This window comes from Dermacentor albipictus, chromosome 9, assembly GCF_038994185.2.
Source record: "Dermacentor albipictus isolate Rhodes 1998 colony chromosome 9, USDA_Dalb.pri_finalv2, whole genome shotgun sequence".
Classification (NCBI taxonomy): Eukaryota; Metazoa; Arthropoda; class Arachnida; order Ixodida; family Ixodidae; genus Dermacentor; species Dermacentor albipictus.
This window is the reverse complement of record NC_091829.1, coordinates 94,089,640-94,346,993: the sequence shown is the minus strand read 5'-3', so window position 1 is coordinate 94,346,993 and position 257,354 is coordinate 94,089,640. Positions and strand designations below refer to the sequence as shown.

General features: G+C 46.2%; 7 protein-coding genes and 1 pseudogene across 15 annotated transcripts in view; 6 read left to right on the top strand and 2 right to left on the bottom strand.

Annotated features, from left to right (window-relative positions):
- The window catches only part of LOC139049501 (uncharacterized), a 125,135-nt gene extending 102,622 nt beyond the window's left edge, over positions 1-22,513 (top strand). For 2 of the 3 annotated variants that reach the window (XM_070525019.1, XM_070525020.1), the window contains exons 13-19: positions 5,720-5,859; positions 9,073-9,187; positions 13,362-13,498; positions 15,076-15,250; positions 17,703-17,878; positions 20,278-20,419; positions 21,509-22,513. In XM_070525019.1, coding sequence (XP_070381120.1) covers positions 5,720-5,859; positions 9,073-9,187; positions 13,362-13,498; positions 15,076-15,250; positions 17,703-17,878; positions 20,278-20,419; positions 21,509-21,725 — 1,102 coding nt within the window. In that variant the 3' untranslated portion in view covers positions 21,726-22,513. The remainder of the gene's footprint in view (positions 1-5,719; positions 5,860-9,072; positions 9,188-13,361; positions 13,499-15,075; positions 15,251-17,702; positions 17,879-20,277; positions 20,420-21,508) is intronic. The other variant, XM_070525021.1, reaches the window with a different exon arrangement.
- A 12,940-nt stretch (positions 22,514-35,453) lies between these two features.
- LOC139049500 (neprilysin-11-like) lies at positions 35,454-75,628 on the top strand. 3 transcript variants are annotated; one of them, XR_011508345.1, is made up of 10 exons: positions 35,454-35,573; positions 36,562-36,679; positions 46,991-47,267; positions 54,591-54,876; positions 56,020-56,216; positions 57,019-57,417; positions 64,567-64,957; positions 72,358-72,681; positions 73,985-74,049; positions 74,713-74,847. XR_011508345.1 is itself a non-coding variant. In XM_070525017.1 (9 exons), the coding sequence occupies exons 2-9, from the start codon at positions 36,658-36,660 to the stop codon at positions 75,070-75,072; spliced, it is 2,256 nt and encodes a 751-aa protein (XP_070381118.1). In that variant the 5' UTR covers positions 35,454-35,573; positions 36,562-36,657; the 3' UTR covers positions 75,073-75,628. The 3 variants fall into 3 exon arrangements, 2 of the variants coding, with proteins under 2 accessions (XP_070381118.1, XP_070381119.1); XM_070525017.1 differs by lacking the exon at positions 73,985-74,049 and having other exon boundaries at positions 74,713-75,628; XM_070525018.1 differs by lacking the exon at positions 73,985-74,049 and having other exon boundaries at positions 35,494-35,573; positions 36,567-36,679; positions 74,713-75,628.
- A 10,386-nt stretch (positions 75,629-86,014) lies between these two features.
- Positions 86,015-113,508, bottom strand: lft (Limb expression 1 family member lowfat). The gene is made up of 4 exons (XM_070525016.1): positions 112,891-113,508; positions 106,466-106,608; positions 104,518-104,658; positions 86,015-95,864 (listed from the first exon to the last, which is right to left on the bottom strand). Exons 1-4 carry the CDS (start codon positions 113,147-113,149, stop codon positions 95,460-95,462), a joined length of 948 nt encoding a protein of 315 aa, XP_070381117.1. The 5' UTR covers positions 113,150-113,508; the 3' UTR covers positions 86,015-95,459.
- A 607-nt stretch (positions 113,509-114,115) lies between these two features.
- On the top strand, positions 114,116-173,239 carry LOC139049495 (FAS-associated factor 1-like). 2 transcript variants are annotated; one of them, XM_070525008.1, is made up of 18 exons: positions 114,119-114,277; positions 122,718-122,786; positions 125,462-125,594; positions 126,960-127,045; positions 128,062-128,156; positions 130,526-130,610; positions 131,383-131,472; positions 134,256-134,336; positions 134,816-134,915; positions 136,407-136,470; positions 138,304-138,385; positions 142,252-142,400; positions 144,452-144,588; positions 161,258-161,346; positions 162,307-162,387; positions 163,819-163,929; positions 168,973-169,194; positions 173,118-173,239. In XM_070525008.1, exons 1-18 carry the CDS (start codon positions 114,239-114,241, stop codon positions 173,214-173,216), a joined length of 1,812 nt encoding a protein of 603 aa, XP_070381109.1. In that variant the 5' UTR covers positions 114,119-114,238; the 3' UTR covers positions 173,217-173,239. The 2 variants fall into 2 exon arrangements, with proteins under 2 accessions (XP_070381110.1, XP_070381109.1); XM_070525009.1 differs by lacking the exons at positions 163,819-163,929; positions 168,973-169,194; positions 173,118-173,239 and adding an exon at positions 162,912-162,998 and having other exon boundaries at positions 114,116-114,277.
- LOC139049918 (uncharacterized) lies at positions 144,994-147,938 on the top strand. The gene has a single exon (XM_070525794.1). The coding sequence runs from the start codon at positions 145,391-145,393 to the stop codon at positions 147,692-147,694; it is 2,304 nt and encodes a 767-aa protein (XP_070381895.1). The 5' UTR covers positions 144,994-145,390; the 3' UTR covers positions 147,695-147,938.
- LOC139049786 (uncharacterized) lies at positions 152,916-157,387 on the top strand (annotated as a pseudogene).
- LOC139049498 (tRNA pseudouridine(38/39) synthase) lies at positions 169,308-200,784 on the bottom strand. 4 transcript variants are annotated; one of them, XM_070525013.1, is made up of 12 exons: positions 200,314-200,422; positions 198,128-198,243; positions 196,404-196,605; positions 192,548-192,632; positions 189,576-189,681; positions 188,613-188,673; positions 185,090-185,265; positions 183,857-184,019; positions 183,139-183,202; positions 180,505-180,622; positions 179,262-179,377; positions 169,308-169,926 (listed from the first exon to the last, which is right to left on the bottom strand). In XM_070525013.1, the coding sequence occupies exons 1-12, from the start codon at positions 200,365-200,367 to the stop codon at positions 169,811-169,813; spliced, it is 1,377 nt and encodes a 458-aa protein (XP_070381114.1). In that variant the 5' UTR covers positions 200,368-200,422; the 3' UTR covers positions 169,308-169,810. The 4 variants fall into 4 exon arrangements, with proteins under 4 accessions (XP_070381114.1, XP_070381112.1, XP_070381113.1 ...); XM_070525011.1 differs by lacking the exon at positions 200,314-200,422 and adding an exon at positions 200,518-200,784 and having other exon boundaries at positions 169,314-169,926; XM_070525012.1 differs by lacking the exon at positions 200,314-200,422 and adding an exon at positions 200,518-200,783 and having other exon boundaries at positions 169,318-169,926; positions 189,576-189,678.
- Positions 200,785-201,707: 923 nt separating this feature from the next.
- Pgm1 (phosphoglucose mutase 1) lies at positions 201,708-251,419 on the top strand. The gene is made up of 8 exons (XM_070525010.1): positions 201,708-202,097; positions 223,344-223,506; positions 225,820-226,007; positions 228,825-229,103; positions 232,706-232,992; positions 235,870-236,173; positions 248,070-248,204; positions 251,095-251,419. The coding sequence occupies exons 1-8, from the start codon at positions 201,861-201,863 to the stop codon at positions 251,182-251,184; spliced, it is 1,683 nt and encodes a 560-aa protein (XP_070381111.1). The 5' UTR covers positions 201,708-201,860; the 3' UTR covers positions 251,185-251,419.
- Positions 251,420-257,354: the final 5,935 nt, after the last annotated feature.

Sequence of the window (257,354 nt, the reverse complement as noted above, 5' to 3'; positions counted from 1 at the left end):
ATTTATATACCATAGCCATGGAATACTGCGGGCCCCATCTGAGGACACAGTCAATCGTTTGAAGAGGTGGCTTGCAATAGCAGAATATTGTCCATGCGTGGGGAGGCTCCTCGGAGAGAAATCGAAGTGCCTCCCGGATAGCAACACGTTCTGCGGCAGTTGATGTTGAGCTAGTTAATGTTGAGACTGATGTATGGTCTAGTTTAAACTGCCGAGGGATGATAATATGTGAAATGACGAAGGCTGCAGTGGAGGCATATGGTGTGACAGAGCCATCGGTGTACACGTGTACAGTATCTCCGTACTCTGCAGAAATGTGCAACAGGGTGAGTTGCCTGAGGCCAATAGACGCGACGGATTAATTTTTAGTAATTCCAGGGATCTGAAATGTAACGACAGGTTTAGGCAGAACCCGCGGTGGTGTTTTCAGAATACCGGCGGGAGAAAATCTTTACGGCAGAACACTCTGATGACGCAATATCGTCCTTGAAAAGCTGGAACCTGGGTGGGTGGCAGGTAGCGATGACAGAGGATGGTGCATGTGTCGGGTCAACACGCGAAGGTACATTCGAAGAAGCTCGCAGGGCAGGTATACCCCAATAGGACAAGCACGAGCTTCCTCTATTGTTCCATTGGTTGACGTGCATCGTGGTAGGCCCAAACATGTGCGCTATGCTTGAGCTTGAATGCTCTCCAGCGCGCGCACACAGCTAAGTCCCATGCTTGAGAGTGCCGGCATGCTGTACCTCATATACCCTACGAATAGTGCTTGGTACAATTGGAGTAATGACGACTCGGAGGGGCCCCATCTTGTTCCTGCAACGACGCGAAGGACGTGAACAAAACTCTTCAGCTTTGACATCAGTGCGGCGACATGTCTTGACCAAGGTAATCCCCGGTCTTATGACTACGCCAAGAAATCTGTGGTGTGTAACCGTACATATCACTACTCCGTTAACGATTATCGGATACCTGGACATTTGTTTTCGCGTGAATGTAATAATGGATCATTTTTCTATTGAGAGTTTGAGGCCTTGACGCTGCATATACTTAGTTGTGATTGTCACTGCACGGTGAAACCTAGTACGCATTTGGGGACGGGTGGCTCCAGATGCCCATACGCATATGTCGTCCGCATATGTGCTAATCTTCACCGTGCTAGGAAGTTCAGATGCAAGGCCGATCAATGCAACAATGAAAAGAGTCGCACTGAAAACTCCCCCTCGTGGAACACCTCGATGTATATGATACTGTCCGTTGTCGCCATCACTTGTCGACATATACACCGTGCGGCCACTGAGACAGCTAACAATCTATGCATATAGCCGGCCACCGACGTCTATATCTTCCAGTGCAACAAGGATTGCATAATGGAGTACATTGTCGTATGCACCCTTAATATCCAGAAAAACAGCTCCAACTAACCAACGGCGACTTCTTTCCTGTTCAACAATGGATACCAAGTCGATAACTCCGTCATTGCAAGAACGGTTTCTTCTAAATCCGTGCATAAAATGAGGAAAGCAATTATTTTTCTCTAGAAACCATTCCAGCTTTGACAAGACCATTCTTTCCTTTACTTTGCCGACGCAACTGGTTAAGGCGATCGGTCTGTAAGAGGAAAGCTCGTTAGGCCACTTCCCTGGCTTAAGCAGCGCTACAACGCGACTTGCATTTCCAACTATCTGGAACATTTCCTGTTTCCCACGTCGTATTATAAAAAGATAGAAGAAGACGTCGTGATTCTGGTGCCAAGATGGCAGAGTGCAGCGTATGGGATTCCGTCTGGTGCTGGTGCCGATGAGCGTCGAGAAACCGAAATCGCAGCGTCAAGCTCTTGCATCGTAAGCGGTACTTCGAGTGGTTCATCAGGTGATGGGGGCGCGATAGTGACAAAGGATGAAGTCACTGCATTAGATGCGTCCACAATGATTTTACAGTAGTCCTCTGCTACCTCCAACTCGGTCCGGCGTTGATGTAAGGCCACCGCACCGAATGGGTGTCGTTGTTGTGGAGTTGCCTGGATACTTCGTATGACCCGCCAGATCTTAGATAGAGGCTGTCCTGAATCTAGGGATCCACAGACTGTCCTCTAACGCTGTCTGCCGAGCTTCTCCAGATGTCGAAGAACATGTCGTTGAGCTCGACGACTGCTTGAAAGATCTGACGGGGACTTTGTTCTGTATCGCCGTTCCGCGCGGCGACGGATTGCACGAAGGGCCTCATATTGTATGTCGACCGATGATCTGTGCCTCGGCACGCTAAATTCTCTCGTTTTGTCCTGCAGTGTGGAGGCGATGATGTCCTCTATTTCGGATGGAGATGTCATACTCTGACAGGCCTGTCGACCTGTGTCGACCTGTAAGACCTGTGTCGACAGAGGTCTTAAATAAAATCAAGTCTGTTTGACGAATGCAACGTGAGGCTGAACGGCGAAACCAGCTAAAGTGAACGTAAGTGGGGCGGTGGTCACTACCATGAGTCTAGATCTGTCGCCCAGCATGCTGAAGACGTAAGGCTCTTTGATATAAACGTTAGGTCAAGACAACTGCTGTAAGACGTGCCACAAATAAAGGTAGGAGACCCGTCATTGAGCACATTTAGTCCCTGACTACACATGAAGTCGGCCAAATATTTGCCACGAGAATTCATCGAAGTGCTACCCCACACGGGATGGTGCGCGTTAAAGTCAACAATCACAATATGAGGACCTTGCGATGCTTGCAGCAGAGACATCAGGTGCGAGCAATCGATCCTCGCTCTTGGGTGGATGTATCCTCCAATCACTGTAACCGTGCGACATCTGTGTTTTATGGTAAGGCACACGCAATCATTAGTAGTATGCGATGGGACGTCATGTCTGAAATACACCAGATCGTGACGAATACAAGCTAACACTTTGCTTGAGGCTTGGTCGTTGCGAGACCACATCTGGACTTATCGAGAAATACGGAAAGAAGAATCCGTATTAGGTTCACAGATAACAATAGCTGAAAACTGGTACTTAACCACCCGCTGTCGGAAATCGAACAAACGACCACGTAGAACTCGAGCATTCCATTGCATAACAAGCGATTGACGCATCCATTCTTCAAACATCGCCATACTTGCTTAGTGAAGATCCACTAACAGTGGTTCCAACACTTCCTGAGATCCCAATAAAGCTATGGGACATAATCGCTCTTCAGTCTACTTTTTACTGCTTGCTTGTGTGTTAGGAAAGTGGCAAACATTTTTCAAAAAATTGAAATATCTAAGGTTAGTTGCCACAAGGTGCATCCCCATGGACGTAGAAGTGACCACCTCCTCGTGTTTACTGTGGTAAAAACTTTATTTAATTGCCTAAGTACGCAGAGGAAGTATGAACTACGTGCCGTCATTGCCTTGTTGCAGCTTCATCCTGGATTTTCATATAATATTAAAGAATTCTAAACGCACCTAAAAGTTTCTCTCTGCCGCCTGTGACAACACGGAGGTTTGGATCAATTTAGTGTCGATTTTCCCAAAAGTGGATGCCAGGCCTACGAGTAAACCACTTAAGTACAGCTCCATGTGTACAAGGTTTCATACCGTTTATATTACAGAATGAATATTTTAAGTAATCACAACGCAGTGAATTTTGAAAAAAAAAGAAAGATAGTTGAAGGTGATGTGCAATATATTGTGCAAGGAGCCTTGCAGGAATATTTTATTTCTGAACCGAACTAACCCACGTATTCAGATATGCGTCTTAACTTAAAGCCTATGCTTGGCCTAATATAAATGACGCCTCGTGTGAACGTGCCCAATACCCCATGGCGTTTTCTTCGGTGCGTTCACGACAGGCGTCATTTAAATCAAGTCACGTGTGGGCTTCAAGCTAAGATGCATTTATGAATAAAGGGTAAGTTACCACAAAAGCAGCACTTTCTTGATTGGGACATAAACAGTGAAAGCAGTTACAAATAGGTGTAAAATTATGCGCATTGAAACGTGTGTTACCCGTGCAAGAAGAGCGGCGCACATGCGACATACGCGGCCCAAAGCTAGCAGCCCGTGTTGCTGAGCAACACGACGCAGCCGTCTACAACGGCATCTAAACCTTCAGACGCCATAGAGATCGCCGTCACAACACGTACATATGACAGCGCTGGTTGGCATTCGGCCAGGAGCGCAACCCTTAGCTGGGTTGCGCAGGAGCACGTGCAATTAGGGGGGTAAATTTGGGTATAAATATTCATTGACGATTACAATAAGCCGTAGTGAGAAATTTGAGTGCAGCTCTGTACGTGTTTCTATATTTCGATATATTGGCTGGCGCGAAACAATATCTCGTGCGGCACGTTGAAAATGGAGTGAAGTGTTACGCTACTGCCTCGCTAATTGGGAGATCACGAGATGCAGCGCGTGGGTGACGCGTGAGCGAGATTCGCAGCAGCCGGTGCAGGCGGACCCCCCTCCGCTCATGCAGCGCTTTGTTTCGTTACTAGACGACGCGCGCTACTCTGGCGCCATCTCACAGCCATCGTCGCTGCACAGCCCGTCTTGCGGGGCACTACGCTTTTCCTCTCGCGCTTTAGCCCTGCCATCCTCCTCCGTTTTCCACCTCGTGGTTCCGCTGCACCGTCCTCCTCCGCTTTCCTCCTCGCATTCTGTTCGCTATCGCTGTCTTGTATCTCCCGCTGCGCTCTTCGTTCGCTTTCATCTCTCGCTGTGCTCAATAGCTCGGTTACGAGGTACGACGCCGACGCTCGCCGCAGGAACGGACGCATAAAAGTCGCGCTCTAAGACGGGTAAATAGTAGAGATAGTTACTAGCTTTAATCTGCCTATAGTCAAAGAAGCCGATTCAATTTATTAAGGAATGACGTGCTTGACGGCGTATATTTGTGGTAACGAGGATATTTAGCTATAGCGCTTGTTGCCGTAGAGAAAAGCCGCGATGACCGGAACAACTGTAGCAGTGTTGCAGATGGCTGTGCGTACGTGCCGATTCACCGTATGTTGTGCGGTGCTGTGTTGAGCCGTGTCGGACGATGATGTAGTTTAAGTGAAATGGAAATTTGTGGCAGACCTCGAAAAAAACTCCGCACCTGTGGTGAAACCGATTTGACGCCTTCGGCCGCGTGTTGATTAATGATCAAAGGGGGGCGCATATGCTGGCTCAGGCAGCCTGAAGCAACGCCAACCCCAGGCAATGACAGGTGTGCGTCCCCTGCGGCGACAAGGCTGAGAAGATGCATATTTCTCTGCTACTAAGTGGTGGTGCCGTCTGTCACCGAGTGCTGTGTTTTGCCGTTACGATGACAAATTGCGCCACCGTTCTATTGCGGGGACAGTAAGTATAGTGCCCGAGCAGTTAGTCATTTAATGTAACTGAAAACTGTATAAAGTAATAAAAAGACAGTCGTTCTGAAATATCAGCACAGTTCCTTCGGAAACATGCCGATCGGCGATGCCGACCACGGGGGGACGGGTGATACACGACAATTTGTCGCTGATTAAGGAAATCAATGAACTAATATTTAACATTGTAGTTTGAGCGGGCTCATCGGTCAGCTAGCAAGCTGCAGCTGCTAACCGTTAAGTGGTCAGTGGTCGAGACGAGCAAGATACGTTTAGAATGTTATGCGAAGATGTATACAACATCGCACACATCAACTTCGAAAGGGAGCGCCCCTTTGTTGCTATGGTTCTCGAAGTTCTATATAACCATTGTGCTGACCGTGCTGATGTTGCAGGCACTACAAGGATTTCCTGGTGTGCCTGGAACTGCTCATACAGTGCCGCACAGTGAGCGACATCGAAGCGAATCTCAATCACTTCACCACGGTGCTTACGTTAGGCTACGAGGAGCGGTGCAAAGGTTACAACGCAAGCGGTGAGTGCATGCAGCCGCAATAAGCTAAGGAAACAGTGGAGAGGAACGAAGTCAAAGCTCGTGTTTAGCTGGAAACCTGCGTTGCGGAACGCCTAAGGAATGGCACTGAGGAAGGCGCCTTAGACGGGTGGCAAATGTCTTTCGAAAAGACGTCATCGAGGTATCCTTAGCCGGTGGACCGTTTTGGGGCGTCGATTGAGCGAATCCATCATGCGCTCAAATGTAGCTGGCGCATTGCAGAAAACAAAATGCATAACTATCAATTGGTAGAGCCCTCATCAGGTGCCACAAATGCAGTCCATGCAATCCACAGCCACTTGCCAATAGCCAGATAAGTAGACGATAAATGCTTTGCGCTGTGGACACAGTCAAGCGCATCATCTATGCGCGGTAAAAAGTACATGTGTTAGTAATGCTGTGAATATGTGCACTCAAATTAAGAACACTAAGTGCTGTCTACTTCTTTTAATTTTTTTTTGTCTGACGAGTATGCTTTACAATCACAGTTTGTTCGAGTATCAGGATGATCGATAATTTCGAAAGAGCCCCAGACAAAACACATCTAGTAGAATACGTTCTGTTTCGGGTGACTCGCATGCTCCTGCCGCGATTAATAATGCGAAAAAAAAAACATTTTATTTATTTATTTATTATTTAATACTTTCAACCCTCATAGAGGGTCATAACAGCGAGGACAATACAATTACATACATCAAATATGGATAATGTCAATGTACGGAAATTTGCTTAACACTTGTCAATTCACAGTGAATAAGATGTTCACTTGAATGCTGTTCAGCACACATCTGACGTTTATCAAAATACGCACAATGAACATCAAGTCGCACATACCACTTGGCACTTCAAAACTAAATTGAAAACTCCCGAAAATACGCCTCAGTATCATTTTAAATGTCGGTGACATCTTTTAGGCTAACAATAGCGTTTGGCTATTGGTTCCACATTTCTATCGCGTCCGGAAAAAATGAGTATCGGGATATCACTGTTGGTACGGTACGGCGTTATGACGTAGTCGTGGTTAGTTCGCGGGTTTCTTTTGCCTGAAACATGTAGATATTTGAGCTTATCAATCCTTCAGCCTATACCTTCAGCCTATATTCCTATACCTTCCGTATATATTTCTTTCTACGTACCTCAGGAAGATCCAAGTTGCAACGCTGTAACATAAGCATGACCGATCGCTTCCTTCGGTACGTCGAACAAATAAAATGCAGTCAAGCATACACAGCATGAGTAAATAGCTCCTAAAGTGAAACGCGAACAGCAACGAACTAATTTTACACGTAGTTTACATACAAGTGTGACCTGTAATCGCTCGCTACTCGATTTCTAGGCATGGTGGAGTCCCAAGTGCGCTTTTCAGAGGTTTTCTTAAGCCACTGTTATATTTGCATGTGAAACTGACATCGTACTAACACATAGAAGTATATAGTTTCGGAATTTTCTGCGTTTGAATTCACGAGCATCGTGTTACATCGAAGCTACCGATAAAAGAACTGCAGACACTTCACACATGCAAGCAGGTCAAAAGACTGCAGAAATTTTGTCTCTTTTAGTGACAAGGTCACAAACGGCATTAAGCGTACCTATCCCGTTCTGGTGCCACGCCGTACACATAATCTCTCTTTCAATCGCTTGTGGATACCGTGAAAGAAAACGTGTTAACCCAAAGCATGGTGGGCACCTGCTTCCGCAACAATGATCATCTAGATGAATCCCCGCCATCGGCACTCTAGATGCTTATATATATATATAAGCATCTAGATGATCATTGTCGCGGATGCAGGTACCCGCCATGCTTTGGGTGTATTCTGACGAACGTTAAAACATCAAAAATGCAATTTTCGTGAGTGTGCTCCTTCGTTTATTCAACTGTATATATATATATATATAAACTTCTCATTTCCTGGAAGCCAACAACTAGTAGTTACCCTAGTGATTATTCTGTCTGTTCTGCCACTGTTTGTTTAATCGTTCTGTTGGGAAAAAAATGACCAACCCTTCCTCTACCCGAAAATGGGAGGTAAGCGAAGCTTGTCCTGGCGTGCATTTGAACTTCGTCATGGCTAAGTAACCCACACGTAATGGTGCCGGATTTCTTCGGCCTCCCGCTCCCTCAAGTCGGGATCTTCTCGTCGCTGTCGGATTGCCTGGGCTAGGGCAGCTCATATGGCCTCGATCGGCTAGGCCTTTCACGGGCGAGTTCTCGCCGCCACTCGTCGAAGACTGCCCGTTCCTAAGGGCAGTCTTCGCATGGCTGTCCCATGCGTTTTCCGAGACTGACGTGAACGGAAACGAAGCCGGCGCAGAGCGCTCGAAACCCTTTCCCACCCCTTCCCTTCCCGGTGGAAGCGAAACGACTCTGATTGGCGGCGAGCTCACGCCACGCGCGCAACCAATGAAACCGCCCTCTAATGTGCGTTTTCCCTCAGCTGCTGTGCTCTTGGAGCAACTGGATTTTTTAATGACTACATGACCGCCGAAACTTGTGAATGCAATGTAATGCAATGCCAATGCAAGCTTCGCTTTAAAAATTCAGCAATGATCTAGCGGTAAATGCGAGAGAAATGCGTTACCGCTACGTCGCACCGCTTTGAGCTCCGGAATCCACGATTTAAACCGCGTTCGCCACATTGGAAGTCGTTGTTCAGGAGCTAACTCGACATACTTCCTGTACTCCAAGTAGCGAAGTCGAATTGACGGTTGTCCGGAACAGAACACCGTCAGCTGCACTGTGTATGTATGTATGTATGTATGTATGTATGTATGTATGTATGTATGTATGTATGTATGTATGTATGTATGTATGTATGTATGTATGTATGTATGTATGTATGTATGTATGTGTGTGTGTGTGTGTGTGTGCGTGCGTGCGTGCGTGTGTGTGTGTGTGTGTGTGTGTGTGTGTATGTGTGTGTGTGTGTGTGTGTGTGTGTGTGTGTGTGTGTGTGTGTGTGTGTGTGTGTGTGTGTGTGTGTGTGTGTGTGTGTGTGTGTGTGTGTGTGTGTGTGTGTGTGTGTGTGTGTGTGTGTGTGTGTGTGTGTGTGTGTGTGTGTGTGTGTGTGTGTGTGTGTGTGTGTGTGTGTGCCTGCGTGTCAGCATACTCACCTGATGTTACGCCCGTCCATCTCGCCGCCCGCAGTATGCAGCACAAGTGTTTTTGCCGAACGCGGCCTGTCTTGTGTCTTTCAGAGCCGTGCACCAAGCTGCACCTGATGAAGGCCTTCTTTTCCTGCGGCACCACCTACTACCAGTCACGCCGCAATGTCTACCTGTGGTACCGCATGGCCCAGCCCGGAGTGTGCGAGTACGTTACGAGCGGGTCCCACGGAGGGGCGCTGTGGCGATACGACTTTCTTTTTTAACCGACGTGACATTTTCGCCTTTTGAGTTTCTCACGATAAAGGGCCCCTCACCAGGCCCCATTGCAAATTTTGGTTATACACTGGAAGTTGTTACACGTCCTCTAGGGAGCGTTCTGCCGCAAAAATGTTCGAATTGGCTCATTAATAGCCGACACAGAGATATTTCAGTGCCGCGAACCCGTAATTTCAGCAGGCGGTCTCCACTGCCAAGCAAGACGCTCTCTCCACTCGCCCCGTCTCGCCTCCGCAAGCGAAATTCCTTCCCTGCGTTCTCCCATAGCGGACCTCGAGGATCTCGTGACGCATACGCCACGGGCCCTGCCTTCATTTTTTTTCTCGCTTTTTTTTTCTGCGCTACGCACTTCCGCAGACAGCATCGCACGAAAGCTGTTGTCTCGTTTGCGGAGCGCACGATTTTGCACACTGTGCACAAGGACACATGACTTGCGGTATAATTCCCTGCTGCACGAATACTGACGCAGAAGAAGCGGATCGCAGAGCACCATCACGCGCTGCAACACGGCAGAAAATGGCATAGTTCTGGTACCTGTGCACGTGACTGTACGACCGTGGGAACAAGCAGACGGAACGGAAATACATCTCCCTTGCTTCGGTACGAAGTAAAACAAAAAGACATGAAGACATTCCGTTTGTGTGTTTTATTATTTTTCTAAACTTCAATTCGTCAATTCAAGCAACAGACCACACAAGTTATAGATGGTGCCTTGAATAATTCTGGAAGTCACATGTCACCACGGGCGACGTCACACTGCAGACTCGAGTACGTAGGCGCAGGGACGCGAGTACGTCATCCTCCGGTTTGAAGTGCGGCGGCCGCGAGGAGAAGGAAAAACGGCGTTCGGTTTGAAATTTCAGATCCTTCCATGGCGCGTAGGGATGTAATACTTTGCAGACTCGATCGTTCCCACGCAATCTATGCTCTGCGCTTGTCAGCTCAAAATGGCCAGATCTGGTGAGGGGCCCTAAGTGAAGGCCCTAAAACCACTAAACTACAGAAAAACTATTCGCGAGGCCGAAGAGTGTCCTAAATAAGACATTGTAATAGCGTTTCGACGGTCAGTTTCGGTTTCGTTTCTACTGTGCCGCGACGTCACAATGTAGACAGTCATGACATCAGGACGCTGGAGACGTTTTGACACCTGCTGTGGTTTTCTCGGTCACCTCTTACGTTGTTACTCGATCGTTTTGAGGATCGACATATATTTGAGAGCGGTGAATATTACATCAATTGTGCCTGCTTGTGGTGTATACTGAGGTGCGGTTCACATAACTGGTATTTCGTGTTTTATTTGTGAGTTACGAATTTGTAAACTGAATACTTGCGTCTGTTTCTTTTCCTTGTATTTGATTTTCAAGAATTTGTTTTAATTTATGGCATAAATTAAGAATACACTTCCTAGACGCACTTGGTTTTAAATTCTTTCAAATGCAATAACACTCGTAAAAATCGGCGCAGTGGTTGCCGAGCGAAAAGATTTCTTTGTTCGTATTTATTAATTCATTTATTGATTTACTTGAGTGCCTTAAGGGACCGTTAGGGCATGAGGGCCATGGAAAAGGTCAAACGTAAGTGCAAGATGTAGAGTTTAAATGATATAGGAAGACGTTACACACCCCAAAAAATGAGGTGAGATAAAAAATTAAAGGAGCTCCAGAGCTAAAGTTTTCTCTTACCTGTAACCATGATTCAGAGAGAGAAAAAAAACATTGAAAAGCAAATATTTACAGCAGGACGAAGCGTGTAGCCATTGCAGAAAGAAAACCGGAGCCGACGCGGCGCGTTGTAATGAAAAAGCCAAGACATTAACCCAGCCAGCATCGTAATAGAAGTGCACCTTACAGAATGCCGGATTTCAAAGCTGATGGAAGCAGTAACTGGTCAGCAGCACAATAAGCAAGAGAGACTAGAGTTTAGAAACGTTCCACCCCGCTACAGGTAAAAAGAAAGGAGGAAAGTGATTGATAGAAGCAGGTCGTTACAGAGGGTAAGGTAAGCTTACAATACAGAAATAAGCACGATGGTGGACTGCTATTTTGGTGTTAAAGCTGGTTCGCTCACGCAGCCCACGTGGCTATATTTCTTAACGCCCCGTGTCAAGAAAGTCCCATTAGCAATCATCACGCATACAATTTTAGTGATTATAGCGTGGAGCAGCTGATCTCGAGATCCTGGGGTCGAACCCTGCTTCAGAGACCACATTTACGTGGAGTAAAAACGCGAGAACGCTCGTCCACTCAGATTTGGGTGTACCTTAAAGAACCTCAGATGGTGAAAAATTATTCCAGGAGTATCCGACTACTACGGCATGCCTCATTATCAGATCGCGTTTTTTTTACACCTAGAACGCCAGCATTTATTCTAGGTCGTCATTTCTTTGCGTCATAAACACACAAAAGACATAGTAGGCTAAGGGAGTAGTGATCTGGTATTTGCAACTTTTTGTTATTATTCTGCTTATTGCAGACTAACCGCTATCCATGCCGGAGCATGCACATAACTGTAGCTTCTTATAATTTTAGAACGCAGAAATGATCCACAGTTGTGGACAACGCCATTTTTTGCTAGCATTTTTTTTAAATCTCGTTTCCTTGCGATAAATGAAGTTCCATACCCTACATACCACTGATAACCTTGTGGCAAGGATCAGGGCTTCCTAAATATTTACTTTGGACTGATTTACTATGTATTCTACAAACCATTTTCTGTGTGCGAGCCCGTGAGGCGGATTCATGACGTCATATTACGCTGGTTCACGACCTTCCTGCGGTCACTAGGTGGATGCTAGGTGTGAGCGCACCACATGAAACACGCGCCACCCTTTAGTTTTAACTTTTAAGTGAACAATGTAATCACACCTAACCTTATCGCTACCCAGCGCGCATTAGAGGAAAGGTCCGTGAGCGAGCCATAAGTGTCGCTATCTGAAAAGAAGACCCGATTCCTCGGTTTATCGTCGTAACTATTGCAGTGCATGTTTTGATCATGCCTGGGACACGTGTGTGGGTCATCGACATGCACCACTGAACATTTTTTTTAAGGGTTGCTGCTGTTGTTTTTGTTGTTTGTTTGTTTCCTCTCGTTCGGTAGGTAGTTATCCATGCATGCGAAAATAAAATCTATGGTTGAAGGTTAGCGCTGTCTCTGTGTATCCGTTTCTTTCTACGTCCTTGTTCAGTCGCGCCTAGACATTGTATAGTGAATTCAAACCAATTAGCCCGCCAACGTGTTTTAATCGAAGAGAGAGTGAGAGCCGCAAATTAGAGTGTTCCCTTTAACATTTAACCGCGCTGTACATGCACCACTGTTCACGTCGCGCACGCAATCTGAATAAACATCATTCTTTTGCTGCAGAATTGACGACCACATTCGCGAAAGTTTCAATACGCAAAGGCGCATCTGGCACCGAGCGATAGCTTTGTAACAACGATTAGTCGGTGAGAAATGGTCACAGGAAAAAAAGAATGTACACGTGTCGCTATTGTAAGCGCTTCCCATAGTTTATATCTGGTAACTGACATATTCTCTTGCGCGGGGGAAGCGCGCATAACAAGAAAAAAGAAGGCTGTCAGTACTTCTTTGATCCCTCCATTGATAACTCCTCTCCCGTTCCTCTCCTCACCCGCCGCGGTAGCTTAGTGGCTATGCAAGAAAAAAAAAAGAAAAACGCCCGTGTCACGTGCATTGGGGGCACCTTAAAGATCCACCGGTGGTATACAGTTAATCCGGAGTACTTCACTACGGCATGCCTCATAATGAAATCGTGGTTTTCCCACGTGAAACCCCACATTTCAATTCAAGCTTAACGGGTATCGTGTCTGCGGGAGGTCATGGATTTCATGCCGGTCGCGTCAGCCACATTCTGATTTTGGTGGGATGCAAAAAAAAAAAACTATCGTGTATCATCATTCGTGGGTGCACGCTTGAAAAGACGCAAAAAGGAATCAACGTAGTCAAATATTATCCTTGCTATCCCCACTATGATGCGTAAATCGTAATAAGAGCAGGACTTTGGTGCGCGAAACCTCAGAACATAAATTCTCATTTTTTCCCCTTATCTCTCTCTCTCTGTCTCTCTCTTTCTCTCTCCAACGCAGAACACTGCAGACCTTCTACCTGTGCGTGGAGACCTCCGCCATCGGCTGCGCAGAGTTTGCCGAGCTGGTCGCGAAGCTGAAGGAGGTCGTCAAGCACACCTACACGAAACACGGGTCAGCCTGCGGACCCCACGGAGGTGCGGTTAAGCGGACGCACTCGAGCGGAAGTCTGCTGCTCGTTAAAGGCCTCCGAGCAGCGTATCTGAAGAATGCGAAAAGCAATACTTATCGGCGTTGTGAAACAATCAACTCTCTCGACGGTGTCAGTATTGTGTGAGGATGACAGAGGGACGCACTCGAGGATTTGGTGCCACCACGTGGCAGCACAGTATGCAGGGGAGAATCAACATTCTATTGCGAGCGAATCGCGTTTAGCGGAAGAGAGTGTGGCTGTCCGAGCGTTGCGTTACCCGTGCATAAATCGGCATTAAGAGGCACCAATCAATACACCTTTACTTTGACCTACCAAATTAACCACGACAGCTCGTTTATAGCGAATTTCACCTACTTGGAAATATGAATGTTGCTGTATGTGCTTCTACTACCGCACTTGTACTTTGTTGTGAACCGCAGGTTGTGCGCAATTAATTTATTTTGTATTTGCATGTCTGCGAGGCTGTGATTTCCAATGCATTTACTGCATTGCAACAAATATTTTCCACCCTGTAACGGCCCAAAAATGGGCTAACAGTATTAATAAATGAAATGAAATGAAATGAAATGAAATGAAATGAAATCTCAGCGTGTCAAAAAATGATGCGTTGAGCTCTGTAGGGTTAGCCAAGAAAACGCATCCGGCCTTCCTCGCTTTCTCACTTCTTTAAATAACGACGATTCACTTCAAGCGGCCGTATCGAAAGTTGAGCATTCGATCCGAAGACGGAATTGAATAGGACGTTATTGGTTTCGTTATTTGAAAATTTTAAAGATTCGTACACCCCTAATGGTTATTAAGGCTCGTAAAGTGGTTAGATGGTTTTCCATGCCAGAGGCTAAGTAAATCTGACTAACATTCATCGTGCTTAAAGGTGCATAGGAATGTACACGAAAAGAGACGGCGATGTTAAAGCTAAAGGAATGCGCAGGTGGTTATGGATTCGTAAAGGAAGCGTATGCCCCTACCAGAAGCTTAGTCTGATCATTCCTCTACTTAGTTTCTTTGATAGTATGTTTTCTGCATCGCTGAATTCTTTTCCCCGCGTTATGGAGGAGGGGGTGGATATCTCTTCATCTCCATTTAATCAATTTCGCACCTCACTTGATGGCAATGTGGCTTCGTAGGTTTCTTCTTCTCATTTCTTCGTATACCGTAACACTACATATTTACTGCGATTCTCATTCTTTGGGAATTACACCAAGTTTTCAGTATCTATGTCTATAATCCGACCACTTTCGGTGGTCAGATTGTTATACCTGGCATACCCCAACTGTTAAGTCTGTCAAGAAAGAAAGAAAAGAGGCGTCAGCGCATATATATATATATATATATATATATATATATATATATATATATATATATATATATATATATATATATATATATATATATATATATATTAGGTTGTGGAGTGTATCACGCTTCGTGATTTTTTTTCTTCAGTTCTACGTGGTGCTATCTTCGTGGTCACAAAAAGAACCGTTGTACTCGCCACTAATCGCGCACTCACTCCCGACTGATGAACGGCACACTTCACCGCTCGGGGGGTTCGTGCAGACGACAACAGGCGGCGACCCTTTCTGCGGCTCGACTGGCAGACGTCGTGCGACCAGCTCAAGGCCGTCCGGAGCCTGGTGCTGTGCGGCGCCGCCTTCGACCGCACCCTGCCGGCGACGCGCAACGGCTCCGCTGCCGCGGTCGACGAGTCGGCGAAGACCGCCACCGTCTGCCCGTGAGTCCCTATATATATAGTCGGCGTTCGTGTTGTCCACTTCTCTACTCTTGTGTCCTGTCTGCACGCCTCACTTCTTTATTGCATAATGAATCCTTACCAAGAAGCTCAGCTTTCTGTCGTTCTAAGTACCTAGGAACGAAGGAAAGGGAAGAGCAGAAGGCAGGGAGGTTCCTACGTGCCGCACACGTGTTTGCTCAAAAAGAGACTGAAGAGAAGACTTCTTCGAGCTGCCTAAGTCCAATACGCATAGTTCACTACCAAACAAAGAAGAAGGCAGTTCTTACGAGCGGAAGCTCGATAATCCAGAAAAGACGCAAGAACGAAAAACACGATGGCCCCGATTTGGCTTTGAAGTTCCCGTTACGAGCTCACCGTGACGAGATTCTGAAGGCGTCTGCTAGGAATTCGTTAATCTTTTTTAACTAGTAACCGCGAACTGCATTGTATTCTACACAAGCCAAATATTGCACTTAACAAGCTTCGAAAACATTTGCTCTGCCACAACAACCTAAATTCGAAAAAAAAAGAGAATTACGATCCGTGACGTCGCACGAGCGTATGGGTGTAAGAACCAACCGTTGATGGCCCCAGTACCCGCAATTACTACACGTACATCCCTCTTCTCATGCAGGCACTGAAACTGTGCATTCGGCTGCAATTTAATAATAATAATGATAATAATAATAATAATAATAATAATAATAATAATAATAATAATAATAATAATAATAATAATAATAATAATAATAATAATAATCAACACTTTAAGCAGTTTGTCATCTAGAATATATTTATATAGAGTACAGATAAAATGTCCCAAGGCATGCTGATTTAGCCACGTTCCCAGCGTAGGAGCAAGCGGACGATGGAATTCGTTATTACTTGATTTATATATATCGATCATCAATAAAATAGGGAAAGAAAGTGAAACACGTGGGGTGATAAGAATAGAGTGAAAAAGCGGATCACGTGCCTGAATGCCTGACACTTCCCGCTGCCGCCGCATATCTCATCCCAACTGAGTTGCGCGCGCCAGTACACGCGTTCATCGACGGAACTCTCTTCACGTGTGTCCTTGAGTGGCACGACGCCACGTGCATTGACTTAGTACACCAACGTTTCCTGCAACTAAAACTGCCGATAATACTACGAGACTTACGTCGTATGTTACAGTCTGGCACATTGCTATCTTAGCCAACACTTCGCCATACGGGGGAAAGTGCGACCTTTTGTTTCTTTTGCTCGGTCACAGTTTGCGACGTTCTTGGAGCCTGAAATTTCTTCCATATCTTTTATTGCGAAAGCAACACTGGAGGGATATTCTGTAAGAGTCCACCTAGTGGACTGTCCATTTCGGCCGTTGCTGATTGGATGCAGCTGTACGAGAGAGGAGGAGAGGAGCGGCCCTAGCCAATCAGCAGCGGCTGAAATGGACAGTCTACTAGATGGACTCTTACAGAATATCCCCCCTGCTCGCACTTTCGGCCCATCGGTGGTCGTGGCGCCTCCTTACACTGCTGCGCGTCACGTGACCGTGTGACGTCACGCCAGACCAAGAGACTGGGGCCCAGCTCGCGGCATCGATGGTGGAGGCGAAGCCTTGCGCACCGCTGCTGCGGCGCTACCGAGAGAGGGCGCTCGCTGGTGTGACGCCACGCTAGGAGGATAAATGGGGCTACAGCTCGACTCCTCGCACTGGTCGGCGCGCTGCCTTGCGCTATGTCGGATGATGTATAGCCATAAGTTTAACAAAGGGCAACCATGTCCACACCATCAGCCGAACCAAGGCACAGCCAAGGGTATTGCTTTCGCAATCTTCCAGGCTTAACCAAGCTAAACGTTCAGCTAATTTTTTTTCAAGCGAATAGCTTCCTTTCGCCCTTTTGCCCGTTTTCGTGGTGGTGGCCGGGCTTTCACCGCTGACGCGAAGGCGCCAATGCAAATGTCACGTGGTACGGCGCAACCGAATTTCGGGGCACTTTCGTCCGCGAACGCTAACCACATAATTCTTTGAGACGTGCCACGCCAGAGCTTTGGGGGCGTCTGAATGTTTCGAAGCTACGGTGGAGCGCCAGGGATGGACGTCCCTCCCTCCACCGCCCTTTCCCCCCGTGGCGGCTGCGAGAGAGGAGGATGCTTGTCGCCTTTCACGCTTGTGCTCGCGCCGCCGGAAACAGCACACACACTGCGAACAGGCTTATTACATGTATAGCCACGTATATTAGGCTTATAAGTACGCGCTGAATAACGGCTCTCTTCTCGACGGAATTGAGTAACGAAACAACAAACACTACTTAAATCTCCTCACTGCATCAAATGTACGCATCGAGGTGCATCATTCATTTGTTATAGCGAATAGCTTCCTGAAACCGTTTGGATTTTCGCTTACATCAGCAAGCGTCGTGGATTCTTTGCGCACTATCTTTTTTTTTCCTTCTCTCGCTTTCAGGTTGGTGAAAGAAATGACGTACTGCCTGCGTTCGGCTGCCGAGGACAACGGCTGCTCGGACTCTCGTTTCCTCAAGTCCGCGATATCGGTGCTCCGAAAAGATCTGCTGTCTGAATTTGACGACAGCTGCGGCGCCATAGCTTCGGCTGATAACAAGTCCCACCTGTACCCTCCAGGTAAAGTAGCAGCAGTGGTAGCTGTTGCCGTGAATCTTTTTTTTGTAATTACCGGCTTTTACGTGGCAGAACCGCGTTCCAATTATGAGGCACAACGTATTGGGGGTGGGGTAAGGGGGGGGGGGGCGTCCGAAATCATTTTGCTTCACCTAGGATTCTTATCAATGCACTTAAATCTGAGTACATGTGTTCGATACCTTGAGGAAGAACGTTGTAAATTTTTTGTTTTGCTTCGTATAACGAAAAAAAAGTTTTTAGCCAAAGGTACGAAGTGGGTAATAAAGGCACAATATGACGGTGCTACTCCAATTATTACATTGCTGTAGATAGTGATTACCTAAAAGGGCAACCATTTATAGTCAGGGGTGTAGCTTATAAGCCACGGTTTTCTTCTGCTGAGCTTAGGTCGCTGATTCGAATCCAAGCCGTGACTTTCAAATACCGATGAAGATGGAATGCAAAAGAGAAAAAAAGCACCAAGCTCCAGGGAATCTGTTTCGTATATATTTACTACTGTAAGCTATTTTTTATGAATCCTCGAGGAGAAAGACAGAGATAGTAAACGTATTTATTTTTCACCTAGCCTGATGCCTTACCGTTCCGGTATAGCCCTGATATGTGATACCAGGGTTTACTGGAAGATTACAGAGAGGGTGTGACAGAGAGCGAGCCAGCTCCACCGGGAAGTGGGGTGAAGGCGGCAAGGTATTTTCCACAAGGAAGCTTTCAGAGATGTTTGGGAGGGAGGGCATGCCCATAAGATAAATGCGTTATCGGGATAGCCACCACAGTAGTCCCCAGGCCTCCCTCTACTCCTGCCAGAGGACTCCGAGCCCGAAATTCTGTAAGCGCTTAACAACAAAAAAAGGCTACGCTTCGCGGGCTTCGGTCTAACCACTACTCTCTCTCGCCCCCCCCCCCCCCCACCCCCACCACCACCACACACAAAACTTTCTCAAAGAGGCAGCACGATTTGTCGGTCTGCGCGAACCAACTCCTGTGTCTCCTCATTTCGTGCATCATATATACTCAGTGTACGAACCGTTCAATCCTGGACTACGAACGCTTACGTTTAAAGAACAAAATGCGTTGTGCAGAATAACGCCTCCCCCCCCCCCTCGGTACGGCTAAATAACTTCCTTCGGCGCAACCTTCTCACGGCTGCGACCTCCTTCACTCGCACACGCAAACGCCCGAGTGTTGCGACATGCTAACAGGGCGGATTTGCAGAAGCAGTCTTCTCCCTGCAAAGACATTTAATGCGGAGAAGCCACATCTACAGTAATACGCAATGTCGCGTTATCAGGCCCGACTATGTCAGGTCACAGGTACCTCTCGCACGAAGTGTGCGTGCGTGCGTGCGTGCTTGCGTGCGTGCGTGTGTTTTCTTATTTATTTATTTATTTATTTTGTAGCGAAAACACCTTTTCTCTCATATATGCCAGTCTGAGCAAAACATTCATCGAAGACAGCGAACCTTCCTACTAAACACATCCTTCGGGAATCCTAATGGCCTGTTCTGCCACTGCCCGAATTCAACCCAATATTTTGGAAGCGCTTTGATACGTCCGGTGCAAATTAGTGTTCTACACCCAGAACGTTGTCGTAGATATGCTTCGCTACGTCCTAGCTTAGTGCACCGATGCCTTCCGTTACTTGCGACGCTTATTCCGAGTACGGTACGGCGGCTATGCCGACGCCGGCGTCCGACGTGCAGCCGTCAGCCTTCGCCCCGGCCACCCCCGGCGCCGCACGATGACCTGGCTACTATTCTGCACATTGACAGATTCCGCCACCTTGTCCGATTCGCCATCTTGTCAGCTCTGATAGGCCCAGAGGGCTGCTACAGCTTCCCTGATTGGTTCAATATGGCGCCGCTACCAAATTTGTCAACGCGTCGGGATTTTACAATATTCAGGACGTTGGTATATTCAGCGGTGCCAACAGAATAGTGTGAAGGGCATGCTCGATAAGTGAGCGTGAAAAGTCTCATTCAAGTTATTGAAATCGTCAGCGCACTCACTTATAAAGAAAGTTATCTCGAGCAAGCGTCATTGCATGACTTGCGCTTCAAAACAGAAGTTTTGGGCCCGCCCAACTTTTTAGGTCACCAATTCCCAGAGTTGAAATTCAACGCGGAGGGGGGAGCTGCAAGGTGGCTCTTCTAAGATGTACTTCTTTTGATATATCGTGCTTGTGAATACAACATCTTTGGCGAACGCAATAAGCGTTGCGGCATTAAACAGACGTTCGCTTTCAAGAATTAGAGAATGGTGCAGACGTACAGAACATTCATATATTTCGTTAAAATGTATTCTCCTTTTGAAGTTCCATTTCCTTACCATCTTTAAATTACGCGCAGTACTGCCCACCTTTTACCTTCCTTTGTCATTTTACAGCCTGCAGGCTTAAGGAATTCACACAGGAATGGGAGTCATGTGACTGGAAAATGGAAGATTTCTACGCTGTTCCTTTGTACCGAAATGCCGCCAGGTTCAGGACAACGCGTATCAGCCGCGTCGCGCGTCACAAACTCTGCGCGTGAGTGTTTCGAAGCCACCGTTGTTGCAGTTGTTGTTGTTGTTCTCTTTGTTTGTTTTTTTTTGTACTTGTAGCAGCATCGGCAAGCACAGCAAGGGAAGAGTATTAAAACAAACGTGTCTCATTCGACTCCCTACGGGGCCTATTTATTTATTTGTTTATTTATTTATTCCTCACGGTCTCCCATTCGGAGCATTTCGTGAGGGGGATGACACATTGATTTTCGTCTAAACATAGAGCACATAAAAACAAACAAAGAAAAACAAGGAAATAAGCGTTATACGAAAGCTCATTGTAATGAAAAGAACACTTTCAAGTCACAATAAAACCTCTTTCTGTGCTAGAAAAAAAAACGTTATATATAGTTAAATTAGACATTAAGCAATAACCACGCTAATAGCAACCACTAAACCGCATTATATGTGGTTGATGACGAGCTTTTGAACGCAGCATTATCGCGTATGTCACTAATACTATCTGGGAAATTATTCCAGTAGTTACTTGCATCTCGCAGTGCATACGTGCTGATATACTGGGTTCGGCCAAAAGGAGGCGCAAATATCCGTTCGCTACGCAGCCGGCGCGATGCAAATTGATGACGTGTGCTAGTGGCAATGTTTTTCCATGTGTACTGTAAACAATTTTAAGGAATAAAGAAGCAAGACGCTCTCTTTCGTCGTGATTCCCAGAATGAAACTGTGAATGGGGACTTCATGTTGGTCACACGAGAGCGATGACGACCATTCATGGCTTGACGTGGCGACCAAAAGGGTATCTGTATGCCGGAAGAATCTGCACTCTGTGAATTTGTGTAATATGTGTTCCCTGCGTTATATTTTTGTGTAATATATGTTTTATTATAAATTTGTGTGTGCTATGCGCTGCAGTTTTGCGTTTGCGACAAGACAAAGTTGAAGATTATACGTTGATATTCTGTGTATTATGCATTCTATTGCGAACGGTTCGTATTATGAATCATGAAAAATTCTAAGCTATATGCATTGCGTAACGAATTTATGCATGTTATACGCGGTATTTCCTTAAATGCAGGAATAAAAATTTGACCGAATTTATATAATCCGTCTGCAGTGAACTTGCCGGTCACCGCGCCTGCCTCGCCGACTCTGCCGCCAGGAGCCACTGCCAGGCACTGGCGCCCCAAGCGGCGGCCATCGGCAACACGCTGTTCCACCGGCTCGAAGACGCCTACTGCTCGGCCTGTGGTCCCTGTCAGCGACGGGGCCTGCTATTGCTCCTCGCGGTTCTTGCCATTGCGTCAGCCGTGATGACTATAGGAGATTCGTAGATTGATTAATGCGTCGGGAAAGTTGATCCGGCCGCCTCGTCGGAAAGAAGAGGAATTTCGTTTCATTTGCTTATTTAGATGACGCTGCGCGCTTACACAAGCATACTAATAAGTTTGAAGAAATTTTATTCGGAACAGTACTGGCGTAATTGTTTGGACACGATGGCCGTCTCTCCTTAGGTCAGGAACACAATCGTTCGTCAGCAGCACCTCATTCCACATTGTCAGCTATCAGTGCTTTGTGGCGGAAGATTTACTGCTCTCTGGTGCAATACTGTGCAACCTTTATTCATCGTCATACGCAGTTTGACGATATCGTGTGATTATTTCATTTCTTTTTCTTTATTTCATAAATTTAGGCTACATCGCTCAGCATTGTTTATATTTTGGTTTAGCTACGCGCCCGAACATTTTATCTGCATTTCTCTTTTCGCGGTACGAACTCTGAATAAAATGATTTTCATTAAACACAATGTCAGCAGCCTGACGCAGACAGCGCTGCTTACACTAATGATGCTATTCGGCGTTTCAAATTCGTTTCAACGTAACGTGGCTGCCACTTAAAAGCGCTGCAAATTCTGGCCTGCGACTATCGGAAAAGTTGGCACATTGACGAGGGGGCACTGGTATAACTATGGGTTTGCTAGAGGAATTCGTCCTCGTACATTTGATTTATTTCCTTCCAAAATTAATTTGTTGGGCCTCTTAACGACATTCAAGGGACGTTAAGAAACCACGTGAAATCACTTCATGCGGATATTCTAAATAAAACTTGTCATGACTTGTCACTTGTCAGTCTTCCAGCATTGTGGAAGACAAGCGGGTGCTAGCGATTAGTCTGAAACATTCGACGAATGATGCGTAAAAGCCGACGCGCTTGACCCGCTGATCACAATTTGACGAATCCACACTGTGGTGGCCGCTGTCGCCGTTCTTTGAGCGTGGCCTGTTTTTGTGGGCACAGGTTCGCCCTATAAAAGTTAGTCTGGTCTTTCACAGTATTGCTACTGTGTTTTTTATACGTCACTACCAGGTGACAATATATAAAAAATATGCAATAGGAAAATGAAAAGAAACGACGTCACGGGGCCAGAAATCCACAGCACACAGTCCTATACATCGAAGAGAACGTAAACATAAAAGACAAAGGCAAGGTCGCACCAGAATGAGATTGTAAACAGAGACACAAACAAAGTTATATAAGCGGCTGAGAGATGTGCATGTGAACGGTATTCCCGCTTCTTCTTGGGTGCCAGGCACAGCGAAGGCTATAGCGGAGCGGGATTTGCCCACAACGCTCTGCCTGGATAACGTCACCGTGGCGGGCAGTTCAAGTTTCATATTGGACGTTGGCGTAGACGGCACTATTTTTTATTGTAGCGCCTACGACGCGCCAAGCGCAAATTACTGAGGGATTAAGCCAAACACGGCTGTCCTCAGTGAGCCGCAGTGCGCTTTGTCAGGGACTCCACCCCGCGGCGGTCACGGCATCTACGCTACGCAGGAGACGGCAGCTACATGCAAGTGTACTGTGCAGGCGCAGCGTTTGCTTTGAGCACGAGAGGGCTTGAGTGCGCGCTCAAGCTCATATGATCCAGTCTGACCGTGCTACGGGGTGCGGACCGGCTTTGTCCTTCAGCAGCTTGACCGACGGATAGTAGCCGCATCCAACTCGCGCATGTTGAAGCGCTGTCAATATTCTGCTAAGGCGTCTAACCAGGAGCGGCCAGAAGTTAGCGTGCCCTGGCAAGCGTTCGTGTGGTCTGACCTTATGTTTCGCGTCGCTCGAGGATAGTTGAGCTTGCAAAACTACTCTAAATTAGTGAGACCCGACAGCTGCGATACCGATAAGCAGTCTGGCCAGTGTTTAGTTCCTACGTGTGCGGCCGTGGCCGAGCGTGAGCAGACGATATTCGGCGTATTCCAGAAGTACGCAATTCTTACCGAAATTCGAAACCGGGTTTTCGCATCCTCCAACCTGTTTATTAAACTGCGTCAGTAAATATACACAGTAACCGTAGAAAGAAGCGCACTGATCCAACCACCCTTCTTGACTGGTGTCAGCTTGTTACCAATAGCAGCCTCGTACGAGGATATGCTATATTACGAAATAAAACGTCTAGAACAGACTGATTAGCAGGCTTCCGTTGAAAAGAGAGTGTTTGAGAAAAAAATGGCTGTGGCTTAGCTAAGGTTAAGCCCAGGATGCGAAGCATACTATCCTTTATTTTAGTTGTTGAACCACTGTTTAGCCTGGTGAACTGCTGTTGCTTGGCTATATTTGGTTCGGCTAGACGAAGAAACAACTCATGCGTTACTCTGCTTCGCCTTCAAGAGTGGAACGCGACAGCGTTCCCGTCGACCCGCCAAGGGGTGCAAGACAATGGGCTACGGCGCAGCGACTACGCGCCCCACATTGGACGCGGTGAGCGTCGAGCAACGCAGCGTTCGGCGCGGCAACGAAATGTGCGCCTGAGCAAGCGACGCACGCCTGAGCCTTAGAAACAGCGCGTTTCTAAGGCAACACCGCATTCACTAGACGCGCTTTTGTACCGCTTTGAAGCATCGTACTCGTGGCTCAGTGGTAGCGTCTCCGTCTCACACTCCGGAGACCCTGGTTCGATTCCCACCCAGCCCATCTTGCAAAAGTTGAGCCAAAGCCACCTAGAAAATCAGTCTCTGTAGCACGCCGCAACCTTCGCTTCTCATTCCAACGAGCAGCTCTGTCTCCAGGAGGCATCTCACCTCGTGAGTGTCTAGCAGAGGCAAGCGCAGCTGCTTATATACCGCCGCGACGCCGCGAGCGACGGCGCGAGTTGGAGCCCCGTTTCTCCTCTGTCGTGACGTCACGGTGTCACGTGGTATTGAAGGCGACACCACCGCGCCTGAGGAGCGGGGTTGAGCTCTCGTAATATGCTTCGCATAAAACGTAACTTGCGAGATCCACGGGCCGCGCACGAGTGCAAAATTTGGCTGACATGGTCACAGCAGCGTACGCTACACGAAGACGGTGTTTTTTCGCCAAGGCCGATAAGCGCTTCAGGACCCTTTCACGTGCGCTAACAGGAATGACACAGCAAACTATAGGCCTACGCCTGTCACTCGCGCATTCTTTCCAGGAGTAGAAAATATTGCTACACACTGCGCCATCTAGTGGCGTGGTCATGATGTCCAGGCGTGGCCTGCGAGACGAGCAGCGTGGTTTGCCGGTGGCTGTGAATGCATTATGTTCCCTCAATTGTACATGATGAGTGGCCCAACTTCCTTGCCCGCCCACTTATACGGCACGTTCCTAAAGCTATACCCAGTCACCCAAGTTGTCTTTTTGTATGCATAGCTACTGGCACTTACACAGTAGTCCAAGTTGTAGAACTCAGGCCGAGAGAGCATCGCGTGACAGCTGCATTGGGAAAGTCCGTAAAAGGATAAAAGCTCAGAAAAAAAAAACCCGACTCAACCTCTTCCCTCAAACAGAAACTTAACAACACACTATGTCAACGGATCAACACTACATACAATATATACCGCCCTGCAGTGGAGGGCTGTAGGGTGTGTGCAAGAGGGTTTTCGCGTACATCCTCCATTAGTACGCAGCCTTCGGGGCCGGGCTTCGAACCCGTCCCACTGCAGCACAGTCGCGCAACCCCCAAGCCACTGCGCTACCCCGGAGGGTGTGAGTGTAGAGTTTAAGCTACCTTGTATGATTTGTGTTCGTGTGATGGCCGCAGCGTGAAGCAAGTCAGAGTAACGTGGTCAATAAATAAGCTCGACCGTACGGTACATTAGGAAATAAAGAAAATGTATTTGCCGATACCATTCTTATTTGGAAATAAGCGTTAATCGAGGCTGTCGGCGATGTTTGTGATGCTGCTACGTAATGTTTAAAGAAAACGCAACATGAACGAGTGAAGTCCTCACAGCAAATCGCGCAGAACGAAAAGTTTTCATGCGCCAATAGAAAGACAATGATGCATGGTCAATGCAATCATTCACGAAAACTAGCATGGGTGAATAGGTTGTAATGCATAGGCGCGATTGTTTATATCAAAGCGAAGCAGCGCTTTTTAAAAAGCGCAGGTGTGGAAGATGTCCTGGACGACCTATCAGACAAAGTAGTGGCCCCGGTCAGTAAGGAGTTGCGGGGGAGTGTGCGGTGAAGTATCTCAACGTCGAGAAGGAAGTCAGCGACATCGGTTGCAGAACTGGTAGGGAGAGCCGCGTGATCGCGTACCGGGTCGTGTAGTCCGTAACAACTGCTATCCACTTGTTCCCACTAAGCGATAGAGGAAAAGGGTCAAGGAGATCAAGACCAACTCTAAAGAATGGCGAAGATGGTATTTCAGTGGGTTGAAGACGGCTAGCTTGTAGGGCTGCTGTTTTTTGCGGTGCTGACAAGATTTACAGGAGGCGACGTAACAGCAAACGGAACGGTAAATACCGGGCCATAAGAAACGATGCCGAACACGGTCATGTGCCTTTGAGACTCCCAGATGACCTGCGGTGGGACATCATGCAACTGTGTGAGCACAGTCTCACGCATATGCTTGGGAACGAAGAGTAGCAGTTCAAAGCCAAGAGGGTGCATGTTGTAACACTTCACCATGACATCTTGTAGCACAAACCTACGCGAAGAGGGTGAAGTAGTCAGGTCTGTCAGGCTGAGAATAATATTTCTCATGTAAGGGTCACGTCGTTGCTCGTCGGCGATGTCATCAAACGCGGTAAGCGCGACGACTAAAGTTGACTCGCTGGTCTCAGGCTAGCCTTGTGGGTCTACTGGATGACAAGCAATCAGCGTCCTCATGGAGTCAGCCTGTCTTATCCGCCACTGTGTATGAGTACTCTTGCAGGATGTCTACCAACCGGGAAAACCGGGGAAATTGGAAATTCTCAGAGATTTTGAGTAGTCTGGAAAAATTCCGGGAAAACTCGGGGAATTTGTATCTCTATCAGCGAAAAGTAGCCGTAATTTTATTTAAAGGTTTGAAAGTCGCAGTAGTGCTGGCTCTAGTAACAGACAGGAATCGTAATGAATCATCTTTGACGCCCTGTGGTCAGCCGCAGGAGTTGCCAGCAGAGTTGTCAACGAGTGACTTTCCGGATTCCCGATCATTTGGACGGCTTCTCGGTGCCACCCATAGAGTCAATGTATCAGAATGTCTGAAATTTCGGACACGAGAAATCTTCGCCGTCCGATTTTCTGGACGTTTTGTCGTATCCTCGGCCCATGGCCTGACACTGCAACTTCAATACGTGCAACAAAAATATTGTTGAAGTTTCTGCGGGACACCAAGCTCGACGAGCGGCTCTAGCAAGACTGTCTCATGTACATAAGCACTCACCACTTCTCTTATCATCATCATCCATCCCAGTACTTTCACTCCCCTTCCCTCTTCCCCAGTGCAGAGTAGCAGACTAGAGCGCAGTAGCTCAGGTCGACCTCTCTGTCTTTCCTATCAATAAATTCAATTCAATTGTCGTGACTGCCGGTCCGAAACGGCATTAATCAGAGCCACCACCGCTGCTATTTTGATTACCTCGCAGCCTCGAACCGGCGCTCTCGTACGCAGATCCGCTGGCAGCCGTAGCCACCACTGCGGCAACGCAAGGCCTAGCTGCTTCGGCGTTCACTATTAAGCTTCTTGCCGCTGGGTACCATGCTTTTTATGTGCCGTGAGAAAGTAAAGTCCTAAGAGGATTGCATGTGGGCGCTGATCCAAGACGTAAAACAAAACTAAAGTGTGCCGTCCGGCTACAGCGACACGGGTGGTACACAACCCAGCAACAGCCGGAGTCGCACCATCGGCTACACGGTCTACATCGATCGGAGCAGGGGTAAGAACTTTCTTCAGACGAATACGGAAGTTTGAGTTCATGACCGATATGTGGGCGCCGGTGTCAATGAGTGCGATTATGGTTATACCGTCCACGTCTGCGTTGATGAGGTTTTGATGTCCAGGTAGTGTGAGCAGGGGAATTCCAGGTCAGGTCGTCGTGGCAGGATCACCTCTCCGAGCTGCGCCCCTTAGTTTTCCAATGAGCGGCAGGAGCATGTGGGAGAAGGAGAGCGACGAAGCAGAGGGGAGTGGGGCAGGTGTCGGGATGGCGAGGGGGAGTGGTTTGATCGTGCTGGCGATTATGGCGGAGTGCTGTCGTGGTCACTCTGTACCAACACTCGGGTTTCTATAGATCCGCCAAGGCCGCGAGTTCCAAGCACTGCAACCATGGCGGGAAATATGTCCAACGCGTCCGCAACAGAAACAGATGGGCCTGTCATCGGAATCACCAGAGGGAACTGTGGCACTAGTGTCTACGGAAACTTCAAGCATGGTGGTTCTCCCATCACGGCAATGATGCTTAGTACATTCAGTTGCCTAAAGTTTATCCTTTTGGCCTGAAACCACGTTGGGGCTTTCTAAACAGTCAGAATATGCATGCTTTTAAGATTCAGCAAAACTTTAGACTTATTAAAAGCTTAGAGCGCTAAAAACAAGCTTTGGACATCAATAATGTTCCGATCAAGCCACTCAAATAGGTTCGGCAATTTGTAGTTCCTGCGCTTGTCACCTTTTTTATCTGACTCTTCAATCGGATGTGTTCCCTGAGAAAAATGAAAAGAATTAGGGCAAGTGTTATACATTAAGGGGCCCAGATCTACTTTTTATCAAATTCGTGAAATGCGTTTCAAGTTCAAATAGACGATTTCAGAAATACTTTGCCGCAACAAGTACTTCAATGCGTTCAGCAGAAGCGGAGTTCTTGACAATCAAAGTTTGCCAATGATCCTCTTCGATGTGTTCCCGCTTCTTCAGTGCCTTCTACAGCGAAGGCTAATGGATGGATGGATGGATGGATGGATGGATGGATGGACGGATGGACGGATGGACGGATGGATGGATGGATGGATGGATGGATGGATGGATGGATGGATGGATGGATGGATGGATGGATGGATGGATGGACGGACGGACGGACGGACGGACGGACGGACGGACGGACGCACGGACGGACGGACGGACGGACGGACGGACGGATGGATGGATGGATGGATGGATGGATGGATGGATGGATGGATGGATGGCGGCTACGCCCTTTGTAACGGGCGGCGGCTGGCGCCACCTAGCCTTTTGCTCCCCTTCCTTTTTTCTTTATATCCCCTTCTCATTAAACTAGTTTTCACTCCCATCCTCCCCCCTAAATAAATATCTACAATAGTATAGAAAACATCAGTCCCCCGATTTATGGTATTATCTCTCCTTTGGCTTCCCCCACCAATCCTCTAGCCTACCGCTCGTTACTGCCACTCTTTTCTTGTCTATTTGCCCTCGTTCCCCGGGAAAACCTAATGCCCCTTCCATATCTGTCACTGATCCTTCAGCTAGAGTCTGGCGAAGGTCTGTGCATCTCAGCGCTATACGCTCTGTGGTCTCGATTTCGGCTCCGCAAGCTGTGCACAGAAGGTCCACGTCTTCAGGTGTCTGTACGTTTTCGTTCTCAAAACCCCCGCCCTAGCTTCGAGTAATATTGAGCTGCCCCGCGGGTTATCAAATCAAAGCTCTCTCTTTATCTCCTGTTTTTGTGTCCTATACATAGATAACGCTGGCTTTCCGAGCATTCTTTCTTCCCACATTTTTCTTTCCGTCTCTTTCACCTCCTTTCCCACACTAGAACCACGTTGGACCCCCTCCCTCGGCTGTAGGTATCTAATGCTCAGCTTCCTTGTTCCGAGTGTCCACTTTGTGTTCAAATTTTTCATGTATAGATATTTGTACACTTTTCCCACCCACCTTTTTTCCCCCAGAGCTGCGAGAGCCTGTTGATATTTTAGCTTATTTATTGCCTCTCTACCTTCGAATGACGTCCATGGATGGAAACAACTTTATTTTGAATCCGGCAAATTTGAGGACCCGGGCTCAGGTCTCCCATGAGGGAACTTCGAGGCCTTGCCTCGTCGCCGCCTCTCGGGCTTGCTTGTGTCTTGAGCTTGGAGCTGCAGAGTGGCGGCCCACTTCGACGCAAGAGCCTCCGGAGCTACTGCCATCGTAGCTGATGTAACACGACACTCCCACAACATGTGTGACAGCGTCGCTCTAGTTTCCTGACATAGTTTGCAAAGAGCAGTCGGGTATTGCGCGGGGGAAATGTGCTGCAATCGCACTGGACTGGGAAATGTATGTGTTTGCAATTGTCGCCAGATGACTGCCTGGTACGTTTCAGCATGGGGTGAGGTGGGGGCAGCAACCGCCTGCCTAGCTGGTAGTGCTTGGTGATGTCATTCTACCTGACCAGGCGTTCTCGCGTGTTTTGAACCAGGAGTTCCGAACTCGAAGAGGTGGTCTCTGATTCTGCGCTGTGGGTCAGTTCTCGCGCAGAGCGGTGTGCTACCTCGTTCAAGTTAGGGGAGCCCTCATCGGTGGGGGTGGCGACGTGTGCTGGAAACCACATGATCGCGGTGTTATCGAAGTGTAAACAATTTTAAGCTGTAAAGAAACAAGAAACTCCCTTTCGTCGTGATTCCCAGAATGAAAGTGTGAATGGGGACTTCATGTTGTTCACACTAGTGCGATGATGACCATCCATGGCTTGACGTGGCGACCAGAAGGGTATCTGTATGCCGGAAGAATCTGCACTCTGTGAATTTGTGTAATATGTGTTCCCTGCGTTATATTTTGTGTAATATATATTTAATTATAAATTTGTGTGTCCTATGCGCTGCAGTTTTACGTTTGCGACAAGACAAAGTTAATAATTGTACGTTGATATTCTGTGTATTATTCATTCTATTGCGAATGGTACGTAATATGAATCATGAAAAATTCTAGGCTATATGCGCTGTGTAATACATTTGTGCATGTTATACGTGGTATTTCCTTAAATGCGGGAATTATAATTTAACCGAATTCATGCATAAATGAGTAGTCTCCTTGAAATGCTCCCAGTCAGCTGATGCTAATTTCCAAATGGGAACACGAGGAGGGTATTCATGCTGCGTTATTGAGTTTAAAGTTATAGGCAAGTGGTCACTTCCAAATGGATTATTCATCACATTCCATTCCAGTTGAGAGGGAAGGGAAGCGGAGCGTATTGCTAGGTCTATGGATGAATACGAATTGTGCTGAATACTCTAATATGTTGTTTGCTTCTTATTGAACAGGCAGGCACTCGAGTTCAGAAGAAAGTTTTCAATGAGTCGGCCTCTTACGTCGCAACGCGCGTCTCCCCACAACGTGCTGTGGGCTTTAACATCAGCCACATGTACGTAGGGTTCCGGGAGCTGTTTTATGAGGTTATAGAAATCGGCTTTTTGGAGGCGATAGCTTGGGGATATATATAAGCTACAGACAGTTACCAACTTATTGAGAAGAACCGCTATAATTGACACTGCCTCGAGGGTTACTTGTAAGACTAAGTGGCGACAAGCTACAGACTTGTCTGCGATGATTGCTACACCGCCGCCCGATGTGTTAGCCTCATCACGGTCCTTGCGGAAAATGGTGTCTACTGGCGAAGAAAGCTTCTGTGTACGTTTTAGATGCGTATCCTGAACACACAGCAATTTTGGATTATGTTTGTGTAGGAGTTCTCTAATATCGTCAAGGTTATGGAGAAGTCCTCTAACATTCCATTGCAGTATTTGTGTATCCATTATGTTACTTGTGTTTAGTGCTGTGTGTTTACGAGGATTAGCTCACGGGCCCTTTGCTGGCGCCGTGACGGGAGTTTTGTCTGTTTTGGAGCGATCTAGAGTGCCTCGCCGCTCCTTAGGCGCTGGTGGCGCCGTCTGGCTGTTGGTTGTGTCCATCGCCTCTTGCGAGGCGGTGGACACGTGCTCTTCCGAGCACTTTGTTTGACGTGAAGGCCTCGGCACGTTGGACGAGGCCTTTGAGGCCACCTGGCCGGAGCTGGATGCTTCTTGGTTGGAAGAGCAGCGCTAGCTGCAGTCACCGTGGGGGCAGATGGCGTAACTGCCGACTCACTGCTTGTGGGTCGGACAGCCGCCGGAAGCCGTTGTGTCGCTGCCCCCTGACGCGTCACATCGGCAAAGGTGTACTTGGGCTGGTATGAAACCCGCCTACGTTCCTCCTTGAAACTTATGTTTTCATTGACTTTGATTGTAACAATTTCCTTTTCTTTTTTCCATGATGGGCACGAGCGCGGGTACGCGGCGTGCTCCCCATCACAGTTTACACAATGGAGTCTGTTCTCGCAAGCTTCAGAGGTATGTTCATGGGCACTGCATTTCGCACAGGTTTGTCGGCCTCGGCAGCTCTGCGAACTGGGGCCGAAACGTTGGCATTTGAAACATACGAGGGGGTTGGGCACATATGGCCTCACACTGAGCTTGATGTACCCTGCCTCGATTGACTTTGGCAGGACACTGGAACCAGAGGTGATTATCAATTGTTTGGTTTGAATTTCTTTGCCATCTCGCCTCATCTTGATTCTTTTTGACATTTATAACATTCTGTTCACTGAAGCCCTCCAAGAGTATAGCCTCAGTGAGCTCCAGCAAATCATCGTCCGAGACAACGCCGCGGGTAGTATTCATCGTGCGGTGCAGAGTTACTACTACTTGGGTCTCCCCAAATGATACTAGTTTAGGCAATTTCTCAAATTGCTTCTGATCGCGGAGCTCCAAGAAAAGGTCACCGCTAGCTATCATCGACGCCTTATAACCTGGGCCAAAACTTCGGTAAGAGACTTTTATACAAGGAATGGTGAGATTGTTCGCACTGGTTTAGCTGGTTTTTCAGAATGGATCACGTGGAAACGAGGGAAAGATTCTTTTTGCCGACCAAAAAATTGAAATATTTCACCGGTGAGCCTTCTTTTCTGAGGGCGATCAGGGAGTAGGGGGAAGGAGCTAGCCATAGAGATATGCGAGATTTCGGCAGTAACACCAGCCACCCACCGTGCAGCCATACAAGGGGACGCTGCAGGACAAGTGAAATACGGCCTGCAAACGCGAGCTGTACATTTCGACTATAACCAAATATGAAATAACCTAGGTTGGCTATTCACACAAGGTTAACCCTTGCTGCCTGGAAAAACTGGAAGTAAATGGAAGCCAGAAGAAGACAGGAAAGGTGGAAAGTAAGGGAAAGACGAAGGTTGTAGGGAGAGAGGGACAGGAAAAGGCAACTATCGATTTCCCCCGGGTGGGTCAGTCCGGGGGTGCCGTCTATGTGAAGCAGAGGCCAAAGGGATGTGTTGCCTCCGCCGGGGGGCCTTAAAGGTCAAAACACCCAGCATCGGCTAAAGCCCCCGGATCCCCCTTTCCCCAAACACGGCAAACCCGCGCACGGCTACACGCGCGAGGGTCCAACCCTCGCGGGCTCGGGTACGTGGTCTCGCAACACGCCAAACGCCTGCTGCAACACACCAAGCACGTTGCATACATTCCTGTAATGTCTAAAAAGGCCACATGTTACGGTGTGCTTTCTACTCTTGATATTTCAATACAATGAGTAAGAACAAACAAATTGTTATCCAAACGCCTACCTATTCTGAAGCCATTCTGTGCAGACACAATTAAGTAGATAGCAGCGCCACCTTTCGCCAGAATTGGTCACTGCGCTTATAATCATCCATGGCAATTCTTGAGAAGTGTAGCGTCTTTATAGGTCGAGGAGTGGTGCTGTACTTAACTACGTTTCTCTCTCTTTTTTTGTCTTCATGTATGCACTATTTTCTCCGGCTAGGGCTCTTTAAAGCAGCGGGCCCGTTACAAAGGAATCATCCACAATTCGTCGTCATCAACATCATTGGGTGGAGGAAGGGCTTTGAGGCGAGAATCGTTCGAGGATACGGGGATTAGGGCCCGACCCCGAGTAGCCCGCGTTCCTGGGCAGATCCACAGCAGGTGTCGATTGTTGGCTGCAGAAACTGTAACAGCATGTTTCGGGCTGTCCACTGGGTCTTCAGGTGTTCGACTCCAGGCCGAGATAACGGAAGGTGTAAGGATAGTCCGAGCCCGTATTCTCCCAAGATAGACTTTTTGCACCCCAGGAAGAATACGGGGAAGGGAGCAGGCGTCATCGTGGCGTCACGAATATTGCGTTCTTCGTATACGCGGCGTCTGAAACGTAACACGTATGACGTGCTTCCGGCTGCACAACGACTTGTGGCTCACGTAACCCGCTACAGCACAGCCTTCGAGATGTTTTTTGTTACCTAGAGGCAACCGTCGCTAGGGCGTGGGTTTGGACACCAATTAATTTGGATCATCTCTCGCGCGGAAAAAGTACCGAAAACTTGCTCCGGAGAGTGTCAGGTTAGTTCGCGATACGGTGTAATACAGGTAATACTTTTATGCCGATAAAAAAATTACCTACACCCGAGAGGAAGCTGAAATAAACCTATGACATCAGGTTGATTTGGTGCGCTTCGAGGGTTTTTAAGTCTCTCGCGGCTCACCAAAGCCTCCGCTGACATAAAGGTGGCCTCTTACAATGCTAGGTATCGTTACATTTTTTTTACCATCACGGTTCCTTGTATTATCACGGCTGGTTATATAACATCACACTCTATCCTCGCAAGTGAAAACAAAACCAAAGACGGATTTACCCACTTGTACGAGCACAAAATGACGACAATAAATCTTCAGATCAATACCAGCCCTGCAACTCCAAGGTGCATGGACCAGCCTTCATTGAGTTGGGTCGCCGAGGATAATTGGTAACCCAAATCTGTAACATATGTGCAATCAAACATGTTTTCTGGAGTAGTCGGCCTTGCCATATCAGAAGAAAGAATAGCTCGCCCAGATTTTGTATGATGATGCCCTCAAAAGCAGTGTCACCTACCCCACTTGGAGGTACTGACATATAGTCAGGTTGCATTCACAAGTGAATTAGATGAGGTGAACGCAATAATATTAGGATAAATTCGGGGGCACTGACCTTACTGTGCGATAGTGGGGTTACTTTCATAAGTGAATTAGATATGGTAATTATAATATTACCATCAATTCGGGGGCACTGACCAATAGTCAAGTTGCTTTCATAAGTGAATCAGGTGTGATAATTAAAATAATAGCATAAATTGCTGAATGAATTTAAACTAAGTATATTATTCTGTTTATCAGGCAGCCCAAATGAGCAATAATAAAAATATGTATCCAAAGGTAGAAGAGCCAAGAAAAAAATGACCAATAGTAGTAGCAAAGAAACAGGTAACATTGTCTTCTGTTCATTCGTTTTCTCCTTTCGCCGGCGCAATGTTTCCAAACGTTCGGAGAACCAACGAAAGCACAGTCAAGGCATGCCGTACAAGAAACACGAGACATCGTACTGTATGTTAGGCTGTAGCTACGTCTGGCTGAAAACGTAATGCGCTGAGTCGCACAGAGAGAGCTTAACGTAGTTCCGGCCGAACATAGTATGGTGCCTGATTATTTAGTGACCTCTCTGAGTGCAGATTGGGCGGACTTGGCGCTTGGCCAACCCTCCGCTGTGGGCACGTGATGATGATGAGGATGATGATGATGATGATGATGATGATGATGATGTAATGAAGAAGAGTAGCCTGCCTGCGCCTCAGCATCATCGCTACCGGTATGAGCTCATACGTCGTTGCTGCTCTTGGCAGAAGAACCCTTGTGCCTGCTAGCCATTCGCCTGCGTCCGTTACTAACAAATCTCTTAGAAATAATAATATTTCAAGATATGGCACGTGACAATGTTTTGGAATCATCATCATAACCTTCTTCTTCTTCCTTGGTCCTCACTAGAAGTCACGTGTGCTCGTGCAACGCGTGCAAAGAAGAAGCGAACGTTACCGGCGAAGCTTGCAACCGGACGCTGTTCTACAAGGATCGGAACAACCTCACGCCTCCTCACGAAAAAGGTAAGACGCTACGTCATATCACCACCTTTAACATTTTCCAAGCCTCGCTACCAGGCGACCATCTCTTGAACATCGAAGCAGTTATTACGACTATAAATGCGGTGGACCAGGTCGGCTTATAAACTTCCGCTCCAAATCTCGACGTAAAATTCTAGAGCGAACCACCAGAGCAAGCGATCTTCAAGGTATTCTGGTCAAGCCAATGGAGATGTATAAGTTAGATATCAGTATTTGGAGGAAATATAGATTATCTGCAGTCGCATTACTCGTGTACACGTGGTCTCTTTAAATGTGCTTACGGGAAACATGAAAACATCTCTGTAAGGCATTGTCATTATAGATTAAACGTCTCAAGATGTTGCTACCGGTGTCCGGATTAACGCGAACGCTCTTGCGTGTACAGTAGCACCGGACACGCTGAAGCTTTCCAACAGGGAGTTTTGGATTTCGCGCTCGCAATATTAGGTCACGCGAACCACCAGGATTACAAAAGAACACGAAAGGTATACAAAAAAATACCCCAAAGGAGTGCAAAAGAGTGCAAGCTGGGCGCGCCGCTTAGCCAATACGCAAAAGTCCCTTTGGGTACCCGCTTCTGTTCGCAGTATGCAAAATCTAAAACTCCCTGATATAGGGTGTTAAATTAGGGGACTGAAGCCGCAGCAAGCGTTGGGAGATGCAAAGTCCTTCGCGCTCTTTTGTGGCTCTTTTGCGCTCTTTCCGTTCTTTTGTACACCCTGCAGTTAGCATCACCCAAAGCATGGGCGCAGCTTGCGTTCTCTAACATAAACCTCCCTAATACCTCCGAGACCCATTCGTTCCCTGGCGGGAAAATGTTGCCGCGCGCGGGTTTTTCAGCCAGTGGCCGCGGATTTATACTTTTAGGCCAAGACGCAGAGGTCTGCTCCTGCAATGTTTGCTGGTTGTCGATACACTCTGACTAAATCTCCGCCCATTCACTGAAAACGTATTTGCACGTCGCATCCAGTACAGATTGCTGCAGTCGACGCACTGAGACTCCAGCAACTGACCCAGGGGCTCGCAACGAGAACCGTCTTCTTCCTGGAGCAGCAGCGAGGCAGTCATGGGGGACCCTGTCGAGCCAGGTACGATTCGGCAGCTTCTCCGTACTTGCAACTGCTTTAGATTCAGACGAAATCGTCATGGTCATTTTCCGGAACACTGTACAATTTTTTTTCCAAATACACAGAGAACTATTCCCCGCCCCGGACGAAGAGAGGGAGGGGATCAAACATTCATTAAATTAAATAAAAATTTACCGACGACTACGATACTTCCTTAAGCGAAATTTCAGCGCAACTGTATACGGGTTTTCATTTTACCATACGTTTGCCAGCGTGCACAATCTGTCTCGTGCGGCATGTTCCAAATGGATCGAAGTGCGGCGCGACTGCCTCGCTAATCGGGAGATCGCGAGAGGCAGCGCGTGGGTGACGCGTACGCGTGATTAACAGCAGCTGCCGACAGACCTCATACACAACGCGTGCCACTCTGGCGCCACCTCGTAGCATCGTCGCCGCACAACGTTTTTCTTCTCACGCTTTATGCTCCTCCGCTTCCCGCCTCATGGTTCCGCTGCACCCCGCTCTCTGCTTTCCTCCTCACACATTTCATCTCCCGTTGCGCTTCGCGTCCGCTTTCATCTTTCGCTGTGCTCGTTTGCTCGGTTGCGCCGACGCCGACGCTCGCCACAAGAAAGGGCGCCCAAAGCCCAGACCACACGTACGCTTGCCGACGCGCTCAAGCTCGCGTTCACGCGCCCACGCATGCGCAGACGATGCGGCACGGCTCGTACGCGTCGAAACGCGGCGTGATCTCGGGGAACAGCTCCGCTTTGTTGTCGCGCGCTTGGGTTGCCTCGCATTGGCGCGCCTGGCTACGCAGCTACGGCGCGGAACATTCAACTCTCAGTTAAGTAACATTTATATCATGCAATGAAGTGCTTCTTCTTTCCTTTTTGCGTTGATCTAACAGTTGCAAAAATATAAAAATTACGTTTATAGATGTTGAAGCATTTTGGAACACTGTCTATAACAAAGTACGAAGCGGCGCTTGCCAAGGCGTCTGTGAGTGAGCCAGTGAGCGCGCGCCACGGAGGAAGGAAACTAAGGAGAGGCCCTGACGTCACTCTTTGTGAAGCAAAAGTGAAGCCGGAAGTTGGCGTTGCTCATGGCGATGCTCCGCCTTTTGTGCCACCCTCCTCTCTTGTTTACATCTTTCGCGAAACCACGCCACGCTGCGCGCGCGCGCTCGCGCAAGATCCGGCAGAGCACGGTGCAGGTAACACAGCGCAACAAGACACGGTGACTAACGCAAACCCGCCCACACAGCGCCTTTGTCACGGCACGAAACCTACCAGAGCAACACGTGTGAGCGCTCAAAAAATCAGATCAACGCCGCCATTGTGGCCCAAAAGGCGGGGCCATGCAGCAAAAAAAATAAGAAAGCAGCAAAAAAAATGAGACCCTACTACGTCATTTCCGCCACACTTTTCTCCTAGCGCGCGGAGGGCGTAGGGCCTCTCCTTAGTTTCCTTCCTCCATGGCGCGCGCTGTCGCGCGTCTTTGTGGATGCAAACCGCCATTACCCGCGAGGTGTGACAGGCGCTAGGCGCGCGTACGCGAGCTTGCATGCGTCCGCAAGCGTACGTGGGGTCTCGGCTTAGAAGCGGCGCTCTAAAGGACGCGAGCAGACGAAAGCTCCGGCTTCTCCTTGCTTCCGCGTCGCGCTAGTCAGGAAACCTCTCAGTCCCAAGAGTCCCACGGCTGCCACCGCCCGACCGGCTCGCCACACCAGCTGCTGTTGGTCACCGGAGTTTTAGCTGGACAGAACAGGCTTCCACTTTTCGCGTGTGGGGTTTGTGCACTGGAGAAGGTTGGGAGGGTTGGGGCAAGCCCAAGTGCTGTGATACAGCGAGGCGTGTATACTCGGAAGCCCCAGTTAGTAAGGCTCAGGGGCTTGGGAGCGAGAAGTTTGTGTCGAAAGTGGATTGTTGTTTGAACAACGTAGTAGTAGTACTTTCGAGATTAATTCATGTGACTCACTGTACATGACTCACCTTGTCTTTAGTTACGCTAGTAGAAATCTGGTGGGCGTTTTTATATTGCTGTGTAGGATAAAGCGGTGGTCCTGAATGTGGACACATGAGGCCCCACCCTTGGCTGTGGATAAACAGGGGCCCCACATCTGATTTTATCCGTTGAAGCCCCCAATTATTAAGAGAGGGTGATGTTCCTCACCGGCCATGGTGCGTGCAACGAGGGCGTTGAAGCGATGATATTTTGCCTATAGGTCTGCCTATAGACGTTCAACAGGTGTAAACCTGACGCTTGAATTTTGGAAAGAATAATTTCTAAAGAGTCGTGTTCGACGTCGATGCCGTAGAACCGGAAATGAGTCGCCGTCAAGTGTTTTTTCGTCAGGATAGCGATGTCCGGTGGATTTGCGGATTTAGTTTGGTGGGCATGAATTATACTCTGGGAACGGTGTGGGCCCGTGGGTCTCCTGTAGTGAAATAAATGCAGGGGTATTGGGGCAAGAGGCTAGATATTATCGGATATTTGCTCTTTCCTTCTGGACCCCCCTGCAGTTCCATTGCCATACCACAAAGATAGAGCGATCATGGTTTGCAACCATCATCTGGGGCCTCTGGTATTGTGCAGGGTGTAGGCGCGCCTATATTTCGCTGGTTAGAAGAGGGTGAGATATCTATGAAAGAGGGGGAGGATTTCCGAGCATTCGGAGGAGGTAGGAGGTGAGTTAGTTGGAGTGGAGAGTCTGGGTAGGAGGTGCTTCGAAGCTGTCGTAGGGTATATCCTGGATCAAAGCTCAAGTTTAGCCTGGTAATTTCCGCCTTTAGAGGAGCTTTTTCAGCTAGGAGTTTCTCTAAGCTATTGTTCTGAAATAAGCAATTAGAGGAAGCTGCCTTTGCCTAACTCACCAGGGGTACGTTGTGTGGAGTACTGGTGGGAGGGGGGCTCGCAGACAGGGCTGGCCAAGCAACTTCCTTGTGGTCCTCATTGGTCCCCATTTGTTTCTCTTGCTGCGAATCCGCTGCCGGCCAGGGTCTTGCGGCCGATGGAGACTGGCTGCCCGAGCTGAGGAAGATTACGTGGGCTTGGGATGTGTCCGGGATTTAGGAGAAGTCTTGGTCTTGAAGCGTTGTTTGCGCACCCACCGCACACGACACAAACGGGGTCGCACTCGTGGTCCATTGGATCGTCCTTGAGCCCACACTTGGCAGAGATGGTATCGGTAGTGGAGGGGAAGACATCCTTTCGATGTCCGATTTGGCTGCAGAGGGTGCAGGCCTCAATCTTTTGTTGGAAGGGAAGGCAGCGAAGCGAACATTCTTCGTAGTTAATGCAAAAAGGTATGCTGGGTATCCCCCATATCACCAAGACTGTTTCGGTGGTGCCCAGCCGACGCACATCCCAAATGGTCATGGTTGGATTGTACCTTTGGAGGGTGAGGAGGATTTCATCTTCGGGATACTTCAGAGGGAGACGAAAGCTGCCACGGCAGGAGGTTGAAGGGTCAGTTACTTGGGCGGCAACTTCTAGGTGATTCAGTAACACCGTCAAACTTTAGAGTCAGGATGTTGTTGTAGAGCTCAGCTGGATGCATGCTTGGTGTACTCACGAAAACTGTGCGATTGGTAGGGTTGACCCCTATCTAGTCCGGGCTATTGACGGGCAGTCCACTCGCCTTGAGAACGACTTGTCATGGAGGACGCAAGCGTGTATCCCGACGCATTTGAGGCCCCCGCGTATCCGTAGAATTGTCTTGTAGTCTGCATCGGGCACTGGTGGGGTCCTCGTCTTCCACGCGTACGAGGGTCGATCCAGAAATGAGGTGCACATCAATTTTAGAAATAGACAACATTGTTTATTCTCATAGAAATTTACATGATTGGAAAGATGAAGCTTTTTTCTATTTTTCTACATGAACGCCATATTTTTCTACGCATTTTTGTAGTTGGTGCTGCAATTTCTGTATCCCAATGTCATAGAAGTCCAACGCCAACCCTTGATTAAGCGTTTCAATTTTTCTGTGGCTTCATAGTCACTCTGGAAGCGTTGGCCACTCAAATGTTCCTTTAAGGAGGTATGGTAGGGTGCATGAGCCATCTTGGTTTTAGCTTTATATCTCAACAAGTGTTCTATATATTAGCATAAACTTCTGCACGCTCAATAGGAATAGCGTTGGCCTTAATTGGTGTAATTTTTTTCACTGTAGCCTTTTTTTCTTTTTTGTAGTTAGAACCAAATATTAAGCTATGATGGAAAATCAAATGTACCTTTTCTCATAAACAAAAACAGCATGACTGAACTTTTGCACAATTCCGTATAATAGTGGGTTTAACTGGAACCTTTGAAAAATGCTTTCCCGCATTAACGTCGAGAGAAAAACAATATTCCGTCACATGTCTCGTAGTGTGGAGGGTCATTCTAATAACCTTTTCTTTAATTATAACTGAGTGATTTTTTCAAACATTTAGGTTCAGATTACTTCCAAGGGATGTCAGTATAATATGGAAAAATTTCAGCGTAATCGGTTGTATAGTTTTCCTGAAAAGGCACATCAAGTTCCGAAAAATTTGAAAAAAGTGATTTTGAGAAAAACGCATTTTTGTTTTGCACCTGCACTAAAACAGTTAAAAATGCACCGGCAGAGTACATATACTTTCTGGCTTTTTTTATGTCTTCCCCAAAGCCTTTCTTAACGTTTCTCTTTTCTTCGATGCTCGTTGATTTCCGATGAGCTTCGGAACTCAGCCATTTCAACACGCTCCTTGTCAAGCCGGTTCAGACCGACTGAACAGAACACACCTGGCGTAATGCCAAGTGTTTCCAAAACAGCGATTCATGCTTGATTGCCGTCATTGTAGTACGCCACAGCATCGCAAGTGGCAAGTTTTGACGTGTCAGTGCGAACAATCTTGTTTTCGGACAGCGGCACCAAATGAGCTGATTCATTGACTCGGTGTTTTGTGTTCTGCCGTGGAGCCACTTGCTCAGAAGGCCTGGTGATCATGAAGCCTGGAACACTGGCTTGACTGCTTCTAGAACAGCAGTTGGCAGGCTGCTATTATGGCAATATGCCTCAGTATTACCTTCATTGAGGGCACGGTTGTACGCACACCATGATGTCGCTCCTTTGGGGCACACTCCATGGTTGGGCTCTTCGTCAGTGGATAACTTATCAAAATAGATAGCAAACATGGCCTTTCGCATGCTTTCTAAGCTATCAGTGTTCTCACGAATGGCCTTGCTGTAGTAAAATTGTAGGGAGTCAATATCCAATATCCGTTGTATTGCCGGGCCGAATACCCGGCAATACAACGTCATATACCACGCGCGGAATGTGCCCACAACAAAAAACAACCAGTAGGCTTCGATTCGCTATATAAGCACCCCTGGCGGACAAATTTGCAATCGCAACTTACAAAAAATGCAAAAAAGTGAACATACTTGACAAATCTAACCATATTTATTACAAAAATTACGTAAACACTGAAAATATGACGGAAAACAAGATGTAAACAAACCAGGCACGTACCCAGGGGGGGCCCGGGGGGGCCCGGGCCCCCCCCCCGAAATCGAGTGGCATACCCCCCCCTCCCCACCCACGCCACCACTCCTCACACATTCCTAAAACGCCACCAGATCAATATTGAGACTTGACAGCTGTTCATCGGTCAGCATTATGCTGCCTTTTTCACTCCTTTTAGACGGCGGTAGTTATCGGCACCTCTTGTAATGTGAAGGACAGGTTTCTCATATATTCGACACCCGCGCGATTAACTCGCGATGCGTTCAGTTGTCACCATCTATTCAACCGACACGCGCATAGTTGTTGCTTTTGTTAGTTCAAACTTCTTTGTTTAGGCTGATCCTGGGACCAGGAGAGGGATGCGGCTGTTCCTCAGCTGGTCTGTACTCTCATGGAACGAGTTGCGGCCGGAGAAAACGCCAATAGTGTTTAACTTTTCCCTTTGCTTCATTATTTTTTTGAGTTACGGCTCGCCGCGACGCTGGCAGATGCCCGGAACCATATACACGTGATATGGGTTAGAAAAGGTGGGAAATAAAATAATGAGAAAGAGCGTCCATCATGAAACCCTGCAATAACCCTTAAATCCATAAGGAAGATGACTGTCGCCCGTTACCTCGTCTGTTTTTCCCTAACTGTATAGCACTTTTCGTGCAAAATTGGCAACTGGAAACAAAAATCGCAAGGAGTTGAGAAATAAAGCAATATACTAAGGGAGAGAGCCAAGGCAACAACCAAACTGCAAGCAAAAGCGAATAATAAAAAAGTTAAGCGTTGTTTATGAGACTATTTATGGATCAACATCTTTTTATTGAAAAAGGAAGTAGAGAAAACGCCGCCGGAAGTGGAGAACAATTAGTTGTTTTGAATGACGCTTCTACAGTTATCGGTCGAACCGCCTCACGTAGCTACTTCTCTGCTGTGCTTATGTGGGAGTTTTTCTAACCTTTCGCGGTGAGCACAGTACGTCTAGAATCGCAGAGTCCTGCGCTCTACGCGGTTGTTACGCAACCGCGTAGATTACGCCGCACAGAAATACGCAATTCGCGGAACTGTCAAAACTGATCAACAAGGCGAAAATAACTGACATTGGAAATTATAACATGAGAAACACTGAAGAAGCCGTAAAAAATGAACGCAGCCTGAAATCAGTAAAAAAGAAACCTGGCATAGGACAAACCATGATGTATGCACTAAAAGATAAAAAGGGGAATATCATCAGCAATCTCGAAGCTATAGTAAAAGCAGCGGAAAAATTCTAAGCTGACCTGTATACAGTACCAAGAGGAGTCACGATACCTCACTTAGAAACAGTAGTGAACAGAATACATGTAGAAACTCCTATTTGACAGAAACCACATTTGAAACCCACAGAAACCCAGAAACCCACATTTGACAGCTTCTCAAGAGTATAAACACCTGGCATTTCCCTGGCATAGCGAATCTTGTTACACAAAGATGCTTGAGGTCTGCCTCACCAAATTACGCTGCCGCATTCCCTCCCTAAATTTCAATTTATACAGGTCGGGTTTGGTTCCCTCTCCCCTTTGTTCTTTTTGTGAGAAAGAGGAGACGATACAGCACTCTCTTCTATCTTGCCGCCGCTTTGCTGCGTTAAGAAAAAGATTGTTGGAGATACCTTTTCGAAGATTTTGCCTGGACTTGACAGAACCTGCAATTCTTTTGTTCGGGGCGTACACTTTGGGATTCAGCCACAGGGATGCATGCTTCACTGTCCAAACATTCCTTACAGAATCTAAATGGATGCCCTGCTAAATTCTATTTTTTGATTACTTTTAAATTAATTATTCCTCATTCAACAGCACCTTCCTGATTTTATTTTAGCCAGTAATTAAACCCTATTCAATGCTATTCTCATAGATATTATGAAATTTATGCTCTATATTATTTTGGAATAATCCACCCATTTCTTGGCCAATCCCCCATCGTGGGTAGGAGCCACACGTGCCACAGGCTACAACAACAACAACAACAAAGGAACAAGAGATCAGGATCGCCAGTCGGCCACTAGAGACTGTGAAGGAGCTCGTTTACCTAGGCCAATTAATCACAGGCAATCCTGATCATGAGAAGGAAATTCACAGAAGAATAAAAATAGTTTGGATCGCATAAGGCAGATATTGCCAGCTCCTGACTGGAAGCTTACCATTATTATTGAAAAGTAAGGTGTGCAATCAGTGCATTTTGCCAGTGATGACATATGGGGCAGAGACTTGAGAGCAAGTTAAGGACCGCGCAAAGAGCGATTGAACGAAGATTGCTAGGCATAGCGTTAATAGATCAGAGAGCGAACGGGTATAGACGATATTCTAATTGACATCAAGAGGAAAAAATGTAGCTGGGCAGGTCATGTAATGCGCCGGTTAGATAACCGTTGGACCATTAGGGTTACAAAATGGTTACCAAGAGAAGGAAAAGGCAATCGAGAACGACAAAAGACTAGACGGAGCGATGAAATTAGGAAATTCGCGGGCGCTAGTTGGAATCGGTTGGCGCAGGACAGGGGTAATTGGAGATCGCATCGCAAGGAGAGGCCTTCGTCCTGCAGTGGACATAAAACAGGCTGATGATGATGATGATGATGATGATGATGATGATGATGATGATGATGATGATGATGATGATGGAGGTGGTGGGCCCACCCTGAAAAAAAAGATCCTGGGTACGTGCCTGAAACAAACCCTCGCGTCTGTCATTTTTACATACCAGGAAACGTGGTGTTTGGCGCCATTTTTAAATGGCTTTTAGCGCTACTACACGCTCGCCGCTGCACTGTCATGCTCCCCAAAGTGTGTATTATTTCTTATTGTTGAAAAAAAAATCAGTTTTTTGGTCGATTTACCCTACTATACCCCCTTAACTTGGGAAACAAGCAACAACCATTAGACGCGAGGTCTGGAAAGTACGGTGGGTGGGTCATGACAGTCCACCCAAAGTTTGTCAAAAGTTCCTGGGTTTGACGGGAGACGTGAGGTCGGGTGTTGTCGAGACGCAGCGTTACACCGGCTGCCTGTCGTCCTCGCCAGCGGTTCTGAACAGCTCGCCTGAGTTTTCTTAGTGTTGCACAATAACTGTCTGAGTTTATTGTTGTCCCACGTTCCATGAAATCAATCAGCAGTATCCCCTTACGATCCCAAAAAAACACTGGCCATCAATTTGCCAGCACAAAAAGTTTGTTTGAACTTCTTTGCAACTGGTGCGGGTGACGCCACTGTTTGGATCATTGTTTCGTTTCGGGAGTTATTGTTTCGTTTCTCCCGTAACAATGGAGTCCAACAATCCTTCCTTATCTTCTTTACACTTTTGAAGAAACCGGCAAGCACAGTCGAGGCGTTTCTACTTGTGGTCTGATGTCAATAGCCGCGGTACCCATCGACCACAACACTTGTGATACGCCAATTTATCACTCAAAGCTCCTTCCACTGTACCATAAGAAATCCCAGGAACCTGAGCAACAAGTTCCCGGACGGAGATCCTCCTGTTTTGAAGCACTTCGCGTTGGACCATCTTTAGAACCGCCGGCGAAACTGATTGTCTTTCACTCTGGAAGACAATCTTCCACTCGTGGACTTCCGACCGGCACTAAGCTCCCCGCACCACTTTCGGACGTGTTGAACGGACATGCACTTGTCGCCATGCACCTCTTTCAACTGATGATGAATATCCACGGGTGGAGTCCCTCTGGCGTGCAAAAAGCGAATTACGGAACGAATCTCGCACTTGGCGAGAGGAACAAAGAGAACCTCCATATCGCATGGCTGCTGGGCCAAGAATGAGCGTTGCAGTGAAGCGCGGCCGGGGGCAATCGAGAGTGGCGAAAGAGCAGCACGCAGCAGTGTTGCCGAATTTCGCCTCGCACCTTCCAGTGTGGCTGGAGCTCTTTGAGAACCTTAATTCTTGATCAACCCTAGTAGATTGTTTCTTTAGAGCGGGCAAGCAGTTGTCAGCGGGTGAGACATGGCAGGTGGAAAGAAGGGCCGCGTACACTGCACGCCATGAGCACGTGACACCATCGCCAGCTACAACGCCTGCCGCGTCACGGTCAGTTCCACGGGCGGTTAGGCCTAGCGCTGAGGTGGTTGAGCTGGGGTACTGATAGGGATGCGCCCCCGTCAGCGAGGGTGGGCGGGGAGGTTATGCCCAAAAGAGTTTCCAGATGGGTGCCTAGCCCACTCATAGATGGTGTGATGTGTGACCTAATGTTCAATTGAGGGTCCCTGGGGGAGGCCATAAGAGGGAACTTGCGAGAGTTGTGGCTTGGGCTATTTGGTTCATCGTGCGAAAGCAGGGGGACAGCGAACAATTCACGGATGATAAGGTGATATGCCGGGAGTCCCCCACTGGCTGATTACCCGTTTATTATTTACTTTAGGACAAGCGTTGCAAGTGCGACATTGAAGCCAAGAAATAGTGAAGTCTACGAGTGTAAACTAGTGAAATCTACAGCGTCGCGTTCGTCCTCTCTTTGTCTTGTGTTCCATCAATTTTGCATGTCCCCCTACTTTCGCATACGATAATATGTCCGCGAAGCCGAAGGAATCGACCTTTGATCAAGCGCTGCGCCAGCGTCTTCTGTTGTGCTGAATAAGTGTTCCACTTTCTGTACAACGTCCACCATATGGCAGCTAAGGGACATCTTCGTCAGTGAAATGTGCAGCACTTCTGCTGTCGTAACGCGTCATTTCGCCTGGGTGGCCCACAATAGCTTCGCTTACACCGATTCCCACAGCGCGTGCGACTTGCGTAATCGTTTTCTATTTTTTTTTTAATGGGATCGCCTCGTTAAAGCCCCCGTGGCGCTGCTCCGATGTGGCGCGCAGGCTCCGACTCCTCGAACGCCGCCCGGCACGGGGAAGGTGGCAGCTTGGAGAAGACCACCGCGTCGATCACGCCGCCCCAGGAGATGCTGAAAGGGCTGGCCGAGCTTCCCTGCTTCTGCATCGCGCTCACCCTGGCGGCCACGGCGCTCACGATAGCCATTCCCATGATACTGCGCGATTACCTGCCTCCGTGCCGAGAGCCTAACTGCTTCCAGTACGCCGCCGAGATGGCGCTCTCGGTCGACCCGGCCGTGGACCCCTGCAGCGACTTCTTCGGGTATGTAGACAGGTCTCGTCGTGGTTGTCTCGATGGTCGTTAGAAGGGTGTACCGCAACTGTTGAGCGAAGCAAGAAAACCGGGAAAAAAAGACAAGTTCTATACGGCAAACTGCAAAGAGCAAGTCGTGTCAACTGTGTACTTTTCCTATGAAGAGCATTGTTTAGCTATCTCCGCAGGATTCGTGTGTGCGGTGCCTGCGTAGCAACCGCGATCGACCTAAACTGGGTGCTAGATAACGAGCTGCCTGCAAAACGATTTGCGCAAATTAACATTGATTCGCACATTGTGTAACACCTGAATAGCATTTTTGGTTCGAACAGTGTTTTCTTTTTTTAACCTATGGCGAATTAACCTGTTCGCGAATCTTATATATAGAACGAATCAAGCTGTTCAGATGTATAGCTTGTACAGGCACACGACAAATCGCAATGTCAATATCGCTAACTCAAAACACTGGCTAATTAATGGTTTACTTATTTACTTTACGACACGCGTTGCTATTGCGAAATCGAAGCCGAGTAGTGAAGTCTATTTGACAGAAATGCTATAGGACTAGCACCAGTTTCGAGCCATCTATCCTCAATAATGCATTGGCGTTCCAGTTAGGATCGTCCCGAATTGGCACAGGGGCGCGCTTTTAGAACGTCACTTAGACGAAGAAGCTCGCTTCACACACAGGGAACAAGGCCTTTTTGTATACATGTTACATAACAAGGCTTTAGCGTGCGGCGATACAACATGGTGGACTCACAACTGCGTCTACTCGCCAAGTCCGGAGGAAGCCGGACACGCCAAACCTCGAAAGAGGCAAACAAACTATGTCCACATACTACACCGGAGCGGCTGTAATGCGATAGCATTATCGGGGTTATAAGAATTGCACTGCCTCTAGGATTGGCTAGCGTTACAAAACCCGTTAAAATGCTTGACAGGATATATGTCGTGCGCTGTCGTCAGGATCAGCTTACCAAGTCGGCACCTTTGATTACACGACTTGTGCGATCGGTCGTTCGCTAAATCCACTGTCTCCGGGATCGGCTCGCTTCACGCAGCGAGACACGACCACGCGAAGAGGTTGGCAAGGAAAGCGGTACTTTGATTTCGGCAAGTTGGCTCATCGACGATCACAGCGCCACGCGGGGGCGCTGCAGTGCCCGTTGCGGGCGCCACCTACAGTAAAAAAATTGGCTACGGCCGGGGGTGCAGCGCGCGGTCCTCTTCCGTTTCGGTGAGCTGTCGAAGCGCGATTTTCTGCGCCCGCCGGACTGAGTGCGTGGGCTTTACTAGATTATTTTTCGGGGGGGGGGCACCACCTCCATCATCATCATCATCATCATCATCATCATGTTTTATGTCCACTGCAGGACGAAGACCTTGTGGGGATGCGCGACCCTAGCGCCTCCCCTGATAGCTTGTTTTCCCGCATAGCCCCGTCTCCGTGTGGCGTCGCCGCGTGGGCCATGGCGTTGGAGTGGTACAAGCGTGGTGCGAAAGATGGCGCGAGCGTCGCGCCGCTGCGCGGTTACTTGCGTTCGGGAAAGACAAGGCTTGTTCTCTTGGGTTTGAGACAGCCAGCGGGACGGACGTGCCGTGCCGCACGTGCAGCGACCCTCTTTCCCGGCAGGTCGGCGCACTGCGGGGGACGTCTCCCGCGTACGCACCGAGCCTTGCTTCTGCGAGACCGCCTCGCGTGGCCGCCTGCGATTCGCGCCATGATTGACTTGACTATTCGCGCCACGATTCGCGCCACGATTCGCGTGACTATACACGCAAACGACCAGGCGTTGGGATCCAGCATGGGGCGAACATATTCGCTCGCTTCCGGTCGCGGTGAGTCAGACTTCTAGATTTGTCGCGCGCCCATCGGCATGTTTTGTGGATAGCAACTCGGCTAGCAGGCATTGGTGTATGAAAGGTGCAATAAATGCCCTTGTGATTGTTTGCACTACTGCGTTGTCGTTCCTTTGTCCCAAGAGTACGGTGTGAGAATCCCCACATCAGACCCCACAACCTCTCCCTGCGATCTCCAATTACCCCTGTCCTGCGCCAACCGATTCCAATTAGCGCCCGCGAATTTCCTAATTTCATCGCTCCACCTAGTGTTTTGTCGTCCTCGATTGCGTTTCCCTTCTCTTGGTACCCATTCTGTAACCCTAATGGTCCAACGGTTATCAAACCGGCGCATTACATGACCTGCCCAGCTACATTTTTTCCTCTTGATGTCAATTAGAATACCGTCTATACCCGTTCGCTCTCTGATCCAAACCACTCTCTTTCTCTCTTAACGTCACGCCTAGCAATCTTCGTTCGATCGCTCTTTGCGTGGTCCTTAACTTGATCTCAAGTCTCTGCCCCATATGCACTGGCAAAATGCACTGGGAAATGCACTGGCAAATGCATTGGCACTGGACATAATGCACTGGCAAAGTGCACTGATTGCACAGCTTACTTTTCAATAATAATGGTAAGCTTCCAGTCAGGAGCTGGCAATGTCTGCCGTATGCGATCCAACCTATTTTTATTCTTCTGTGAATTTCCTTCTCATGATCAGAGTTCCCTCTGATTAATTGACCTAGGTAAACGTACTCCCTCATAGTCTCTAGTGGCCGACTGGCCATCCTGATCTCTTGTTCCTTTGCCCGGCTATTTATCATTATCTTCATCTTCTGCATAATAATATTCTACCCCACTCTTAGACTCTCTCTGTTAAGGTCTCCAATAATTTGTTGTAACTAGTCTGCATTGCTGTTGAATAGAACAATGTCATCGGCAAACCGAAGGTTGCTGAGATATTTGCCGTAGATAGTTACTCCTAAGCCTTCCCACTTTAATAGCTTGAATTCTTCTAAGCACGCAAAAAATAGCTTTGAAGAAATTGTGTCTCCCTGTCTGACCCCTTACGTATCTCCCTGCTTTTCTTGTGTACAATTAAGGTAGCTGTATAACCTCTGTAGATATTCTAACGCGAAAGACGAGTCAGTAAGACGAGAAACTATTTACAGATTATATTTACAACAACGGTTGCAGCGCTGACCGGTTAGATTCACAGCGCGAGCCCAGTTCGTTCTTCCTCCTCTTTTCTGGAGTGATGGCGCTTACGCGCCTCATTCAAACAAACAAATACCTCGCGCATGTAGCAATATTTTCCAAGCTTTTTACGTAAGCGTTCTGTACTCCTTGAGTACGTAGTGCCTCTACGATTGCTGGTATCTCTACTGAATCAAATGCCTTTTCGTAATCTATATAAGCCACATAGAGAGGCTTATTGTACTCTGCAGATTTCGCGATAACCTGATTGATGACATGGATGTAATCCATTGTAAAGTATCCCTTCCTGAAGCCAGCCTGTTCCCTTGGTTGACAAAATCCAGTGTTAACCTTATTCTATTGGAGATTATTTTGGTAAATATTTTATATTATACTGGGAGCAAGCTAATGGTCCCATAATTGTTTAACGTCTCCTTTTTTGTGGATTAGTATAATGTCTGCATTCTTCCAGTTTTCTGAGACCCTTGCAGTCGATAGACACTTCGTATAAAGAGCCGCCAGTTTTCTAAGCATTATGTCTCCTCCATCTCTGATTAAATCGACTGTTATTCCACCTTATCCTCCCGCTCTTCGTCGTTTCATGTCTTGCAGAGCCCTTCTGACCTCATCGCTAGTTATAGGAGAGTTTCTGTATCCTGTTCATTACTGTTTCTAAGTGAACTATCGTGACTCCTCTGGGTACTGTATACAGGTCAGCTTAGAATTTTTCCGCTGCTTTTACTATATCTTCGAGATTGCTGATGATATTATCCTTCATATCTTTTAGTGCATACATCATGGTTTGTCCTATGCCAGGTATCTTTTTTACTTATTTCAGGCTCCGTTCATTTTTTACGGCTTCTTCAGTTTTTCTCATGTTATAGTTTCGAATATCAGTTATTTTCGCCTTGTTGATCAGTTTTGACAGTTCCGCGAATTGCGTAACGCTGTGCGGCCGCCAGTCCCATACAACCGCGTAGAGCGCAGGACTCTGCGATTCTAGACGTACTGCGCTCACTGCGAAAGCTTCGAAAAACAGCCACATAAGCACAGCAGAGAAGTGGCTACGTGAGGCGGTTCGACCGATAACTGTAGAGGCGTCATTCAAAACAACTAATTGTTCTCCACTTCGGGCAGCGTTTTCTCTACTTCCTTTTTGAATAAAAAGATGTTGATCCATAAATATTCTCATAAACAACGGTTAACTTTTTTATTATTCGCTTTTGCTTGCAGTTTGGTTGTTGCCTTGGCTCTCTCCCTTAGTAGATCGCTTAATTTCTCGACTCCTTGCGATTTTTGCTTCCAGTTGTCAATTTTGCACGAAAAGTGCTATACAGTTAGGGAAAAACAGACGAGGTAACGGGCGACAATCATTTTACTTATGGGTTTAAGGGTTTTGCAGGGTTTCATGATGGACGCTTTTTCACATTATTTTATTTCCCACCTTATCTAACCGATATCACGTGTATATGGTTCCGGGCACCTGCCAGCGTCGCGGCGAGCCGTAACTCATGGAAACAATGAAGCAAAGGGATAAGTTAAACGCAATTCGCGTTTTCTCCGGCCGCAACTCGTTCCATGAGAGTACAGACCAGCTGAGTAACAGCCGCATCCCTCTCCTGGTCCCAGGATCAGCCTAAACAAAGAAGGTTGAACTAACAAAAGCAACAGCTATGCGCGTGACGGTTGAATAGATGGTGACAACTGAACGCATCTCGAGTTAATCGCGCGGGTGCGGAATCTACGAGACAACTGTCCGTCAGATTACAAGAGATGCCGATAACTACCGCCATCTAAAAGTAGTGAAAAAGGCAGAAAATGCTGACCGATGAACAGCTGTGAAGTCTCAATATTGATCTGGCAGCGCTTTAGGAATGTGTGAGGAGTGGTGGCGTGGGTGTGGAGTAGGGGGGGGGGGGGGTATGCCACTTGATATTGGGGGGGGGGGGCGGGCCCCCCGGGCCCCCTCCTTGATACGTGCCTGCTGCGATGGCTGGCTACAAGTGCTTCGTGTCAAAGAACATCTACGCCATCTGATCGGGATCAAGCTCGAGCAACTATTTTCACCATTAAAACGTCGCGAAGGCCCAGCTATCCCTTTAGGGAAAATGAGACATCCACCCAATCGTAACAATTGCTACAAAGGAAATTCCCCATACGGCTCCCTCAAAAAAAAAAAAACCCGTGTGGGTTCCTTTTGTAGCAATAGCTACGATTGGGTGGCTGTCTCATTTTCCCTTAATTAATCACTTCTCTCCACCTTGTGGGTTTCCGCAGAACTATTACGTCAAACAGCCAGCCCTGCATCGTTACGTCAATGGCACGGAGCAAGACATGAACAAAAGTGCTTGTGCGAAGGCAATGCGCGTCTCTGTCAAGCTTTTTTTATTTTTGCTTCTGCCTGCAGCACACTTTAAATGCATGTAAGTCAAAATATGCTTTGATACAGTGATGTTCCAGCTGAATAATCGTTAGCATTAGGCCAGTTCTTTATCTGGGGTAGGGGGGAGTAGGGGCGGGTAATGAAGTTATTGCAGTTTTGCTTTAAACGAAAGCGAGTGGGGATGGTTACGAAATAATGTCATGCTTCTAAATACAATTCAAGTCAGCAGAAGGTTATGTTCACCCTCAGGAGTCTGCAGCGACTGTGGGTTTAATTATTGATCTCGTGTGCGTTCTGGTAAATTTACATTCCGCACTTTCCGAGCCATAAGCCTGTGATTTAATCATTCTCACTCTGTATATACTGTGTCCGTTTTGCGATGCGTATGCAAAGTGAACCGATCGTTCGCACTATAATTTTCTCTGCTACTCTGCATGTAATACATCTGCACAAGGCTGTGTTGTTCTTCCAGTGCAAAGCAGTGTGAGAAGTGCTAGGTTATGCTTAATTGCGGGGTGTAGCCTCCAAAACTTGAAGTTGACTATGATCAGGGTCACTGCAGTGGAATCCTGCATGCTTATGTTCATCACGTGGTGTTTTTGACTGCACACCCCAAACGCGGTGCACGAGCATTTTCTTGCATTAAAGCTCTCGGAATGCTGCCGCCGTGTCTGGGAATCGAATCCGTGGCATCGTGCTAAGCAGCGCAACGCACTATAGTCACCGAGTGGATTGACGAATTAGAGCAAATGGGAAATGAGAGCACTTTGTTGGAATACGAGTCTATTGATACCACGCACTTTCCGTGAAACTTTCTCGTATTTTTTTTTATCGCTAGTTTCTTAACTGTCCAAATAATATAGCTCTTGATGTTTTCGCGAAAGAAATTAAGCCCCTGGGATTAACACGCCTTGCTTACACGTGAGCGACTCTTGTTTATCTATTCCGCATCCTTACTACCACTTGGAAGAATCAGCTCCACCTGCCGGCTTCGCCCCTCACTCCCTTCCCCAGCCCCTACCGTGGCTGACACACACCCTACTTTTTTGAACACTTCGACTTCTGTAGTCACACTCTACGCAAGCCCACTCAGCAGTTCCGCGGCTGCGTGTTTCCACCGAGCATCCGTAGTAGCGGTTGCCTCGACGCAAAAGAGTCCCCTTGTTTTGTAGGCTGGCTCGAGAGACATCCGTTTTTCAACCAGTGTTGATCTTTTCACGTGGATTGAATAAAGAAGCGGCCACTTTCAACGCGAGCGGGGTACAGCTGAAAGAAGCGGTAAGCGGAGGAGACCGACGTGACCAACCGTGAGAGTTCACCTTGCTCTGGAAGTAGATGTGACACAAGCGCTGGCGTCGGTGGAGAATGGATGGATGAAAAACTTTATTAGTCGGCGGAGAAAGTGGTGAATAACGCAGCAAAAGAATGGCATGGATGGCGATTCTGCCGTTTACCGTGTTCAGCGCGCGGACTGATGCTGACGGAGGCCGCGTGAAATTGTTGGCTGCTAGGGTAGACGCGATTTTCGGGAGGTTCCGGCGAGGCAGGTTTTTGTGTCCAATTGTGATATATGGCTCCGCGCATGTACAAAAGCGTGTATAGCTGCAATAGAATTCAGTTTGCAAGTGAGCGCATCGGCCCGTGTAGTGTGTGTTCTTTTTTAACGTTATTTTTCCACGGCATCCTCGCCAGATAGGTAAAAAAATCTTGAAAACGTTCATCTTTCCTATGATTTTCCTTGAACGTATGGTCTGTTGACTTAGTGTGGTTCTCGCTAAGAGCGAGAACCCCACGAAGCGCCTTGTCTCGTTGTTTCTATCGTGTATACTGTCCGCCGTGTCTCTTAAATAAAAAGAACGTTTCCAGCGCACAATACTGTTCTCTCGTCTCGCTCGCCCGCTGCCGCGCAGCCACGTGTGCGGCAACTTCGAAGACCTGTACCCGCGCCACCCGAGCCTGCTCGCGGTGCTGGCCACCCGGGTGCGCCAGTTCCAGGACTCCGTGCTCGACCGGCTCGAGACGAGCTCCTCGGCCGAGACGCCCGGCGAGGCGACGGTGGCCGCGTTCCGCGCCTGCGTCGACCAGTACCGCGCCGGCGACGAGGGCGGCCTGCACGCCATCCGGGACCTCCTCTGGGAGCTGGGCCTCTTCCTCAGGGCCGAGCCGGTCAGCCATTCCGTCGAGAACGTGTTTGCGGTGAGCCCATGACTAGGGGCTCGGGCGTCAGATACGTGCATATGCATCATTAGTGCTACGACATCGTCGTCAGATATTGTGCTGTATCGTGACGTCGCGATAATGCCCACGACTCCAGATCCAGCATTCCGAGACCAACTTTAGCATCAATGTAAAGCCACTTATAACACCTTCAGTCACGAATTGAGACTACACACACACACACACACACACACACACACACACACACACACACACACACACACACACACACACATATATATATATATATATATATATATATATATATATATATATATATATATATATATATATGCAGAGAGAGAGAGAGAGAGCATGGCCTAAACATTGCGGAAAACCTTTGAGCATGCAGCATGAATAATGAAAAATGTCATTCCAGTCATCGTAACTTAAACGCTTAATTGATTACGGATATTGCGTGTTTATAGGTGATGGACCATTACATTGCCAAAAGAAGCGAAATTTCTTATACAAGTAGATCCGCCGTACTAAGATTACGACCTTTTCTTTCAACAACACAACACCATTAAACACATCGAAAAACTCTTCAAACTTGGTAGCGCACCTCACAAAATCCGTTTTTTTTTTTTTGCACTACACTCCGAACAAAAGTAACCTAATTATGTCACCATTTTTCTTTAGCAGATGGTTACGTTTAGTTGAGCGCTATATGATAAAGACTGTTTCTGTCGTCTCTAGAGCAAAATTAAGTTCCATACGCATACACACCGTGACTAAAATGGGTAAGTGCTTCCCAATATTCATACTTGGTAAGTGTCATCCTCTCACCGTGTCATAAGAGGGTGATAGCGTTTCATACGACTTCAAATTGTCCTACTCATTTGCCATTAGTGCAGCAATCGAATCCAATTAAACCAGCGAGTCGTGCACACCACTTTCTTTTTTTTTCGCTTTCTTGCAAACTCCCTTATTGTCGTTCGTATGTGCATGCTGTTCTAAAAAAAAAAAACTTTCGGATGTACCTCATTTTCGCTTGTACTCGGACCGCATTTTACGTGCCATGCATCCATGGGCACGTTTTCTGCTCAAACCGCGAACTGCGAGAAAGATATGTTGCTCGCAGCGCGCATGCGCGTTGCTCACTCGGCGACCCCGCCGCAGGGCGTGGTGAGGATGTCCCTGAGCTTCGACCTGCCGGTGCTGGTGCGAGCGGTGCTGGTGCACTCCCTGAAGCAGACGGCGGACAACAAGCTCGAACTGCAGCTCGACCTGCACATGCCGGTGGCGCCCGTCGACCGCACCGTAGACTCGGTCGAGGACTCGCTGCGCGCCGTGGCGCACAACGGCACCTTCAGCAGGTGCGCGCCTCGAATCGACTGCGACCTCGCCACATTCGGGTCCACTGAAACATATACGTACTTCCGCGTAGCTCACTATAGAGGGAGCGTGCTATAGCGTCCACGAGATCTGCACGTACGGTGGTCCAGCAAGCGTGGGAATCGTGTTGAATATTGACATGGATTTGCCTTAGCGTTGTGGCTTGGGAGTTCTCAAATTGATCAACGTCGACGACATGTCACGTTGTAAACGCAACACTTTGCAGTGGCTATGCGTGTGTGCGCAGACCTATTGATGGGCTGTGCTTCGAAAACTACGCGTGGAGATTTAGAAAGATAAAGCGTAATAAGTAAGGCCCCGAGATCTCTTAGACCCAGATCAGCAACTGCGGCGCTCGCGATATTTGATAAGTTATGAAGTGCGGCTCTGAGATCACGAGGACTACCGGCATCGTGGCGACCTGCAAGAAACTCGCGCACGCGCAGTGAGTGCGGTGAATTCGGTCTCTTCACGGCGGTGGCACGGATGGAATTAACGAAAACGGAAGTACCAGTTTTACGTTTGAAGTTGCTGTTCTGCATGCACTTCTACCGTAATAAAGAAGAGCGTGGCAAACGAGACTCTTTAACTGGACGAATACGTAGCAACGTGTATCGAGTCACTGCGATCTGGACTGACACCGTATACTCAACCTGACCTTGTGCTGCAGCCTTTGATGTCATTCCTTCTTATCCGGCGCGCTGGCTGGATAGGCAAGGGACTATATACCTATTTACTATAACATTCTCCGGCGCCCTTCAGCACTGTTGCTTGGTTACGCAGATTCCACCACCTGGCGTCCGCCGCTCTCGGCTCCCTGAAACTCCTCGAGTCCCAGGTGGCCGCCGCCCCAAGCTGGGACGGCGGCATCCAGTACGTGCGCTTCGACGCCGTCCAAGACGAGCTGCTGGCCTTCATGACGACCGAGCGCCTGATCAACGTCAGCAACGGCGCCGTCTCGGTCGACGGCTACTTCGACGGCGACAGCGAGCTGGCGACAACCAACCCCGAGCTGCTGAAGGGCTTCGCGTCGTTCGCGACGCAGCAGGGCGGCGCCAGGCTGCTGAACCTCGTGCGGTACTTGCTCGTCGAGAGGCTGCTGCCGGTCTCCTCGCCCAGACTGGCCGACATCTACAACGTCACGGGCGACGTGGCATTCAGCGTCCGCGTTGCTGCCTGCAGGTAAGGCCGGTAGTTGCTGCGAGTACAGCCTGCAGCCGTTTGTAACGCGCTGCACTCAATAATGCCTCCTATAGAACAGAATTTTAACGCGAAAGTGTTTTGATGGCCGAGTTTCGTAGAAAATCGGCACGCTGTACACGTACAGGCAACGACGAAATAATGCGGGATCTGGGACAGCGTGCCAAGCTCGCTTTTTGCACTCTTTACCGAAAATGGGGACCTCTCTCCAGACGTGGCATTGCGCATGCGCGTCCTTCCGTGCTCGTGTGCTTGCCCGTGCACCCGGTTCTTGGCAAACGTGCTGTCGGAATCGCGGTGATTGTGATCACGCTAGCAGAGCGCCGTCCTTTTCAGCCAGCGGAGTGTGCAGTGCATTTTCAAACGTACTGCATACGTCACAACAGCCGAAACGGGTACAAGCTGCAGTTTCTCTTCCACAGCTTAAGCTATTGTGGAGTATGCTGTGGGACTCTTTTCAAGAGTGCTCTTATCTGTGTCTCCGCATAGATAAAGTGTACTGAAGAGGGGTAGTGTGTCCAGGTGCGGCATGCACCATGCATTGCCGTGAGGCGGCAAGTTGGAAAGGTCCGGCACTTGGATGCGAGTCCACGCGACTGCAACGTCGCCGCCAACGTCCGTCGATCCGTCGCTCATTCTTGCTGTTGGCAGTTGGGCCGGTTGAACGCCGCAAGCACGTACGCCGCAATTTGTGTCGCTTGTGATTTTTGTTGCAGTTTATGAAGTTTGCGAATCCGGCACCGGACCACCCCCGAGAACACTGTACAAGCCGGACGAGGCGCGATCCTGGTGGTGAACACAATCCGTGTGCTCGGTCTCTTCGTGCAAGCCCATGGGGGCAACGGCAAAACCATACATAAACTAGAAGCGAGTGTCCAACAGACGATGCGACTCATGTCGAGAATTGCCAACCGACACTCTGGCAGGAAAGAAGCCAACCTCATAGCATTGGTACAAGCCGTCGTGCTCAGCCGCATCACTTAGACCACCCCGTGCCTCGGCTTCAAAGCGGCTGAGAAGGAGAAAATGAAGGGAATTATCCGGAGGGCCTATAAACAGGCTCTTGGGCTATACCTATAAGAACGGCCAACGCTAAATTGCTAGCCCTAGGTGTGCACAACACTCTTGAGGAACTCGTGGAAGCGCACCTCATATCTCATTATGAAATGCTAACTCAGAGTGCCGCCGGGCGAAATATCCTCTAGAACCTCGCCATCGACTACGAGTCGATGCAAAGCACTATAGTAGAGACATTTCTCACGATCAGAGACGCCATCTCAAAATTAACCCACTCCCTAAAAACATGCGCCCCGCCACAAGGAAAGGAGGGCCGAACGGTTGGTTCAAAGCCCTCCATCAGAAATTCCACCCCTTCAAAGACCTCGTCTGTGTCGACGCAGCAAAATACGTAGAACGCAACTGTATGTCCCTCGCAGTGGTGGACTCCTCCTGTCAAATGCGCGCTGGTGCTTCGAACCGAACCAGAAGCACTGAAACAGCGGAAGAGGCGGCTATCGCTCTGGCAATAGCCTACACACATTGTCATTACATTATTTGCGATTCCAGAGCAGCAATACCCAATCTTCTGAAAGGTCCGGTCTCGGCTCCCGTAAAACACATACTAGACACCAACCAACACTCACAACCAATCCAGATCATTTGGGCACCAGCGCACTCCTCCCTACCCGGCAACGAAGCCGTTCACACCGCCGCTCGAGGACTCTCCAACCGAGCACCCGAACGGCTCACGCTAGGATCAGGGAGGGATCGCATGGTCAGTTACCAGGAAATCACTCAACGCTACAGGTTAGCCAGGACAGTGTACCCACGTCAGCACACAAATCGCTTAACAAGCGACAAGAAGTAGCTTGAAGGCGGCTTCAGAAAAACGCCTACCCCAACCTCGTAGGCTACTACTACTACTGCTCGGACCAATGCCCTAATACATGAAACTGTTATAAGAAAAAAAGTGGTTCTGTTCTACATGTGGCCGTGCCCAGCGGCAAATCGCACGAATCAGGAAGTAAGAAGTAATACTGAGCTGTGGGCGGCCATGTTGCCCAGCTCCGACCCTGACCTGCAGGCCAAGGTCATCACGAGAGTTGAAAAAGCCGCCCGGGCCCAGGGTCTCGTGGCTGCCTAACAACAAGGTCACCCGTCAATACCTTGTTTTCTACGCACTCACTCACTCTGTAGTTTATGTAGTTCGAATGACGCAGTGTTTAAAATGGAGGCTTGATTCCCCCTGAGATATACGAGTTTGCAATATAAAGAGCTGAATGCGTCCTATTAATTGCTTAATTATTGAATTAATTCTAGTTAACCCACCTTGAAATAACTAAAGTAACTAAAACTTATGATTATTACGTAAATGCATAATTACCTAAATATAATTGTACTGATGGTTTGCATTATTCATATTGAGTAATTGAGTAATTAAGTAACTAATCATTCTGTAAATAATTACTTTGCTATATCCAATAGATTGTTTACCCTGTCACTTTTAGAATTCAAGTAGCCAGGCTCTTCACAAACTGTTCATGTATTTGAATGACATCTGCATACAAGGAATAGGCTTTTCATTGATGCATTTTTCACGTGTGATACGTAATTGTAAGAATTCCATGTGCATTTCCAAGAAGCTCTCTAACGGATCCTGGCTCAGCCAGAATCCGTTAGAGAGCTCCTTCGGGATGGCCAGATAGTCATGTGGATCAAATAATCGTCCCACATCAACGCAGTTCCTGATTGTCGCAAACTGCTTGTCATTTTATAACCTCGCAAAAGCAGTCAGCTTGAGCAACGCGAAGCTTGCTGACAAAATGAGCTCTTTTCTTGAACGTTGTGATGGCTCCACCCGAGAAGCCAGAGTTAATCATTGGGACAATGCCGTCGAAGGTGTTAGCATTGACGTGTTAGAAATTAAAAAGCAGATTCTTAAGCGCGCTGTATGAAAAGCACTGTAGTGCATCGGAAGCGGTGCACGATGCTACAGCCCATGCTCTGGTGGCGCCATCTCGTGCCTTTCGACATCAAGTGCGTTAGCCGTGAGTCCTCCCTGAACACTCTACACCATAGTCTAATACACTACAGTATAGCTTTTTCTTCATTGCCACATATTTTTTTTCCGCGAGTATTGAGATCATAGCAAATGAGGAAGAGCTGTAGCGTCGCCGCAAATTGCATCACGTACCCATCGGCGACCACTAAATCGCTAGCCATGCCACTTCTTTTTTTATTCCTGAGTCACAATCATGTCGTGTTGCCTGTGGTGACATGGTGTCACAATGGTTCCCTTCTTGCTTCTCAATGATATCCACACCACTGCTCGCTAATAGGAGTGAGAGCTGTTGTCTGCTGTGTGCGATGATGGCTAACTTCTACTGTTCTAGGCACCATGGAGGTATGACTGAATTGATGCGGCACTACGTAACGTCATTCAGTGTGACGTCTGATTGACGTCGGAGGAAGAAAAGGGACTTTGGGGGAACTATGAGCAGCTACCCACCATAGACACCGAACAGCTACCAGCAGGGGCGTAGCGGGTGGTTGGGAATGCTCACAGGGTACGTATATATATATCCCCCCTCTTCCCCACCGGTCAAGTACGTGCCCCCCCCCCCCACTCCTCCCTAGAAAAACATTCCTGGCTACGCCACTGGGTACCAGTATTGCTGAAGTTATTTCCTTTCGTCGCTATGTCCGATTCACGGCCTTTCGTTCATTATGGCAGGCGCTGAGATATTACAAGGGGCTATCAATGTTAAATTTCGAAGGGAAAAACGGAAAAAATACGCGGGACCACGAGAAAGACTGGATGCGCAAAAGCTTTGAAATGGGCTGAAAACTCAAACCCCCATGCACTTCATTGTATCAAGCGACAGTTTTGCTATACTCAAAAATGCCCAGTTATTGAACCACACAGATCAGCTCGCGGGGGAAATTGCGGAGGCATTCCACGTTCATCGCATGTCAGATTATATTGCTCCTCTCGTACCACTATATACAAGAGTGGATTTCGTTTTTATTTGGTATCTTCGGGGGTCTAGGAGACCATGTTAACTGCCGTTCTTTCCGGCTATCTTGCCTTGTTATTTCATGATCTCTCTCGCCCTCTCGCACTGCTCCCACGCATCGAAATCATGGGACCAGGGCTCGTATAGAAGAGAGTGTGTCTGCATTCGTCAAAATTTTGGTTTGGAGTGCGCATTTGTGTGCCTGGAATTTTTCGTTCTCCGGTCTTTCTTGCACCACTTACAATTACGCATCGAAGCCTCAACTCGCCCAGTTCTCTATCCTGGTACAGCTGGCGTGTAATAATTCAAATTTGGTTAATTCAACTTTTGACTTACCTTGAACGTGATGGAAATCCCTGGCGGAAAACCTCACATCGCTATGGAAGGAACACCCGTTTAATTCGGACTCGAGAGCATGCGATGTCGGTTAACTCGACCTCCACGTGCCTCGCCCAACGTCCTTTCATGCTCGCAACGCTCACCATCTTGAAAACACAAGAGATTCGAGAGACTGTGCTAATGCTCCGGTAGGGGTGAAGCAATTTTGTTTTCTTTAGATCTTGCTTTCTGTTCAGACGACCGACGCTTTCTCCGCCTGTGAAGCCAGTCATCCCTGCCTGTTTCCGTGTCGTGTCACGCTGAAGCAACGCTTAAACATGTCGGCGCTCTTCACCTCGTGCTGGTTGGTCGAGTCGCACTTGAATAACAAGGAAAAAAGACATGACAGGCTACTTCAGGCAATAAAAAGACATTTGAATTTGCTCCATTGAATGAGTTTTTTCATTCGACCTTTTGGATAATTCGACTAAATCTTGTTGTCCCAAAGGGTTGAGTTAACAGGATTCTACTGTGCTGGCTTCTCCTCGTGAGTTGTGATGCGAGGTTCGGAGGGCACAGGGAGACTTTTTGCGTGCTCAGACAAAGCGGGCAGAGCCAATTCCTTAGCGCCGGTGCTTCAGTGTGTCTGCATGGATTTAAGAGCATGTTTTTCGTATTTGGGCTGCTAGCTGTGGCACTGTATATGTTCCCGAAACTCGCTAAGCTCAGTCTTTCGCTCCTATAGAATACGGCGTAGTCCACCTTTACGGATAAATAAAAACTATGGGTCATGAACAACATCCACGACGTGACAGCAAGGTCGTGTGCCAAGTTCACGGCAATGTTGCCAGCCGTCTTTCATTTTTGCGTTTGTTTAGCTCATCTGGACTCCTCTAATGGGGGCGGTGACACTTTTGGTGCAGTAGAAGCGTAATTTGCTAATCCAGCTGAACACTGATTAATGTGCCACTATCTCGTTGTTCTTTTGAAGTGTTTATGACGATTTTGTTGCGATGAAGGCTTTGTAATTTCATTTCTGCGAGAAGTTTGTGAAATGCGGTCTAATGGTACTCTTACATTGTAATATTTTTTTATCTATAAGTGCAAAATTATGTGTGCTTCTTTCATAACCATTATGTTAATAGTTAATTGTGATGCGCGTGGGGCACTTTGGTGGTTAGGTCGAGTTTTGGCACATTATCAGGCATTTGGTTGCCTTATGGCCACCCCTTCCCACACAACAACGTAAAAATCATTCGTACGTCTGAATGAGTGAATTAATACACGTCTAAACTAATTTTTCTCTTTTGTGTCTCCTTGGATGAGTTGATTTTTGTCAAATGGCGTTCAACTTTTTTGTTTCACGTATATTTGTTTTTTTTTTTGGTATTCCATGGAAGGCTGTTTCAAAGCAGATATTTCAAGATATTTAGCACTAGATAGTTCGCATTAACGTACAAAGCCCGCCAAGAACATCACACTTTTAAGATACATATCAGAATTGTTTTTTTTTATTTTGTTGCTTGTTAAAACTGTGGTTGCGCAAGACGAACCGGTAGTCTTAACATCATAAGGCATAATAATGCAACTGAATTGGACGCTGCACTGTTAAATGTAGTATTGTTAAATTGAGTGAGTGAGATCATTCGCTTAAGAATGCCATCAAATGTCTTTCTGTAATTATGCTGTTGTGCACGAAAGTACTCGCGGGCTCATTTGCGTTATGTTGTTTTGAGCCTTTCGTGCATGCATGTCTTTACGATTCAGTTTTATACCTTAGTCCATGCAAACACTTTTTTAAAAATAATTTGCTGTTTTGTTTTACCTTGTACCTAACAAAAGCGACTCCTGTATTGGCACGTATGCTGCCAGTATACATGGTATACTGACAATGACGAAAAATTGTGCAACAACGATCGACGATGATTGTCAGTGTAAGCGAATAGCTTAATGCTTGAAGAAAGCTCTTTGCAAGAGGATTAATGTGCTTTTAAGCGTACATTTGCTGAAGTAAGGATATTTAGGAAGCACTTGTTCTTTCATTGCATTGTTCCGTTAAGAACACAGCCGCCAAGCACCGCATCTGTAGTACGAGTATATATAGGCGGCTATACGTGCAAGCCAATTCGTCATGCCTGCGTTGTCTCCATGCAGTGACGCGAGCGCCGAAGCGCGATAGGCTATTCCCAAACCTCCTTTCCCGTCGCCGCCACACGGTCAGAGGGAGGAGGGGAGGTTTCTCTTTCCCGAGCGTTCCTTCGCAGCACGCAAACCTTCAGATGCGCCAAAACTCTCGAACGACGACGCCACGTGCGTGTCAAATAGCTATAATAGTTGGCGTTCGGCGGTGAAAACGCTTCGTAACTCGGCTGCGCTAGAGCACGTGACCTTTGCATCGGCGGTGAAGGTCATACGCCACCGAGAATCACGAAAGCGGTGGAGAGGGCCTAAAAAAAGCTGCTCACTTAAAGCAAAAACAAAAATTCCGAGGACAGCTAAGCAGTTCTTACGAGTTGTGAATGCGAAAGCATTAGCGTCCAATTGAACGCCACTGAGCGGGCCTTCGAGTTATGAACTCCTCAAGGGCAAGCGAGTGCGCTGAGACTCTTCGCATATATATATATATATATATATATATATATATATATATATATATATATATATATATATATATATATATATATATATATATATATATATATATACATATATATATATATATATATATATATATATATATATATATATATATATATATTTAAAAGACTGAGACGGAGCTCGTGGGTCACGTGTACAGGCGAGAGGTGGTGGGCCTCACGCCGCGCGCCTGGGCCGACCTGACCTTCCGCAACCTGTTGGGCCTCAAGCACGATGCGGTGGACGCCTTGGCTCGCGACGTGTTCAACGCGGCGTTCGACCAGCTCGACGCCGGCGGCGGCTGGATGGCGGACGCGGAGACGGCGGAGCGCGCCAGGCAGCGACTGCAGCGAACCCGCCTGCTCTTGGGCCGCGCCGCGGTCAAGGACAACCTCAAGGCGCGCTATGGTCACGTCAAGGCGCCCAGCGCCGGCTCGCCCTTCGCCGCGTGGCTCATACACACGCTGCAACTGGGCCGCCGACGCCTCGCCGAGCACCTGCGCAGGGGCAGCGCCGCGCCGAACCTGGACGTGGGCGACCCGGAGCTGCAGGTGCCATGACCGCGGCCTGCGCGATGCAGTTTTCCTACGAAAACCACCACGGGGGTCTGCCGGCGCTAGTGGTCTGTGCGAGACCTTCGCGAAGTAAGGCAGATCGGCCAGTGCGGGATTAGATGCTGGTGTAACTTTTTAGCCAGACTATAGTTGGCAATTCATCTCGGCACAAGTTCAAGAGCGCAAAGACACACTCACATGACTCACACACACACACACACACACTCCCCCCCTCGGAAAGGGTAATCATGAAGGGTATTCAACAGATCCTGGTGGTAAAATTTACGCTTAGTTTGTTTTAAAATACAGGTGTATTTGCGCAAAGTCTCCAAGCAATTTTCCCACTTTTGTGACGAGTTTAGCTCTTTGGGTTCTCGGAAAACAGGCTGTTTTTTTTTGTTGTTGTTGTTCAAAGAAGTTCGCGCAGCGTGTTTGAAAACCAGCGCTTATCGGAATGCCCGCGAATGCGCACGAGAGTCATGCACTTTTCCATCAGCGATAGAATCTATCGTTTGTACGATGGCCAGTTGTGTTCAAAGGTTCTTAATTTGGCCAGCCTAGTGAAGTGTTGGAAGAAACGCAGCAAGTTCAACTTTAATTTCATTGAAGTTAGCTTTGTTGTAGTCCCAGATATATTTTATCAAAAGCAGACAGTTAGGCTACCTTAATTGAAAGTAAAAATAACTATTTTATGGTCACTGAATCCATTCATTATTTGCATTCGAGTAATTAACTTGGGAATCAGGAGTTAGTACTAGAACAATAACGTTGTTACCGCGAGGTTAGATTAGATTTGTATAGATAGGTATATATACATATATAGATTTCTACATACATTTCTATTGCTTTGACCATATTCGTCATGGGTTTTCGCACTGCCGCGCCTCCCTTACTGCCGGGACTAGGAACTCACGGTGACGAGTGATTGAAAGCATTATATTGAAAAATTAATCTCTACTCATACGGGCACAGGCTAAGACTCGGTGCAAAATGAAATGAGCCCATTCTCCGCCATCCCTCCATCGTCTCCCTTCTCCCCCCAAGTAAGGAAACATAGTTCGCAGGTTTCCAAAAACAAGAAAGGGGCTGACAGGTGGAATAGCACACTGTGGTATAAAGTTTGTAAACAGGGATGAAGTGCCCCAGACAGGCTGGCCAACGTTTCGATAGGAGGACGTATCTTCGTCAAAGGCGGCCTCGTCATCCTCGGCGTGTTAGTTTTAAAGGGTTAGTGCAGTGACGTCACGTGCGGGTGTTGTCGCTGGCGGCTGGTTTTAAAGAGAGAGATTACCAGAGGAAACAAGCGCTGTCATCCGACGTCTGTGAGCTTCATTCCCAAGACGAGGGGACAAGAGCGTGAGAGTGGGCACGCGGGAGAAAAGAAAAGAAATAGAAGCAGAAAAAAAAGGGGTGGGGGAAGCCAGGGTGGCACCAAGACAGACAAAAAAAGGGGGGGAGGGAGAGTGAAAGAAAAAGAAATCGAAAAATGAAATTTGTAAGAACTACGGGGGCTTGGGAGCGTGTTGGGGATGCGGAAGGTTAGGAGGTATTCAGGGGGAGTCATTGGCGGCATGTTTTTGAGGCATTAGAACGGCCGGTTAAGTGGTCAGTGCTGTCAGGATTGGGGGCTCAATCCCGTCGCTCGTGATCCGTTGTCAAGATTGGAGTGCGGCATGAATTCGAAGGTAGCTGGCCCATGCCGTCGTCCAACTTATCCACGCTGAGGACGTTGATGAAGGGAAGAACTGCTTCTCATCGAGAACGAGGAATATGGGTTTATTTACAGTATTTAAATCAGTCTAACATGACTGCTTGAGAAAAGTGCATCAGTCTAACATGACTGCTTAAGAAAAAAAAATGTCCAACATGACTGCTCAAGAGAAGTGTGTCCAGCATTCGCACCACAGCAGTTTTTAAACACTCGGTCCGCCGGCGATACAAGGCGGCGAACGTTCGTGCTTCATCGCAAAACTAGCCGCCTCCCGCAGGACGGCCTACGCACACAAAGGCACACACATTCCCATGTCCGGAGCCGACGTCCGAGGGGAGCCGTTCCGGGTAGCTCGGAGCCATTCTGGGTAGCTCGTTGTCCTGCATCCCGCTCGGCGCGTGGGAAGCAACAAAAAACGGCTTTCCCGCGGCAGCTCGCCCACGCGTAGCAGATCAGGTCCGCTCTGGGGAGTTCGGGCACAATAGTTCGCCCGCCAAACTCGTTCCGTCACAACAGCGATTAGGCTAGACGATGGCGGCGGTGTCAGCACAAAGCCCGCTTCATCGAACGCCTCCTAGCTGACGCGACGGAGAGTGGGGGATGCGCGTCTTGTTCCCCGGTCGTAACTGGGTGGCAATCCTGCATTGCAGCTCGCCATTCTTAACAGTGCGCGAGTAACACAAAAGACAAAAAAATAGAGAGAAACAGACACACACAAAAAAACATGAGTTGAAAGTGAGTTGAGGAGCATAGCAGCAATACGTCGAGTAATTCTGAAATAATCAATATCGTGACGAGGAGTCTGCGGTGCGATGTATCGGGTGACTGAAAGGCAGCGGCATGGTCTTTCAAGGGGCACTGCCCCAGTCGCTCATCGTAGGTGTCGTTACGGCTGCATCCAGAAATGGCGATACTCTGGGTTGAGGCGCTGAAAAAGGCATATTGACTTCGGAATGTGTTGGTGAAGGGGTTTCAAAAAAATAGATTTAAAAAAGGGGGGGAAGAGAAGGGAGAGGGGGACCGAAACCGGAATAACAAACAGGAGGGTGACGCGCGCAGAAGCGGCCGGGGGCAAGTGTACATGGAAGAAGGGGTCGTACAGTTGGTATAGACGTAAAAACCTGAAAGAGTACATTAAATTGAGTAGTAGGCAGGAAAAAAATTTTTCGAAATGGAAGAGTAGGGGAGGTTAAGAAGTAAAGTTAGCTGGTGGCCTAATGTGTTTTGTGTCTTGGTTGATGATATGAGAGTTTCAGATTTAAATTACTGCTTTTAAAGATAAAGATTTTAAAGTTGCCGCGTGCCAAAATAATTCCTGTCGGGTGTAGGCAATTAAACTTGTGTATGAGGTATGATTCCGTATACTTCCTTTCGCGAGGGGAACGGAAATTTGCTTGTAGTATATAGAGCCTTGCTTTGTCAAATATATGACCATGTTCATTAAAGTGGCTGGCTACTGCCTTGGGTAAATTGTGTTTTGTGTCCGCGCGGTGACCATTGAGTCTTGTATTAATTTGTTGTCCAGTCTCACCTATGTATTGAATTGGTACAAGCGGCGCATTCTAGACAGTAGAGTACGTTGCTTGATGTGCAGGTGAAAGCCGAAGTTACCTTGTGTGTGTTATTCGACGCTGTACTTTTTACTGTAGTAGTAGATTGAATGTGTTTGCATGTAGAGCACCTGGGGCGGCCACAGGGATTGGGTCCCAACTTCCTCTTTTTCTGTAGTTTGGCGTGCACAAGAACATCTTTAAAATTAGTGTTGCGTCTGTAGGCTACTCTGGGAGGGTCGGGAAAAATCTTCTTAAGTTTCTGGTTGCTGGTGAGAATTGGGTAGTATTTACTTAGGATGTTATTCACGTTTGGGAGTGCGTTTGAGAATTTAGTAGTACGAAGAGGCGTTGTTGTTCTTGTGATCCTCGGGCGGGGCTTGAGGACCTCGGCTCGATCAAGTTTGGTTGCAGCGATGTAGGCTCTTTGAAGGTCAGTGTTTGGGTGGTTCCTGTTTGATAGCGTTTCTTTAAGGTGATCGAGTCTATCTATGTAGTCTTGGTTTTCAACGCAAATGCGACGTAGTCGTGTGGCTTGGCCTTTAAAGATGCCTTGTTTGCAATGTCTGGGATGGTGGCTGGTATATTCTAAGTACTGTTGTTTGTCGAAAGGTTTCCTATACAGCGTTGTCTTTAGCTCACCATTGTCAATGTATATTGTTGTGTCCAGAAAGTTTATGCGCTCAGTTGAGGATTCTGATGTGAATTTTATTGTTGGGTGAACAGAATTTAGAAAGGCTACATATTTATCTAGACTGTCTTGACCATGTCCCCAGATTATGAGTATGTCGTCTATGTATCGTAGGTATGTGTGGGGCTTGGTAGTGCAGCGCGATAGGAAATCTGTTTCTAGAATCCCCATAAATATGTTCGCGTAGGTTGGTGCAAAAGGCGTACCCATGCTTGTAACATGTATCTGTAGGTAGTAACTCTCTTCAAATTCGAATTAGTTATGTGTTAGAACTAACTCAAGGAGAGACAAGTAGACTTCAGTAGAGTGTTGTGCATTGTGTTTAGACAGCGTTTCTTTTATCGAAGATAAACCATCAGGGATAGGAATGTTGGTGTACAGCGCCGTGACGTCTAGTGTTGCGAGAATTGTGTTGTGGGGTAGTGTGCCTTTAGTATTAATGTCTTCTGTGATTCTCAGCAGGTGGGGCGTATCTTGTACAAATGACGGAAGTGCTTTTGGCAAGTCATCAAGGTAGTGGTTAAGGAATGTGGAGATGCTCTCTGTCGGGGAGTTGTTTGATACTATCGGACGGCCTGGGATAATAGCAGTGTATAGTTCAGCGGATGGAATTTCATGAATTTTCGGAAGGAGGTAGAAACGCCCGGCAGTTTTGTTGCTTGGTTTAAGAAATTTGTATTCTGACGGTGTTATCAATTCATCAGCCAAAAGTGATTTCAGCCTGTTGGTAATTGTCACTGTGTAGGACAATGTCGGATCGTTATCTAGTTTGCGGTAATGTTCTGGGTTGTTTAGTTGTCTGTAAGCCTCGTGCTTGTATTCTTCTATTGGCCAAATAACTATACTTCCACCCTTATCTGCTTCCTTAATAACAATGTCATTCCGGCAACTCAGATTTGAAATGATATGACTCTCCGACGCAGTTATGTTTTTATGTCGCTTAGATGTCTTGGATTGGCTTATAATTTCTTTAGTGACAGTTTTAAGGTATATGTCAAGCTCTATGGCTTGTTCTGGTTCGGAAGTCCAAGTGGATTGGGCTCTAAGTGGTGTCGTCCCGGTGTCTGGTGTGTCTGCAAGAAAGTGTCGGATACGCATTCGTCGGGAGAATTCTGAGAGGTCCTTGTGAAGCTCGAATTCATTTATTTTGTTGTTCGTGGGGCAAAAGTTTAGGCCCTTGCTGAGTACGTCTATTTCTTTTTGACTTAATGTTTTTGAAATGTCTATAACATTGGAGCGGTTTAGTTCTGTGGAAGTTTCCTTCCTGTCTGGTACTTCTAAGCTCGAGGTCCCTCTTGTCTGCGTGTGGTGGCTGTTTGGCTGGAAGGTTGTTTATTGATTTAAAATTTGCTTTTTTCCTTTGTTTTTGAACCAATTTTCTAGATTGTTTTTCGTCGTAATGTTCTAAATCTCTCTTCTCATCTGGTGTCAGGGTTATGTTCCGAAGTCTGTGGCTAAAAGTTTCGATTTGCTCTTCGCAGTGTTCTTTGAGGATATTCAAAAGTGAAAGTGAGGCATTATGTAATGTTGTTTGCCAGTTTGCACCATGGTGTGGTGGGAGTGTTCCTAGAGCTGGTACAGCCTTAAGTGTTAGATAACAGTAAAGGCTGTAGTACTGGCTCTGGTAATCTCTCTCTTTAAAACCAGCCGCCAGCGACAACACCCGCACGTGACGTCACTGCACTAACCCTTTAAAACTAACACGCCGAGGATGACGAGGCCGCCTTTGACGAAGATAGGTCCTCCTATCGAAACGTTGGCCAGCCTTTCTGAGGCACCTTATCCCTGTTTACAAACTTTATACCACAGTTCGCAGGTTTAATAATTTGAATACAAAATTTGATGCTGAAGACAACGAGAGACCAATGCGCACCCTGAACTTTGCGATGGTGGTCACACCTGCAAGCGGTTGCAACAGGATAAGTATGTCCGACGGATTAAAACGTAATTGTATACAGAAAACCCCGGTAGACGCTGTGGTGCTGGCCTCGGCGCTGGCATACGAAGCTAAGGATTACCCGTCGTGGCCGCGTAGTGGCTTTGGTGTTGCGCTGCTATGTCCGAGGTTGCGGGATCGAATCCCGGCCGCGGCGGCTGCATTTCGACGGGGGGAGCCGAATGCCAAAAGGCCCCTGAACCGTGCATTGGTTGCACGTCAAATAACCACAGGGTGGTCGAAATTAATTCGTATTCCCCCATTACGGCGTGCCTCATAATTATGTCGTGAATATGGCACGTAAAACCCCACAATTGTTAAGCGTAGGATTTTGGTTATCCTCTTTTCTCTAAAGTAGCAAAGAAAAACAAAAGTCCTAAACATAGTCTTCAGATGGCGATGGCGGCCCAATCGAATACAGTTTTCCGGGCAGCCTTTCAAAGGAACTCTGGGCCTCATAGTCAGGGGCGTACCCAGGAAATATTTACTGAGAGGTTTTGCTGAGACAGTAGCGCCCATTCTGAAATATTCTTTTTTTTTGCACTCTCAAGCCCGAGGTAATAAAGAGGGGAGCGGGTAAATGAAGCATATACATAAGTGAAGAACAAACCAGCAAAATGTGTTTAGTTAATACAGCAAAATTGAATAGTTAATTAGTAAATTCACTTAATTTTGCGCGTGAATCAAGCACATTGCTGACATATAAACTTATTATACAATTTCAAGTATTCGTATAATGACGCATGCGTATATCGCCGTATAATATATATCGGCGTATAACAGTATATCGCCGCAGCTACAATTTCGGCTGGTGTCAGAACCCTCTAATCGCATACCTTTGGTTTGGGTCCTGCCCGCAGTAACAAAAGCGATCCTATAGGTGAAGCTCCTCATGCAGGAAGCTGTCAGCCAATCGTGAGCGATGGCGTCTGGCCCATGGCAAACTGCAGTTAAGAACGAAAATCCTTGTGAACTCGGCCCAATCGTAGCTTAGAGTGCATCTTGATATCATTTAATGTGGTCTTAACTGCAGTCGAGAGACATCGACGAAGTGAGTCGTGTTTGTTGCTTTCCCCCCTGAAGTGGAGAACATACGGGCCCGTATGCGCAGAAGTGTTCTTACGCTAGAACTTCCCTTACGAGAAGGTTACAACCAACCATATCAAAAGGGCCGTAGACTAGCAAACAGTGTTACTGTCAAAAAATTTGTGAATTTGGTGACTGCTTTTTTTTCTGTTTTCTTTTTATGAGCTCGGGCTGCCCGACGTCAGAGAGTTCATACGTATACTTGGAGGATGTACGCAGAAATGCCCGCTTCCTGAATCAGAACCCCACTGCGTGATTGAACGTAATGTATACAGATTCTATTTGTATGTATATTGTTTTTTTATTGGGTGTTGTTAAGTATACTCAGAGAGCACCGGGTCTAGCTGTGTTATCACATTGATGTCGATAATCGTGATAATTAACAATCAACGATGATGACTTTGCTTATAACTACAATCACAGGTGCTCGATTCGGAACCGAACGCGATGCTGGACCCCGTCCGGCTGGAGGTTCTGGTGACTCCGGCGATGCTGTTCTCGCCGTTCCTGGTGGAAGGCGTGCCCAGCGCCGTCAACTACGGCGCCATCGGAAGCCTCGTGGGGTCGCTGCTGTCGCAGTCGCTGGACCCGTCCGTGGGCGCGTACGACGTGCTGGGGCGCAGGCTGGGCGACGCGGGCTGGTTCTCGGAGGACAGCCTGAGCGCCCGCAAGGCCACCCTGGCATGCGTCGGCGCGAAGATTGCGGCACACGAGAGTGGCTCGCTGTCCTACGACCAGACCAACGAGGTGCGAAGGATGATGACGATGTTGCGCTATACTCAATGAGTGCAGCATTCCGGGAAAGTGGGTAATCCAGTACTCAAATTATATCGCCCGACAAATAACGACATGGACGTAAGAGAAGACGACACACCAAGCGCTTAGTGTGTCATCTTCTCTTACGTCCGTGTCGTTTTTTGTTGCGCAATATCATTTGAGTAACGGTTTACTCACTCACGCGAACGCTGAATAACACTGGCTTTACGCCCGCTTCACAGGTTTGCGATATAGATCACTGGTGGGTGACGTATGGTGTGAGCGGATGTACATACGAAAGGGAGTGGGGGACGGTGAGCTTTTGGCGCACGTGAGCATGGACGGGAGTGATTTTCGTTGAGTGTGAGTGGACGTGAGTGTGTATGTGATGGAGTGAGTGCCGGTGGACGGGGACTTGATTCGAGTACGAACGTGAGTGGTACGCGTGCTAGTAAGTGTGAGCGGAAGCGATTATGAACCCGAGTGAACGCGGGTGAGCATGACTAGGCGCGTTAGTGCCGATGAGTATGTGAGCGCACATGAGCACGAGTGAGCACGTAGCCTGAGAAATTATTGTAGAGTTAACATGTAAGTAAGCGTCCTCTCATTCTGCCGACCTGTGCCAGAAACGGCCAAAGAGCCACGAACGCTCTTAAGATAAATTGACTAGATAAGGTAAATCGGCTTTGAAGGAGCTTAAATGAACCGGCTATGGACACTTCAAGGTATACGCTGCATAAGATTATGACACTGAGTGATGGATGTGAATACTTGCAATACATGCATGGGGAGATGTAAAGTTAGAAACAAAAGAACTGACGTGATATTTTACGTGGCACATTAGCTTCGCAGTAGCCCTCGAGTACAATTAGGGCCCGGAAACAAAACTCTCTCTTCAAGTATTACGAAACTACCAAGTGAAATCCGCGCGGGTCTCTTGGAAGGAAAACTTTGCAATTGGAAAAAAAATTCCTCCTTGTCTGGGGATCGAACCCAGGACCAACGCATTGACACTCCCTTCTCAGGAAATGAAACTAGAGCGGAGATAAAAAAGACAGCAACTCCAAGAAACCTTCCGTCGAAACACCACGTCGCGAGGTATAAGCCACCTCACTCTTGAGTTCGCTCTTACGCTCGGCGTCAAGGGGTCGTGGGGCATGGTATAGTTCGTCTACGTCATTGTTAAAGGCACTGCAGCCTACAAGGTTCTCTTGGTCCATAGAACTCTACAACAGAAGCAGAGCAAAGAAAATAAAGGGTCCTTAACATGCAAAGATTCCAAATGTTTCCGCAGGAACCCTGACACCTAGTACAGCCAAGTGTTCCTCACCGGTACTATTGCTCTAAACGGAACCTCAGGTTCGTGTGTTTTTGTGGAGAAGAACGCTTCCATCAATAGTCCAGTGCTTTGCCTCATATCGCTCGCTAATTTCTCTAGCGAGAGATTCTTGAGCAGTTCGACAGCACAGGCTCTCACCTTGGTTGCCTTCTTACACACCTTTCGGAAGTTCTTGTTCACCTGCTGTGTTGGAAAAGGGTTCCTTAAAAAAATAGATTATGGGGTTTTACGTGCCCAAACCACTTTCTGGTTGTGAGGGCCACCGTGGTGGGGGACTCTGGATTAATTTTGACCACGTGGGGTTCTTTAACGCGCACCTAAATCTAAGTACACGAGTGTTTCCGCATTTCGCCCCCATCGAATTGCGGTCGCCGTGGCCGGGATTCAATCCCCCGACCTCGTGCTTAGCAGCCCAACACCAAAGCGACTAAGCAACCACAGCGCGTAAAGGTATCTTCCTTCGTGACCCTCTGCGTCCCCTCTGTGTCCCCTCTTTGTCCCTCTGTGTCCCTCTGTGGGTGCGATGCGACTGCCGTAAGCCCGCGCGTAACTACTTGGTGTGCTTGTACTTTTGCGCTTTGTCAAGTACAAATTCTTACAAACTCAGCTAAATTTCACTTCTCATAGTCCCCCCTTTGGTTCGGTATTAAAACATTCGGGTCAAATGACCCGTACCCCCGCAGGTGCTGGCTAACACCGTGGGACTCCGCGTGGCGCACGCCGCCTTCCTCGCCAAGCTGGACGACAACGACACCCGGAAGGCGACCGATGGCGACGACGCCGAGTGGAGCGGACCCTTCTACTCCGGCCGGGCCGACGACGCCAAGGGCCTGCAGCGGCTCTTCTTCGCCGCCCACTGCTTCCAGCTGTGCGGCGTGTCGCTGCCGCGAGGCGCCGCCACCTCCGGGCTGCCACTGCGCGACCGCTGCAACCTGCCCCTCATGAACTACGCCGAGTTCGGCCGCGCGTTCGACTGCCCCGCGAAGAGCGTCATGGCGGCCGACGCGACGAACAGCTGCTTTCCGGAACCTATGGACCATTGACTTCCGCTTCGTGTTTTTTTCCTAGCCTAATTACCGTATTTTTACTGTCGATATAATCGGGAGGTTTGCCCGGGTTTCGGTACTTTTTCTCCTCGCTTTCTTAATATCTTTTGTTACAGGCCGTTTTGATGCTCGTCAGTTGGACCAATGCGCGTTCGATTTACGCGACCAGAGTGCTCAGCGGGCGTTCGTTTCGCGAAAGTTTCTTTATCTCTTAGACTCTTTAGTTAACCGTATTGATCTCATTTTGCTCGGCCATTGTAATTAGGTCTTGAAGGTTATCGCGTATATAATTAGCCCATTTCTCAGCTGCACATAATGTTTGCCGGACATTTTATTGTCTTCTTTGGTGCTTTATCTCTTATGATTTTTCTTGGCCGGAGAAGGGACGTTTCTTTCATTCGCATGCCACCAATATCATTGTCGCTATTCAATTGTTAGCGGTAGCTGGTAATCCTACGGCGCTACGATGTGTGATGTCATCACCGATTGAACAATACATGGCTTGGCCTACAGGACCAAGTATTAAAAAAAAAAATCTGATTTCGATCATACATTGTCTGTACCACCTAACTTTTATTTTGTTGGTTTGGTTGTTTGCTTGCTTGCTTGCTTGCTTGCTTGCTTGCTTGCTTGCTTGCTTGCTTGCTTGCTTGCTTGCTTGCTTGCTTGCTTGCTTGCTTGCTTGCTTGCTTCCTTGCTTGCTTGCTTGCTGGCGCCGCTTATTTCTTTAAATGGCGGAGCTGCACCAGAGCTATGGAGTGCGAAATTTTAGGATCAGAGCTTCTGAAAAACAGTGTTATCCTGTCAATAACATGTTTATAATACTCGCGATCGGGGTCTTGAAGTATTGGCCGCGAGAAAATAGGTGTTCCCAAAGCAGTGAGTGAGGTTGTAACCGTCACCCGCGACTACGGCATTTTATTTTATCGTTGTGCCATGCAATCTGTATGTGTGTGCGTGCGTGTGCATGTGCTATAACAAATCAGTCAAAAAGAGACAGGCATACAAAGAGATTGCAGAAATGTAGGAAATTGCAAAACTGTCGCCCTGAAGGTGACCTAAAGCTGGCTTCGCCGCAGTAATACTCTATGTGCAGAGAAGCATGCTTTTCTGACACGCCTCGTTTTGTATATTGTTGGTGTTGTATGTCCCCCTCAGATCGGAAAAAGGCCAGTTAAATAAAATTACAAGCGCCAAGTATCTATAGCACATCAGCGACAAAATCTGCAAGACCGAGCTTGAGGTATACGCCAATGCACAAGAAGCCAAAGTGCTTAGAAATGCATGAAAACACAAAGAAGAGTAATGTTTATTTCCTACGTGAATCACCCTGGAACATTTCTGATTGGCTGAGTGCCATCCATTTTTTAGAAGGTGCACCTGTATGGAAACGATGCTTTTTTTTTTGCTAGACTGCCTCAGAAGCATGGGCAGGTTGCTTTGTGCAACCGATTTGGATGTCTTTGTACACAGCAGTCGCATGTCTCACCACGCCCGACCACTTTCAGGAAACGTACGGCATTGCAGAAACTTGGTATGTAAGTCAAACGTCGTTGCACGTTTTAACAATAGGAAACAGCTAGTACCCTCATAACCAATTATGTAACATAGACGTCCATAGAACATGATGTTCTATACACTGCACACATCCTATAGATGTCTAGATTTATCTAAACATTAAAAATGCCATGAATAAGCTAAATCTCATCCACATCATGTTGCTGTAACGTTGTCAGGATATCGCAGCTGGGCGTATGTGAACTCCTATAGATGTTCACTGAAGGCATGCCGAGGTCTATAGAACATTTAGGGCATGTTTTTCAGATAACACTAGCGAGTCGTACGTGTATGTGCCACATCAGTCGTACTATCAAAAACAAATTCAGGATAATGTTTGCAGCAGACACTGTGCGGCAGAACACCCACACAGCAAAATTAAATGCATCACGTGCACACATTATTGCACATTCCCGTGGCAGGGAAGCGCAGCGTTCTCATTCTCCTGGACCTCCCGCGTGGCACATTGAGCCTATTAGGTTAACTGAAGCTTAAAAATGAAATTGAATGAGAAAATAAGCAGAGTAGATAAATGCATCCATTGGATGCACACATGATAGTTCCCAACTATAATTTGAACAAATGAAAAACCATTCTGATATGTGACATCTGATGGAAACTGGAAGGAAAGGGAACTGGAAGCAAAGGCTATTCATTTGTGGAGCAAATATTTTTTGTGGTCCAATTTTGTTTACAAAATACATTAGACGTCAAGCAATCAGCAGGGCAACGCGCCATAGCCCCGTCTGGGCTACCGTTTCTCGGAACAATAATTATCTGAAAATTTTTGACGTGCATTCACTGTATAACCTGAGCTTTTGGTTCCACTTTTTACTTCCGCAATATTTAAGTTCCACGTTCAATGTGAATGACATTTCGCGCAATAAAGCTAGGAGAATTAGCGTTTTCAAAAGTCATGTCGCATAAAAATAAACACAAAGCTGATTACACCCCGACCCGATATGGTATCCTAAATCAATCTTCAATAAAAACTAAAATGCAGCCACCCGATATGACGTAGCGCATACATCTATTCGATGTCAGTATGTAATGTCCATAAAGAGTCTATGGTCGGATACACCTTAAGTCTGCAGTGAAGCCCCCCCTCCCCTCCCCCGCCCTCATAACCGCCAGCCAGTGTTCCTCCGCGAGGCTGCAAATAGTTCGTACTTCAAATTTTCCCTGTTACCTAAGTAAGGTGGTAACCACAGAAATACAACTATAAGCGCGTAATTTTGCACATTTTCACTCGTCTATTATAGTAGAACGGTGAACTGAAATAAAACGCATGCTTTGCTGCAACTATTTATCGTCAAGTTTCACTTCAGTTGGCAGTGAAGTTTCATGACTAAAACTGTACCACGGACTTTTGAAGGGTGAAATGCTCAGACTCCGCACACTTTGTCCATGTCTGTTGCACACCTCATCGCTTCCACCGATGAAAAGACTGCAGACGCTCCGCTCCGGAGGTATCAGGTACGACGCCATTTTGAAATTGTCGCATGACGACGATTTTGTTTGCTTCTGTGATTGGATGGCGGAGTAACAACCCAGCTGCCGTTTTTTTTAAGTTATATCCTACGATAATTCTAAATTAGAATGAACGTGAGTAAAACATCGACTACTTGATATTTGCAAAGTACATGTTAGTGTAGGACGACCTTTAGATGTTAAGTCGATCGAGACGTGGACGAATGGAACATACCTAGATGTTAATAGGATATCGGTGGTTCACTGGGTACATGCGATTTTGTGTAGGTCAAAAGCACTTAGTATCACTTAGTTGGTGGAAAACATACCCAAAAGAATGATAAGTTGCCTTTGTTTTGGCGACGGCTATGGGCAATTATTAAAGCAAAGGCTTACAATAGATGAAACATTTTGCCGATGATTGTTCGATTTATTCCGCAATAACTTAATTGCGAAGGTAACCAAGTTAACCTGAAGAGACGCTTACAGGCATTAGATGAGTTGCGTTTAAAATGGGTCATGGAACAACTCCCTGATCAACCTGTCGAGGGCCTTGAACAAAATCCCGAACATTAACCACAAGATCTACGAGGATTACGTCACCATCTGGTGCTCCAGCGGATGTGAGGGTCAGGTCGAAGGTGCTTTGCAAGAGGCCATCGATGTGACGGAGCGGTATCTTATCCCCACCGGGCTAAGGTGCTCGCCCGCTAAATCCGAGCTCTTGCTCTACAAGAAGAGGTCCAGAGGCAGTTCTCACCGGTCCTGGAAGCCAGCAACAGAGAGCCACATTACGTTATTCACCGGCGAGAGCTCCCCAGTACCGCGGGTAGACACTATCAGAGTCCTAGGAATGTTCATCCAGTCGAACGGGGCCAATGGAGCCGCCCTCAAACGCATTTGTTCCAAGACCGAAAGCGCCCTCGGCCTGATCCGAAGAATCGCCAACAGGTACCGCGGAATCAGGGTAGACAATCTGATCCGCATTATCCACGCCTCCGTGCTATGCCACCTCGCTTATTCAGGGGCTATGCACAACTGGCTCGTATCGGAGCGCAACAAGATCAATGCACTAATGAGAAGAGTCTTCAAGCTTGCCCTCTGCCTTCCTATCCGAACGCACACAAGAGACCTCCTCAATTTGGGAATTCACAACACGTTCGAAGAAATCGTCGAAGCCCAAGAGTTTTCCCAGTTTGTCGGACTCTCCGGTACCCCAGCGGCCGAGCCATACTTGGCAAGCTGGGACGTAACACCACGGTCTTCAGTCCCGACGCTGTGAAGCTGCCCAGCGACGTACGATCCAAGATTTACATACACCGGATGCCACGCAATATGCATCCCACCCTCAACGAAGGACGAAGACGAGCCAGGGGCAAAGCTCTGCTCGCCAATGCCAGCTTGAACAAGGACTGAACATGCTTCGTGGACGCTGCATCGTACGTTCCAGAAGAGGCCTTCTCCTCAATGGTCATCGACTGTGATTCTAAAAGCCTTAGCTGCGCTACCATCCGCACTTCTAATTCCAGCGTTGCAGAGCAGGTTGCTATTGCTCTTGCATTGACGGACAGTGTACATGACACGATTTATTCAGATTCCAAGGCCGATGTCAGGGCCTTTCAGATGGGAATGGTGGCATCCTTAGGCCCTACGTATCATCCAAAGTGTTAAAGACATGAAACATCACTCTTTGGCCTGGTTCCTTGCGCACCTTGGAACCATTGAGGGTGCCTCGATCAACCCCAACGAGGAGGCGCACTCGGCTGCACGAGGTTTGACTGACCGTGCGCTGGGCAACGCGCCCTCTCCGGGGCGACCCGAGCCTCTCTGATCGTACAACGAAATCTGCAAACATAATTATCTGTCAAGAAGGCTCCTACCTTTGCCGCACTCCTCGCTGTGCAGGGCCCAGGCAGTCACTGTGACTTCTGCAAACAAGCACTTACCCGAGCCCTGCGGCGCTGCACACAATGTACCCCGAACGGTTCCCAAGCCCGGAGTGGTGATTATGATTATGTGTGGTGATTATGCGGACTTCGAAAATGTCCTGTGGGGCTGCGCCTCTGCCGGTTCCCCTTTCACCCAAGAGGAAATGATGAAGCTAATTAGGTCCCAGGATCAGACCTCTCAAATCCTGGCAGTCCAGAGGGCTCGCGAGAGGGCCGTCGGTTTCACCTGATGGTCCCCGAGTGGGCCTAGCCAGGTGACGTTGAGTTTGCTTGCGTCTATAGTGGACCAAATAAAGTTGTTTCACTCACTCACTCACTCACTCACTCACTCACTCACTCACTCACTCACTCACTCACTCACTCACTCACTCACTCACTCACTCACTCACTCACTCACTCACTCACTCACAGAAAGAAATTATAGCAAAACAACATTTACGCTTGTTCGCACAAGTAGGTGCGAAGAACTTCCCTTCATGTACCGCATCGGAAACAATCCTTTGAATAGCGCAGCTTGTTTCAAATACCTAGGAGTAAGTATTATGCACGCATTGCAGTGGCACTCACACATTGGTAATATATGTGTTCCAATGAAAACCAAAAACTATACATTTGAAAGAAAAAGCTGGACGTGAAATTTACAGTCTATAAAACATTTTTACGACCAGCCTTGGAGTGCGCTTGTGTTCCATGGTCCCCTCACCAGAAAGCAAAAACGATATAAACACTGGCAGTCCGTTTCATATGCGGTAAATACTGGTGCACGGAGTCCGTTACGGCCTTGTTAAAATTGTGTGAGCTAGAGTCTCTGGAGGAACGCAGGCGTAAACATAGGCTAAAGTTTCTTTTTTAAAATCATGAGTGGGCAAACAAAAATAAAGAAGGATCTATATCAACAACCTCCAGAAAGAAGATGCGATCGTCAAAGCAATAGCAGAGCTCTCCAGCCCTATTTAACACGTACTGATGCTTTTCGTTTCTCCTTTTTTCCTGTCAGAATTGAAATGTGGAACAGTTTGCCTAACGCAGTTGTGAGCAATGAGGGTTCTCCCGATTTTGAAAATGCGTTAGATACATTTTTTTTGTGATTATGTATACTTAATTTTGTTATACGAGCATTTATTTATTTGTTGCTTTTTTGTACGATCACTCTTCTTTTTTCCTAGTTTTTCTGTTAATTGCCAATAGCGTAAGTGAATTTGTATGTTGCATAGAACGAAAATTATGTATCGCGTATTCTTGACACAACACCTTACATATAATGACCCCAAGAACGGGCTTCACAGTATCAAATAAATTAAGTTACCATGTGCTTTAATGGTAAACAATGCGCAAATGAAAGCTCGCCGACCGCGGCTAGAATTCACAGAAAACACACGTTTGTTCTTTTCATTGCTGCCAAAACATGCTATCGCTGTTGCAGCGTTCTGAATGCGCACTTTACCACGACGTTTCTCATCAGCTGGTCCTGCAGCGCACTTCTTCCTGAAGAGGGCCACCATTGAGTAAACGCGCCCATATGTAAGAACTTACTGAACTTTATCACTGTCAGTGGCGAAACAGCCGTTTTACCTTTCGGCGCAAATCATGGCGCAGGCAAAAAGCCGATTTGGCGCAGCAGCAAGCAGTTTTGGCGCAAGGTTCAACGCAAGTGTGCTTGCCATATACCATGAAAATATTTACTGATATAGTCGATATGGGGGGTGGGGGGGGGGGGGGTGTCGTGGAGATGGGTGTACGCGAGGCTTACTCTGCAAGCGCGGTCAGGAAAGGACGCGACGCTCCTCCACAGCGCGACGCACAAATGGCGCTATGGCCGGGTTTGTCGACACAGTGCAGAGAAGGCATCACAGAAAGGTCGCCAACAAACGCGTGTTTATTAACCCAGGATGCGACACAGTGCGACAGTCACGGCTTGTGGGCAATCGAGTACCGTTGGAGTACGCGCGCCTGCACTGAACATGACATTGTGCAATGTACTAAGGTCATGCCATGACCATTAGGGAGTTTTGGAATAGGGGCCGCAAAGGCTTTGCGACCGCGAAAAAAATAGCGTCAGCGCCACTGCCCATACGCGAGGAGACGCAAATACGGTTTTGCATTTGCGTCGGCGACGCTATTTCATTGAAATAGCGCAGCGACCCAAACTCGTCGCAAAAGTTTTGCGTCAGAGAACCTGGCAGCTCCCATCGAAGTGGCGGCTCTCACCGTGTACATTTCCTAATATCATTCTGAACGATGCACCTCGTGCGAGTTTAATCGCAGCGGCTCTTTTGCAAAGTACCGCTATCACCCATAAACACCGAACAAGCTAACCTTTAAAGGGGCACTAAAGGCAAATGTTAAGCCAAGCTAAAGTGATAGATTACTATTTGAGGATCTCTAAGGCGTCAATATTATCGCGAAGAGATGCTTAATATTCGAGGGATTGAGGTAAATGCCGGACATGATTAGAGACTCCCGCGGGACATTCAAGCACTTGCCCGATGACGAAAGCACTCCCCAGTTAAATTCTGTCACTAGCACTCTACCACTCAATGAAAGAAACATCCTTGTACTGCATTATATGACGAAATAAGATGCTACTTGTCCAATTCTATTTCACATTTAGAAAAACGAACTCGTAGAAATTACCTTTGACAACGACGCGAGCGGTCGAAAGGTTTCGTTTTCACTCGACTCTGCACCGCCACGCTTTCGCGTTTCAGTAGTTTCGTTGTCGCGTAGTGCTGCGCTGGTGTTGCTGGCTCGCGAAACTGGCACAAACTGCAAGTAGCGGAGAATTCAACTTCCGTGTGAAGTCGCGGGATGCCTGAATGGTCTACGCCATTGGCCAAAAAGCAGATGCAGCGGCGAATCCGCCGCTCTAACTTTATCTGTGCATGACGGGGCTACAGGGTGTTGTGCCATATTACAAGCACCACGTGGCAACCACGAGGCGACGGGAGCTCCTACTTCTCCGCGACGAATCAAGATTTCGACACGGCAGGCGACTTCAAGATGCGCCCAGCCATCTCCGCGACGAATCAAGAATTCGACGCGGGCGACGTCTTGACCCTGCCCCGCCTGGTTCCTGCAGACGAGAACTCGCCCAAAGTGGTTCCTGCCGACGAGGGGTCGCCGAAGGGATTTTAGGGAGAACCGGCCCATTGTGAGAAGAGAGAGTCGCTTCCAGCCGCCGCAGTCGGTCTGATGCGCTCTTACTGCACATGTACCTATCACCTGTACGCTATGATCCACTATCCACAATGACCTGTACGCTATTATCCAGTATCTGTAAATATTGTATAAAGTTTTTCGTTCCTTCTCCGTCTGCGGAAAGAGTCCGTCTTTAGTCCTCCACCCCAAAGTCACAACAGGGGCGACGCGCGCATCGCCCCTCTAGCTCGGCCGTGATCTGTGTTAAAACCCCTTAAACTTCGTAAAGTAGTGCCACGCTTTGAAGAATGCCGCCTCTCCTCGCGCGCTTTGGCCGAGACCGCCGCCGCGTCGCTATTGGCCTAATAGCATCACGTGGGCCCACGCGCCTTGCTTCAGCGCCATTTTTGCTCGAGAAGCGTCTACGGAGTGGCGAGGAGCGCATGTTGGGGCCGTTGCTACGCTCGAGCAATGTAGGTGGCGCCACGGTCGAGGAGGGAGCGCGAAAGAGAGGAGAAACGAGGAGGAGTGAAGGCGGAGGAGGAGAGTGTCGCTATACCTTACGAAGTTTTAAGGGGTTTTATCTGTGTTGGCTCGGTACCGCCGTCTGTCGGGCGCCGTTTTAGTCGCCGACGGCAGCAAAAGGCGGTGATGGCATATATGCTACGTCACCACACTCCCAGTTGGGTGGCGGGAGATTTGAACGTTGAAAAAGGTATTAGGACTCTTCGGATGCAATTTTCTCGTAAATTAAGTCTTTTCTTGGCACGAAAAAAGCGTCGCAAAGTTTCCGGAATGGCATCTAAGCAGTCCACGTCAACTTGGTTATTTCCTTTCGTGTCCCTTTAATCCTAGAGTGTAGCGAATCCTCCTTCGGCAAAGTGCGCGGTACCACGCGGGTTTGATGAACACCGAAATGAAGTGCTAGCAAGAGGGCAAAGCGGCACTAAACTGTACGTCCATCGGAGAAACATGCGCGAACGACGAACCGTATGTCTCCAACGGGCGCATAGAGAAACCTGATGGACGGGCCTCTGCATGACGAGACGTCATGCGAGACGTTCACTCTGCACGAGCCTCTGCTTCTATGATGATGATGATGTTTTGATGATGATATGATGATGTTTTGATATCAGTTTTGCTATTTGCGAAGCTCAACGGAAAGAGGGTTTCGTTTTTTTGCATATGCTTTGGCGCAGGCTCGGTGCAATTTTCCACTAAAATGTCGTTTTGGCGCAGGATGGCGCAAAGGTTCTCTCGGCGCAGTTTAGTGCAATTGGCGCAGCTGTTCCACCACTGTTCTGTGTACATAAGGGCCACTCGATATCCACACGACGCGGATTAAAAGAAAGCATGGGAATTAAAATAAAAATGCGTGATTTGACTCTTCATACAGCACGGCGCTTGTCTAATATGCGAATTTCTCCAAAATATGCGCTTTCACGGGCTGGTCTCCGTGTTTCGTGTTTTCGAGTAAAAAAATAAATAAATGTGTACCAAGCTTGCGCGATAACGACGTCACGCTTGCTATGGTGGAGGTGCAACCGGTAGCCCATATGCGTGCTCCAAAGCAAACGGGCGCCATAGAATAAAGCAGGCGCACGGTCGCTCCGACGGGACAAGAGCCGACCGTCGACGTTCGAATCTGCCCGCTAGGAGAGCAATTGGCGCTGGTGTCACGGGTGGAAACTTGAGGTTGCCTCATCTTTATTTCAGTAAGGCCAGAAGTCAGCGTTTTAGTTTTTCCGTGGTTTCAAACATAGCAGAAACAGGCTCACTGATGCTGAAAACCGATGTCACCTTCTTATAGTCCTTTAGCGCGCATCCGTCTCACCGTAAAAATGTTCAAGGCATTCAAACATTCGCCTTCTGGTCTGTACTGTAGAGGTCAGGGAAGTGTCTCCTGCTCTTTCTCCCAGTGTTATCCAGCATTATATAATCCACTGTACTTCTCTCCCAACTTGATTCCTTGCATTTTGCTGTGGCTTGGGAGATAGTCTTTTGCACCACTTCAATGCACTGTCTCTTGCAAGAACACCCTTTATGATTTGCGCTTTAGGGTGCAGTGCTGGATGTTGATTCCTGCTGTCTGTGAGTGCTTCTGTAAGTCAACCAAATTGCCAAACTCAGGTATCGAGGGGGAGAACACACAAATGGTTTTGAATAGAATGGTGGTGCCCTCAATATTCCCAGTATCTCCTAATGAGTCTGCACCGTACTTATTAGCACTTTCTAGATCAATCACCGCACATGCTTTCAAATCCCTACTTATGGTTCTTCCTTCCGTATCACCACCTAGCTTGAGGCTGCCGTAATCAGCTTCAGAATTTTGTAAGCACTGAAACCACTAAGCAACATTTGATGTCACTGTGTGAAATTCTTACATTATGCAAAGGATTTCTGGGATGGCTTTTCTTTCCATATCACCACCTCCTTGAGGCTGCCGTGATCAGCGTCAGAATTTCGTAGGGCACTGAAACCACTGAGGAACATTTGGTGTCACTGCATGAGATTTTTTTTGTGGGACAGCCGACCTGCAACACAGAATGTGCACTCAAATACATTGTGTTCATTTTTGCAGTTGTTCCTGTTACTAATATGTGACAACTGGTTTAACAAGGTGGTTCAGTCATGTGAGTGCATGCTTAACCATGATTAACAAGACGACAGACCTATTGTGGAAATTTTAGTTGAAAGTACGTGTTGTGTAGTTCCACAAAGCTGCATACCATTCTAAAACCTGTACTAAATATTAGCAAGCAGTTGTAAAGTGTTTGAAGGTACACAACAAAGCTCGGCGACAAAGAAGTACTTGAAATTCAAAGTCATACCATAAAAGCACTTTATTTTTTTGTTCTTACTGATGACTGTGTCTAAATTGTCAGCCCATTTCGTACAGCTTCCAAGTACACACATAAATCCAGAAGCTACACAGTGCACTCGCTATAACAAGACGACATAAAAAAAGCGCAGTTCTCCCTTTCCACAAAAATAATGTTGGCAAACCAATACTAGAATTGGGAAGGATGAGAATACATAAAGAAAAACTGGATTTTCACATGAAAAAGAAAGAAAAGACATCAAGAATATGAAGAAGCTCTGACAGAATTTTTTGAAGTTGTTTACATCACACTGTAAATATTATTTAACGGATGTCATTAATAAATCACAACGAATTTATATGGGATTTAATTTAACACCCAAACGTAACACACAGGCTATGGAACCCAGTAGGGGGGCTTCAGATTAATTTGAACCTTTTGGTGTTCCTTAGCATGCACCTAAATCTGTTCCGGCCCCCTCAAGATATAGCTGCCACGGCTGGGAATTGAACCTATGACCTTGTGATTAGCAGAAGCACACCAAAGTCATTACAGCATCACGGCAGGTCACTTATCATATTTAAGCACAATATGGCCTGTTTTATGCAAGAGAGGACTTAAAAGAATGAGAAAGATTCACCAAATGGCAACACTAAATTAGTTTATTCTGGTGAAGTGCATTTTACAAATTATGAATTCGTGTTTATTTGACCGTTGGTTCCTAAACAAAAACCTGAAGGGCGAAGTTTTCGTTTTCGAATAGAATGCCACATCAGCCACAATCCTAGTATTGAGTATGGCATCACGAACTTCGAAGTATATTTGCATGGTGGCCTGTTCTTTTCGTTCAGAAACGTTGTTGAGATTTGCTAAGATTATTGTTCGGTTCTTATTGAATGCTAATCTTTGTTTATCGAAAAATTAATAACTGTAGTCTCAAACAGAGCCTGTCCAAATCTCGTGACATCACCAGCGGCTATTTATAATATGGGATCTTGAAGCCTATCTTCAGCTTTTTAAATATTTTCTGACTAACCAAGAATTTCAATGCAGTAAGACTGCTGTCTCTTGTATTCCGGAAGTATAGTTTACCAAGTCAATTTAAGTCTAATGTTGCTGCTTAGTATGCATTTTAGCTGTTATTTATGCGAAATTAAAAGCTATTACAGCTGAGTCTCATTAAATAAAGATTGTGCCCAACAGAAAAATACTTGCTATTATCCAAATTCATTATAAGCTTCTATTTCTTACCAGCCAATATCAGCGGAAAACATTTTAAATTTGCTTTGTTATATCTGCTAATTTGTTATTATATTGTATTATATTGAGGCTTGTATATGCCTAGAGGAAAGAGTGGTGCTGCTGTGCCATATTTGTACACATGGGTATGCCAAGGAGAGGGACGACTTGGATTGCCATCTTTTTGGGGAGGCAGGAAATGCTAAACGCACGTTTTTGAGTAGTTTTCTGTCTGTCACAATTATTTCCTTCCTCCTAGAACAGCGTGTAAGATGGCATTCTTGCTGCTTCATTATAAAACAATTATTTGTTTTTGAAGCTTAAGTTGTCATACCAGAGTGTACAAGTTGTATCAAATATGAACAGCGTCACTACCAAGTATATAAGTTTGGAGAAAGGTTGAGAAAGTGTGTGCTCATCGTGCAGTACGTTCAAGCACATCTATCCATTTTTATTGTTTGCATGTTCTGAGTAGTGAAGCATAAATGTGGGATATATTATGGGGCCACCAAGACTTTTAAAGGAGACTTGATGGCAAAAAAGCAGACCATAGGTAGGTTACTCAGGCTGACATCTCCACCTTTCTCCCAGTGAAATTCCCCTCTCTTTCTTAATGGCAAAAACATCTGATGGTGAAAACTACATAGCCATAAACATGCCTTTGGCCAAGCCACGTTCAAGATATGTTTAACATTACATATCCTTGAATTGCCATGGGGTCACAGCACACGTTACGAAGTCGCACATACAGTGGCGCCAATTTTCCCTCCAAGTAGTACTGTGAAGCAACTATTTGGCTTGTGCTATGGGCACAAGATTTAAGGCAAATGATCCCTGCATTGGACTTAGACGATGATCTATGCCATATCTTATCGGCACAGCGCGCCAGATGTGGAGAGAAGCCTGCTTGCACAAATTTACATTTAGATTCTTTGATAAGTGTGGTTCAACATTCCGAAGCTACTCCTTGGAGACCCAGAGACCCAATATTAAAGGGCACCAAGTTAATTTCGGTGAGCTACAGTTCTTTGATGTGCACCAAAATATCAATATTCAGGAATCTACATGTTTCACCTGAACATGGTTACAATAACCACAAGTAGAACTGGTCATCTCATGCACAAGAGCAGAATGAAATAGCCACCGAGTCACTGTAGCAGAGAGGATCTCTCATACCGTTTACTAGTATCAACATCAGCAAATTTAAATGTTGTATTAAATGCTAATCCATTAAATAGTCGAGACAGATAAGTGAAAAATTATTCGCAGTTCTAAAGCATGTAAAGCACCCACAAATGAAAATATTTTTGCTAAGCTTATGGCTCAAAGTATGATGCCACTCCTATCGTAGCGCATAATAGTACACCACAGGCTGGTATGATCACTTCAAAATGACCAGCGCTTAAAATGTGTCTAAATGTAACACAGCATCGCACAGCAATCAAACAGGAAACACTGAATAATGACTAATTTAACAAAAAGAATTTGCAAAATTTGATGTCAGAGCTCCTTCACAACCCTCAGCGTTCTCTGCAATCAGTACCTTTATAAAGGCACGGCCAAGATTTCTCAAGAATGCGAGACGAACAAGAAACGCAATGACAGCGCGATGTCATTTAACAGGAGTGCAAAGAAGACGGCAGGTACGTGCCGCCGAGTCGGGACATCACTACAGAAGGAACTGCGGACTAGGAAGAACCGAGAAGCACGCCGTAGCAATCACAAGTGGCTTGACACTACTATCACCGTCCCCCAAGACCCTCTTGTGGCACAAACCACTCACATGGCCGGCGGCGATTCATGGGCACATGAACCGAATCACAGACTAGATTACCACAGCACAAAAGGCACCCCAGCGAGGGGTGCAATCTGGCATCGAACAAGGCGTGGCCACAACGACATGCATCCATTTACTATCACTTAGCACTGGGCCGACAATCATCCAGCTCGCAGTCAAGAAGGCTCCCATTCCGCAGAAAAAAAAAAGCGTGTGTATACATATAATATTTATAAGTAAAATGCTGTATAGAGCTGCAAAGGCAAAACTATAAGCATCCCCTTCGGCTAAAGTGGGATGGTCAATGTTCAAAGCACAGATATCTGCTGCCTCCCAACTTCTAGCACGCAAGCACATGTCAAATGTAGCAGGAAGGCAACATTTTCACGTTCATCAAGAGAACAGGTACGTTTCCGACAAGTTCAGGCATGATTTACTGTGCATATTTGTAGTTCAGCACCCACGTACCAGTGTCACAAGGACACTTTCAACTGCGATCGAGCTCCATCGGGATCAAGTTTATTGATCACGATTGGCTCCTTGGCGCAAGAACTCGGAAGGGAGCCAATGGGGTTTGCAGATTTCAACTGCCTTCAGCGTGAATATTGTCTTAAAGTGTGCGTGTGACCGGGTATTAGAAAACTGGTCTTTCAAGAAAGCAAACACTGCAGTGACGGAACTCTCCAACCCGCTGGACATAGACTTGGAAAATCAGCATGCAGTTAACTCTTCCGTGTCTCTTTCCTACTTCACTGAAACACACAGCAGCAGTGACAGATATCTGCCATCAACAGTAACAGAAATTTTAAACACATCTGTTGCTTTTATGCAACTTTGAACTACAATTTTCTTTAAAGCTCTGCATTTTTCAAACCTATGACACACCGTGCTCTATACATGTAAGCACCACAATGTGGCCAAAGTTTCAAAAATTATCAAACGCCGGTTCGTGAATAAAATAAATATGCCAGTTACATACGGCCAATGAATCGCAGAAACAAAACATGGCCATTACTCTCTCTTTAGCAAGAATAAGCACAACTACTATATAGCTTAAAAAAATGCATATTTGTTACCATCATATGTAGAAACAATCGCAGTTCGTACAATGACCAGCCTTCAATGCATCACAAAACGTCCACCAAATTCAGGTCTCACCCACAAAAAGGGGCACTGGGCCCACGTTGCAAGTCTCCTCGGCACAAAATGAGTGTTTCTTCATCGTCATTTTGTCACCGTAACTGCGTTATCAGCAACACTATCGTGCATAATCATACACACCTTGATGGCTTATCACAAGTAAGCTGGGCAGCCATCTATGCACATATCACACCTACAGCTTCATTTCTACAGAGCCTATATGGATGGGCATTTCCAATTTTTTCTACATTTTTCGCACATGGCGTGGCCTTCACGGCAATGAAATATTGCCATGGTGCCAATCAATACCGATGTTAAAGACACACAAAACAAAAAATACATAAGAAGCAGCATACAATGAAGCATAATATAAGGCAAAGACAGAGGGTTGCAGGTCAATGACTTATCATATTTTTGTGTCTATATACACAAGCTGCTGAGTACTAACAAGACAAGTTGAAACATGACAGACTGAGATATAGATAGTTTATCGTGGGCATTGCAGGACATCTAATTATACTCAGGATCAACTTGAGCACACAAAGCTACATTGGACGTCTGATGGATATCCAAGGGGTAATGACTAACTAACTTCTAAGATCAATTTTCTGATGGGTTTAGTGACACACTTACGAGTGGCCTCTGTAAGAAGCTGTTTCAGTGCCTGCATGTATGTGTGCCGACAGAAATCATGCCAATTAACATACTGATCTTGTTACTTGGGAACGAAATATATTAAAGCTAAAATATCAGCAACACATTTCTGTGTCAAACAATGATATAATGGTACTTTCAACCTGTCCCATAAGCTTCCAGCGAACATCACAAGCACAGTTGAACCACAAAACGGCTATACAGCTAATAAAAATGGCAGCGTAATTAAAATGAACAATCTCGGCTTAGAGACAGAGACCAGACACTTTGGAATGTTGCTCGAGCAGTGGCAATATGCATTATGAGCTAAGACCAATCAAGCACGAGCAGGATTTGCAAATTAAGCAGGCAGACTTAACCATCTGGCTTATCCTCCCCCGATACCTATAATGGAACACCAAGGAGAAACACGAAATCAGTTTAGATCGATAATGTTTCAGAACTCCTGTTCACGCTTCGGTGCCATAAAAATGCCATAAGCAAAAAAAAAAGCTTTTTGTCTCTAAATTTCACATACAAACCATGATGCTGCAGGTTTCCCAGTATTCTTGCGTACCTTCATTATTTATGTACAAAAAAAAAATTAATGTAGGGTTTAACGTCCTGAAATTACGGAGTGGGATATGATGGACAATGCAGTAGAGGGTTCTGCAATAATTTTGACTCCCTGGGGTTCTTAACTGAGCACCCAAAGCACACTATGTGAGTGTTGTTGCATTTCGCCTTCCCTGTAATGTCGCTGTTGCAAATCGGACCCCTGACCTCATGCTCAATAGCACATTGGCATAGCCAGTGAACCACCACTGTGAGTCTTGTGCAGAAGAAGTCCACAAAAGCTAGGTTTATTCCTCTGATTACATTTAAAACCCGTGTAGTCATTGCTTACTAGACCACTTAAACATAGCAGCTTGGTCATTTATGTAGACACGTGCAATATGGCTATGACTGCGCTACACGCATGTCCTCAATGGCACTTTTAGCTAGCATTCCGAATGGTGAACGGATGGCAAACACCGATTGTGGTGGCACCATCTGGTGTATAGAAGTCAAACTACTTTCCCAGCAACGGCACCATGTTCAGTTAGGCTTGGCAGCATTAGAACAGATGGATGACCTCAATAATAAGGACAAAACATCACCAGTACTTGGTCCTTGAAGCGAGATAAGACTATATAGGCAAAAGATTATTTCACCAGTTATGTTTTGTTGGCGTGATGAACAGCAAGTAACAAGACCGAATTCCGATAAAAGCGTGTGGCCTCAGCGCTGCCATGTCGTTATGCTATCCAAGCGAATTAGGCAAGGCCCGCAATGCTAAATCCAAAAGGTAGCATGCGTACGTAACCAGCAAAGCTCTTCATAGCATCCTGCACATTTTGGACCCGCTAATTTATAGCATACATGAGGGTATTGCGTACATCATACTAAAACTGCTTATTGATAAAAAAAGTTGCCAGCAATGAACAAATGCTATGAAAATCTACGACATCACAGCATGTTGGGGTGAGAATTTCAATATGGTGTTGATACCCATCTCACTTTTGCGACTTCTCTGGCTTAGTCGCTTATCTAATCTCTGATCACAATAAAACTGACCTGTTTAAGATTTCATGACTGCAGTCTACCAATCTAGCTTGAGTTGGTATTTCTTCCAAGTGCTCCTTTAAAACCACAGCTAAAGAGCACAATATGAAAGTGTGCTCATTTGCATACACATGATACTTCCACTAGAATGCTGCTTATAAGAGCGAGAATCTTACAATTAACCCACAATCACTGAACCTTGCCGATTACCAGCATGAACAAATTTTCAAGTTCTCATGTATATTCTCTGTAGGTTGCCTGTCGATTTTTAACGATAGGGTGGTTAAGTTTTTAAACACATTATGTTGGCACTTTTATTTGGAACATCTTTATGCCATGCATGTTTACTTAGACAGAGCTCAGACAGAGGTTAAAGATGCTAACAAAGAAAGAGGTTAAAGATGACAAATGCTAGTCCTAGACTATAGCGGTTGTTCATTACATTTTTAACCTCTGTCTCTGCTTTTTGCACTAGCAATCATACATTTCAACAAAAGCCAACTAGTGCAGCTTAATATCTTTACTTCTTTGTGCCCATTGTCCCCACTGCTGTTGACTTGCACCCGGACTGGCCATACATGGACGGATTTTTTTCTTTCTCCAAATCACTGCCATCTTTTTCAACAGTGAAAACTATGAGCAGTGTAGTGAGGTTACAAGGTCATGGCCTATTCTTCTGGCTGAAAGCCCTTGAAAACTGATTGTCCCCCTTTTGGTGTTGGAACTCTTGGTTGATGGATATGGTAAGGTGACAACAATGCAGAACTGTGCCAAAACTGCCTCTTCCAGCATCAGTGTTGAGTGAAAGACAGAGAGTCATATAAAGCCAAAATTATGCTTACATATGCTGCTGATAGGTTTTGAATTCACTACACCAGTACAAAAAGAGAAAAAAAAAAGAGCTATAGGTAATGAGAAGCCATGAAGCTGGCACTATACAAGGCAGTGGATGTATCGAGTCGGTCATGCCTCTTTCTTTCTTTAACTTGTCGTTACAATTGCTTAGGACATAGTAATAAGAAGCCTTTCCCTCAACCACAGCATTCAACTGACAAATAAAGCAACCAGACCACGAGTCTGCAATGTTCGAGTAATGTAATGAGCAGACAGACGAGATCACAACACCAACTGTGACACTAGATGAAGCTCCTCGCAACCTTTGCCACAATTACGCAGTAGTGACAGGACAACTGGCCCTACATACTGGAGAACTTTTATGAATTGGCACATAAAGCAGGAACCCTGCATGTATGTAGATAATTGTACTAAAAAGCTATGCTAATGTTAATGAGAACCGCATTACAGTAACCTTATCTAACGGATAATCCAGTAGCTCTCTGTAAAAATGCAAGAACTGCTAGAGGAATATGGCTCCCAAGCCCATACTCCCTCTCATCAATTTTGTGCAGTGCAGCAAAGCCTATTGGTCGCATCAGCCGAACAAAGCAGTGAGTTGGAAGACGGAAGGTAAAACAAACACCAAACATGGATTTTTTTAGTAATGATGATGTTTTGGCTCGCAGATGGAAGACTTGTTCACAGTAAGATTAAAAAGTGGCAAAATAGTCGCTTAAGTACATCACATAATAAGGTTGCGACACTTAGCATATACAGGTAGCAAATTAGCATCATTTTGGTCAAGAGTGTCTACCATGGAAATGATTACGAATTGCCACCTATAAGTATATGCTAGGTGTCTCAGTAACTTTATACGACGTACTTAAGCAAGCGTTTCATCACTCTTTAGTCTCACTGCGAACCAGTCTCCCATGTCATAGCCAAAGCATTACCACTGCTAAACCATTTTTGGTCAGTCTTTATCTTCGTGCTTCCCATGTTCAGTCCCAACCTGGCGAGATTCCATCATACTTTTGATTTCAAAATCACAAGAAGCGCTCTTCCATTTTCTATCACTGATCGCACTTCGCACAATGCCGACTGGATTGAAGTTGCCTGTAAGGATCAACGGTGCGAAATTGGTGAGCTCTCTTCCGTTCTCATAACATGCAGACAGCTCTCATTACTGGTTGGCTGACATGAGCCCTTAGTCTTTGCTTAACTGCGCGAAATTGATGAGACGGAATGCGGCTTCTTTTTTTTTTGTCTGCTATTGCTTGAAGAGTTCATCACATCTCAACTGGCACATGAAGTGCAAAAAAGTGCTTGTATTGCTGCATGCCTAGGTCAAACAGAATACAAGATTGTTCTGTTTTATGATTTGGCTGGCACTTTGCTACCCAAGGCACTTGTTAAATTTGGCAAGGCAGCCCAGCAAGTCATCAGATGGTTATGGATGGCAGGGCTTGGCTGAATACATTAATCAAGTTAAACACGACCTACACAGGTTTAAAGCCCATCACTGCGAGCATGGCCATGTGATGCACACAGCAAAGTCTATCATTACAAACATGGCAGGTAAGTTGACTTAGAGCTGAATTTCTTCCAGCCACACTGGTTGTCAACAAATATGTACTTGAAAGGATCTTGAATATACAGCATACGTTGAGTACCAACAGGCAATGACACAGAGGGTGCCTTCCATTTGTTCTGCAGTGGAGTCACGTTTTCTCAATGCATACACTCCAGCGTGTACCTAAACAGCCTTCTGCATTGACAGGGAAGAGCGAGGGAAGAGAGGGGGGGTACAGAAGCTTTTTGCAAGCCCATAACCATCCACTACAGCAACAGAAGCTTAGCAGTGGGTAGTAGCAGCAAAGGCACTTCAAGGGACAAGATGACCGCATCCAACAACCTGCACGGCCAGATGGTGCCGCACTGCACGAATGGCAGTAGAGATCGGACAATCCTCCAGCCTTCACCGAGAACCAGGTTGTCAGGTGACACTGGCCACCCGGGGGCAGTTGAGGTCGCTGCTGTGCACTCCGACACTCTGAAACTTAGGGCCATTAGGCACTTGAATGGCCCATATGGACGGATCATGCTACGGCATCAGCGTGACGAATGGCTGCGTAGTCCAGCAAAAGTCACTCTCTCTGTCTGGAATAAAGCACAGTGGCAGCCACCATAGACTGCCATGACTTGCGCTTGCGCTTATCAGGGGCTCGAGGCCACAGTTGGGCCGTCGGCACTCATGCGCGCCGCCATTGCAAGGATACGCTGCTTCTCGAGCGGGAAGCGCAACTCGCGGCCGGCGAGGCGTGCTGCTTCGAGCTCGGCACGAGCAGCTGCAGCCTCGGCAGCAACGCGGCCTGTGGGCCCCAGCTGGCGCTCGCGTGCTGCCCAGTCAAGCGCCATCTGGGTGCGCAGCTCGTCATCGAGTGGCCGGCGGGAGTAGTGCGCCAGCACCTCTTGGCGCGAGCACTGGCGCTCGCGCATCGCCTTCAGCGAGCCGTTCCAGTGCAGCAGCTGGAAGACGCTCATCAGCTCCTGGAACTCGAGCATGGTGCGCCCTCTGTTCGCCTCAAGCATGAAGCGGAACGCCTCCACTCCCTGGCTTCCCTGCATTGCCGTGGTGCGAAAGGCAAAGCTCATGATACCGGCGCATGGTTGATGAGCATCACGTCTAGTGCTCAGCTATTCGAACAAGATAATTTGTAGGCATGGGGGCTGGCGCATATTGTGCCACCGGTGATCACTGGGTGATCCCTCTCTTTCATCGTGTGACACAATGCAATACCACAATGCCAGCCGCAATGCCATCTATTTCATTTTAATAGCTGAGCACTGTGCAGCATGCATGCCTGCCAACCTGTGAACTTTAAAATTCGTAAAAATCCCACGTACACAATGACATGCATTTGTTCTATAGTTTGCCTTGAGCACACACATTTTGTGGGATACATAGGCGCTTTATGAATGATTTGTTACCTTTAGATGCAGCACAAACAAGCAACAGCAAACTTGGAACAGCACAGATTAAAATGCAATAGACTGTGTTTTGATCCCAGTGACATTTTAAGTCACTTTACTATTGCTGACTTGGTCTGCTTTATAGAACTTGTCTGATGATACTTGTCCATAGAAACTACTTCTCCCGTATAAACCATCTTGGGATGCCACAAATATTGCAGTATAGGTACTGTGACAATTTGTTTTCTTTTTTGTTATATATGTACTTCTAACACATTGTACTGTCCTATCTTGCAACACCTTATCTTTTATAAAACTTAATAAAACATTCGTAAAACAAGCCCGAATTTATAAACATTATGAAAAATTCTAAAAGACGTGTCAGTATTGGGCCATCAATTACAGCTAAAATATGGCTGACATCCTGCATATTATCTTTATGCACAGATCTCTACCTGATGTGTCAAGTTTGCCTCTTTGAGTAGACAAAATTTAAGAAGTGCTGAACCTATACATCATTTATTGCCAGTTAGGTATTTAAGAATGAATCACGCCATACAGATGGCTTATCAGTGAAAAGATGACATGACAGAGAGATGCAGCATTCCAGTCTTGGGTGTTCGACAATTAGGACACAGGTACATCTCGTTCTTGTATAAGAATTTAGTAAAGACTCGTCTTTCCTAACAGGTGCAACCTTTTGTGAGTCTTGCAAGCTCACAATAGCAATATGTTTTTTCAGTTTACTTATTGTAATTTAAAGGTATTATTGTAATGTATTAATTTATGCATTATGGTAATGGCAGTCACAGGCCAGCCCACATATGATATTTTAGTAGATTGGGAGTCTAATAACTTGAATGGACAGATACTAGTTCGTACCAACTCTTGCACTCTATCACACAGGCACACATTTTAGTTCGAGAAAAGAACTATGAAGGCACATGATAGCCAACTAAAACAAAGTTTCCCGCTTGCAGCTATGACTTACTGCAGGAATTATATGCCGACATGCATATACTGGATTTACTCGCATAATGATCGCACTTATTCGTCAAAAATATTTACACAAATTCAGGGGTGTGATCATTACGCGGGTTAAATTTCTCACGAAAAGACAACATTTTTTTTTTCATCCTGCGTTTGCTGCGGGATGACAACAGGTCAACAAACAGGAGGCTGCCACTATGACAGTGCGAGACACCATAACAAAAATGGCGGCTGGCGGGGCAAGCCAAATGCACCAAACGAGATTTTTTTTTTACTTCTCTATGAGTACATTACATGCATTGAAACAGTTTCTTCCATATCAGCAATGAATAATATCGTTAATATTGGCAAGTTTGCGGCAGTAACGTAGCCATGTCAACCTTGAGGGGACGGAAACGGAGATGGGCACACTTAGCTGCCAGTGACATAGAAACACATGGCGGGCATGCTGTGGAAACTGCAGCATTTGTCTTCACTACTATCCTAATACGGCACGTTTCCGTTAAGGGTGGGCGAATATCTTAGCTGTGTTGCAAGTGTCAGCGTATGAATAACATACACTTCTAATGTATCAGTGTAAACGTGGCCACTATCGTTGCTGCTCGTGATTTGTTGCGTGCCCACAAGTGCAGAAGAGCAGAATCGAAAGGTGCCTTTTTTGTTGTTGTTGTTGACCTTAACCATTCTAAAGCCTACAAGTAATAAAGCCAAGGCAAGTTTGGTTGTAGCTTTTTTTTTTTTTTCATGGAAGTGCAGAAAGCGATGAAAGGAATGAAAGAATGAAATGGGGCATTTGCTTAAGAATGCTTGGTGCAGACTGCTTGGTATGTATTGAAGAGTCGTTTGCGTAGCATTCGACAGCATTCGACAAATGGTAAGCACAATCATCATTAGCTAGACTTGGCACATGACATATCGCTGCGGCAAGTTCGGGGTGCGATCATAACACGGGAAAGAAAAAAGATTGAATTTTGACGACAAAATTTAAGGGTGTGATCATATGCCAGTAAATATGGTAGGCGCCAACGAATTGACGAACACTCCAGCAAATGCATTAATCTGTTTTCCTTGTGCCACCAGTGCTGCAACTGCTCCAGCAGCATTGGTGCATACTATAGCATAATATGCGCACAATGTATTCCAACACGGACCAAGTGACCCTGGCATGGCAGAGGCAGCCAAGAAGTTTATAATTAGTGTTCAGCATTTTGAGTTCGCCACAAAGGAAAGTATGCCAACTTTAAGGTAGTTCAGTTTTAACCAAAAAAGGTCAGTGAAAGCAAGTTCATCAGCTTGGTGGTTAACCAAGAAGCTTGAGAAAATAAGGAGTGTGCCATAAGCAATGGCATGAATGACAATAAGCCTATAAGCCAATAAGCCAATAAGCCAATAAGCCAATAAGAGACAGTAGTGTACATCAAAGAGCAAGTAGGAGTAGCTGATATTCTAATAAAGATTAGGAGAAACAAATGGAGCTAGGCGGGTCATGTAATGTATAAAGTAGCAGCACCAGATGCCAGTGAAAGAAAAATGGAGTTCAAGGATGGGCAGAATTAGGTGGCATTATGAAATTGGGAAGTTTGCAGATGTAGCACGGGTACATGCAAGACAGGGGTAGGTAAATGGAGAGAGTGCTGAGAGAGGCCTTTGTCCCGACTGGGCATAAATTACAGGCTGATGATCATCCTTTGCTAGCCCCGAGTTCGGTCTCATCCAAAATAAAACATGCGCAAGAGTGGCAGATTAGGTGGAGTTGCATATATGTGCATCATGTGAGTCTATAAATCTTACAACCTGAAGTCATACGTTGTTGAGCTGCACGGGCATATAGGGCACTGCAGCAAGTACTAAACGAAAAACACCCTTCGATAAGAATAACTCTTTCCCAGGTTAGCTGGTACCTTGTTTCTTGCTAAGCCAGTATTCTGATGCAAATATACAGAGCAACAAAGGCACGAACACCCTGCCTATTTGTGCTACAGCACAAACTTTTCAGAATGCTTCCAAGTGTGCTGGAAAGGACAACTAACTGTGGCATTTTCGGGATGAAACTAAGCTAGTTTCATCTGGGATCAGCTTTCGTCCACAGCTTAGATTACCATTATTTGCTGAACGACTAACATAGCACAATGTACTTCTGGTGTACTGGGCTTGGCATGATGCAAGCTGGAATTGTGAAAGCCACTTTTCTTTTTGCAGGACAGCTTCTAACAAATAAGCACATGGTCAAGTTCTAAATCATGCTTAAAAGACCGCTATAGTTTTAAGGTGCAGCCTACAGATGGATGTAAACACGCAGTGGAAGCTGAAAAAACCTATAAATCTACTGATGTAAATAACATTACAACTTTAATGTAAACTAGTGCTACATGATGTGACCTTCACTGCAGCCTGAACCTGCGATGTTATTATGTATTATAGAGACTTGATCACCGTCATAAAGATTGTGTTCCCTGTTGCAGGATGAGTTAATTTTCAAATTAATGTCTACCATGAAGTACGTTGAACTAAGCGGAATCATCCAATTGGAATATCCAATCAGAATATGAACCTGGCACCGTTTAACGCTAGAATGTTATCTAGTGAGGTGAGTCTAACAATACTATTGGAGGAATTAGGGGGCAGTAAAGGGGATATAATAGGGCTCAATGAAGTTAGGAGGCCAAAAGAAGCATATACAGTGCTAAAAAACAGGCACGTCCTGCGCTACCGGGCTTAGCGGAGAGACGAGAACTAGGAGTCGGATTCATGATTAATAATAATATAGCTGGTAACATACAGGAATTCTATAGCATTAACAAGAGGGTGGCAGGTCTTGTTGTGAAACTTAATAAGATGTACAAAATGAAGGTTGTACAGATCTACGACCGTACATCCAGTCATGATGACCAGGAAATCGAAAGCTTCTGTGAAGACGTGGAATCGGCGATGGGTAAAGCCAAAACAAAATGCACTATACTGATGGACGACTTCAATGCCAAGGTAGGCAAGAAGCAGGCTGGAGACAAGGCAGTGGGGGAATATGGCATAGGCACTAGGAATAGCAGGGGAGAGTTATTAGTAGAGTTTGCGGAACAGAATAATATGCGGATAATGAATACCTTCTTCGGCAAGCGGGATAGCCGAAAGTGGACGTGGAGGAGCCCGAACGGCGAGACTAGAAATGAAATAGACTTCATACTCCGCGCTAACCCTGGCATCATACAAGATGTGGACGTGCTCAGCAAGGTGCGCCGCAGTGACCGTAGGATAGTAAGAACTCGAATTAGCCTAGACCTGAGGAGGGAACAGAAGAAACTGGTACATAAGAAGCCTATAAATGAGTTAGCGGTAAGAGGGAAAATAGAGGAATTCCAGATCAAGCTACAGAACAGGTATTCGGCTTTAGCTCAGGAAGAAGACCTTAGTCTTGACGCAATGAACGACAATCTTGTGGGCATCATTAAGGAGTGTGCAATGGAAGTCGGTGGTAACTCCGTTAGACAGGATACGAGTAAGCTATCGCAGGAGACGAAAGATCTGATCAAGAAACGCCAATGTATGAAAGCCTCTAATCCTACAGCTAGAATAGATCTGGCAGAACTTTCTAAGTTAATCAACAAGTGTAAGACAGCTGACATAAGGAAGTATAATAAGGATAGAATTGAACATGCTCTCAGGAACGGAGGAAGCCTAAAAGCAGTGAAGAAGAAACTAGGAATTGGCAAGAATCAGATGTATGCGTTAAGAGACAAAGCCGGCAATATCATTACTGATATGGATGAAATAGTTCAAGTGGCTGAGGAGTTCTATAGAGATTTATACAGTACCAGTGGCACCCACGACGATAATGGAAGAGAGAATAGTCTAGAGGAATTCGAAATCCCACAGGTAATGCCGGAAGAAGTAAAGAAAGCCTTGGGAGCTATGCAAAAAGGGAAGGCAGCTGGGGAGGATCAGGTAACAGCAGATTTGTTGAAGGATGGTGGGCAGATTGTTCTAGAGAAACTGGCCACCCTGTATACGCAATGCCTCATGACCTCGAGCGTACCGGAATCTTGGAAGAACACTAACCTAATCCTAATCCATAAGAAAGGGGAAGCCAAAGACTTAAAAAATTATAGACCGATCAGCTCGTGCTGTCAGTTGCCTACAAACTATTTACTAAGGTAATTGCAAATAGAATCAGGAACACCTTAGACTTCTGTCAAGCAAAGCACCAGGCAGGATTCCGTAAAGGCTACTCTACAATAGACCATATTCACACTATCAATCAGGTGATAGAGAAATGTGCGGAATATAACCAACCCTTATATATAGCTTTCATTGATTACGAGAAAGCGTTTGATTCTGTCAAAACCTCAGCAGTCATGGAGGCATTACAGAATCAAGTTGTAGACGAGCTGTATGTAAAAATACTGAAAGATATCTATAGCGGCTCCACAGCCACCATAGTCCTCCATAAAGAAAGCAACAAAATCTCAGTAAAGAAAGGAGTCAGGCAGGGAGATACGATCTCTCCAATGCTATTCACAGCGTGTTTACAGGAGGTATTCAGAGACCTGGATTGGGAAGAAATGGGGATAAAAGTTAATAGAGAATACCTTAGTAACTTGCGATTCGCTGATGATATTGCCTTGCTTAGTAACTCAGGGTACCAATTGCAATGCATGCTCACTGACCTGGAGAGGCAAAGCCGAAGGGTGGGTGTAAAAATTAATCTGCAGAAAATTAAAGTAATGTTTAACAGTCTCAGAAGAGAACAGCAGTTTACAATAGGTAGCGAGGCACTGGAGTTGGTAAGGGAATACATGTAGTGACTACGGATCCGGATCATGCGACTGAAATAATCACAAGAATAAGAATGGGCTGGGGTGCATTTGGCAGGCATTCTCAGGTCCTTAACAGCAGGTTGCCATTATCCCTAAAGAGAAAAGTGTATAACAGCTGTGTCTTACGAGTACTAACGTAGGGGGCAGAAACCTGGAGGCTTACGAAAAGGGTTCTACTTAAATTGAGGACGACGCAACGAGCTATGGAAAGAAGAATGAGGGGTGTAACGTTAAGGGATAAGAAAAGAGCAGATTGGGTGAGGAAACAAATGCGAGTTAATGATATCTTAGTTGAAATCAAGAAAAAGAAATGGGCATGGGCAGGACATGTAATGAGGAGGGAAGATAACCGATGGTCATTAAGGGTTACGGACTGGATTCCAAGGGAAGGGAAGCGTAGCAGGGGGCGGCAGAAAGTTAGGTGGGCGGATGAGATTAAGAAGTTTGCAGGGATGACATGGCCACAATTAGTACATGACCGGGGTTGTTGTAGAAGTATGGGAGAGGCCTTTGCCCTGCAGTGGGCGTAACCAGGCTGATGATGATGATGATCTTCCCGCATCACTAGTTACAGCTGAAGATCACAAAGCATTCATGAAAGTATGAGATAACATTATATAATATGGAAACTACTTTTTATAAGATGTACTACCGCTGTAGTATTTTTTTTTCATAGCCAAACATTGCACATTTATTAAGCTTGCCTGTGTCTTTCTCATTATGTTTTTATAACTATTTCCAGTATATTTTTCATTACTCTGAAGCAACATTTTGTTTAGAACTTATAGCACATTTTGTTACAGCTATTTTGTGTAATCACTGCCCTTAGTGATGTCTTTTGATCTTCAGGGAATTTTGAATAAATAAATGAAGCTTCCCAGTGTATGTATCTGTACACACGTCCCCTCCTGCAATTGTATGTTTGAAATGTACACTCAAATCTCATTATAACGTAGTTGAAGGGGAAGCCAAAATCACTTTGTTATATCCATTACTTCGTTGTACCGACTATTGCCATTCAGTGCAGTGTATGCCCACGGCCCACCGAACTGCCATGAAGCCACGTATATGATGAAAATTCTATAAAACAACAGCAAAAGGCTCTCCAGCGTGTGCAAGACGCAGTTTTTTTAGCACCTGAAATGACAACCATTACGATGACGTCCCAATGTTCCAATGGGATGTTCTTTCACTTCTGCTTCCCACTTGGCTCGCTCATATTGTCGCGGCGAAACCCATGGAAGTATACGGCCGACAGTGTTTGGCACAGTGCGAGATATGTAAATGCCTTCAGCCCTTGAAAAGGAAACTACCTGATCTGCCGCTTTATCACGGCTCAGCAGCTCTGCTGTGTGAGCACGCTGGCTTGGCCAGTTCGTGCCAGTTTCCCGCAATCTCAGAGGTCATACCTAGCTGCATCAGCACCCCACGGCGCACTGCAGTGAGAGGGACAGGCACTGTTTTTTTTAAATGCTGCACGCAAGCATCGTCATCGACGTGCCGCATAGCTAGACATGGCCTCCAAGATTGTGATCTCAGTGGGTGCATCCAGCTTCGCCAGCTACGTGCAACAGCGAGACAGAGGGGCGATAAGATAGGAAAGAAGCGCTATTCGTGCGTGGCCACCGTGCGTGCCACGGTAAGACCAGTGTTGCGCAATGGCGTACTCGACAAGGGAATTTTGAACTGTCGCGTAGAATGCGTGTGGAACCGGTGACATGCTCGGTGTGCAGCGGTCGGTACTTTTGGTTTCAGCGACTAATCTAGTTCATTGTATCCATTGCAGAACAATTTGAATTCGTAAAAACGAGGTCTAAAATACATGGATCTTTATGGGGATTTCAAGGGGAATCACGTTCACTTCCTTAGAGCTGTTATTTCGTTAAGTCCCACTTTGTTATAAAGAGGTTCAAGTGAATTGCCAGAGGACAGTAAGAGGCTAACTTTCCCACGTAGCTCAGACGCATAGTAGTGGAGCGCACTATACTTTGAGACACAAAGTGGGTTGGGGGGGGGGGGGGGGATATCGAGTTATGTTCAAAGCATAGTACTGAATGTAACATAATGTGCTGTCTAGAGCTGTGCATAAAAAAAATTAAAAAAGACAATTTGTGCTATGTTCATAGAAATGCACAATTTCTGCAGAGTCAAGGTACAAAGTCAACTTTTACTTAAAATATCACTTTTGTGAATGGAAATAAAAGTGAAAACAAGCAAGAAATAACAATAGAGGCCACTGCTACCTCGCATTGCCAATTTGACAAGCTTTATAAGGGGAATCATCCTCAACATGTGCTGCCAAAACGAGGGGAGGATGAGATGATGTGCACGTATGGATGCGCCTGGTAACAACGAATACTAATTTGAAGTTTCGACACCTGTATTACACTGAAATTCATTATTCTATTTGATGTTTATGATGTCCTTTACTTTATATATGCCTCGCAGCCATTACTGCAAGTAAAAAAAAGAAACAGAACATTCACGCCACATTGACTCACGCCAAATGAAGCCCTGGCGTCGTGCACCGCCTGGGCCACAAACTCGTCCGAGATGCGGCGGCTGGGGTGCTCGTTGAAGACAGAGTTGACCAGGGCGATTTTGGCTGCACTGCGGCGAGCTTCTGCTTTGGTCGGACAGTTCTGCAATAACAGAAATGCGATGATTGTCAAGCCAGGCACAACAATGTGAGCCTTTAACTAGAGCCGATAATCACAAAGATATTACTACAAGGCTGTAATGATCCTGATTAACCTCTTCAGGCACTGTGTGCACAAATGTGGACACCAAGATATAGTGCATCGAAAGGAAAAGCACAGATGGAAATAATGATAATCAAAGTGTGTTACATACTTATTTAAACACTTCTGATTGGACCTGTGCTGCAAGTTTGAATAGCACATGTAAAGTGTATTAGTAAAAAGAAACCTGGAAAGTAGACACTTGGGGTATCAGTATGTCATTGTGTCAGTATATGATCACTTCTCTCATCGTTTGTCACAATTTTCACACCAGGCATATTTTTCAAGTGGCTAACAGGTGCTTCCCAGGTATACGCAAGACATGAAAAAGCTGGATGTTCTAGTATCTGATGTTCCTGCAGAGAGCAGTTGCATTAGAGTTCACGCTCTGTAAACTTGACAAAACTCACTGAAGTCAAAATTCTCAACCTGTTCTCCAGCTGTATGCTTTTAATGATTCTGAAGACAGAAAAAAATGTGGTGACAAAAAACTTTTGATGGACAGAATTATTTGGTGGCTGAATGGGTTAATAACAGTGTTCTGATGTACAGTTGGTGGAAAAAGTTTTTTGGGACATGGGCTGCACAACAAATATGAATTTCTGCTCTGTTAAGTATAAAAGATTGCTGCGTAGCTTATAAAAACTATTACAGGTTGAAACTTTGAATTCGAGGTCATGCTGGTCTGGGGTCCAACACCTGAAGACCCAGTATATTGTCCAAAGTGTTCTGCTCCAGCTACTACAGTGGATATTTACCTCCTGTTGAGGCTCTGCCCAGGAACGAGGGCTACGTACTTGAGATAGGGTACTTGTAGCCAGCAAGCTACGAACGAGTCAGGCGTACAACTATAGACATTGGCTTATGGACAATGAGTTTGTAAAGCGACTACTGCAAATGCTGCATCAGAGGGGCCTCCACACATTTATTTAAACAAACATCTATGCCAAAGAGCAAGCTTCATGAAAAAAAATAGTGCAAGCACTGCATCAGGCACTTTAGCATAAAATATATTAACAACCATCTTTTTCTGTGATTGTTTTTTTATCGTCTAACCATTGTTACAAAGTTATCACTCAGCGCAAGACGCCCCTTCATGTATGTAAAATTTACAAAATGTTGTTGCCAATTCTGTTGTGAAAGAGCCTGGTCTAATCAGAGTGCATGCATTCCCGAACATACATGAGCCCCAGCGATTATGCTGGAAGGTACGACGAGTCATGCATACATAGCCGATGACCTTGACCCATAGATGCGATTTTGAACACCAAAAAGTGTACCTGCCACTGTCACATTGCTTTGAGTGTTGCACATTTTTGCCGAGCAAAGGTTTACCCAAAATATAGTTACATTTTTAACTAGTGATTTTTAACAGCTCCATTTCATCACTGTGACTACAATGTGACAATATTCTGCGGGAATATGATCTAAAATGCCACCACTTCCCACCAAAACCCAGATCGACCCCCCCCCCCTTTCCACATCTGCTGAGTGGCTGATTCAGGCCAGATCCAAGAAAGGTCAACGGTACTTGGCCACATAATGAATCAGCAAAGATGACCACTACCAGCCAGCCTCTGAATAGATGGCAGCACCGTACCATGACGGTCAAGTGATTCAGAAGGAATTTTTTTTACGGGACTAGGGTGTTCACTACGATCGACAGAGATCCTATGTAAACACTGAAGCCCTGGCCAGACGATCTCACCTGAAAGCTGCCAAAGCAGCTGCCACCTGGCAGCGTGACGTAGCACACATAGGGCGGGCTGCAGGAAGGAACCAACTCGTACGTCACAGGCTCACCGGGACGCTTCATCTGCCAGAACTCCTGCAGGGCCTCCACCACGTTCACTGCAGGCACGGCCAATGGGAAAGGCATGAAGGCACGCATCTTCACTCTTCAACAAGCACAATTTATCGGAACATCATTGCAGATTGAAAGACCAGGAGTATTGAGCATTCGATATGCCTAGTCCATGTGATGCAGCCAGTGACAGGACAAGAATGCAGGAGGGGCCCTCACTAGTGCGTGAACAGTTGAGGTCATCACGTGTGAAGGTGAAGAGGGCAGCTCACACGACAAACACCTCACTGCACAGTACTATACAAGCCCCATTTTAACTCCATTGTGCCCGAACACTATTTTAAATCAAGAGAAATTGGAGCAACATTATCACCTTTATTTTTGGCCATGGAAACCACATTCGTACCAAGAAAAATACTATTAAATGTTTTTTTTTACTTAAAAATTAATTAGCTCCGTAATAAATTAGTAATTCATTCAGTTTAAGCATTACAAACTGAAAAATTGTTCTAGCATGTCAAAAGTGCTACCATGTGTTTTTCATTAATTTTCCATGCTTAAGTCAGCATTAAGAGGTATTAAGAAGTATCAAACTCATCTATGAAAACTGATATATTGGGCTTTGTGGGGTTAAAAAGGAGACACCAAGGAGATGGATTATTCCAATCCCGTGCACAAAAATCTGATTCGACACGTCCCCCTTTGAGAAGTGCATACATTGCAAAGTGATATGTCTTGAGATGATGCACAAACTTTACATAGCATAAGTGGTCTGCAATCTAATTTTTGATGGTGGCCTCCTATAACCAGACAGCCAGTCCTCGAGCGTACGTAAAAAAAAAAAACAATCTTTTTTTTTTTTTTCTACATACGCAGTAGATAAAGACAAGGCCAAAGTGCATGAGGGCCAATCAGTACTGTGACAAATTGGAGCAGTACTAGTCCTGATTGAAATGATTGTCCCTTCACATTGGCAACATTCCTGCCAACAACAACTCTAAATTTTATGGTGAACATTGCCAGCGACAACAAATATGGCAAGTTTTAAACTTTCAAATTTTGTGATGCAGATGTGCATCCCTGCTTACCATAAGTAAATAACAGGAAAAGTGCCATCTTTCTTCAATGGCAGCGCACTTTCAACCAAATTGAGACCATATTTTGGAATATTTAAATTTAAAAAAAAAGTCATTTTATTGCAGCTAGAATTCATACCAATCAATTACATACACAAACCATAGGCCAGATAATCTTATATATGCGTGAATTGATGCTACGTTTTCACCCCACATCTCGTTAATTCACTTGAGATCAATGCAATATGTGACAACATGGGCTGGATGTGTGCCTGTGAACAGCTTCGTTGTCATTTTTACTTTCAGTCGGGTTTCGTCAGTCAGTTCCCACTGGTGGATATATATGTATGGGCAAGATTCATTTGTAATGCAATGCCAGCCTCACATGCACCATTTTTTTGCATAAAACAAACCATTACTGAGCATGTGTGTCTTCTGCCTGAATCAGGCCTCTTACAGATACACTGGATGCATTTTGCAGAAATTCTTTTGCATAAGTTTTCCTGGAGAAGTTGGTGCATTTTGCAGATGCTCTGGCAGAATATTTGCAAGTACCTTCCGTGGTCACGTAACACAAAATACTTGCACAACGAGTGCAATGATTGTTGTTAAATTTGATATGGATGCAAAGAGCAAGCACTAAATGAATTTAGACCACTAGAATGCCCTTTCAGAAGCCGACAGACTACTGAGTTGCAGAGAAAATAACAACAAAGTGGGCTGCACAATAGACCGACCGTAGGCGCATTCAAAGTGCATGATGCCAGCTATGAAGCCATGCTAGATGTAATGACGCCATGATGCCAGTTAGTCCTCGCAGCTTTCAAATCGTATTCAACGTAACCCTGACAGGAATACAATTTTGAATATTTCCAGGAAATAATTGGGGGATGTACCTGTCCACAGCAATGCTTCTATTGCAACTTCTGTCTAGCGTTTTGCCCCTGCCTTCTGATCTCGCAGGCTGTCTGTTTATTGCAGTATAAAAAGGCTATGTGATTCTCGCATGCCTGCCAACATGTGAACTAATATGGAAAAAAAAAATCCTGTGTGTGAACACACCATAAGTGGGAGAGGGGAGAAGCACCTAGCATGCACCTTCTTTTTTTTAAATTTTGCCCTGAGCACACAACCTTTATGGGACACATACACATGTCATTAACAATGATTTACCTTTAGATGCAGCACAAGGGGAGCAACATACTTGGAACAGCACAAACTGACAAGAAATGGACTTTCTTTAATGTTGCAGTGACGCTTTTGTCAATTTCACCAGCTTCGGCAGATTGTCTGAATAAACTTGCTCAAAGCAGGTTTGTGGTATCCTCTAATTCACAATCAGAAGACTTCTATAAGGTATGGTGAGAGACTGGCAAGCGAGACTTTTTCGCAAAAATAACTGACCTTTAGTGAAACTTGACATAACATTGGTCAAATCATAAAATGAGTCCAAATTCGTCAACTTTGTGGGAAATTCGAAAGTTGCATAACCACGATTTACATAACCAACCAGAAGTCGCAAAATTGAGCTATCTGTCAGAGGCTATCTTTGTAAACAATGATCTGTTTCTCTTTAAATATTACACATGGTATATGGTAAAAGAAATGGTTAGACTTGAACCCCCCAGTACTTACGTGGGCTATAGATAAGTTCAAGCACAAAATAATGTGCAATTGTACTGCATGCATTTGTCACACTGACCAAATTGAAATTTGTACATGGACGCAACTTTATTTTCCTCAGCCTGCTACACCGTCTTGCACTGTGGCTTGAGCAAAATATTCTACTGCTATGATAACCTGATCCCTAAAGTGGATACAGAAACACCATACAATCTGGTTGACTCGAGTGAATGGAAAAGACTCGGAAGTCATTTGGACTCATAGCCAGTCGGTCTAAGAGGTCTCACCTCAATGCCAAGTAGTTTTCAGTTTGTTTAGCACACTTCCACTTGGATTCTTACTGGCCCTATGCTAGGTTTGACCCTTCGCTTATGTAGAAAGTTTGCACCTGCACATATGTACTGTAAAAGTGCAGTTATCTCATTTGATGTAAACCAGCACTCATTCCGTCAGTTTCGTTTTTTGTGTGTGTGTGTGTGTGTGTCTACTTCAATTTTCTGCTGTGAATATGAATGCAAGTTCTAACAACCAACTAGCCCTCCTTACTGCTTCGACAGCTCCAAGCAACCTGAGATTATCATTCACATTAAACAATCCCAACTGGACATGAAAAAGATTTACTTGCATATTACTAATGGAAAAAAATTGACTGACAGTAGGATAAATCTTTTCATTCTGCAAGAATGCAAATGCAAGGAAGAGGGTCACAGTATTACCATATGGCTGATATGGAAATGTTGATTGGTGAAAACTTTCTAGTTTGTTATTTAGTAGTAGTTATTAAGGTGCAACTTGCACGTTGCATGGTTGAAAGTAACTCCACTTAGAAACCATCAGACATGGATGCTCCTATCTTTGGTTTCTATTCGGTGAGTAATTGGTTGAGTTCCTATTGTACTATATGTCCAACATACTGTCTATCTCAAAGTCCAACTTTCTTCTGCATCAAGTAATCCCAACAGCCCACTAATCCATGTATTCTTAAACATTCCTCCATTCTGTGTGGCACGTCCCTTCTCACGAGGGAGTGCAACTCCAATAACCTTCCTCTAGTGGCTCTTACGCTAAATGTTTGCAATTTGGCACCCAGAGTGTCTATTTGAAGTTACAGGAATGCAGACATATGTCTCAAGTTGCTCGAAATCGAAGAGATTGCCAAGCATTGTTACTGAAGCACAGAACCTATGTCAGGCCAGGGTTAGTGCCATCCTACATTACATGCTCTGTTTCAGCTATATACTCTGTTTCAGTAGCGAGCAACGCTACAAGGCTAGAGGGACTTATCTCACTTTTGTTCACACTGCACAACTTCTCTGACTCCAATTCGTGTTGCTCAAGGTTCACAACTAAAAATATAGTGCACATGCAAAAAAAAAAAAAGATATGGGTATGTTCCCTGTAATTCAATGAAAAATTTAATCGATCCCATATACATTTTCATCTCAAAACATGATGTAATTATTCCATGGATTGCAGATCTGAACCTACTTACTGCCAATGTTTCTACCACGAGCAGCCACTGTGCATTGTTTGCGGTCACAATAATAAGACTGCTTGTCACATTCTGCATGCACAAAGGTGCACTAATAATTTCTGACTTGACTTGCATCCCCAAGTTGTGATATATGAAGTAGTTAATCCGTACAAAATGTTGGATATCAAAAACAAAGGCACAAGAGGACAGAGACTTCTACAATAAAACTATTTCTGTAGCATTGCCTAATAAGTACAAAACATTGCAAAGGAAGAGCTTCAAAGTGAGGCTCATTCATGGGTATAGGGCAAGAATTAAGCAGGATTAGCTGCTCCATAATGTAAGACAATTAGTGCAGCTGATGAAAAGATAGCCAAGCCATAGAATAATGAAACAGACCCACACAATACTGAAACACACATCATCTTGCGTCCTACCATTAATGGACAGTGCTAGGCTGAGTAGATGGTGCATAGATGCACTGCATTTCCAGTGAGACTGTCTTCTGTACTCCACAGAGACGATCTCAAATCACATTATGGAGGAGTTGCTTTTAAGAAGCACAGGAGCATGAAACTATTGCAGAATGGGATTGAACTTCACATTTTAGTTTGCAACTATATGGCACAGGTATGATTCTTATAAGCTAAACTGAAGTATAGGCTGAAAAGCCTGTGTAGTTATAAATACAGCCAATCACCTTTATAATGAAGTGCCAAGGATTACCAAAATTCTTCGTTATATAGGTCACATCGTCGCAAAAGTTAAGCATGCTACTGATTACATTACAGCTGGCTAAGCAAGTTCAACAAAACCTTTATTTACCATGAATTCAAGGGATACCTACAAGTGAAATAAGCCACTAATTTTTTGTGCACGTTGTCTGACAGAATGTGCGAGTGCAGTCAACCTTATTGCACTGAAGTTCACGCTATTTGCCACGGTGAAACGCAGGAGCTACATAACATAAAGCTGCAGATCATCAAATGCCGCTATCACATCCCCAACTGCCAAAATTATTGTTTCATTTACAAGATCTTTATCACTGTTGCCTTCATTGACATTTGTGTCCCTTGGAATACATTGTCCGTCATCAGTTTCGACTACATCATCTCGTCATCCACTGCAACATTTTCGTCAGCCGTCGCATCCACTGGTGCGTTACAACAATCAGTGTACGTACAACTTCAGAGATTCCTCGAACAATGCAGCATGACCACTTCTGGTATCAGTATGCACATCAAATGCGTCACTAGCACTTGGTGACATCTGCGGAGGGCAGTGGCGGCATCGCTACGTGACGTTCATCTCAAAGCAACAAATAAGCCGCCAAGGACGGCTAAATTCCTTCGTTGTACAGGCAAATCCGTGGTAGCAGTATTCATTGTAGAGGCATTCAAAATACACGTGAAAGGTAGGAATTGGGCCAGGGCTTAGTCAATCTTGCCTTATACAGGTCATTTTGCTGTAGAGGCGTTCAACTATACTTTTCAGGCGCTCCCCATTAATTTACTGAGGAGTCTTAATTAAAACACCAAACTATTTCGACAGTTGCAATATCGTTCTTTTAGCAGGTCCACATATTACGCTTTGGGTGAAACAGGGCAATACAATTAAGCAACTGTTCCGGTGTTTCCTGACACTCTATCAAATATATAAGTACATGCAGAGAGAAACAAAATTCTGCCGCTGGTTTTATATATACGTGAAATTCGCCAACTAAATTAAGGCAGCCACAGATTCTTGGGGCAGGCATCCACTACTCCAGCTGTGTCACTAGCCACCCCTGCAGTGGTTTGTCTGTATATATACCACATAGGAGAGCATGGTTCTCAGAATGAACCCGTCCGCCCAAAGTTTGCCCAGCGATCGCTCGCGCAGCGCCGCTACACTGCAGTCGTTGCGGGACGCGCCGTCGCCGTCGATCGTCGCGTCCGCCGTCATTCGCGAGATATATACCCAGCTGAAAAAAGCGGGCGCGGCGTCGCGCGCGCACGTGCGCGTGCCGCCGCTGCCACCCGAATAACCGGTCTCGACCGCGGCAGCGACGGCCGACGACCCTGTGCAGCCGCCGGCGGCGTCGGCCGCGCCGAGACGAACGACCCCTTTATGGCGAGTGGGTCAGGGGCGGCGACGGCGTGATCGCGTTGGCCCACCTCGGCTGCAGCCCTGGGGGCCCCGGGCGAAGCTCTCCACTACGGCGTCCACCGCCTCGCGCAGCATCGCCTTGGCACGCTGGTCGGCGTCGCGCTGCTGCTGCTGGGAAGTCGGCGTCGACGAGGTCGACGAGCCGCCGGCGCCTCGGCGTCCACCGCTGGCACCGCACTGTAGCGACGACGGGCCCGTTGTCGCAGCCGCCGCTGCCTCGGCGTCAGCCGCGCTCCATCCGAATCCCGCGGCAGCCGCGCGCATCATGCCCGCAGCCGGAGCGTGCCGTGAGAAGCGACGCCGCGAAAGGGGGCTCACACACCACACGCGCACGTGAGAGAACGCACTTTTTGGTCGTCGAGCCGTCCCTTGCCCTTGTCCGAGCAGAACCAAAACACACAACACACAGATGCTCCGCCGACAGATGTTTCCCGTCGCGACCGCGGGCGCAGACGCTGCAGACGCTCTCCGCGCTGGCGAAGCTGGCGGAGCGCAGGAGAGAGGGGTCAGCGCGGAGTGAGAGAGAAAAAGTTCGAAAGGAGGAGGAAACGGAGTTGGCGGAGCGCCAGAGAGAGAGCGAAGCGAAACGAAAGAGAGAAAGAACCGTGAGAAAGAAGGAGAACATGGAGTAATATTGTCTCTTTCTGTTTAGGTGCTGAAGCAGGCAAATGCCACGGTAATTTTTATGGGTGAACCGCGCGGAAAGCATTTTGTAATAAACCGTAAACGTTGAGGTGCTGCCATACACTGCTTCAAAGCAAAGTGACAAATGATCACTGGTCAAATGCTGTTTACTTTTCAAAAATTGAATGGTCTCAAAGTTTAGGTTCGCTTGAGTAACGATATTTTTTTACGTTATCCTCAAAACAGAGGCGATTATTTTAAAAGAGCATCCTGCTTAATTTCTCTAGCTGCTTGGAAAGTTACGCGGTCACGCTTGGTTTTTATAAGGCGCTAAACTAAACAAACAGAAATGCAGTGGTTATTCGGGACGACTTCATAAAACCAGCAGGTACGAGTTAAATCATATATATATTCACCTCATTCTTTTTCGTTCTCTGGCGTTTGTACTTCCACCGCCTTATTCAGAAAATAAATAAGTAGATACCACATCGTCCACTTAGGCAGCTATGGCAACGCCACAGCTGTGTTCTTCCTCTTTGTCGCTTTAATGCAGATTTTTTTCTATTTTTATTTTTTATATAGTTTGTTTGTTTGAGTCACGGCCAGGAACAGTGGGCGCTTCTTCCTGCGTTGGCAACAGTGGCCGGCCCGTCGTCAGAATGAGCGTTCACATCACACGGCCATGGTCGCTAGTTTCTGGTCGCTACGGCGGACCCTTTCAGCACGGACGTGATGACTGAGCAACGAGACCAAATCTTGGCCGATTTTCAGGTGAGGGGCACCCGTCGCAGGGCACCAGCCGGCCGCGGCAGCTTCGCCCCGCACCAGTCGTGGTTTCGCTGGAGCGGACGCTCACGGAGCAGTCTCCGTGGGCTTGAAGGATTTCGCGTCTCGGGAGCTGACACGCACCGGACGCACCAGCGAGAACGCGACCCTGACCGGCGAAGAACTCGGAAAGCGCAGCGTCACCACCACGCACGGCCTCTGTGGCAGCTCGCGGGCTGTAATCTCCCACGAACACACGCGTCAGGCGGCCTCAAAACGCGGACAGACTGATTGCGCGCATCGTGCAAGCTTTACGCACGGTTCTTTTGATTGATAAAGCGTGCAGCGCGAGCGAGAGAAACCTTCGCGAGGTCGGGAACACCGACTCCGTCCGTTCACCTGTTGTGAGTGGGCTCGGCGCTGCCCCTGGTTTGCCTGTGGCGCAAAAACCTGACGCGACGCGCGACTCGTTGTGCAATCGGTGATTATTCCGCCGAACCTTGAGAGCGAACGTCAGCGCTCGCCCCCGTCTCTTTGTTCCGTACGAGGAATTCGAACAGCTGTAGCGCACGCGATTTCTCGCGGACGACGCGCGAGATCTCCGACACTAGTCGCAGTGACCTCCGCGTTGCGTTTCGGAATGTTGCCCGCTTTATAGTGCGACGGAATTTAGGCATCCGATTGCTTGTGACGAAGTTCGCCGTGTGTCGGAAAGTCTCATCGTTGCAGGAACGTCGTAGCAGACGTAAATGCTCCTCTAAAATAAGCAGCCGAGCCGCGCGTAAAATTTGACGAAGCGCATAAATTGCTATGTTGAGTAGGAATTATAAATAGTCAAGGACAAAGGCGTTGGCACGTTCAAAAGCGAGTAGCTGGAGTGTGGGGCACATTATGTTTAATGCTTGACGAACACCCGATGAGATCGTAGTTAATTCCAATTTGCCATCAATTCTTGTGTAACCAATCGTGTAGGATCACATTGCCTTGATGCTTACGCGAAAGGAAAATACGTCGGTTACCACTTATTTATTCATCACTGCTTTTATGAAAGACTTGCCAAGTTGCCTTGAAGCCATTGTATTAGTGTCATTGACGTGCTGTGCAATCTTTACGATATAGCCTTTGACCTCACGTAGTGCAAAAAGAAAGAAAGGATGGAGAAGCAGTTTAGGAAGCTGGGTAAAGTGTGACTCAAGCGCATGACGTCTCAAATCAAAGTTGGGTGCACAAGTCACTGCAGGCTTTTAAAACAGCAGAACTGTGGTCACGCTGAAACGGCAGGCAAGAAGTGACAGAAACAAGTGGTTGGTCTTCGTAACTTTTGCAGTCCCTACTGTTTAACGTGCGCTGCCTCAGTATAAATACCAAATCACCCATGTTTCCGTTCATTCAGAAGTGTGCTTGTTTCGTTAGAACATTAGCTTAGAAAGCTTTCTTTTGCCTGTAATGCTTCATTAAAATGCACAACGCATAGTTAAGCATGATCATTACTACTGCAAATGGCCATAGCACGCATCTGAAACAGAGTTTCACTTAGCTGCTCTCACTTATTTACACTGTAGCATTTTATAATGTCGCCTAATGAGACCTGATGATGTGTGGGCTTCAACATCCTGAGCCATCATCTTATCAAGAAATGCACCCTGCTTTTCTGAAAAGTGTAACCTCTGTAAAGCACACCAAGATACTGCCTACCTTTGCGAAAGCTCTTGCCATGTGCATAATTTCATTCACCTATTCAACTTCCATATATGTGCATTGGAGTTGAACCAGCAAGCAGTGTCTGCTATTCAAAACTGAAGCATTTGTTATTGATTCACGTGGCAATGCCTTGTATTCTTTATTTGTTATCATATTTCTGCATAATAAATGTTTGCTTGGGCATCGTTCTCAAAATGTTTGTTGAGAACTGATTAGCTATATGTTGACACCTTGCATTTTTCCGTGCATCGTTCCGAAAGTTTCTTTAGAAAAGAAAGTACTGAAACAACATTTTTAACTAGCCATTTCCTTGCTTCAAATGAAGGATCGAGTCCTTTAAACCCTAGGAAGATTATAGGAAGTGTCAGAGCACTCTACGTAATTTGCTATACTCATAATACTTGTGTAAAGCTTGTTCTTGCGACAAGTTTTTGTTTCGGCATCTGGGAGTTTGATATGTCAGGATACATTGATAAATTGACTAGTTTCATTTCGCATCTGCAAGAAACATATGCAGCACTCTAGTTTATTGTTAAAATAAGAATGCTGTTATATCTAGGCTTATTGCTACATCACGTCGGCAAATACTGCTTTGTGCCATGAAGTTACGATAATGTTGATGACTCCAGGTCTGGTATTTCGAGACCAACTTTAGTAGGGAACTAAACTATCATGTTTCTTAACCCTTGTGCTTGTTATGTGCCATCATTTTGCATGAGAGAACTGTGTGCTAAACCTTCTACAACTTATACATCTTTTAATGTATGTCAGCACCCCTTTAAAGGCTAACTGCAACAAAATTTTGGGCTGCGTAAAATGTCTGGTTTCAGACCGTACATTGTAGAGCAGCCTCCATGGAAAACCTTATGTTTTAAATACAAGTGGATGCATCACAAAAGTAGATGCTTTTGATACCGAAACTGCAAAAAATAATAAATAAATAAAGAACAAGCCCCCCCCCCCCCCCTCATCTTTATTGTTGCCAGAAGCGACAGATGACTAAGAAAGCGCGGTCCTCCGGCGCGACCTCGGAGATTATCCGTTTAACAATGATGTTATTTGGGGATTTATATGCCAAAACCATGATATGATTATGAGGCTTGTCACAGTGGGTGGAGGAATTTGGGATAATATTTATCTCCTGGGGTTCTTTTAACGAGTACCTAAACTACACAAGCGTTTTTGCATTTGGCTCCCATTGAAATGCGGCTGCTGGGGTCGAGAGTCGAGCCCGCGACCTTGTGCTTAGCAGCACAACGCCATAAACACTGTGTGACATGGTTCAAAGGACACTAAAGCGAAACAATAAATCAATTTAGTAGAAGGATCGACATTTGGGCGAGTTGGTACTGGTTGAACATCTTGAAGGGGCAGCGCAAAAAGACGATGACAGAAGGCAGGTACAGCGCTGTCCTGTGTGTTCCTGCCTTCTGTCACCGTCTTTTTGCGCTGCCCCTTTAAGATGTTTAAATCAATTTAGATTAATAAAGCATTGTTTGAGAACCCTGCAGGCACTTATTTCATAATATTAGTCTAATTATTAAATGAGAAAATTGAGGTCGAAGTCTCAGTATTTAAATTTCGTGCTGAAACCCAGTTGCCAGTGCGTCAGTGACGTCAGGGATTCCAAAGCATGTTTTCGCATTTGGGCTGTGTTGGCTTAGTAAAGGTTCCCGAAACATGCTATGTTTAATATTTGGCTCCTTTAGAACACAATGTAGTTTATCTGTGCTGCCGTATAAGTAAGTAGGCCCTAGAATATGCCGTCAAAATCCATAACGTCACTGCAACCAGGTGCGGAAAATTCAAGGAGGCGTTGCCACCCGTCTTTGGTTCTTGCACTTCTTCTGGCTTGCCAAGCATCTTATTGTGGTAAAAGTAGTGTTTTTAGTGTCGTAGAAAGGTAATTTACTGATGCAGAAGAAATCATTTGTCTCTTTAGTGTCCCTTTAAAGAGCAAAAAAAAAAAAATGGAGAAAAGACGCAGCACGATAGAAAAGAGCAGACACAGGTCAAGCTTGTCCAGTGTGTAACCCTTTTCTTTCATGCCGCGTCTGTATTATTTTCTTTTCCCCCACCCTTTAATCATGTCAAGTATGCCCCAGTTAGGCCCTCCAAAAGTCCTTTTAAGTCGCAGCCACTAATCCGCCACTGCGGGTGAGATTAGCTGTTACCTGCGGCTTCCCGCGGTGCACTGAGAAATCTTGGAGGCATAGGGGCGGAACTTGTGAAGTTATAACCGCCAACCATCAGATGCCTGTATTGTCTACTTAAGTGTAGCTTAAAGGCAGCTAATAAAAAAATTGCACAATTAACAGCCCTGCAGCTCTGCCGATGTTGCTCCAGTAGTACTATGTACTGCTCATTTATAACTAACTTAGCCAAGGTGAAATTTCGTTGCAGTTGGTCTTTCACATAATCACTAAGACACCTGCTGCAGTGGTTGTGCTATTCTACAGCTGTATACAAGGTATACAAGGCTTTGATGCCTAGCCACTGCGGCTGTGTAACAGTGCGGGCAGAAGGCAAATAAGGCTAATTTACTGTGCTTTGAGCACATGTTAAAGAACCCGGAGTGGTTGAAGTTATCCCAGAGCTCTGCGCTGCTACCTCTCCCCATACATTCAGTTATTGAATTAAACATCACTTTTATCTTTCCCACGCAGCAATCTGGGAAAATGACCACTAGCTTAAAGCTACAAAAGTGTTCTTTGTGTGTGCCTGATGCCAAATATAAGTAGGTACATGGCAGAGCAACAAAAATTTAGTCAGCAGTCAAAGTGTTAGCGTAATACATTCAAATAAGATTACACTCAATCGAAATAGCAAGTGCAGAAATAAAAAATGGTATTTACAGGTTTGAGATGTCTACACATCTGAAAACCATATCACAAGATCAAAATTTAGCACATAAAAGTTGAAATAATTGAAAAGTACAAGAAGTTCTTCATGAGAAATTTACATAAACAGAAGCACCTCTGTAATGAACATTCGATAATGTCACCTAAATTGTTTGAGTGGCAGGGCGAACATATTTCTTTTATGTGGTAGTCCCTCAAATATAGCCAGCACCCTTTGCTGTGTAAAATACTAGGGTTAAAAGGAAAGACTGTGTAACCCTACCAAATATGGTAGTCGGTTTCATAATGACACTATGTTGTGCAACCTATGCCGATCAGCAAAAACCCGCAGAGGGCGGACAAATTAGTGGATCTCTTAGGCACGTAGAGTCCCCCGGGCTGTACTTATCGGCGACAAGGTAGCCTAGCCGCTTGCGAGATTATCTTACTGAGCTATGTCTTATGCTCAGTTGAGGTAGTCGGAACTCAAGAGATAAGATAGAATTCGCAGAACTTTAAAAACTGATCAACAAAGCGAAATTAAGTGATATTAGAAATTACAACGTGAGAAAGACTGAAGAAGCCGTTAAAAATGGACGCAGCCTGAAATCAGTGAGAAGGAAACTTGGCATAGAACCAACCAAGATATATGCACTGAAAGATACGCAGGGTAATATCCGCAGCAATCTCGAAGGTATAATAAAAGCAGCGGAAGAATTCTATACTGACCTTTACAGTGCCCAGAGGACTCGGGAGCACTCTATTCGAAACAATAATGAACAGTATACAGAAACTCCTCCTATAATTAGCGGTGAGGTCAGAAAGGCCTTGGCCTTGCAAGGCATGAAACAGGGAAAAGCGGCAGGAGAGGATGGAATAACAGTCGACTTAATCAAAGATGGAGGGGACATAATGCCAGGAAAACTGGTGGCTCTCTATACAAAGTGTCTACCGACTGCAAGGGTCCCAGAAAACTGGAAGAATGCAAACATTATACTAATCCACAAAAAGGGCGATGTTAATGAACTAAAAAATTATAGGCCCATTAGCTTACTCCCAGTATTATATAAAATATTTACCAAAATAATCTCCTATAAAATAAGGACAACACAGGACTTTAGTCAACCAAGGGAGCAGGCTGGCTTCAGGATAGGTTAATCTACGAGGGATCACATCCATGTCATTAACCAGGTTATCGAGAAATCTGCAGAGTACAATAAGCCTCTCTATATGGCTTTAATAGATTACAAAAAAAGCATTTGATTCAGTAGAGATACCAGCAGTCATAGAGGCATTGCATAATCAAGGAGTGCAGACTGCTTACGTAAATACCATGGAAGATATTTACAGAGATTCCGCAGCCACCTTAATTCTACACAAGAAAAGTAGGAAGATACCTATAAAGAAAGGGGTCAGACAAGGAGACACAGTCTCTCCAATGCTATTCACTGCGTGCTTAGAAGTATTCAAGCTATTAAACTGGGAAGGCTTAGGAGTAAAGATCGACGGCACATACCTTAACAACCTTCGGTTTGCCGATGACGTTCTATTCAGCAACTATGCAGACGAGTTACAACAAATGATTGAGGACCCTAACAGGGAGAGTGTAAGGGTGGGGCTGAAGGTTAATATGCAGAAGATAAAGATAATGATAAATAACCTGGCAAGGGAACAAGAGTTCAAGATCGCAAGTCAGCTTCTAGAGTCTGTGGAGGAGTATGTTTACCTAGGTGAACTAATCGCAGGGAACCCTGACCATGAGAAGGAAAATTGAAGAATAAAAATGGGTTGGATCGCATACGGCAGACATGAACTCCTGACTGGAAGCTTACCGTTATCATTGAAAAGGAAAGTATACAGTCAGTGTTACCGGTGCTGACATACGGCACAGAGACTTGGAGGCTGACAATGAAGCTTGAGAACAAGTTAAGGACCGCGCAAAGAGCGATGGAATGCATAATGTTAGGCATAACTTTAAGAGACAGAAAGAGAGCAGTTTGGATTAGAGAGCAAACGGGTATACATGATATTCTAATAGACATCAAGAGAAAAAAGTGGTGCTGGGCAGGTCATGTAATGCACTGACTAGATAACCGTTGGACCATTAGGGTGACAGAATCAGTACCAAAAGAAGGGAAGTGCAGTAGAGGACGGCAGAAGACTAGATGGTTCAATGAAATTAGGAAATTTGCGGGTGCTAGTTGGAATCGGTTGGCGCAGGACAGGGGTAATTGAAGATTGCAGGGGGAGGCCTTCGTCCTGCAGTGGACATGAATAGGATGATTATGATGATGATGATTTCATATTGTGATGTTAATTAAAGAGGCTCATTTGTTTCCGGGCTCTGTGATTAAAATATAATCCTATCCAGCATGCAAGTAAAATTAAAGAAAGAAAAAAATAAAGCAGCCGAAGGGGGTGGTTTGTGCATTCGTTGCAACATTGCAGTTCAGTGAAAGCAAACTTTTCTGTGGTAACTATGATAAAGGGGCACTTACAGCTCATGTGAAGTCTACACAAAGTAATAAATTGCAGTCCTGAAACAACTCCCCTGGCGTTTCTCTCTTCACCAGCACATGACGTAGTCTCTGAGACAGCCGCAGTTTGCTCCGGCAGGTCTCTTGAAGACAGTTGGTTGCTAGACAAAACATGTAAGGATATGTCGCCCGTAGATTGGTGCTAGTTGTTTTGGAGGTGATGCCCCTCCAGGCACCTTGACCACTCAGAAGGACCACTCACAAGGTGCCATTTTCCCGCTAGTAGCACTAACACAGCAGTGTCAAGAGAAAGTAACATCACAGTTCTTTTTGTACAAATTTGGCCAGACAATGTTCTTTCATGCTCAAATGGGATGCAGTTGCTCCTTTTTTTTCTTTTTTATTACTACTATTTACCAGTTATGAGTGAGACGTAAAGGTGCCATTAAGATGGGGTCTTGTTCGTTTATTTACTTATTCACACTGGTGGCACCAATGTTTCTCTACCTATACATAGCATTCCTTGCTCGCAAAGGCTTTAGTCACAGCAGAAGTGACACATTGGTCATTTTTGTGCACTAATCTCTTACTCTAGCTTGACTTACATTTTAGCTTTAGTGTCCATTAATATAGCTGCTACCTGTCTTACCTATTGCTCCTTCCTTGTTAACGAATGTTCAGCACATTACAAAATAGTGTAGTCAAGGAAATTTTGAATTTGACTGATTTCTCATTGCCATAGGCTACTGTACATCCGCCATGACTCAATTATGCGCTATAATTTTTCCTCTCAGATGATACACAAACTGTCCTTTCAATGCACCAGATATCACTGCTTTGTGATTGATATTTGTAGTTATTTACAAATACAGCTGGTAGTGCCTCTAGGCAACATTGCGGAGCAAATGAATGTGCTAATTTGGGTAAAGAATTTAGAAGCATAGCTCTAATATCTTACACAGTTGAAATGCCAACAAGTTAAGGCTAACCGGAATTGCATTCTTTTGTTTCTGGTTTACTAATTGATGTGACGTCAGCATGATTTCTGTTGTACAGTTAGTAAGAGGCCTCTACCATTTTTTTTTTTTGGCTATTGGACAAGCGGTGGTGCAAGATCTTGCTGTCAAGTTATTGTGAGAAGTGTTCTACTTTTTCGTTTGACCACAATGGTACGTTCTGCATCTCTTTGTTAAAAAGAATGCTTAATCATTATTCTAACAGCAATTCTTGCAAACATTTAAGTCAGAACCTCTCTCACTCCTGTTTGCTAGGCAGACGTCTTCTTAAGGAATCCCGCTTATTGAATTTTCGTTTAAGTGTACAAACAAAAATATTTACCGGCATTCAGTGATAAAAGTAGTCACTGTTCCAAAGCATGATTGGCATGATTTAATGAGCAAGCTGATGCTTCTCTCTCTCTCTCTGCAGGCCTGTACCGGTCTTGAAGATGTGGGCGAATGTTTCATGTTCCTGGAACAGGCCAACTGGAACCTGCTGGCAAGTTTCTTTTACTTATTTTGTTTTACCTTCAAGGCCTTTTGCTATTAAAGGGGGGGAGGGGGGACGGGCTAAGGGAGCAACAACAGGGAAATAAATATTCGGGCAGAACCCATCTCGTGATGAACGTCAACGGTAAGGCGATTAGCGTCGAAGCAATTCACCGACACGCCGTGTTGGTACTGTCGAAATGCGTCATGTATGATGCAAGCATGCAGCCGGGCTCCTCTTTCGCACTGCCCTCTGGACAAGCAGCGCCATCGAGTGACGGTGCTGCAAATTCAAACATGACATGTGTTTGAATATATATTCAGACAAGATCGTCTGAATATACCGGGTTTTATTTTTAGGCCATACGGGATTTTTTAAAAATAGCCTGGCACAGATAGCATGATTCTAGTCATTGAACTGGATTACTCAAAGAGGTGGACATTACTTGTATGAGATATTAAACTGCATAAGTGACTGATTAACGCAAGATCAGTAATTAAATGTTACATTATGGCACATATTGCAATTTACCAATTGCAGTGGGTGAGTTCGCATGGCTACGATGCCTATCCACTTGAAACAAATTTTACGACGACACCAGTTTCAAGATATTCATTCCCAAAGTGTGCAATGAAATACAGAGGCCATCAACTTGCTTTTGTGCTTCAAGGCATAAAACGGCAGTTTGTTAAAAAATGTAAGTAGAACAATAATGCATATTTGGCGCAAGTTTCACAGTGCATACCACGAAACCCCTGCAATCTCACTGGCTAAAATTAGTGAATTGCCATGTATGCCTTAAAATAATTAATTAGAAATTTTATTTGTGATTTTTTACTAATTAGTTGGTTGTCCATTTTGATTGCTTGTCCTCTAATGTTCTCCACTTTGAGTAATCCAACTCAAGGACTACAATTACGCTATGTGCCACATGTAATATTTAAAAATTCTCTATGGTTTAAGAAAACACCCTGTATATGACGGCGGTTTTATTCTTTCCAGCATGAAACAAAGTTTTCAAGGATTTTTCTCTTTGTCATTAAGGAGCAGCACATATACATATATGTAGTGGCACACACCCAGTCACCTAAGTTGATGTGAAAGAGGTTAGATACAAACGTACATGCCACAAACTGTGCGAAGTTCCCAAATATGCTGATCACATTAAAATGTGAGGTGATACACATTATTTACTGATTGTACCATGCTACAGCATTGCAACACAGCATGATACATGTAGCATAAGAACAACCAGCATTATTTTTCACAAATGCTTGCTATTGTTCTCTTGTTGCAGTCGAACCCGACTATATCAAACCCATTTACATCCAATTATTCTGTATATCAAACAATTTCTGAACATGGTATAGTTACAGTGAGTATATATAGCAAAAGTTACGCTTACATCGAACAAACGTAGCAGTGACTCGATATATGGAACGACAAGTGGCGCAAAAGTGCCCCCAGAAGTTCGCTTTCTCTCGCGGCGGCAGGGAAACCCGGCAGTCCGGCTTCGTCCAACCTCTCTCCCTATCGTGACTGTGCTGCGTCAGGCAAGCCGTGGACACTCCCGTGCATGCAAAAAAACTTATCCTGGCCCACCCGCAGCACTTGCTCAGACAGCCAATCAGAGGTTCTTGTGCCCTCATCGTGCAAGATGGCGCAAGTGCAAGTTGTCTCGCTGCTTTACTGGTTCATTGTGTCTGTGCCTTGTGGGCCTTCTCCCGAAGTGTTGCTGCGATGAAGCGGCAGAGTTAGCTTTTCGCCATGAAGCTTGAAATCATAAATCGGGTCGAATGCGGGGAGCAGCCGGATGACCCCACAACATGCAAGATTCCGCGGAGCACTCTCAGCACGATATTGAAGGGGAAGATTAGGGCTAAAGCGGACAAACTCGTGACCCGGTGCCCGTGGTGCCTGTTGCATACGCAAGGCTTTGTACAAGTGGTTCATCCGAAGTTGCTTCAGACGTGCCGGCTTCCGCGTGCCCAGTGATGACTGTAAATTCTGATGAGTGCGACGAAGCTGTTGCCGGTGTTGCCGAAGTTTGGAGCGAGCTGTCAGAATTTCCAGAAGTCGTTGACAAGCCAACGATCGAGGAGTTTGTGAGTGCAGATGATGTTGTCGCGACCATGGGGGAGCCTGAAAATGAAGACTACTTTGCCAACATGGTACCGAGCACAAGTGAAAGTGGGCACAATGAGGAAAGTGACGATGGTCTTTTGCCCACATCCTCCGAGGTGATTGGTGCACTCCCACTAGCCCGGTGCTTCGGCGGGGATGTGGAAGGTTGCGGCCTCAGCTGTTCCGACTCTTTAGACAATGTGGAGAAGTGTGTGCGTCGCATGTAGCGAGATTACCCAAGCAGAAGAAAGTACAGGACTGTTTAATGCAAAATTAAGGTAGCTTCATCAGTAAAGGGATTTTATAAATAGTATGTGTTTTTTGACGTCCACTTCTTTAGCAGGCTCATATCGAATTATGCCTTATATTGAACTGATAGGCATTTTTTTGCAAGTTCAATGTAGCTGGGTTCGACTGTATTAGCTTATGCTTTGCTAAAATTCTCCTTAACGTTAACCTCCTCGGGCCCAACAATATCCTAGTGACAAAGTTCTTCTTAAAGTCGGGTGCTGTAGCAGTGCTGTGAGGTGTGAAAATTGCGGTGCCCCGAAACTGTGCAGGATGCGGTACACAATGCGCTGCCTCGGGAAACACAGTCACTGCCATCCGAAGAGGACTCTGTCCAACGAATTCAGGTCCTCTACCGGGACCGTGCCGTGGCCCTGGCACTTCCACGCCGCGGGCTAACATGCGGTGAGTTTCTGCTCTGTGACGCTCGTGCTGCTACCGTTGCCAGCCGATCTTTTTCAGATGCTGGACCTGTTCGATTATTTGGACTTTCAGGTGGCACTGCCGCCTACTCAGTAAAACCAGCGTGCAATTTCACATACTTGATTCTTGTACGCTTGTGCTGCAAACATGGCTGCTGCGAACGAGTTTGCTGTCGTTGAGGCCATAGCCTTTACTTTCACTTTATTGGGGAAGTGATTTCCTCTCTTGTCGATTTCTGTTTGGCTGCCGGGATGAAATTTTTCTAGCCTCTGCACCACACCACAGCTCTTTGGTCACCCGCCGTAGTTGCTCAGTGGCTGTGGTGTTGGGCTGCCGAGCACGAGGTCGTGGGATCGAATCCCGGCCACGGCGGCCGCATTTCGATCGGGCCGGAATGCGAAAAAGACCGGTGTGCTTTGATTTAGGTGCACGTTAAAGAACTCCAGGTGGTTGAAATTTCCGTCGTCCCACGAATCTCGACCTGGAAAAGAATTTTTCGCATTCTTCAACTGTAAGTGGATACCCGGCTTTCTCTCCATTTTTGTCTCTGCTAACGCGCTGGAAGTTGCACAGTGGAGGAGCCAAGAGGGCAAAGCCCCTGGTCAAAATTTTAGTGTCGCGGCAGTGAAAGGGCTTGTCGCAGCAACTGTAGCGGCCACAATAGACTACGCCATGCAGCATGCTGCTGCCATCTCGGAGGCACAGTCATCTCGGAGGCCGCGTGCAGCAGACGCAGCTACGCGCGCTGCAAAGATGAAATTATTTTTTCTGTCTTTTTGAGATAGACTGGAGACATGTATATGTTTCATTCATTAAATTAAAAAATAACAGTTATGTATTACTGAGAACATTCTTGTGATCATGAAATCAGCCAATAGCGTTGGTAGACCAGCTGCTTTTGATGACATTGCAGAAACGAGAGCAAGCGACTGCTCACTGTTTTGATACTAGATTGTAGGTTCCCTGCTGCATGCATTGCAATAATATTTAGCTCACCTGTTCACAGGTGCCTTGTCAGCAGATCGGCAACATTCTTTTACTGTGTTCAAAAAGTGTATCAGGGCCTTTTTTAATCTTATGTTGAATTATGTTACACCTTCCTTTCAGATGAGAAACAGTATTTTTTGGTTGCGAATGCGAGCAGCGAGAGAAGTCTGTTGAGCCTTCCAAGTGTTGCTTGCTATGTGTAAAATGCAGTGTACTGTATTAGCCACTAGTCGTCGTTATTGTAGTTGTCAGGCAGTTGAAGCATCCGAGCGGCCTCTGCCCGTGTAAAACCCAAAAGCTCTGTATTTTTGTCACGTTTGTGCTTCCCTAACTCTGCCGTCTGCACTCTTTGCTGTCCAGGCGATGTACGGCAATTGATTGCACAGGAGACCTGCATCCCACCGTGCCGGCAGGCACTCCTGGGATGGGACCATGTCACAGACGAGGTGGGTTGGGGGGCCGTGCCAACAGCGTCGATAATGTGGTGCCTGAGAAAGGCTCGTAGAATGTGTGCAGTGTCCCAGGCCCTGCCTGTGAGTTTGCACATTGGCTTGCCGTGACGTCCTGAATCTGGACGGCGTCTTCTCTGGCCTAGTTTTATTTTTTGTCGGCAAAATTCAGTTGCATTGTATAAAAGAGCCAGGCAGTGAACTTAGCAAGTTTGAAGAACCTTTACTGAGCCTCAACAGTCCACATGCGGCAAATATATATTGACATCTGTGACATCATGCTGACTACACTGCTGATGGGGTTTTGGCACCAAGTTTAAGTATCAGAACATTAATTTTATTTTTTTTATAATCAATCCACTGCTATGAAACTAAAGAAGATAGAGCTTTAAAAGACTACTTTAATTGTTTAAACTGATTTAGTGTATCTCTTTAGTGTTCCTTTAAAGGATTGGAGAACGAGAGAATCTCATTCCTTCTTGACGTAAAAAGATTTAATGTCACTTGCATTAAGTTTTATTAGTTCACTGCTACATAAAGATAATTAAAAGCCAACTGCAATTAAATTTCACTTTGGCTAAATTGGTTAAAGATGAGTAGCCTATCCTGTTGACTCAGTCTTGGACGGTCTGCTAATTGTATAAATTTCTTATTAACAGCGCACCGTGGGCGCTGTCTAATCTTAGAGGCCGTGCCAAGGAGCCATGTGTTCTAGGTCATGCGCCACTTGAGTGATAATGGGCGCATCGTTTTTCTCCCCAGTTTTGGCAACACAAATGTCTGCTTTCATAGTGTCTCGTGACGCATGCATTCGTCTTTCAAGCGTAAGATTTCGCGCAGAGGCTGCTACATATCTGTGCTGTCTGCAATTGGGCTTTTTATTTAAGTGGTCCTAAGTTTCGTTGCAGCTGGCGTTGCTGTTAGCTGAAAATGACTTCCGCGATGAAATGAGTGTGCGGAGCGCTTGAAGGAGTTACGTAACACTTGAATGTGATTGCACACTTGGCCTGCAGACACCCTTCGTGGCGTCAGAGCTGGCGCCTGGTGGCAGCCTCATGCTCAGGAACAGCCAGCCGTACGCAGAGGCAGCTGTACCCAGCAGAGGAGGGTGAGTCTTAAGCAAGGGTAGCGGCACTAGTGCATGATGCAGACTGTGTGCAACATGGTTAAATGGTGCTGCAGTCTGTTGCTTAAACATGGGCCCTGAGTATGCTCTCTTCAGGCACGAATTATAATGGACTGTCGATAGACGTGTCAAATTTACATTATTCCAAGGCACTGGACACTGTGTTCCAAGAAGGACAAGGTGACAGGATGTTGCTTTGTGCATTTTCTAACGAGTCCTCATAATTATGCAATAAATTTGGATGTTCTAAATGCATATTCATCTGGCAACGCTGGTGATATCCACCATTTTGGTTAAGGTGCCATTGTGAGGCTGGCTGGACTTTGTGAGGCTCAGCGATTGTCGCCGTGCGGTTATTCAGGACTGCAGTGCAACGGTGGCCTTCATTGCCCAGCGCTTAATGAACAGAGAACTTCACTGTGATGCCTTGAGTCAACAAAGCCTAGTCGGCAAGTTTTTGCATGCTTGGACATTCTCAGAGGACATTCACAGGGGTCTTACTGCTTTGAAAGCGAAATGTTTACTGAGCCTCTTTTCGAGGCAACATGCACTTCGAACGTAAGTTAATTACCTTGAAAAATTGCTCATTCACTCGAATGTTTGCGTGAAGCCTCTATAACTACCTTGCATTATAACGCAATGCACCAGACTTGTTGCATCCAGAAGAAAATATGCCAGATGTGGAACATCAAAGCTCCGATAGTAGTGTTATTTGTTGGAAGATGTGAATAAAAACTGTGGTTGCTCTGTTTGCATGGGATTGTTTTCAGGTGTGTGAACTGAAATTTTGAAAGTCACAAAATCCAAAGTGCGCGTCATCTGCATAGTCTAAAAAAATGTAATTTGATGCAATCGGACAGTGTCGCCATCTGTCATTGCTACATGCGAAGGCGCCTTCCCCCGTAGGGATGACACATGGCACCACCAACATTTCTAGAGTGGTGTCACTGCAGACAACACACACTTTGGATTTATCATGGATGACCCAAGCAGGCAATGCATGCAAAATTCGGTATTCAACTGAACCAACCACAAAATGCTACTTTTGTGCAACATTTTAGTGCAGCTAAGCAAATTGGTTAGCTGAAGAGGTCATGTATATATGCCCAGTACTCCTGTTTAGACAGATGCAGTGTAGGATTGACATTACCATTAAGGTTGGGTTCTTTGGGGCTGGGCTAATCATGTTGCATAGAGCCTGTCTTTGCCGCAATGGGGGCCATTCCAAGTTCTGTGTGGACATTATGTTCTGTGTGGCAGTGTGGCATGATGCAAGTGTTTCTTATTGAAAGGTTTTTATTGAAAGCAAACACTTGTACGCAAGTTAAAAGAACAAAAGCATGCAAATCCACCACTCCCTTTTTGTTGTGTGCATACACTGTTTCCGCTATAGGTTAAAAAAAGAAGCATCGGACAAGTAAGTATCAAACATGGATGTCGCAGGGATATATATATGTGACGGAAGCTTTCTTTCTTTAGCAAACTTAGCTGTTAACATTGCAAGGAACAACCATACAACACAAAGTTTAATTTTGTTTCTCTGTGTTATTGAAATTGTGGATGTTGATTGCCTTGTCCAGCTCATTTTCTACTCCTATAATCCCAATGGCTGGCAATGGTGAATTTCATGTCAGGCAGATCTCATTGACTGAGCCGAGTTGCTGCTGCCTTGAGTTTTTTTTTCTATACTTTACACTTGTACAAATGTCAATTTTTTTTTGTTCGAAGCAAAGTCAAAGTAACTAGTATTTAGCATATTTACTATGAAGAATAGCTTCGTGTTGGTGGGCGGAGCTACACTTGCTCTACACCTATTAAAAAAAAAAAACTGGTAGCTTCCTACACTAACTACAGTTGTGTAGCCAGTGTAGGTAAAAAAAAATGTAGCGCTACTGTGTTGTGGTCGGAAGCACAAACATACATCTGCGCTAACAGCCATGCACAGCGCGGCCACAGGAGCACTAGAAAATGAAATGCACGCCAACCCCCCCCCCCCATTCCCCCCTTTGCCCTTGCTCGGGCAGGAAGACGTGGCTTATCAAGCCACCATCTTTCTCGGCTGACCTGCGCAAGCCTTCACTCACGCCTAGAGCATACAGCATATGGGGTGTGATATGTTCTTATTGCATTTGGACTGACATTTATTGTCCCAGAATTCTGTCGTTGTGGCAGTGAAATTTCATTATTTTGAAATAATGTATAAACACAATTCATTATATTGAGGTTCTAAATATGTGGTGTTCTATTTGCAAGGAGTTATAAAAAGTTAAATACTTCATTGTGTCAAAAATTTGGTTATGCAGTATTGAAGTTTAGCTATAATATTTTTGTTGCGGGGTTTGTTTCTCCAGAAACCAACTAACGCTCCACATCCGGGACGAAACCTCGGGCAGTGAATACTCCATCAATGTCCCTGGCTCCAAGACTGTTCTAGAGGTAAGCAGGATAGGACAGGGGCCACAATTCATGTCTAAGTGAGCATGTCAAGGCAACGGTAAGAAATGCCAATTCAGTTATGGCTTGTGGTGGCAGCCTGTAGTTTTTAATGTCTGTAGTGCCCTGTGGCCAGTGAGGAATCTTATGAAAACTTGTTTAACATTTGTACATTGTCACGTAGAAGTGATGGACAGGTTTTCTTCCCATCACTCCTATAGAGTATCGGCCACAGAGTTTTCTTCAAACGTTGTGAGAGGTATCGCTGACACTGTGATTGTTCAGCTACCATGAGGATGATTGTTGGTACTTGGAGTTGCCTAAACTTCATGCTTGTGGCTTGAGATGTTCCGGTGATGCTATTTCTTATGCTTCATCTTTCTATGTTCTCCAAACACAGCAGTGTAATTAGTCTCTGCACGCATGCACGATGTGCAAATTGTTTCACTCACACACAAAATTTTGTTGAGAATGGTCAATTTGCAAAATCTTGAAGCTTCTTGGAGCCGGAAGCATGGTGTTTAGACAAATCTATGTATACATTCCATCATTCACGGTGCTGGCTATAAACAGCCATACTCGTAGACGGCAGTTCCAGAGCTACCTCTAGTAACCTTTGTAGGAAACTCTTTGTCACACTCGGTGTGGCAGTTCAGCAACTAGCAGTTAATCTAAAAACATTACCTCTGCTTTTGCCAGAGAAACTGGCCTGCATCGTTGATTTTTGTGAAATGCATGCCAGAGAGACTATTAACTGTTGTGGATCTCTATGCAGCTGAAACAGGATGTGAGCGACCTGACCTCCATACCCGTGCGACATCAGCGGTGGATAGGTTGGCCATCGGTAACGCCACCGCCCAACGAGGTGAGCACCCGTGCACCCCTTGTGAGAGCCCTACTCTCAACTGGCCACATTCGGGACTCATCACCTTTTTGATGCGCATTGACTGACATAGCCGACTAGTAACCGAACGAAAGAAAATGGCACACCTTCCCTCAGCATTGTTTGCATACCGCATAGTTCTCCAGTGTGTTGACAGCAAGCCTGCTCATTGTGCCAGCGATGAACCACGCTGGACATTCTGCCTTGAAACTAAAAGGTATCACCCGAAAGTGATTCTCGAAAATATGGCCTCTGCTTGCAAGTTTAATTCTTGTTAAAAATATTTCAGAGTGCAATTACAGCAGAACCTTGTTGATGCAATATTGTTTCATACACTTTCTGGCACCAACGTTCGCAATCGAGAACAAAAAAAGTGATCCAATAGAGTTACACTCATTTTTTGCTGGTTCATACATTCCCAGATCACACAATTTTTCGGCACCAACGTTCCAGTATGTCACCAAACTGCGATCGTATGATATGTTTTCCGGCCACTAGATCCCACGTAAACAAGAAAATGCACGATGTACCCGAGATCGAGAACAGCATATAGCTACCTGTTGTGGCAGCTTCACTGTAATACTCGCATGCCTGTCTCACATAAAAACGTCGGCACTCATTCAGTTTCTCATTTCGGTACAAGCAAGTCTTCTCCGGGTTCGTGGTATGCGGCATTCACAGCTATCACCGCCAATCTTATTGCGATAAGCATCTTTGCCTATCTGTTTCACAGTGCGTGGTGCGCAGTGTCACTGGTAGCATACTGCACGCTTTTAGTAGGCGATAATCCAAGCGAGCGCTGCCATTTCCTGCTGCAGGCGACTCGATGTGGGCATGACGTTTCGCTTCGGCAGCATCTGGCGTCGCCCACCAGCTCGATTCTGTTTCGGCTTTCCGTCGCCCTCTTAAAACAACGCTCAACAGGAAAACAACAAAACGCGTTTCGGGCCGCCGGAGCACCACCATCACGACACGCGTCGGCGTCTCGTATGTGCTGCAGCGATCTGCGCAATTTTTTGCATTACGTAGAAGTCAACAATAGTTGAGTCTGTCACATTTTTTTAGTTACTTTGGATCGTAAGTTTTCCCCGGCTAGTATGTTTTTTTCTCACGATTTTTTCTGAAATGTATGAACAAGGTTCTACTGTATTTACACAGGGCAAGCAGGTCAGTACTCACTGCCAAAATTCCTTGCCTAAAGAAGCTGCTGACCTCGGTCGAATTCGAGGAGTGCAAACGTATGCTTGTTGAAGCTGCCAAAACGACCAGCTTGGCATGCGTAGGTGTCTCGTGCTGCAACAATTTACACAGTGCTTTGCATTAGGTAGATGTCAACTACAGTTTAGTCTGCCACATTTTTTAGTGACTTCAGCTCAGATGTCTTCCTGGTTAGTATGTTTTTTCTTTTCTTTTTCTGAAATGTATGAAAATGCAGTTGCCTGTTCTTCTTGCTGTACATAAAGCGGTTCGTTCTTTTGGACAATTTTCTGCCCAGATCTCACGCCTGTAATAGAAAAGGAAAAAAATCTGCTAGCAAGCTGCTTTCTATTTTCATTTTGCCGCTCTTTATTTAAGTGCACAGCATAATTTAAAAGTTAAAATTTGAGGCAGTAACCTTCATGCAACATTTAACAGAGGGGAACAGAAACTTGAATTAGGCTTGCTCTACTTTATTTTATTTTATTTAGAAATGTAGATTTGGTTTAGTTTGATGATGGAACGGCCGCTCAAGTGCTCCTGTCATCGCTGTCGATATCCATGTCGACCGAGTCAGCGCGCTGTCGTCACGCAATGTTACGAAGGGCACAAGTTATGTTGCATAACTATGCCGTTATCAGAAGATCACGATTCGATACGGCTTCGTTTACGCTTTGCCGATTGCTGATAACGGTTCTTAACCTTTCGAACATGGCACCTCTTTTGCCTTGAGCGACATAGATAACGTAATTTTATGACTCTTGTGTGGCTGGCACGCAGTCGCAATGGCGAGATCATGAGACTCCTAGACCTCCACAGATTGGCAGCACGTCACAGTAGTGTCCGAAGCTTCCCACCAACTAGAATGTTTCGCTCTCTTGTGCAGAATACAGGCATGTCCTGCTGGTAGTAAGGTATCACAAGCTCTCGAATAAAAAATGGCGGCAGCACTTGCAGTTTCAAAATGACAGTTGATCGGAACCGAGCGCCATTTTGAAAGAGCCATACAATGCTGCATTTCATTTTTTAGATGGACATTGCTAATGGAAATTTGTGGCTAGGTGCGGGAACGTATAGAGAACCAAAATGACACTGAACGTGTGGGACCAACGTGCTGCTGAATTGTAACTCCTGATACCATCTTGGTTGATTAATTTTAAAGGGTTTTTAATAGCTAGTCCATGTGTAATAATCTAGTGATATAGCGGTCACTTTTTGCAGAACTATCAAGTCCGTTATAAACGGGTTTGGCTGCATTAAGTTGCCCCGACACAAAACGGCCAACCACCCATTTGCGGAACCATTGAATAGCCAAGGGTAAGCTAGCAAACAGCGAGAATGTAGTTGGGAGAAGCGAAGGAAGAATCGCGGCACCAATTCATGAACTTCTGCTTCTAGGGTGGCTTTTGCCATCTTGTCTGGTTCAAATGAAATGTGTGGGGAAACACATTCGCAGAATTTTGCATAACCGCTATAATAAGCCGGTTGTTTAGTTCAATGAGTCATGCTTAGCAGGTGCTCCAACACTTGGTACATCATCTACATCGTCAGCTTTGTGTCCAATGCAGATGGCGCTGTCCCTGGCCATTGGACGCACTGACGAACACTGGCTGACCGTGTCGAATGTCGGGGGCACGAGCTCAGCAGTGGTGAGTCTTTTGTGCGACGTTAAAGGCACGCGAGACATAACTGTTGAGTCTGTCTAGGTTGTCAGGTTGACCGTCTTATAGAAACTATAGAAACTACATAGCATTTCATTTATATGCCAGGAGACGACACATCGTAGAGCTACATGTTAGTGTTGCCTCACTGCTGCATTTTTTCTTCATGCAGTTCGTGCAATTCGTGCAGTCTGCTTTTGCAAGCAATCTTACTTTTACCTCCTGCACTGCTGATGCCACTAGTGGCCTTCTAGGCAGCATGCTGAATAAAAGCTCACAGTCCTGAACTTCAGAGACCTTTCCGTCACTTTGTTGGAGCAGTCCCTCCATGATGAATGAAAACTTGAGTTTTCCTATATGAAATGTAGTCTCGCACAAAACTCTGACGTTTGACAGTACCTTGCGGAATGTAACACCGCTCTTTTGTGGTACCTAGGGGAAACTGATGTGCGTGTGCGTCTTTGCAGGCAGAGTTGTTGTCAAGCGACAGCAGTAATGCTGACGAGTTCGAGGATGCTAACGAGTGCCTGATTGCATCTGAGGACACGACGACTCCAGCACCTCTGAGTGAGTGGTCACTACACTGCCGTGTCAAGGGGAGATCCAGCTCGAAGACACTTTTTTAAAAAAATATTCACCCTGGAGCAATGAAAGCGGTTCTTTTGACAAACACATGCTTGTGTTCCCTTTTCCCCTAACATCATGTTGCTCCGCTCCAGTCAGGCACTGATTTTTGCCAAGCACACTCGCCATGTTTTAGCCACGCATTCTGTGCTACTCCGACGCATCTTCATCTCCTACACATCCTCATCATGTACTTGGAACACATGTTAACATGGAGGAACTCAGCTCAGCCATTTCACCTTTTGCCTTTCATCAAGCCAACACCCTATGAAATTAGAGAAGCCTTTGACAGATCTTCCTTTTGGCAGCAGTTACATCAGGACAGTGTGTCTGGAGGAGTATGGTGGCCTGCCATTGCTGGGTGGTTGTGATGCAGGTTCTTCTTCGTTTTTTTTTTTAGGTCTTGGAGCCGGTCTCTGAGGCATAACCTCAGATCGCCCAAATGAGGACAAATCCGTTTGTATACTTGGGGAAAAAAATGCAGTAGCAAAGACTTGATGGAACAGCTAACAGTACATGTTTTGAAATTACATTAGCAGAAGAGTAGAACAGAAAACGATACAAAACTAAGCAATTAGGAACATGCAGTTCTGTGAAACACTGTAGTTCACCGCTTTATGGAGGGCGAGGGAGGGGTGATAAGCGAAGCGACGATGTGTTCACACTAGCAGTGGCCGGGTTCAGCGACAAATCTGAGACAGCGAGACTGAGAGGCTGGCTTTCCTACAAAGCTGAGATGCCCAGGGGCTAAGTGTGTTTACAGGCAAAATTTTGCCAGCAGCGTGAAATTGTAGCAAAATTCAGCACAAAATCAGATACACTTTCTTAGATAGACGTGAACGTTAAGAACCATGTTTGCTCCCACGCAGCCAATGATTTGTTTCGAATATTTGTATCCAATCAGATATTCAAAAATTTTTCGAATACCTAGTTTTTGAATCAAATACGAATATCAAAAATATAATATTCTATAACGTCAGAAATTTCTGAATATTTGCACACCCCTGCTTATCGTTTATGATGCGCTTAGTTTGATGCGTCAAAACAGTGATGTAAGCATGGGAAGTGGCACTTTTGATATGCTGGAGCAAAGTTCCAGTTGTGAATAGTTAAAAAAAAACAATTACCAATTTATTACTGTACTAATTAAATATTTAATTAGACTGCAGATAAGGTTTAGCTTGTGGATAGCTGCAACACCAATTAAACTCATTGCCTTTCTTTTTCTTCTACAAATGTGTTCTCCATGGCCAGAAATAAAGGTGAACAAGTTGTTTTAATTTTTCTTGATGTGAAACTCTGTATGCACATTACTACAAGGTTAATGTGTTGACTTCATTGTATGTTCTCTCATATCCCGAGTGATGCCATTGCTGCAAAGAACCTCAGCTCTGTGCACTCATACAAGACTTCGTCATTTTTTTTTTTGTGCAGTGCCCGAAGGTTTGGAGAACGAGGCCGAAGCGGTGGCACACTTTTCACGGGCATTTGTGCGGCGGTAAGCGTAGCGAGAACTCAGCTGGTGGCCTTCTGGCGACAGTGAGGCTGAATAACTGTTGCTTTTATTGAGTGGGAAAATGTAGGATGCATGTTTTGGCCGCGACTTACTGTAATTTTGCATCTATAACCTGCCCTTGCATGTAACCATCACTTCAAGTTACACTCTATGAAACTTAAGAGGAAAACTTGTGCATATATAACTCGCACAAATTATCATCTAAAGCAGTGTTCAAGCCTTTGCAAAAATATCCTGGCATAAAGAAACCCAGGTGGTTGAAATTAGCCCACAGAGTCTCTCATGTAAATGTCATCGAATATTACCCATGACAAAAACTAATTATGCCTCTCAAAGGCTTAAACTATCAATTACAATCTCCAACAAACTCATCATATTGTTAGATTGTCGTACGAGCATAATTGAGGTTGTGCACAAACGTGTACTGAGTTTGCCACCCGGTGACAACCGAAGAAAACGGCAAGGATAATAGGCGCAGCAGGGGGACTTTTCAGGCTTGTGGTTGTGGGTATGCGTGACTCTCATGCGTCCCCTGATATGTTGTTTTCCCTCAATGCACCCGTCTCCTGCAATCTGACCTCTGAAAACTTTTTATTGAATTTTCAAGTTATTGAGTGCAGCCTTCTCCTCACTGAGTTAGTCGCTAAGCTCAGTCATCATGTGTTCCTGTACTAATTGTGCATAACACTAACTGATCTTGATAGTGTTCACGATCATGTTTTTCTCACTTATGTTGCATTTGCACTCTTCACGTCTCGTGATCACCGCGACCTTATTTACTGAGCTCTGCATTGCTCTTACTGTTTTGTGTGTCACCTTTTGCCAGTGCTTTTGTGTGGGGGGCAGAAACTCAGTCAAGCAGATTGTCTCGTTTTTATTCTTGCCTCCTCCATTAACATGTGCTGATGGAAATAAATATTGTTATTATTAGAGTGTTGGAGCATAATGTTACTGTCCTACCGTTACTGTTACTAACTGCCATGACTGCGCACGCGCAAAGTTTTAAGAACTCTCAGTAATTACCATTGCCACCTGACAACCTTGCTGGCACGGTTCCCACCAGTTACCGGGACTGTGTAACAACATGGTGGCACCCAGGCTGCCTACATTGATGCCAAGTCATGCTTACTAGGTGCTCTCCTTTGTAGCTGCAAGAAATAAATGGTAAAATCTGCCTTTGTTTAATGCTGCCTCCAGCTCAGTACAAATGTACTGGCAATCATTTTGTCATTCTTATTGAGATCAGCTGCATTTGTTTCGGCACTGTTAGGGCCTAAAAAACAAGATGACACAGTGTCGATAAAACTGCACAATTTGATGAGAACAACTGGGGTACCTGTAGCCAAGACAAGACAAAATAACAGACTAATCAACAGTAAATGCTGTGGCGCCATCTGGTAGGCAGAATCGCAATACTCCCGCTGTTCAGTGGCGTCTTAGGCCTAACATTGTGGAGGGCAAGCAACTCGGCAATAACTAAGTCATTGCAATTGCTTTGGCCTCAGTGTGATTTCAGATTGATTTGAGCAAAGGCTGATTTTAGAGTTTATTTCTTCCTGCTACTATGAAGAGGAAGGGGCAAGGACGAATTGGTACAAAAGTGGGCGACCTGGGCACTTCCACGTTGTTATGCAATCATGGCAGCTGGCAAGAGCCATTCTGGCAAACTCGGCACATTCATGCCTAAAGGTATCAAGAACAGTAGGACAATAACGCTATTCTAAAGCTCTTGGATTATTATTTAGCCTTTGGAGCCACTAGTGCCTAGGGCAGCTTCTCACTTGTGTTGACCATGAGTACTGCATGACACTGCAGGTACGGGGAGTGCTCTCCAGCCTTCTTTCAAGGAACACTGGCCCAGGCCATCGAAGCATCCTGCTACAAGCCCATACGAGAGGTACGGCCTGCGTGCTTTCTTGTGCACGTGATTCTCTTGCACTTGACGGAACAGTTGCTTTTAGAAGTTCTGTTACATTACAAAGGTGTACATTAGTGAATTGACTTTGCTGACAATTTTGCACAACTTCCACATTTGCCTTCATATTCAGAATGTGCGAGCTTTCTAGTTTTAAGCTTGATTCGCACAGTGAGTGGCATTTCTTTTTCAAGCCCATCAATAAAAATTAACCGGCGAATATGATATTCCCTAATGCAAAATTTGAGCGCAGCTCTATATGTGTTTTCATTTCACGATATATTGGCTGGTGCTGACAATCTGTCTCGTGTGGCACATAGAAAATGGAGCGAAGTGTGGCCCAACTGCCTCGCTAATTGGAGAATCACGAGAGGCAACGTATGGGTGATGCCTGGGCGCGATTCACAGCAGCAACGGCCAACAGACCTCCTAGACGATGCACGCTACTCTGGTGCCTACTCGTAGCCATTGTTGCTGCACTATGCTTTTCTTCTCACGCCTTCATCATACCCTTCCTTGCTTTCCTTCTCGCATCTTTCATCCCCCACTGCGCTCCATGTTCGCTTTCATCTTTCGCTGGACTTTTTCGCTCGGTTACACCGAGGTAGGACAAGGGACACCGAGGGACGCTGATGCCAACGCTCGCCACAGGAATAAGCACCTAGGAGCTGCGCTCTAAAAGATCTTGTGCTTGCCGCTGCTTTGTTCGCACTCATGTTTTGCAGCAAAGTCATTTTTTTTTGTCCACATTGTTCACAACAACATTTTGCATTGATCCTTGCCTCATTTGTCCAGGAAAAATAGCACCGTCGTATGAGCATAATTGAGGTAGTGCAGGAACGTGTATCGAGTTTGCAACCTCGTGACAACCGTAGAAAACGGCAAGGATAATAGGAGCAGCAGGGTGACATTTCAGGTTTGTGGCTGACATGAAAATTCTATTCTGCCTTCACACCTTGATTGAGATCACAAAGCAGTTTTACATTATTGAAACACAAAGCACCCCTAACTGCAATGTAAGTTGTATTCACCCTCCACTTTGTTGTATTTAGTAGCTCGCCACCAGGTGATGAAAGCAGCCTGTATCCATTCAGCGTATAGGTCATGCGGTGATGCTTTATCATATCTTTTTGGACGTACCCAGTTAATGAACTATGTAAGCTGTTACATGGCACAAAGCGAGCTGAAGAAACGAAATATTGTAGCAAAATTTGTGCATGAGCAAAGCAGTGGTGAGCATGAAATTTATTTTTGAGATCATCGAAATAACAATGTACACCAGTCTTTGTGCTACTTACAAATTGACGAAGCTAGTAGACACTGTGCAATTGCATACAATGCCGTGTAGGTACTTACGATCAGCAGAAATTTAAACGCAAGAACTCCAATGCACTGGTTCATTTCCAGGTTGACATACATGTACTATAACAGTGACTTACCATATTTGCACGTAAATAACAGGACCAGGAATACAACACCAGGGGGTACTTTTGGTCTGTCAGAAATATTTCAAAACATATATCATACAGTAAAACCTTGTTAATTCGGATTTCACGGGCCTGAAAAAGATGTCCAAAATAATCGAATGTCAAATTATCGAGAGTATCAAGAGAAGAACAAACTAATGCTTACTGCATCAACATGCTTTTATTTACTGGCTGGATAAACAAATCCTGTTTTTATTTTGCACAAAAGCTGTGCGGAAACTGCAATTCTCATCATCTCATGCCTAATTAGCACTCGCAGCGGTGAAGGTCTCGCAACTTACTTCACAGGCCTTGGTGCACATCTTCAACCGAGCGAAGCGTTTTCTACTGTGCACACATCCCTATTATGTTTTGCTGCTGAGATGGTGGCCAACTGATTGTCCATTCATTATGATGTTGCCATGTTTGTGGCATTGCGTGAACAGCCAATGCACTGCATCAAACCGAAACTACTATTTGCTGCAACCGCTGTGAACGAAACCATGGTCGCTATTAGCACTTTCATGGATAGCAACTAGGCAGTTACGAAGGCGCATGGCTAACACAGTGTTATGTGCGGAAGTATAAACACAATAAAAGCTGTGAAGGCACAAATAGGCACAGAGCATTCCGGCATTCCTGTCGTTCACGTACGATTTCCACTGATGAATATGGTGATGCGGGCTCTGCCACTTTGTTTCATTTGAACGCCACCGCCACTTTTGCTCTTCTGTGTCGCACATATACGGCGCTCGCCGAGCTCGGAAAATTGTCCGAATTAACCGGTGTGTGGACAAATACATTCTAATTACAATTCTAATTCTAATTACCGGCACCAAAGGATGAGTCCAGATCATTAGATTTTCCAAATTAACGAGGTTTTTAACGTCGTGGTTGACACATCTTTCGTCCAATTACACGCACCAGGTGGCCTGATGAGTTACTTCCTGTTTGCATTCCAATGTGTCTTGATGATACAATGCTCTACATTCACTTCCATGCCCAGAATCGATGCGAGGGGTTGAGTGTGGAAGCAGACACCCCGTTTCTCGTGCCCTCTGCAAGTGCATTGTCAGTGCACCTTACACCTAACACCTAACATTCCCTGACACCTAACATTCCCTGAACACAGTGACGCGAGATGACTGCTTGCAATGGCAGCTGTAAATGACACTGCTCCAAGGTGCACAGGCCAATGCTGGATTCACTGCAATACGAAAAAGATCCGCGGCGATTTTCATTGTTTAATCACAGTGTGCAGTAATGTTATAAATGGTACTGTAATTACACAGCAGCGAAGCAGCAAGTACAGATCTCAGATTCGCGAACAGTTGTGCAAGAGCTTGCTGTGCACTTTACAGCCAGCCACTGATGTTACCGTTGAGCCTAGCAGACGTCACGGGCGCATTATCTGCGATTTGAATAAACCTACTGCTGCATGGTTGATTTGCAACAGTTGGTGCATGCTCAAGAATCACGGTGTGATGATTGCTGCCACATTGCACCGTTGCGTTTCATGCTACCACAGACAAAACGTACCCCAAGCTATGGTGTGTAATCTTGCTGGTCGAGTGAGGGACAGGTTTGTGCATGTCTCTTTCTCTAGCGTCGTTGTGACTGTGCATGGCTGAGGTCACACATAGTCAGCGCTTTGTGCTTTGGAGGTAATCTGTTATGTGTACGAAGACTGGGCGAGGCACCGTATTTAGTGCTCGAGGTTACGCAATCTTGAGTTTTGGAGACACGTTGAGGCAAAAAGCAAACGAAGCATTCGCTCCCCGCAGCCGGCGATTTTCGTGGTAGCGTCGTCTCACTGCAGGCAACACTATCAGCCGCATGGATGCAAAAAGGTGGCTGTGCTTTGTACTGCTGATGTGAAGACATCGTCGCTGACACTGAAATTTAACAAAATTTTTTTCTTCTTGTTTACGTTTGCCTTCACTGATTTCCCAATAATATGGGAAATTTTGTGGCCCCTTCCGTGTGGAAAGAATCTGCCAGCGGCTACTTATTTGCATAAAAGATAAAATTCAGTATAACAACGTTTTGCTGTTATGAAGCAAGTTGACTATTTTACCGACTTCACTGTATCAAGGTTTAGCTGTACACATAACGAATATTATATTCCATAAACTATATAGAAGTAAACATAGAATGTATGTTGCCAATATTAACATGTAGCACATATGTGCTTATAACGAATATCATATGTAACGAAGCTATTTTTGTGCCGCATACTGTTGCGCACAGTATTGACTACTCTGCCAATAAAGCGCAAGTCACTGTCTGGCTCGACCGTTCGCAATTAGAAGGTGGTTGAAAAAGGTCCTATCCTGGTGGGGGCCCTGTCTCACTGACTGCCACCCTTCACCTCTGACCCAGCGGAAGCCATTGGTGCTCTACCTGCATCAAGAACAGGGAGCAGGTTCCTTTTGCGGCCAACTACTCTGCTCCGAGGCAGTGGTCTCCTACCTTACGCTGAACTTCATCCTCTGGCCATGGGACCTGACGTTACCCTCTAACCGGGACAGGTATGTGTGCGCGCATGGATGCATGTGGGGGGAGGAGGAGGGAGGGACATTGCTGCCAGCCTTGGGAGAGAGAGAGAGACAATGTTTCCCCAACTTGGATTTTAAAAATTTTATGCATTCCCTAGATCCTTGCCGGCACTGTGCGGTTGTTCAGTTCGTCAGTATGCTTTCCTCAAAGACAAACTAGTGACATATTTCGTTGTCTAATTTTTCTTTTTTTTTTAAATTTGATATGTGTAATCATTGAAATTATATAGGGGCGTGCGAATACCAAAATTTTTGAATACAGATCGAGTATGAACACTTAGCTTCAAATATTGAATAATGATATGCATATGCATTTATTAAATAGCAACTTGGGTTATTTTAACGTGTTCGAACATCACAATTATATTGTGAATGGTCAGACATTAGACTAGTAAGCTGTTGCACTCAAAGATTGTGTATTTGGCTGATGTTAACTTGGAAAATTGAGTAATTCTCACTAGCTGTCAGTGAGCACTTGAGCGCTTCTTGAGCACTTTTTGTGCCGACCACGGCAAAAGTAAAAAAGTATTTGCCTCGCACTTTAGCCACTGCTTTGGCAGCAGACAGACAAAAATGTAAGAAGCGTGCGCTTCACAGTGGCAGAGAGAAAAAAAAAATCTGGACTTTGCACAATATTGTGCAATGTTCCACATATATTTTTTTTCCCTCCACATCATGACTCCGCAATACTTCGTGGTAAATAGTTAAAATAATGCTATTGACCCTTAGTCTATCTCTCAATATTTTTAGAGCTGTAGCCGCTACAGTTCTTCTCTGGGAGCTAACCATAATACATATTTGGCAAAATTTGCAAAAAGCACTTTTGACTGACTGGGCATTTCTGTATTTTTTTCACTAAGGCAAATTTTTTTCTTGCAAAAGTAAGACTGACTTCATTGCCCCAGGCACCCGAACGACAAACAACAATTTTTTCATCAGAATTGAATGTGGTCACTGGACTTGCCCAGCCAAACTTATCTGAACACGCCCTGCTATTGCTTTCGTGAGATTTTATGTGACTCTGCATCAGACTTGTCGAAGTATACAGCTGACAGCGTTCGCTGCACTGTACACAGATAGCGAGCTTCGTACAGCACCAGAAGGGCTGGCGGCCATGTTTGCTGATGTATCCAGTGCCTACACATGCGGTACCAGAAGTATTTTACCGGGAATACTGCTCCAAACAAAAGTCGAGCACAAAATGAACCCATGCAATCTTCACGAAAACAGGCTCCATCGCCACCTGAAGGCGGCAACGCTTCGCTTGAAAGCTCAGACGGTGGGCAGTTGCCAATGCCGCAAACACGCTTTTGGTTTCGTGTCTGATTGCAGCCAGGCAATTTTTGGATCCATTCTTTCTGAAAGAAAGTGTGCATCATATTTGTTTTTATTCTTTTTCTTTAGTATTTTTTTTTCTGTTTTATGCAAAGACCGGCTGCTAGGCGGCTTACAGATTCTGTTCGTCTACGTTCGTCCAGAAGAACTTTTAAATATGATGGCCACCAGTTGCGTATTGCCTTGCTCGTCGTGGAAGCGTGGCGTTTGTTCGATTGAGTCACCAAGCTCCAAAGATGGTTTGCTTCTGCATGAAAGCATCGATAGTGTTAAGTGTTTTCTGGGCTATAGAGACATCAAGTAACTCTGATGTTGCTGACTGCGACGATAGTTTTGATACGGCACGGCAGTGAACAAGGTCAGATGGACGGAACCTTCCGCCGATGCCTCCTCATGTTAAATTTGGGTGCTTTTATGCACAAGTGGCGAATTTATTACCCACATGTCATATAGATTTCGAATCTGGAAAAAAATTTGTGATCCACATGTGCAAAAACACTGCTATTTTGTGAACACATTCAAAAATTTTTGTCGACACTTATAGGGTTAATGCCGCAGTGTTCTTTCAGAACATTAAACCCCAAGAATGAATCGCTGAATAATTTTCTAAGACAGCAATGTGGAACTCACACACCCGTGTTCCTTTCTTTCTCTCTTTTCTGTTTCTTTTTTCTTGTCTCCTCAATTAGGTTTCTGGAGTCAATTAGCCGGTCACTAGGGGTCAGTGCGGTCAGTGCAGTTCGCAGCAGCGCCCTCGATTGCCTTCCAGCACTGGTGGTGCTGTCGAGGATGCGGGGCTCCCTCGAAGTGCTCTCACTAATCCCCGGTGAGCGTTCAGCCAATGCTTTCTGCTCATCATGAGTACTTTTCTTTAGCTCAACAAAAAGACAGACCTTGTGCTTCCTAATGCTTAGCACGTATGTATGTTTCTTCATGTTTGACTGTCAATATTGGTTTACCCCATGCTTGGCTACACGTGCACAATTACTTTGTGTCTATATATGAAGCTTCATCAATAACTGCTTCGCTTGCAGTAAGCACCTTGTTCTCCGATTCTGCTATGTTCTGTCTTTTTGTTATGCTAAACAGAAGCAGTCACCAACTAGTGCACTTATCCAACTTGCTGCACTTCTGTTCAAAGTGCACCCCGACAGTTGTGAAAAGCAGCACCACGTGGATTCCTTCCGCGACAGTACCATCCGATGAAAGATGCATTTTTGTCGGCAGGGTGCGCACAGGTCCTTGAAAACCTTGAAAACCCTTGAATTTGAATATTTGGTTTTCAAGGCCCTTGAAAATCCTGGACTTTTTGCTGCTCCTTGAAAATCCTTGAATTCCTACCGTAGTACATGCAAATGACTATTAATAAAAAAAACGCAGTTAAAATATTTGTATTTTCAGTACCGTGTTTCAATATGTGCGTTTCAGGCGTAAAAAATCAGTGTGTGCTAATATAGCCAATATTGCGCGACGGTTAGCCACACTGGAGCCACTCGGCTCTGAAGCCAACTTGAGCCGATTCAATCCAATCTGATCTTGGCGCTTTGTTATGGTGGTTGACGTCATTGCATTCTGCCGTCGCTTCTGCACTCGACTTGTTGCGGCTGAAACATCTTAATGCAAAGCAAATGCCTGGGAAAAGCAAATTTCAAGGCGCGTGGCTTCACAACGAGGCTTACAAAGACTGGATTGCACTAGATACGACGAGTGAGCACCGTGCAAGATGCAGGCCTTGCGGAAAGACCTTCGATATCACCAACATGGGCGAGTCGGCGTTAAAGAGCCATATGAAGAGTGCTAAGCATGCTGGCGTCATGGAGATTTCAGCCAACAGTTCGGTGCGAAGGTACTTAGTTCCAAGTACGGGGAAACAGTCAGCCGTCCCACCTCCTTCGCAATCGGGAAATCTAGACGATGCTTGCAAGGCACACGAGCTGGTGACGAACACAGAGATTCTGTGGACTTTGAAAGTTGTCACATCGCATTTCTCCTATCGGTTGTCGTCGGAAGCAGGCCAGCTATTCCAGCGTATGTTCCCGGACAGTGGCGTGGCCAAAGCATTTTCTTGCGGAGAGAAAAAATGTGCGTATGTGACGTGCCATGGTCTGAGGCCCTTCTTTTTATCTGCTCTGCAACGGGATATAAAAGATTGCGATTACTACGTGGTACTCTTCGACGAGTCCACGAACGACTATCTCCAGCGGAAACAATTGGATGTTCACATCCGGTTTTGGAATTCGTCTCACAAGGTGGCAACGAGGTACTATACCTCGGTGTTTATGGGGCACTCGACATCCGAAGACATCCAAGGAACGCTGCTGACTGCGCTCGAGCCTTTCCCTCTTGAGAAAATTCTTCAGGTTTCAATGGATGGTCCCAATGTTAACCTGAAGTTACTCAAGAATTTCCAAGAGCACCTGCATCAAGCATACCAAGTTCAATGTCTGGACATTGGGACTTGTGGCCTCCACACCATGCACAACGCCTACAGGGCGGGTGTTACAGCAAGTAAGTGGGGACTTGACTGTCTGCTCTCCAGTCTGAGCGCGCTTTTCCATGGTTCTCCTGCAAGAAGGGAGGACTTCTCAGCAGTTACCGGTCAGGAAACTTTTCCCCTGAACTTTGTTGCCCACCGGTGGTTGGAGAATGTGCCTGTGATAGAGAGAGCCTTGCTCTTGTGGTGTGACATTAAGAAGTTTATTGCAGCTGCAAGGAAGAAGGAAGTAAGCCCCCCAAAGTGTGGATCATTTCACAACTTGTGTGAGTTTGCTAGTGATGACCTACTGCTAGCAAAGCTTCAATTTGCACTGGGTGTGGCCATGACCCTCAAGCCATTCCTCACTGAGTACCAAACGGATCAGCCCATGGTGTTCTTTCTTGCAAGAGACTTGGAAACTGTGGTCAGGAAGCTACTGACGAAGTTTCTGAAGTGCTCGGTCTTGTCTTCAGCAAAAGGAGCCACTGGTCTGCTGATGGTGGACATAGAAAGCACGGAGAACCACACTCCACTTGAAAAGGTGGATGTAGGCCATGCCGCTGAACAGACTGTCCGGAAAACTAAAGCAAGCCAAAAGGACGTGTTCCAGTTCCGCATGGAATGCAAACGCTTCTTGGTCAGTGTGACAAAGAAGGTGCTTGAGAGAAGTCCACTGAGATTCCCAATTGTGAGGAATTTGTCCTCTCTGGACCCGCGACAAATGTGTACTAAACCAGATGAGTGCCTGGCCAGCTTCAGAAGAGTGTTGGATGCCCTCATTACAGCGGGCAGAATGTCTGAGCACCAAAGAGACACTGTACTAGGGGAGTACACCGAGTTCCTGCAGGAAGAGATGCATAACCTGCGAATGTTTGAGAAGAACGTAAACAGGTTGGACGAGTTCTTGACTGAGCTGATGCAGTTTAATTCATCGTGTGGGGAACTGTGGAAGGTTGTCAAACTTTTGCTCGTGCTCAGCCACAGACAGGCCACTGTGGAGCGAGGGTTTAGCGTGAACCGCCAGGTTGCTGTAGAAAACCTGAAGGACCTGTCGTACATTTCGCAACGTATTGTGTGCGATGCTGTGGACAAGGCAGGGGGCGTCCTTAATGTCCCTATTACAAAAGAGCTGAGGACTGCTATATCAGCTGCCCGGCAGCAGTATGCTGCATATCTGGAAGCAGAAAAAAAGAAGCAATGTGATGATGTAAGGGAATCAAAGAGGCGCTGCATTGACAAAGAGATTGACGCAATGAAAAAAAAGAAAAAGAAACTCGAGGCAACAATAGCTGACCTCCAGGCTTCAGCGGATACCTATGCCGAAAAGGCAGAAGCAGCAAATGATCTGAAGTATGTGGTCAGATCAAATAGTCTGAGGAAGGCTGCACGAAGCAAGACTGAGGAACTGTGTAGCCTCAACCAGAAGATTCAGGAAAAGCGGCAGGAGCTCCCCTGAAGTTGCCATTAGCACTTTTGCAGAATGGATTGCTGTTCGACATTGGTGCAGTGCACTGGAGTGTGTTTTTCAAGACAGAACATATATTATGTTGGTTTAGTGCAATACAATCTGTTCCTTGAAATGTTTTTCTTCGACTTTGTTCAGTAATATTATGTTGGTTTAGTGCAATACAAGCTGTTCCTTGAAATGTTCTTTTTTCGACTTTCTTCAGTAATATTATGTTGGTTTAGTGCAGTACAAGCTGTTCCTTGATATGATTTTTTTTCGAATTTGTTCAGTAACATTATCTTGGTTTAGTGCAATATAAGCTGTTCCTTTAAGTGCTTTTTTTTCCGACTTTGTTCAGTAAAATTTGTACCTGATATTGAAAACTGCTGCATGTAGCATTGTGTCGATTCCTTGAAAATACTCCCACTGAGCCTTGAAATTCCTTGAATATCCTTGAATTTTCCCCTTTTGAGTCTGTACGAACCCTGGTCGGGCTTAAAGGGACCCTGAACCACTTTTTATAGAAGTCGAGAAATGCATTTGAAGTTAAAATGGTCTGTTTCAGAAATACTTTGCCGCAAAAAGTACTTCAATTCGTCCTGCAGAAGCGGAGCTATTGGCAATCAAATGCGTCCTACGCGGCGCTTCCACTCCTCCTTCCATGACTTGCACTGCGAAGGCTGCGGCAGAGCAGGGTGTTCCCACAGCGCTCTGCCTACTGAATGTCACTGGCGTGCAGTTCAAATGTGATATTGGATGTTCACGTAGATGCCGTTACTTACGATTTTGACACCTACGTCGTGCCAAACATGACTGCCCTTAGCGAGCCACAGTGCGGTCAGTCAGTCGGTGGACTCGTCACAGCACCCCGCAGCAGCCGCGGTATCTACACTATGTAACAGGCTGTGTCTACATACAACTGTAGTGCGTATACGCAGCATTTGCTTTGTGCGCGACAGGGCTTGAGTGTGCACTCATGCTCCTGTCTGGCTGTGCGACACGGCGTGGACCGGCTTTGTCCTGCATCAGCTTGACCAGAGGTTAGTAGCCACATTCAAGTTGCACATTTCGTAGAGCTATGAATAGCTCAGTACGAAGCCAAGTCAGCCAAGGCGTCTAACCAGGAGCGGCCAGGTGGGAGTCACACTGGCAAGCATACGTGTATTCTGACCTTAAAGGGACACTAAAGAGAAAAATAATTTCTTCTGCATCAGTAAATTACCTTTCTACAACACCAAAAACACCACTCTTACTACGATAAGACTTTTGGTGAGCCAGAAAAAGCGCAAGAACGAAATACGGGTGGCGAATCAGGAAGCCCGGTCACTAGGGTGGTTCAAGACATCTTTAAGGCAAATTCCTATCGTCGTTTCAGAGGGACTGCCTGAATCCTCGACCGAGTGCTCACACTGTATTTATTCGAATCTAGGCTGATAGTTTCTTTCAAATAATCGCATACGAAACTCTAGGGTCGGCTTAGGTTCGAGGATTTAAAAAACGTGCCAGTTTGCAAGTGAAAGTGATAAATCTGGTGCATAGCTCGCACCATCTAGAAAAGTCAGTATCGCAGCCCCTACTAACTGAGCCAGTGGCCAACTGAAGTACATGAGTGATGTCACTTTGGCCTGTGCATTAACCTGCGTTGTATCGGGGCTGGTTCTTTGTTAGAGGGTTTAGGTCAGAGGATGCAAGCGGCTCGCGTATGCAAGAACTAGGTGTGACGGCACTGCACATGTGTAGACCCAGACGCAGGGGCTGCACGTGCGCAATACTGTGGTCCCTAGTTCTTGCGTACGCAAGCCGCTTGCATCCCCTAACCTAAAACTCTCTATTCTGTGGTTTGGCATGCGTTGTGGCGTTATCGTAATGCACCAAACAGATGATGCCACTATAGTGCCACTTTCAAAAGAAAAGTTGAGCTAGCCACAAAGGCATAGTAGGCCAGGCGGGACTTCAGCATTGATGAGAAAAACGTCCGTCGTTGGAAGGGGCAATGAAAGGCGCCTTTGCGCGTACCGTAAAGAGGAGATGACAGCGACAATGAAGATAAGCGTGCAATAACAGAGGGAAGCTGTTCACCAAGATCGCGCCACGTTTCGACGTATGCAATGCTGCACTGTCCGCGCATGCATGGGCACACAGATGCGAGCTTGCATGTGACCGCAAGCGTACGTGTGGTCTGTAGGGACGAGGCTAGTGATGGTGACAACGTAGAGTGAGCTCGGCATGTTCATGTTAAATAAATACTGTTATCATTTTGTGAACGCTGTCCTCACTTTTTTTTGTTTGGCCTACATTCGAGAGAGAGAAAGTAAACTTTTATTTTCAAATCAACAAGATCCGAGTCCGGCGTCTTTTTAGTGGGTCTTTCGAGGTATTTCTGTTTTTTTTTTTTTTGCTTCAGACATTTTTGGGTCAGCTTGGAATCAGGGCCGACCTAGATTCAAGTAAATACGGTATTTCCTAGATGCTAATTCGCTAGAGAAAGAAACAGTACTCCTCACTGTTAACATGAAAGAATCGGCTAGTTGTTTATCCATACCCAGGCGGGAACAGCGCTAAGGGAGCAAACAAAGCTGAAGGCACATATACAGCGACACATTGCGCCGGCTGAGAACTGATTTATTTTTGCGACAAACCTCCAATTACGCTGGAACGCTTTGTCTAAGGCATAAAAACATGATCACATGAAAAGAGGCTAGGCGCTGTAGCACACAACGGTGAATGCATGCTGTAGCCGTAGGTTTGTAGACAGGTGCACCATTTCCTCATCGAAAAGCAAAAAAGATGGCGCGCTGACACAGTTCTCTTTCAATTTTTTACTCTATGGGCTTCAATTCGTTCCTGAGCCGTTTGGTTACTGTTGCCAAATGTGCCTTCACTTTGTATGTGTACATAGCTGAGCCTGTTCCCATCTGAATATGCACTGGATTGCACCCAAAGTTGTGTCATGAGCCACCAGCAAAACGCGACCCAGCTTAGAATTTCCTGTTGAATCTGTACCTTGATGGCAGAGGAAGAGAACGCGATCCATCATGAAGTAAAAATATTGTTGCCCCCCAGCAACAGTGCATGTGCTGAAGTGGTGCTCCTCTTTTGCGTTTGCCTGGAGTGGACTGCCAGATATGGAGTGTGTGTGTCCTTGTGTTTTCTTTCCCCTGTTCCTCTGTCAAACTGAGGCTGCAGTTTCATCATTCTATCTACTGAAGGGAATTAATCAATCCAGACCAACCAGTAAAATTCAGTTTCAGTGCACATAAGTAAGTTTCAGTGATTGGCAGGGGTAATTCGAGAGAGGAAGCCACAAAGTGCTAAAAATGGAGCAACTTGACACCGTATTCTATCAACTATAGTGAGTACATGTGCTTTAGAGCTCAGCTCTTGGGCACCCATTCCCGAGGCAAGCCATTGCATTGTCTCTCATAACAGAACGAATGAGCACAGTGAAGGATGGAAGTGAATGTGGAGCACAGCAGAGGGATGAAAGTCAACGATAGTGAAGAGAGCATGAGGGGGAAAGCAGAGGAGGGGGGTATGGTGAAAGCGTGAGAAAAGCCTAGTGCCGTGCAAAACAGGCTTTGTGGTGATGATGGCTACGAGATGGCATCGGAGTAGCGCGCATTGTCTGCATGGAAACAAAGCGCTGCATGAGCGGAGGTCTGTCTGCAGCGGCTGCTGTGAATGGCGCCCACGCGTCGCCCATGCACTGCCTCTCGCTACCTCCTGATCAGTGAAGCAGTCGTGCCACACTTGGCTCCATTTGCAACGTGCCACACGATACAGATTGTCTGCGCCAGCCAATATATCGCAAAACGAAAACATGTATAGAGCTGCTCTCAAATTTCGCATTAGGGAGCACACATCGATTCCGCCGAAGGCGCCAATTGAACGTACCGACGTACGCAAGCGGTGGCTTGACGAGTTCGGTAACGTCAACGGCTGGCATTGCATTTGCCGCACTGACTCCTCCTTGTGGTGCCGCGCTGTGGACCTGCCATGCCTCGTGAGGAATGGTGGCTTGCTTCCACGAAGATGCACGACAGCGCGCATTCACTGGGCTCAGTCATAGACCCCACGGCAGGCGCCACTTGATACTTTGTTATTGACAGTGTTTCAAAATGGTTGAATTGAAGGATGTGGAGGTCGCAGTGGAAGTTGGGGGAAAGTGGAGATGCTGCCGAGGTCGATCCCACAAGTGCTGATGTTGCCCCGCTCACGACTTCATCTGAGGCTATAGCTGCTCTGGCCCTTCTATGCTGCTACTGCAGCGCAATAGAAGTCACCGACCTATCGCTTGTAGATCGTTTAGACTATGTTGAGGGCTCCGTGTTTAAGCATGTGGCTGCCAGTAAGAAGTAGGCTACGTTGCTGCAGTGCTTTCAGCCAAAGAAATAAATACTTTGTGTGAAGCTTCAAGTGAGCACATACTGTGCCAGGATTGGTTCATTGATTGATTTGCACAAATTCTTTATACATTTTTAATGTTATTTTATCTATCGAATTCTGGCTATAGTGAACTATTTCGCAATCACCGCGCTGTTCGATATATCAAGGTTCGACTGTACTAAGAAGTTACCAGGCAAAGCACCTTGAAACAAGCAGCAAGTAGAAATTCCTCAACATCTGACCATGCATTCCTATGACAGCGTCCAAGAGTGGAGGCTTTTGGAGAAAGAACGTTAGGCATTCAAAACTTCAATCCTTTGTTAGCGGAGTCTGAAGCAAAGGCTGGCAACATAGAGCAAGGGAGATGGCGGCCGCGAAGGAAGGCAGTCATCACGCAGTCTTGAACTCTTTTCTTTTATTTATCTATTAAAGAGCGCCCTTCTTTAAAATCTGTTTGTCTGCGAAGAAATTCCTTACATATCAAAAGTGGGATACACCGAAACCTTTGTGGTGAAGCGATCCTGGAAGCCGATGTCGTGGGATTGCGTCGACGGTGATTCTCGCTGACTTTTCAACGGACGCTGCGTTGGTGTCGTCTTCGTGAGGTACTGACCGTAAAAGGGACCTCTGTGTTGCCTTGGAATCGTGTGTGCGGACACTCTGTGTGACGTCTATGAGACGCAATGGTACCGTGTTCGTAAGGTACCGACATCGAAAACATGAGTCTTCCTGCCGCCTCAGAAACGTGTGTGCGGACGCTCTCGGTGACGTCGTAAGCCTAGACGCTAAGCTAGAGGCGATAAAGTGTGCGTACGTCTAGGGAGACGCCTACACGACCCAGAAGATGGCAGACGGCGGTGGAACTCACGAAAACCAAATGATGCAAGCTCTGCTGGAGCAAAACCGGCAGTTACTGGAGCTCCTCGAGAGGAAACCTGAAGCGTTGCACGTTATGCTGGACCTGAATAAAGCTATCCACGATTTCGATGGCGAGGGCTCGTCCCACGAAGCCAGGACGTGGCTGAAGAGTATTGATTCCATGGCGGTCCTGCACAGCTGGCTGGACAGCTTCAGACTAGAAAACGCCAGGCTTCACATGAAGGGACCTGCTCGATTTTGGCTTCAGGCCCATATTGGTGACCTCATTATGTGGGAGGACTTCAAGATTGCCTTCAAAAAGACATTTGTGGGCCAGACAAGCACGGCCGGAAAGTGGAAGCAAATGCAGGAAAGAATCCAGATGAGAATCCAGAGTCCATCACGGCATACTTCCTTGAAAAGACCCTGTTATGCAAGGGATTGGGCCTCGGTATGCAAGATACCAAGGAGCAAGTTTTGGTGGGGCTGCAGTTTAGAGACGCATTCATCTCCATGACGGCGAAGGAACACAAGGATGAGGATGAATTGTCGGCAGACTTGCAAAGACTGGAGCAAAGAAGCGAAGCAAGAATGCAGAAGTCACCAGGGGCCAAGCCACAAAGTGGTGATCCAGGTGCCACGACACCTCATGCCAAGCTTCCAACCTCAAGATCTTGGACTGCCGTGCGTCCACCTGAGCAAGTGATCACAAATGCATGTGTCGCATACCAAGCAAGTGGTGATGGACCACCGAAGAAAACGCCAGAGCCGCCCAAGCGTGATCAAGCAGTGCGAAAATGCTACAGTTGCGGCAAGTATGGGCACATAGCAAGAGACTGTCCAAAAACAAACCCTGTTGGTAACTTCGTGATGAATGAAAATCCAACAAGCGACAGTGGTCTATCAAAATTCCTCAAAACTGCGACCATCGATGGAACTCACCAGCTCTCGGTGATGATTGACCCGAGAAGTTCAGACTGTATATTGCGTCATCAAGCGGCTGAAAAGTGCATCCTACAGGTTGTGTGCAGGGCCAAAGACTTGTATGGGTTTGGGAACAGTGGCACATCTACAGTTCGGTTTATTGGAACCTCGGAGGTGGACATAGAAATCGATGACGTGGTATGCCGCAAGGTCAAGGTGATCGTCGTCAACAACAGTGCCTTGCCCATGGACATGCTGGTTGGTAGAACCTAGACGGAACAAGATCACATTGCATACCTACGCTTAGGAGATGAACTCAGGATTGGCTACCGAGATGCTCTTCCATTTTGTAACATTGACCTTGCCCAGATGAAGCCTTCCAAGGAACCACTTCGTGTCAAGGAAACCATTGTACTGCCCAAAATAACTGTGTGTTGGGTGACAGTGGAGACCGTAAGAGTGAAGGAAATCTGATCTTACCTAGTAGGCCTGGTAAGGGAATGTTACTTCACATCAAAGATGGAAGGGTTGAAATACCCATGTTGAATGACAAGGATGAAGACCAACAGCTGATGAAGGGAAGTTTGTTGGCTCATTGGCTCACGCTGAACTGCTTCCAGGGAGCGAAGAGTTAACCCCCTTGAGACCTGTGCCTCAGCCGAAGCCCATTGATCGTAGCATGCTGAATGTCGGGAAAGACGTCAATGAAGAACAAGTGGATGCACTGCTGAAGATGCTGAATGAATACAGGGACTACTTTGCACTAAATTTGTCAGAGTTAGGGTGTTGTAACCAACTGGAGGTGACTATCACAGAGTATTCCGGAAGCAGTCCAGTCAGCTGCAAATTGTACACGACTAAGGCAGAGGAAAGAGAAGCAATCCAAGAAATTGTTAAAGAGTGGAAAGCGACTGGCATAGTAACCGAAACATCCTCGCCATACTGTAGTCCAGTGCTACTCGTGAAAAAGAAAAATGGAGAAAATCGTCTAGTCACAGATTATAGACGGATAAATAGCCAGACGGTGCCAGAACACTTTCCCTTGCCAAACATTGATGACCAGCTGCAACGACTGTCCGGAGCACGAATGTACTGTGTGTTAGACTGTGCAAACGGTTACCTTCAACTTCCACTGAGTGAGGAATCGAAAGCCACGACTGCATTCATCACTCCTGAAGAGACCGGGAGGTTTCAACGTTTGGCGTTCGGGTTTAGAAACTGTCCTGCTGTATCTCAACATCTAATGAACAAGGTCCTCGGATCTCTGTGTAACACTGTAATATTGTGTTACATAGACGACTTGCTGATTCCAGCCAAGGACTGGGAAAGCTTGCTTGTTCGGCTCAAGCAAGCAAGTACTGGATGCTCTGCGAGCTGCTGGTCTTAACCCTGAAGCTATCCAAGTGTGTTTGGAAGTGACGAACTCAACCACTGAAGTTTTCAAAATTGTGAAAGGCTACCTGCAACAAGCTATATTGGACGCTGGCACACCAACTGATGTTCACAGTGTCGAGAGATTTCTGGGCCTGACAGGATTTTTCAGATGGTTCATTCCCCACTCTGCCCTGAAGGCAGAACCACTTACTTCTCTTACCAAGAAAGACAGAAAGTTTATATGGGGAGTGGAGCAACAGGAAGCTTTCGACCAGGTCCAAAGAGAACTGACAGAGCCTCCGGTTCTGAAGTTGTATGACCCTTCGGCTCCAACAGAACTCCACACGGACGCAAACAAACATGCACTTACGGGAATGATCCTTCAACAAGATGAGTCAGGACGCTGGCACTTGGTGTTTTTGTCAGTAAACGCACCACTGAGGTTGAGAAGAATTACCATGCGGGAAAACTGGAGCTGATGGCAATAGTCTGGAGTATGGAAACACTTCGTCCATTTCTCCTAGGCATTCCGTTCACGCTGGTAAGAGATTGCCAAGCAATTGTGTATCTGAATACGCACAAGACTCTTAAACAACAGACAGCAAGGTGGTTAGACTACTTCAGGAATACATCTTCGAGGTGAAGCACCGAACAGGTGAGAAAATGGCACATGTGGACTATTTGAGTCGTGAACTCATGGGAGCGCCGCAGGAAGCGCTCTATGAGGTTGTCGAGACAAGGATCGAAGTGTGCCTTGCCTTAAGTTTAGAGGACCAAGTTGTAGTCATCCAGTGATCTGATGCGGACTTGGCTAACCTTGCACGAATTCTCGAGAAGCCAATCAAGGAAAGAACCAAGGAAGAAAGTGTCAAGGTCCAAAACTTATGACCGAAGGATGGAAGGCTGTTTTACATGGTAGAAGACGGATGACTTCTTTTCGTGGTGCCTAAGAGCATGCGTAAAACACTGCGTGTCAAGTTTCACAACTTACAGGGACATTTTAGTACAGACCGAACAGTGACAAAAATCAAGGAACTTTATTGGTTTCCTCGGATGAAGCGCTATATGGACCAGAACATCCATAGGTGTTTCGAGTGTCTGCTCACAAAAATTCCAGGAGGGAAGAAACCTGGACTTCTGCACCCGATACCACCTGGGAAGAGACCATTTCATGTTGTACACGTGGACCATGTTGGTCCGTTTGTGAAAAGTTCCAAGAAAAAACAGTGGATCTTGGTGTTGGTGGACAATCTGACCAAGTTTGTATGTCTCTACCCCGTGTGAGACACCTCAGCGAGAAATGTACTACGGTGCATGCAGAGTTTTATAACCAAGTCTGGACTACCGGAATGCTTAATCTCAGACCGTGGTTCCTGTTTCACGTTCCACGGCTTCGAAGCCTTCTGTCAGGAAAATGGTGTGGCTCACACACTGAACCCTTCTCACCATCCAAGGGCTAACAGTCAGGTGGAGCATGTGAATCGAACTCTGGTACCCTGTATTACGGCTACAATCAAAAACCCTACTCGCAAGGACTGAGATCAGAACATCAAGGAGTTTGAGAGCTACCTAAACACTGCATACAATGCCTCAACAGGCACTAGCCCTTTCAGGCTTCTGCGTGGATATCAACCAAGGATGCAGGATAGTGTCCTCAGCAGTAGCCCTTTCAGGCTTCTGCGTGGATATCAACCAAGGATGCAGAATGGTGTCCTCAGATGGCTAAGCACGGAGAATAACGAGTGGGTATGTTCGGAGGAACTTCAAGAGATGGCTCAAAAGGGAATAGTGAGCCAGCAAAAAAAGTTGAAGCAGCACTTCGACAAGCATCACTTCACAGAGGACATGCTGAGCATTGGAGACATAGTGCTCATGCGCTGCGTTCCAGAGCACACCGGCGCCCCAACAAAAATCCAGAAGTAGTTCAGAGGTCCACTGACTGTGATTGAGATACTCCCAGCAGACACCTATAGAGTGACCGAGATGAACGGAAAGAAAAGGGTCTACTCGGCTTCTGCCCACATCAGCCAACTGAAGAGATGGGGTGGAAGATGCCAAGAACTGCCCGACCAATAAAGCACCGACGTGGAAGACAGCGTGCCGAGACGTAGCACGCGTGTGTCCAAAAGACCTTTGTATCTTCGGGACTATACCGTATAAACTGAGGACATTTCGCTGTCAGAATGGCCGAGTGTTAGCGGAATCGGAAGCGAACGCTGGCAACTTAGAGGAGTTGAGGTCGTGGCCATGAAGGAAGGCAGTAGTCACATTGTCTTGAACTCTTTTTTTCATTCATTTATCTATTAAAGAGTGCCCTTCTTTAAAATCTGTGTGTCTGCGAAGAAATTCCTAACATCACATTGTCAAAACAGTGCTTTTAATATGCCCTGCCTTAAGCTTGAGAAATGCCGACAAAGAAAGAATAGCAATCATCTTAACATCTCCACAGAATAGGGTAGCATTCCATACTTTGTTGTCATCTTCGCTACATGTATCACCACCATAAATTTAAAAGCTTGACGGTTCTTTTTTTTTTGTTAATATGTGCATGTGAGTGTGTGATTAATAGCTAAATAAGTGCTGTCAGATTTGAGAAGAAAGAAAATTTCGAGCAAGCAAAGAAGAGGAAGTGCTGGCCGTTATGTGCTTGAGTAGTGAACGAGAAAGAAGAAGTGTAATGGCGGGTGCTGATTTTGGCAGCATCTGATCTCTCACTGGCTGCTGCCAGGGTCAGGTTTTGGGTCAGACTTCAAGAAGTCTTCCGGCATTATCCAGTCAGACACAGTTGTGAAACCAGCGACCAGTATGTGAGGCTGTTTGCTTTCTCAGGCATATTGTCATCATTTCACCACCCAGTCACATTGTTCTCAATCACTGAACTGAGTGTTGTGACTGCAGCAGTTCGCTTTGTTAGTCTGTTCATAGTATTTGGGCTGAATGATGCCACAGGAGACCAGAAGTTAAATATTGTTACATGATTTACGCTGCTGCTGAGCATGTGGTTGAGGGCTTGATTCCCAGCTGCGGCGTTCATGTTCTAGTGGGGGTGAAATCCAAAAAACGCTTGTGTACATTTAGGTGTACAATAAAAAAGCCCAGGTGGTCTTAAATTGATCAGCTGCACTGCTTGTACTGCTGTGGTCAGCCTTTTTTGCTTTTATGCCTTGTTCGAATAACGGAGCACTATGGCAGTTATAACTTGTCAGGCTGGACAAAGAAATAGAGAGTTATTTTTGTAGCAGAAATCTGATGAGAGCACCTATGGTTTACAATTGCATTACGATGTACAGTCGAACCTCTATGTAATGAAGTTCACAATGTGATGAACTTTTTTCGTTTGCATTTATGGCTTCTTTTGAAATCCATGTATTTCCTCCCTCAATTTGACGAAGTAGTTCTGCACCTCAGTTTTGATGCAATGAAGTTTTCGCGGGCATAAAAAGCTAATTTCGCCAAATTCCATCACCTGTAAAATAAAAGCATTTTTACTTATTGTAAAGAATGAAGGCTGTTTGCACAAGTGAGACAAGTAAAAAAAAGAGGGGGGGGGGATTTCTCCCTTTGCGGCACCCAGACGTACAGACGTTCAAATAGCGCATGTGATGTTTCTACGTTGAGAGTCACATCCTGGATGTCCAGAGCTTCCATTTCGTTTTTTCTGGACTTAAAGACATGCTAATACAGTCATTGAAAGTCACCGTAATTGAAAACGTATAAAAAATCAATAGTGTAGGATGGTGCCGACATTGACCAACACCCCAAGGAATAAATAAACGTGTCTATGACTACAAAAGTGCTGAATGCCATGGATACTTTTTGCAGGTATGCCAGAGTGCACGAGCATGAATAAGCGTTTGTAGCCATACCAACCTACGAGCGTCACATAATGCTGACGCTCTTCAGCATATGTCAGGCAAAAATAACAGACTTTGTAAACGCAGTATGAAGTGGATTGCCTTGTGCGAACTTTGCAAAATAAACGTTTATCATTTGTCAAGTTGCTGCAGCATAACGGGAAGCTTGTGATACTTTTTTGCTGACTGTACTATGCTTGCCCTTTCCTTTGCTTCATGTTTTTTCTAAAATCGTTAGTAATATCTTCACGAATGCACATACGCAAAGTGTAGTGGAACAGGAGGACTTTAGGAATGCGGTGGCATCATTTGTACAACTGAGACAAACAAACCTCAATGCAACAAAGTGTGTGATATTTTATTTATTTATTTCAAAGTACCTTACAGGCCCCAAGGGGAGCATTGAGTAAGGGGGGCGTCATTGAACAAATGACAAGAGAAAACATATATATGAGCGCTAAAAAATGTGAGAGCTAAAAATGTTTGTAATGATCACATGCTTCCAAACAGTGTTAAAAAAAAAAATGCTAAATCAATACAAAGCGTTATCGGGAAAGGAATGAAAACGGCAATTCACTCTAACATAAAAGGCAATGTAACACTTGCGCGAAATAACGTACATAGCGCGAGTACATAAAGCAAACAAAATTGAAACCACAATAACAAGAAAGTCACGTATCATATGACATGACATATGTACAGATGAATGTATTTGTTATGATGAAGACTGTAGGTTCAGTAGTTGTCTGAATTTATCATTGTTCATTTGAGCGACAGTGCTATTAGGAAGCGAATTCCATAACCGAATCGCTCGTGGTAAAGCCGAGAAGTTAAATGCGTTAGTGTTGCCATAAATGCGAGTGAGGCTTAAATCATTATAAAGTCGTCGTGATGTGCAAGACGCGCGTTCCAGTGGCAAGTTTGGTGGCTTGATTTGGTGAACATATCTATGGAGCAAGGACAGGAGGGCTATGTCACGTCGGCTACTCAGTGATTGAAGTGAAAGGTCGAGCTTTATTTGAGTAACGCTTGACTGGTAGCTGTAATTTCGGGAAATAAATCGACTAGCTCGGTTTTGGATGGCTTCTAACATGTGGATTAGGTATTCATGGTAGGGAGACCATATAGGGGACGCGAATTCGAGCTGAGGGCGTACAAATGATACGAATGCTAATTTACGGATGTTAGACGGGCAATATAACGGAATTTGTTCCGAAAAGTACTACATCGTTGTATCTAGGATCAAAAGCATATACCACATGCTCAGCATTAAAAATGTATAGTCAGTAGCCCAGTAGTTAGTCATGATTTTTTATTTTAGATTAGTTCATGTTGGTGTGCTGAAGCTATGTATAACATAGCCAAAAAGAGAAAATCCACTGAAGTTCATTGTGTCGGTTTATTCTAAGGACCTCCCTCAATTTCTTACGTGAAATGGAAACAAACCAGCACCATCGAGATTAATTTTTTCAGACTGCCTAATTATTGGGAAATTTTTGCAGCTCCATCCATGTTTAGAATATCGATCAACGACAGCATATATGCCCTATAATAGAAGTTTTTGGAGTGCAGAAGTAGAAAAAGCTCAATTTTCTTGTGCCTTTCCACTCGGCTTTGAAATGAGGTATGCTGTATGGATATTGCTTATCAAAGTATTCATTTCACCTTTCAGATCTGTAGTGGATGAATTATATTTGTCTAAATTGTTTTGTGGCTGTAGGATGATAACCTGTTGCCATGCTTTTGTGCCGTCTTACCAAGAGAGGTTGCACCATGTTGCGGTGTGTACTAAACATAGTGGTAGTACAGCGAGACTGAAGGGACAAGGACCATGCCACACGGTCAGTGTGACGGACATGATTGGCATTGACCATGGCATTAACTGTAGTTCATTGTAAAAGAATAGAACCAGCATATTTGTCTGCCTCTCCTCTGTGCCAGTTGATCAGACGTTTGCTTCTAAGACAAGTGATGGAAGCTTGATGTGGTGGGTGCCAGGATGGAAGTATGTTCATGCACTTGCCATGTAAGGATTGCGAGAAGGCTCATTGATAAATGTGTCAAGCCTCCTACAAAAAGCTGTACATGTAATGTGGAAAAAAAAAGAAAAAAAGAGAATGACGCATGCGTGATCTGGTTTTGATTTTTTTTCTGTTACCCTCTCCTCACCCTCCAGGCAATGTAGAGCTGGATGATCTCATGACAAGGCTCATGCAAGTGGTTGAAGTGTTTACCAGCGAGATGGCCAGCGAGAGCAGGGAAGAGGTGAGCTTTGCTCAGTGTGTCTGGTCTGATGACAAGGAGTGTTTGCCAAGCTCTGTCATTTCTCCCTTGCATGCTGTGCTGCTTGAAGTAGGCATTGTAAAAGAGCACTTAGAAGTGAACCTCATGTTAACTCCCAAAAGCATTATCATAGGTGAAATTTTGTGCAAGCAATACGGTTGAATCCTGTTAACTCGACTTTTCACTTAATTTGACCGCACTGGAAAGCCCCAGTAAGAAACCATACTACTGTGGGCCTATGGGACAAAAACTTGTTTGGTTAGAACACAAAAAAAGTGCTGCTTTGGTTAATTCAGGACCCCCCCCCCCCCCTCCCCCCATCCTTCTAGCCCCCTTTCATGTGTGCAAGGGTGCAAGGAGGGGGGGGGGGGAGGGTTACTAAAAGCTTTAAAACGAGAAATTTGTGTTTTCAGGACCTCAGAGCAGGAGTGTTAAGCTCATTTGGCCAGTGACTGACGCTGACGTATAGTTATTGTAATACCGTATTGAAGTAGTCTGCGGACTGCAACAGGCATCTTCAAGCAATGAAAAAAAATTGAATTCATTCATATATCTACTGTTTGGTAATTTGATCTTTCACAAAATTCAACCAAATATTGCACTCCCGCAATGGTTGAATTAAGAGTTGACTATTTCTGCATTTTCAAACCTACTTTCAGGGACAGACAAGGCATAGCGACAGTGCGAATAATTGCGTACGCAGCCTGAATAATGGAGTTTGGCAAGATGAGATTCAATTTACATTTTTGCAGGAGCCACTTGACCAGAACTCCATTAACTCTTGGTTTTAGGTTGAGAGTGAGAGCGCCTCCGAGCTCTCTGAAAGAAACAGCCGAACGTTTTCCGAGCGCTTGATTTCAATCGGTCGAATGTAATCTGTCCTATGCTGCCTGAATGTTCTGGTGCACTTGAAGATAACAATTTGTTATTTCGTGCTCACAGGAAGAGCGGGAAGCGCGAGACCAGGTTCGGAGGGAGCAGGATGCGGCTTACGTGGCTTCCCTCAAGGCCGACCAGGAGAAGGTGGGTAACAGACGCCTGTCACCGTGTCTGGTGCATTCGGTTCGTGTCAGAAGTGTTGCCACATGTGTTCTTGCTGGATTTCCCGATTGTCACCTTTTTGTCTTTCACTGTGCCATTGTGTTCCCCGTCATAGCAGATTCTAGCGAGTGGGTCTTCTATGAGTTGTATGCATTGTGCAAGTTATATTATCCTCTGTAGTTCTCGGAAGAGTTGCTAGTCTTCACAGAGTGTGTCATGGGGGCATAAAATACAGGTCATATGCTTCCCATTTGTGATTGACAAATTACTGATACGAAAAAGAAACTACTGGTACTATGTAGAGAAGCTGCATTATTGTAAAAAAGCAGGCGTGGTACTAAAGAAAGAGCACAAGACTGCCTTGAGACTTTTCGCTGCTGTTCACTGCAGCTTTGAACAACGTTCATTGTAATGTAATTTTTGAAAATGTGGCTACATTAACATTTTGCCTGCTGAGAAGGTTTGCAAAAGTACAGTTCTTGTTTGTTTCTTTCTTGCCTGCGCAGATTGTGGTACAAGTGCTGCCACATGTTGTCATGTTGTTAAGAGCAAAAGACTGCCAAAAGTGTGAGTTATGAGTTAACTCTTTTATGAGGCGAACTTATTCCCAGATCCACAAGCAACATTAAAATATCAATGGTAGTGAGCTCAGCCATCGGTCGTCGAATCTGAACTCTGAGCCATCTATAATCTGAACACGTTTAACAGTACATCCCACAGTTATTACTAACGCTCCCATTCTTTGACGAACAGTATTTGCATTGCTAGTCACTCTGATTAGACGAGGCCCTTTCGGTGTAGGATTGGTGACAACATTCAAGAAATTTCTATGTTTATGTGTGCCTTTGTTTGTTTCTTGCTTGCTGCTTGGCCTATATCTATGAAACACCCACTGTTCATTCCTGATCTAGTGTTTACGCATCCTGTTGTCCTTGGCAAAAAAAAAAAAAAAGTATGAGCGAAGCATGGTGATGTTAGGATGCAGCCACAGGAACGTTTGGCGAGCCATTTATAATTTCCTCTGGGACACGAAAAGACTGCCTTATTTATATTTTGCATTTTCCACGATTGATTTATTTCTGCTTCAGTAAATTAAAGAATTAGAAAATTCAGAAAGTAAAAACGCAAATTCACTGTTATAATATCATTAATATTATTATTAGTCAAAGCTTAACTTGCTTATTTTTACGTCTATCCTTTTCTTTATGTACTTTATTAATAAGTTCGTGTTACTATTCCTATCTAGGCAAGGCTAACTACGCTATTATACACTACTTTATTTCATTTATTTTCCCTTTTTTATTACTTATTTACTAACTAATTTATTCCATTTTTCAGTCATATTACCGCCCGGTTCGTGGCCTATCCCCCGCAGTTAGTTTGTGCCACTAATCATCATCGTCATGTACCCAGGACAAGCAACGGCAGAAGCTAGAGCAGGCGCAACTGGAGAAGGAGACCGAAGAAGAACGACTGAAGGCGCTGCAGCGGGACGAAAAGCTCCACCAGGAGGAGCTGCAAAAGGTTAGCAGTGTCTCAAGCCCCTTGTTCGGGGTTTCTTGAAGAAATACCATATATATTCCTGTGTAAAGGGCCATCCCAATAAATATGGGTCTGAATATTTCAGAAAAAAAAATTATTCTTGAATGACCTGCAGCCTCTTTCTAACATGCGCTCAGCTCATACGCCATGGACGCATTGGTACTGACACTGCACACAGATGCGTGTGGGTCTTGAGTTATTAACGCGAAAGCGTTAAGGAGCCTGTGTCGCAGAAAATCCGGTGTCGGCATCCCGCGTCTGCGTCCTGCGTCAGCGTTGCAAGTCGTTTTGGCAAAAAGAATTTCGAAACAAATTCTGAAACATGCATACTTAACCACTCCTCTACCACCGAAGTGGCTCATACTTTTTCTTTCATTCTTTACAAAGTTATTCCTCGAAATTTGAGAATGGCAGCCCGCAAAGAAATTTAACGGGAAAAAAAACACCGACAGCATATGTCCTTTATGTTAGCTCTTCTCAGACTGAAATATTAAAAGTGCGAAGCAATAACAGGAGATTGACCCACGCTAGAGGCTGCGTTTCTACCAGAAAGCTTGCCGTCATGCATAGCGTTCACAGCCAGCATTTCCCAGTAAACGTTACGGTTGCATAAGCTGCAGTTGCCGGGAAGCATGAAAAGCAGTAAGGGGTCTTTAAGCGTTCCACTCTTGGAAGCTCAAGTGCCCTCCAAATTATCGCAGTGCATGATCTTCTGGCAGGAAATTGACTTAACTGTTGCTGTTGTCTCGAAATTCATTTCCTAGCACCTTGTGGCTTGTGCAGTCGCACTTTCTGGCTGCACTGTCACTTGTAGGGAGCTCTGTACCACCCTGTATACGCACAATGCTCACGAGGCTTTTCTTGCTTTGTGTGTACGTCATTGCCCAAGACCTACGTGGGTGTTCAACTGCAACATTCCTGCCGCATCTCACTTTAATGCCCTGAGAGTATTTCATTCACCCTTAGGCACAGCATCAGAGAACAGCTTCACTTTTGAGCTGTACGCTATCAGCACGGGGCAGAGATGTGTTGTACTGCCAACAGTCTCCTCTTTGGTTGCTTCCGCAGTCGTCGACTAAGCACCAGCAAAATTTATAGCCTGGCAACCTATGACTTGTCGTGTAGCACTGTGTTTGAGTTCATTCCAAGTTCACGTTGGCAGGGTTCATACCTCTTTGAAATCTTTGGAAACACTTGAATTTGGAAAAAGAGATTCAAGGGCCCTTAAAATTCCTTAGAAAGAAATGCGCTCCTTGATTTCCTTGAAAACTGGCTTTGGGGGCAACGGAACATTAAAGTAACAAAGTTCACATTGGCTCTGTGCCGTGTCTTTAGGGAAACTATCCTTTATATTCCCTTCTGAGAGTTTCATTAAGCAATCGCAGTATAGCGTGTCCACAGCCACTGGTGACAGACTCATTTAAACGGCCATTGCCATCATGGTGCTAGACGAAGCCGGATCAAGTGTCCAAGCCGTGCCAGCATTTTTGTTGTTTTGCTAACTGGTCTACATTGCAGCCAACATGTCTCTGTTTTTTAGGCCTGGGGGAAAGCAAGTTTCAACCATTGGGCATTAACATGAGGAGTATCTTTGGGCGAAGCCGGACAATGCTCATCCTCATTGAGTGACTTTTTTGATGTGTGGCAAGGTGATTGACATCATTCAAATGGGGAATTCGACTTTCGAAGGTCACCTGAAAAGCTTGAAATGGGTTTGCAATTTAATAGCTGCTTAGCTATAAAGAATTGAAGCTAAGAAGGAGATTTGACTATTTTTAATTTATTATGACTGAAGTCTGTTTCAGTCTCCTTGAATTTCGGCATTCAGCAAACTGGAAATCCTTGAATTGTCATTGAATTTTGCGTTGGAGTTTCTGTACGAACCTTGCATTAGGTTTTGTGCTTTGTACATACTGTATACATTGGCGCAGTGAGCTTTCTATGCTCCCGTCTCGCCTGAAACATAAGCAGGGGCTATTTTTTTAAATGTGAAGACACCCACAGCCTTTTCATCGTGCAACCTCCCATGTGGCGAAACATCCAATTCCGCATCCGAGGACGACTTAATCATGTAACACGCACTTTTGGTGAACCAGATGCAGTGAAACCCTGGTTATAGGTCCCCCGATTTTACGATGTCCCTAGTTTTATGACGGATTAGTGCAGTCCCGGAAAACTCCCAAGGCAATGCATTAAAAATCTCGATTATATGACACGAGATTACGCACATCTCGTCTCATACAATGACCTGTGCGAAACTGCAAACGCAGTGGCGGACGCCTGAGAAGTGCCATCAGCTTCTGGCAGCTCCCTCACTGTCCCCTCCGACAGAAAGAGGAGAGTGCCCCTGAACCTGGGGAAAGCTCCGACTTGTTTCCGGGCTCCCCCCTAGCCTCCTTTTTTCTTCCTTCGTGGTTCGTTGGCTTCTCATTGTTAGTTCCCTACGCCTCTTCACGTTGCATAACCGCCGCCAGCTTTTGTCCCTTCGCTGCCATCTCATAGTGCCTCGGTGTTTTCTCGCAGCAGCACCTGTCACGTATGATGTGTTCACGTACACTGCCGACAGCGTTTCTGCCCCCGTGCCAAGAGCACTGTTGGCTGCATACATCGGTGCATCCATTGCCAAGTCTCGCAAAAGTCAAACTATCTCCGAAAGGGATCACCCGACAATGTGGCTCTAGCACGTATGGAAAGTGCAAAAGCATGTACAGTCGCCGACCGATTTTCCAGACTCCAAAAATTCGGACATGCCCGATTATTCGGTCAGCTTCGTGGCACCGCCATTCTCCTCATAGACCATAATGTATAACAACTGCCGAAAGTTCGGACACCTTGCAATCTCTCGTCTAATTTTTCAGACACTCCTTGAGCCAACTCGATCGAGGGCATCATGCACCGACTCTGACCGGCGCATAGTTCGACTTGCTGAACGCCGTTTTTGTTTTGAACGGAGCCTCCTTGCTGCCCCACGAAGTGGCGCTACTGGGAATCCCCGCTCATCATCGTTTCTGCCTGGTTCGATAGAGTAGCCGTACAGCAGGGGCCCTATAACGTAAAACTATTCCAATATGTTTCTATTCCAATCTCCTGACGTCAAATTTGCGTAACCACCAACGCAAGCACCGGGCGGTCACCCTAGGGTTGTCTGAACAGACCAATCAAACGCTCTCCTCGCTCATAGGAGGTCACTTTTGTTTGCTTGAAAAACGAATAACGTTCACTACACTGAGCGGCATGTCGTATCTAATTGGCTGACAAAAGCGAGGAGAACGCTCAAGTGGAGAGGGATTCGATGGGGCCGAGCCACTGCACTGAAAATCGATAACCGAATGAAGAGGGTGGTGCCAGCGTCTACGATTGGTTGGCTTTCCCTTACTTAGCTTGGGGTGGCTGGTCAAAAATCGCGGTGGCATGCAACGGAAGCTCAAGAATGACGCTAAAATGGACCCTCAGCAAAGAAGAGTTGGCAGAGTGAAGGGGTAAACGTGCCGAAAGTGCTCGCAAACGTTACACGGCCACGCAGTAAGTTTTATTATACGCAAATACACCCATGCTCTACAGCAGGTGCGAGTAGCCAGCGTCTGAGCGATCGGCGGCAGCCATCTTTTATTCCTTTCGGAATGGGGCAGCCTGCGGCTATTCCGAAGAAAATTCAGTTTTGTTCGGCATATTAATGCATCTTTATCGCGTACACGTCACTTTGACGCGGTGAGTTCTTGCGGTTTTGTGACGTCGCGTGACAGGCAGGTGAAGTGGGTGCAGCCCGAAAACTTTTTACCAATAGCCAAGGGCTAATGGCGAAAAGGGGTCGAATCAGAAATAACTGTTTTTCTTTTTTCTGTCAAATCATGCATAATCAGTGTGTACACATCATATCAGATGGGGAGGTATCGCGGTTTTCGCGACGTCGCGTGACAGACAGGTGAAGTGCGGGTGGTCGAAAAAAGTTTTTGACCGATTGTGGAGAGCTGATAGCAGAATTGGAATAGAAAAGTTTGGAATAGTTTTACGTTATAGCGCCCCAGTTCCGGTTTCAGCTTAGTAAGCCATGTCAAGACAATCCAGCAGCTGATTTGTTTCTTTCACGCACAACGCTGCGATCGTTTGTGCGACTGGTGTCGGCACGGTGGTGTTTGCTTTGTGTGCTGTGTCGAGGTTTCGGTGATCCAACGCGGCGTACGGAAACATCGCGTGAAGTGTCTAACGGTGCCGACAGTGCCCACGCAGACTGCGCTGGGGAATGCCGGCAAGCAGGTGCCGGGAGGCCTAGGATTTGTCGGCTTCCGATGTGCTCCCTACTGACGTGGAAAATGTTCTGCCGCGACCTGCGCAGTGGTTGCATTGCGATTCTGGACACCGTCTCATTTGACAGTTTCACGGGTGCTGACACTGCTGTACTGACATGCGCAGAACTCAACGACGGCGAGATCATTCGTCAGGTTTCTGCTGCACCGCCGGACGATGACTCCGAGTCGGAATATGGCACACCATGTGCTACGCTGCCGTCGCATGCGGAGCGTGCACAAGCAGTGACTGTGCTTTCAGCCGCATCACCGTACGACCGTACGACCCTCTCCAAGATTCAGGCTTATCTGATTGTGCGTAAACGGAACAGCGTCCAATGGCACACTCACGATTTTTTCAAGCCTACTGCGGAGCCCGAATAAGTGCGTGGAAATAAAGGATTTCGTTTTTTTTTTCTTAATCTGCTTTTTCGGACACCTGTTTATTCTGACATTTCCGCAGTCCCCGTGAGGTCCGAATAAACGGTCGGCGACTGTATAAGGATCAAACCAATTAGTCAGTCCAGTCCCTAGGTGTTTCTCCCATCCCTCGGTGTTTTAATGAGTTTGTACTCTACGTAAACAAACTAAAGCTCTAATAACTGCAGGCACAAATTGCATTGCACCTTAGGTTTTCCACAAACGCCATGCCATGTAAACTTTTGGCAGTGCCATTAGGACATTGCTGCAGTACAACTTGTCATCAGTCTACAGGTCACATGCTCCTGTTGCATGCATGCAGGCAATGCTGGAGTCCCTAGCAGCACTCGTTCCCGCCGAACCACCCGAGGACGGGTACAACAACGAGCCCGTGACACACCTGCGGGTGCGGCTACCCTCGGGTGAGGTGTTGACACGGCGCTTTCTGGCCAGCTCCCCGCTCAGCCAGCTGATGCTGTACGTGGCCTCCTGCGGCTACCCCACGCAACGCTACCGTCTGCTGGCTTCGTGGCCCCGACGAGATGTGAGTACTCCTTTCTGTCCCTCTCTGATGTCTCTTTCAGTACGGGGTCCTCTGTCCCTTGAAACCTTTATTCATTCTTTAAATGGACTTTGAAACGATTTCAACAACTGCGTGCAGTCATACTGAGTCGGTAGGGTAAGTTCATCTGAGCATTTAGAGACAGATTTAAGTGTTCGCATAAAGCGTGTAATTTATTTAAGGTTGTAAACATGTGGCATCGCTAACGATTGCTGCAGCATCACTCCCCTGCATTTTCAGTCGCCCCTTCCAGTGCTACGTACTGTGGGAAAGTGATGTCACTCAGGCGAGCAGTCTGATTGACCACCCATGCAACGTCATCGAGAAGGCTTGAAAGATGCTGCTGCATTAAACCTATTTTTAATAGCATAATTATGCATAGTAACTTGTGCACCTTTAAATGTAAGCACAGAAATGCAACAAATGTAGACGTTTCATCACACCGGTGGCCCACTTCCACCTGAGAATGTGGATCATCTGCTGCTGCTCTGGCAAGCGCAACTGACACAGGATGCGGAGGTAGTTCTTACATAAAAATAGGAGCAGCTATGTCTACCTTGGCGGCAGGAACGTTAATGGTACCGGTGCCGCATTGCGCTTATTTTTCACTGCAGGCATGTGCGAGGAGTAAACTACAGCAACTGCATGCTGTCGAAGATGCGAGTGCTCCACGTCGATGTTGACACCAACCTCCTTGCTCAACACACTGATCACCTGCAGTTTTGAAAAGAAAAGCACTGTTAGCAGTAACCACAGGTTCAGCATTTGTCAGAGAGCCAAGCTTTGTGCAGAATTTGCCCAGAACGTAGGAGAAAAATACCCTAACAAGCCGAGATCCCCCAAAAAAGCATTGCAAAGGCAGCTAAACGTGCCTTAAATGTGTCAAAAGGTCCGTCAGAAAGCTGCCATCTCTTTGTTGGATGTTGGTGTTGTGGTAACGTCACTGCCTCCCACACACAGAACGTATGGATCCAATTCCTGGTGTCTATGTAGCTTTCTTTTCTTTTTCTTTCTTTTTTTTTAAGTTCTGGAGTAGACAAAACATTATAAATGTACCATTTCACCACATTCACTAGTTAGCAACAGCTCTAATCTAGATGCAGTAACACTTATCTCTTTCTACTGATGGCTACAAAACTCTTACGAGCATAATATAGTACTAATACGTCTTATTAGATATTTAATGAGGTGATTATCAAACCGAAGTAATATCCGGAATTAGCTTCTTTGTAGTTTGTACATTGCGGTTCCAGATGAACTACATATTGCAATCAAATGCTAACTTTATTGCTGTTTAAATTATGCGGACACTCCAAGCACATTTCTGGTGTCGGTGTCATCGTTTCCGTGAGGTTCCGTATAAAGTCCAAGGGTGATAACGCCATAGCTGCGCACCTTACGTTGTGTGTGCGATCAAAAGCATTTGAGGGGACATGATGATTGCAGCTCGGTTTCACCCGCACGAGAGGGACGGAAGCGAAGAGGAAGCTTGCCATCTTAGCATTGCGAGGCACCGGGGGGGAGGGGATCGAGGGGGTCGGCATTCTACTCTGGCTGCAACTGCGCATGTGCCAGGTGGGCGCGGTCACCCGGCCGCATCTTGAGAGCGGTCTGCATCGAAGGCAGAGTCTAGGTGTGCCGGCGGCTCGTAGCTTTGTGCGTGCTGCGTGCTGTCGGGGCTCACTTTGCGTTGAAGCGATAAATGTGACGAATCTCACTTCGCTCGCTGCTAATGCCGTGTTCTCTCGCACCGGCGTTTTGGCACTGAGTGCCCGCGGTCATTCAGTGTGACGTGTTTGTGTTTGCTTTGTGCGCTGACACCATGCTTGTCAATTTAGTTAACGAGCGAACGTTTACGAGTTGGTACGGCCGATAAGGGTGCTATCCTTACTTCATATGGCTGTCTGCTAGCTTGCTATCGCAATCAATGCTTCACCTTTCGGGCGAAACTGTGACTTTTTTGATTGTTTTTTACTTTGGACATTCGTCGCTCACTCTTTGCAACAGAGTTCAACATTGCGACAATAGTTTCGCAAGTGAGACATTTCGGATATTAGGACTCCGGATAAAACGGACGTCTTTTGTCTTATGATCAGGGTCCGTTGTAACCAGAGTTGACTGTATTATATTTTGGATAATCGGAGCCGCTCAAACATGCAGTGTATCCCAGCATAAAAGTGGAATGGTATTCACAAAAGTGATTTCAGGATTGTTTTGCTTACTTGAAAGCAATATGCATTTCTGAAAGTCATTCCAGAGGACTCTTGTTCCATGAGATGGTTTGTTCATTATGAAGCATTTCGTGGCCTTAAATCGAGAATTGTCCAGAAGTCTCATTACTATAGATTTGTTACCCACACCACTTGAGGTTTCTTTTGAGCTGCTTCTACCATTTCAGTTAAAATTTTATTGTGGCTAAATGCTTACTGCATCATAGTTGGCGCGGACATGCACGGATTTTAATTCATACTTTCGCTTTATTTATGCAAATCCTGACAATATGAGGACAAGTGTATTAGCAGCACCGGAGGCGGCTACCTCATCCGTATTTTATCACTTCCAACATTTCTTTTTATTTCCACTGTGAACACCATGCACAGACACAATATGTTTAAATATATACTCAGGACAAAGCTTGTTGTATATTTTAAATAGGAGGTACTCAACTAGCAATTATTTCTAATGGTATGACTAGCCTATGCCTAAGAATGAATTTGCTGCTGTATGTTCTTCTCGCTTCAAATTGCTTTGCATGCATTTTTTTTTTACCCTGAAAAAAAAAAAAAAACCTAGTGTGCATGAGTGCGCATTCCCTGCAACAACCGGCTGTTCTCACAGCTATTGTTAGGACTATGAAGTTCTTGAGACTAATGTAAATATCCACCCTAGAACCATACAGTCCATCATATTTCTTGGTTACGTGGCATGAACGCAGTGGTGGGATCTGAACCCATGCACTTGAAGAGGATTACATTGGAGTCGCACGGACCTCTTGGAGGCCCTTGAACCAATCACCCATCGACTCGGTGACAAAGTAGGCCCTGCTACATGAGCATTTTTAATGACCGTTGAGTCAGTAGCATGTTATTTCTATGGGGTTTGTGTGGAACTCTATCGAAATCTCAAAGGCCTTCGAGCGGTGGTTGTGGGACCCTCATCAACAGTGTGCTTACACTAGCAGTGTGCCGCACTTAAGACATCTGAAGAAGAAGATCAAGAAACTGTTTCTCTTGTAAACATTTTTTCCTTGCAGCACCAATGAACACTTCTCTTGCACCATGAAAAATGCTGCAACGTGCAACATCATGTTGCTGGATCGCCCAAAGGAATGCAACAACATTCCGCGTAGAATGTGTGAACACGGCAATAACCTAACCAGATATAGTGTGATTTAGCGTGACATTTAAGAATCGTACAGCAATTCAAATGGGCTTTTGAAGTACATGTTGGAATTATTTTCATAGCTGGTCGCTTTCAGGGACGGGCAGCTGTCACATTTCAAAGGTGGTGCTACAAGTACGTGGTGTCGCATTACTGAAACATTTCAACAGCCATCATGTTTATTATGTTTCAGCAGTACAACTTCTTCAACTCACTAGAGTTTGAGAATTTCGAAGGCCATTGATTTGATAGCCATTAGGTGTATCTCTTGAACCATCACAACCCATTTTTCAGTGACTCACTTCATTTTTTACATGTATCAATCTGAATATAGAGCTAGCTGATGATCTGATGAATGCTTGAGCGGACCGAACAGCTTTTGTGGATAGTTTTCAAAACAGTTCAGCTTTAATAAGGACATGCTCTCTCTACCAGGCGTTTCTTTATTTTTTTATTTTTGCACTGGCCAGCCTGCTAGAGTTGTAAGTGGTGTGATGACTGGTGCTTCTCTGATGTGTTTGCAGCTGTCGGAGGTAGACGGCAACAAGACCTTGAAAGAGCTTCAGCTGTTCCCGAAGGAGACGCTGACGCTTGAAGAACGACCCTCCGTCAGCCTCGATTGAAATTAAACACATTATGGCACTGTCATGTGTGTCTGTGCGTTTGTTTCAGCTGGCTGCAGCCACTTGACCCTGCTACATTCGTGTATTGCCACGTGTGAGTTGTTTTACTGCTCACCGGTGATGGGGATTTTCACCAAGCCCGCGAAGGCTTTGCTCTCCTGCAAGACCTGCTTGTTCTATCATAGCTTAACAGAGTGGTGATTTGAGCCAGTGAGAACAGTTTGGTTTATCTTAGCCTATGCTACTACATTGATGGTGAGATGGGCCTGTTTAATCAAATTGTGTACACAGTGCAGGTGGTGTGGTACATTCACTAATCGACGGGGGCATTTCCAGCTGCTCTGGAATGTATAGTGATGAATTTTTCGTATTTATTCGATTGACGCATTAGCAGTAAATGACTCTGGAATATTTAAGCAGTTGCTTGAGCTACACTTAAAAAAAGCAAATGGTCCCAATAACATCCCGAATGAGTTGTTGAAAAGATATATTGAATGTAATAATAAATATCTTGACCTTATTTACTGCAAGTCGCTTTTGACGTCAGACCTACCTGTAGATTGGAAGATAGCTAAAATTGTACAGGTTCATAAGTCAGGGGACACTAACCGTCTAACTACAGACCAATTTTACTTATCAGCACATGATGTAAAATTTTGGAACACATTATTCTCAAGCGCTTAACCACGTAGTATTTCGAAGAAAATTTTCTAGTTGATGTCCAACATGGTTTTAGAAGAGGTTTTTCAACAGTCACTCAGCTAACAGAGGTGGTACATGATCATAATAATCATAATTGAACTGACCTACTTTTACTAGATTTCAATAAAGCATTTGATTGTGTGTGCCATACAAAACTGCCAAAATTACAGCTGCGATTGGCAAGGGACCCACTACTGCATGGATAACAAACTTCTTATCTTACCGATCACAATTTGTCATCATCAAAAACACCCCATCTGCTCCTGTGCCTGTTACATCAGTGGTCCCACAGGGCTCAATAATGGGTCCGCTGTTATTTTTAATTTTTATCGATGACATTACAAATAACACTGACTTTAATTCTTTGTAAACAACTGCATAATATACAGAGAAATGCGTAATCACAAGGATGACGGTCTGCTCAATCACACACTAGCAAAAATATCCGAAAGGTGCGATAACTGGCAAATGACCATTAATACAAACAAAATCGATTGCATGACAGTAAAGAGAAAAAAAGCACCGATCGCTTTTTCCCTATACACTTAACTACAGCCCCGTAACTAGGTTTCAACAGCACAAATATCTTGGTTTAACAATAACGTTCGACCTTAACAGGGCATCACATATTAACAACATTACTTCTGGTGCATTACGAAAACTTTTTTGTTCAAAAGGTATCTGTGGCTGGCACCAACTAATATCAAACATTTAACTTGCACTACATTTGTGAGACCTGTCCTTGAGTGTGCTAATGTCATATAGTTTCTGTACACTAAAATTAATACACCTAAACTGGAAAGTATCCAGAGAAAGGCAATTAGATTTGTCCACAGAAAATACCGGCACAGTGATTCACCTGTTCTTCTACTAACAGTCGGGACTTGCAACTTTGTCTCTTTGAGCAAAATGAGCTTGTCTAAAATTTCTGCATCAAATACTACACAACCAATTAAAAGTAGATGCTTCTACATACATTACGTTTTCTGAATCCTGCATAGTTCATCATATTCATCCGTATACACAAAATGAGGCATTGGAAAGCAACAGGAGGTTTTCGCTGTAATGTGCAGTTTAATTTATGAATGGGTTACACAGATACAGGTCACTGTGTACGCAATCAAAGCAGAGGCAATTAGTGAGAATTCTTGCATTTGCCTGTGGTGTGCTTTGACAACTCGTTAGCAGGACAGTTCGTTATTTTCCTTTTGCTTCAGATATTTACTGCTGAGCTGATAGAGTGAACTGCAATTGGTGGAGTCGAAAACAATGCGAGTTTACTTTCATAATGCAAATTACCAACCAGAATTTCTAAAAAAAGAATTCTGGGGTTTCACGTGCCAGAACCACAATATCATTCTGAGGCACGTCGTAGTGAGACACTACAAATTAATTTGGACCACCTGGGCTTCTTGGACAGGCACCTAAATTTAAGTACTACACAGGTGCTTTTGCATTGCACCCCCGTCGACATGTGGCTACCATTTGGGAATTAAACTCGTGACCTTTCCTTAGAAACACAATACCATAGCTGCCAAGCAACAACAGCGTGTTCTGGACGTCTAGTTTGTGGCATAAAAATCCAGCATTTTACGTTTCACTCAATTTGCTGCTTTTTACGAAGCAGATGAGGACTTTAATGCTCCTGAATGATGAACAAGGATGGTTTGTGCTGAACCATGCATCAATATTTCTTGTGCATCTGCACGTGGATATGCTTCAGAAGAACTTCAGTTTGGCCTAGTTGGTAGGAAAACACATAAACAGCACTTACCGCCTGTGCTGTTTATGTGTTTTCTTCCTATGTCCCCGTCTTTTTTGCGGTCAATATGATTTGCACGTGGATAGGAAACCTGCACTGGATGAGGGCGGATGAAAAAGTCAGAAGCACGCAGATTGTGCCCCACTAATGATTTGTGCAACTCGAAGAGCGTTGTACTAGAGTGAACTATTTATACTTTGCTTGGCTAGGCGCTAAACGTGCATTAAACCATGACACGTAACGAAACAAATTTCGCTTGCTGTTCAGTCGCGGTTATTGCACACAGAGAAGGTGACAGCATTCTTTAGCATCCGCAGTGTTATGGTTACAATAAGCCATGCAGCTGAACTTGCAGATTTTTCCTCCTCGAGGACGTTGTATTTTCCGCTTTCGTGTTTATTCCGTTTATCTGGTTTTAGTAACGAGTTGACCCAACAGCCAAATTGGGAGCGAATTCCCACAATAAATTTTCGGCTGCGGAAAACGGCTGGCATAGCTAAATTAAGAAGTGCAAGCCTCTTTGCTGAGATAGCCATAGTTACCTGCACATACTGATCGCTTATCCCCATTCTTGCACCCAAGCCAACTTGTGAGTTGTAGCAATCTGCTTGTGGGGTTGAATTACCCACATTGTTGTGGGTAGAATAATGGAATTACGCTCTCCGTTGAGCACCCGTTGTTGCCCTTATGCTTTAACTGTTTCATGCCGAACCGGCAATCGACACACACACACACACACACAATTTTGCCTTCATTTTGGTATGTGTTCAGGCATGTTCCAGTAATATTGGCTTGGGATCAGGCATGATTTGACACCCTGGTGGAAAATCTACTCTTGCAGAATAGATCACTTGTGCTCATTCTTTCTTTTCTTTTGCCTTCTGCAACATTACTGATTACAAGCTTCGAGGTTTGTCCTTCTTGCTAAGAAATGGTACTTACGAATGTTCAAACACAGTGACGGATTGGTATAAGCAAGTGGACACACGAAGCAATTATGTGTGTCTGCTTGCATGACCCTGTCTGTCAGTGTGCCTAAATGTTCCCAAGTATGTCACCGATGGCTTCATTTAGGCTGCAGTTATCTATGGACGCCAGTCATTGACTCACATTCCCGAACCTTTCCAGGCTTTTTGTTCAAGAGCAGCAGCTGCGACGCATCCCAGCAATCCTGCTCCATTGTTGCTCTCGGCCACTTTTGTCAGACGCCAACCTCGAAACGTGACCATTACCATGCCACGCGGAGAAAAAAAAAATATCATAGCAATAGCCATGCCTGCCAACTCTCCTGATTTTTTTTTTTATGTTTGTGAACTTGGGCTGCTGTCACGACTTTACCAAAGTTGCATCAAGTTTCATGAAAGCCGAAATCTGTTCACGAAAAAGTTTTAAGGCTGATGAACGGTACGAGACAGTGCAAAATTGAAAAACATCTACGATAAAAAGATACTATTGTGATGACACCTGCACAGCCCTCATGCAGCAGTACAGGACACCATTATCAGACAGGCACCTGCTTCAAGCAAGTTTATTCAGGCAAGTTCCTGAAGCAGTTGAAATCAGCTGCAGCAGGGTTGATGATAAAGTCGTGGATGGGGAAATAATGTTGTCCCTGTCCGCTTTGATGCTGCGTGTGTGCTGCACCTAAAGGTAAATCATCGTAATAAGGTGCACATGTAGGGTATTACAAAATGTGTGCTCAGAGCAAACTCAAATCTGAGCTAGGAGTCTTGTGTCTGCAAGATTTTTACGAATTATAAATTTCACAGGATGGCAGGTATGGACGGGGCACTATTGGTGCCACGCTGGCCAAGATCAATAGTTTCAGGGAAACAAGGAAAGTAAACAATGCATTCTTTAAACTCTCTTCATATTATTCCCCTTTTAGATAAGTTTCTCAGCACTATATTTTATAAAATCGCACTTGTTTTGCCTCTCGGGTTTGAAGAAAATTTGTTGCAGGGCCCCTTGAAGGCTGGGCGAATGAATGCATGACAACGACAAGGAGTGTGGCCTTTGAAGCACAGTTCATTGTACGCACAGTTTTATTCTACCATGTCTTCTTGGTCATCGGTGCAAATTTTCCGCCGCTTGGCATGTGACGCCATGCGTTCTTCCAGGCTCCCTGAAAAAGCAAATGTAAGCTTGAGCCTTCCTACAGGTGCTCCATGGCGGCAATATGTACGGGGCGTGCCAATATGAAAAACGACATTCAAGCAAAGAATTGCTGAATTCTAGCTTTGCTCACTAGTGCTTGCTCTGTATACAATATTTACCCAGATTCCAACTGGTTCAAAGTAAGGAAGTTGTGTGCGTCTGAACCTAATGCATGCCAGATTGTTAAAGGGCACGCTTGGGTAAGAACAAACCTCAACAATTCTCACCACATTGTTTACACAAGATAGAAAAATGTGTCTGATGAAAGAAATCCACCTTGGTTTTATGAAATACCAAGTAGCTTTCCTGTAAAAATGTTTGCAAATCTGAACAAAGCAACTTTTCAGCTGCAATGACATACCAAGCTTCACTGCAGGAATGCCCAACGTCAATTTTGCATAAGTAAAAAATTTAATTTTTTTATTTAAGGGGTAGAGGTATGTTTGTTCCTATCAATGCGAGTCGCTATCTTTCTATCAGCACAATAATCTCAAAGACACATTCTGGGTAGCCGCCAGTACCTTTAAACCTAGGGGTAAATGACAGTGCCAGTGAAGTCCACATAATTTCACAGCTCCAAAAAACAAGATGTACAAAAATTCAGGTGGCTAATGTATTTGACATTTTTGCTACGAGAACACCTATCTTAAGCCACATGCAAAAGAAATTGCTTTGCTATGCTGAATACGACATAACCACAGCACTAAGGACATCCCAGGATATGTAATGGCCTAAGAATGTGAATATGTTTGAGTACTGGGTCTGACCACGGGCTAACGTCAAAGAGACACGCAACTCACCATGGAACTACGCGTGCAAAGCTTCCATAGTGAGCCATACTTGGCTCCTTTCCCTTCACCCACTTCCCCAAACAAGCTGCAGTAAGATACGAGATCGGGCTAGTTGGTGCTTCATCTTGTTAAAAGGACGGCAAAAAGTGGGAAGAAGACGAGCGCTTTCCCCATATAAGGCCTAGAGCAATCATTTAAACAAATCATTGTCTCTCTCGGATCCTGCACTTTCTTTATGGCAGGAGAAGCTTCACTGACATAAAGCATGGCCAATCAAATTTTGTATTTTGTTATATCCAGTAATTCGTTATATCAGTATTTGTTATATCGAGGTTTGAGCGTGCATATCTCAAAATGAAAAATAACATAGGAATAAGTAAGAAGAGCAGCACAGATCAAATACCAAAGGAAATGTATGATCTGCTATCACCAATACCACTTGCCGCACTCCCCCGAAAACAAATGCCTTCAGGAAAGGGCCATTTCTCCCACAGTAAGTAAAGAATATAAAATGTTGCCCGACAGAGAGGCCTGTGATGCCTAAAAGCTTGAGAATTGCCATTCTAGTGCAATGTGGCACGACAGCATGATGCCTTGACACAAAGTGGCATGGAAAGAAAAACGACAACACACCGCATAATGGCCTTTCAAGCAGTGGCTTGTGGCTTCGTGCGATGCGGGGCAGCAGGCAGCGGGGCTGGCTCCGAACGTCTGGCAGAGTGCTCAGCATGCTCTCCAACAGTGCACTCCTGCACAACAGTGTAGCCACCATTTCAGTGAGAGCACGGCGATTCATGGCAACATGCAAGCAACTTCAATCCCATCTTTCGTTCTTGTGTATTTTCTGGCTCATCAACACTCTGCTGGCGGTAAGGCTGACACTTACAAATATTCCGGAGATGTTACTGTATTTACTCAACTGTAATGTGCCCTCGATTGTAACATGCACCTGTTTCGTGACCAAAAAAAAGGGGAAAAAAAATCAGCCTCGATTGTAACATGCACCCTTTTGTCGCTACCTATAAAAAAAGAAAAGTCCTTTACAGCACCGCACACCTCATTCTTTCAAACAGGAATACAACTTTCTCTCATTTGGAAAAACAAAGATTTACTCTCAATACAATAAAGTTGCAACAAATAAAAAAGTTGCAGTTTTGCCCAAAAGGCAAAGCATCGATTACGACAGCAAATTAGTAGACAGCTATACGAAAAGTAAGGATAGTAGTTTTATTGGCCATATAAACATTTAAACATTTGCTTAGTAACTAAATTAACAAGCATGGTGTCACGCGCACACAAGCAAACATGAACATGTTTCACGCAATGACCACGAAAGCTCTTCATCAAAACGCTGGAGTGAGGAAGTGCGGTAGCTGGAGTGAGCGAATTGACTGAATCGAAGAGACGGAAAGAGAGTGGTTTGGATCAGAAAGCAAATAGGTATGGCTGATATTCTAGTTGACATTAAGAGAAAGAAATGGTGCTGGGCAGGTCATGTAATGTGCAGGTTAGTTAGATAACCAACGCACCAATAGGGTTACAGAATGGGTACCAAGAGAAAGGAAGTGCTGTAGAGGAAAGCAGGAGACTAGGTGGTGCGATGAAATCAGGAAATTCGCAGGTGCTAGTTGGAATCGGTTGGTGCAGGACAGGGGTATTTGGAGATCGCAGGGAGAGGCCTTCATCCTCCACTGGACATAAGATAGGTAGGCTGATGATGATGTACATATATATGTGTGTACACACGCACATGCTTCTAAGCTCTCCCATCCCCCCTCTACCTCTACCATATGACCAGTTTCCCACATTTCACGCACATGCACTTTTTTTCCACACAGACACTCCTAAGGCGAATGCATTAATAGGATAGACCTACTTGATTCGGGTTTGCGTCCAAAGTGCCTGCAGGTGTGTGGCAACGGCCTCTGCCTCGGCAGCGCTCTGCTGCCACTCGAGTCCCTCAAACTGGCAGTCGTACAGCACCAGAGGGAGCTCTGTGCATCACACACACACACACGTGCTTTGACTGCTTCATCAATAGGCACAAGGAATTGAAGGGGTAACCGGGGTGGCCAATTCTTAGTAAGAACAACATGATATCAATAAAAGCATAGGGAGAAATTTAAGTTCTTGTTGTTATTGAACGGTAAAACTGATAATGAGTGAAAGTTACATTTGCAATAGACTTCATGTTCTTGATTAAAAAAAAAAAGTGATGCAGCAGAATGAGAAAAGACAACTTGTAAAAAATTGTATAGTAGCCACGTCATGCTGTAAAGCTGCCCTCAGCAAGCTGTATGTGCACAAGACGAGCATCAGCTTCAGTAGGCAGGTCACATGTTTATTAGAAGTTCGTTTTCATCTTGTTGCCATAGCCTTTGTTTTCAAACACATGAAAAGGTACATCGTGTCTTCTGGTCCACACATGGTCGTATAAAGCATTAAGATAAAAAGAGAGTTGTTAGTGCATGTAACATATGCTCTCTGTCACATAGACTTAAGCTGGGAGTTGGTACAGGGCCAACATTGTGTTTAGCACTGACAATAAGTGAGGAAAGATATGTGTCGCCATGCAAAGAAAGGTCAGTTGAACTGCAAAAAGACAAGTGGTAGTAGTTTATAAAGTTTCTTTTACCCGCAGTTGGCTTTTATGGGGCACAAACAGGGCATTAAACTTAGTGCAGATTAACTCAGCATAAACATTCCTTGACCGGTGGATCACTGTCTAACCTTTCGTCTACTCCTAAATTCGCAGACGATATAGAATTTTGTTGAGGCATAAGAAGTGTGCTTTGTGGTCAAGGCACAACAAATCATTAATAGTGGTAGCATGTGCGTAAGTCAGCCCTCAATTATCTTGCATAAGGAGGAATTGTCATGCCTAAGAAGGAGGGAAGAGAGGGGGAAAAAAGGGAGGTTAGCCAGTGTATAGCCCAGCTGGCTACCCTGTGCTAGGGTAAGGGGTTAAAGAAAATTAAGCAAGTAAGGAAGGTTAATGGTTACTGGGCTTACCTGCTGTCATGCCTAAACAGTTATCTTTCACAAGTGCCTGCACATGTTCACGACTGATGGAGCGGCGCTGCATTCCCTTAAGCATGTACTTCCTTCTTTTCCGCCAGTGTGCAACACTTCAGTTGACAGTTGGCATTTGTGTTGTTTTGTTTGTTCTTAATTGCGTCCATTTCGCATGCCTGCCTTTCAGTAACATTGTTCGTAATGTAACATAAGTAACATAATGCTGGGGGGCACAAGGGTTGGGCTAGTTGGTTTACATTCAGTGTGACGAAGCAGCGCACGTGACAGGACGGGTGAAATAGACCAGACAACAAGGCAAGACATTTTTTTGTCATTTTCAGCCATCCCATTGCCTTCACAATTTTGCCGTGCTGTGAGGAAGCTATGGCATCCACAACCCCTCTTCCCCTTTTTTTCCCTCTCCCTACATCATAACTTCTGGATGCAAATACTGCATTCAGAAAGCAGGACAAGAGACAATAAAGAACATGATACCTTTGAAATTATTCAGTGCACAATAATAGTACGATAGACTTCTGTTCTCGGCTCTGATTAATTCATTTTCTTAGTTCGTTTGAATCTCACTAGTTTGATGTTTCGTTATTTCTATCCTCAAATTGGCCTCCACCTGATAATTTGAACCTGACCAGTCAGCATGCATGTCCCTGACCTCTATGGCGACCTCAATAGTGACCCTTTTAGTGTCAGTATGCATCTCAGCGGAGCTTAATGGAAAATAAATTTACATGCACACACATAGGAAAATGTACCGTTGAAAGCGCCTATATTTGGCCTGCCCTAGGAAGATTTTCAAGCAATAACAGCAGCTCATAATGTCTGATTATGATAGGTGTTTACCTCGTTTCTAATGCACTTTTTTTTTCCTCGAGAAAATTGCATAGAAAATTGCTTGCTTAGTGCAATCAAATATGAAACCAAAATGCGTTCGCAGCATTTATATGCTTTACCGCATAACATGGCTGTAATGCGGCAAAGGCGAGTTTAAAACCGTGTGGCAAAGTTGACTTGAGAAAATCGGCTGCCATTGTGCAACACATATTAGCCCTTGCTCATTTTCTTAACTAAAAAAATTGGGTGCAAATTATATTTCTGGTTGGTTTAGGACCTTTATTGCCATTTCAATGTTAGCTTTCTACTTAGGACACACGGACAGTGGTCGCGCATTTGATTTTGGGGCATGTTAGAATCTGGCAAATATGCTACAATCAGTGGTGTGTTCTGGCATTTTTTTCTGCATCTTATTTAATTCAACCAACCGAATAATAGTTCAATCAATTTTTTCAGTCCTGTAGGGGTCAATTTAATGGAAGGCGACTGTATTGGTTACATAATTTTCCACTAACTTTTCTAGTTTTCCACAAAATTATTCATGTACTAGGCTACGTTGGGCTTGTGGATGACTATACTGAGCCCACTTCAAGCAGTGCTTCCTGTAAGACCGCAAGTAAGGAAGGCTTATGGTTACTGGGCTCACCTGCTGCCATGGCATACTGTGGCTTGCGAGGGTTTTTGGCAACATCCAACAGCTCAGATATGACCTATGGGTAAAACAAATGCTCCAGCTGAAAACACTGGAAACTTCAAATACTTGGCTCTCCATAGACAAAGTACTGCTGTGTTCATAATATGTGGAAGGTCTTATCAAAATTTTAAAAAGTCAATTTTTCATGCCAAAACCGAAGGTCTTGTCAAGCAGTTCAACTAAAATACTGCTTTATTGCTTTATATATTCTAATTTACATTTGTCCCAAACTTACATCATGGGCTATGGCACATCCCATACATAAGTTCAAGATTAATTTTGTATATTTTAGCCGGTACATTAGGGCACATCATGAATGAAGTTGTTGCTGAGCATACTAACTGCCAGTTAAGCAGGACCTAATGTTCTTATGGTATAGGCCATTATTGGGAGTGGACTATCTCTTCACCTTCATCCCCCATACACCTTTTCTTCATGATACCCTTGAGCCATGAGAGTGTGTGAGTTGCTGTTTATGTTTTCAGCTGTTTATGCAGTGTACATAGCTCTAACATACTGCAGACATGATCATCACCAAGTGACCTATGCTACACCATGCTCATTTGCTTGTTATGCCCAAACATGGTGAGGGGTCCTTTAAGTTACGCCTGAAGGATCGTTAACCTAGAGGAAGCATCAACTAGGCTCAATATGGGCACTGCGTGCTCACCTGTGGCTCTTCAAGCCGCTGACCAACGAGCAGCAGCACAGCCACGATGCATCGCACCTGGTGCCAGAGGAAGGCCTGGCCCACTATCTCCAGGCACAGCAGGTCATAGCCGTCTTCTGTGAAGCCGTCCCCGTGTGATGCGGCAGTGCATGAGCCATCCTCACTGCAAGAATAGGACATTGGCACATTCACGAGACAAAAAAAAAAAAAAAGTGTGGTACACCAGCACAGTTTCGCCATGAACAGAGGCTAAGCACGAAGACTGGGGTGGCAGCGCGACAAGCATGAACAGAAAAGAACAGAACAGAATGGTTGATCTGCGCACCAGGCCCAACTTAAAAGCCTTTTCATTTGCTCCCACATGCATGAAATACTAAACCAAAATACAAACACCAACAACAGAAGAAACCCAGGTGGAGTGTGGCAGTCATGTTGTTACTTGTGAGCTGTGCTTCTTAAGCAGAAGAGACAGAAGCTAGGTGGTGATAGCTGACATCAGCTGGACATGTGCTGAGACGGAGACAGTAAGCTGACTATCATTCTCCTCTGCGAAGAGTCCATTTTTCTTCACTGAACATTTTCTTCTGTTCAAACGGGCTGCGACAATATCATTCAAGCTGACAAGCAAAATCACTTTATATCAAAGTACTGCTATTTATTGGTGATGGGAACAGATGGCATGCTGACCCACCTAGCTCACAACAACAGAATGTATTTTGCTCTCCGACATTCATTGTGCTGTTTCTGTGCACTGTGATAAAACACATGCCTGGTATGCACATGCTGGAAAGGTGAAGTTGTCAGCATGTAAGTGTGTGACTGTGTGTCTTCCCTTCATCCGTGCTCTTTGTGCTGGTTTGTTGGTGTCGATTAATTACTAATTAGCACACTTCTATCCTGGTCATCCATGGGGGAAGTCACTGACAAATTACTTTTACGTTTCAACAATGAAACTAACCCCACAGTCATTTGGAGCACCTCACCCCAACTATATCCCCCAAAAGAAGAGATTCCGTGCAGAGTATTACTGCAGATGGCTCTCAGTAGGAGTACAGCTGTGCACTTGTACTCCATGTGCCATTCAACAGCTATTAGACTTGCCAACTTAAACCATGTGAAAATATGATCTTGCCATGAAACTTGAGTGAATTTGAGCAGTGTTAAGCATGAAATCTTTCAGTGCTATTGGAATCAAAGCACAGGTCACTGTGCAGTCACTCTGGGCTGCCTTACCCAGCTGGCGAGACAGTTGGCGAGGCAGTGGGTAATGGCCTTGGCGGTGGCCACCGGAAGATTCTGGTATGGAGGATGCGGCGCATGTAGTTAGTTACACCATTGGCCACGTCCATCTTGCATAGGTTCCGGAAGTCATGCTCGCCTACTAAGAGTGCTGCCGCCTCTTGCATCCTCTGCACACAAGCACACGCGCGGGCGCACACTTTCAATAGGTGACACTTCATCTTCTCACTGATCTATGCAGATTTGTTGTGTGCATTGATAGCCAGCCTAGCAGAAGAAGCTAGTTCACATTCGTCATTCTGTTACTATCAGCCCCGAATGAAGCATGAGCGAGAAATTATGGAATAGAATGCTTTTTGCGAGCAATAAGTCAGGAAGTGTGACCTTGTACTGTATTGCTATGTGTGCAGTGCCTAAGATGGTGTAGGTACCCAAGTAAGTTTAAAAGACGAAATCATGTTGAAGTAACATTAAATGGTGAAAAGGGGAAAGAAAGGAATGCATTCTAGTTGGCCATAACCTTTTTTTTACATTTCATCTATCCATGGTATTACGCACCTATGCACAAAAGGAAATGCAACTTCACAGAACATAAAAAGCTTTCCACAAGAAACAAAGCAAATAATACATATTAGAGTGCTGTACATAGGAAATGAAAGAGTGCCAGAGCTGACATTTTACCAAAACCCTCTTACAAAAAACAAAAACAAAAAAACAGTGAGATGATACACAAGCATGCTGTACATCTACAATAATTGAAAAACTATTTTCAGGAAGTGCAAACTAAACAATCACAAACCAAACATACAGATGAAATGAGAGCTGGATAGTGGCATTGGATAGGACAACAAGAACTGGGTAGTTTTTTTTTTTAATCTGCTGCTAGGGCTGCAGGATAAATATATTTAAAAAAAGTTTTTGACAGACTGGTGATGAACAGTGATTAAATTGAGACATCAGGCGATGCCTAAACAAAAAAGAACTTTTGTATTTGAAGGCACTATGCAGTAAAGACGAAGTTGATTGGTCTGGCTATTTAGATTTCGCAAGGGAATGTAAGCAGAAAATGAAGACAGCTAAATATAAGTTTTCCAACATCGACATGCCCCTTTTCTTCAACACAAACCCCAAGAAATTTTGGAAAGTTTCTCCTGCAGCTGCAAAGGAACTGCCCGTTTTAACTTCAGATAATGGTTTGCCTCATGATGATGCCAATATGTTGCACCAATTCATTTTTTCGCAGTCTTCGAGGACAAACAGCCTTCAACAGTTCTTTACACATGTGAAAACACTGTGCACACCATGCCTAGCTTAGTTATAAATTCTGATGCCATTCTTAGGGCTATCAAACTTTTGACATCATTTTCAAGCTCTGAGCCAGATAAGATTACAAGTACAAAGATAGTAAACATAATTAAGCATTTCATCTTTAATACTAGCAAAAATCTGTCAGCAATAATTCGATACCAGTGTAATAACTCATGACTGGAAAGATGCTTACGTGGTGCCCATGTACAAATCATGTGATAAGGATCTAATGACTAACTACAGGTTGATATCGCTCAAATGTATGGTTTGAAATGTTCTTGCACATGTCCTATCTTCCCAAATTATGCATATTTAGTTGATAATGGAATTCCTTTTTTTTTTCTTTTTCTTTAAGTCAGCATGGTTTCAATGTGGTCAATCTTGTGAAACGCAGCTTTTTGAATTAACCAACCTCCACAATGGCTTACACAAATATCAACAAATTGACGGCCTCTTTATTGATTTAGCAAAGGTATCTGATCGTGTAGCTCATAAGCGTTTCATACATAGTCAACTCATGAGTTCAAGAATATTTATTTATTTATTTATTTATCATACATAGTCATCTTATGGGTTCAAGAATATTTATTTAACAGATGACAACCTGTAGCAATTAACAATTTTTATTCGCCCTTCCAAGCTGTTAGGTCAGGAGTCCCTCAAGGATCTGTTTTAGGAGCTACATTATTTCTTATTTTCATGAACAACATCCACGTGGGCATTACATCATTGAGATTATTTGCTGATGACTGCATCACTTATCGTCATGTGAGAGACATAAGTGACTGTAATGAATTACAGAATGGCTTAACACAAATAGAAAGCTGGTGTACTCGATGGCAGACATCAATTAGCACCATTAAAAGTAAACTCGTGCAGTTTACTATTCTCAGTAGCCTAACAGCATATCATTATAAAATTGGCGATGATGTGACTGAGCCCATAGAGTCCTTTAAATACCTAGGCATAATTTTTACCCCTCAACTATCATGGAACCTACATGTTGACTGTACTTTGACAAAAGCTTACAAGACACTTGGCTTCATCTATTGTTCCTTGTGCAAAGCTAGCAAAGACATAAAAAACTACTAACCTACATGACTACTGTATGTTCACAGCTCAACTATGCCTCAATAATCTGGAGTCCTCATCAATCTTATCTTATTAATAGATTATAGTCATTACAAAATTACTATAGTGACTGTATAATGACTATAATGCAGTGAGAAAGCCGCTTGCTTTCTCACTGCATTGTACCTGTCATATGTAAGTGTATTTGCAATTAAACGCAGCCTTGACATTATCTCACTAGAGAAGACAGGCTTAACATTTTTTCACAAAATTTATCGCAGCCCACTAACTATTCTGCAGCTTTAATTTACCTGCTAGTCGGATATTTCCTTGGATTAATCATAAAACAAAGTAGAAGCTCCTTTTTCACACACTGACTCTCTCCAAATTTCTTTCTTGCATTTGGCCATTAAGGGCGGGACAATTAACTTAAACATATTGCTGAAATTACTGACCAACACTTCAAGCCAGTCATGTGAATTTTTTTTTTTTAGCTAGTAATCTTATTATATAGAATGTATTTTGCATCACACGTTTTAAGTATTCCCCGTTGTAATGTGGTTAGTTCTGCTGGAAATGTATACATTTTTCTTTCTCTTTACATCCTTGTCTCAATTTTGTAGTTTTGCATTTCGACCTTTGTTGCTTACTCAATTTTTGCATATGTCCGAATTATTGAACTCTCCCCATATGTAATGTCCTAACGGGTCTTTAGGGCAAATTAACAAAAAAATGGAGAAAAAAAACCACACAAGACAACAACATTCATTTTATTTTGCCAAAATAAAACAGTTTTGTAAACTTTTGGAAACTGAAAGTCACTGTCATCACATTAAGCGTGCGTAACATACTTTAACTAGGCCATTTGCATTTATCTTGGTTGCATTTTGAGCCACTTCCCAACTAAAGCTCTGGACGTTGTGCTTGAGAATTATGAGCCTGAAGCTTTATGAGGTCAAAGTGGTTTAAGATTAAAGGAACATTAGACAGTACAGCAGCCAGTAGCAGCAGGAAGCTTTTAGCTGATGAGCTGGTAAAAACTTTTGCAACAGCCATAGGTGAGATGACGATCAGCTTTGAAATCAGCCATGGACATTGTGGTGCCTGCAAGATCAAAAGGTATGCAAGGAGTGCTCACCTGGACATCCAGGCTGCCTCGAGGGAAGAAATACCGGTAGGTCCGCTGGCGACAGTCGAAACTGCAAACGCAAGTGACTGCGGTCACCACCACATTGCAAGCTACTCTGGCTGGCTTGCTGTCTTTTGAGCAAAATGGTTATCTTTTAATGGGGAGTTATCACATAATTACGCTTTCAATGATTAGAAGCCACTTGAGATGACATTGTTAGAAGATGACATTGTTACATATGGCAAGAGATGGCTGGATATGGCTGGATAATCAGCCTCCAAAAGACTTGCACATCGCTAGCTGAAGTTAGTATCCATCAAGTAACACAGACTATAGGCAGACACTTAGGTTGTTAAAGTACCCTTCCAAGAGCTTTGCAACATTTGTTTAATGGCCACAGATGTCTTAGCTGCAAGGAAAACTACGACTGAAAGAGTCATACAGTTCTTTCACGATTCAAATCACACATAATAAACAACAGCTTTTGCAATTTTGGAGCCCTGGAACTATCGCCAGCTTTGAGTCAGGGGCCTGCACAGAGAGGGCACCATATTCCCCCAAATAGTACTGACTTATGTTAGGAGTGGTGGCATCAGCAAATCCTTTTTTTTTTATTAAATAAACTTGGACAAATTGTGTTTAATTTCATGCTGAAATTAATGCAATTGTTTATTAACAGAGGCTGACTACAGCTTACCAATTTAAAAACAAACATGCTGCTTCGTACTAGCTGGTGCCTGATATCATAGTGATGGCACAATCCTGTCCTAGACTTGTGTCACTCTCTCACTAGCAAAAGCTAGGTTCCCAGTTAAAGTGATACCTTCAGCAGCTTGGAACACTGATCTATCACTTGAGCTTGTCTTAACGTTTGCCCTTAGCATTTCTTTAATGCACTCGCAAACACTGCGCAAAAAAGCTCTGTTACTTAACGTGCGTAGCCTGTTTCAGGCAAAAAATGCCAGTACACACCGTGCACTGAAGGCTTGGTCGACGGGGGCCCAGGCCAGCACGCGAATTTCTGGTGGCAGGACACCGTTGAGGATCTTGACATAGTCCAGCTCCTCTGCCCGGGCTGCTGTGCAGAATGCCAGCGGTCGAGCAGCGGCCACTGCTTGCCTCCCCTAGCAATTGCCAGGCAAACAAGCTGCAGCCTCCAACCCATAATACCAACCAGAAGCCCACATCAACGCCATTTAAGACGAACATGTGCTAAATGTGCTTAGAACTAACTTGAAAAAGCGCCTGCTTAGGACAATGCTTTAATGAATGGTTATTCTGGCAATGCTTTTGGATCGTCTGCCCTTGCGTTTAACACAGAGACAACACCTTACAGTAAATCTTGTTTAATACGTTTGGGTGCAGTAAGTCACTTGCTTCGTACAGGATAAATGGCAACAACGCATTGGGGCTCTTTCTGCTTCTGGCTACCCGTGGGCTGCCAGAACCTGCCAGGCCAAATTTTTGGTCTGGCAGCTCTCTGGAAGTTCTCTGGCTAGCAGACGACAAAAAGAGTCACGAGTGCTCGGTGCTGTCTTTGTGGGGACTCTATAGATTATGTGGGCTGGCTCTTGAGGACGTTTACATCGCTCACAGAACTGGCAACGGCCACCGTCAGTTTTCATTAATTCTGGCATTACCTTCTAAAGCCCATTCCTCCTTGCGAGATTGTGCAGTATCGAAGGCAGCTAATATATTAATTTCTTTCTTTTCTTGTTTTTTTTGGTGTGTCCTATGATGATATTTGGTTCGGAAGACACATCTGGGGGGCCATAATTTCGTATCTTTAAAGGGGCCATGACACCAAATTTTTTAGCTTGAATTATGCATTGTACATCAAACCACATACCTCCCACAATAAGCTAGCAAAATTTTAGTGCATTCGATGCTATGGAAAATTCTAGTTTCTTATATTGCAGTTGAACTGTACAGCAGTCCGGCAACTCTGACAGGTGACGAAATGAAGTACATCCCATGTGGTTAATGTCCACAGGATACACATGATTTTGGTTTTGCATGTGCGTCGATTTTCTGGCTTGTTTTTTCCTCACGCATGTGACAGAATTGCAAGCACAATGTAACAAGGTGTTACATCATGTTCAATATGTAACATTTTTATTTACAGAATTGAATGCATTATAGCACTTGTTTGTAAATGTTGTATCCCCACCCCTTATGTAATACCCCTACTACGGGGTCTTTAAGGAAAGGAAATGAAACGGCGATGCCCTTTATGAGCCATTGGGTTCCATAGCTTGCAAAGCAAGAAGACTTTGGCGTGACACGCGAATGTTTTTTGGAATGTATCGGAGCACTTGACACAGTGGTGGCCCCACGCTTTTTGACATCACACAAGCTAAGTCGAAATGGCGATTGCTGTTGGTACAAGGGGCTTAGAGGCAGCGATTCAAAAACTAAAATTCTAGGTTAAAATTTACAATGAGAGTCTAACAGTTTTTGTATGTATAAGCACACTGGCCCCTCTACTCTCAGTTACAGTGATATGCTGACAATAGTTGTGTCATAGCCCCTTAAGTCATTGTTTACCTTGGCCCACATTTGTAGCACTTTAACAAAAAACTATAATTGCAGTGTCAGTAAAAATAATGGGAAGGCCGTCTGACATTGCCAGAGCAAAATATATGGCGCATGCTGCATGTCAATGTAACTGTTACAGACGACACTCTTCATCCACTGGTGAGGATAGCACCATCTTTGTCTAGCATTGCTGCAGACGGTGCATACTTCTGGATTTCAATCAAATGAGAACTGGCATAGCATGGCCAATAACTATGGGAATTATCAAGGCCGCTAACAAAAGTAATAAACAGCTGCCAAGCCAGAACCTTATTCCCACTATTGACAGCAGCTGTTCTCCAACATGGCTTTGCAATGACTTCTTTTTACGGTGCATTGCTACGACTTGTCACTATTATACATTGTTGCAATGGTAACCTTATGCACAGCTTCAAAGCCAGGCTGGGCAGCAGCTGTTAACAGCAGCACCGAAAGTCTGCTTCAATTGACATTTACAGCTGGTGCCCCACGCAGCTTTAGACAATGTGGTATATTATGGTATGATATATGATATAGTTAGTGTGCCAGTTAGTGCAAAGAAAAAGAAACGAAGTGTCAGGCAACTTCCGGAAAATTGGACCAAATACAGTTGGACTTTCATATGGAAAAAAGATCAATATAATAAATTTGTCATGTGCTTTATTTCAGTGAGAATTCTACAGCTTGTACTGAAAACCGAAAGTGCAAGTTCCGAGACAATATCAGTTACAGCTGTGGGGGCTCGGCAAAGTTACACAGCAAAGTGAATTGGTTTGCCCACAGCAGAAAATATGTATTCTGCTATCAAAAATGTCAAGCAGTCAGCAAGTTCAATTCGAAGCCGCACATTCTGTAAATGCGTGCACATTTTGGCCAACAGCTTGGTTTGGATGGTGAAGAGCCAACAAGGCAATGTGTCTATCGTGTGGGACCACACTGATCACATAGCTGCATTTGTCAATGGTGCAAAGCGCGTTTATAATCCAGCTCTATGTACCATGTATCGGGACAGTGGCCACTGACGTGCCATCAAAGTTGACAGGAGAGCTTTTGCCAACCCATCAGAGGCATCATACTTGCATTTCCTTTCCACAGACTCAATCATGACGTTTTTTTTTCTTTTTTGCCGATATTGGCATGCACATCTACCACAAATATAGAATACAATGAGACTATGTTCACGTTAGCTGCAACTTCGTTATAATGAGGTGCAACCACAAATGAAATAAAAGAGAAAGGGGAAAATGGAGGGACGGAGGAAGCCAAGCACTGCAACTACCTACTGAAGCAAAAAAAAAAAAAAAGAACAGAAAGAAAGGAAAGCTCAGTGCAGAAATATAACTCTAAAAAAATCTTCATACACCGTATATACAGTACTAAGTACAAACCTGCACTTGTGTTTGGTTGATAGCCCTCCTGGGCAAAAACCCCAATGCCTTCGGTCAGGTTGGTGCGCAGGTCAATGGAGATCACCTGCATAGGAGCGAAGCCACATGCTGTGATTACTACAATGGACTTTGTCTTGTTTATAGTATTACTCTCGAGGCTTTCTTATGCAGTATCAGCCATGCGAGCAGTTTACATTTCAAATTGTTTCTTTAAGAAATGCTTCTGGACTGTTCTAGTACAGTTATTAGTGTGCTCTCTTTCTTTCGCACCATGTTTTACGATAGAAATGTCATGCACTGGCACTCCTATTTCTTCTTACTTGAACGTATGATGTCTAGACACAGGGCAAAATTAGCATTGCATCTGTTAGTGACTACAGTTACAGTAATACTTTTTTAAACGAACCTTTCCTTTATTTTGTGAGTGGAGCTTGTACTGAATGTTTAGTTTGTCACTAAGTACACAGTTTTACAGCACCTGAAAGGAAGTAAAGTGATAGTGCCTGCACTAATAAAATATTTTACACCTTTGAGGGTTCACTATTGCCCTACAGCAATGATGAGAATAACTGTACTGCCCTGCAACAAACAGTATGGCATGCTGATACGCGCATGACATTACTGCTAGGAACGTGCCAAGCACACACAGCTTCAGAAAAAACTGCAAGCAGGGTTAACAACAATTACCATGGGACAAAATGAGACCATAAAGCTGTGCATAGAGTCAGGGTATTCTTTAAGGAAAGGCTGGCCCCCTCCCCCCCAACCCTCCTTGGCAGGTCAGCTGTAGCAGTGCGGTACCCATTCGACAAGCACTGGAGGTGATTTTATTGCCAGAAGTGCCTTGTGCAGGGCAATTTGAACTGTCCAGTTTTTCTATTAATGATTTCATCGCAATTGATAGGTTGATGTAGCATGAGCAAAAACCAGAAAGCAGGTATTGTTGTACTGCTGCATGCAGTTGCCTGAGACAGTGCATGGCGGTAACCACCCTTGTTCGACTAAGGTTCTTGGCACAGCATAATGTTTCATGAGCCACCTGAGCATAAAGCGACCTGCTCGTGAATCAGTGAAGATTCACCTTGGTTTCTTCAAATTACCAATTAATTTTAATTTGTTTGGTTGTGCATTATTAGTGCTGTGTTACACCACAGACTCGCGCATTTTGTCCAATTTTGTAGGTAACTAGGTGCGAAACCATAAGATATATTATTGAAGAGCCTGAGGTTGTCAAGGAAGCAAGGTGACTGATGTCCTGTGTTGCAGCTTGAGTTATTTGCTTTGAGTTCACATATACCTTTAACCCTTTACCTCCAGAGTTACTTTTGAAAAAGCATTTCCTAAATGCCAGTTTATCAACGTGCTTGAATGAACTGGCACACTAAATAAGCGCCCGAAATACACTCAGGATAATTTATCTATTTGCAAAATACCCATAAAAATGTTTTCGATTCTAGAGAAAGCTTGAGCGTAGCTGCGCATGCCCCATCTTGGAATTAATTTGCGGGGGGTACAATGGCTAGGGAGCAGAGATTGCCTGTGGCTTTGTGTGTGCTCTGTTCCCATGCACCTAGTGCAGAAATGCGCATCATCTCAAGCTTTGGAGACACATTACAGCTAGAGGCAGCAGGAAGCGTTTGCTTGCCGCTGCTGTCGATCTTCATCATGCCATTGTTCCGACAGTGAGTTTCCGAGGTCATCAAGCAGATGTGTTCATATTTGCCTGTGCGCACGACACCATGCTTGGTAATTTATTTAGTGAGAGAATATTTACTAGAAATTATATGGCCCATAAGACTGCTAACCTTGCTTCTTATAATTGTTTAGTAATTTGCTACTGTCATCAATGCATCACCTTTTGGGCGAAACTGCAATTTTTTCCTGTGTGCTTTTTGTCTTTTTTTGTAAACTTTACCACCACAATTTTTCAATCCTGTGCTTCACTTTATTAAGTATAAACTGATATATATAAACTGACAGCCGTCGCCATAGCACAATTGTTAGTGCTGCACTCGCGTAACGCGTAGGTTGTAGGTTCAGATTTCCCATCGGCGGCATGTTTTCTTTTCCTCCACATTCATTTCCTCTTCTTCCTTCCTTTCTAGATTTCAATTTCAAGCACAGCAGCTGATTTCGTATATCCTTTCCTTGGCTTCATTGTCTGTTGACTTTTTATGGACGTGATTACCTAACAAGATTAGATTTGTTTGTTTGTTTGTATAGAAGCACAAAGGAAATATACCAGAATGTTAGGAATGTTTCTGCCGGAGACCGGCCACCGTTGGAGTGAAGGCCGGGTCCCGGACAAAACATCAGTAAAATCCTGGTGTTCTTCCTACGTACTTCTATTGTTTGACCTGTTTCACTGTTGGATCCTGTGATCCAACACTTCACTGATACATATATACACAGTGTCCCAGCTAACATTAGCCAGAGTTTAAAAATATGCCAAGGCAGTCTAAGACCGCGGGACCAAATGCATGTTGCTGGCTATTGTATGGAGTAAGTCACACTAACTTTTGTATTCTCCTTAATTGCATAATTTGTCAGGATTAATTAACCAACTTCTGAGGCAATTAAGTCAAGGAAAAACTTCCAATTAGAAAGTTCTAAGGTGGTTTACAACATGTCTGATTAAACAGTTTCGAACTTTCTATCTATTAAGTGTTAGGTTTTTTTTCCACTTTCTGCAGATGCCTGCGAAATACAAAAAAGATACTACATGACATGCCCACTTGCGCGCCATGATTGCAGTGCTCCCAAACGTTCCGCGTACAAACGACCATAGCATTTAGCTGGGTGTGCTGCCGCTTAAAAGGGAACGGGGCAACCATTTCCACAGCACAAGTGATAACAGTTGCTGGCATAAATCACATGGCTAACACCTGCACCGTTGCTCCTGTCGCCTTCTATATACACGCTACACTCGCCACAACGAACCCGCATATAATAGATTTTCGGATATACCGGACTATACTTCAGCCTTAGTTTGTTCTACCTATTCTATTATTGCAACGAAATTTGCTTTTAATGGACCATGCTACACTGCACTATTGGCTACAGCGGAAGAAATTAGCAGCAATTTTTTCAGAATCGGCCATATAAAACATACTTTTGCCGTGTCGACACGGGCTGACAACTGACTTGAGAGGGTCAACTGACCATTGCAGTTATTGCGTGCGCGAGGGAGGAAGGCAAGGCAAAAATGCAAGTCTTCTTTCGCGTGCGAGGCACGGGGGGGTGAGTGAGGCGAGAGAGAGGGGTTCTACTCTGACGGCTGCAGCTTACGACGCGAGCGCCGTAACTCGTAAGTGATCTACAAGGTGAACAAAGTGTGCCCAGTGCCGGTAGCTTCGTATGTGCCATGCTCTCAATGTTTAGCTTATGTTGAAGCAAGAGACAGTACAAAGGTCAATTCGCTCGCTGCCGCCGCCGCGATTATCTTGCTTAATTTGCTATCGCAATCGATGCTTCACCTTCAGCGAAAAAACTGCGACTGTTGTTGTTTGTTTATCACTTTGCAAATTCGTCACTCACTCTTTGCAATAGAGTTGTTAGACATTGCGATGAAAGTTTTGGAAGTGGGGTGTTTCGGATATTACGGACTTCGGATACAACAGATGTTTTTTGTCAGATTATCAAGGTCCGTTGTAACAAGAGTTGACTGTGTGTGTGTGTGTGTGTGTGTATATACATATATATATCTGAGTGAGTGTACGCACGTTATACTGGTTGACACCCTATGAGGGCACCCCTCTCTACTGAAGGGAGACTTTAAACCCTGCCGTAAAGGGTTTTTACTTCTTATGAGTGTAAGCTGGGGTGTGAATAAAAAGAAAGTAACTGGGAAGGCCACCTGGGAGAAGGCAGAGACCCCCTTGTCGGTGCGACCACACCGGTGGTAGTGCGCATCCGTGCGGTCCTCGAGCAAGCGGGTGCGCTCGAGAGCCTCGAAGAGTGCCGCCTCCACAGTGCAGCCAGTGTCCTCCTGCAGCACATAGCCACTGTAGTCCCAGCCCAGGTAGAGCAGACGCAGCGCCACGTGCCGCCGCTTGAACCTGCGCCCACGATAATTGCACGTAATTCCTCACAAAGGCAACGGCAGATGCACCTGACAAAGACAACAGTTATGTTCTAGGGCTTTAACCTGACAACTGCACGATCTGATTATGAGCCACACGTGGTGGAGGCACTCCGGATTAATATTGACCACACGGGGCTCTTTAATGCGCACTTAAATCTAAGTGCATGAGCACTTTTGTATTCCGCTCCCATCAGAATGCAGCTGTTGCGTCCGAGGTCAAACTTGTGCTCAGCAGTGCAAAGTGCCGTAGCCACCGAGTTACCATGGCGGGTCGACAAACACAATACAAAGAAAACCTAGGGTTGCATATGTGGCTGTAGAAAGGAACACATTGAGTATAATTCTATAAGGGCTCTGAAACTCAAATTGGGCATTCAGTTTTCATTTGCTGTAAGGAGAATTACTTGGTGACTACCTTAATAGTTTGCACCAACTTTCCTAAATTCTTTCTGCACTGAGCTCCGGAACGCACAAAAGGTCTTTTGAAGCTAAACGATTTACAATCAAGATAACATCCCAAGGACCCCTTCAAAGGTGCCCTGTGGTATTACTTTGGACAGGAATTTAATCTGCAACCTCATACTCGGCACCAGAATGTCACAGACACAGAGACACCACAGCAAGTGGGAGTTAGCAGCAATGGTGAGAGACACAAAGTCACAGCACTTCCTTGGGTCAGTGCAGGGTGGCTCGTGTTTTTCCTGAGTGCCAGTCACGAGTCTTGATTCCTGTTCTTGTCGATGCCTCTGATTCTGTGCAAACACACCAACAGCTTTCATTTATTACATTGCACTGCATTGACAAAGGCTAGACAGCTTGCTGTGGTGGAGTAGTGGCTATGGCAATGCACTACTAAGCTCGAAGGCGCGGTATCAAATCCCAGCTGTGGTGGCCGCATTTCCATGGAGGTGAAGTGCAAAAACAGCTTTGTGCCATACATAGGGTGTACGTTAAGGAACCCCAGGTAGTCAAAATCAATCTGGAGTCCCTCACTAAGGTGTGCTTCATAATCAAAATGATGGTTCTGACACGCAAAACTTCAAAGCGTAATGTTTAGTTTTGAAGGCTACAATAGTTTTAGCCTCTGCTTATACGTTTTGCAGTTTATGGTATACAGGAAGGAACACCAATGACTTCGACGGCAGCAACAGCACTGGTAGCGAAAGCACCTGGGGGTTTGTCCAGCCAGATAGTGTTAGAAATTTTTCACTTCATGCTGTCCTTGTCATAAAAAAGGAATGAAAGAAAAGATGTCACAATAAATTCATTGTTACACTGTTGCAGATGCCTTTACACAAGCAACTCAGTAGCACAGAGACATCACTGCAATTAATAGCTTTGAGTGCTCTGGTTGAACTCAATGCCGCGAGATAGCCCCACCAGTGCACCTGCACACGTCTGTGTGTCTGGTATTCTGGTAATGTGTACACCAAGAAGCCAAACTCTTCAATAGCCAGTAACAAGCCTGGGCGCAAGCACAATGCAACGACACTGACCGGCTGAAGTCAAATGGCCTGACCGGCCGCGCAGTCTGCGGCTTGTCCTTGGCCTGCAGGAGGTTCTGTAGCTGTTGCACGTGTGTCTCCAGCTTTCGGATTCGCTCCAGAAGTGCCTGTGGACAAATGAATGAAAGTGCGAGGCCACAGTTTCAGTTACAGAAGGAACAGAGTTCAGAGCACATTCACTACACAGGATATCACAGCTTGTCAAGCATTGCTGCAACAAAGCAGAAAGTTTGGAGTGAGTCGGTTCATTTTTAACGTTGAGAAATACAGCACTGCAGGTGAGATACGGAGAGGAGACATGAGAAACACACCATGCAGGTTCTGTCGGAGGCTAATTTGAAACTGCAGAACTTAAGAGGAACTTCATTTCAAAAGTTCCTATCTAAATGCATGCTAAAAAAAAAATAGTTTGGCATCCTGTGCACAAATTATAATGACGTCTGTTGTATGTTAAAAAGAAAATTGACAATCTACACAAGATTGGGAGAAGATTATTTATTTAGCCCATCAAATCTTATTACAAAGGTTGCTGAATATTGAACAATTTAGAAAAACTTAACATGAAGTGTACAATTGTAAGTAATCCGTAAGAAAAAAAAATAAATAAAGAATATCACATTTTGATAAGCTGCATGGAAGTCTGAAGCACACAAAATTGACCATGCCATTCTAAAATATATCACTAATTTGTAAGACTTGTTCAGCACTCGCAACTTGTGCAAGTAATGCAATAATATGCTTGTCTGATTTGGATGATGTAACAGATAAAATTTAGAGTACTATGGTAATTCTTTTTTAGTGTAGAGTTACAGAGGTGTAAAACTTAAGCTTCTTTTGTTTTGTTTTTCAACTTCTGTAAAATGTTTAAGGTTGTCAACAAAAATTTTGTACAACCAAAAAAGTTGTTGTACACCCAAGATGCATTAAAGATTCAACGAAATAAAAGATATCCAAGTTTTGCAGATATTTATATGAGGCAATCACAGTTCCACCCAGGGAAAACCTTTTGCTTCACTCTCTCGTTCCTTTGGGCTATTTACTTCCACTGACAATCATTGTCTATGCTTTCTGCACATTCTTTTTTTTTTCATTCTAAACCTACAGTGTGTGTTTAGCAGCTTCATTTGATTAGTTTCTGGTACTGCTAAGTATTAGTTCTCTTTCACAATATATATATATTATCAGCCAATAGCAGCTCTCACACTGTCTTGAAGAAAAATGCAACTTAAAACAGACAAAAGAAATGCGATCGTTCAGCTTTCTTGTCTAGTCGTGTATGGAGTCTACGTGCCTTAGTCTTTTTAGTTGCTTTCAGCTACGTTTTACTTGTTTCTTTTTCCAGCTATCAACCGACTAGCCCTTCAACAACTACTCTTACTTCTACCGATGTCGGTTGCAGACAATGGTAAACTGGGATACATAGCGCAAGAACGACACAAGGACGAAGCAAGGACACAGGAACCGTGTTCCTGCTTCGTCCTTGTGTCGTTCTTGCGCTATATATCCCAGTTTACGATTGAATTACCAACACGCCCAACCTTCAGACAATGACAGGTCTAGTGCCACTGCTAGAATGCACAACTTAGCACGAACGCTAGTTATAGGTGAGCTTACACTGCGCATGCATTCTACAAAGATAATTTCACGCGTTGGACCGTTTATTTCGGGAACAGACACCGGCGGAGACAAAACGCAGTTCCGTAAGTTGCACGGAAAAGTTGCAAAACGTTCGTAGTAGCTTTCGCAGGCGTCTCGCCTTCTTCAGTTTGCGCGCTGCAAGCGATTTCCTGAAGAGAACGTACAAAAGTTTGATCGACGAGCAAGAATGGAATGCATGCTCGTGAACAAGGAAGTTCACGTTTGGTTGCACTAGCGGGCTTAAGCGCTTGCGTAGTACAACGGATTAATAGCGAGGAACACCTGTAGAGTCGTGTAGCCACTTCGTGAAACGTTTATAGTGTTTCAACACAGTTTATGCATGAGGCTCAGCGATCATTGGACGTACGAGCACATAGCACCAGTCGCCAAGCAAGTTTCTGGATGTTCTGCTACGGCTGTGCATTGCTTGCTCTCTTAAATTATGAACGCGTAGCATTATTCGTAAAAGACACAGACAAAATAAGGAACATGGTTACACGTTCTTAATGAAAAAAAAAATAACAAGCCTAAGAGGAAACCTTATTGTAGATCCTCTCTAAAAAACAGTCCGCGCACTGCAGCCAGTAGTGCATCTGCGGCGCTGTCGGTACTTCGAAACACCAGAGTGCGCAATGCTACCACGAAGAGACCATGTGATCCCATAGCTGGACCGCAGCGTTTTCCGGACGTACAACTGGAACAACGATTTAAGAAATAAGTTAGGCGTGCACATTTCTTTTTACCGGTTTTCCAAGATGCATCAGGTGCTGTTCGGTTGTTTTTCCTTCGCGGTTTTTGCGGTGTTCATCCCCGTTATCGGCTTCCATAGCGACGAAGCGGGAGTCTTCTAAACTGGTTTAGAACTTACAAAGATGCCACAACTGTGATATCTAAAGAACGACAGCGATGGCTCTAATAAAAGTGTGATGTATGCAGGCTGCTAAGCGCACGTCGCGAAATTTGTGGAGGCGGCCATGTTTGAAAACCGGCAATTGGCTTGAACAGCTGAGCCAAGTCGAGTCAACTGATGCCAAAATGCGGAAAACTTCGCGAGAGTGCCGTGCCAGTCCAACCAGTCATTCCATGAACCTACAAACCGTTTCCTTGCCAGTTCACCCAGGCATCATTCGACACGCTTTTCTTGTGTTTAGCGGCAGTCTTTATTGTTCCATTTATTCAACGCGCCACGTTGTCGTGCATTTTCTTAAACAGACGAAATGTATTCCGTTCATTTCAGCTCGTACATTGCATAGTTACCGATTTAATATAATATTATAATTATGCATTATTATATCATTATAATTATCTTTGATTAATTCTTTTTTTTTAACCGTAACCATGGCTTTGAAAGCCCGTGGTCACACACCTCACACTGCGTAATGAACTCAAGCAAATGCTTGGCCAATGACCCAAACTACCCTGCGCTGATAGAATGAAGAAAAAAATGTCACGCAGTTTTATCGCAAGTTTTGCTAAGTTGCGAATGTTCGCGTCACCTCTAAAAAAAAAAAAGCAGTGAGCTCATAGGCCAATTATATGGGCTATCAAAATGTACCTTGCTTCTCAATAACATCGACGCCGCAGAATTATTGAAACACTGTAAATTCATCTGTGCCACCATACTTCAATCATACCAGTTGCAGCGAGGAATACAACACAGATATGTTGTTTACAGTACTTTTTCAAAAAAAAAAGAAAAAAGAACCTTAGGCTACACTGTACTTCTGTGAATGTCGCTTTCAGTTGTTCTCATGGGTTGTCTTGTTTTTGGCGCCACGTGTTGGTTTTTATGTGTATCCGTTATATTTACTCGAAAGGGCATTTTTCAACAGTCTCGTGTGGGCACCTGATTTAGTTCTGTTTTGCCAAACAGGAACGTTGACCCACTAGCCTAAGTTTGCGTGCTAAGACGGGAAGAAGAAAGAGCGCTTTCGATGGTGGCGCCACGCGACGGCAGTCGTGCGTGCACCGTTTGCAACGGTGGCGGCGAGCTCCGCGTAGCCCGGCTGAGCGAGAGCAAGACGTCCGCGTTGACCCCTCGGGGACGTCTGCTCGAGCGGCGGGTGCCACCAGGAGAGTCGACGCGATGCCGGTCGAAGTGGTGCAGGTGCAGCCGTTCGATGGCCAAAAGCCCGGCACCAGCGGGCTGCGCAAGCCCACCAAGACGTTCATGCAGCCAAATTACACGGAGTGCTTCATCCAGTCCATCTTCGACACGGTCGGACCCGACCTGGAAGGATCCACGCTCGTCGTGGGCGGTGACGGACGCTACTTCGTCAAGGAGGCCACGATGATGATCATTCAGATGGCCGCCGCAAACAAGGTTCGTGTACTAGCTGGACGGCGTCTAGCCGGCTCGCTGGAATTAAGTACCGCACTGCGCTGTTCGTTGGCATATATGCGTGCCAGCTCTAATCAATCCCGACGCGCGTTTGTTTACAAACTCGACCGCGCGCCGATGCTGACGACCGGTAGACCGGCGATAGCGCCTACGTGTGCGCAAGTAAATTCCTCGCAAGTAACGCGCACGTACCACTGACTACGTAGAAGCCTGTTAAATAGAAGTGGCAAATGAAATGTCATGCGACAGCAGCGCGATGACAGGTCGGGACGATCGAGCTTGAAATGTGTACATCGCGCGTGTGCACACGTGACGCCCTACGTGAGTTTGAGACTGGTCACGTGACGCATACCGGCAGGTTGTTGGCAGTCTGTGAAGGGCGTGTCGTATAATTGCGTACGCGGCGTTTTAACACGTTTGTTGTGGCTTCTCCGGCGATTGATGGCCGCCGCTCCGATAATGTGTGCTCGCGCCGCCTCGTCTCGTGTTACTGGTTCAAATTGCTTTATTCGAGACCGTTGCGAGATATAACGCCTGCGGAAGCGCCACTTCCCTCCTGGTTCCCCCTCACCCACCTATACCGGCGTGCCAGTTCCGGCGTTACGATTCTTAAAAAGAAAGAGAGAGAGAGAGAAAAAGAAAAGCACTGCCAGTTTCCAATATTACCGCTTGTAGGCGCAGAAACTTCTGTCGACATTTTGCGTGCTCTCATTTCACGGTCGTGACTTTACATTCAACAGTCATAGGAGTGCCGCCATCGCGGCCGGACTGGATTCGAACCCTCACCGTGCTCTCCAGCAGAACTCCTTCCGCGAGACAGAAGACAATTAAGAGCACTTCTAAATACAGGGGAACGGAGAAATCGTTCTTTTTCTGCAGCCACTGCACCGAATTGGATGACGTTTGTTAAATATTTAAAAGAAAAAAAAATTAAGTACGTGACTTTAGAAAGCGGAGTTGTTATGAGGGCCGTCGAATTTCTAGTAAAAATTTCAGAACGCGAAGTCATCAAGTTTACAACTCTACAACTCGGCGAATAATGATGCCACAATTCTGCAAACTGCTCCTTATAACAAATCTAAAGCGGACACAAAATAACGTATTATACACCCCCTTTGAAGTATGCCAATAATTTGTGAGTTGGACGTTGGCAATAAATAAATAAATAAATAAATAAAAAGAAACGTAAACATGCATTGTAACAAATCTACGTGATCCGTAAGTTCGTAAATCAAATTAATCCGCTTTATAGGTGCTCTCACGGATGCTGATTACATGACTTTGATACTTTGCTTTTGGTGCGCAGCTACGAGCTTGTTGTGCGAGCTGCAGTTTCACAATGGAGAGCTATACCGACTCGCCCAACTTTCAGTAAACCTATAAAACTCTGCTTCCTATAGAGTCCCCCACTAACCTTCTCTCTCTCAAATGCAACAAAAATTTCATTCAAAAAAATTGGTCCAGCTGCTGTCTCAAAGGCATTTCCGCGCTTTACATGGATTTCCGTAAGCGGCGTCGGAGTTGACCTCGAGCCGACCCCTCGAATCAAAAGAAAGCAAAAAGCGATCAGCACTATATATACAGACGGCGATGACTTAATTTTTTCATTGGCACTCCCGTTCTCTGATCGGGAGGCCATGTAGCCCGCAACGAGCAATGCGTGTATTGAACGTGGCCCCGCATCCACTTGCGTATACGGCCCCCCGGCTTGAGAGACTTGTGCCAACGCAAATGGAAGTCTCATTTCCTGAGCAATTTCTGCAGACCGTCGACAAAGTGAATGATCTGTGTTGCGTCAGCTCGTAAAGATGTGTGCCCACAATGTCCGAGTCAATAAGCGTTTACACGCTCACGTCGCACATATTGCATAATTCAATTGAAACTGGTATTCTCCTAAAACTCTATTTACGTTCGGATCGCAGGAGAATTGGGTTAATTACTGCAGGAAGTGAGGCGCAAACTTTATTTCGAGCTTCGCGCCGGAACATCGGCGCTGACGAAGGCCTCCTAGGTGGCAGGCCTGTGCATTCTGCTTTATGACGTCATGCTGCTTGAACCGAAATTTTCGCTGCCAAGCCCGGCGTCGTGAAAGCGGTGACGTCAAAATCGCCGCGGTTTACCAACACCACCTAGATAGCACAAGGCCTTTTCACTCCGATCCATGACGTCATGATACCTGGCCCGACTGCCATAGAATCTAATGAGGATGCTCCCGAGTAGGCAACAGTGATTTTGACGTCACCGCTTTCATCACGCCAGCCTTGTCAACAGAAATTTCGGGCCAGGTAGCGTGACGTCATGGATCGGAGTAAACAGGCCTTGTGCTATCTAGGTGATGTTGGGTTTACTCAGGAGCATATGCCCACTAAATTCTGTGGCAGTCGGGCAAGGTAACATGACGTCATGGATCGAAGTGCACCGGTCTTGGGCTGTCTAGGAGGCGCTGCGCCGGCGCGACAGCTGTGACGTCACAGATTTCAGTATGCCTGTCTAGGTTATTCCGGCGCAAAAAAGTTCCTCGGTACTTACTATATTGAGTGTTTGGGCACCCCCTTTTTTGTGACTTTTGTTTATTTTTCACCGGTAAAAGGTCCAAGACGCCTGGATTAGGTCTCGTCAAATATACCAAGTCGTGGTAATCGAGGTAGTGCCGTAATCCGTATTTCCTTTTCTAGCTTATTCTGGCTTGCAAAGCGTTCTCATACGGCAAGAGCGGCCAGTCTTTCCCTACCATAGGGGAAATAGGTGTTATTTGTAGGTTACGCCAGATCTTTTATTTTCTGAAGGAACCACTGCAATGAATATTGTATGTAATAATAACCAGAAAGCAGAATGAATGCACTTTTCACCCGTAAAAGTTTTATTAACGAGATGTATGTCATAGAAAAGATATAGATTGCCGGAATCAATTAGATCGTGGGATAACATTGAACAAAGTTTGTAAAGACACGCTTGTATCTACTAAGAAAAATGCGTAACAAAAATTACGAGACATCCAAAATGTATTGCCGTCTGATAGACACTATCTCCGAAAAAATCTTAACTTTTCATTGAGCAGGTATTTCACTACCAAATTTTAGCTGCAAGCACTGCAGTTGCGCGTGCCAGGCTGCGGCCGCCGACGTTCCTGCATGGTTCGCGTCGTCGTCGCTCTCAGCGTCAGTCCGACGAAGAGGCAGCATCCTCGGAATAGCTGCTGCTCGATCCGTGGATAAAATCAGCCGCGGACGCAGCGGAGTCACGAGATCTGCGATCTTTCGAAGCGCGCGCGCCGATCCCGGAGGCGTTCATTTTTGCTTACTACTTTGGCGATCGCGAAACTTCGGATGGATGGATGGATGGATGATTGAGGCTCAACCCTTTGAATCGGGCGGCGGCGGCGCGCGCCACCTAGCCTTTGATGGTTCTATATGCATGCATACCTATGTATTTACTCCTTTACTTTTGCTTTGATATTATCCACCAATCAGATAGTCTCCGTTTAGTTATTTCTACCTGTTCAAAGTCTATTCTACTTTCACTGTGTTTAAAACCCAAGGCTTTGAATAGTTCCCCGTTAGATTCAACTGCAGGGTGAAGTTGTTTACAAGCAAGTATCAGGTGTTCAGCCGTTTCCTCATCCTCTCCACACGTCTCGCACACCAAATCTATCTCCTGGTATCTGGCTCGGTACGTTTTAGTCCGCAGTACGCCTGTCCTGGCTTCAAACAACAATGAGCTTCCCTTAGAGTTATCGTAAATATTTTCTTTGGCTATTTCTTGCTTAAACGTCCTGTATGTCTCCAATGCCGATTTGGTTTGCATCTCTGTACTCCACATACCCCTCTCTGTCTCCTTAACCTATTTCTTGACAGATGATTCCTTACTTCTCCCCCCGCTACTGCCCAAGTATTTGCTTGTCAATTTTCTAGTTCGCTTCCTCCACCTCGTGTCAGCATTCCTCGTGTATAAGTAACTGAAAACCTTCCTAGCCCACCGAATTTCCCCCATTTTTCTCAATCGCTCCTCAAATTCTATCTTGCTACTAGCCTCTCTGCCCTCGAAAGGAGACCATCTCAGATCCCCCTGCACTCCAAGATTTGGTGTCTTGCCATGTACTCCCAGAGCGAGCCTACCCACACCACGTTGCCTAATTTCCAACTGTTGCCGGGTGTCTGATCTAATACATAGAACTGCATTGGCAAAAGTCAGGCCTGGAACCATTACCCCCTTCCATATCCCTCGTTCTACCTCGTACCTATTGTAGTTCCACAGTGCCCTACTCTTCATAATCGCTGCACTTCTGTTACCTTTAGTAGTTAGATATTTTTGGTACTCTGTCAGATACTCAATGCCATTATTTATCCACACGCCAAGGTACTTGTATTTATCGACTATCTCCAGCGTGGCCTCCTGTATGCTCGCCGCAAATGTTATCATTAAAAATCATGACTGCTCATTTTTCTTTGCTAAACTTCAAGCCTAATCTGTCTCCGCGTTCAAAAATCACCGCCTGGCGGTAAAAAAGCAAACTGCTTAGAAAGTAAAAAAATATAGTCCCCCTCATCCACGTCCGGTAGCGCGGTGTGCCCGTGAGCGACACGGAAGGTCTCGAAAGCGGCGTCTCAAACCGTCGTTAGCGGGCCAACGATGCGCAATGGACGGGGTACGGAAAGTGCTCCCGTTCTCAGTGTCGCTTTAAAGCGGTACTAAAGCAATACATTTAATCACTGTGTAGATTGATAAAGTTTTCTGACAAAACCTTATTTTCGCTAATTTTGCGGCAGGAGGTTGATTACTAGAAGAGAAGAGAACCGTTGTATTTTCTGAAGTAAGCGCCGAAAGCTCAGCGCCGGTACGTCAGTTTGCCGTCACGATTTTCAAGTTACAGTACATTATCCTTTTTTTCATATTTGGGCAGCTGTGGCTTAGTAATTGTTATCTGAACTCGCTATGTATATAGTTTTTGCCTCTTTTGCAATACAGTGAGTTTCATATATTTACCGTAAAAAACTAGCTACACTCGTGCAGACGCCGCTAAAATCCGTGACGTCATAGCGAGATGATGCGGGAACTTCGAGGCGTCTTTCGTTCTTGACTCATTTCTGGCTTACCAAGCCTCTTCTCACAGTAAGAATGGATTTTCGGTATCCTTTAAGATAATTTATTTAATACGGTTTAAACAAATTTGCTCTTTAGCGGTCCTTTAAGTCAGCCCCTGGGAAACGAGAGAAGAGAGCTTATCCACGTGCGTCTCTAATCCTTCCGCTTGCCGGGCTTCGCGCACGAAGGGATTAGCGGCGGACACTGAACGCCTTACTGCCCAATCTCTTTCTCACTTGCCTGAAAAAAAAAAAAACACTTAAGCTGGCGCATAAGAGTACTTGCACCCGTGACGCAAGTGTACCCCAAAAATAGTTTCACACCGTTAGCTATACCCACGACGAAATTCGTGGAATCGCTCGCGAAAAAAAAAAGCGATGTGGCTCACCCAGTACAGTACAAAATTGCGTTTTCTCACTGATATCGTTCTTTGACTTGGGAGGCGAAGGCGACTCGCATTATTACGGCACCCCGTAAACCAGCTGGTATTGAACACTTGCCGACCGCAACGTGTGCACCTGGACAGATGGAAGTCACGCGAATTTCTTTGCGTGTTCACCGTCTTTGTGAAACCCGGTGCGCGCATCAGCGTTTTGTTTTCTAAGCGATCCCGAGAGACGGTGAGGCGACGGCGCGTTTTTCAAGCGAAGCTTGTGTTGGCTCACAAGTGGCGTTCTTGTGGTCATGCGAAAACCCAGTTGCTCCCAGAGCAGGGCAGCTGCGGGAAAGGGCGGTTTGATGAGCTTACAGGTGCGCCGGCGCCGGAGCGTGAGTCATTAGCGAAGATTGCAGCTGCATAGGCGCGCGCTCACTCCACGCGCGCAACCAATCAGAGCCGTTTCGCTTCCGCCAGGGAGAGAAAGGGCAGGAAAGGGTCTCGCGCGCTCTCCGCCGGCTTCGTTTCCGTTCAGTTCAGTCTCGGAAAACGGATGGGACGGCCGCGCGCTGTGCATTCCCCCGAGGAACGGGCAGCGGTCGACGAGCGGCGGCGAGAACTCGCCCGTGAAAGGACTCGCCGTCGGCGCGCCGATGCAGCCGTTAGAGCCGCTCGAGCCCAGTGAATCCGGCAGGAACGAGAAGATCCCGACCTGAGGGAGCGGGATGCCGAAGCAATTCGGCACCTGTGGGTTACTTAACCGTGACGAAGGTCAAGTGCACGCAGCAGAGGCTTCGCTTTACCTCCATTTGCCGGTAGGGGAAGGGTTGGTCATTTTTTGTAGGACAACCGCACAGTGACGTCACAAAACCCGGCTTCCTTTCGCTTATATGCATCCCATTATACGACGTTAGCATTTCAGAACCGGTATATGTCGCGATTTTTTTTTGTTTTTTTCCCGTTCATGGTCTTTGCTTGCAGACGCAACCTGTTCTCGCGCTGCGCCGTGACGCGTGTTGCTGAGACGCACTGCAAATCGCGCTGGACTTTTCCCGAACCGCATAGCGACGCGCATATACCGACGGCGGCGTATGCACTGCGTGCTACGTGAGAGGTTGCGTGCACGTGATTCTCGAAGGTGGATGGGAAGTTGCGCTTTCCATGGTTCTAACAAGACGCAAACGAAGAAGCATGCACCATCATTATGTGCGTATCTTCGTTCTGTTGCCTTGTGCACAGCTGTGCGCGCCAAAAAATAGCGCATAAAAAAAAACTAATGATATCGAAGATTTGTCGCAGATATTTTGAAACACTTCCGATTGAACCTGTGCTGCAAGTTCGCGTAATATGCGTAAGTTATCTTAGTAAAACGAGTTGGAAGGTAGACGGCTGCAGGTGTTTGCTTTGGTTATCTTGCAGTGGGTCCACTGTTGTCATTTTTCTTCGCAGTGGTTTGCATCAGGCGTATATTAAAGTAGAAGAATGGGTGCTTCATGTATGCTATAGGCACAAAATACTTGATCTTATTTCTCGTAAACGACCTTCCCGTAGAGGGTTCTTGCCTGGAGTCCACATTCTGCAAACTTGACAGGACATCTCGGGAATCGAAAATTCTTAATCCGCCCCGCAGCAGTATATATGCTCTTTTAATGATTCGGAAGACGAAAAATAAGAGTAATTTCCGCGTGGAACAAGGGGTACGATCGTATTTAACTCTTCGTCTGTGCATTGTTGCAGCTGTGCGGCACACCTTAATTCACGCTCACGCGCGCGCGAAAAGAGGCACAAACGGCGTTTAATCTGGAGCACTCGGGGCTCCCTCGTACCGAGCAGGCGACGGTGCACGTCAAGAGCGACGGAAGGTCATCGCGAACCGCGGCCTCCCTCTCTCGCTGGCGCCTTGCCCGGCCGCGCCTTGAAGTTGGCGCTCTCTCTCTTGTCTGACAAGCAGGGCGGATTGTGACCAAAGTGCGACGGCTTTTTGTTACACCACGTGCGCCGTGCACGCTATAGAAACGCCACGCGAAGCTGTTATGTGCGAGTCCCTTCACACTGTTGTCGTTAGCCATCGTGTAGCAATTCGACGTAGTAGTTCTGCGGAAACCCGCAAGATGGAGAGAATTAATGAATAAAGGGAAAATCAGACATCCACCAGTTCGTAGCAATTGCTACAAAGGAAACCCATACGGGTTCCTCGAAAGAAAAGCCTCATAGTCTCATAGTCTCATAGCCTCATAGCCGCCTGGTTATAGCTCAGATGGTAGAGCGGCTGCACCGGAAAGGCGGTGGTCCCGGGTTCGAGTCCCGGACCAGGACGAATTTTTCTTCAACTATGAGGCCTTTCTTTCGAGGAACCCGTATGGGTTTCCTTTGTAGCAATTGCTACGAACGGGTGGACGTCCGATTTTCCCTTTATTCGTGTAGCAATTCGCTTCCTCGTACCCTCTTATAGTTGACCTGCCGCTTTTCAAAACTGAGAACACACGTGTTGCAGTGATTGCAATGCCTCTCGATGAAGATATTCCTTAAGGTGTATTTTGAAAAAACGACAACAAAAAACTTAATAATGGCGCAGATATGAAGAGCGCAAACTTTCCCAATTAACAAGTTTTCTCTCAGTGTATGGGGCAATGCCGATAGCAATGTTCTGGTCTCACCTGTCTTCACGCGTTTGGCGTTGCGCTGCTCCTATGCACGAGGTGGCGGGAGCGAATCCCGGCCACGGTGGCTGCATTTCGATGGGGGTGGGGGGGGGGGGGGGGGGAGGGGGAGGCGAAATGCGAAAACACCCGTGTACTTAGGTTTAGCTGCACGTTAAAGAAGCCCAGGTGGTCCAAATTTCAGGAGTCCTCCACTACGGCGTGCCTCATAATCAGGTCATGGTTTTGGCAAGTAAAACCCCGTAATAAAATTTTTTCTTCGCGAGTTGCATTTATGTTAGCCCTAAAGTGTTGGCGTCTGACAAATTTGGAGCTCGAAAACGATAAAAAAAGAAATTGTGCAATTCCCACGCTCTGTGGGAATCGATGTAGCGTGAAGAATTTTTGTTGTGGTCACCTGGCTATCTAGCATTGTTGGGGGTTCCGCAAGGTGACACATGGTGGACCAAAGCGTTCCTTTCACTTGAGTAGTTGTGTCTGTGGCGACAGCAGCACGACGACGACCACGTCGCACGACGACTGTATGGCGGCAAAGGCTCGATTTCTACGCCGGCCGCTCGACGCGAGCCTACGACGTGGCAATTGACGGTTTCTACATAAGTAGTGAACGATCGTAAGCGATTAAAAAAAAAAAAAGACGGACTATGAGGTCATCAGCGACTACGTGTTATACAATCCTACGTACCGATGGCTGTCATTAAAAAACTGCGCTGGCATTTGTACTGCGGCAGTGAAATGTTAAATCTGTTGTGATGCTACGTTACGTCGAACCCAGCTCCATATGGTAACGTGGCGGAGACTTCGGGTGGCACAAATCAGAAGCTGGGAAGTTGGGAAAACGGAAACTAACAGGTTTACTGGCACTTCAACACAACTTATTTGCATCGTTTAATACGAAAAACAGAAAAACGTCGAGTGTTTAGCAACGAGCGTCTGGATTCCATCCTCGTTTCCATGGCCCAGAGCAAGTTGTTTTTTCTCCGCACCGTCATTATAACACCTGTTTCCAAACCCTCCCTTCTGTCGGTAGCCACTCACACACAGGTCACAACCTGCCAGGACGTAGGCCAGTCAAGAAGCACAAACAACATTGTCCCAGAGGGAATATCGGACCGGTGCCACCAGAAAGTTCCAGTGGGCGTAAAGGTGGAGAGATAGTCTGGCCGGCCGTGGGAATGCGAGAGGAGATCTTTTACTCCCAACTCTGGATACGGACAGGCCGCCATTGGAATCTGAACCTGACAACGTTTAACGCTAGAACGTTATCTAGTGAGGCGAGTCTAGCAGTGCTATTGGAGAAATTAGCGGGCATTAAATGGGGTATAATAGGGCTGAGTGAGGTTAGGAGGACAAATGAAGCATATACAGTGCTAAAAAGTGGGCACGTCCTGTGCTACCTGGGCTTAGTGGAGAGACGAGAACTAGGAGTCGGATTCCTGATTAATAAGGATATAGCAGGTAACCTATAGGAATTCTATAACATTAACGAGAGGGTGGCAGGTCTTGTTGTGAAACTTACTAAGATGTACAAATTGAAGGCCGTACAGGTCTACGCGCCTACATCCAGTCATGACGACGAGAAAGTCGAAAGCTTGTATGAAGACGTGGAATCGGCGATGAGTAAAGTCAAAATACATTATACTGATGGGCGACTTCAATCCCAGGGTAGGCAAGTAGCAGGCTGGAGACAAGTCAGTGGGGGAATATATCATATGTTATAGCAAGAGCAGGGGATAGTTATTAATTTGCGGATAATGGATACCTTCTTCCGCAAGCGGGATAACCGAAAGTGGACGTGGAGGAGCCCGAATGGCGAGACTAGAAATGAAATAAACCTCATACACTGCGCTTACCCTGGCATCATACAAAATGTGGACGTGCTCGGCAAGGTGCGCTGCAGTGACCATACGATGGTAAGATCTCGAATTAGCCTAGAATTGAGGAGGGAACGGAAGAAACTGGTACACAAGAAGCTGATCAATGGGTTAGTGGTAAGAGGGAAAATAGACGAATTCCGGATCAAGCTACAGAACAGGTATTCGGCTTTAACTCAGGAAGAGGACCTTAGTGTTGAAGCAATGAACGACATTTTTTTAGGCATCATTAAGGAGTGTGCAATAGAAGTCTGTGGTAACTTCGTTAGACAGGATACCGGTAAGCTATCGCAGGAGACGAAATATATGATCAAAAAACGCCTATGAAAGCATCTAACCCTACAGCTAGAATAGAATGGCAGAACTTTCCAAGTTAATCAACAAGCGTAAGATAGCTAACACCAGGAAGTATAATATGGATAGAATTGAGTGTGCTCTCAAGAACGGAGGAAGCCTAAAAGCAGTGAAGAAGAAACTAGGAATATGCAAGAATCAGATGTATGCGTTAAGAGACAAAGCCGGCAATATTATTACTAATAATTATAATATAGTTCAATTGTCTGAGGAGTTCTGTAGAGATCTATACAGTACCAGTGACACCTACGACGATAATGGAAGAGGGAATAGTCTAGAGGAAATTGACATCGCAAAGTAACACCGAAAGAAGTAAAGAAAGCCTTGGGAGCTATGCAAAGGGGGAAGGCAGCTGGGGAAAATCAGGTAACAGCAGATTTGTTCAAGGATGGTGGGCAGATTGTTCTCGAAAAACTCGCCGCTCCGTATACGCAATGCCTCATGACCTCGAGCGTACCGGAATCTTGGAAGAACGCCAGCATAATTTTAATCCATAAGAAAGGGGACGCCAAAGACTTGAAAAATAATGGACCGATCGGCTTACTGTCTGTTGTCTACAAAGTATTTTCTATGGTAATCGCAAGTAGACTTCTGTGGACTAATAGACTAAAGTCGCTTAGACTTCTGCCAACCAAAGGACCAGGCCGGATTTCGTAAAGGCTACTCAACAATAGACCATATTCACACTATCAATCAGGTGATAAAGAAATGTGTAAAATAGAACCAACCCTTATATACAGCTTTCGTTGATTACGAGAAAGCGTTTGATTCAGTCGAAACCACAGCAGCTTGTAAAAGTACTGAAAGGTATCTATAGCGACTCCACAGCCACTGTAGTCCTCCATAAAGAAAGGAACAAAATCCCAATATAAAAGGGCGTCAGGCAGGGAGACACGATCTCTCCAATGCTATTCACAGCGCGTTTGCAGGAGGTATTCAGAGACCTGGATTGGGAAGAATTGGGTGCAAGAGTGAATGGAGAATACCTTAGTAACTTGCGATTCGCTGATGATATTGCCTTGCTTAGTAACTCAGGAGACCAATTGCAATGCATGCTCACTGACCTGGAGAGGCAAAGCAGAAGAGTGGGTCTAAAAATTAATCTGCAGAAAACTAAAGTAATGTTTAACAGTCTCGGAAGAGAACAGCAATTTACAATAGGTAGCGAGGCACTGGAAGTGGTAAGGGAATACATCTACTTAGGGCAGGTAGTTACCGCGGATCCGGATCATGAGACTGAAATAATCAGAAGAATGAGGAATTAGGGGGGGGGGGGGTGCGTTTGGCAGGCATTCTCAGATCATGAACAGCAGGTTGCCATTATCCCTCATTAGAAAGGTGTATAACAGCTTTGTCTTACCGGTACTCACCTACGGGGCAGAAACCGGGAGGCTTACGAAAAGGGTTCTACTTAAATTGAGGACGACGCAACGAGCTATGGAAAGAAGGATGATGGGTGTAACGTTAAGGGATAAGAAAAGAGCAGATTGGGTGAGGGAACAAACGCGAGTTAACGAAATCTTAGTTGAAATTAAGAAAAAGAAATGGGCAGGATCAGGGCATGTAATGAGGAGGGAAGATAGCCGATGGTCATTAAGCGTTACGAACTGGATTCCAAGAGAAAGGAAGCGGAGCATGGGTTTGGCAGAAAGTTAGGTGGACGGATGAGATTGAGAAGTTTGCAGGGACAACACGGCCACAATTAGCACTTGACCGGGGTAGTTGGAGAAGTACGGGAGAGGCCTTTGCCCTGCAGTGGGCGTAGCCATGATGATGATGATGATGATGATGATGATGGCTTACTCCGCTGTTTCTCAGTATAGGGCAGGCAGTTCGTGGTGGCTTTCTTTCGGGAAACGTCCACGAGTCCTTCGCGTCCTCTCTGCCTTCCCCGGTGCGGCTACTCTCTCTTCCCTTTGTGGCGCTTCTTCCCTGACGAGGGGAGCTCGTTACTGGTAAATTAGCAGCGCCGACCATCGCGTGGGAACTGTCCTCCGACTATTTTCCCAGCGTGGCTCTTGCCATTCCACTCTTGCGCGTCACAAACAGCGTGTTATCTACTGCAGCCATTACAAAGCGTTGTTAACTTGGGCGACCGTGATGTCGGTACAACGGCGCACGGTTTGTACGTAGCGTGCTACGTGGAATGCACTAAGGAAATTGGGTCTGTCCCGAAGACAGCAAAGTCTAGCACGGCGCCTCAGAGTGGGAGTTCAGAGCGGGAGCTGTCGCAGAGAACGAATACGACGAGGCGCGCGGGGCGCATGCAAGCGCCGAGCTTTTCAAAGAGCTGGCTGGCTTTGCAACGTTCTTAAGTAAACAAGTTACTTTCTTAAACAAGACGTCGTTTTATGCATTCATGCACAAAAGTAACTGGAACGCCAGTGCATTTCTCAGCAAACTTGGGGAATTAATATCTCGAAGTCGCCCTGAGAGTCCGTTACAAGTGGATCCGCCTTGCGAACTCCGCGGCTAGAATTTATAAATTGCAATATGGGGCCGTAAGGTACGTAATCAGTTTAAAAGCTAATTAGTGGATCCTTGTTAATTAGTCGATTTTGCATTTCAAGTTCTTGTGCAAGTAGTGTCCGCCGCATTGAGTAGACCATCTCATCATGCTATTTGTGCTATCTGCTACAGGCAACCTTTCAGAGCTTTTTGAACGCGTTCGTTAAACACCCTGTATTAAAGGTTCGGCGGTGGTGAAGGCAAGGAATGGGAACAATAATTTATTCTATTAGTCTGTGTGTCCGAGAGCAGTACAGATTTCTTTGTTTGAAAACATTGCTCCTTGAGCATACGCAGCAGCATTAATCTTTTTTTTACGCATGGTACATTCGCACATCGCGTGCACGATGATTCTGGCCGCTGCTGTCTTTCTGATGGAGAAGCACGGTTGTTCATTAAGATTGATCAGTTGATTGATTGATTGATTGATTGATTGATTGATTGATTGATTGCACCAGAGTTCAAAAAGGTCTTGATGCGGGAGGAAGGAAGGAAGACGCGCGCAGTGCCTAACTTTCCCCCAGCCTTTTACGGGCAGCTGGACTAAGCCGCGGTATATAAGAGCCATAGGTCGTCAAAGTAAGTGCGAGTATTGTCACACACTCGCCAATATTTTTTGTACGCTGCGTACTCACACTTTCACGTTCTCTCACGCTCGTCACACTCACTCAGGTTCCTATACTGGCGAACAGTCGCACTCGCCAATCCTTACAAAAGTGAAAAAAGAAATATTTCAATGAAAATCTGCCCATGAAAACCACGATATGATTATGAGGCACGTCGTAGTAGTGGGAGACTCCGGGTTAACTCTGACCACTTGAAGTTCTGTAACGTGCACCCAATGCACGGTTCACGGGCGTTTTAAAATGCGTATTTTGCATTTCGCTCCCCATTCGAAATGAGGCGGCCGGGATTTGATCCCGCGACCTCCGGCTTGCACCACCACCCAATTCTCCTTGATAGTCGTTTCCGTTTACGCTTACTGGCGTTCGCCCTCTGGAGTCAACTCACACTCACTGGCGCTCACTCCCCTCCACTCACACTCGCTGACTGTCAATCGCTTCCATTCGTACTCACGTACAGTGACCTTTCGTCCCTCGCCCTAGCTCTTCATCTCGCGTCCGCGGTGCGAGTTACGAGTCGGTGTACTGGTGAATGAGTGTGACGACATGTGCCCAGAGGACACCAGGTGAAGCGGGGACGCGGAAAGATGTGACGGAAGTAGAAGAGAACACCCGTGTTCGTTGGACGTCGCGTCAATGTTGTCGCATTCCGGGGCTCACTGTGAAACGCAGCGCATTGACCGCATTTGGCTTCGCTGTATGCCACCGTATTTTAAAAACGTAAAGCATTTATATGCCTACGCGAAAAATCAGTCCGCCCGTCCGTCGGTCACTTAAGACGAATCGCTATAAAGAAATGAATGTATGAAACAGAATATATTCGAAAGGAAAAGCTTTGTAGGTGATTGATGAACAGTCAGAGAGTTCATAAGGATAAGGAGTGATTAAGGGTTAGATGGGTCTTAATACGGTTGATGGTTCGACGTAGATGGATAAGGTGCTAAAGAGGGATAAGAGCTTATAATAAGCACCGATAATGGCAGGTAGGCGCCGGATCAATTGCGATAAGGTTGATAAGGACCGTGAAAAGTTGATAAGGGTCGGATCATGCAAGATAAGGTTGATAAGGACACATAATGATTGATAAAGATTGTATCGATTGCGATAAGGTTTATACCAACCGATAAGCATTGATAAGACTCGGATCGAGTCCGATAAGGTTAATAATGACCGGTAAGGGTTTATACTGGTCGGATTAAGCTCCATAACATTGATAGTGACACCGGGCTGCGTGGAGATGAGCAAGTGGCACAATGCTTACGTATAGTTAGAGAACTCCAAGAGGAGTTTCTGCGTGAAGTTTTTGCAAATAATCAACCATCCCATCCGTTGTGTTCATGTGTGATAACACGTACCATTTCCGGACTGCTGCATATGATCCAAGAGCTCATAAGAGTCCAGGCTCCTCCAACTGACTGAGCACCATTGACTGTTCGGACCTGTGGGCGTTTGTAAAGCTGGCTCTTCCGCAGACGTGGTCTTAGTAAGGAGAAGCCCACTTCAGTGACTTGCTTCGTTTTGCGTGCAGATTTCTGTTTAAAGAATCAAAGGTGATAAATTACCGGTTAATCAGTTACATTGGTTGGTTAATTTGTATTTTATTACATTTTTAGCTGTAGTATGGTGGTAATTCGGTTATTTTTTAAGTAATTTATTCCTGGCAATTACTCACGTTTTTCGTCAAAGGAGTTGAACCAGTGGTTCCTAGACGGCCCCTCACCAGGACACGTAGCAAATTTTTGGTATAACACTGTGAGTTTTAAAGGGCCGCGTTGAGAGTGCTTTAGCGCAAGAATTTTTCACGCTGGTTTATCAGAGGAGACAGGAGAAGTTGAAATGTCGCGTCGACGTGCTGCCAGGAGGCCAGCTTCACCGCCAACATAGACGCCTTTCCTTTCCCTCGACTTGCGTACGCAAGCGGCCGGAATAGGTTACTTGTACTGCAAAACTGTCCAAATAAACAAAGATGGCTACGATGTTCAGGGTCAATGCGGCACTTTCGCCTGGTGCTGTGCTCAAGTTTCTCGATTTTGGCGTCGAATCGAGGTGTTTCGTCGAAGCCGAAAGGATACACTACTTGCAGCCGGTCAGCTTATGAAAGACATCGATCTCGACTATTTCAGCGACGAAACATCGGAAGTAGTTTCTGTGCGTGAAAACGTCCGGCCTGCTCGGCAAGCCACACCACATATTTGTTTGAAAATATATAGTCTAGGTTAACGACGGTTAGTGTTCCGGCGTATAGCAGGCCTCTCCGAAACGTGCAAACACTTTCGCGTAACGTTGCTTCACTGCTAGGTTTAGATACTTGACCTTCATAGACCAATCCGCCTTGCGACTCGTGTTGTATTACATCACGTAGCTTCCCGCAGTAAACAGGCAGTAACGTCTCTTGTCCCTTCAGAAAGCAAGTACGCATATCGTGCACTGATACAACGAGGCTAGGAACTGTAAAGTTTCGTGGTCAGTGTCTCTTGGGACCGAAGACGATGAGAGCTAACTTTGTGAGTCGCAGAGCGCCTGTTTTCTGTCTTTCGCTGATTAATTCATACAGTCGTGTGCGTCCGATGACTGGCGCTTGTTCGCGTCTGTAGTACACAGTGTTCGAAGTAGGTCCCGGGCTTGGATGCACAGCAGACGCTCCGCGCCCGTAGGTGGTCTCACGCAGGTCCTCAAACACCCTTGGAACGTTGAGAGCGTGAAAAGTGAATAAGAACCAATCGGACCGAATTGCGTTTCTTCCAAGAGGCTTCCGAAATTTAGCCGTGGCTTACTTTGAGCAGATCGAGCGCTGGTGCATGGCTTGCAAACTAACTGAAACAATCGTGACTGAATAAAGCTGTGTGCGCAGTGTCAAAAAGAAAACTAGCAGTGTGATGTGCAGGTTGAATGCTCAAAAGCTCGAATGAAGCGCTATTTGCTCTTGCTCCCAAATTTCCTGCGAGCAAATAAACTGACAACTCACCAGGTTAAATGAGAAAAAAGTCAGAGCTTCTGCTTGCACTGAAGAACTAAAGCATGTTATCCAAACGATGCGCCTCGCACCATAAAGTGTGCCATGATTGCATTTGGACCTCCCGCGATATAGTTATTGTTCGCTACTACCGTGCATGCGGACAGAAATTCAGTAGCGACGGTATTGCTGCTGTTTAAAACACTGGTAGCAGTAAGGCTCGGGCAGAAACCAAATTAAGCGTGAGTATGCATCAGTATAATTTATTAACGCTTCTGCTTAAACGAAAGTACACTCGGCAATGTTTCGAAGTGTTTCGAACAAACCAGCCACCTTTTTTTCCACAATGCACGTTTCTTATTCATGTCGCTCTCCGATGCGCGTCGTCTGCTTCTTTATGGAAGCAGCGAAACGATACGTTGCTGTCTTTCCACTGCGACGACACGAGTAATAGTACACAGCAAAAGCCTTTCGACATCTTGTTTTCTCTTTGTTCGGGCTTGTGCGGCATCACGACGATTTTGAGAATGAGGAGGCAACTTTTCAGCGCACGCCGTAATGTGAACAGGTTCGCTTCGTGGCTGCACCTAGATCGGCTAGTTGGCGGCGTGGCCGCTAGTTGGCCAGCGCTCAGGTGGAATCGCGAATAGAATGGAGTTTTGGCTTGTCCGGAATCCCGGTAAACGCAGGCAGGTGGGGCGTTTTGCCAGATAGGCGGATATCGAGGCATGAGCGTGAGGAGATGATGATGATGATGATGATGATGATGATGATGATGATGATTTAAGTGCATCTCCTTTGAAACGGGGCGATGACAAATAGTCAGTTGGCCTGCCAGCGGCCGGAGTGGTAGTGCCGCCTGGTGGCGGGGAGCTGAACCAGACAAACGCAGAACTAATATTGCAGTGACCAAGTGCATTCTACTACGCTGCTGGTGCAAATTTTCGGCTGAGGTGAGTCGTGGCACGACTATGGCGCTACCGACAATTTACACCAGCAGCGAAGTAGAATAAATCTGATCAATGCAATAACAGCGTTGGGTTTGTCTGGTTTGTCGCCAGCACTCCGGCCACGCAACCTTACGCCCCTGTTAACCCGGTACGACGGTAAGACGTTTGAGGCCTAACTAAAACTATATTCCTTCCCTGCCTTCTTCCGTACCGGAGCCGAACGACCGCGCCGGACCGCGCCACGCTTACCGCAGCCACGGCCCAGATTGGGACTTGGGGGGTGGGGGGGGGAGGGGGGGGGGGTGTATGCCGCGCTCGAGGAGATGCGCCGTCTCCTCCCAAGCGCGCTCGGGAAGCAAATGTCTCGTGTCCCGACTCAACCCAGTGGAGCAGGCCAAATATCCTGACTTCTGCATTCTTTTCTAAGGAATAACAATAAATAAAGCGGATTTACTTTTTATATTCCTTGGCAGCTCGTTCGCACATTCTTCCGTTTTGTGTTTTCTCGCATTGTCATAAACATAAAGGCATCTTTTCTTTTTTCTCGTGATTCTAGTTCCATTGTACGCCCTTGGTGTTTACAGTACCTCTATCCGTGTAGGTAGCCGTGTTAGTCATGCAACTATGTGTACTACACCTTTCTTATCGTAAACCGAGACACAGTAGCGCTGAAATTTTTTTTTTCAACTTTGTTGTACGTATACAGACTGGCGGCTCGGTCGTAGCCAGCCCCTCTCCGTCTCGTCTTTGTCCACTCGAAAGCTGGCTGCCTTGTATACGAATTCTTTTTGAGTTGCACAGTAGTACGCATTCGCCGCTGCACTTCTAATTTCTGATTGACTTTAGCTTAGGGTTTTTGATAAAAAATGAGGATCGCAATCTAAGGATCTAAAAACGTGGGCGCGAGTGTTAGTAACCTTGAAGAAACGCTGCGCAAACACGCAAAGATGCAGTACCTTTATGCGAATTATCGTTTTAATCGATGCGTCAGGCGGTCCAGATCCAAACGAATGCATTTTAGACCGGAATACTCGAAGCCTCCGGGCAGCGGCCTCCGTTTAGTACGAAGAGGGAACCGGCCATAGCGGTGGCCTGGACATTTTTGCAGTCCGCTTTACTTCGTTATAACGAGGGTTTACGGCACTCTGAAATTCCTGACGTCGTCTGGCGTACAGGTGCTGTGGCCCGGGCGCGAAATTCCAAGAGGAAAACTTTGCTATTCTCACTGTCTGCCGATTGTCAACCTTTCTCTTCCTAATAAGAGCAAATATTGTCTTCAATAAATTGTTCACCAGATGAAACTTTGTTGCCGCATTTACAAGAGCGCTTTACAATATGTGTGCCGGACGCACCACATGTGTGGCATGTTTCATTGTCACACTGACATAAAGCTTTAAGACTTCGGACTTCGCCTGCGCGTCGCGTTACAGGCCAGTTCACATTTTGCAGAAACGGACTGTCGGAATGACGACGTCATCGGATGGCAATCGACCAGCTGCGCCGCCCTTGGATATTTTGAACAGCATGCCGTTCGATTCTGATAGCAACTTTAGAACCGCTTTTTTTTTTTTAGCGCCAGAAATAGCTCATGCAAGCATTTCTTCTCATCGTTGATTTGTTGTACCTAGATCTACAGCACAAGACAAGCTCAACAGAATGAACTAAATTTCCCGAGGGCTTAATAACTAAATAATGTTCGCCGAATAATGTTGTTCATCGGTGCCAAAATATGGAATTGTTTACCTGTGAACATAATAAAGTCCCTGGCAAAGTTTGTGCCTTGCTTGAAAAAGTATTTCATATGTAAACCCTATAACATATGTGTACCCTGTAACGTTATAAGCAGCAGTACACGCGTTTATACTTTACAGTGGGTTGTTTGTGCAAACATTTACAAATTTTTCAGTGAATAATATTATGCAACGTATTTATCCTGTGGATCCGCGGCTATCCAATGACTAAAGATGCAAATGCGTCTGTCACCACTTATTGAATGTTATTGCGTAGCATTCTTTGGCTATGTACCCGGGGTTATTTTCTGCTCCGTTCCGTTCGTCCTTCCGTTTCGTGTCGCAAGAAACCCGTATAGCGCCATGTATGCTTCACTTGGTGAATTTCTGCGAATACACAAACTTCCGTACGTTTATACCGCCACCTACTTGTGGGCGCACCAACCTCCGACGCGAAATTTGTCAACCAGCATGGGAGTGATGGTTAAAAATGTTTGCCTAAACTTCGCACTTCTGACGTCAAAAAGCTTCGCGACTTTGTCAGCTAATTCAATTGAATTATAGGGTTTTCCGTGCCATAAACCGCGATTGAATTATGAGGCGCGCAGTAGCGGGGGACTCCGGAATAATTTTCACGGCCAGGTTATCCCCAACGTGCCCAAAGAGCACTGGACGCGGTCATTTTTTTGCATTTCGCGCCTATCGAAATGCGGCCGCCGCGGCCGGAATTCCATCCCGCGACCTCGGTATGAACTCATTCCTTTAGACACACTACTGTTTTATAAAAATTGGAGGACGCTTAAGCTTCCCCTTCAAGAGTGGAACGCGACAGCGTTCCCGTCGACCCGCGAAGGGGTGTAAGACAATGGGCTACGGCACAGCGACTACGCGCCCCGCATCGGACGTGGTGAGCGTCGAGCAACGCAGCGTTCGGCGCGGCAACGAAAGGTGCGCCTGAGCAAGCGACGCACGCCTGAGCCTTAGAAACAGCTCGTTTCTAAGGCAACACCGCATTCACTAGAGGCACTTTTGTACCGCTTTGAAGCATCGAACTCGTGGTAGCGTCTCCGTCTCACACTCCGGAGACCCTGGTTCGATTCCCACCCAGCCCATCTTGCAAGTTGTTTTTATTCATGAAATGCCTTCTGGGATTTATCGCTCACGGCCAACGCCACCGACACCGACGCTGACGACACCGGCTTTTCTGCGACATGAGCTCCTTAACGCTATCGCGTTAATAATTCAATAAACACTATCAAAATTGTCCGACGGCAGGGTTCAGACACACGACTTCTAGTGCAGAACCCTGATGTAGAAACCGTTACGCCGCAGACGCGTGCATCGACAAGGCCGTAGAACACTCTTATGAATTCATCGTGGGTTGCAAGCGAACGCATTTCGGTTTGGCCTTACCGAGGCGCAGTTATAACGCGGGCGAGAACTTGCGCGGAATGGGAACGCCCGCTCTGCTCTTTCATCTGGCCGGCTCGGCTTGTTTCCTCCTTTCTATGTTGCGCTGTGCCAGTTTTAACGCGACAGCGTTAAGGAGCTCGTGTCGCAGCAAAGCCGGTGACGGCGTCGGCGGCGTTGGCCGTGAGCGATAAATCCCAGCAGGTACTTTAAGAATGCAATACCAGCTCGCCCAATACTCAGCCCTCGCGAACGCCCGGATAACGCAAGCAACCAGAGCATTGCGTCTGCAGCAACGGGGACAAGCTTCGAAAGAGGACGCGTTGCAACGAAGGTGAGCGTGTCGGCGGGCAAATTATGCGAGGAATACAGCTCTGCAGGAACATTGCCTTCGTTTACCAAACGCAGGATTGGCAGTAAAAAAAAGAGTTTACTGGGGAGAATCGTCCCGGTGTGCGTGGTATTCATGATTGCAGGCGCTCATCGCTTAAAATACGGCAGTCTTGGCTTTCAGGGGCACACAGCGTACGCTTCTGAAGTAATGATCGCGAAGAATGTTACCCACTGTATGACAATTCCCCCGTGAGAAATTCCTGCCCAGTTTTTGTTTTGATGAAATAAACCTTTTATTCACATACAAGTGCGGATCCCGGTGCCGTCGTCTGTCTGTACCCATACAGGGGTGCCATACTCTCGTGCTCTGCGCAGGTTAAGCACATCGTGGTGGGTCAGAACTGTATGTTCTCCACTCCGGCCGCGTCGTGCGTGATACGCAAGCGCAAGGCCCTGGGTGGCATCGTGCTCACCGCCAGCCACAACCCTGGAGGCATCGGCGCCGACTTCGGCATCAAGTACAACATCTCCAATGGAGGTAATATGCGTGCCTAAAAGCGCGAGGGTATATAGTATACCGATAACAAACACCAAATCACCTTGGACCAATATATATATATATATATATATATATATATATATATATATATATATGTGTGTGTGTGTGTGTGTGTGTGTGTGTGTGTGTGTGTGGTGTGTGTGTGACGTTACCCCGAGCACATGCACGATGTGGATACATATACGCACTGTATTAAATCTGAAATGCCCTAATACAGTCCACATCAAGATAAATTAGAACAGTCACCCTTTTTTCTCACCGTATGTATATGTATATATCTAAATTATATCCTGAAAAGTCGCTGCAGCGTATCAAAAACGCTACTATACTACTATGGGCTATGCGCAATCTTCTTTGCTGAAATCATAATTTTGGGGGCCGTCAAAACGATGTAGCATGTACGATGCTCCTATGCACCGTTTTGCACTACAGTATCAACGATGACCGAGCTTTTGATGCATCAAACTTGCAGCAGCAATTCTTGACAATCGCATTGTTTTTTTTTTAAATCGCAATCGTGTGTTCAGCAGGGACGTTGCTGTTGCCGATTTTCCTTGCTTGAGGAAATTGTCGGTACAGACTTGCTCGAAGCATAATAAGCCCCTTTTTCATCCTCTCACCAACATGAGAGTTCCGATGGAAGGTTCGGAGGCCAACGAGCGAATCTTTTCCGCGAACAGATATAATTTTTTTCGCAGATATTGACACAACGTTCGCAAATCGTAAAGCGAGCCCCAAATTCTTACGAAAACTTCAGGAGAGTTGGCAGGTGTAGGTATGCGTGACGTTGTCTGGTTGGCCATGGTGCACCCTTCCAGAACGTTGCCTGCATTTTAATGCGTTAGCGTTGTAAAGATTACTCGAACAGGACCAAAACTCAAGTCGACGCGACTTAAAGCAGTTCAGGATACGTGTCGCCGCAAAGTGTTTGATGCGGTTACTAAACGCGGGCCGATCTTGGAAGCATTGTAATCAAATGCGTGGGTGTGCAGATGATGATACAAGTGCTCTGTATGTGTCGCCCCAAGGGATTTTACGCTGTTGCTTCGTACAGATAGAAGCGTCCTTCGGCGATATCGAAGTTGAGAGCTATACGTGGAGAAGGAGCAGCGGAGCGGTGTCGCGATGATGTCAGTTTGACGTCACGGTTTGTTGCGCTAGCTTTAGCGCACTTTGGCCTAAAAGTAGTACTGACATGGTATTTGGATATATGCCTGTTGTGCTCTCACTTTTGCTTGTTTTGTTTTGATACCGTCGTCTGCGTTCATTAATGTGTGCACCGTCATAAGGGCAGGGTTGTTCAGCACCGTTTCGTATCGCTTCTTCTTTAGTCTATGTCGCTATAGCACGGTTTCAATGGTATAACTCCATTCAGATAGTGTAGTTCTGGTCCTGCAGTCATGTGTTTGCATGTGTGTCTTAGGGTAACTCATTCGAATGCTAGTAATTTTTTTTCAAATCGGATCGAATACGAAAATTTAAAAAAAGAAGAGGGCTTTGGACATCGAATCACATACCGAGAGCTTCCTCATTTAAAAAATCCTAATTGATTAGATAAGTGCAAAATTTTGTAGGGATGACTTCCCCTTCATTATCTCAGCAAGCTATGCCGCTACACTGCAGCAGTGTCTTTACTACTAAAGCGCAGTTTTTCGGTGTACGCTTGTTAAGAAATGACTGCGTACTTAAGATCGAGCAGAATTAACTACAGGCGTTGAATGCGGCCTTGCAGGGTGCTTTCACCGTTGATACACCAGTAACAGGGTATCTTTTCCCGTAGAATTCGGCTAGAGAACGAGCATTCAAACATCTTGATTATTAAATTTTAGAATAGAATAGCAGAGTCTGTTCGACTCGTACTCAAAAGCTCGCATTTTCGTACGCTCCTAAATAACACTCCTGAGCCTTAGAAACAGCTCGTTTCTAAGGCAACACCGCATTCACTAGAGACGCTTTTGTACCGCTTTGAAGCATCGAACTCATGGCTGAGTGGTAGCGTCTCCGTCTCACACTCCGGAGACCCTGGTTCGATTCCCACCCAGCCCATTTTGCAAGTTGTTTTTTATTCATAAAGTGCCTGCTGGGATTTATCGCTCACGGCCAACGCCGACGCCGACGACACCGGCTTTTCTGCGACACGAGCTCCTTAACGCTATCGCGTTAAAATCAAAATCATGCTCGTCCCATACACTGTGGGAAAGCTAAGCTCCCGCGTCCGCTCCGCCGCCGACGTCATCGCCAGCGCCCCCCCACGCGGATCATCCGAAAGCCCGGGTGCCTGACGCGTCGCAGGTCCGGCGCCGGAGTCTGTGACGAGCGCCATCCACGTGGTGACCACGTGCATCCACGAGTACCGCACCTGCCCCGATGTGTCGCCCGACCTGAGCCAGCTGGGCTTCCAGACCTTCGACATCGAGGGGCGACCTTTCACCGTGGAGGTCATCGACGTGGTCGCCGACTACGTCGAGCTCGCGCAGCAGGTACGCGCTTCCTCTTCTCGCGCTTCGGCGCATGCGTGCTTGCCGCACCGGCTGGCACCCTTTAGTGCACACCAAGGAGCAGGACTGAAATTTACGCGAGTATTTCTTCATAGTTGTATGCTTTCGTGTATTTGGAGGAAGAGCGTTAGCGGATAAAAAAGAGCAAAGAAAGCCGTTTCCTTTGAATTCTGTCAACCCGCCGCATGCAATGGCGCAGCGCCTGACGTGCGTCATAGTGAAGTCATTTTAAAGTGTCTGTGCCGCTTATTAGCACCGGTAGGACGCCCGAAACTTGCTAGGTTAGAACGAAATTCAGTACTCGGTTGTCGACGTCATAGATTATGACTGTCAGCATTTATGGCGCAACCTAGAATTTCTGTCGCTAGCTAGCTCACCTTTCCGCGACGTGACATTACCGGTTATTGCCCCTCACAGTTTTTAGATGCCATATAGCTGATGTATATTCTTTTTTAAATTTTGGTTGCATTTTTGTGTTCCTGTCTGCACACACCGCTGTCATTTCTTGCACACCCACTTCTGCTATAGTGCTAACGGGCTGCAGTATGTATAAATAAATAAATAAATAAATAAATAAATAAATAAATAAATAAATAAATAAATATGATGACCTTGTCAAACTCTGTGACGTCATGGGTTAGCAAGTGCGGGAAAAAAGCGGTGGCGTCGCGATCTGTCATTCACTTGTGCGCCTTCCCCGACTTTATTCCAACGTGCCAAGCCTACGCTTATCGTAGACAGGCCTATTTGGTATTCCAAAACTTATAATCTACAAATCGAGATATCCATCGTGTCCCTCTTTAATGTTCTTTCAAGACTCGAAACTTTACCTCGGGAGTCATTGTCCTATTATATGGGAATGGAGAGAATATTTTAGCTCCGCATTCAGTGAAACGATTTATAGGAACTTTCGATGCGCGTCGGAAATCAAGAGGGCGCCCGCAATTATTCCAGAGCCTTCCACCGTGGCATTTCCGTAACGCCTGTGTTGATAAAGTAGCCAGAACTATGCGCCACACGCACTCGCTAGGGATTCTACCAGCCAACACTGAAATAGCAGGCAACAACACTGTAGGTGTTCTTGCTATGTCCCGCCGGACTGGCCAGGAAAGCCGGTACGGCTGCTTTTGGAATGAGCGTTGGTGTTATGGGCTGTCCACAATCGAGTCACGGGCTTTTCGCAATGACAAGTCGATGAGATCCACTACATCGCTGAACACACTAAAGCTAGAACTTCTGCATGTGCATAAATTAACGTGTTCTTATTTTGTTTATGTTGTTGCGACTCGAGGTTCGAAGACGTGGGTCCACCTTTCTCGTGGAGGAGTGAGATGAACGTGAGGCTGGGTCCGATATTCAGGACGTTGGACAAACACGTATATATTTACATAAGTACAATACAATGCAAAGTAAAACAGACAAATGCAAAGAAATACAGAAAAGTTTATTATAAAGTGGTAGTCGCCGATCATTCCCGTCGTCAGTAGCTCCTTTTATGCCGTGTGTGATCTTTGTTTAGTCACTTCCTCCAATCCGGTGCTAGGCAGTCGATGACATCAGGTCCCACCAATCCGGAGGTAGGTCGCCCTTTTCGCCGACGGTTCAATGAGAGGGTCATACTAAGCGGGTTATACTAAGCGCATCTCTGGCTTGGATACGCCAGTTTGCGCTGCTGACAGGTGCAGCCGTACCATCGCTAATCGCCGAAACCTCTCATGAACGAGGCAATCCCGCGCTGGCCATAGCTCATCCGTGTCGAGAACCATCCTGACGATGCCGTCGGCCCTTTCACAATAATCGTGCGAGCCGTGACCGAGGGGCGTCGCGGGGGCGAACGCCCGATCACAACATTATGTAATGATCAATTCGTTTCCTTTTTACTCGTAGCTCTGAACGCGCTCATTGTGCTGTGCTTACATTTAAGTGTCCTTTGACTTTCACTGATTGCGCATTGATGTGTTTATTTTGCACTAAATGCATTAGCAGTGCATTGACGTTACCCACCTTTTTTGTAGTGCCGCCGCTAGGATGGCTAGAATTCTAGCCACCCTACCACCACCGAGGAGATGCATAGAGGCCAACTGCAACGAAAATTTATTTTGTCTACATTTGTTATATAAATGTGTAGTGTATACTGTTGAATCAGTCTTGGCCAAAGCTGCAGGGCTGGTAATTGTCTAATTTTATTGTTAGCAGCAGACAACTCACACGTACACCTGGCGGTTAGCGGATATGACGCAAATCCTGGCACGTCGCCCCCCAGGTTTCTTTCTTCGGCGCGCCGCGAGCGCCGCCTTCTCTCGGAGGTCATGACCAAGAGCCGCATGTTCTGGGTCATGCGTCACTTCCGGCAAGCAGCAATGGCGTTCTTTGTTTCTTACGCTGCAGTATAAAAAATGTCTATTTTTGCGTGTTTTCGTTGACGCATCCACTCGTATTTGAAAAGCAATATTCTGCACGTAGGCCGCGCTACGTGTACACCGTCCTAAGGATAGGCTTTTGCGCAGACCGAAGTTTCGTTGCGGTGGATGTTTAAGGTAACGAAATGAGACTGGACGACTAGTCATCCAACCAGTCTACCCACCTACCCACCCGCCTGCTTATTGACCGACCTGCCGCTCGACCTACCTGTAGAAATCGGTAGGTCACTCGATCAATCAATCGATCAACCAGTCAGTTGAAGACGCCAGCTGACCCCGTCAACAGAGTGCTCCGTTTTTTTTTTGTTTCTCCTCGACTGCGAATGCTCTGGAGATGCAACGGCCCTCGAAAAGAGACGCTAATTCCGCGGCTGCGCAGGTGTTCGACTTCGACGCCATCCGCAACCTGATCGTGGGCAGCGAGGCGCGGCCCCCGTTCCGGCTGCTCGTCAACAGCATGCACGGCGTCACGGGGCCCTACTGCCGGCGCATCTTCTCCGAGCTGCTGGGCGTGCCGCTGGAGAACATCCGCAACAGCGAGCCGCTCGTCGACTTCGGCGGCAAGCACCCGGACCCGAACCTGACGTACGCCAAGGACATGGTGGACGAGATGCGCACAGGGCCCTTCGACATGGGCGCCGCCTTCGATGGAGACGGGGTGGGTATATATATACGCCTCCTCCTCCTCCCCTCTCCTCCTCCTCATCCTCCTCCTTTTTTTATCTCGCCCTCGTTAATGATCGAACCAGTTACAGAGGGGAGTTCCGCAACGGTTTTTCGTGCCGAGCCCGTAACGTGTATGGAGCCGTGGTCGGTGTCGCGGAGGCACAGGCGCGTACGTTTCTAACAATAAATTGATTTAGACAGATTTAGGCTGTTTTGCCTTTTTGTGTTGTTATTTTGTCTATAAATATATAACGAGTCGACAAAAGTCGTTGGATTGTTTCTCACTTGACTCCAGGTCTATAGATATTCGATAGAGAAAACTCGACGAAGTGTAAGGCCATAAGGCTGTATATTGTATATATTATGCACGAAGGTCTGCTTTCTATCGACTGTTCAAAGAAATGTTTGTAAATGATCGGATATAGCGGAGAGTATGCAAGTGCATTCTTTGTCAAAAGTATATGGACCACGTTGCGTGCGGCTTCTAAGCTGAAACCAGGCTATTAGCCCCGGTGCCCCGGAGAATGAACAGAACTCTCTTGCACGCCATCCAGGTGTTTGCAGAGTCAGGATATGACTGTGGGAACTTCGCCGCACAGCCGATAGACATGACGGCATCGAGTAGCCCGGACACTTTTCGCAGAAACTGCTCCTTTTACGAATGTTTCTTGGAAGTTCTACGTAAAAATATTGTGTTCGCGAAAAAAACTTGGCTCCGTCTCAGATCGTATCCTTGGAAGTCTTCCGATTGTGTAAGGACTAAAATGTCAAACCGAAAACTTCTCAGGCTCGCTTAAGGTTCATGCGTCTGGATATTTTCCGGTTCGATTCAGGTTAACCTCCGGCGCAATAAAATATCATGGTTCGAACCAGTTCACACGGGTTCATAACGTTTCGGTATTAACGAGAATTAGATGTGTTAGAAAACAATGTCTTTCAGCCCCACCGCGAATTTCTTTGAGTGAAACATGGCTTATTTCTGCCCCTACGTGATGCCGACCGATGTGCTCTCTGGTGTCTTATAATATTACGCAATAAATTGAATACACTGTGACTCGAGGCGCGTAGGCGTACTGCGGTTTGTTTTCGAAGGCCACAGTGTCCGTTTCTTGATTCCACAAAAACACATTTGATTCCATTTAGTTGCAACTGAACCTCGCCCGTTGACGTTGAGGGTCCATTCAGGAACCGATATATTAAAATTTGGCAACGACACAGGCCTGTAGGATAGCTGTTGAGCTTACAGAGAATGTTTGGTACAGCCCGCAGCCGAGTTCTGACGATGCACCCGTGCGAGATAATAGGAGAGAGAAGGTGAGAAGGGCACTGCACCTTGAGGGAGAACAAAGAGCTAGCAGGTGTCGGGTGAGAAGTGTAGAATGGAAGAGCTGAATGGGGGCCCATGATGGCTCGCCCATCTTTCCCTGGCATGGCCATCGTGTAGATCCCGGCCACTGCCCCTGGCGTGAGGTCGCACTTATGTTGAATTCCAATAACGGAGTCGGAGCAGCCGACGGACTCCGCGAGCGAGCACTCGACTCTGGCGTAGAGCAACGCTTCCAGATCCGCGAGTGGAACACAGCCTGCGCCATAGAGTTAGTAAACAGTATAGTAACTCTATGGCCTGCGCCGCCGGAGCAAGGCGGAAGCGGAAGTTGTATCACCGAGTTACCCAGGATACCTTGCGTGTTGTCATTTCCTTCCCCTGTTTGCTCCCAGCACCGCCGCACCGGTCACTTGTCTCTTCAGCGTCGTTCACCTGTTGTTCCTTCTAAAAGTGCGGGATGGATATCTCGCCAAGCATGTAGCAGCTTTTGCTTCCTCAAGAGTCTTGACCTGTGGCGCCTCCCAGCAGACAAACGTGGTAAAGGAAATACGTCACGCAGAGTTCCGGTCGACTCCGCCGATTTTGGCAGAGCGTCTTTTTCTGTTCCACGGAGTGACTCCCGCTCTGAATCCTCTCCGACTCTATCATTGGAACACCTTACTCCCGCCCTCACTCTGCCATTGGAACAAACTTGCTCCGAAACGAGCAGAAAAACTTGCTCCGACTCCGCCATTGGAATTCAACATTAGTCTACTCACTTTTACCTCTTGACTGGAATCAATGCTCTGACGTATGTAGCAGACAAGTCTGGCAATACTCTTAAGAGTTATCCACGTTCTTCTCCAATGTGCCCTAGCTACTATAGAAGCAAAGAGGACAAAAGTTTTTCCCTTTTGCATATCGCGAACACATCCCTCTGCACCCAGCATTATTTTATGTGTAATGAACCGCTTTTTTGAAAACACGAAACAAATAGCCGAAACAAACATCATGAAAGTAATTTCACCAGCATAATTGTAGCATTTACCTATCAGCCATTGTCTTTCTTAGAGAATTGTCGCCGCTACTGTATGTGTTACTGCATCATCTATTCCTAATGAAATTCTATTGTCATAGCGCACACTAACTATTGCCATTATTTCAATAGCTGCATACCTTACACCATTTACAGTGACATACCTTTAGGCCTTATTTGCAGCCATGTAACACCTACCAATAACAGTCAATTTTCCATTTCATTTAGAATTAATTGACAACACATTATAACTTGTCATGGCACTCTTTAGTCATATCTGGTCCTTACGCTATTGAACACCACAAACCATCATCATCTGTTCCTGGCATGAACCGTGCGTCACTGCACGGTTTGACACACATGACCGCTACCTAATATTTTCGTGATGCAAAAAGAGTGCTCGTCAACGTGTATACCTGCGCCAGGAAGCCGCGCTGGTTTGGCGCCCGTTTGGAACTGGTCGGAATAGCGGAGCGTATAAATAACACCGTCTCTATATAGACGGAGTTTGCAGTTATCTAATGAAGCAATGACGGCGAGATGCAAGACTTTTACAACGAAAGCTGTATATGACTAACCTTCTGTAGTTTCTTCGGCGTCCGGCAACAGAAACGGACTTAGCGATTTCTACCAAACCCATACTGGTGCAGTGCGGCGGCGCAGATATCAAAAGGCGGAACAGGTTAGAACGCTCGCCACGAAAAATTGCGTGACGTCAGGGTTATCGCAATACATAAGCAGGAGAGGTATCGGCGCTAAAAACAGCTGCGTTACCGATGGGGCGGACACGTGTAGTTCGTACACCCGAAGAACAACATGCGTACGAGGAGCACCGGAGTCAATAGCAACGAGAATGTAAACAGCGCCGGCGCGAAACGACTAACGACGAAGAACGTTCCCGCGATGCTGAACGAACAAATGACAACCATTCCACTCTGTGAATATGGAATGGCAGGGAAAGCACTTTGCTTTTCGTTTGAGAGCTTTGACTGTCATTCTTTCGCTGCCATTCCATCTTCACAGAGTAGAATGATTCTCATTTGTGTGTGTGTGTGTGTGTGTGTGTATGTGCGTGTGCGTGCGTGTGTGTGTGTGTGTGTTTGTGTGTGTGTGTGTTTGTGTGTGTGTGTTTGTGTGTGTGTGTGCGTGTGTGTGTGTGTGTGTGTGGGTGTGTGTGTGGGTGGGTGTCGGTACTAACGTGCCACCAACTCTTGAACAGCGAAGTATGACTGTGGCGTGGCGCGACCTGCAGGATCGCAACATGATCCTGGGCGGCGGCGCCTTCTTCGTGACGCCCTCGGACTCGCTGGCCGTGCTGGCGGACAACATGCACGCCATCCCGTACTTCCAGGCGACGGGCATCCGGGGCCTGGCGCGCAGCATGCCCACCGCGGGCGCCGTGGACCGGGTCGCCAAGGCCAAGGGCCTGCCCATGTACGAGACGCCCACCGGGTGGAAGTTCTTCGGCACGCTCATGGACGCCGGACGCCTGTCGCTCTGCGGCGAGGAGAGCTTCGGCACCGGCTCCGACCACGTCCGGTACGTAGGCGGACGTGTCGCTTCTCCTTGAATGGGGCGGGCCGACGCCCTCTGTGTCCTGGTCGTCGGACTATTAACAATGTATACAATTTGTAACGGAGAGTTGAGGCACCAATTATGGTTATGCGTGCACAAAAGGAAACTCAGGCGCGTATTTTAGCCCAAATTTTCGATTTGAAACAGCTGCCTCTGATCCCCTTCCTTCCACCGACAGGTTACGGCATTTTTGGCATGGCTTGCGTGACGTCACAGTAAGTGCGAGGCCACCAATGCGTCGGCTGCTCCGAGGCATTCTGACATCACGAGCGCCTTGCGGACTCACGCACCCACGGCAAAAACATCGTCGTTCAATTGTGCCCGCAATTCGTTCACTCTCGCGAGAAAAAGAAAAACAGCGTAAACAAGTGAAGTCACCTCAAGAAACTATCTTGGGTGCCGTGATGTATATGCGACAGCGAAACCACACGTGTACCGCGCACACTGACCCTGCAGAACGCGCTTCATTTCCCAGTCGGTCAGTATGGGTGGGACGGGCCGTCCAGGTGGCGCTGCGGAAGCGCCGGTGAACAGCGCCCCCCCCGTGGTGCGCTTATCGGTTTCGAGTAGTACAACACGCTGGTGGCCGCAAGGCGCTGCGGTGTCTCTGCTTGTCTCGGCTGCGCTGTGGCGGGAATTTTGGAGAATCTCATGCACGGGAGTTCTTGTATAGCGTGGCTTCCGTCGCCAACAAAACTGAGTGCTGCGCCGAATGCATGACAAGTAGTAGACGCAGTTTCAGTGTGCTGCCGCTTTCGGGTGTGGACCGGTCGAGCCTCGCGATGTCGAGCTACCATGGCTTGACTGTTGCTGTACGTGTCTATTCGCGTAACGCGCCTCAACTCAAAACCGTAGCCCCCGAACAATAAAGTGATCAGCTAATCAAACTGATATAAGAATTAATAATTAAGCTGCCGGCTTTAGCGCCGCGACTGAGCTTCCCGTACGTGTGGACGCCGACACTGCAGGCCACATTGATGCCTATTCTGCAAAAGCACATTTCCTGACATAGCCGTCGGTAGATACCACGATTGAGTGTCTGTACCTTTAGCGCTGACGCGTAGTAATTTTGCTTACAGCGAAAGAACGATGCACAGCAGCAATGATTGCGTTTTTCGTGATTCATTTGTGTAGAGCGACACATAATGCGACAACAGATGTTTCAACGCCGCTTTTTATGTTCTGTCCTTTAACATCGTGCTGTAACTGACTGACTGTAACGCGTCAGTCGGTCAATACTGTTTCGCTTGCCCTCTCAGCAAGCAACATATACTCGTAAACAGTTTCAACCGCTCTATGAACTTTCCCTTAATTATGGGGGCCTCTTCACCATTATAGACATTCTTTTAAATCCTGCGAGTTTCTGTGCGTGGCAGTTTAATAGAAGACATATCGTCCGCACTTTTAGATTTTTGCTTCAGCTTAATGCATGGTTAAGCGAAGAACAGGTGGCGCAATCTCGGCGAGATGATCCGCACACTTCTCTCAGTGAACGCAGGTGTCCTTTCCGGCAGCAACACCAAAATAAAATATGAAATGGGGCCTCAACACACAAATGCAAGCAACCGAGACTGGCTTTACAAACCGGCGACAGCGTAACTCAATGCGGAGAGCTGTGACCCAGAGAAACTCGTCACTAGCTCGCCACCAAGCCGCAGCAAGGTGTGTTCAAAACTCTAGTGTGTCAGGCCCATGAGCCCTATGATCGTTCACTGCGCAATGATAGCGGCGGTGATGACGCTTGGGGACCACGGACTTCTCGGTGTATAGTTGTTGGGTCCCCCCGCTTTTGGCAAGGTTTGTCGGACTAAAGAGCGGCTGCTTTCCACCGACGTTACTAGATTATGGCTTGCATTCCCTGCTTTCCGTGACATGTATTACGGGCGGTATAAGGCACAACGTGGTGCGTACATTTCAAACACCTTTATAGAGTGCGAGAACTACGCACAGAACTCAAAACAACGCACAAAACGGGCGAGATGGGTGTTTCTATACGGGCATAGGAAAGGTACTTGCCGGGCGCCCGATACTCGGGATAATGCAACGGGCATTTTTGTACGCCGACCTTTCGGGATGAAACCATTTCAATGAGGCGGGTGCACCTTCTTTCTGCCTCGCTCGATCTTCGACAACTCCTTTCTTTTTTCTAGGATTTACTGTGCAAACCATTATCGCCCCCCCCCTTATATACAACACTTCTACTTTGGAAAGGTATTGATATGAGCAAGTAGCCCCCAGTTCTTTCTGTTCAGAAGGACTGAATCTAGGGCTAGCGGATGTGGGTTCATTCCGGTGCAATGGCGCAGCGAAGACGGATAAAGACACGCTGGACACATGCGCCGCGTCTAGCGAGTGTTTATCCGTGTTCGTGCTTACTCTCCGAGACGCCATCGTACCCAAACGAACTTGCTTTTGTGCCTGAAAAATGCAGCTTCGCTGGTTCGCGAACCGACCGCTTGGCGCCGCCACCGTCTGTGAAAGTTTGAAGTTCCTGTATATAGGCTCCTTTTGGGGAGCTCCCTAAAGGGAGCCTATACACAGTGGAGAGTTTTTGTTTAGGGGGCGCAAGCGGCTTGCGTACGCAAGAACTAAGGGCGACGCTACTGCGCATGCGCAGACCGCTACGTCTGGGTCTGTGCGTGCGTAGTACCGTGGCCCCTAGTTCTTGCGTACGCAAGCCGCTTGCGTCCCCTAATCTCAAACTCTCTAGTAACTTTAGTGAAAGTTGCGGACAGAGTGCGAGTGACCGGCTTCGCTTTGATGGTCTTGCGGGGGGTGGGGGAGGGCGGGAGGGGCACGCGGAACACTCGGGATTCGAGCAACTCCGGGTCTCGTGCGCAGGGAGAAGGACGGCGTGTGGGCCGCCCTGGCGTGGCTGTCGGTGCTGGCGCACAGCGGCAAGGGCGTCCAGGAGATGTGCGAGGACCACTGGGCGCGCTACGGGCGCAACTTCTTCACGCGCTACGACTACGAGCAGTGCGAAACCGGCGCCGCGCACCAGATGATGCAGCATGTCGAGGGCCGCATGAACGACCCGGCCTTCATGGGGCGCCGCTTCCTGTGCGACGGCCGCGTCTACACCGTGGCCAAGGCCGACAGCTTCACGTACACCGACCCGATCGACGGGGCCACTTCCATCAACCAGGTAGGCGCGCATGCGCAACACGATCGCGTGCGCAGGGTGGCCATAGGGGTGGCCACGAGCTCCGCGTTGCGGCGCGCATCGAAGCTAAGCGGCGCAGGCGCACAGGGGCCTAGAGGCGGGGCTTCGCGCCGTGCGGTCGTCTGCTAAAGCACGGCCCGCTCCCGCGCTTCTTAGGGCCGATTTACGCTCGAGCCGCCCAACGCCGCAAGCCGCACCGCACGCGTGCGCTCGCGCGAAAGATTGCACGTATCAAACACTTGTGCACAAATTTCGGTTTACAATGTGTAAGGTATACACTGTGTACACAATGTAAACGGTAATTTGTGCACAAGTGCTGGATACGTGCAATCTTTCGCGCAACCGCAAGCGTGCGGTGCGGCTTGCGGCGTTGGGCGGCTCGAGCGTAGATCGGCCCTTAGTTGGTCAGCGACATCGGGTTTTAAGGAACAGATAGGAGACGCGTAGACACAATGCTAGACTGTAAAGCATGAATAGCATACTTACTTAGCCCAAGCAGCCTAGGTCACTATTTCTCACGGCCCCGTTTCCAAGGGAATGCCAATGGATCATCATCCGGTCAGAATCTCATCACGGCGAGCCATATTCGGGCTATAGGCACCCTGCAATGCACTTTGCCTGTACATGTCGCGCCACCTGGCAGCGGCGGTGAGCACCCACGGGTAGGCCCTCACCGTCATTTCACCATTGCCCGTGGTGCGCTCAGGCCCGCCTGCAAGCCTGTTTTTCCAATTTTCCAATGGATTCCCCGCGGCCTCTTCGCAGCTCCTTCGGGAGAAGCGTGAACAAAAAGAACAAGCGCAGATACTGCTGCGTTAAGGACTGTCACAACCGCGAAGGGGATGTCGGCATCAAATTGTACCGCTTCCCTTCAAAACCAGGGGAAGCAACCCGGCGGCTGAAGTGGATCGTCGCAGTTCGTGTCGGTCTTGCGAATTTCTGTTAAACGAACGAAGACGTAAGTGCAACAACAAGGAAAAGAAATGAAAAAGAGCCAGCAGCGGCATCTATAAAAACACGCAATAAAGCGTCAGCTGCATAAAAACGCGTGAATTGATTCCGGCTGTTGTAAATCAGTTTTGATAGTTGTTTAGCTCGTCTTGCTCCAAAACAAACGCGCAGTGGTTGTTAGGTGTCAAGTCTAGCTTCGTAAGCGCTCCGTGCTGGAGCTTTGTATGCGCTGTGCTTCTTCCTGCGCCAAGATCAAGACGCAAATGCTGGAACCGAGCTCATTCGTGCCGATCTGTTTACTCGCGCTTAGAACAACTGAACTAAAGTTGGAGTACACTGCAGAACACGTCGAATATTCGAAAATTAGCATTTCCCTCGCACACACAAGCGCATATTTGTTAAGTCTTTACGTTGTTTAATCTCAGCTGATTGCTATCTATGATGCTTCAGCGGTAGTGCCTGTCTCTCACATTCGAGCCCGAACGACAACACCAGAATATGCTCGAGGCGCTTTGTCAACGGAGCAAAAAGCACTTACCGGCCAATTCGCCAGAACCTCTACAATGTGAGGTGCAAGGCACGCTCCAAGTAAGGAGCGACAAATTACAGTTCAATGACGTCCATGGCCGTATCTGCTCACTTAAGTGGCATAAAATAATGATTTGTTAACGCACTTTGAGATCGACGTCGTAAGCATACTTACTTTGTTCTGATAAATACTTTGCGATCTGCGCCGGTTGCTTAGTGGCTACGGTGTTGGGCTGCTGAGCGCGAGGTCGCGGGAGCAATCCCGGCCACGGCGGCCGAATTTCGATGGGGTCGAAATACCAAAACACCCGTGTAATTAGATTTAGGTCCACGTTAAAGAACCCCAGGTGGTCCAAATTATTCCGGAGTCTCCCGCCACGGCGTGCCTCCTAATCAGATCGTGGATATGGCACCTAAAACACAATTTGATTTTAAGCACCTCACTGTATAATGTCCGTGCTGTTTACTTCTTTGACACGGTATACGTGGTTGAAGTCGTAAATTTGACGTCCTTCCTCAAGCGTCGGTGGTAAGAAATGGGCCTCGACGTTTTCGATTGCCTTAAAACCGGAATTTAAAACGTTCGAAATGCTTCAAACGAGCGCCGCAAAAGCATGCCTCCGCAGCAGCGGCCGCCTCAGTGTTTCGCGCAACTGACACGGTGGCGCTGACGGCTGAGCCGATCGCCGCGCCGCCTGACCATTGCAGGGAGCCCATAGCGTCGCGTCCCTTCCAACGCTGTCTCGGACCCAACTTGCTTGAGGCGCGCCACAGCGTTCCAGGAATGAAGGAAGGAAATAAACTAGGAAGGAGCATTACGTCAGCAGCCAGCCTATTCTACAAGCAAACTCTCCGTGAAGGCATTCCTTTCGCTTGTAATGAGTACGCATTCTCATTTCATTTCATTTCATTTTATTACCTTAAAGACCCCTTGCGGGGTATTACATAAGGGGTGGGTGGTACAAAAATACAGGAGGTTGCCCACTATCTTATTTTGAAGACAGACTACTCGTTACTTCATCCACGAAGGCAGATGAGGTGGTGATGGCAGCGACGTGGTGGGGAAGGCCGTTCCAGTCTTTAGCTGTACGGTGAAAAAATGATGACGAGCAGGTGACAGTGCGCGCGCTAGGGCGAGCAACATTTAGTGGGTGGCCTGTGCGCAGCGATATGCGTGAAGGTGGTACAATGTAAGGTGCGTGGCGAAGCGAGCTGGTGAAGAATTTGTGGAATAATGATAAGCTCGCGATACGGCGACGGTGCGCTAATGTGTCCAAACCAGACTCTACTTTTTTTTTATTTTTTATTTCACAATAACCCTAAAGGCCCTCTAGGGAGGGTATTACATAGGGTAAATGTTACATAGGTGAGGTGAACAGTGCGTAAATGTAATTACAATGGAAAAACAAAACTGGGAAAAATATTAATTACAGTGCATCAACGTACAAACACAAAAATAATGATAGTTATCAGTACAGCAACTCTGAATGATTCGTACAAAATGGGACACTGTCGTGGAAGCTTTGGTTAACGGCGTATTAAAAAAGCGAAAAAAAGAAAAAAAAGAGGAAAAAATGTTTACAAATCAGAGAGTCATACGTGATATATTATGTATTCATGGTACTGCGTAGAGCGTCTGTAAATTTTGAGGCATTTGTTTCGGTGACAATGTGTGATGGAAGATTATTCCATTCTTTCGCGGTGCGAGGTATAAATGACTGACCAAATGTGAGGGAATGACACATTATGCTCTTTACTTTGCAAGAATGATCCTTTTAATGGTGATACGCTGATATCATATGAGTATGTCGAGTGAATGTATCTTACGGCGCGGTTCTGTATGGATTCTAATGCGTGGCTGAGGTAAATCTGGTGAGGATGCCATATGGGTGATGCGTATTCGAGTTTTGGCCTAACCAGTGTTTTATATGCTAGTAGTTTTACTTGTTGAGGAGCGTTGCGGAGATTGCGTTTCAGAAATCCCAAGGTTTTGTTAGCAGATGATATGATGTTAGTTATATGCGAGCACCAGTTTAAATCATGCGTGATCGTAATGCCTAAGTACTTAATAGAGTTTACAGTGTCGATTGGAGTGTCATTAATTGTGTAGATAAAGTCATGCCGATTACGGCTGCGGGAAATTGACATAGATTTACATTCTTTTGCGATTACGCCGGCAGAATTTATCTGTCACGCGAAAAGTGTAATGCCTTGCATCTGCACAAAAATTCGTAATTTGGGAAGACACTTAATTGTCATAATAGTGTAAATGTAGATTATTATTAGCTTTATAAGCGATAAGGAACAATTGAAACCAACAATTAAAAAAAAATCATTTTCACGAGTTTTATCACTGCGGCTCGTCTTTCAGCGCACCCGCCGCGGTTGCTCAGTGGCTATGGTGTTAGGCTGCTGAGCACGAGGTCGCGGGATCGAATCCCGGCCACGGCGGCCGCATTTCGTTGGGGGCGAAATGCGAAAACACCCGTGTACTTAGATTTAGGTGCACGTTAAAGAACCCCAGGTGGTCGAAATTTCCGGAGTCCTCCACTACGGCGTGCCTCATAATCAGAAAGTGGTTTTGGTACGCAAAACCTCATTTTTTTTTTGTCTTTCAGCGCACGCCACATCACGCCCGCCCGTCGTATCTCCCCGCGAATTGATCAGCCCTTTAATGTGCAGCCCGTTCATGCGCGCACTCACTTCTTCAGTCACTGGGCCCTCTTTTTCGCGAGATATGACTGGAATAGGTTACCAAATGAAATTCTATCCGCTCTAAGTCATGATGATTTCCTAGCAAAACTGACAGACTATTTTAACGTACTCACGTAGGATTCTCTTGCTCATTCGTTCAAGGCATCAGTGTGTCCTTGTGCTCTTTTTCTTATTTTACTTTTTCCCCTGACCATATTCTCATGTTCCTTGCACAAATGGCTTTGTTTTAGATCAGCACCGAGTTCCTTGTATTGCATAAAATTTTTCTGGTTGTCTTGTTCTTTCATTGTTGCATGCAGTATCTGCTCGTATGTGTACCTCTTTTAGCAAGCACTTTCCGTGTATGAAGTAACGAAGTAACGTTGATTTTGTGAACACCGAATTTCATGCTATGGGTATCTTGAACGTTTATGATGTGTCGTTGTAGTGCTCTTACGGTTTTTGATTTTCTTCCCTGTTTTTTCCGCTTGTATTCTTGTTTTTATTCTCACATGCATTATCTGTTTAAATGCGTGTACTGTAACTATCACTGATTTATTGTAACACCCCTATGCAATACCCGTATTGGCCTTTAGGGCACATGAATAAAAGAAAGAGAAAAAAAAAACGATCTCGTTAGGCCGCCTTGAAAGCTTACTTTCCCGCGTTACGGGTGTGTGTACGGAGAAGCCTGTTGTAGGACTGCTTAATATAAATATTGCTACGGCATGAGCCGGGCGAGGAGAAGAAGAAGAAGACGTTAGCGTGTGCATGGGTGTGCAGCCTCGGGACGCCATCTTTACTTCGCCATCAATCTCGGTCCTTAAATAAAGCCTGTTTAACTTTAACCGTAACAGTTTTGTGGTGGAGGTGCTGGGTACTTCGACCAAGACGACGGAGCTGCTGCAGCAAGTACCACGCCGGAGCCGACGCCTCGCTCGACTGCCCCCAACACCACTTGAGATCCCGATGTCCCACAGCGGTGACCAACAACCTTCTCTGGCAGCTCCAGTGCGAACAACCGGCGCCTGGATGCATCAGATGGAGCCCCGCCCTTTCTCAGGAAAATTCGGCGAGGACGTGGAGGAATGGCTCACCCACTACAAGCGTGTGAGCAAGTACAACGGCTGGAATTCCACGGCTCAGCTCGACAATGTGGTTCTGTTCCTCACAGACACTGCGCTAGTGTGGTTCGAGAACCATGAAGATATCTGCACAACGTGGGACAGCTTCGTGACTCACCTTACCGAATGCTTCGGCGATTCCACCACGAAGAGGAAGCGGGCGGAGCAGACATTGCTGCAGCGCGCTCAAGTCCCAGGTGAGACCTGTACCACGTACATTGAAGCAATCCTGAAGCTTTGCAGAACGGTCAATCCTCGAATGTCCGAAGAGGACAAGGTTGGACACCTTCTCAAAGGCATAGCCGAGGATGTGTACAATTATTTAATCGGCAAGGAGAGTCTCGCCTCGGTCGCCGACCTCATCAAGCATTGCCGCACATTTGAGGCCTTGAAGCTGCGCCGTATCACGCCTAAGTTCGGCAGGTTAGCAAATGTCGCAACGGTGGCAAGCGTTGAAGACAATGACTACAGTTTTCAATTTGACCTTGCGGCAACGATAAGGCAAATTGTTCGCGAAGAACTTGAAAGACACAACAAAGGGGCGGATGTCGAACAGCTTGGGTGGGCTCCCAACCAACCTCAAGAACATGCATCTGCTGTGTCCGCATTGTCTGCCATGCCAGGCGTTGCAGAGTGTCGAGTCGATCAGCTGCGACAGCACCGGCGTACCTTTCCCGACGACGTGACGCACGATCAACGAACTCGTCGAGCTACCACCACGAATCGGAATTCGGAAGATTGCATTTATTATTCGCAGCGTCCCAGGGTTGACCCCGAGGCTTACAACGTCGGTCGCGCATCGCCTGTGTGTTACAGCTGTGGCGCCTCAGGGCACATTGCTCGTTTTTGTCGCCGGCGCCGACAGACAAGATATGGCCCACCACCAACTTGGCCTAATTTTGAACGTGACAGTTATGACGACCGTTGGCCGACAGACCCTGATGGTGCAAACACCACAGGCGCGCCACCCCGGAATACCTTCCGCCAATATAGTAGAAGGAGTGGCTCGCCAGCTTCGGACCGCAGCCTGACGCCCCCAACCAGTCGCCCACGCCGTTCACCGTCACCACGGCGACGTGCTGCGTCACCTCCGCCGTCGGGAAACTAGCCGGCGCGACCGATGGAGGTAAGGTCGCCGGACCGTCTGCGTCTCTACGAAATACTCCTCTGCCTATTATGATGGTGAAGAACAAAGTGCGTGTGTTAATTGATAGTATACCTGCAACAGCATTAGTGGATACTGGTGCTACCGTTTCCGTCATGAGTGTGACTTTCAAGGAGAGGCTGGGTCGGAAAGTTATGTTCCCGTGGAATGGTGATGTGACGTTTCGTGGTGTCAGTGGAGAGTGCCTAGTGCCCCTTGGTATCTGTGTTGCAAGTGTTTTGTTCGGAGGAGAAGACCTTAAAACAGAATTCCTCGTATTACCGCGGTGCACTCATGACGTAATTCTCGGGATTGACTTTCTTCAGGATTGTGGTGCATCTGTTAACTGTGGCACAGGCGAAATTACTTTGAATAGCGCACTTCTCGCCACCCTTGCCGACACATCCTTACCAGTGAAAAACTATTGTGTTGTTTCGAAGAATTTGCTGGTACCGCCTTGGTCGCTGTCACGTGTCCCTGTCAACTTCACTGCTGCCGACCTTTCATCGTTTGACGCGCAAGTCCAGCCACTTACGTCGAGCTGCGCAAAGAAAGATGTACTCGTGCCACGCTCTGTCGTGAGAGTAGTGAATGGCGTCTCAAATTTGTGGGCTTTCAATTGTTCTTGCGTCCCTGCCGTTCTCCCGCGTGATATGAAGCTTGCTGAATTTGACAAGATTACTTATAGCTCCATTACAGTTCTAAGCGAGGAGGAGCAGTCTCATACTAGCGATCCCCAACGAAACATTTCTGAAGAGCAGATCCTACGAATGATCAACAAGGCACTGCCCTCACATGAGCGCCGCGCTCTCGCACAAGTATTGTGGGCACATCTTTCTGTGTTCGATTTCACACAAGGCGACAAGCAGGCTTCACTCCCGCGTTCTCGTGCTCGCCACAGAATTGACACCGGATCTGCGCACCCCATTCGGCAAAAGCCTTACCGCGTTTCTTCAACCGAGAGGACAGTTATTTCTGAACAGGTGAAAGACATGCTGCGGAATAACGTCGTTCAAGAGTCTTCTAGTCCGTGGGCAGTACCAGTGATCTTAGTAAAGAAGAAGGATGGATCGTGGCGGTTTTGCGTCGATTACAGGAAACTGAATGCGGTCACCAAAAAGGATGTGTATCCACTTCCTAGAATTGATGATGTCATCGATTGTTTACATTCCGCTGCCTACTTTTCATCACTGGATTTGCGATCAGGGTATTGGCAGATACCCATGCACCCAGACGATAAGGAGAAAACGGCCTTCGTGACACCAGACGGTCTTTATGAATTTAACGTTATGCCGTTCGGCCTTTGTAACGCGCCAGCAACATTCGAACGATTCATGGATACTATCCTCCGAGGACTTAAATGGGAAATTTGTTTGTGCTACCTCGACGATGTGGTGATTTTTGGCAGCACATTGAGTGAGCATAACAGCCGTCTCAGTCTTGTTCTGGATTGTGTCAAACAAGCCGGCTTGATCCTAAATTCCAAGAAATGTCGTTTCGGGGAAACCGAGACGTTAGTACTTGGGCATCTGGTCGACAAAAACGGTGTGAGGCCAGATCCACGGAAGATTGAGGCAGTCAGCTCCTTCGAAGCACCGAAGTCAGTGCGGGAGTTGAGAAGTTTCTTGGGCCTGTGCTCGTATTTTCGTCGCTTCGTCCCAAGATTCGCCGACGTGGTGTACCCCCTAACATGTCTTCTCCAAAAAGCCGTCCCTTTCAAGTGGACATCGGCTTGCGACGACGCGTTCCGCCAGCTAAAATTTCTGCTAACGTCAGGGCCCATATTGCGTCACTTCGATGCATCCGCACCTACGGAAGTGCACGCTGATGCCAGTGGCATCGGCATCGGTGCCGTACTTGTGCAACGTCATCAAGGAGCTGAACACGTTGTGGCTTATGCTAGTCGCTCTTTGACTAAGGCGGAACGCAATTACACTGTGACTGAACAAGAATGCTTGGCAGCTGTTTTCGCTGTCCACAAATTTCGACCCTATATCTATGGACGCCCGTTCACTGTCATTACTGACCACCACGCGTTGTGCTGGTTGGTGAATCTCCGTGACCCGAGTGGACGACTGGCACGTTGGGCTCTTCGACTGCAGGAGTACGACTTCGTTATTTCCTACAAGTCCGGGCGTCGCCACGCAGATGCGGACTGTCTCTCCCGCCTTCCTCTGACGACGACGGAGTGTGACGAAGACAATTTTGATGACTGTTTTGCTCCCATTTCTTCTACATTCCCAGATTCGATGACTTTCAAAGCAGAGCAGGAAAATGATATTAGTTTGGAACCTCTATTTGTAGCAGCATCGCGTCCTGGAGCCACCGGTCGATTTTGTGTCCGTGACGGCCTGCTTTACAAGACCAATTATGCTGTTAAAGGAGCACGCTTCCTTCTGGTGGTGCCGCAAAGTCTGCGAACGGACATACTGAGAGCCATGCACAACGATGTAACCTCTGGTCATCTAGGATTCGTAAGAACTTTGAACCGGACACAGGAGCGTTTTTACTGGCCCAAAATGCGGGCCACAGTCAAGCACTACGTCGCCAGTTGCGAACAATGTCAACGCTACAAGCGCCCTACGACCGCTCCGCCAGGTCTTCTCCAACCTCTGCCGCCACCTTGCCTGCCATTTGAACAAGTGGGTATCGATCTTCTGGGCCCATTTCCCCGATCATCTAACGACAACCGATGGGTGATCGTATGTGTCGACCATCTGACCCGTTACGCGGAAACGGCGGCCGTACCATCTTCAACAGCTGCGTCCGTTGCGACGTTTTTGCTTCGATTCATTATTCTTCGACATGGTCCCCCCCGTGTCATAATTAGCGATCGCGGTCGTCAGTTCGTTGCGGACGCCGTAGAAGAACTGCTTCGTCTCTGCAGTTCGCAGTTCCGTCATTCAACGCCTTATCACCCTCAGACAAATGGGCTCGTGGAACGTACGAACAGAACTCTAACTAACATGCTGGCCATGTACGTATCTTCCGATCACAAGGACTGGGATGACGTACTCCCCTTCATCACCTATGCTTATAATACTGCAAAGCATGAGACGACCGATTACAGTCCTTTTTATCTCCTTTACGCACGTTCACCGCTAAGCTGCATTGACACTATACTACCGTTTGACTTTCACAGCGAGTACTCTGTTGCCAAGGCGCTTTGTCTTGCCGAAGAAGCCAGGCGTATCGCTCGTCTTCGCACTGTGGCATCGCAAGACCGATCGAAAGAGCGCTATGACAGCCGACATCAGTTTGTCTCGTACGCCAAAGGAGACTTTGTGTGGTTGTGGACTCCGCAACGTAAACGTGGCTTATGCGAAAAGTTTTTACCCCAGTACACGGGCCCATTCGTCATTGTAGATCGCTTGAGTGACTTGACGTACGTGGTGGCACGCTTGACGTCGGCTGGTCGTCGGTCTAGCCGGACCCAGTTAGTACATGTTGCCCGTCTTAAGCGGTTTCACCCTACGCTTTCCGAGTGATTTGGACTTGCCCAGCGGGCTTCGTCTGGCAACCGGGGATTGCTACGGCATGAGCCGGGCGAGGAGAAGAAGAAGAAGACGTTAGCGTGTGCATGGGTGTGCAGCCTCGGGACGCCATCTTTACTTCGCCATCAATCTCGGTCCTTAAATAAAGCCTGTTTAACTTTAACCGTAACAATATAATTGATTGGTATAGGTGATATTATTATTATTATTATTATTATTATTATTATTAATAATAATAATAAGAAGAAGAAGAAGAAGAATAGAACTTCAAGGTGCACTGCAGTCTGCAGACAAGGAATCACAACTATGGGCCGTCCAGCAGGCCCGGGGTGCGCTCGAAAAGTACAAGCCTCATGACCCACTACAAACGGGCCCAACTGGACTAGTGCAGAGTAGAGTATAACGCCGGGTCGACGCTTGGCCAGCGTCACGACACCTTAAATCGTCGTTTGCCGGCACTTTATTAAAGTTATCCCTATCCTATCCTATCCTGATAATGATAATCGATTTTTCATAATCATAAATTATCGGTGGCGTTAAAAAAGACTGGTGACGTTGCCGCGTGAAGGTCGTAACAAAAAAGGAAAACGGGAAAATTAACTTTAAAAAAGGAAATAAAATCGCTGTTGTGAAACCGGTTGTGACGTCGTTCCGACTCGGTTGATACGATCGCTTTGAAGGGGACATGCAGCTTCCCGGCAACTCATCACTACACCGTTCAATACACGGGTTTCTTTGGCACCGGAAAAGCGATCGGTAGACAGGCATAAGCTGGGAAAAGCAAGTTAGTGGAAGTGAAGTAACAGCCGAGCCGAAGAATACTTACGCATTGGAAGACAATTCTCAGAGTTTCTTTAGCATTTTTTCCCTCGCACTGTCGGCCGAACACGTGACCTCTGAGACTCGGCGTAGTGGCCCACAACGTCTGGTTCCCCAGTAGCTCTTAATCGACGTGCACTGGTTCGGTTGCCCTGCCGTACTGCCATGGAGGAAGGGAAAAAAATGGCCAGGCTTAGCTTGGTTAAGCCAAGAATGCGTTGCATATTGCGCGGTCTTTTTATTTTTTATTTTTTTTGAGGGCGTGGTATTGCTTGGCGGCACTCGATTTTCGCGTCACGTGCCAGAGCAGCGCCCCTAGCGGGAGGAGCGGGAGTCAGGTGGTGGCTGCGGCCGCGCGCGACCGCGCGAGTTGGGGCCCAGCTTTTCCTCCGGCTTTCGTGACGTCACGTCACGTGGTTGGTGGCTGCCCGGCCGCGCCCAAGGGCTCAACTGAGTGGTTGCAATATGCAACGCATAAAAGTTAGATCATTACGTCACGCGGCCAGCCTTGAAAAGCGCAAGCTCCGTGAAGCCAGTCGCTTTGCTCAGTGGCGGCCCAACACGTGACCTCTTGCGTCGACCGACACCACGGAGCGAGACGTTTGGCTCCCAATAGCTATGCCGGTAGTTTTTGTTCGGTGCGCGCTCGCTCGGCTGCCCTGCCGTGGCTCTGCCTGCAGAGCGGGCACACCAAAACCCAACCGCGCACTTTGACGTGCGATCACGTGTTGGGCCCAAATGCTTGTCTTCAATCGCGTTGCGTTGTGCTCCCACCTAACTTTCTTTTCCTTCCTCCATGCGCATAGCTCTGCCTTCGAGCGGCAGGAGTACTAAAACCTACCGCGCGCCCTGTGCTGGGCCGATTCGCCTTGGCTCCCTCTGGCGCTCTTGCCCACACAGCTCCCGCTCATCTTCCTTTCCATATTGCCGAAATTGGGGCGTTTTTTTTAGACATTCCCTCTTCACGAATCACCGCTGCCCCTATATCTGTAGATGGCTTCCGGTCGTGGGGATCCTGTCGTGGGGACTGCACACTCGACGCAGTCGGGACGCGCGCCACCCGAATAGTGGACGACTGCGGTCCTCTGGTTTATCCCTCCCCAAAAAAACGCTCCCCCTCGCAGGGCCTGCGCATCGTGTTCACCGACGGCTCCCGCATCGTGTACCGCCTGAGCGGCACGGGCAGCCAGGGCGCCACCATTCGGGTCTACATCGACAGCTACGAGCCGGACCCGCTCAAGTGCAAGGAGGATTCGCAGGTAACCGTCCTCCCCGCCCCTCTGTGATTTTAAGCTCGCCCGTGGCTGTCCTACATTCTTTTTATGCGAGGCTATTCCGGATTCCACGGAGTCCCGACTCAGCCTTTCTTTTTGGGGGGGTGAGGGTGGACGTCGTCCACTCGTCTAAGATATCTGTTTCCAGGAACGCGTGCTATTCGCACATCAAGCAATGTGTGTGCGTGTCGGAACCTTCTCAATTCTCTTAGTCCTTTGTAATTTTTTAGATGTGTTTGTTCCTTGTCACGAACGCTCCGGTTATACGGCATCACTTATCGTAAAGCTTGCGTAGAGGCAGTGGAGTAGTTAGACACGCTCTAGGAAAGCGCTTAATCAGTTTATACGTATGAAGTATTCGTTCGAAGCTCTGTTATAGTTAATATCGCGGTGAGAGCTTGATTATAAGAAAAGCAAATGAAGATGGAGTTATTCTTGAACATCGAAAGCCCAGCCCCGGTACGTCACTGTCACGTCATGTATTTCAAAGTGTCTTTCTTTCGTACTTCTGCCGCTGTTGCTCAGTAAAGAAAAAGGAACTATCAGAAGAAATTCTGGAATTTCATATATGTACCAAAACCATGATCTGACTTTAAAGGGACACTAAATAGAAAGATTTCTTCTGCATCAGTAAGTTACGCTGCTTCAATGTCGAAAAGAGCACTCTTACCACGATAATACGCTTGGTAAGCCAGAAGAAAACGTAATAACAAAAAACAGGTGGCGACGCCGCCTTGAAATTCCCGCACCATGTCGCTGTGATGTCATGGATTTTGGCAGCGTCTTCTAGGGCCTGGCTAATTCTTTAGCGAGTACATTGTGTGACCTTCTCGATGGCTAAGCGCTCTGACTAGCTCGGAACTAGACGACCAACTATGGGCTATCCAGCGGGCAGCGGGGGAAAGGCTATGCCTCACCGCACACAATGCCCGTGTGGCCTGAGCCTGGGCTGGCAACCTCGCAGGTCCTTTACCCATTAAAGTTTTTTTCCGTCCGTCCGTTGTGTTCTAATGGAGCCAAAGATTGAACATAGCGAGTTTCGGGAACTTATATTGAGCGAACGCTGCCTAAATACTAAAAAAAAACATTAAAATCCGTGAGGTCACAGTGACGCATTGGCATTGAGGGTTCGGTACGTTTGGCGCCCTGAAGTGTGTTCACCGAGGACAGAAGTTGCTCGCATAACAGATTTGTTGATCAGATATAATGTGGTCGAATTATTTTCGCGGGACCCGTCTAAGCCTTCGTACCTTGATGGAAACTGGAGTGAGGACTGAAGCATTTCTATAAGAGCGAGGCCACCGCACACGGCAGTCGAACCGGCGACCTTAGTACTCAGTAGCAGAGGGCAGCGCCATAACCAATGAGTCACCGCGGCAGGGAGTCATCGTGCCGGAATCGTGTCACGGTCTGCCGAGAATGCGTAGCTACGACCAGAGCAGCAACCTCAAACCGGTTTTGCGGGGAAAAGAACCGGTTATCCGGTTATTCGATTCACCGGTTATTCGATTTGAAAACCGGATAACCGGAGTGATAGGTTATTCGGTTGGTCATTCGAATGGGCGGATACTTCTTCTCCTGTACTTGTTTCGAAATTACCTCTCTTTCTCTCTTGTATTCTTATATTTGTAGTTACTTTTGCAACCGCTCGCGCAACCCGATATCTGCTCTGGTAGACCTCCCCACCTTTCCTTCTTTAAGCGCCAACAATTCATGTTCGAATATCCGGCTAACCGGTTATTTAAACCTGATATCCTGAATATCCGTTTCTCAAAGTATGTATAACTCGTTTTCGAGACCGGATTCATTTCCCTCCGGTTAAACCGGATAGCCGGTTCAACGGATATTCTCAAGCACTAGTAGCGACATACATCAATCGCTGCATTTATAGCTGCGAGTAATGTGGACGATTATGACTGAATATCCTTTTGAGAAGGGGCTGTAACGTGCGGATCACAATCCAGCACGCACTATTCAACTTCATATCCAACTTAATTGTGTGATGGTAGGCACGCTTTTATTCTGCTTCTAATGCCTACAATAAATCCGTAGTTACATCATTCTGACGCTATGTACCAGTTTTTATTGGTTATCGCTGTGTTTCTTTTCTACCACGCGCCACCAGTACTACGTCTCTCGTCTCTCGCTTATGTTTGCAGCGCTAATCTTTGCTGTCCTAAACCCCAAGGCTTCATGCCGACTGGCCACGTGTTTATCTACTATGGTATGTACACTGAGACATTCCAACAATGTGTGTGTGTTTATGTGGTACTTTTGCGTGGTACATACCTTGGTTACCACCTCGGTTACACACCTTGGTTACACACCTTGGTTACCACCTTGGTTACACACCTTACGTGGCAATCACCTTGGTTACACCACCTTTTAAGTAAGTTCGCGTTCTTAGCCCGCCATATCCTCTAAGTGCACCAGCTGGCCCTCAACAAAACCCCGAGTGCCTCGCATATTGTTTTTTTCCGTTCTTCTCATTTCATGTTCGTGGTGTGCCCTGAGTATGCGCGAGAAAGACTGACATTGGCAGATACATTGAGACATTTACACAATGGACCACTGTCGGAGGACCTCTTGCTTGGCGCGTGGCCACAGAGTTGGCAGACGACAGAGACAATGCGTGCACTTTCACGTTTCCTAGGTGACACGGGCCTGGACTCACGCCTGTGATACCAGTTGTGTAATGTGTCATTCACCTCGTTCCTCCCATTATCATCCCTCATTGTGACCCTTTTTCTTCCCCTCTTCCCCTTCCCTTACGTAGAGTAGCAGGCCAGATGCTCCATTATCCGGCCGACCTCTCTACATTTTCTAATCATTAAAATACTTCCTTCCTTCTCATTTCATCTTTCAAACCACGCAGAAGATGCTGTGTCCCCTGGTGGCCATCGCCCTCCACATTTCGGAGATGAAGAACTTCATCGGCCGCACTAGGCCGACCGTGATCACGTGAGCTGGGACCGGCGTCGCTCGCCGCCGCCCCCCCCCCCTCCGCCCCCACCACGGCTCGCTCGGCGCGGGGCGCAACTAGTCCCCGGTGCCGAGGCTATACTGTGCGGAAGCTGCCAACAAAAAAGAATGGGTCGAACGGCGTCTCACGACGCTGCGTGCAGAGCAGCGTGCCCTCCGTGCCCGCTGCTCCGCCAACATTTGATTCTCCTCGAGGCAATAAAACCCACTTATTTGGACTTGTTTTGCTGCACTTGAGAGTTGCGTCGCATATTCCCTAAAACGTGCCAGCGCGGTGAATGGGCTTACGCCTTTTTTTTTTGTGTTATTGAGATAGCATCTATGCGCACACTTATAGCTCCTCGCCGTTGATTGGTTTATCAGTTTTGCGACCGCGGTCGCGCGACTGAAAAATCGCGCAGAGAGCGACTGGCCCGAAATGGTCGCTTTTCAAGAAAGGCGACCGTTTGCGACCATTTGCGACTGGTCGCTTTGCGACCAACTTGGTCGCGCGACCACTGTCAGTCGCCGGTGTGAATGAGCCCTTAAGGTGATCTTGTACGTGACGGCGACGAGTGATGGCTTCGAGCGGCAAAATGGGCCGTCGCTTGAACAGACCGCTCGGTCTCGTCGCTCGATCGCTCGGTTCTGGAAATTCAGAAAACGTCGCTCGTCGCCCGGAACTGCTATGAGCGACTAGCCAATAGCGCGAAGCCGGAACTGGATGTGCATCGCTCAAGTACTGCAGATTGTCGCACGGAACGAGCAAACTATTGACATTTATGCGTGCAAGGTTAAGAGCCTACTACTGCAAGACCTTCAGAAATATTTTATGCGGCTCTTACCGTAATGTACATGAACTTAAATTCAAGAAGCACGTGTCACGCTAGTTTGGGCGCGTATATTGCTGCCCTCATGCCGGCAACACTGGGGCGACGTCGCTCAATATCGTCGCTCGCATGGGGTACGACTCGTAGGCGACGAGCGGACGCGACAGCCATCTCCATCGCATCGCTTCTCGCGCCCAAGATCGCTTGCATGGCGTTTATATTTTAAGGCGAATTGCCGCCGTCGGCGTGATGTTCCGTACACTCTTAGAAAAATTTGCACCCTTTGGGGCTTATCTTGTCCCACAACAATAATCGTCATCTGTCTTGCCCGCGTTTCCTATCTTTAACGCCGCGAGCCCGGTACTTCCCAGTCACGAACGGCATGCGCGTTATCAGTGTGACGCAGCATTCTCGACAGGAAAGTATCGAACGCCTAGTTTTCAAGAAAGGAAACGCAAGCAAGGCAGGTGACGATTATTGTTGTGGGACAAATATACACCCCAAAGGGTGCAACCGTTTTAAGAGTGTATTTGCGATTTTTCGCGAAGCGGACGCCCCACAGCGGCCACGCCGCGAATCACTCTATCCGGGATGCGCGCGAACGAATTCCGAAACAACAGCGTCTGCTGCGTAGATCGGTCGCTTGTCAAAGCCTTTATTGATGTACTAGCAGCGCTGCAAAAATAAGCCTCGAGAACATTATTGTTGCGTGCAGTATTGCACATCCACAGGTGTAAGAGTCGCGAAACATCGTTCCATCCTTTCCCAAGTGCCAACGAGACGAAGAGAAGGCAGCATTCGGCCCAGAAAATTCGGGCGGACAGGCCCGTAACGGCGACGATGATTGTGTACGTGCGCCATTTTCAGCCAGATGACAAATTTGGCAGATATAAGAACTGATGTGATTTCGCGTTTCTTTTGACCATGCGTGTGTAGCGCCACGGCTATTTCTGTCTGGATATGTGAGATGTCTGAATAGGATGAAGACGACAGGAGCGCGCGCTATAGGGCCCGTCACCAGGTCTGGCCATTTCGAGTTTGCAAGCGCAGGGCATGCGATACGCGCTAACGATCGTGTCTGCAAAGCATTACACCGCTACGCGTCAGGAAACGAGCTGACATTTCATACCAGACGTCGTGCACCCATCTCCTTGCAGCCAACGCACTCCCAGCCGGAGAGTCTACGTCAGTCGCGCAAGTCCGCCTGCGTAAATGTCGGTGCAGCGACGTCACCTGCAGTGACACGTAACTTCAATAATTATTCGAGGCAACGCAACTTTTTTATTATCTGTTGCTTCAGCAGGTGAATTAATGTTTATGGAAATAATAGATGTCTGCATGTCTTTGTTTTACTGTGTACCGTAGAAAGAAAGATGTCGAGCCGTGGCCGCAGCGATGCTTTCGAGAAAACAGTGGAGAGGGTGTCGCCATTCGAGCAACCCCCTGCTTTTCGTCGTCTGCTTCCTTCGCGGAGCGGTAATACACTAGCCCACCGAGCATCTATCGTTCCATCGCGGATAAACAAACAAAACTTTGGGAGTTGTCTAATTATGCGGAAGCATCGTGCCACCCTCTCATCTCCACGCAGCCCTATATAGAAAGCGATCTGCGATGGGGACAGAGCGCGCCGAGTGCTGATAGGTTCGCGCGCTGTGTTCTGGCCACTGTTACGTTTCGCCTCCGACGTGCGGTATAGGCGGCGCGGATGCAACGGACGCCGGGGCTTCGTTCACAGCGGCGGACATTTTGGCCAGTTCAGCGCTGCCCCAACGAATCCTGCCAAGCGCGTCCAGGCATGTTTCAATGCCACGTGTCTTCGTGTGGGGAGGAGGAGGAGTCGATTTTAATGAAGAGAATGGAGGAGAGGTCGGCCTGGAGAGCGTGTCTCTAGCCTGCTACTCCTCACTGGGGAATGGGAAAGTGGGAAATACAGGGAAAGGTAGGTGGCGGATGATTATGATATGGTACAATGAGATACTATATACACGTTGTCCAATATGCGGATGCGCACTGGAGACGCACTACACTAAGAGTAATCTTGTCCTTACAAAAAGTAATCTTGCCACAAAAAGTTTTTGCGCAAACACATTTCGCACTGACTACACGTCTCACAGCTTCTAGAGGCGATCGTCTAAACCAGTCTCACTTAAAAAGTTCAAAAGTGCTTTTATGGCACGTTGGGCACAGTCAACACTCCTCCACGCGCCCAAAAGCTTTTCTTCTGAAAAGGGGCGGGAGTCCAAGCTGTCAACAGTAGATTTGAGTTGTCTTCGTTCGGTCGCATATTGAGGGCACACGCAAAGTACGTGAGCTATTGTCTCGAGAGCGTGACAGACGCTACATTCAGGGTCCCGTGCTTGTCCAATCTTGTGAAGGTATCGGTGGGTGTATGCCACACCCAGCCGTAATCGATGAATGAGTGTTTCCTGGCTTCTCCGCAACCGAAGTGGAAGCCGGAATTGTAGTCCAGCGTCAAGTCTATATAGGCGCTCTTGTCGATGTTCGGGGTTGTCCCAATGTCGTGCCGTAGAAGTTTTAATGGTGTTATGGAGCAAGGTGTTAATGTCATACCGGGAAAAATGAATTTTTACAATGGTGCCGTCAGTGTGCGCCTTTTTTGCTTCCGCGTCAGCCTGTTCATTTCCAGCTATTCCACAATGGCCAGGAATCCACTGCAGCACGATGGTGTGCCCGGAATGAGACGCCTCAGCAAGCAGAGACATGATGTCATAAATGAGAGGACTATATGCGGTTCTGTCATTCATATAATTGCTGATGAGTTGCAGTGCTGGTTTTGAATCACAGAACACTGTCCACTTCTCGAGACTCTGTTGCAGTATGCAGCGAACTGCTTCTCGAATTCCGGTCAACTCAGCCGCTGTAGACGACGTCCTGTGTCCTGTCTTGAACCGTTGTGCGATCCCCATTCCTGGCACCGTGTAGGCAGCCGCGGAAGAGGTCTGTGTCACGGAACCATCTGTAAAAACATGTTCATAATGTCCATACATGTAAGCAATGTATGATAGCGCGAAATGCTTGAGACCAGCAAGCGGCATTTTCGACTTCTTCGTTATTCCAGGGATTGAGAGTCTCACCGTTGGCTTTGCCATCGTCCAGGGTGGAACTTTGGGTATGTCATATGGTTCGAAGTCCGACGGCAATAAGTCTTGCTGCGACAACACGGCTTCTGAGTAAGCGGACACAGGCCGTACCCTTGTGATGTTCGCGAGTGGATGTTTCCTGTGTCTAGTCAGTAGCCTTAGATGTAGTCGCAATGGCTCATGTTGCAGATAAACTCGAGCTGGGCACGCACGTGCCTCTGCAATAGTGCCCCAAGTAGAAGCACATCGTGGTAGACCTAGGCAAATTCGCAGTGCGCGAGCCTGAGCACTTTCAAGCGTGCGTATAGCAGTTGTACTTAGCCGAGAAAGTACAGGCGCACTGTAGCGGAAGTAGCCAACAAAAAGTGCCTGGTAGAGCTGCAGAAGAGATGACTTGGATGGCCCCCATGAATTTCCAGCCATATGTCGAATGATCTGAGTAAAGCTGTCCAGCTTTCTTCTTAATCCAGAGAGGTGCTTCGACCAAGATAAGTCACGGTCGATGGTGACTCCGAGAAACTTGAAGTGGGTTACTGCAGGTATAATCTTCCCATTAATCATGACGGGGTAGCAGGCCATTGACTTCCGTGTAAATGCCATGGTTACACTTTTTTCCGGTGAGAGCTGCAGTCCGCGACTGTTTAGGTATGTCGACGTTATTGACACCGCGCGCTGCAGCTTCGTTTGCACTTGCAAGCGCGTTAAGCTCGTGGTCCACATACAGATGTCGTCTACGTACACAGAGACCGAGACTGTGCGTGCGTGTTCTTTGACCAGTCCAATGAGAACGATATTAAATAAAGTTGGGCTCAATACACCTCCTTGAGGCACTCCACGATAGACGGGGTGGTTCATTGTTTCACCGTCTGGAGTTGTCATGAATATTGTTCTCCCTCGAAGATAGCTGGCTATCCACTGATGCATACGTCCCCCGACGCCACATTCTTCTAGGGCATTTAAAATTGCATCATGTAGAACGTTGTCAAAAGCACCCTTGATATCTAGAAAGACAGCAGCCGTTAATCGACGACGACGTTTCTGATGTTGAACAGTTGTTACTAGGTCGACGACGCTGTCGATTGACGACCTACCCTTTCGGAAGCCTGTCATTGCGTCTGGATATATATTACGGTTCTCCAAAAACCACTCCAGGCGCGTCAAAACCATGCGTTCCATGGTTTTACCTATGCAACTGGCAAGCGCCACAGGTCTGTAGGAAAGCATAGCATGGGGTGTCTTGCCTGGTTTCAATAATGCCACAATTTTGCTTGTCTTCCAATGTGCAGGCACAGTTCCCGAGGACCAAGAGAGATTATATAAAGCCAGGAGCTCTTCAGTCGCTCGAGGGCCTAGATGGCGCAAGGTAGAATAGGTAATACCATCAGGACGAGGCGCACTTGAGTGTCTTGAAGAGGAAATCGCTGCACGCAGCTCTTTCAGCGTGAATGGGAGGTCGAGACGATCGTCCATTGTTGGAGGAGCGCACCTGAGCACTGAAGCTACCGATGTTGTAGATCCAGAGAGGTGTATGCAGAAATCTTCCGCGATTTCCTTCTCACTGCGCTTCTGGATGATAGCCAAAGCTCGGAAGGGACGTAGCTGTTGTGGAGAAGATGGTAGTGCTCGTACAACATGCCATATTGTGGACAACGGTTTTCTTGGGTCCAGGCTGGTGCAAAAGGACCTCCAACGTTGTCTGTCGAGCTTGTCTAAGTATCTTTGAATTTTCTTTTGCACACGGCGTGACGTCCTCAAGTCGGATATCAATTTAGTTCGCCTGTATTTCCTCTCGGCGCGACGACGAACAGCCCGCAGCTCTTCATATACAACGTCGACGGATGTTCTTGAATTTGATGCTTGGATGATGCATGTTGTTGCGTGCATTGCTGCTGTAATTCGCTCTTCAATCTCTTTCGGTGAAATTATAGAGTTGCAAGATTCCTCTAGCTTGTTCTGAAAGGCATCCCAGTCAGTGCGTCGCGTATGAGAACTTGGAAATCTTGTAAACCACCTCAGTTGTACATAAGTAGGTAGGTGATCACTGCCATACGTTTCAGCATCTGTGCACCAGGCAGCAGAAGATGAAAGGCATCGTGAAGCGATAGCTAAATCGAGACAGCTGCTGTACGTTGTTCCACGTAGATATGTTGGTGAGCTGTCGTTCAGGATGGTGAGAGCATTGCTGCTTGTGAAGTCAAGAAGTTGTCTTCCTCGAATATTTGTGATCCTACTACCCCAAAGTT

Excerpts from the sequence above, each read along its gene's own strand:
- LOC139049500 (XM_070525017.1), top strand. The coding sequence starts at position 36,658 with ATGGGGGACCCTGTCGAGCCAG. Across the intron at positions 36,680-46,990 it reads GGGGGACCCTGTCGAGCCAG|GCTCCGACTCCTCGAACGCC; the intron begins GTACGATTCGGC and ends TGTGGCGCGCAG. Across the intron at positions 54,877-56,019 it reads CCGTCGAGAACGTGTTTGCG|GGCGTGGTGAGGATGTCCCT; the intron begins GTGAGCCCATGA and ends ACCCCGCCGCAG.
- lft (XM_070525016.1), bottom strand. The coding sequence starts at position 113,149 with ATGATGCGCGCGGCTGCCGCGGGATTCGGATGGAGCGCGGCTGACGCC. Across the intron at positions 106,609-112,890 it reads CCCCCAGGGCTGCAGCCGAG|TGAACGTGGTGGAGGCCCTG; the intron begins GTGGGCCAACGC and ends CCGTGCCTGCAG. Across the intron at positions 104,659-106,465 it reads GCTGCTTTGGCAGCTTTCAG|AACTGTCCGACCAAAGCAGA; the intron begins GTGAGATCGTCT and ends CTGTTATTGCAG.
- LOC139049495 (XM_070525008.1), top strand. The coding sequence starts at position 114,239 with ATGACTGAGCAACGAGACCAAATCTTGGCCGATTTTCAG. Across the intron at positions 130,611-131,382 it reads GCTCCAAGACTGTTCTAGAG|CTGAAACAGGATGTGAGCGA; the intron begins GTAAGCAGGATA and ends ATCTCTATGCAG. Across the intron at positions 134,916-136,406 it reads GACGACTCCAGCACCTCTGA|TGCCCGAAGGTTTGGAGAAC; the intron begins GTGAGTGGTCAC and ends TTTTTTGTGCAG.
- LOC139049498 (XM_070525011.1), bottom strand. The coding sequence starts at position 200,601 with ATGGAAGCCGATAACGGGGATGAACACCGCAAAAACCGCGAAGGAAAA. Across the intron at positions 184,020-185,089 it reads CCAACTGTCTCGCCAGCTGG|TGAGGATGGCTCATGCACTG; the intron begins GTAAGGCAGCCC and ends CTATTCTTGCAG. Across the intron at positions 179,378-180,504 it reads TGGACGCAAACCCGAATCAA|GAGTGCACTGTTGGAGAGCA; the intron begins GTAGGTCTATCC and ends ACTGTTGTGCAG.
- LOC139049918 (XM_070525794.1), top strand. The coding sequence starts at position 145,391 with ATGCCTGGGAAAAGCAAATTTCAAGGCGCGTGGCTTCACAACGAGGCT.
- Pgm1 (XM_070525010.1), top strand. The coding sequence starts at position 201,861 with ATGCCGGTCGAAGTGGTGCAGGTGCAGCCGTTCGATGGCCAAAAGCCC. Across the intron at positions 202,098-223,343 it reads AGATGGCCGCCGCAAACAAG|GTTAAGCACATCGTGGTGGG; the intron begins GTTCGTGTACTA and ends TGCTCTGCGCAG. Across the intron at positions 229,104-232,705 it reads CCGCCTTCGATGGAGACGGG|GATCGCAACATGATCCTGGG; the intron begins GTGGGTATATAT and ends CGCGACCTGCAG.